This window comes from Anopheles stephensi, chromosome X (assembly GCF_013141755.1).
Source record: "Anopheles stephensi strain Indian chromosome X, UCI_ANSTEP_V1.0, whole genome shotgun sequence".
Lineage (NCBI taxonomy): Eukaryota > Metazoa > Arthropoda > Insecta > Diptera > Culicidae > Anopheles > Anopheles stephensi.
Window position 1 is genome coordinate 3,997,843 of NC_050201.1, and position 287,564 is coordinate 4,285,406.

The window sequence follows — 287,564 nt, forward strand, 5'->3', positions numbered from 1 at the left end:
TGCTCAAACACACGGGAGCGAAAGTGAACAGCAGAAGAGTTTTGTTGTTCCTCGGATATTCGGCAGCGGTGCCATAAACACTTCACGCTAACTTTGGCGAACCAGACAGCAAGTGGTCGAGAGTTCTGAAGTACGGCTCGGCAAACTTCCACGAAAAACACAAACCCCGAAAAGATGGTTTTGCTGTTTACGTGAAGTTTTTTGCATCCATCGAGAGGTTATCGTGCGGGTAAGCGTTTTGGGCTAAGTGAGACTTTCCAATAATCGGAACTCTCTCTCTCTATCTGCTGGGGGAGGGAATCGTCGCTAGTTTTGCAAATGATAATGATTAGCTATGTTTGGAAGTACCTCACAGAATACTGGGACTGCGAGCATCTATAGATCACTTCACGCCTAAGACTAGACCATCGGCAAGGCGCACCGCCAATATCCAAACTTTGTACCAACGAACTTCAACTCTTCATGACAAACAAAACCTCGGTACGTCCAAGGTTTTTCTACCTTCCCAAAGGGGTAGCAAATAATCCACTTTCGACGACATGCTTCACGATGTTTCCGGTGTGTTGCTCTACCGGTTTACACCAGATAAAAAAAAACCCTAAATCCATCTTCCAGATTCCGGATACCCCCCGTTGCTCCGGAGTTTGCTGCGGAGTCGGTGAACCGACGGTGTGCATCTATGCATTTTAAATTTATGCAATCTCCTACTCCTCCGAGGCATAAATCTTTACTCTCACCGTACCGCCCAGGGCGCCGCGTTAATTATTTCACTTGCCACGTACAATGTGCCCGGTACGGTTAAGGGCGATAAGTCACTGATTGGTTACCTGCAGCCTCGCTAGTCACTGTTTGGTGCGTCTGGTGGGCTCTGAACGCTGGACTGTATGGTGCACCATGTTTGTAGCATCTGCTTGCCATTTTGCTTCCGCATACATTGAAGTTTAAAGTTGTAGGTATAGAGGACATTGGGGTCTGGTGTGGTTTGAAGACTCCCTTCCTCCAAAAAAAAAAAAAAAGAGATACCGTACTACTATCTCGATTCAATTTTCTTTCTTTTCTTCAACACACACACACACACACATACACACCCGGGCCTTTAACAATCCTAACCCGTGCCCCATGTTCTCATTTCGTGTAGGGTGCGCTTTTCACTGACAGTTGGTCGGAGGCAAAAACCGCGTACAAACACCGATAATCTCATCATTTTCATGGTCAATAAATTCCCATATTGACGAGGGGTTGTACGGGATTTCTTTCTCTTCTTCTTCTCCTCCGCCTCCTCCTCCAATTATTAATACAATGCACCGACCGCGGATGAAATGTGTCCAAATTATCCGTGGCAAAGGGTCCACAACAAAGGGAGAGAGGGGGGGGGGACTCCTATTAAACTTCGCGCCCTCAAACTAGAAGGGCCTGGAGAAAATCGCGCCGACCGGTTCCGATTGATTGATTTATAAATTTTCTAAACCCACCCTCCTCGTTTATGAAAATGGAGCCCAAAACTAGACTTCCCAGTGAGGCATCGTCCGGATGCGACCACGTGTTGCAGCTTTTGGGCAGATGTAACCCACGGGTTTCGGCCACCGTACATTGTGAAAACGTGAAAACGATGTCGTTTTTTTTTTCCTATGCCTGTTTGGCCACTTTGACCAAGACAAACCGCAAACTGAACCTAGAGCCCAAGGGAGAGAGTGAGAGAGAGACAGCGAGGGAAATAAAACGGTAACCATACGTACAGACACCTTTAACAATTGCGACGGAATGTTATTATTTCGCTAATTGCGTGTGCCACCGTTGGCCTCGAAAGACGAACGCCTTCCCTGCCGTAGAACGCAACGAGAGATGAAAAACTGGTTGACGCTTTGGCGAACCAAGGGGGGGAGGGGAAGGAAAAATGGAAGGCCCCGCGCGGGGTTCGGACGTATAGTAGTCGCCAGCAATCCCGGGGCTATTCATCTTCGCTGGAGTAGCAGATGAGCAGATGAACATGATGATTATGGTTATCGTATGAGCTACCACACCACCGATGCTTGCGCCAGTCTTCTTTTCGGGGAAGCCATTCCCATTTAACCCCCTCACAGAAGCGGACGGCGAGAAGATACCGGGATGGAGGTTTCCCCCCCAATGAAGATCAACTCAGCCTTTGTTGTGCGCGGGAAAGTGAAACTTTGCTGCCTGGGTAAATCGCGAGCCCAGCAAAGTTGAAGTGAGGGTTTCACTGTTTTTAGCGAAAAAAAAAGCGATGAATTGAACACTCCTAACCGAGATCCGTAGATATAGCCCTGCGGAGATCCCTTCGTCGATAGAGGCATCAGGGCGATCCAAGGATTGGAGCATCACAAGAAAAAATGCTCCAAGGAGACTGGATTTCACATTTACTATAAGTGAGCTGAGGTGTGAGGAGTTGTGGATTGAAGGTCCTAGCAGGAGGAGATAACCTGTAAATCCTTGAACTTGAAGCAAACTCTGGAAAACTGATACCGGAGATGCGAAGAATACAACCATGAGGCATCATCCTCAAAATAGTCTTGTGTTAAGGGTCACCAAGTCTGATACTCATCAACTTACCACTCGGATATCTCGACGCAGGGCAGGACTGAGGTTCAACTCATCTGGGCCGTTCCCCTGTTGGGCCAAGAAGAGCGAAAGAGAGATATCTTGAACATGCGAAGATGTTCAGAACATGGTTCTAAGACCACGAGAAATCTTGGCCAAAAGACAGGCCTTCATGACTCTTGGTGTTGGAACTTGCTAGTTCTCTGCCTCAGGTAGCTTGTCTTCTTTGCACAGGGAGACGATCTGGACGAAAAATGGGCATCACCAAGAAATGTGTTCCAGAACCGCCAATCCTCCAATATCTCATAGTACCGAGTTCTCAAAAGTATAGATATTGCTCCCACTTCTTTAGAGCCCAACCCAAAGTTGCTCTAAACCAAACGTGGCTAGATACGGGAATCCGTATCGGTTATCTGAAGAAATAGCTAACGGATCGCGCTGTCAGATGACGTATCTTTCACTTAGTTCTTTGCAGGATAGATTCGTGAAACCTCATACACACTTTCACCCGTGTGTGTCGATGATGATGATGAAGATGATGTGTACGTGAATCAAGATGTACAATTCATCCTCAGGTTCGCCGGGACCGCACCGTCCTGGGGGATAATGAGGCAAACAATTCGGTTGTCCGAGCCTCCGGGCGGGAGGGCGGCAGTGGTGCTTTCGCGGTAACGGGTGGATAATTATCATTTTCCCAACTTGTTCAACCTAACCGTTGGACGTCCAGGTGTAACGCGCCGTGTGACCCGCTATCAGTTATTTGATTAGTCGCGGAGGTTAAGAGAGAAAGAGAGTGAGAGAGAGGGAAGGGGGGGGGGGGGTGGAAGAGGGGGAAAAGGAAACAAATTTCTCTTCATCCAGGACAATGGGGTTCGATGGGAGGATGCGCTAAAGTTGCGATCATTGTTGCTGACCGCGTCACACCTCCGAGGGCATCGGAGAGAAAGTGTGGTTATGTTCGGGGTAGATCAGTTTTTGGCAGAAGTTTGGGATGTAGCAAGAAAAGAAGAAAGAGAGAAAAAAACATCCACCCAAGATCGATCGATTGAAGCATTGGCCGGACGGTGTTTCGTGCAATTAGTCCAACTTTTTCCTAAACGTGTGGGCCGGAATAGGGGCGTACCTGGCGCTGAATGTGGAACGAACGCTAATGGAAGGGTTAGGTGTCGATGATGAGGATGAGGGATTCATCCTCAAGATCGATGCAGCATGATGGAAGCTGATTCACGCGAAATGTAGTTCACCGCGTGATGTGGTCTACCGTATCTAAAAAGTTGGTAGTAAACGTTCGCGATCGTGTACTGACGTACCGTTTTTGGGCGAAGTTTTGGGACATCCGTTAGCGTTGAGGGTTCTGTTATGTTTTGGATACATAGACATTGCGAACGATGTGTGATCTATGGAGATCTCTACTTCAAGAAAACTGACTAGTATTACCAGAGTGAAATTCTGACATCAGGCGATTGTAGAGGCCTAAAAGATCAGGATCGGAAGTTTGAAAATGACGCGCGCAAACAGGAACATTGCGCAACATGGATTTAATCTGCTCAACTAAATAGTGACAATAAAGCCTTACTCACCAAAAGAAATAAAATAAAAATCGCCAATAAGAAAGTTCCGGCTTCCAGACTAGCGAGCTATCTGTCAAATTCGCCAATCAACTTTATAAACCGTACTGACCGGTGAATTTGTTGAACTTAGAGAGAGAGAGAGGGGAAAAAACCCCCGCGTATAGCCTAAAAAGCGAAATAAATCTTCCACGCGTTCCAACGTTCGGCGTTCGGCCGGGTCCGATATCTGTCCCGGCGTGTAACGAGATTTACTGTCAGTCCGTGCAGCGGGCCGTCTGGCGTCGTTTCCTAGTTCCTGTTTTCGATTGCTACTTTCTGCGCTACTATTTCCTGCAAATAGGGTTTTGTCAAACAGGTTTTTTTTTTGCGCGCGTTCCGTTTCTACGTTAATAAGTTCGCGGTTCAGGTGGGCATGGGACCCCCGGACAGTTTGCGAATTAGGAGGAAGCAAAAACACTGAACCGGAGGGAGCAATAACTTGTTCAAGCACACTTCAATTGAGCTACCTTTAGGATTGTGGGGGTTTTTATGGTTGTTGACAACAAGAAAACGATGAGGAGAAGTTGATACAAGCGAAGCGATTGGAAATTGAGATTGGCAGCCGATGATGTAACACCGTTCTGTCACGCTGATGCGGAGTGCGTGTCGCGTGGTTAGAGGCCGCTAGACAAAAGGAAGCGCTGGTGCTGATCAAGGTTTGGCCTTATGTAATGTGAGCGTTCTTCTGTTCCGGTGTTTGAAATATTTTGCTGATATATCCTGGTAAAATCGCCCAAACGGTTCAAGGTTTGTACATCAGCAATCCCGGTCTTTTAACTGGATAATCCTTACTGAGTTTGAATGACTTGCAACCCTGGTGTGGAACTTTGCAACCATACAATGGAATCTGGCAAACAGTTTGGGGAGGATCGTAATGATTCTGTGGATTACAGAGGTAGTCATTAAAACATCAGCTCAGATTAATATTTTCTTCAAAACTCGTTCGAATTTGAATGATAGGTCGTGGATAGACGAACCTTGAAGACAGGGTTAGACCAATCACTCATTAGAACATTCAAAGCTCAATAGTTGCGTTGAAAAGCTCCTCAAATTGTATGCATGATTCCATTATATGATTGCAAAGATTCATTTGAAACAATCTCCTGAGGGGTTCAAAACATCTTTTATGTGGATGAAATCCCCGTGATTTATCCAGATCTTTGACTGCTCTTTCTAAGTTTCTTAAATGCTCTCGGCCAAGGACCCATATAAGGAGTCTTCAAAAATCGGAAAAGTCCAATTCAAAGTTCCAATATTGTATGCATAGTTTCGTTATATGATTGCAAAGTTCCACACAACATTCATTATGTCGATCAAACCCCGATTTATTCTCCGGAGTCCTGCTAGGTCCCATCCTTAATTGAGTCCTCAGAAATTGGACAAAAAATTCCTGCCGAGCTTTCAAGATATATAAATTCTACAAGTTTATCAATCATATCAGTGATTTGGATATTTACAAGACTCGCTCCCAGTGTTCCACTAGCAACAATTAAAGGTCTACATAGCGACAGAGGAAAGTCGTCAGCAGGCCCGATAAACCCCTTTCGCGTCGCTAGCTACGAACGAGGAAACGAACATTGATAGATTTGTCGCCACATTACTTACCTACTGACGTGCGTGTACGCACAATCTTCGCACCATCGTCGGGCCAAGGCTTTGGTCGCATTTCTCACCCGTACCCGCCGCCGGTGGACCCATTACATAGTGCACCAGTGTCGGTACAAAAACGTCCTACTGAACGGTTTTCCTTCCTGTTGTGCCAATTGCTGACTGCGTATTTTTTTTCCTGCGCTACCTACACGCACCCAAATCCCGGGTCCCGGGTCGGGGGAGAATCTGGCCAGCGGGGTGGGTATGTTTTGCAGTCATTGGCTTCGTTTTCGGCCAGCAAACGCAACTTCAGGTAGCACGCCATTCTCGTGGCACGTGGAAACGGGTTGACGGTGGCGAGGGCCGTTGGATTTTAAGAAGAGCAGGTTGTGGATACCTTTTTGATCCGAAAACCGGTAATGGTGGAAGCGTGCGCCGTAGCTATCTGGACACCGGAATCGCGACGCGTGGACCGTACGGTGAATCGTCGCTGGCGCGAGTGCCGCGCCATTCTGCGCGCGTGAAAGGAAATGGAAAGAGATGAACTGCCTGAGTAGGTTAGGGTGGCTTAGGGTGGTTGCTAAACGCTATGGATGGGGAGGGTGCGTGCGCGCGCGAGAGAGAGAGAGAGAGTGTGAGGCCGGTGTACGCAGAAAGGGGTTGGGGGAGAGATAGTAAAACAGATGAGTGAGGGGAAAGAAAAAGCAGACACACACACACACACCAAATAACGAGAGGAGGGCGATGAAAAGAAGTGTAAGATATGGGCAATGGCAATTGGAGCTTCAAAAGTTTAAAGTAGCCCCACAATCTTCAATCAACAGCCCAACGCTTGGGAACAGGGAGGAGGGGGGGGGGAGAAGGGGATGGCACGCGCAGCTGGGTCTGGCCGGGCCGGCATCAGCGTGTGTGGAAGCAGCGGGAAGAAATCGGGCAGTAATAGGGTAACCATGGTTTGCCATCGCAACCCGGCAATAGGAAATCGTTGGGCTGGCTGATTGGGTAAGCCGCCGCGGAGAAAGGCTATAAAACCGATCGGAAGTGCTGGAAATTGCTTAGTTTCGGCCAGATTACCATCCCATGCGGTACAGGGTCTCGGAGAGTGTGGATCGTCAGCGAGCTTACCAGCGGAAAATAAGCGACCCCCGGGAGCAGCAGGACCCCAGTTGTAGCCGTACCCGTGTGTTGAGAGTGTGAAGAACGGTAGCAGAGCCGCGGGCCAGAGCAATAAAGTGAGTGATCGTCAGGATCGTTAGACAACAGGGTCCTTGGTGACTTTGGTGCAACAAAAAAAAAAAAAGTAATCAGTGACAACTAGATCTTCCGTGGTTTGTGCGAGAGAGGACACGATTCGTGTGCTTAGTACGTGTGAGTGAGATAAACACTTTCGATAACACACATTCTAGCCCGTTCTGTCATATAGTTGCCAATCCTTCAATCAACCCTTCTAAGTGCAATTTGCGACAGACGGCAAATGGTAATGGGTAACACTGTGCTCGATGATATCATTCTAATGCTAGGTGCGCTATCATTATAAGGCTCGAAAGCCATCTCAAGTCTCGGTGCTCAAAATTAACCGGAGGACATTTTGGAATATCTCAGAACTCATATCTCCATCTTATAGCTCTCTCTGAGTAATGATAGTGCTGAAATAGTTCCAGTTCTATCTGTAGAACATTTTCCAGATTATCTTGAACATTATCGAGAAAGTGTGATAGAGTCCAGGTCTTCTACTCGGAAACTTTGTACTATCTCCAGGCCTCAGAAAGGGGATTTGGAGCATATCCAGCCAATCTAAGGAAGCTCTGGTAACTAACTAGCTCACTGTTTCTGAGACTGTTCCAAGGCATCAAGTATCGTTTATCGTCCAGATTCTCTAGGATCAATTCCTGCAACCAATATCACTTTTACTTACGCTTTCAATTATCGAAGTTGAGTCCACGATCGTCGTTGCACAATCAGTGGTGTTGAGTTACCTTTGAAAACTTTTAATTTCGACAACAATAAAATCTGGTCAATCATGTTGTCGAAGTAGCGGAGCAAATGGCCGCTGCGAGCCTAACTGCCGCAACCAAATTTTACGACACTGCCAGTAAACCACCGAACCTAACGAAGCGGTCCGTGGTTGTAAACGATTTTCTAGCCCATCGCGCTTACACCGCATTTCTGTCATAATATGCAGATGTGTATGAGGAGGATTGAGCATCTTTTATAGTTGTTGAGGGGCGCGTTGCCTGATATCGTTATGGTTGTCAGTCAGAGATCAGTAAATCTCAATATCTTGGCTGTTCCAAGACTTGTGTCGAATTGTGTGGCGTCAAGCAACGCGGTTGCATAAATTGCAAATCTACGAAAATAAGGTCTCACCAAGAAAGGTTTTGTTGTTGCTTGGTCTTTCCTGGGGAAAGCTTCCGATGTAGCATTTGTCTGTGGGCGAGGACCCAAATACGCTGTACCATTGGAAAACCTTTCCAAAACGATGTCGATTGAAACATCAAGACAAGCCCCCCTTGCAGACTCGAGAGGCGAGAGAGAGGGGGGGGAAAAAGCATAAGTAAGCAAACAAAATTTGAGGTAAATCGAACGCTGATGCTTATCACATGCATCACTGTGCGGGCCTTGATGCTTGATTGCTGGAAGAGACGATAAATTGCTAGAAATCGGAACCACGGATTCGGTACGGACAAAGAAGAAAGTGCCGAATGTGCGTCTCCTGCATCATCCCCGGTGGCATGTGGAGTTTTTCTTTTCCCCACCTCACCATCATCATCATCAACAACTCGCATCCCGCCTCCTCACCGGAGGTTCCCTAGTGTTGCCTTGCATGGGACGTCCAACCACAGTGGGGTTTTCTGGGTCGGTTAGGCTCCCCCAATCACTTTGGGGGCAGGGTTGCTTGCTGCCGACCGTGTGGAAAGCTGTTTACCCGTGCTCTAGGTCTCTTGTGTGGAAGGGGTGGAGGTGGAGGGGGAGGGAGGAGCGGAGGTGCGACAACTCCACGCTGGTGTAAAACTTTCCATTTCTACGTATTGGCCCTTCCGGTCGGCGCTTTGGCCTGCGGGGTTATCTGCAACAACTTTGCAGAAAGTGTTATTTTTAGCGCACTTGCGCGGTTTTATGGAAATATGCCCGGGCTATAAGCAGGTAAACAATTGCTCAGCCCCGAGTAGTGCCGTTCAAATTGGTTGGTCGAGTGTGTGTGTCTGTTTGTATCTGAAAGCGAGTAGCAGCGCCATTGTTTTTTTTTCACCATGTTTGTTGGATACTTACGGTTGTTGGATATTCATGTTATTGCTTTGCGTGCTTGATAAAACATTCTGAGATCATCATCTTCAGGAAGGGCGCAATCCAAAAACCTCAGACTGCTCGTACGGAAGAGTCTGGGGTTGTACGTTCCTAATCTCAAATTGAACTTCAATGTTCAGGAGAGCTATATCAGCTCCAATAATCTCTTCCTATTTTGTGCTGAGACCTTATCAGTAACAGTGCCCCCCATGACATGACATATGACACTACAACCGCTTGTGACATCAGTATGTGACTCAAAACACTTTTTTTTTAAACAATTTTGTATAACTACGAGCTTTATATTTAGATCTCAAGTATGCTGCTGCTTGACGAGGTAACTGATTACACTGTGTGGGGACAATTTCGTTTGCGATGTAGCTTACGCTCATACTAAATTATCCGAAGTCATCACCACGTGTGGGCAGCAGTCTGGGTAGGGTTTCGAGTAGTCCGTCTTGGTAATGATCATTCCCGGGCCAGCTCCAATAACTCCGCACCTGAACGATGAATGAGAATCATTGTTGTACTTCCCATGCATCTCTGAGACTGGAGTTATCGTTTCAAGTTACTCACCCTGCCACATGCAGCGAGTAGTCACTGCCACAGCTCATCGATTCACATTTCTCCGGACGCTGTCGAACTTCGTTCACGGGAACGGATATTTTTAGCGTTTCATCGTAGCAATGACCTTCTTGATCTGACAAGCAAAAAAAAAACGATCTTAGCAAAACGGTGGCGTTTAGTATGGCGAACCGGGCCATGTTACCTGGACTTTTGGCGTCGGGAATGATGTACACGTAGGCCTGGGCAATGGACGCCAGGCAGGCAAACAGCACCAATGCAACGAGCACCGTACGGTTGATAGCCGGTTTCATGGTGGTTGATTGTTGACTTTAGCGCTTCCTGCAAAACACGTGCAACGACTGTCTGTGCGTCTCGATCGGATCGTTCTACAGCCACCGAGCTCTCGATGAGATGTGATTGCACCGAAGGTATCGCCAGGAACAACTGGTTATAGACTGGTCAACAAGCAACTTCAAGTTCACGAGGGTATCGCTCGGTTTGAGCAAGATAGAGATAGACCGAGCGGAAGGAGAGAAAGAGAGAGAGAGGTACGTCTGAGTGTAGGAGAGAGAATTCTTTAGGAGGTACATTACAATCGAAAACGGGTCGGTTTGCAATGACGATTTTGGGCGATTCGGACAACTTGCTTTCTGTTTTTGTTATTTACCACATCATCGTGATCTAACACTGGAAGTAGGACAGCTGTGCGCAATATTACCGGGAATACCGGAATGGGAGGGTTACGTCCGGTTGTGTTGAGATTCTACATGTGGAGCATGTTTTGGTTTTCGAACTTCACTAGAACTCGTATCTGTCCGATAGGAACGTAATGGCAAGGTCAGTGTATCAACTATGTAAGATTAGTTCGAAGCTGCTGAGATGTATTGAAAATCGTTTGTACTTTGAGGACTTTGGCTAGAATGTATCTCTTCAATGTTTAGCTCGAACTAGTACTATGGAAGTTACAAGTCAGAATGTTTTATCCATTGATCTCCATTCAGATACCGTCCAGAACAATGAGGACCTTAGTGGTGATGATGGTGGTGTTGCTGGTAATGACATCAGCCGAGGGTATCGAACGGCGACGTCCACTGTATCGTCGAGGTTCCACGACAACCACAGTAAGCCCGCTGACAGATGACAGCGAAGGGTCGGAGAGCAAGTTCAAGCCGAACGGTAAAGATTTGTACACGGTAAGCGACTCGTACCCCGTGTCGGGCAGTATCGGTTCTGGCAGTGTACCCGGTAGCTTCAAATCGGATGGCGATAAACTTACGGTAAGTGTGTTGGGGAAGGCGTACGCCACTGCATGGGGTCTTGCTAATTGAGGACATCCATTTGTATCATTCCTCCGACCGACAGTCATTCTCCGAGTACACGTTCGGCAGCACCAAGCTTTCCGGCGGTGGGTCCGATGGTGGTGTACTGGACGGTTCGAGTTCGGACGAAGAGTCCAGCAGCTTCAGCAGCTTTAAAAATCACAAAAAAGCCTCCCTTCTGCCAACGACCAACGCCAACAACAAGGACCGAAAGCCAGCGAGCGGAGCGTTCGACTTTCTGAACGGTGACTACGCCAAACCGAAGCTGACGGCCGGTAGCAGTTCGCATCTGCTCGATTCGACCTCGATTGTCGGGCTCGGTGGCAAGACGAAAACATCGTCCGCTATTTCGAGCAAATTTTCCATCTCGCATCCGACACCGAGCAGTAGTAAGGCGGCCGGCAAACTGGCACATCTGGACGACTCGACCGAGTACGACGTGTATGCCAGTCTGGGACATAGCTCGGGCAAGACCAAGCTTGGTGCGGGTGGCAAACACCGTGGGTCCAGCGGCACGTTTCCTTCGGCCACCGGCAGCTCGTTCGGGTTCGAGGGCAAGGTGAAGAAGGTGCCGTTCAAGTACGAGGACGGTGGGATCGGTGCGCTCGCCGGCAAGACCAAGCAGAAACCGAAGCTGACCATCGACGAGGAATCGTTCGGCAGTGGGTCCCTAGCGTCGGCCAGCAATCACTTTACCGGGCTCGGAAGCTTTGACAGTGGTAGCTTCGGCAATCAAAAGCAGCCCGGTGGATCAGGCTCGTCCAAGAGCAAGTTTAACTTTGCCGAACCGCCACCGCTAGTGAAGTCGACGCTCAGCACGCTCAAGCACTTTGGCGAAGGACTCATAGGTAATGGCAATGGGGCTGGCCGAGCACCGTACGAGCTCGACAGCGAGGAGAACTACAAGTACGGCTCCTACTTCGGCAAGGGCCATTACGCTGCCGAGGAGAGCTACGAAAGTTCGGCCGAACCGGCTCCAAGCAAGGGCAAATACCCGAAACTTGGAGTCGGCGGGCCGTCCGTCGGCGCGAACCTGGGCAGCAAGTTCGCAACCGACTTTGACGTGAAGAACATTAAGCTAACCAGCGAGGGTGGCACGTTCGGCAACGCCGGACACAAGCTGCCCGGTACACTGACCAAGAACACATCACCACACCACAAACTGCCCCAGTCGGCACACCATCTGTCACATCACCTTCAACATCACCCACAACAGCAACAGCAGCAACCACAGCAGACGATACCGCACCCGGCCCAGTCACACGCACACCTACACGCGCACACGCTCGGCAATACCGGTAGCATTGTTAATCCTAACCCTCTCGACTTTCGGCCAAAATTTAAACTACAAGATGTCCCCAATTTGTATCCCGCCGACCATCTAGGTGCCGGTATAGCGGCCAAGGGCCAGATCGAGAGCTTCCTCAACTCGGAGCACGCGCTGAAGGACGAGTCGCTGGTGGCGCAGCTGCTCGGCGACGGTAGCCCGGCCGGCCGGCCCCACTACCACCAGTTCCTGAAGTCGCAGGAGGACGAGAAGCTGGAGAAGGAGGCACTCCGGCAGCAGATCGAGTACCTGAAGGCGCAGGCAGCGAAGCGTCCGCTCGACCTCGGCAACCCTAGCCGCCCACCGATCGTCTCGAACGCGCAGAAGTTCCGACCGGTGCGTCGCATCCCGTCCCACGTCCGGCTGGGCGTGAAGGCACCGTACCCGCTGCCCCGCATCCCCCACTACAACGATCGTCCGTACAGCATCAGCTTCAAGATTTAAACTAAGAGCTACCAAAAAGAACATGAAGACAAGTAAACCAAGTGCAATCGCTGGCCGAGACTAGCCTTCAGCACAGCTCTACAGCCTGCTCTAGTAGGATCCAAACTCCCCCCGCCACCTCCACCCCCCTCTTAGACTACGTCTGGACAATGTTCTGTGCTCCGTTCCTTCAACCCACGCCCCCCCGTTTCAGCCCACCTCCTACACCAGGCGAATAGTCACAGTTTTTGTTACCGCGTTTGTTACTATGATGCTCCCTATGATTCCTTCTTTTATAGTATGTATTGTTCAATTATTTATTTTTTCATTAGTTGTTAGACAAAACACACGACACACACGGCCTTGCCATACCCGACGCTGTAGGGTGTAGCATGGAGGAAATTTCTTTAAAAATGAAAAAAAAATACAAGAAAAATAAAGCAAATACATAATTTTTGGTTTCGTAGAACACTTTTTTAGTTCTTTTTGCTCTTTATGAAGTTCCCGTTCGGGGGTTTCCTATGACCGAAATTACAGATCTTTGAAGTCGTCCAAATCTTGGAACATGGGACGGTATAGAGCACTCACACAAGCCTCTAAGACACAGACTCTGACCAAAACTTCACTTCGGGTTCGGAAGGAGGATACGCAGAAGAATCGTTGGCCACGTATATGTTGGACATCTTTACAATGAGGAGCCCTACAATCTCTAATTCTATAGCGATCTCACCGTTATGTAGCTTATTATCGCCCGACGAAGTGTGGTCATGTAATGAGAATGATGCCGGACGACCAAGTCCTTGAAGTTTTTTGAGGTTCGTCGACATGAACTGAGATGGAGTAATGGGGCGTTGATGCGTCAGAGGAGCTAGAATCTGGGGCGGATCAAGTCCCTTAGAGGTCCTAAGCAGAATGATAGTTGGAGGCCCCTAACACCTCCTGTTGACTGAGCTGGAGTCACGAGGCTCCTCGTGGAGTTTGGGGATCTTCTGAATGATCGAGTCTCCGAAGACCTCACAACCAGCTCACATGAAGATACATTTTGGTGCATAATGAAAGTTCGGGGTCTTAAGCATTTGCTCAGTGTTTAGAGATGGGTAGTGAGCTCGAGAGCAGGAGGGCTCGCCTCAATAAAATGAGGGCTCCGAGTTCGCTCTTCCATTTCAAAAAGGTAGGTCCAGCCTCTTCGGCCTCTTCGCAATCTTCGACCTCATCGCGCTCTTCGACCTCATCACCCTCAGTGAGTATGGAGCTATCGGGACTGGATATCGAGTTCATTCGGCTTCTGATGATATTATGTTCGTCAATAACCGGTGGCTGACATGGCGCTCGATTTGGCAATATATTAAACACACAAATTGCACATTCCGGCCACGACCACACGACCAGCCAGAGCTTAATGGGAGCGAAGCGAAGCTTACACACAAAGCTCCAAAAAGCTTTTCTACGCCTGCGCTGTGCTTGTGCTTAGGCAAAAGTTCGCCCTTTGATAGCTAGATGGCGCTAGTAGTAGTCATTCCGCGTCATCGATGTAAACAACACACTTGATGTAAACTATTTAAAATATTTGTAAAGTGTTACAAAAAGCTTCTCAAACTGATTTGTAATAACATGGAAAGATTTAAATTTAATTATTAATGCATAATAAATAAAAAAGCTAAAAGACTAAGCGAAATGGAAGAAGAACAGCAGATAAAACCAGCCGATGAGTTGACGAAAAAAGCACCCTAGATAGATATATTTTTAACACAAGCACATAAGTCCGCAAAAAGTTAACCGATCTTTTGCACAAAGAGCTTAACGCAATAAGAAGACGACAAAGCAAGAGTTGAAGGTCGTTTTTCGCGATTACAGCTAAACGAGATCAAAGCGTTTTAGCAACACCAGTGCAAGATAAACTCGAACCTCGTTTGAAAGCGATGCAACACACATGGGCAACAGCTGCGCCCTGTCCTGCTGCTGTGGGCTTAAGTTGGATAGGATGGCTAATCGATTGAATCAGTTCAGTCATCGGAGGGGTGCATTTGATAGCGACCGCATCCGATATGGGCTCGGTGCTGTCGTCAGTCAATATCGCGCGATAGCGCAACCGAGTCACCAACCGGGTACGGTCCGCACACTTACACTGCCGGCAGCTGTTCAAGAGTGCGCACACGCTTCGGAAGATGACGAACCAGGAGAGCGAACGTATTGTAAGCGGTCCGCCGCACAAATCGGACATTACTGCTGGGTGTGGATCGTTGGGTAGCTTCGTGCGGAGCAAGCTGTTGCAGAACGGTTCCGATATAGCGTTGGTAGGTCTGGAAGTGGTCTATCTGAGGATGTGCACTAGCTGCGATATTCATTTCTTTACAGATCGATGGAGTTTACGGAACGGAAACTACGTACATGGAGTTGCTGGAGCAGGGCGCTCGAGTGGCCGAGTGTCTACGGCGGGATGTTGGCATACGGAGCGGTGACGTAATAGGGCTAGTCTCGGAGAATCGGCTCGAGTTTCCGACCATACTGGTTGGGTCCTTTCTGCTCGGTGCTACAGTCGCTCCCATCAACCTTACCTACAGCGAACGTACGTGGGCGTACTTCGTTAGAATCCTTCTTCTACAATCAATCTTAAGCTAACTTACATCCTTTTTTGTAGGGGAGTTCGTGCACGCGTTTAATTTGTCAAGACCCCGTATCGTCTTTCTGTCCGCATTTGCCGCTGATCGGGTAGTTGCAGCAGCTCACCAGTGCACTAGCTTCATCGAACGCTTGGTACTGTTTGGGGATGAAAATCTGTGTGAAGATGCGTCTGCCAGTGTGCCTTACACACTGATGGAACAGTTCGTTGCCCCGGTTTCGTTCGTTAATCCTCTGGCAATGGACATTGTACCTACGAACGTGCAGGAGCACGTCGCCTTGATCATGTGCTCGTCCGGTACGACCGGCCTGCCGAAGGGTGTTCAACTAACCCAGGCGAACGTAATGGCTAGTGTAGCCTTGACAGAGTACGTATTGCTGGGAAGAGATTCTAGCATCGATAACTTTCCTATCTCCACCACCTTTACAGAGAATCAAACTCACTGACGGAGACGGAGGATCCGATGGTGGTCCTGTGTGTATTGCCCTGGTTCCACGCGTTTGGTTGCCTTAGCCTCATCAACGTTCTCTGCATTAAGGAGCGTATGGTGGCGTTGCCCAAGTTTGAGGACTTTCTTTACCTCGGCTGTATCGAAACGTATCGCTGCAATACACTCCTGTCGGTGCCTCCTATTGTGCTGTTCCTGGCTAAGCATCCACTCGTCGATAGCTACGATCTTACCAGTGTGCGTACGATCATCTGTGGTGCTGCTCCACTGTCCCGTGAGACGGAGGAGCTAGTACTGCAGCGGCTACCGCACGTACAGCACATACGTCAAGGGTATGGTATGAGTGAGCTAACGCTGGCCACACTCATCCAGAGCGGGGAGGACCACAAACCGGGCAGTGTTGGACGCGTGCAGATAGGCACGCAGGTAAAGGTGGTTGATCCAACCACGGGCAAAAGTCTCGGGCCGAACGAGCGCGGCGAGCTTTGCTTCCGCGGTACCCAGGTCATGAAGGGATATATTGGTGATGAGCAGGCAACGCGCTACACGATCGATACCGAGGGTTGGCTGCATTCGGGTGACGTTGGGTACTACGATGAGGATGGCGAGTTTTTCGTCGTGGACCGGCTGAAGGAGCTGATCAAGTACAAAGGGTACCAAGTGCCACCGGCAGAGATTGAAGCTGTTCTGCTGACTCATCCCGCCGTGCTGGATGCGGCCGTTATCGGTGTTCCGGATGAGGCGGCGGGCGAGCTACCGTTGGCGTTCGTTGTACGGCAACCGAACGATGCCGGGGCTGCCGTTAGCGAGACGGAGATTGTGAAGTTCGTAGCGGACCGTGCGTCCGCGGCAAAGCGGCTGCACGGTGGAGTCCGGTTCATCGACGCCATTCCGAAGAACCTGAGCGGTAAGGTTCTGCGCCGCGAGTTACGCGAGCTGGTGAGTGGGGAGAACAGGCGGGCCAAGCTGTAAGGGCGCTCTTATCAACGGACTGTTTAATTCGATAACTCAATTGTTGGTGAGTTTTACGCAACAGCTTACTTAAAGAAACTGATAAGCGGGGTGTAATATCTTGAAGCTGGTTGGAGTGGTCTCCATAATCGGAGCGGGCAGGTCAACGGCACACAATTCATGTAGACATACTACAGGGTAAACAAACAATAAAAATCAATTATCATAATCAATAGCAACATTATCTTGAATATGTTTGTACATAAGGCCTCTTTAAGACTGATGTAGAACACGTCGTATGAATGTAGATTTACGACTGTCACACAGGTATTATAATAGTCTTGAGGGTCTCTAGATGAAGATGAGATGGCTTGCAGACTTATGCTCAATACGTTTAACGGATTAAGTTCCAGGCTCCTGGAGGACCTCCGAACCTTAAACCAAAACTTCACGTTTCAGATCTTCGATCGTCAGGGAAGAAGGTCTAGGACAATATCAGGTCCTTCAGAATCCTCACATAGAATCCTCAGGTTTGACTGATGATTTGAAGTGATCTGTACAACCATTGGAGACATCTTTTAATCCTTCTTTGACGATGTTTTGCTGGCAAAAAGCTCCAGAAAATGTGGGCAGGTATTCTGTGGATGATTCTCCAAATAGGTGTCATGATGCAAGTTGCATGTTCTTGCAAACCGCCATGGGATTTAGGCAATTTCACGGCAATTTAGGATATGAGGACAATTCCGCAGGTTTTTCCTGATCTGACCAGCTGTGGAGAAATATAATCCTACCTCTTTGGATGTGTCCTGGCATACCGTTATTCACGTGTAGAATGTCATCTAAAGTAGGTAGTTTTTAACTCAGGATGTCCCTATATTAAAGTGTGAAGATTTTCCTGGAGCACCCTGTAGGTGACTGCCTGTTAATATCAGCTCCAAAAATCCAAGTGTCTGGACCTCACACATTCCAAGTTCTCGCGAGGACCTAACGCCACCGAAGAAGTAGTGGAAGAATTGGCGCGATATAGACAACACATTTGTTATTTGCAATTCTCTTAAAAACTGTACTAATTTGTTTGACTTCCAGGTCTCCTGAACACTCCGAAAAAAATGAACGAACGAAGACGAAAGAAGTAACACCACAAATTGAAATGAAATCTAGTCGCTTTAAGAAAAACTCGCCTCCCGGACTTCCACCCCATCTTCCTTCCTGCCGACGTTCGATTGCGTTCCCTTTTACGGGCTGTTTGTTCTACCCGTCCAATCTATGACCTCTCGCACTAGCGTACCGGGGTTAGTGGCGAGCCGTACAAAAGCGAATTGGCGACCTGTGCGAGTATATGCTTGCGAAGATTTATGAAAGGCAATAAATTTAATTCATACTCGTTCATCTCGCTGAAGATTAATTACACTATCCCACCAAAACCGGGCAAGAAGCGTTAGTGTGTGCGTGTCTGCTGCTGGTGCTGCTGCTAGGTAACTGGTTGAGCGTTTTCTCTCTGCGAGGTTGTATGAGTGTGCACGGGATATAGCAGCAGCAGCAGCAGCAAAAAAAGACGCCTCATTTCACGCGGATGCTGTCGCCGCCAGCAAAAGAAGTACCCATCGCCGGATGGCGCTTCTTCCATGTGGGCTTTGCGTGCGGACGTACATACCGTCCGCTTTAGGTGCAAAAGGTATGATCGGGGTCTCGCCTCCGTGCCCGCCTGCCCGCGTTCAGGCTAGTGGGGCCGGTTGACCGTATTGTTAAGGTGCGAGGAGGAATACTTGAATACGAAATTCAGGTCCTTCAGACGGGCCCGTAACCTATTTTTGTTTTTGCCCACCGACGACTTGTGGGGATGATAGGGAGTCCTCCCATGTCCTCCAATGTTTGCTTGACTCGATTGTGCTTTTTTTCTTCTTCTTCTGTGCTCGCCTCTTCTTTCGCATCGGAAGCGAACGAAAAACCCCCGCGAGACCATTTGTTCTGGCCAACAAATTCTTTAATGTGACCAAAAGACGTACGGCGCAGTTTCAGGGATTCGGCCGGACGGGGGGAGGTTTTCGGTTGCTCCAAATATATTGGAAGCTGGCCGGTTTGGCTGTGGAAGAAGGAAGCAGAAGAGCAACATTATTCCGGGTGAAATACGGCGAACTCCGACTGCTGCTGTTCCTGCAGATCACCTTCAGAAGTCCGTCAGAGCTATTGCGTCAGACGTCTCTGACTCGGGTCTCCCAGCTTAGACATTTTCGTGCCATATATTTAAGGGTAAGTAAGTAAGTAATTATAAAAATAGCGCACAACAAACGCTAATGGCAAGAAATGCTGCTGCTTCCCTGGCAAAACGCATACCAATTTGATCGTCTACGATCGATACATCACTCAGAATCGAATTATCGAGCGTAAACGAATGGGGCAGAACAAACAGAACACAAACACACAAAGACACACAAAGCCACCTGCCAACCGGCAACTTGAATCTCGGCTTAGCGGTTGTAGCGTTTTATCTATTTGTTTTACCCGGCGTGCGCCACACATGTGCAACCCGGGGATGGCCACGCCAACCCCCAGCAAAGCCACCGTTTTTCTATCAATTCCTTCATTTCCGCTCCGCTGATGTGTTCCCGTACATCTTCCGTCATGCTTTTCCCGATACACCAGAAACCCCATTTATTTTGATCCCTTTCGCCTATTATCACCGCAAAAAAAGAAGGAAAATGGCAGCGAAGGACGACCACTGAGTGTTCGGCTTTCGCCCATCCGAATGTCGCTTGGTCGCCCTAACAATAACTATGGCTGAAATATCTCTTCCTCTCGGAACCGCGCGTGTGTGTGTGTCATTGAATGTTTCGCTAGATCGCGGTGTGTTTTTTTGTTGGTTATCTCTCTCTCTCTCTCACACACACACTCTTCTTGGCGTACAACTTTACTTGGCGTAGTTCTGGTCGGAATTAATCGAGTCACGTAAGTTCTCCGCTGCCCCGCACGCTTAAAGGGCGCCCATTTATTGCCCGGCCGATACTATTAATTGAATACGCAACGGTTATACTTGTGATTTATGCACGGTGATGTCCTTCATTCAAGGACTCTTCGCGAATGTTTCGCCACTGCTTTCGCGATTGAAAACTTCTCCTAACGGCTGGAATGTATGTGGAGGGGAAGTGCTGCTTGGTTTAGTAGAGAACCAAAAATTGTGCTCGGGAAAGAATTCTATATCTTCCCCAGTATAGGATTCCTTGAAGCAACTGTCGTTGCTCAAGAATCGTCTTCTGCGCTGCGAGAAAGAATGCGATTGTCAGATAGAAATTGTTGAAGCTCAACAACAACGAAAACCAAAAAACGCTTCCAATATGTGTCAGCGATCCAGGAATGGTCTTGCATCCTGCAGCGTCATCGCGAATCAGCACGAGGCCCCTTGTTTGAGGCCCGCATAATCGGTCCAGGAATACAGCACGCTTAGACGCAGCACAGACTGAGATGCATCAAGAATTTCCCAAAATTTCACCAATTTCTTGGTGCAATGATTTGGTGCCTTAAGGAGCGTTAGCTGAGCTGAGAGTTCCCTCAATCTATGGCATATTTGGCCTGCGTCCTTAAGTCCTTAAGACCACCAACATTAAACTGGTACATCCGTGAGTTCAAAAAATTAGAACTCCAAACGAAAATGCTGATGAGGACTTCACTAAAGCTACCGGTTCTCCACAACTGCTCAGCTTTAAATGGGGCAAGAATCTTCCCTTGACAATACGACAAGATGTGTGTGTGTGTGTGTGTGTTGGGACAGACAATGTCATGGCGGAAGTGGTGAACGGTGAAGCAGACGCAAGAGTCCTTTAAAAGATGTCAAGTTCTTGGCAACGACTTGGAACATTTTCTTGGATTGCAATCCATTTTTGTAGGGACACCGGTGGACGTAGGGTGCAGAGATCAGCAGAGCAGATTACGAGTCCGTTTCGCCCAAAAGGAAGAAAAAAAAACACAGCTACACTTGAGCAACACTTAACACGTGCATAACATTCATGTAGTTGTCATTGACAGACTTCCAATCTGAGCGGGCTGTGTAGTAGATAACAGTGACAAAAGGCCCGGTTCTAAAATCGGCATTAATCAGATATTCAAGCATCAGCTTTCCAAGGAAATTTTGGTTCACCGTTTGTTTTTTTTTTGTTTCGCTGGAAGGTCAATCCCATTGATTTCAGATCGATTACCCAACTTAAATGTGGGATGGGTTTTTTTCTTTTTGGTTACCACTATATTGATTAGATTTCGGAGAAGGTGCTGGAATAAATGAAGGCCCGAAGGTGTGCTGTATGGGAAAGAGCATTCAAAAATCAGCCGGAAGCCGCCGGAGTGTTCGGTGCGTCCGGAGAGCGTGTAGGATAAATTTAGAACTACCGGAGAACGTTCCATTAGCTGGAACCGTATCCGGATTTCGTCGTCGAGCGGCGAAAGTAATTCTGACAGTACAAATCTCACAAAACCCCGGGCACAAATGTCCACGCTCGCTGCAAACGCCAAGTTGATGACAGTTTGATTTCTGTTAATAGCAATATTCATCATCGCCGCTGCCCGTTTGACTTTTTTGTTTCTTCTCGGTTTACAAAAAGGCCATCAAACCCCCGTGTGACACGTGACGGTGAAATAATAATTTTTCCGTGGCAGCCGCCCCCTGTACTACCACAGTACCAGCCCACCGGAAGCTGGATGAGATTAATTTACCACCATAATTTTTCCACCTCGTGCACTAATTGAAATGATTGATCGGGAGCGTGCAGCAAAATGAAAATAAATAAAAAAGAGCTACCCCATAATATGTACTACGCCATATTCGATTCAATTATTGCTGCACCACAAATCCGGCGATCCCACCGTCAAACCCGTCCCCGCAAACTTGGGAGCTAGCCCGAGGTGGAGGGGGAGGGGGGTTATTTTTTTCGGGGGTAAAAATTACATGCTCTTCAGGGGCACGTAAAAGCCTTTTCCCTGTTTCCGTCAGTTCGATCAATAATTAACGGCAGTTTAAAAACAAGTCGACCGTTGGAGATTTTTGTTGGTTGGCTGTTTGGTTGTGCTTGGCGTGTGTATCGATATGTAGCCACCCTTTATTTGCGTGCATGACGGTGCATATTTGTGGTTGAGAAATTGACTCGTTATTTGCGGCAGGTCACGACTACATCCCCCCCCCCAATAAGCTCTCTTTGACCCAGTTCGGTTCGGTTGGTGTTGGAAGAAGCGTCCAACTCCCATCAATAACCATAAACAGCGCTCCGTACCAATTTCAACCATCTTTTAGACATCCTGTCCGACTTCCACACCGTCCATGTTGTTGTTGTCTGTTTGGCATGTTGCGTCGACCCCAAAATGGCACTGTCCTACGCTGTCACCGGGTTTTCATATTACACGCCGAATGACTGGAGAATCCCTTGCTTCAGCAAATGCCGTGGCATCATACGATTGTTATTTCTCCCGTTTCGTCCTGCATACGTTCATCAACCCGGCATCAGCGCTAGGCAACGACTGTCTTGTCTCAACCCCCCCCCTCCCCCCCCTCACCCACAAAAAAACCGGAACCGGAACAAATGAGCGCCAACTTTATTGCCACCTTGTATCGATTTTGCAATTTGAGGTGCTATCATTGTCGCGCTGGCTTGATTTTTATACGACGCCATCTTGGAACGGGAACAGTTTCCTTTCGCGTCCACGCTCGAGCACCCCGTAAGGACCCGAGCGAATCGCTGTTGCCCAGCACTGCTCAGCCAATGTGAGGAAGGACACTGGGAAAATGATCTATGGAATAAGAATGGGGACATAAAACCGATACGCTCCCGCCATCCGTACGGACGCGTGTGTGGCTTTAAAGGTGTTGTTTCTAAGCGGGGAGGGGGCGCGTTTTATTTTCTTCATTCTCCAACGTACACACAAAACCCTGCAAGCTCTGCACCATCTAGCTGATTATTTAGCGCTATCCTTCAAGACAGAATTTCACATTCCAGCAGGCACACACACACACAACACTTCGACTAATCGATGCTCAGAATACTCGGGCATAAGAATTCTTGATGGTGCTCGCACACACACACACACACACACTAGACACATCTCTCCGCCTGATGTATCTCCCGTCCTCGGATACCTCACGCCGACGGATGTTTAGGGATCGGTGCAAATAAATAGCACGTTCGCATACACGCAGCTTGTCACCGAAGGTGATTGATATGCTTTTGCCTTGGTACACACACACACACACACACACACATACATACAAACCAGAAGACGAGCGAAAGAATGTCAGGTTGTGCAAACACGCCTCGGGGCGATGAGGTAAGGATAACGTGATGATGGTCCCGAGCGATCCGACTAAAACTGGACCAGGTGCGGTCGGTTGGTCCGGTTTGGGGTGGGTGCGACGCGGTGCCTGGTTAAAAAGATAATCAAAGACTGTCGGGTTATGCAGACGACAGCCGATCAACGTCTTCGCCTTCAGGGATGGAAGGTCCTGGGATGGCGGGGTGTGTGATTCTTTCTTGCTGCTCTTCTTCACTGCCAGGCGCTTTGTTTCGGGATGCTCTGGATACATATAGCAACGCTTCATATCAGCTGGTGCTTGCAGATTGAAGCACCCGCCCACGTGACGGTTGACTGCGGAAGGTGTAACACGTCAACGCTTCTGTTTCAATCAACAGAAAAAAAAGAGATCAAGAAATAGCTTCACGCGTCACACGTATTTGTGTATTCATATTCTATGAAGAAGAGTTACATGAGAGAGAGAGATAGGGTAGTTAATAGTTAGACACTTTCTTGAAGTCTTCGTCCGGATAATGCTCACTGAGGTAATTTTGAAGAATGGGAAGATGCACAGGCAAGATTTTTGTTTCAGATGTGAGTTGGGGACAAGTTTTGAGATATCTGGAACTTTTTGACCTGTATACTAGATTTTTTGAACTTCAAAAACCAAGGACTCTAGATATTTTGGACGAGTTGCAACATCCTCTTCAATTTCACTCTTTGCCCAATTAATGGACAAAGCTCCAACAATGCTTCATCACAATGATAGGGAGGGTGGCACGATGATGGAGGGTCTCCAGGAGGTCTCTTAATCATGATGAAACTCCTGGTGAGCTTTAGAGGTTCTGTGGATGCAGTCTCTGATGATACTACTGAACCTTGATCATCTCTTCGATTTCTTCTTCCTCTTTGACACTACAACCGCGAGCAATTATTAGTTCCTACTAACGTTTTTCGAATTGGCTTTCAATATCTGGTTCTTCACAACTCATCACAAAGACAGCTCGGAGACATTCCCGGTGATGAATCCTAATTCTAATCCCCAACAGGGTACATCTCTTCCGATATCTGACAGATCATCAAGCCTCTCCCAGATGTCTGGAACTCGCTGGTTTATGCTCGTAAGCAAACCACCTTTTGCATTTGCTAACCTGTTTCTCCACTTCTCCACACTGTCGACCCTCGAAACAACGCAACACCTTCAACGTAAGCGGTTGTTTTGCAACACCGTTTGCGTCCAGGAGCTTTCCCGTTCCGTTTGCTTTAATGTGCCCTGCTACTTCACACAATGAGACCACTTTCACCGTTCCGCCCATCCTCATGGTGCATGGCTAACGCGCTAACAACAAAGCCAAACCCATCCTTTATCCACTCATTCAAGCTCGTCGCCACATTTCAAGTGTTCGTCCTTAGTGGGCCCTTTTTATTTCTTTTTCGAGCGAGCGCGGTCTCTCTCTCTCTCTACTCTGTACTTTCTCCAAAATATGTATGTATATTTAAAACGATTTTCACTTTCTGCTCATAATTTACCCTTTAATACTTTTCGTGCCTTTCGCGGCAGCATAAGCATTGCTCGGCGTGAAAGAACCCATGTCATTTTTCTGTTTTTTGTTTCAAGCATCTTCGAGTTCTTGTAGGTAGAAATATGTGGCGATAGGTTTGTTAGCGGTTCGAACCGGGTTCCCTTTCTTGCTTATTTGTTTACCTGATAGCTAACCGGTAAGACAAGTCAGCCGTGAAAGGTAAATAGAATATTGGACCTTCGTTTCTTTTACATTTGTCCCTCGACAGATGGTTATCGTCCGATTGCTGGAGGAGCAGGTCGAAAATGGCAAATAAAATTTATTTCCCAAATGTTTATAGAACGATATCGGATATCTAAAAGTGGACCACATTTTGACGTAAGAGTATGATGGCCTCCATTAGTAACTCATTAGCGGAATGTACAGAGCTCATAGGTAGAGGCTCTTTTTTGTTTCCAATTATCATCAAAAATCTGGGGCGGTCCGGTGGTCGAGGTGACAGCGGCATCGGTCTTCACACGACAGGACCGGGGTTCAAATCCCATCTAGACACTCCAAGTACGCAAGGCCGTTTAATTTGCTGCGGATAAAATCAAGTCACAGCAAGCCAATAAAAGGTAGGTCCGAGACCTTTAAATGTTGCCATTGGTGAAAGTCTCAATCATTAAGTCCTGAAATAGGACATCACAACCAGGTTTTGTCCTGTGACGCACCAAGAAACCGTCGAAGAACATTTCTCAAGATTCAAAAGCACCATCAGACTCAGCAATCGTAATTGGGGCGGCCTTATTCACACTATTTCAACTTAAAACTGAAATTACTAATAATTCTCCAATACTCTGTGAGCTAATACGCTAATAATAAATTCTACAAGCTGATACGCTTCTGGATTACTAGAAACCTTCCCTGAAAGATGGAAGGATGTACAATAACAAAAAGTTATAATGAAATTATGGTGATGATGATAATGATAATGAAATGCTAATGGTGATGGTGGTGGTGTTTGCAGACCGACCCGATTGCCCAGGCAGGATCAGGCGGAAACTGATTGGTGACGATGAGGAGGAGGGTGGTTTTTTTTTAAGAAAATTAATTTAAACCGCTGCAATGTCCAGTGTTTCCATAGCACCGTTTTATAGTGGTTTGTATGCAATGGGCGTTGAATAAAAAAAAAAACACAGCCCACAAGAAGCGCTTCCTGCAATAGCTAATAAGATAAGATGGGCCTTGAGATGGAATAGAAGCTGTCACAATAAATTTTTCCTCTCCCACGGGTCCGTGTAATATCGCCTTACAATTAATCCATGCGGGATGAAGAGGTTTTATAGCAAGCGTTTGTGGGAGGACATTATAGCATTGAGGATGAGCTTGAATGTGGAGGTTTGTTACCACTCCAGAGATGCAAGATAAATGTTTCTAGCACGTTTAATCTGCTGATGTTATAAGGTTTTTGAGGCGACCCGATGTGTACCTCAAGGTTTACTGATGAGACTTCAATCGAAGCATTTTGAACACCACTAACACATGTTTCACTAAGTAGAAGGGCGTAATTTGGATGTATTTGTGTCCGGTTTTCCTTATCCGGAAGATTAGCAAAGAATCCTCAATCGAGGAAACAAATTCTGAAGAGGACTTAAACAACCAACGTTGAGCCATTTTGTTGTCAATAGTTTTTTTGTAGGGCTATCAATAAATGCTATACTGATGTAAATACATTCGAACCACAACTCTCACATACAAGCGAAGCTAGTGATGCATCTTAGTCTGGGCGAGCAATTATGTAAGTGTCCGGAAAGGAACGAACCAGGATTTTCTGAATGTAAATCGATAGTTGCGAAACCGTTCCGTTGGCCGATGGGTCCAAAATTGAAATCTGGAAAGTTAGGTTTTTGACACTTTATGGCACTTTTCTCGGGAATTTCTCTAGCCCCTTGACAACGAGCTTTGGAGATCTAGCCTTTAGAGTTTCAATCTGCTGGTGTCAGGAACAACAGAAATCTTGGAATTGTAATATACGGACAACAAAACGGTGTGTGATGGTTTTGACAGCTTGACCAACCTGTTTTGGGGTGGGTTTCGTTTACAAAAGTCCTATTTATTGGAAAAAAAAGTATTGTTGACAAGTCCTACTACTTTTACTGCTGATCTCTCTTTAGTAGTGGTAGTGATATACTTCTTTTTTTTTCTTGGACAAAGTGTCAAAGCAAAAAAAGCCGCACATTAACCAACCGCAAATCCAGAGAACCGTGGAGTGGAGTTTATTTTGCCAAGTTCCATTTTTATCAAACCAGTCCACACCGTCTCACGATACGGGGTGTCCGTCTCTGGAGCAGATGTTTCGCTTGCGCTTTTTCTATGACGCGAACGCCAGGGATCTTGCTACCGTAGCTGCCTACCATGTAGGAAACTCGTTATGGAGGTAGGCGGGTTCAAATAATTACATCGATTTGCATATTGCCTGCCACCCGCCATCTTTCACCAACAAAAAACCCGGCCCGCGTTATCTTTCCGGTCCACCATACTACACCGTGTAGCTGGCGAGCGTGCGCCACAGCAAAAAAAGGAGGAGAAAGAAAACGAGTGTTTTGCAGATGAATATTTCCATCGTAACTAGATTGAGCTAAAGCCGCAGCCCCGAAAATCGCCTTCAAAAGCCCCGATCCCCCGTGCGAAGACCACAACGGTAAGGATGCATGTGCTGTGTGGTCGTCGCGCAACTTAAACTTGAGCTACCGACGACAACCACCGACGACGACGAGACACTGTGAAGCAACAACCGAGACGTTCGTTTCGATGATAATTAAAAATGCTAATTTTTGCTCCGTGCTGGTTCCGCTTTCTACTGGGAAGGGGGAGAACCTGAATCTGTAAGCGGCAGATTGAATGGGTGAACGACGCTGCGTAGGACTAGCGTTCACGCGGTAGTGATGGCCCGACTATTAAATTATGAAAAATTTATGTGATGCGGGATGTTTTTTTTTACTTTGAAGACTCACTACAACGGCTGCAAGATGGAGGCGAATGTTTTACACCATGGAAGCATTTTTATACCACCAGATAAATGGAGGTAGCAGCAAATTCTTCACACCTAGTGTAAGCTATTACTACCCTAGAACTAACCTGTACGCATACTATTCCGGAAGCTCATCCTTCGCTCCCTCCCAAACATCTTATCTCATTTAAACATCTCCTGGAAGAAAAAAATTGGGTCGACTCAGCCAAAACGCTGAAACCGCGCAACGATCATAGAATCGACGAGATAAGCTTTATAGCATCTCGTCTAAGCGAATATTATGCCAGCGAAAAAGGTGAAGATGTTATCTGACTATCGCGGAAGACTGGTTGCATTAGAAGACTCGTCAACGTTCGTTTGGGTGGGAGCGATTTCCAAAATAGCGGCTTAGACAGATTTAAACAAAACTATCATCAAGTTACCGTGAACTTTGCTATAATTTAGTTTTAGATGAAATTTGAACCGAAAGATGGAGAGTTCTTAAAGTGAGGATGTTATGGACTATAGCAGGAAGATTCGTTGCATTAGGAGTCTCCTAAGTCTTCTATGCAGGACTTAACCAAAACTGTCATCAAGATATCACGAACTTTGCTATAATTTATTCTTATATGTCATTTAACCGCTGAAAGCACCTTGGATTTCTTTTACAGACCACGTCAACGATGTTTGGATGAGATTTGGAAACTTTCTAGGTCTGATGAACTTTGCTATAATTTAGATTTGGATATAAATCGTTATCAGAGATGAGGAGTTCTGAAAGCAAACATGTAATTGACTATTGCAGAATATCCTTTGCATTAGAAGTCATCGTCAATGTTAGGATGCGAGCATTTTAGAAGTCTTCTATTGAGAAGGACTTAAACGTAACAATCCAGATATCATCAAGATTAGCTATAATTTAGGTATAGTAAAAACTGAAGAGTTCTTATAGTAAGAATTTAGAACGGAGTAAGAAGTCCGACAAAACAAACGATTTCTGATTGATTGTTTGCTATTTTAGAGCTCCTCAACATTAAGGACTTCATGACCCCATTTGTACGCAAGCAGGATCACTAAAGTGAAGTAAAAGACGTCCTAAAAAGCACCCAGAAAATCCTGCTTCTTTTTCATCTCGGCCGATTCCAGCGCGGACATGATTAAAATACCATCAGGCACACTCAATCAATTCTTCACCATTTCCGTACCTCCTCAAAGATCCTGGCTATGTTTGGGGGTGTGAGAGCAAAAACAAAAATCTACACTATTTGTTAACAGAGGCCTCAGAGACATCCCTAGAGCGGGAAGACAATGCGAAACACTTTTTCAATCAATCCGGACAATAAATGTTGTCATTATTTATGTCATTATTAGAGGCACACTTGGGCAAGTGAATATTGAAGTCCTCGTTTGCTTGTTGCGTTCCGCTACCGAGCATCCGGCATCCCGGAGCATCAGCACGTAAAACTTTAATCCTGTTTTAAATGCCGTTTTCCATGTTTACTGTTTGTGCAAACAAAATTATGTCACGTGAGCCACCTCTCAGCACCTCAGCGAAAAAAACGCTCACCGTTAAGGAAACTACCTTTACGCGAAAGCATTAAAAATCTATTAACCCTAACTAGTGCTCATCAAAAGTGGTGCCGCGAGAACAACATTTCCATTTCGCTCTGCGATACTAAGGATGGAAATGTGTGAAGCGCCAAGGCGAGAACTAGAAAAAAAAGAGGGAAAACTGGAAAAAACTGGAAACCCCAACTGGTATCCATTAGCTCTGTTCCGTCGGGTAGCACTTACAGCGAACTGTTTACATTACGCGCTCAAGCAGCGCGTTTTGAGAAGAAGAAGGAAAAAACCCTCCCCCGGTTCGTGTGGTGAACGAAGATCATAAGTGAAGTGTGTGTGTGTGTGTGTTGAGTGGGCACAAACATCATAAGCATCATATTTACTACATTCTAATGGATGTTCGCCATCTTGTCTTATTATTCGCCTCGGCTCGCTGTTTGTTGTCGACTCGAAATGGCTCCAAGAGCTCCAGTTTATAGTAAGTTTTGAATGTAAAACTTCTCCACAGCCAGTAATATGACTCGGCAACAAAAACACAGTTACCGGAAGTTGGGTGCAAGAACCACGGTGCAATAATTTCCTTGAAAATGAAAAATTCTTCCACCCGGTTCGGTTTACAGCAACTTCAAGGATTTTGGAATAGTTTCTTTAAAAAAAAAACATTGAAGCAACAACACTCCTTCATTAGTGGAAAATAGTTTCCCTTCCTTTACCACCCGCGTTTTCCACCTAAACTCACACCTAGAACCAATGTGTGTGTGTGTGTGTAAAAGTAGTAAAAAAAAGGAAGCCCGATGACCGACTGGGCGCCTCCATCGACTTGAGCATAACCTACCGCTGTGGCTGGTTATGCCATGGCTCGAGAGCCTTAATGTGCGGGTGAAGAATGAATGAGTGGATAAAAATCTAGCAGGACGAAAAACAGGGTCACCAATACAGGCTTAACAGCTGTTTCAGGTTCGGTTCGGTCGCACCGTTCGGGCTGGAAGGTCGATGATGCCGGATCTGCGTCGTGCAACAGGGTTGCGAGCAGAACCTTCCCAACAACGAGAAGGGATTGGGGAAGGGGGGGGGGGGGGAAACACTTCCAGTCACACTACCTACCTCAGTTGGGTGCTGGTTGTGCGCAAGCGCCCACACCCTACCCTATCGCGTCGCTGGCCCGGATGCGAAACCTACACCTGGCGCTCGACCCGACGACGTGTCGACGGTCTGTGTGAGTGACCGTTTCGGTCATACCTCCTACACTGTATTTGTTCAACTCGTCCTCCATTCCCTCTCCCCATTGCATTCCTCTCCTCAAAAGTCCTCGGTCTTCCAGCGTCCAACAGTTCAGGCCATTCTGCGTCCTTCGAAGGTTTCTTCTGCCGATCAACAGTTTGAGGAGCGCAACAGTACCGCTGAGCGGTGACTTCCTGTTTTATGACTCTCACCAATGGACGCTTCTATCTCGCTCTCTCGGATCGCATGCTCTCTCTCTCTCTTTCACCCATTCAGCCGTATGTGGTTCTTCCTGATGGTGTTGAAGAATATACCCCGAGACTCATAACAGGAAGTGAGATTGTTGGCCCAAAAAATACTTAAAAAATCCTCCATAAATGAATGAGTGACGGGCCGGGCAATAGAGCGAAAGAGAGAGAGAGAGATAGAGATCGAAAAAAAGCAAACAAACATCCGGGAATAGACGATCAACTAACGCAACTGCCCTGCGAAAAAAACCTCGTGCACCATGTGTGTGCACCAGGTTGAGTGAGAGCTGCCATGAACCGGGAGCGCGCGAGAGCGCACATTACTCAATGCGAAGCCCGACAAAACCCGGAAGCAGGAAGCTGATGAAAATGTGCTGTGGTGCGCCTGAAAATGAAAAACTTAAACAGTTAAACTGTCGTTTCCAGTGGCCGCAAACGGCAGTGGCTGGCGATTTAGTACGCCGTAGTCATCCGTGTGGAGGGACCGAGCGCATCGGTATTGGTGTGGGATGGATTTTTTTCCCTTTTTCCTCTGACGGTGACCAGCCACTGACATGCATGGCTCGCGGTAAGGAGCGAGCACTCACACGCACGCACGGTTCGGATGGCTGAACTGAAACCCACGCGGCGCAAAACCAGAAACTCCGTATATCACGCGGAGTCCCACCTCGGTGCAGGGTCGTTCATTCGTCGGCACGTCGTCTGGTCCTGACCTAACACTAAATGCCATTTGCCATGTTGTGCCACGCGAACTTGCAAAAGGCCATGCGGGGTTAGGGCCCAAACCGGGAGAGCGCGAGAGAGCGAGCGAGTCGAGCGCTAATGCCTCCGGCGTGTGCTAAAACAGGTTTTGTGTCCTTGAAGGAAAATCACCAAAAAGAAAACAATGTTAATAATTAAGGATGGAGCAATGGTACGGTGATGGAGATGGCTGGGCTGTAAGGGTGACCTGTGCTAAGCCAATCTTTATGATTGGTGGCGATCGGCAGCAAGCCAGTAACTAGCTCACTCACCCTCCAATATTTCGCTGTAAGCCACGCGCCGTGCACTGTGACGCGGCGAACTGAAGAGGCGCTGGGAGATTTAGCGTTTAGTTTAGATCAGCCATGCAGCAAGGATGCGCTGGACCGTTCGCCGGTGTCTTGGTCCTTGAATATCGGGAGCTCAGAAGCATTTGGTGACAAACATTTAGGGGGGGTCGTAATTATATTGTATTTTGAATGTCTGACTTAATTTTATTCCTTGGAAGATTAGATTTTGCGATGCAGATCGTTATAGTTTGGTTTTGAATATCTTGAGGCGGAAGAAAAAAAAACCTTGGTGAGTAATAAAAAGGACAAAAAGCCTCCAGATCGAGGAGGGGAAAAAAAAGGTCACCAGCTTTCAGCTAACAAGTCACAAAAAGGGTTAAGGATCATTTTTTCCCACCACCTACGACAATTTTGGTGAGGTAGGACGATGTAGGAAAGCAGTAGGCAACAGGAAAGATAAAAAAAATATTGGTCCTCAAACGTCACCTGGAAGAAGCCCAAGAAATTAAATCCCTTCCCTTATAAGGAAAGTTTTTTTTTCTGCACCCATATTTACCACACGATTATCCTTTTCTGTCACTCGAATCCCGTGGATGGAACGCGCTGGAGTACAAATCGCAAGCCTCGGAATCGAAAATCTGGACCCGCCGTCCGGTTCAGAGAAGCATCGCAAGTGTTTGAATTTTGAACTATCGCCACTTCCGGGTTGGGATGATCGTACGTTCAGTGAGGTGGAAGTTTTGGGAGGATTATTTTCCAAAGTTCGGCAAGATTCGTAACTTGGGGCATACTGGGTTAGGAGAAAGAAAAAAAAAAAGATCCGCTTAAAAGGTCTTAAAAGCATCAAAAGTCACAGATGGAGTAGAACGTATATTATACAGATAAAGTTAAGGTAAAATCCCGGAATGCCTAACTGCAACGGACGAACGGCGGGGATTCACGAGGCGAATGGAGCAGGGCAAATATCCCTTTTTTTTCGGGCCAGCATTAGTCCTAAACGGTAGGATTAAGAGATGGAAATCCATTTTGAATATATATATCCCTGCACCGCGCTCGTCTTTTTTTTTTCTCTCTCTCTCTCTCTTGGTGTTGTTTGAATTGCTTTTAGTCAAGCATAATCGAAAGCAGATTGTTGGGATCTGTTTGTTAAAAGAATAAAATCTCATTTTAGATCGTTTGCGCCTACAGGTAGGCAATCCGCTTCAATCTGGTAGAAATCAGATTAGATTGGGACCCGCAATAATGGGACATGGTCCAAGTGACACTTATTTCGAGCTACAACAAGAAAACTTTATATAAGGTTAATAATTATAGCATTTTTTAGGAACAAAGGTAGATCTCTGCAGGATTTAATTTTTAAAAAATACGTTAGCAATCCTCGGAATATTCATGATCGTGAAGACCTCAAATATTGACCTGGTCGAACCGAGACCAGTACTTTGTACCAAATATTCCGTCCGAGCTATCTGTCAAGCAACATGTAGCTATATCGCCCAGCAGAGGAGAAAAAAAGCATCCAATGCAACAGTTTCTGTCAGTATTTGCACAGCAACGGACGGGACAAAAAAAGGCGACACGATGAAACAGTTGTCGAACCTGAACCTGTTTGGTTCTGGCGAGTTCAGTGCCGAACGCGAAACACCGTTTCGTTCGTTTCATCTTACCAACAGGAGGGAAAGAGAAAGAGAGAGAGAGAGAGAACCACAATCGTGTGAGTGCCTGGAAGTGAGCGCCTGGAAAGGTGCTGCGAGTGGCATTTATTTTGATTTCGGTACGGTGTCGGCGTTGCCTGCCCACTTACGTGCGTAGAAGTTTTGTCGGCGGAAATTGGAAGAGAACTCATTTCCATGTAAGGTTTTGGCTGACGGTTGGCGGCCAGAAGTTCCCCGGAAGGGGGAGGGTTGTGTTGGGAAAATGGAGGTAACCACAGTGCCACCCCATCCGACCCGCCTGGCCGAATGCCGAGCTTTTGGGAAGGTTGGCTGCCGCCAACTCGCTAACCTACTGGCCGTGTCAGTAAGGACAGAGTTGTTCGATGGTGTAGATCGAGACGCCCGTATATCCGAGCGAGCACCCTGTCGCAGCAGCGGTCGAAGAAATCAGTAGTAGCCACCACAGCCACCACCATCACGAGCAGGCAGACGGGCAGGCAGGCTGCACCCGATCGAATCTGATCTAAGCGGTTTTCGTTTGCCTGGTCGACCCACCATCCCCTCCCCCTTCCGTACACCGCCACCATTCAGCAGCTCGTGCTCGCCTGGTTGGGGACAGGTCCCCACCCCATTCCAGCTAATCCCATCCCAGCAAACCCAGCACGCAGATCAACGGAGCAAATGTGAGTGGGCTGAATACGCGTGAAGAATTGGTTTGCCCTTTTCTTCGCTTCCTGTTGGCTCGGGGCAGATGTCCTGCGTGCCTACTGGGGGCCGCTTTTTTCGAAGCTCAGTGATAGTGTGATAGGATTTGTTAGTGTGCTCGTTTGGTGTGTGGGGAAAAACCCGTGATGTAGCAATGGACCCGACGCAAAGGTTCACAGATGCACACACAAATCGTCCATCAAACAGATTGTGATCTTGAGCCTGATGATCACCCGTGTTGATTGTGGCATCCTGTAAACTCCAATAAACTGCAACGCCGGGGATCTTTGGACGAGTGATCCTTCAAGCTGGATAGTTTCGATAGTGTTTGATACGTTTTGCGCAAAGTGTCAATCGGGATTGTGCATTAACGATTATGTCATTCATTAGACGAAAAAAAAATCGGTGTATTATGAAAGTTGCAGAGATTGTTGTAGGACTTTTTGGAGGGCATTCAGGTTAATGGGGCTCTTTATTCTAACAAGATCAAACACAAGAAGAGATATTGTGACATGGAGATAGACGAGATGTCCAATGTATATGAGTCTTTCCAAGAATTTCTAGCAGGGTCTCTAGAGTCTTCAAGTGATTAACTGAAGAAAAGAAACCCCCAACTTTGAACATGTTTTTCTCCAGTGCAACCGTACATGAATGCCGGAAGTTGCACGAGAGCTGTGCGAGTTTGAACCCTCAACTTGACCTTAACCAAGAAAATGGTTTCATAAGGGGGGAAAAAAAACACCCGAAGCGAAACTATAAATTACTTCTGCGTCTGCAAAACAACATACAAGCACGAATGTAAGTCAATAAGAGCCGACACGCTAATGTTGAAGTAAGTGGCAGCCCGGATAATGCGTTTCTCGCTGGAAGCTTAGAGGTTAGTGTGCTTGACTACAGGCCCGAACCCACCACCGGGGACCTTTAATTATTAGAAACGGTCCTAAAAAAGCACGACCTATCCATAACCATCGGTCACGTCACGTGCGAGTATGCGAGGAAGCGTACTCCGGCGGTGCGGTCTGGCAGGGGCCGTGCGAAACTACTGACGGAGCATCACGCTTAAAATGTAATTTTCGTCAGTGTAATGTGGTAATAGGTTGTCAGGGTTCCTTGAGGAGTTTTTTTTTCTTCTACTAGGAAAGTTAGTAATAATGACAGATAGCTGAGCGTCCTTGAAGTCCTAGATGACACTTAACAATTTGTGCTTCATAACGCACCTGCCCTCACTAAATGTACATCTACCCTTTCTTTCACCACAGTTTCATCAGTGGTTAACTCTCGTTTGTGATGTGAATAGCATCAAACTTCTTCACGTTCTTGAATATCTGATACTATTCTGGTGACAAATCAGGGTGTGATTTTAAACGGTTTAGTTTTAATTTACAGTGCAGTGTATGCTGTGAAGTGAGGTGTGGTGATTTTTACTTGCCGAGTGTTACCAAGGGGCTAGAGCTGAAATGTCCACGCTATCGCCCGTAAAGCTGCTGTGTGTCCTGGACAATTGAGACATCTTTTCGCCGCACATCTTCAACAAAGCTCTTCTATCAAACGTCCAGCTATCATTCGGATAATCGAGTGCGAGTGTACGTGAGCAAGTGAAGTTCCCGACAGTGGTCAGGCAACATCTAATCTAATTTTGTGCCCCAGGAAACCCCTAGTCTTGCTACCGGCGGCGGTCAATTAGCAGGGTTCAGGATTATGAATTCCGGATTAGCGTGATTAGTGCGTGCATCGAGTGCAAAGGTGGTGCGTATTGTGAGTGTGTGCGTGTGTGTTCGCGTCCGTGGAAAATTACCGTCGGCGTTTAAGCATACGTCGTGTTGTCGTCGTCGCTACGCTACGGTGAAGCTATCGGGGCTGGAAAAAAGAAACGGATAAATCCTGCAAACTAGTCGGCCCTAACCTATCCCTCCAGCAAATCTTCAGCTTCACACACTCCGTCACAGACACACACACACACACCAGAGATACCTTTTCCACACAGGTCGCAACAAACAATAATGGATAGAATTTGGATAACATTTTTGCTATTGATTATCGCCATCATTTACGGGCAAACGAGTAAGTACAGTAAACGGTTAAGGGATACGAAGCATCATAATAATCACACTTACACACAACACCCGGTTACGGTTTCTTCCCACTGTGCTTGTGCTGGTCCGTCTTGCACTATCCCATTTTTTTGTTGGGGAGAAGGATGAAAAAGGGAGGGGGGGGGGAAGAGTTGTGTGAAAAGTTTACCTAGTTCCCCTCGATACCCTCGAGGTTATTTCGATTCTGGGGTGAGCGGTCAGCATGCCAGTGTGAAGAGACTGACATCATACAGACACACACACACACACATACACCTTCACATGAGAAAGGCATCCTTGTATGTTATCTTTCCCTTACATACACACACACACAGCACCTGCCTACGTCCGTGTAGATTTTTCTTTTCTAGGTCTTCAAACCCTGGAACTCATAGAAGAAGAGTCCTCCTCTCGAGTGGGAGTCCTGGACGTGAACGTCTTATCGTTCCTTCGCCTCAAACCCCTCCTCCCCCCCCATCCACGCTTTCTGCACACCGTTAAGGATTCTATTTATTCCTTGGTCACCTCTTTTGGCACAGCTCACCCAACAAGGAGTCAACTTTCATTTTCTCCTCTTCCCTGTAAGAAAACGGCAACAGAAACCTCAAACCTTGACGGCGGCAAGCGAGCGAATGTGTGTGTGTTTTATTATTATTTCGTCCATGTGTTTTTTTGTTGTTGTTGTCGGCTCTTCTCTCTCTCTCTCTCTCTCTCTCTCTCTCTCTCTATCACCTTCCGCCTGTTGTCAACTTGAGCAACGAGTGATAAAAATGCCTTCAACCGATGATCGCTTTCAAAGCGTGCAACGGGGTAGCCACACAGTAGCCGCCAGGGTGAAGTGTGTGACGTGGCTGTTGTCTGACTGACGTTAGCGGTCCCCTCCCCCCGCCCGGTTCTTCGTTAGACAATCGATTGTAGTACGTTTCGTATAATATAATGGTGGTTAAGGCGTCGCGCTACAGTTCATGTCCTTATCATCGTCAGCGCCTCCCCGCCATTTTCTCGCTGGCTGCTTAATGCTCGCCAACATTCGGAAGGTGCGACGTCTATTCTTCCATTAGTTTATCTTGCGGTTCCCGGTGTGTTTCCCGTTTCGTAAAAGGTGTGCTGTGTGCGAATGCTGGTGCCGGTCGGTCGGCGAGGAAGGCGAGAGTTTCTGCACGGGGAAGGCCGGCCCCTGATCCTTGCTCGTTAGACGTGCCATTGTTACCGACACAAAAACCCCAGCGTTACAGCCAGGAATATTTTGTTGATCATCAGTTGTTCGTCCGTGCGCAGTTGTTTGCTGTTGTTGCCGTGAGAGCACGCCGTGGGTTTAGTTTGGTGGCCGTACCGGTGCATTCAACCGGAACGGCTCCTCACCGTAAGCAACCTGTCCTCTGGAAGAATGTCAATACTGTTAACATAATTTTTATGCCATTTTTTTTTAATGGTTGAGCCTGTGCTGGTGAAAAACGGGAAAGGAAAAGATATTCCTGGCAGGCAAGCTAGAGAAATTCGGAATTAAAATGTTTTTTTTTGTGGAATATAACTTGAAGCACTCAAATACTATATTTTAAATACAGGTTTCTACGGCAAAATCCAGATCAAGCAAGGCGAGGGATTTTTATTATTAAAGCAATAATTATTGCTGCGTAAGGAGCGATAAGGTTGGTTTTTATATCTGTTTTGCGTTCCGATCCGGGAGTGGTCTAGTGGCCGACACGGTTGCAGCGCGAAACCTCCCTACTTTCTTCAGGGCCTAGTTTCGAATCTCAACTGGACCTTTTCTTCGTAGCAGCTATACGTGGTATAGAAAAGTTTTGTAAAAGGCCATAACACTTGATCTCCTTTAACAGATCATTATGCCAAGAAGAAGCAGAAGGGGAAACTTCCTGTATTCTTGAGTGTGTATGTGTGTATGTGTGTGTGTAAAGAACAAAATTCATTGACTTGAATTTGTTGTTTGCGCCTACAGATAGGCAACGCGCTTTGCACCATGTCGAATGAGAGGAGATCATCTGGAAAAGGGATTCAATGAACCGTGTGGTCGTGTCCTGTCCTGTGAGATCGGATTGATCCTAAGAATTCTATGAATTGAATTATTTTCTCTTACATTACTATAATTCAACATCACTCCGGATATAATTCTCAATGTAATGCAAGTAAGAAATTTTTCCCTAAAAATTACTGCCACTTCGATTGGATGTAGAGTTGCTCGGTCCGGGGTGCTGGTGTTCTCTCTCTGGCCTTTACAAAAGAGCGTTACGGTGTCGCCCTCGTACGAATGCTTTAGAAGATTAAATCGCAAACCCGGAATCGAACCCGGAGGATGGATGGGGTTGGGGAGTTTTTGCCGGGGGGCTCTCTGGGCAAAACAAACTCTCGTCGTCACGGTTTTCTTCGCGCGCTGCTACGTATTTGCTTATTTTCGCGTCCTGTCGCCGGTGCTGGTGTTGATGCGCCCACCCTCAGGTCCTCCGGGGGATGATCGTTATCACCACCACCTCACCGCTCTTTGCTAACGATTGTCCCAGTCCACCCCATTCCGCCCCTCGCCAAAGCACTTCTTTGACAAGAATTGTCAAGCACCACATTGTTGTCACATTGATGGTTGCTGCAGGAGGTTTAGTTGAACCGAGGAAAAAGAAGAAAAAAAAAAACAACCTCAAAACAACCCTAACACGAAGATGAAGCGCTTAGTCGCTGGGGGGAGAAAAAAAGTACTAGACTAAGGTTGGGAAAACCCCGGAAACAAGGGGGAAAAACAGGGGGGCAAAAGAAAGTTTGCTTGTTAATCATACTCATTTTTCATCCAGTGCCTATCAATCAGTGGTGCTTGTCGCGCCAGACTGTTATGATTATCGCGATTTTAGTAATGAGGAACAAACAAATGGTGGCCGGATGGCGTGATCGGTGGGGGGGTTTTTAACGAAGCTATCACTGAGACGATGAGTGATAGCGGAAAGCAAAAAGAAAAGGGCGAGATCGAAGGAGTTGTTCAGAACGATCTCAAGGTCCCGAACCCCGGGTGTGCTGAAGGTAATGTACTGAATGGCACCAGCCAAACTGTGATTTTAACTTTTCCGATTTCCGATAAGAAACGTACCGATTTTTGTTTTTTCGTCCATTCTGTCCAGCTGCCGGTTTTCCAACGCACGACCGGTATCCGGTGCGGATGATGTCCTGGCGAGCAACAGTGGGTTCTGTTGGTGCTCGGTGTTCATCCCGTTGGGCAGCTTGGCATCCTCTGCGTGAAGCTCAGCGAAACGGAAAAGGGAATTGTTACGCGCACCGTACCCACACACACACACGCACGTGCGCACGCGCTCCGAATATGCTGTGCTGAGCAGAAGAAAAACGCGGAAACGGAAAGACCAACCAAGAAAGCAAAAAGAAAACAAAAATCCCCGGCTCCACATCACCCAGGGACGCCCAATTTCTCGCATATTGTTCTTCGCATGTACCAGAATCGGTTGGGCCCATGTGCCTCATGTAACCATTTCGCAGCGAGTCGGTGAGGGAAAAACAAAACTCTAATGGTGGCGATAATGGGAAAAAAGCAGGAACGCGGTGTTGGTCTGAGAGACGTCTTGGATCGCGTTCTACACGCATCCTTCCAAGCCAAGGGTGTTTGATCATTTTCTGCAGAGTTTGTTTTATTCCGTTCGGTTCTGTTTGCCCAGCAGCAAGAGTCTGTGTGTGTGTTTCTTTTCGGTACCACGTACTGTAGACTTTAAATTTTGTTCCCCATAATATGCTTCCAACACATGTCACCGTTACGCGTACCCTTTCACAGCATACGGTGGTGTGATTGGGAACATGTTCGCTATAAATTATAGATGCTAGCTCTTGGAATGATTACCGGCCTGCTAAATCCGGCGCTGATGACTCTTTCGTGTGGGATTTTTAGTGGCAAGCGATCATTACCGGTGAGGCTGCGTACTGAGAATATATTCACAAACCACTAAATTCATTCTAATTCATTACAATGCGTATGCGATGCGTATTGCCTACATTTTGGCGTGTACACTTGTACCGTTTGATGTAGTACATTTCATTTGTTGAATGGCGAATTTGAAAATGATGATTAATATACCTGATACAAACATAATCTCTTTACACGTGCTTTTACACGATATGAAATTACATCATTAAGCCTAAAGCGACAATTTTAATGATACACGTATAGCTTAATTCAATTCAACTGTTGTGAATGCTCCAATTCTGACAGGTAAGTAGTGACCTCCATACTCTCGTACTTATGTTAAATATTTTATGTGTGAAGTGTTTAAGGCAAATGCAATTAAGTGAAGTTTACCGCTTTAAGTGATCACCATCAATCAACTTCTTCTATCAAGAGATTTCTTAAAGTGAAGTTGAAAGAGCTACATGACAGTGCGTTATCTCTTCGTTTAGTGTCTTAAAAACGGTGCCCCAGTGTTATCGGAGTGTTTCATCTGAAATAGTGATCCAAGTGAGGTGCATTTATGGGTGTTTCTGAAAAAAAGTTTGCTTATATATGTGTGTGTGTGGGTTTTGTAGCTCTACACGAGAGTTTTTGCGTGCTTTAGCTGTGCGTTCGACTAAGAGTCTATCTTTACTTTAAAAGTAATCTTAAGTGTTTTTTCCCGTATCTACTAATACCAATCGGCTGCGAGTTATTTCATGTGTATTATACATAACAATTATTTGCATACCTTTAGGCGCGACGGCGTGTTACACGATGCGAAGAGTAAATTTGAAAAAAATCTTTCCAATTTAAGAGTTTTATTCCATATCTACTAATACTAGTCTTCATCGAATTCATTCTTCTTTTTATAAGCTGCTTGTAATACTAAACGACGATTTGCATACCTTTAGGCGCTAATAATATGTGTTACATGATACGCAGAACTAATTAGAGGAGTTTTCTGTACTGATACCAGTGTGCTGCTAGTTCATTCTTCCTTGTATAAGCTGCTTGTTGTGTTGTGCTAAACGATGATTTGCATACCTGTAGGCGCTAATAATGTGTGTTAAAGGATACGAAGAACAAATTAGAGAGATGTTATGTACTAATACTTGTCTGCTGCGAGTTCATTCTTCCTTTCATAAGCTGCGTGTTATACTAAATAGTTTACTGCATACCTTTAGGCGCTAACAGTGCATGTTACATGATACGAAGTACAAACAAGAGAGTTTATTCTAGTTTTACTTCCATCGTTACACAAGTACAGTAGCAAGTACTTGAATGCGGTAATGAATCCATTGGCTCACTTGAGTAGATGTGCTAAGCTACACACAAACACACAGGAAACCTTGTCAGGCAACGTGACAGCTATTCAGATTCATAAATTTGTCGTGAAATCACATCACAGCGAGAACAAAAAAACGACAAAAACCACCCCAGCACCTTAATAAGGCGAACGCTTCCAACCACTGTTGCGCTGCAGCGCAAATCGTGCATGCTGCGATGCTGCAAAACATTGGGTAATTGGCGAGTGAGATGAACAGCACAAGTGTACCTAACCTTTCCGGGCAGCAACAGGACTTTTTTTGTTTGCGCTAGCTCGTCTTTTTTCTGTTGTTGTGCGCTAGCGCTAGAGTATCGCGACGCAGACGGTGTTGTGCAGGGAAGCTACAGTTCAGGATGCTTTTGAAAAGTTGGACCACAGCCCAGCCGGTCGACGATTTGGAACCGACAGGCTAACCTGTTGCCCCTCCTGGGAGGGGGGGAGGCGCGTGAGGGAAGTACAGTGCCCGGGAAAACTCCTCGGTCCGTCCGGCTGCATCTCGAACAATTGCAAACTAGAGTGTCTTGTGTCCATTTCGCTGTGGGTGTGTGTGTCACCTCTCGCATAAAAAGTAGCAGCTGAGTTGAGTGAAACAAGGTGACGATTAAATTATCTATTGGACTTGATAAGCTCACTCACGCTCTCGAGTGAGGAAGAGAAAGAGAGAGGGAGCGAGAGCTCTCTAGCAGCAAATGCTATTTAGCGAGAGTAAAGTGGTCTAGCCTTGTTTGGTGACCTGTCAGCTGCAATGGTCTGGCTGGGTTGTTGATGTCACAGTGGTGAAAAAAACAAACGGTGATCTGGTATTCCAGGTCCAAACCCCCGGGAGGAGCTGGCTCAACTCTCGGCAGGGAATATGACAATGTTTTGCAACTTTCGCTAGCCTTTTGTGTGGCGCTGTGCCAAGGTCTAGTGCAAAGCTGAAGCGTTGTTAGGTAGATTTAATAGCCTTTGTCATTTATCGTTACAATGCAGTGCCCGGTGAGGGCAAAACAAAACGAAAGATAAACGTTGGTTCGGTTAGGGTGGCCTGATGGTAAGGTTGGTAGCGGCGTCAGTTGCTAACACGAAGGGATCGTGATCAAATCCCACATCCGGAGATATGGTGTCTTCCGAGAAAGCTTTTTCTGACGATTTAGCTAGAGGTAAATCAAGTCAAGGGTGGTTACAAGATTTCTTGGAGGTTATGAAGAGCTCTTAAAAGAAAAATAAGAGGAAGCAATCCTTCCAAAGAAAAATACCTTATTGACTGGTATGACCTGTGCTCTTCTCCTACTTCTCAGGAGAGTTTTATTTGTAATTGACTGATGTTCGCCCCAAGCTTTACGTGTGAAAATCTTGGAAAGCGCATTCCAGCAACGACGACGCAACTCCGCGGAAAAGTTGTTTGTGAGGAGAAGGAGCTATTTTTTCTGATCGCAAATCGAGCATATTGCACTTAGCTGTGTGTGTGGAGTTGAGCAAACAAAAAAAACCTCGTCCCCACTCCTACACCCAACTTCGGTAGGTGGTGGCGGAGACACGAACCCTTTTCTCCGTCAATCGCGGACTCGCCCAACCGATGACAAACGCCTTGGTGTTGGAGGCAAGCTAAAATTTTGAAAGTGTCAGAAATTTAATTAAAAGTCTTTTTCTTCCCCCGGCCCCCTCCTAATCACCGTCTTCTCTATCCCTCTCTCTCGACCGTACTTACTTGACACCGACCGTCCGACCCATATTAAGCCGTCGTTTCAATTGGGAGATGCGAGAGTCCTCCCCCCCCCCCCCCTCTTTTCTAGAATTGGATGTTCTAGAAAAGGAAACGATCCTAATCTTTAAATGCGCACCATCTTTAATAACAGCTTTTCACACAAGCCAAAACTGACAATACCATTCGCAGAACGTTTGTGAAATGCAAACTTTTGCGGGAGGGCGTTTTGGATAATAATTCATTATAGAACTGAGAAGTCGGCGAAGATCTGCTTCTGGGGAGGGTTTTTGTTTTGTTCTTCTGCTGCTGCTGCTGCTGCTGCTAGGAAAAGGCCGGCCACGGTCGGCTGATGGGCTGCGATGATGGGTTCATATAGCGCTCATAAATTCACTTGGAGATAGCACTTCAATCACAAATGCTCCTATCGGGAAATGAGCACGAAACGAGCACCATAAATCTTTCACACTCTTTCTGCTATTCATCCCGGTGGATGGATCCGGTTATGGGCTTGGGAGGTTTCAAGATATTCCTTAAATTGTATCATCAAATATATCTTTACCTAGCAAGTGATGGATGTATTCAGGAAATTGTGTTTGTTTTATTTATTTACTGATATCTCGACTAGTTTTTCTCTTTTTTATTTGTCTCGTACTGAGATGGTCAGCTTATCTAGGACCAACGCACGGCAACACAGCTTTCTGACAGCTTAATCCAACTTTTCAACTTTTTGCTTGACTTCGCCCATGAAGAAAAAAAGCAACGCGGCCAACAATCATCCCAAGTGCCAAACCACTAGACGTCACTTGAACCAGTAGATGCAGAATTGCTGGGTGGACGCTAGACTCCTTGATCCGTACATAGCATGGGAGGCGCACAGGAGCAACAAAAAAAGGGAACAGAATGGGCCAATAAAAATGAAGTAATTCTCGGAAGCGCTAGAACGACCTGCTCGGTACGGCGGATCCCAACAAGTATCGGGGCAGCGTATCGAGAGAACTTGCTTCACGCCAAAAATGGACGAGAGTTCATTTTTCCAAAGTTCCGGATATTCAAGCTACCTTAGCGTGTGTGTATGTGTGTTTGTTCCTCATTGGACACGTCCGGACGTACTCGGTGGTCAGTAATTAGAACAGCACGCGCTCCCGCTCGAGAAGCCGCACAAAACAACAACAACAAAAACCCGAGGCCTCACCATCAAGTGCGGATGTTTTCCACCCCATACACGTACCAGGGGGTAGAGAAACGAAAAAAAAATCCTTGAGATTGAAGAGGTTCCGAGGGTTGTTTCGAAACCATGGTTGGGCGGCCCGAACCGAACACCACCGTTGCTGGTTTTGGCCGGATTTTGGGTTAATCCATGGGATTCGGTCAGCCCTAAAAGTAAGTCCGCCAACGCGAATGCAATGCACGACAGCCTGAAGTTTGAAGGCCGGCCGGGCCTGCCGGAGCACGGCTGGTAGGGCAAACCGAAAACGCATCGCCTCACAAATCTCGCGCGCGCTAGGGAAAAAGCTAAATTACCCAACCTTGGCTAGCCGCCCGGCTACCAGTTCCAGGGCCAGGTAGGATTGGTGATCCGTCGGTAGATAATGTTGCTGGCGACCACTTCTACTGACCACGCCTCGGGTGACCTCGACGTGTTTGCCAATTTTTTGGTGGATACAAAAATGGTGAATGTGTGTTTTCGGTGAAGGAGAAATTGATTTTTGGGACACCAGCCCGTGCCGTTATCGTTTTGTTTGGCCGAGTGTAGGTGTAACAATTGGTGAACTACGGATGGAGAGCAAAAAACCTCAACGGAGCACCATTAGGATTTTAAATGTTCACAGTGGATGAGTCCTCCGAAGGGACGAATTTTTCCGCTTCCCGGTGAAGCTTCCGATCGTGGTTGTTTCAACTTCGCACTGTGCGGCACGAGCGTGATTTTGCGTTATCCATAAACACACACACACAAACAGAGTTAAAAGCGAGTAAGAATTGAAAATTTTTTGGACGAAGAAAAAAAAACCCTCGACGAAGAACGGCATCCAGCGCCCCCTTTATCGGTCACGTTCGGTTGAATTAGATTACGCATTTTGGAGGACGCTCCGGTTTGGTGGGATGCGCCTAGATCAACTGTTTGTTCTGCGGGGGTAAACTTGTACGCTGAAAAGCTCGACTTGGATCACCGCGTCGGTCGGAGTATGAAGGAGGAGTTCTCCAAAAAAAAAAAAAAAAAACGAAACGGAATGACTTAAGCCACCGACAGTCAAAAGAAGCAGAAATGGAAGAACATGTTGCAAGAAGTATTGAAAGCGAACCAAGAGGCAAGCAAATGTTATTCGGGTCACGAAACGGGCACGTTCCTGCGTGTCCTGGTGCGTGCCTGTCCCACGCTACCCTGCTCCATTTTGTTATTGCATTTTCCAAGATGGTGGCCACACTATTCCCTTTTATCTGTGCCTTTTTTTTGTTGTTTCGTTCCCACCGCACGTCTGCCAGAAGCTCTCGGTAGTTTAAATTTGTGTCAGATCTTCGTTTTTCAACATAATAAAAAAAAGGGAAAACAGATGTTAAACACCGTAGCAAGCAGACATTTGGTGTGCGACGTGGAATGTTTGTTGGACGGGCGAATAAATATATATTTTTCTCTTTACCGTCTGTCAAAAATGCACCATCATTTACATAGGCTGATTAAACGCAACCGGAAGAAAATATGGAAATCAATTTTGATATCTACCCACACAGACGTACACACACACACACACATACACGCATCCCAGTTTTTGTTGAAAATTAAACAGTTTATTGTAAGAAACCGATTCAAAATCAAATAAAATCCGTTACTAATGTTTGTACGTTACCTCATCTGCGCCTACGTGTATGCAATCCGCAGTACCGCGTGCAACAGCAAAGCGTTTAGAAGCGTTCTAAGCGTTAGTGGGAGATAGTAATGAATTTGTAGCTGTATAAAAATTCTAATTAGTCCTAACGTAATCCCCAACCAAAGAGACCAAATGAAGTGTACAAAAAATGATGCAACTTGAGCGAAAAAAAAAAACAAAACAAAACTCCCTACTCTGAATTTTGTTTCACTAAAATAAAAACAATACAACCGATGGCCATACGTGGATATCATCTCCCTTTACACCTAGATAATATCGCAATATACCGACCGTGTTGCTTTTTATCCAATAAAAGAGAGAGAGAAAGAGAGAGAGAGAGACACTCACACCAAAAAAAAGGGCAACGAATGAAAACAATTACAACTTTTACACTGATTGTTCATTTTTTCCCATCGCCCAACACATACATACACACACACGCATAGTGGTGTACGCATTTTGCTTACGTGTGAAAATAAAATGGCGATGTTTGCGTTTTGTTTTCCACTTTTTCTTTAAGTCACCCCCCCCCCCCCGTTACCGTGGGGAATTTACATGATTATACTGTCCGGGAAATTGTTTCCAATTTGGGTGCTTTTGTTTGGGTTGTTTCACTGTTTGTCCACTGTTTGGGGTGTTAATGGTTTGAGTTAATTTTAATTTTCTCGACACAGTTTTGTTGCAAATCGGGACGAATAAGTGTCTCCGCTTATCCCTCCTTATTTTTTTAAACATCTGGTTTTAGAATAGTTGGAAGAGAATGTTGAGACTTTGGAAGCAAGTTCACGAGCAAAGCTTGTGTAAAATCGGAATAGAAGGTAAGGTTTGGTACGGCCGCTAAACGAGGACTCTATCCGTACCGATATCGCATAACGTAACCTGAATCAATATCAATTCTAGACCTGTCACAAGCAACAAGTAACGATTTCTGGGCTGGGGCGAGTTGATGTTTTAATTTCGCCTCACCAAGAATAACTTCGAATCACATCGTCTATCCGGTAGACTTCGAGCACAGGTTCGGCAGGACTTTATGGATGGTTAGGGTTAGGGGTTACGATGCTTTTCTTCGCGTTCCGTGTTTGTGGATCATTTATTTCCGATTCCGAAGTGTACCGATGTGTTTGTTACCCGTCACTGTTGCCCGTATCGAAGGCCGTACATCTCGATGGTATGGGACGGACGTACAAACTTCCGGTTGATTAACGTGTGCCGTTGAATAAATAAAAAAACAATCAAAACTCGTGCAAGGGTTAATCGTGCAGCCACGATGTGGTTCAGGAGCATCCGGGAGCTTGTGAGAGATAAAGCGGGACTTTTGGTTCAGAATGTTTCGTAACGTGAAAGGAAGAAATTCACTGGCATTAGGAGTTCAATTGAAAGGAACAATAAAAGGGAGAACAAAAAAAAAAGACAAGCAAAAGGTATCACTTTTGGGGAGGATGGCCGAAAAACGCCTACGGTACCCCGTATGGACAAGCATTTTCCATGCCCCGTTTCATTTTATTCGCATCCGTTTTTTTCCATTTCGTTGTGTTTCTTTCTCTGTGTGTGTACTGATGTGCCCGTGAGAGTGAAACCAGATGAAATAATTCAAATATCACGTTGAGTATCGCAATTATGGAAAACTCGATTATCATAGCCTTCTTTTTTCGACGATGGGATTTGTTGGAGAACCGTTTTTGGGGCATTGTGCGAATGCCAAAAAAAAAAAATAGGTACATCGGATTCTAAGAAACTGGAGGCAATTTACAACATTTTGGATTGTTGCTGCATGTACGATGGAGGTCTTTGTTTATTTTTTTTCTTCTGCCCTCTGTTTTAAGGCGTGGTAAATCGCTTTGCATTTGGTAAGGATTGAGCCCGCAAAACGTAGGATTTGAGGTTCGAACAAGTACAAATCTGTACTAATCATTTGTATCTCGGTTTAGGATGAATTAGACGATAATAGTCGGAAGTAATTTACGCGGCGGGACTGTGGATTGATTATCCTGGTATAGGTAACATGTCAAGTCAAAGTAGTCAGAAATGGTAGGCTTCAAGATCTCTTGGAGGTTGTAGAGCTGAAGAAGAAGAAGAATAGCTTATCAAAATTGTCTCCCAAAGCATTCGACTCAATAGAATACCTCTATCGAACTAGAACCTAATGTCTTCATCCTCAGAAGATATCTTCTTCCGGGTCTATTAGGCTTAGTAGGTCCAGAATAAGTAGCTGTCAAAGGTAATGGTAACATGTCAAGTCAAAGTAGTCAGAAATGGTAGGCTTCAAGATCTCTTGGAGGTTGTAGAGCTGGATAAGAAGAATAAGAGCTAATCAAAATCGTCTCCCATAGCGTCCGGTTCACTAGAATGCCTCTATCAAGCTTGATCCTCATGGCTTCTTCCTTAGAAGATATCTTCTTCAAGGATTAGGAGCCCTAGTAGGTCTAGTATAAGTAGCTGTCAAATTACTAACTCTAATGATATATAGTCTAGGTCTCCTTCACGCAGTTTACTTCCAAATCACAGATTGAAGTTCATGCTATTCAGCTGTCTGAAGTTACGACTCTAGATGATGCTGGCACAGAAGGTTCCTAAACCCTACTAGCTCACCAAAGTGTTTAGACGAATAGTTGAGTGCCTTTATGAAAATTAATCCGGATGACTTCATGCTCAGAAGAAATCTTTTACTGGATCTAGTAGGCCTCAAATCATATTACCAATTCTTGAGGTATATAGTCTAGATATTCCAATACTTATCTCTTATTAAATGCACACCGTTTACGCAGTTAACTGCAAGACCTCAGTTTGAAGCTGATGCTATTCTGGTGACAAAGTTACTATTTGACGAATTTTTGAGGTCTTTGCTGATCTGTTGTGACCTCGTTATAGCTTCTTCTTCTGGTGACTTGATGGAAGTCACTGAAACCATGTTTAACTCCTCAATATTCTTTAACTTCAACTCCCCTTGAGATCTTTTCCTCAGACTGTGCTATAATTTAAGGTAGATTAGTTGTACTTGAGTTGGACTTTAACGAACCTTAATATTGAACCTGTTTTCTATCGCATCTCGGGAGCAATTTCTTTAGAGCTTGAGAGCATTTAAAATCGGAACAATCAAGCGTGCTCCTACAATGGCGCATCATTCGGAAAACAAACTCCCTCCCCCGGTACAGCGAGAGTGCTTGATACCCGAAAGGAGCATCCAGAAGACAACTGAACCCTTACACACACACACACACACACAGCACAGCATGCACAGTTGATGTATCTTGAAAAGGGCTCGAAATGACGGCAAACCAACAGGGACTGTGTCAGTGTGTTTCTGTCTTTCCGGTGTTGTTTGTACCGAAGACAAATAATTCCCTATTTGCATTGGGGCGCAAAATTTAATCGTCTTGCCGCGGTTGCGTTGCCTGAAAAAAAGAAGGAATTTTAAAGCAGAACGCATCGAGGAAAAAACGGGGTTAGGAAAACCCCCGGAAAACCTCCCCAACAAGCCGCAATTGATTAAGTTCCGCCGAGGACGAGTGTGGGTAAACATTATCCCCATCGTTTCCACTGGCACGATTTGAGAAGCACTTTTCGCCGTTTTTCCAGCACGAGTGCAAAGCGGCGGCTCTGTTGCTCTGCTTTCTGGCCCCTTGACACGGTTGAAAGCCACGCCGAAGGATGCTAGCGAATGGTGTTAGAGCAGCGGTTGGGAGTGTTGTTTTTACATCCTCATTTGCAAACCCCTTTACACCCACGAACCGGTGCACAGCATCAAAAAGTAAGTGCATTTCTGGCATCAAGAAGAGACCATTGCAGTCGCGCGGTGAAATGTCGGCGAAATCATAAAATTACGTATGCGTGTGTGTGTACAAATAACCAATTATTTTCACGAATAAAACATTATGCAGCGTCCAAGGGAGGGCTAAATAAAAAAGGCAACTGATTCCTCATTTATTGCACGTTGTGGGTGTTTTAATCAAATTGTTTATCTAGTCACACTTGCTGCCGCGCCGGTAACCGTTTATGTACGGCCCGAGAAACATTTGCCCACGCCCGCACGCCAACCAACGCTTTATGATTTCGTTCGTAGTCTGCGGTTTTATGGGCAATAATGGACGGGGGCCGAACCGCGCACGACTAGCAGCTTTCCCCTCTACTCAGTGGAAATGTGGTGCAGATAAAAATGTTCAAGCGAGAAATGTTGATACAATGTTCATATCGTCGTAAAACCGTCGAGCACGAAATGGTTGTGCTGCCGAAATGGTGAACGAAATCAAAGATATTAAATTTTTTACTGCGCTCCGTGTGCTACCGCTAAGCGTCGCAACAGATGCAATTTGAAAGGCATACAGTGTTTGGAGTGCTGCACAGCAACATAGTCAGAAAAAAAATTTGTATTTAAGGTTTCAATATTAGCACACATAAAGTGTGGGGGTAATTTTAAAATAAACAACAGCTTTCTAAATATGATAGGAGCACTTGCGGGCGCGTTTAAAGCACGGAAATAAACCTATTGACGTGAAGTGTTTTACGATTATCTTCTTTTTGTAGTGAACACTACCTGATCGTTCAAGGATCTTAGAGCCAGTAGATGTGTGTTGAATGGATCTTCTCGTCTAAGCAGCGTTTTATTTTCCATAAAGCTCCTGGTCCTCCAAGAGAGCTCGTATATCAGAGGGACCTCATCGTCCAAGAATCCTTGAGAGGCATCAATGATCATTGGGTAGCGTCTATCAAGAGACTTTGTTGTCTGATGGACTGTGACTACTGAGAAGTCTTCGTAGTCGAAAAGGTCTCATGTACCACGAGTCCTTGAGATTTTATAGCCAAAAGGACCTGACTCACCTATAGGCCTCGTAGTGGAAAAGACCTAGTCACCTAAACGAGCGTGATATAAAAGTCCTCATCGTTTCAGCTATCAGAAACTGGAAGCCATCAAAAGCTCTACCAAGAGATCATTAACCAAGGTCTTCACGATATATCTCCCATGTGATCTAACAGGCGGAGAGGTCTTGTCGTCCAATGAACTTGATATACTAAGAGATCTCTTCGTCTCAAGGGTTTTGTGGTCTCAAGGAGTCCCGTCTATCAAGAGACCTCATCGTTCGATGGAATGCTTGTTACTGTCCAAGGAACTTCTACCATGAATACTAGGTGTCCAGGGGACATCAATCGAGAGACTTCGTCGGCTGAAGGGTCGCGACTCCTCAGAATTCTTCATAGCCGAAGAGGAATCATGCACCAAGAGATACAATCCACAACAACAAATAACAGATCCAAGGCGTTCAAGGTTCCTGAATCGAAAGACACGTAGACAACGTGCTCTAATCGTCCAAGAAATGTTGTCTACCAAGAAGAGAAGTAACCATGTCATTAGAAGGGTCTCGTGGTCCAAGAGATCTTGTAAACGAAGAGACTATGATATCCAAGTTTCTTGGCAATCGATAGAGCTCCGTTGTTCCAGGAGACATCTTCTGATTTAAAAGCTCTTCCAAGAGATTATATTGTCTGAAGGACTTTGAAGTAGATGAAAAGGCGTCATTATATGCGTCAAATTTTTTTGGTTTAAAGATCTCGCAGTCCAGCCGCAGTCGGAAGGGCCTCGTCGTTCAAGAGCGCTCTTCTACCGAGAGATCTCGACGCCCTGAAGTGTTTGTGAGAGACCTCATTGATGAAGACTCCGCTTCTTCCTGAAGCCTCATCTACCTAGAGGCTTTGCTGTCGAAGGTGACCTCACCCTTTAAAGAATCCAAATCTTCATCCCCCCACTAGACCCCTCAACTCCTAATCCACCACTGTATTTAAAAGATGATTGCAAACTCCCAAAAAAGAATCCTTCAAGCACGTGTGATGCGGGCAACAAAAAATATTGCATTACCGAGCGTGTAAAGCTATTTACAAACAAGCCACCGTGCTTTGAAACAAACCCCGACACGGTTCGCATGACAACAGGTCATGCCGCTGCAGGCTTTTTTCCCCGAATGATGGGCTATTAGCGATACGTTATTAAAGCTGTTGCTTGCTAGCTATTGAGCAAATCGTTGGCAATGACGAAACAGCACAGTTTATTTGCAGCCCTATCGTTGATGCTTTAACCTAACAAAGGCAGTAGGAAGCAAGCATGGGGCATAGAGCAAATGATGCTTTGAAATTTCTGTGCTCTGTTGTTTAGGAGCAGCAGCGATGTATCTGCAGATTTTTAAATGTTAGTCTTATGAGCATGAGTAGGAGGTTTACCATTAGCGTCGAACCAATAACGGGAAGCTTGTATGTGTTGATGATGTTTTTTTGCGTTGCGTTTCTTCCAAAGTTACAAGACTGTAACGTGTCGGTGTTACTAGTAGCTCACACTGGGAGAAAAAAGCAGCTTTATTCGTTTCTGTTCTTGTTCCATGGATATTTTTTTTGCCTAGCTCTTCCCACACGGATCTTGATGTGAAGCGCTGGGTTTTTGCTTCAACAACAACACCTACCAAAGAAAAGAAAAAAGGCAGCCGCTTCATTACTGCGTGTTTGTTCGAGAATCAACAGCAACAATCCATCTTGCGTGATAGCGCCGTTGCAACTTCATTTATCCGCTATTCATTGACTCGCTAGACGCAGGCAAACTTGGCAGAATGTTTACTCACGAGCACTTCGCACCATTAGATTTTCATTTCAGTGTTCTTTTTTTTCCGTTCGGTGTTTTTTTTCTTCGTTTCTTTCCCCGCGATATTCGCCGTGCCGCGAACGTGTGCCCCCGGTTGTGACATGTGGCCGGGTCGTGCTGCCCGACTGCTCTTTAGTTCGGTGGAAAATTGAATCGGGCAGAAAATTATTTATAAAATCTCTTCCAAAAGGTAGGAATTTGCACCCTGACGGAACGGATATGGATCGCAGCATTTTCGGATGTGGGCGTCGTTGTGTATTTTTTTTCTCGTCTGTTGGGCCGAAAATTGGCTTTAGCGATGGCTCACTTTCGCGGAACGACATCGAGCGTGGATTGTTATATGAACAGCATGGGGGAGTGGGTTGTTTTTTTTTTGTTGTTGGTCGTTGCTTTGTTTGAACCATCCAATTTGATATTTGGTATCGGCTGTAACGAAAGATAAAAAGGCATCAAGTGAAAAAAACGCCCACGCACACACACACACATGCGTGTTGATGGAAATAAATATGAGCAATTTTCGAGCTCGGTATGTCGATGCGGGGAGTAAAAAAAATAAAGCCAATGGATAAATAACATTTCAATTATTGACAATTTATTATTATTCCTTTTTGTGTTTATTTGTTTTTGTGTTAAATTTGACTCGTGATTAAATTATAATGAAATAAAATAAAGCTAAAAATAGCACCATTTGTTTTTGTGCAAATATGTATACGCTGCTCGAACTTACTTTCGTTGAAATATTCACATTCTAACGTATTGCATTATATTTAGACATTGTGCAAACATTCATTTTAATCATGCTCAAAAAAGTTTGCCATCGTTTGCACCTGTTTTTCCTCACAGTTCGTAACGCATACACGCTAAGTGAACGCGTGCGACGAAACGGGGAACGTCTTTGGATAGCATACCTTTAGGCGCTTTCCGGTGCAAATTGTCATCTTTGCTGGCTTGGCTTTATTCATTCTTTCATTCCGAAAAAAAACAAACTCGAACCGTATTCAATCAGCAGCCAGCCTTTGACGAAGCAAATCTCTTGTCTAATTTAATTAAATTTTGGATACGAAATATGAAAGTGTTGGGTTAAAGAAAAGGGCTAGCAAAAAGGTGAAGATAAAATTTAGGCGTTACTTGGTTGAAATCTTTCATGGTTTTATATGAGAATTTCTTTTTCTTTTTGTGATTAATAATTTTGCTTACCTTAAATAGAAAATGCTTAAACCTTTAGCATCAAGTTATAAACATAATAATGGTGTAACGCATGTAACGCTTACCGAAACAGTTGGATCCATTACTCCAAAAAAACAGAAACTTTGATCAACAAATTAAAGCCACCCCATCTGCGGAAAAGTAGCTGCCTACGTAGATGATGCAACAAGTTTAAACTTTACAGTGCTGCCAACCGACCGTGCAGAAGTATACTTTGGTGCTTCGGGAAAGAATCACAGATCTATGGGTTCCCCGGGTCCGGTACCGGTGCACACTGCACACGATGCATCGAAAGGGCTTGCCGGGAGGTTTTTGGAGCATACGAGGCAATTAATAATTCTGCCGAGCCGAACACACACACCCGTACGGCCCCCGGGTTGGTGGCGTTCCTGCAGTTCGGTTTGCTCACGGTGTCTCACACTCGTAAGGCTTCACCGTATCCGATTTTGGCATTTCGTTACAACCGCAATCTCACAATCTCGACCACCCCATGAGCAAGGGGGGTTAGAGGGAGAGGGGGGAGGGGGACTAAGGGAAGGACGGAACCACCGAGTGAAGCAGAGAAAGTCCATTAGGCTCAAAATGAACGCTTCCTGCGCTTCCCGGTTTCACCGTGCCTTGCCCGTTTGCCCGATCCGGTGTGTTGGTTGCTTAATTTAGCTTACAAATGTGTCTACAAATGGCGCTTAATGCCTACCGAGTGTTTGGAATGTTTCCAGCCGAATGGCAACGAACGTAATGGGGGATGGGGGAATACAGGGAGACAAGAATTAGAAGGATAAATTTAAAGTTTTGCCTGCGCTCTTTGACCTTCTTGTTTTGGCTGTAGAGTTGGCTGTTCTGGAACCGGCCATAGAAGCCATACTACACAACTGAGCGTTAAACTGGTGGCTGGTAATATTCACTTCCCGTTTCTGGAGTGCAAGGATAAGGGAGGAGGGGAGAGGGGGAAGGCCCCCATCACCCACAAAAGCATACAACCGTAACACACGATCATCACGATCCATAAATTAAAGTCAGCAAGTGAAAACAGCTTTCTGGTCGTAATTCTTTATCAGCTCTTATCCAGAGTCCTTGTGACTAGTTTCGTCCGTACCGAACGCTCGAGATGACGCCCGATCCGGGGCAGTAAAAGCCGAGAGTTCAAGCAATCAAGATTGAGTTTCAGCCCAGAGAAAGTACCTAATATTCGCTACGGCGGGGTTTTTTTTATCGAGCTAGCATCGATGGGTTATTCTAGGCTGCTGTCTGATTGACGAATATATTGGTGGTTAAGGAAAGATGTAGAAAAATGGTTTTATTTACTTGAGGCTTGTAGTGTTTCGGAATATCGTTGCTTTTAATAGCTCTAATTATAATGATCAGCTTAAGAAAATAATGGAAATCATACAAATCGAATTAAAATTGTTCGACGCCTAACATTAGGCAACCCGCAGCACAGATGAATTTATTTGAGTACTAGACTAAATACAAAGTACCGCCCGGTGAAAATACTACTATCTAGCAAGCAGATCTGAGCCTTTCTGTGATTGATTCCCCCAACAATAGTACATTAGAGCGAATGAAATTTGAATCTCATTCAATTACCCAACCCGGCGCTTGGGGCGCACCGCATCCCCAAACCAAAAAAAAAGCTATTTACGAATTATTTGCTAGTAACAACTTCATCAAGCCGAACGGCAACGGAAAACGGAACGGAACCGCCGGCAGGAAATCTCAGTCCAGTCATCAACGTCAGAAAAGTCAGTTTATCTCGCACGCCGTATCTTTGACCATTCGAAGCTCACCATTTGCTAGATCCGAATCCGACCTCGGTCTAGCTGTCGGCGTGGATGAAAACCGCGGCCTTTACCCTTGATTAGGACGCACACAGGATGGGATGTGCAATTAGAGTTGGGCAGGCTTACGGCCAATTTTATCACCTCCAACCAGCGTCGGGCAGAATTAGTCGGAATGAATGAAGTTTTTACGACCGCACCCCCGAAACGTCCGATGGATCGTCGAGATTGCGTCGTAGCGAATGGCGCGCTTTGGGTCCGCTCCCGTCACAAAGAGACGGACCGAAGAGTTATTGAGCCTTGTGGTCGACAGAGAGCGAGAGAGAGAGCGAGAGAGAGAAGGCGAGCAAAAAAAAGCGAGTTGATATCACGCCCATTGATATGATTGAATGTCCTGCATACAAAAGGTGTGTATGAGTGTAAGGTTTCTGGCAGAAAAGAAATTGATCAATCTAGTCCGGTAGATTGAAACTCTCGTTGGTAATGGTTTTTGCTTTCATAGTACATCATGTTTACCGATTTTCCAAACAGCTTAAGATGAATGGCACAACACACGCACACAGTTGACCAGTTTGAATGGAGCGCGGTAAACCACAAAACCACCCTGACCCTGATGTGATCAGGGCTCCGGGTTCCGCTTGATGCTGACGGCCTCAATGAATCTCCTTTGCCCAGCATGATGCCTTCCGGTGTTAGCCGTAGATCCCATTAACAATGATCTCGTAATTGCTTTAAAAAGTAAGGCAAAGGAAGAAATAATTGTAGGAAATGTTGCGTGGAGTTGGGGGAGGAAAAAAAAAGGTTTAGCAGCAGGCGGGATGATTAGGATCTTCGTTTTTTCCTGGAGTTTTTTTGTTGTTGTTGTGTGGCTGCAGTCAGGAAGGACACGGTCGACAAATTGTGGACGTCAACCATTGTTACCTTAGTTGATTGTGTGGGTGTGTGAGTGAGCGTTTTTTTTTTCTTTTTCAATCTCTCGAAAGGACGATGACGAAGATATATTTTTCTGCAGGATATTCTTCAATATCTTGAGGACTTCCTATTGCTGGCTGGAGAAGATGACACCCTCATTTCCAAGCAGCTCAAAGTCTTTAGAGGCTTTAGAAGTTTACTGATATCTTGTACTTTGTAAACATATCCATGTTGAAACTAACTCACTTCTTCAACATCTCGAGGACTTGCTATAAATTACTCCAGATAAATATTACACCAGAAGAAACTTACTAAGTTCTTCAACATCTTGAGGACCTCCTATTTTTTCCTGAAGAAGGATGATGAAATTTGACTTGAGGAAGATTTCTACTGAGCCCTTCGATATCTCGAGGACCTCCTATTTTTTCTTGAAGAAGAGAATACTCTCATTTTCAGTTATCTTAGAGTCTTCGGAGCTTACTGAAGTTCGCTGATGTCCAATACTTTTGAAGCTTTATTATAAAAATACTGGCTTCTTCAATATTTCGAGGACCTCCTCTGTCTTCTCGAAGATAATAGAGTAAACTCTTTAGAGCTAATAGAAGTTCATTGATTTCTTGTACTTCATAAGCACCACGGTCAAACTTCTTCAATACCTCGAGGACCTCCTATTGCTCTCTTGAGAAGCTCATATTCTCATTTGGAGCTAGCTCGTGAGTCTTCAGAGCTCCCAAAAGCCTATCAATGTCTTGCGCCTTACATATTATCACCACAATAAAACGCACAAAAACTTTCAATCGTTACCGTTCATAAAGTAAAGATGCTATCAAAGTTATAACCTTCGAGCTGTTTATGCACTCCTTGACCCGCACAAAACCAGCCGGATGAAAATCGTTCGCCGCACTGTCGAGCCAAACTGTCAGCAGAAGGAAATTTCGCTGCAAACGTCAATAGGACGTCGTACTGGCTGCCTGACACAATGAACCCCGAACTGTCAAACATCAATCAAACCGGTCGGTGTCTTGCAAAACGGTGACATGCGAATGCCGGAAAATCAACGTCGCGCCCTGTTTCCCTTCCTCCGTAACGCCGTACCGTACCTCAATCAAAATGGATGAGGGATGGAATTTGTCGGTTGTGAAACGGTTTTTTGGGCACTGAAATATTAAACTAAGGCAATCATCGGTTGGAATCGAAACGGGAGGTGGAAATGGTCGTGGCGCCCTTCCACTCCCCCACCGAATGATAAGCAAATAAATTGAAGGCCATAAACTTCGACAAACATTTGCTTGTTGCGCATTGTTCTGACAGTACACGGTTGGCAATCTAACGCTCGCCAACTCTCAAGAGCCTTGTCGTGTCGTTTTGATGAAGGTGATCGAAGTGTTTACGGGATGTTTTGCTCGCGAGCGTTGACTAGCGATGGCGAAAAGGAAGAATAATACTATCTGAATCCGGACTCCTCGCAACGTTAACCCCAATACAGTTTTCTGATTCCAAGTCCAACAATTTTTTCTTTTCGAAATTCGATCCTAATAACGCAGATATTGGAGAGGAGTAAAAGTATTTAATTACATCAGAAAAAAAAGAGCACAAATCAAACAGGCAAATAAATCTGAGATGAAGCAGTCGCAATAGCAAACACATCCTTTTCGGCTTACCATTACACTGATTGGTTGATCAGCCACCGGCAGCCATTGCGATTGGGTCGGCCGTGAACTGACACTTCCATGAACACCAAGTAACGATTCGATGATTCACGGTGTTGGTGATATTTTTCGAGCACCCGTCCAGCGTTCGTGATGTTTTACTGTGGGATATAATAATCGAAAGGTGGTCTCAAACACTCTGAATGAAATTCATCATTCGCTTACGCTTCCGAAGTCGCACCTTTCACAAATCGGCACATCGATTCAAAAAAAAAAAAAAGAGAGGGGTTGATTTGAAATTGGCAAGCCAGAAAGAAAGGGTGGAATGGTAGGGCGAGACAACGAGCAAAAAACAAAAAGTTGGAAAAGCCGGATGAGCTGCCGAGGTATCGTAATTCTTCGGACGTTTAAAAAACATTTCTCACGTGAAGTCGGAGCCATTCCAGGGCGGAAAGGATAAAGACGACCACCGTGTAACGACCGAGTGCGACCGTTGAGGGGTCTGATTCGATTCGACCACAAATTTCCCATCTCCAAAGTGTTTTTTGTTTCCCTTCACCATTTAGCGTCTGTCCGAAAAGTCCGAAGCACCGGTGCGAAAGGAAGTCAATTTGCTCGAAAGAACCGAAAACTGACCTCTTGCCGTCTACCAACTTCTCTCATCTCGTCGTCGACTTCCACGGGAGGGGGTGAAAAAAAAGGGTCACCATTTTACTTTCACTGACCTGGATCCTGGTGTATGTGTGTGTGAGAGAATGAACCAGTTCGATTGGTTTATTTTACCTTGTTTTTTTTGCGTTGCTGTTGAAAGGAGGAAATCTAAATCCTGTCTCTGTCCATTTTATTTTTGAAAAGTGCACAACCATACGGGAAAGTCTGGTCTGGTTTGACGGTGACGGCTAATGCCAAAACGCTGTTCGGATAAAATCTTTGACGTTTTTTTTTTCTTCCACCGTTCGTTCGGCGGAGTTTTGGGCGGATTTTGTTTCTAGTTTTACCTGCTCAAACCGTCAAAAACCCATTTCCTTCTTTTTGAGCATTTATTTGCATTTTTTACTAGTTAGAAGGAAAATAGCTAGCAGTTCTCCATTTTGTTGGAGAGAGAGAGAGATAGAGTGATGGAATACATTTAAATCTAGCGGTAAGCACATGAGGCACCGGCCCCTGTCACGGGATGAACTCTGCAAGACTAAGTAATCCCGACAAAGATTTATTCTGTCTTAGTTTTGACAGCAATCGGGGATTATGGCTAAATAAAAAATGACCGGTAATAGAGCATGAAAAACTCTTCTCCAGTAGCAGAATGAACCACCCTGTCCACCTGGATTAAAAATGAACTCCTAGAATGAATTATTAATTTTGCAATATTGACAGAATAATGAACCGGCGCAAAACTGTCATCAGAAATGAATGCGTTCATTAACAAGTAACGCGTAGCTATTGCGTATTACAATTTACCGGAGCTTCTTCGATAAACAAACTCTTCAACTGCTTGCATTCAACAGTCAAGAGCGTTCGACCGTTAGAGAAAATCCTAAAATCAATACCACCTCCAACGAACCGATCGAATGCGCCTGTGTTCGTGTCCCGGTGTCGACTTTTCCCCTAATCTTGGTACTACAGAAAAATGCTTCTTCGCTTCCGAGCTGCAGGTAAAATGCAAAGGACATCGGGAGAGGACCTCTCCGACCCCCTCCCGCTGTGTCACAACCAATCTCGCTCCGAATTGTGTCATTGAATCATGATTGTCCTTTTTTGTTGTTGCTTTGCTCCCGGTCTCTCTCTCGCTCATCCAAGAATTAATGGATTAGGTGAACGGTATCGAAAGGAGAGTGAGAACGAGTGTGGATAAAGAGCGTGAAAAGAGATAGAATGAAATTTTCCGATTGGGTTGCCCGTCTCGGACTAACGCGGGGGGAAAAACCGGGGGCCTTAATTTTTTATCAACCATCCACTTACCATCACCACCATTACGGTTCTACCGGTGAGCTTCTTCGGAACCAGGCGACCAAAAAACCATTCCATTGGTTTTTCCTTTTTTTTGCCCATGAACCATTTTCTTCCCCCAATTCTTCACTTTCAACCACCTGTATCATGGTCAATTTGCTCCGCAACCCACAGAACCCTCCACCGCACTGCCAACGCACGCTCCGATCCTGCGTGTGAGCGGAGGTACACATACATGTGGCTCGGTAGTCTCCGTAGGTTGCGTCTTCGCAGGTCTCCACTATATGTAGCTTCCTTTGTACTACACCTACGGTCTTACCAGCGTGAAGAGTCCCGTCCTTTGTCCTCCCCGAATGTTGTTTCGACAACATTCTATTCAATCCATCCAGGGATCCAGGGTTTTTTTGGGGCTATCGGACCTTTCCCTAATTTCCAGCAACAGCATTCCTGGGGTTGGGGTTTCTGCAACCGGTTGGCTGGAAGATCGGAATCGAAGAATTTTTTCCCAATATTCCACCCTTACCTTCCAATAACCCAAACACACACACACACGCATGCATACAAATAAAAGAAGCATTTTGTCGGGGATGGGGCCCGGTGATGTCCGCTGTACGTCTCTCCGAACATCTTTCTAGTGTTCGGCACACATACCTTAAGCTAGCATGATTTGTTCGTTTTCTTCCGATGATTGTTTGCTTTACGCTTTACGTGTCTGTCTGTGGCAACCGGGGTGATTTGGTTTTGTGTTTTCATTTTACCGTTCGGATGGGCTTTGACGTAAAACTGGTCTGACGATGTGCGTGATTGCTGTAATAAATGACATCGGAATATTTAATCATCTATTAGAGTTTCCCGGATAAAGAGAGTCTAGATTTATGGTATCGTTTTTTTGGGATATTTTTCTTATTTTTTTACTAGTTATCTGAAGTGCTATAAAGATACATATGATGAGCTTAAGCACTATTAAATGGAACCAGGATATTTAATCATCTATTAGAATTTCTCGGATAAATAGAATCAAGGTTTTTGGTATTGTTAATTTTCTTACTTTTTAAGTTGTTTTCTAAAGTGCTATAAAAAGTCATGTGACGAGCTTAAAGAACTATTAAATGACATTGGAATTTTTAATCTTCTATCAGAATTTCCTGGATAAAGAGAGTCTAGGTTTTTGGTAAGGTTTTGTTGGTTGACTTTCTGAATTTTTTTCTAGTTATATGATGTGCTATAAAAACCCTTTGACGAGCTTAAAGAACTATTAAATGATATTGGAATATTTAATCTTCTCTTAGAATTTCCTAGATAAAGAGAGTCTAGGCTTTCGAAAACGTTTTTTGGGTTAATTTTCTTTTTTTTATGCTAGTTATCTAATGTGCTATAAAAGGTCTTGTTGTGAGCTTAGGGAACTAATAAGTTTTTTGATTAAAGAGAGTCTAGGTTATGTATAAGGAGAGCCTAGAATTTTTGTAACGTCCTTTTGCTAATTTTGATTTTGTTTAATAAAACTATTTTAATGTGCTATAAAAAGTCATGTGGTGAGCACGAAGATTTGATCCCTTTAATCAACTTGCTAAACGGTGTACACTCATATCAATGAATCAATATAATCCTTACCATAAAACTATTAAAGCCTTTTTCCCCTGTGGGACGAACATTCCTTTTATAGCCACAGTTTATAGTATAATTATAAATAACACACACACACGCGCTCGCGCGTACAAAATAAAAGTAAAACGATTCCCAAGGCACGCAGCCGATGACTAGCCAGTATCCGGAAGAAACGAAATAACGTAACGCGACTATTAGAAAAAAAAAACATTTTAATTAATGGAACTCAACAACCGAACGCGTGAGCACTAAAAGCCCTCCAGGGACCTATACAGTTCGATTTAATGTGGACGCTTCCCGTCATGGAAAGAGAGGGAGAGAGAGAAAGAAGCTTTTACCACGCGATATCTAGTAGTCGCCCGGCCAGGCGATACACGGTTTCTTGGTGGAGGTCTTCAGCTGTCAAGTTGCGCTGAAACTGAACGCGATTTTTACCAGCTTTTACGACTTGCTCACGTGATTGCCTGTGACGCTTCGTGTGGACCGTCTGCTGTTATTGTGTGCCCGGTTTGTTGTTATTTTCGCCGTTTTCCTCCCCTTGAGAGTGAAGCGTCTTTTTATATGGTTGATTCGTCCTTGCACACTGCTTTACACGCGCCAAACAATTTTAAGCTGCAAAACCAAAATTTTATTGCTGGCCGTAAAACCAGAGGACGCACAGTTTGTACTGTTGCTGCTATTAAGATTATGGAGTGTTTTTTTTTTCTTTTCGTTTGGGTTTGCTGTTGTTCAAATCTTGAATCTAGTGCGGGCACAATAGACTAACGCTCCGGAGCACTAAACATCTTAGCCGTGTTATGGTTTCGCTCATTCACCTCAAGAGGTTCCCAGACTCGTGCTAAACTCGTCCGTGGCTCTTCCAAGGCGGGCGGAAGCTTTCAAGTGGCTCAATAACCTCTCATCTAGACACTCGGCGACAGGGGCCGTGGGGCATCCATCATCGAGTGTGCTTCAACAGGTAGGAACGGTGAGCCGAATATTTCTTTTTGCTCCCTCACTCGATGCACCGTGGACCAGCTTCCATCGATCAATCAAGCCTGATTGCCTTGATGCGAGCTGGCTCCGCTCGATGGGGCGCCTCGAGCTGGTAAACGGTAGTGGCCCAGCCAGTGACTCTATCAATTAGTGTCAAATAACTGACCATTTAGTGCTGTTTAAGAAGGACGCCCCATCGAGGACACACACTCACGCAAGGGGGGAGAAACCTGACTCCCACCCATGCTGGTAACTGGGTGGGTTGGTAACGCATGAAACAAGAGCTTTTACTTTCTGTCATCATTTCGGTATTACTTTCGGAACCATCTCAACCATCAGTCTCATTCTCAACGCTTTTCGTTGCCAAATCTGTATTTCTGTGAGCAACTCTGTGAGTCGAGCGAGAAATAAAGACACCTCACAAAACCGTTCGCCAGTCCCTTATCTCGTACGTCACACGTCACGGCAAAGTATTTCGGACGCCACTTGTCAAGAGCCCGAAACGGTACGGCTCGTTCCGGGGGTCACGGGCCCCGCAGGATAAGACCGAATTGAATTGACCATTCCCATTAATGGTCCTGCTGCTGGCTGCCTTAATGAACACATCCGCAGGCCATTGCCAGCCACCGGACCCGGCTAGCCTGTCAACACATCAACGCCTGGATTTGTGCCGTACGTGACGTGAGCGAATGTTGCTTATCTTTTCGGTACGAATATCTGGCGGAAGATAGTTCACCAGAATCAGGGGATTTACCGGATCGATTAGTAGACGTGACATGGGCTGGCTCTATACTTTTTAAAGAAAGTAATACGTCAATTTCTCTACTTCAAACTCATTCTCCTCGGTGATGCAGTTCATCATTAGTGTCTAGAAGCATATTTACTTATAGCATGCTATGCGCATTGCATAACCGGTAGGCGCGATCGAATCGCTTTAGCCTGCCAGCATTCGGTGCGTTGTGAAGTGGAATCAGAAATTGGCGGAAAATTACAACGCATTCCAGGCAAGCTACCGGGGTTTGCGTGCCACAGCTCAGTACCTCTCAATATGTGAAGGTGGGTGATGATGCCTTACCGCACATCATCTTTATTAACATTCCGCAATTAGGCGAGTGAAGCGAAGATGGCCGACGGAGGTGTTGCTGCAGGGCAAGCAATAAGGAAGGCCAGCATAAAAGGATGGGCAATTACGACCCATCGGCTTACCGAGAGCTGCTGGCCTACACACACACACACACAGCCCGATTGATCCCAGGGGCAGTTAATTTAGCTAAATTTAAATTTATTTCTCAGCCCATTACGTGCCACGTTAACGGTTGCAAGGGCGAGGTGGAACGGTGTGAACTAGGAGCTGTACCACCGCCGAATGGTCATTCGAGTGGAGCAGAATGTGCTCGCACCTACGCAACACATGCGGACCGAAACCGACGCTGCAACTAACGGGCAAACCGTAAATAACTGCAATAAATAAACGGGGCTACATTCCGCTGGTGTTTCGGCTGGAATCTTCACTTTTCTGTGGTTAATTCCCTTTTTCCTAAACAACGAGCCGAGCGTTCCGCGGGCAGCCCCGGTATATTCCGGAAGTCAAAAACGGATGCATGCATAATCTGCCCCTCTTTCGGATGGCGAAACACCTTCCGTTTTCGTTGTTGTTGCATCAGCGTAAAAAGGCCCACGGATTGTATGTAAAACTGACCTTGGAGTGTGGAGGTCTCCAAGTGGAATGAAGTCCCGATGGGATGCACTCAAGCCGCACAAGAATGCACATCGTTTAAAATCGTGGCGATGCATTCCGTACGTGAATTAAATTTAATTTTGGAGTACCAGCAAAACCTCGAGGATGCGGACGAGCGATTCCGCGTGCTGTTCGTGAATTGTGAGGGAGAGTGCTCGCGAGAATTTATTTAAAATAACACGGTATCCAGCTATTCTGATGTAAGAGTTCTTGCAAGTTGTTGAATGTCTCGGGAGGTCTTCGCAAAGATAGCTCTCGAGAGGACCTCATCAGTGAGAGTCCAGATATCCAGAGGAGAGTTGATGGTACTAATTTGGTGGACTGTTTAGAATCAAAGGTCTTGGAAAAGATATCAGTTTTTCTCTCAATTTCACCAAATTCAAGAATCTAAGCAAATGATTCTGTAACTGTCGATGGGCAGATTGTTGAATATCTCGGGAGGTTCTCACCAAGATCCTTGGAGAAAACTTCACCACAGAGTCCAGATATCCAGAGGAGAGGTGATGATACTTTTTCGTTGGACTGTTTAGAATCAATGCTCTTGGAAAAGATATTAGTTGGTCCCTCAATTTAATACAGCAACGGCATCCAAGATATTCAAGAAAACGATTGTGTAGGTGTCGATCGGTAGATTGTTGAATATCTCGAGAGGTCCTCATCAAGATCTTTCGAGAGGACTTCAACAGAGAGAGTCCAGATATCAATCAAGCAAACGATTCTGATGCTGTCAATCGGCAATTTGTTGAATATCTTCAGAGGTCCTCGCAAAGATCTCTCCAGAGGACCTCTCGAGAAAGTGTCCGGATATCCAAAGCAGAGGTTTGGACTAATTTGGTGGACTGTTTAGAATCAAAGCTCTTGGAAATGATAACAGTTGTTCTTCAATTTATTACACCAACTTCATCCAAGACACTCAAGCAATACAATTCTGTTGCTGTCGATCGGCATTACAGCATATTAAACGCTTCTGGCGCCCGTGTGTTCATCTGGCCGGCGCGCTCGTGTTTTCTCGAAAATTGTCACAATAATTATGTCGTTGCCTGTACCTGGCCACCAGTCACTAGCTCGCGGCCTTCCGCACTGTCCACGCAGCATTCGTGGTTTGCTTTTCCCCGGGAGACCACTGTTAATTACCTCGAACAACCTCGACACCCACATCGACAGGCACGGACACATTTTCGGCCATGTACGTGGAAGGTTATTTATCGCAAGAGTGCTCCCTCCGCCCCCCCCCCCCCGGGCAGCAAAAGTCCCCGGAAAAGCTGGGACCCGCTGCCAACTCCCGGATTAGATAATTATTTTATTTGCCAACATTTTCGGGAAATTAACCTCCCACTCAAAAACCTCGGGACGGTTAGTGGGGTTCGTCTTACGAGATCGTGCCAGCGAGCAGGTGGTGGATTTTTTTTTCTTCTTTCGCTGGGGCTGGGAATAATGAAGAGAAGTTCGGGAGGTCCTGCATACACGCCGAAGGAAGTAGCAGTAGTATTTATGGTTTCTCGGTGGGTTTTGTTTTTCTCTCGCCAGCCTGCTTGCCTTCATCCCAGTAGCCAGGTCGGTAGATGAAATTGTTTCTTCGGCAGGCATTAGTGGCTGATCCGCAGGTATAGCAGAGGAAGCGGCGCAAAACATTAGCTTTTCGCAATTTCCAACTTTATAAATTACATTACGCGCTGCCGGTCGTGCATCATGGCAAGGAGCTTTCTTCCGATCGGACTCTGGTCGGCAACTTCCATTCAAAGTTTGTCTATTTTTACGCAACGGACGGGATGTTAAAGCCACTACATGTAACTCACTTTCTCATCAACTCTTGCGGTAACGGTCGCAGATGTGATGTCAAAACAATCTACTGATATGTCAAGCGCACCATTGTCCTGTGCGATGTTCGCTAGAAGAAAAAACGGCGTCCACCTATGCGTAGACGTTCCTCGGCCACGGTCTGTTAGACAGCTTTAGCCCAACCGCAATGGGTGTTTGCAATACAGCTACAAATTACTGCCAATGTAATTAGCGGTAAATTAACGAAGAAACGTGGTGCGAGACGCCGAGCGGTGAAAAGATAATTTCCTTCCCGCTAACGTTCCGAAGAACCAACGGGTGACAACGTGCTGCCCGAAAAACATCAAAGACGGATAGCTACGCTTAACAATTTTCCTCCGTACGGTTCCCATGATTCATGTGTGTTTGAGTGTGTGTGTGTGGGTGTGTTCGCCACCCTCGACATGCCGGTGCAGTACTCGGCCCGTCTTATTACCGACTCGACCCTGGCGAAACATTAATTTCATTCTTGCCGGGTATGATATTTTTCACCTCGCCAAACCTAGAGCCGACGCGTGAAAGACGACAAAGAAAGGACACACACATGCATGCAGGAATCTTTGAATTTTCTTTGGAGAGTACGCAGCGACTCGGCTTGTATGTCGACTGTGGCAATGCTAAACGAATTAGGCAAAAAAACCCGCTTCCTTCCGTGACTAGACGCCGAAATGGTCTAATGAATAAACCAATATGTCGTGGGAAACTTGTGAATGGGAACATGGGTTCCGTTTTGAAGAATCCACCCCCTCCTCCCCCCCCCCCCTCCAAACCGACAACAAATAATAAAAAAGCACACGTTCGACAAGTGAGGGATGAAACAAACAGAAGCAAACCAACGAAAGAAAAAAAATCACCACAACCCCGGCACAGTATTTAAGTGGGCACGTGCACATACTCGAACAGAGACGAAGTACACACTTCGGGCAAAGCGCGCACACAAAAGCACACTTGTTCATTATTGATGGCCGCGTGTGTATGTGTGTGAGATTTTTTTTTGTGTTGCTTTCAAATATTAGAATTAACGAAGCGTTTCCAGCCAGGTGAATGGTGAATTATTTTGGTTGATTAAATAGTCATAAAAGAATGTGTTGCCCTGAAGTGTGGTACCAGCGAAATGAGCGGTTTTTACTTTTTGTGGCAAACGACGGTATGAACTCGTTCGCCAGCGGCGCATTATGCAGATTCGCTGCCGTGAATGGAGGAGAGAAATAATATTACGCTCGCTGGGGTTTTTTTCCGGGGGAATTTTAAAAGTATAATAGAAGTAATTCTATCAACTAGCTTAATGCACTATAGATTATTTATTAAAATTTTTAGTATGACGGGTTGATCAGCTAAACTGGCTATAAATTATGGGAGCGAAATTTCGCCGTGAAATCTGGTTTCGCTTGATCCGTTCGTTATTCTGCTCCCGATTATCCGTGGCTGCTGTGTTCAATTTAGATAAGCTGATTGTCAAAGTGTTTATTTGTAAAGTGATGATTTATTAGTGAAAACTTCGCAAAAAATAGGTTTTCCTTCATTGTACGTGAGAGCTTTCAGAATAAATTTGAATTTGACTGCTTGTAAAAGAAATGAAGCAAAATCTTTGTTCAATGAACACATGATCGATTGAACTACTTACACTCACTAACCCAAGTAACATTTCATAAATATGTTTTTGGTGAAGCTGATTATTACGCCATCTATTCTACTTGAAATTCACCCTCAATCTGCTATGCCACATTAGTATAGCGATTTATAAAATCTTATGCTTCTTCTCGCACACGGTCATTCGTAGTAAATCTAAAACGCAGTAATCTCTGATGCAAGATTTTCAACGGCAAACGAGTCCCCAAGTCTCGAGAATCGTTATAGTTTTATAGGACAAAACCCTCACCGCTTGAAAACGAGCTCGTAGGGAATGATTTTTCTCCTCTCTCTCTCTCTTATCAAGCACCGCTCAGCATATTTCTGGCGCTGTGCAAAATTCTCGAGTCGCCCCTAGCCCGTGCTTTAATATTTCCCTTGCCAAACTTTCGGACCAACGACCAACGGAGTCAACCTCAGCCCTTTTTTTGGGGGGGAAGCGCAGTCTGCGTGGGTGGATTTAGGAACTGAGGATTGGCCGAAAGGATGGAGCCAGAACATGCGGTCGATCCTGAATCGTGGCATCCTCAGAATATATACTTGGGCTCACCCAGCGATCCCCTGTGGTGGGATGCGGTGATGGGGTGGGCGAGGGTGTGAAAAACGGCATAAGGAAGGCAAAATTAATTTTCATCAAAATGAAATCACATTACCGGACGCTGTTGAATCGTGGGCCTGACGGTGAGGGAACCCCGAACGTGTGCGTGTGCATGTATTGGAAAAAGCTACCCACCGAAAGAGCAGCAGTAGTGGCAGCAGCAGCTGCTGCTTGCAGTGTGCCCTGGGAAGGCGTTTCGAATGGTTTTGCCTTTTTGGTGGCGTGTTCGGGATAGCAGAAATATGGACCAAAATGCAAAGAAAAAACGCACACACACACACACTACCCAGCCCCAGAAACACGAACACACACACAGACACGGTGGTAACACGCGTGAGCAAGCATGAATGGGAAAATCATATCTAGTTCCTGCCGGGCCGGAGAGAACACTACATCCCGGTAAAACGGTGTGTACGAAAGCGAAAAACACGACCCACCCTCCAGTACTAAAACAACCGCGCTGCGGCCATGTATCACCTTCGGTTTGCGAAACGTTTCGTGATGGGTTTGTGTGCGTGTGTGTGTGTGTGGGTTTTTTGTGTTTGGTTTTCCTCCTTGAAGAATTCAGGATTGTTCAGGTTCCGAATCGGCAAATCGTAATCGAAAAATCGATGGCATGTGTTTGGAGCGGGGTTTTCCGTTGTTGTCTTGTTTTATTTTCGTTTGCTTCCCGGCTTCTGATGCGAGACGAAAAGAGTGAGAGTAATTTCGCAGCTCAAGCTGCGGCACTTGAACTGATTGAATTTCAATATTTATACCGTTCGAGGAATCGAAACTTCAGGATTGCTGTTCCGGTGAACAATATTGGTACCGGTGCGTCAAACGTGCTGGGTTCGCTGCATGTGGCGATTGATCGTCGATCCTCCGTTGCATAACGCGAAAACGCACCGCCGGTTTTCGGTTTCAGTGCATATTCGGCTCAAGCAAAACAATGGCTAGCTAAAATTGACTATTAATCGCTTTGTTAGCGTTTGATACAGTCGGGAGGAATAAAATCTTCCACCGAGAATTGATAGACGCTTCCAGATCAAACACAGAACTAGATGTAAATTTTTATTTTGTAGTTTAACTCTTACCTTTTTAGAACGAGAAAAAATGCAAATTAAATTATTGCTCGATTTTTGTGGCAAAATTGTTATTTGGGTCATTCCGTTTGGGTTACTAACAGCTTGGCACGGATAATCCGTATACACGTATCGAGCGAAATAGGCGAAGATCGTACAATATCAAAGGGGCGAAAAATCGCCATAAAATTTTAAAGCACCAATATAGCACAACAAAAGCGACTAGTTAAGTTGAGTTGTGCTGAGTAGCAGCACGGGTGCTGCTCAAAACCATTACCCAGTCGTTGCGCTTTGAAATGGCCCTATCCGATACACTGGTAACATCCTGGCAATCCATGTACCATGTAGCGTAATTGCTGCAAATAACACAATTAAAAGAACGGAAGGCAAAATAACACAGCCGTCCGTCAGCGGTCCGTGGACAGTTATCGATTACCGACGCCGATAACAAATGAAGCAATTCCCATTACCGTGGCGGCCCATTTAATCCGTGCAATTCTAATCGTGCATCAGTGCAGTTGTACCGTCCTGTTGCCTAGGTCTCAAGTGGGTCAATGATTCAGATTGTAGCAAAAAAAGCGCACCACAGAGAGCGGTACGCGATTTTTATTTTTATACGGCAAGCCCTACACAGTTTCTCCCAATCGATCATAAAAAATATGGTGACGTTTCGCCCGATTTTCGCTTCTTTTTGTTGTTGTTGCGAACCGGAACCACTGGAGGTTATAACAACTTTACCCTGACCTGGCGAAGGTACGGAACTGGACCTGGATCGTGGGTTCGGAAGTTGTCGATTCGATAAGTCGACCGGCTACGGGCCCTCCCCCAAAAAGCACAGATCCATTACGGAAATTATGGGTATGGCCATCATCGTTCGAGGCGCGTTTTTTTTATCTCGCTTTATAGCCGCTGGGGCAAATTGTTGATGCGTCCAACAAGTATATTGGAAACGACATCTTCATGCACGATTTAATGACTTGATGTATCGAACGATTTCGATGCATCTTCATCGGCTAGCGTTTATAGTTGCTTCGGTACGCCATTTATTTTGTAGCAGCTTCTCGCAAAATAAAGCTCAAATTTAAGCGCATCATCGAATAAAAACTCCCAATCAACGTGTCCGTCGACGATGCTTTAATAAGCACTTTAATCGACTCAAACGCAGCGAAAATAAGCACAGAGTAGCTATAACGACACACGTGCTGTGTCAATCACATACCTTCAGAGGCCAGATCGGGGCATCTCCCTTCAATCAGATAAACATGAAAGTGACCGCACCGAACGTAACGGCCCTTTTGGAATGTTTTTTTTTTTGCGAACTAACTCGAGAAAACTCACGCCCAGTCACCAAATGTGACGCTTCTAAACGACACTGCTAGACAGCTCCCGGGCTCAGGCAAAATAAAGGGGGAGAAAGACTCACTACTTACCTCTTCCTAGGGCCGTCATTCATCCTTCACGGTCGGGGGGTTTTTTTTTTCTCCCTCTTTCCACCCCTTCATAGCGTTCCAGGGGACCTATTTATTTCGCCATGTTTATGCTCAATCACCTCATTCATCATTTTTATGCGCTCGCTAGACACTAAAAGCACTTCTCTGCACGATGGTGCCCTCAACCTGGCCAAAGCTCGGAGTTTCACAGTGGCTAAAGGGTACCGGTGGTTTTGTTTTCTTCTTCGTCTCGGTGCCTGTCACGTTGGCCAGCAGTCGACTGACAAAAACACGTCGTACGGTGCTGGTGACCTCCATATATTATTTTGTTCGTGATGTTTCGTGATTTTTATGCATCCAATCGGGGGATCGGGATTTAATCATTTCCGTGTGATTCCATTATGCATACTGTTGATTTAGCGTTAGGCGCACGGAGAAGTAAACGCGCGATTATAAACGGTTCGAGTAGCGTAAAGTGGCTGTCACTAGGGGAAGGCTGTTTATAACCGGTTTGTTTATTTCTTTCGCCACTTACTGCAGCTCAATCCATCTTTTTATTGAATTGGAATAATAATTACGTCATTTTGAAACGCCACTTTGAGGGAGCGCTAGAAACATATCAGTTTTAGTCAGCTTGTGTCAAACATCCATAACAATTCATCCTGAAGTGTTTAACAGATTGGTTATCTGTTCTTTGATGCTAAAACCTTGGAAGATGTCAGCCAAGTCACGCAATAACACCAGCGTTTCCTATTCCATTATGCTGGTCTTTCTGGAGCAAACATCATCACAATCCCTATAGCTCTACTTGGGCCTACCTCTCCGACTCTATCCATGTGTTGTTCTCATGATACGACCAGTTCACCCGAGGAGCTTTGCAAGTCTTCTTCACTGTACAGTAGTGAGGACATTATCATTATAGCTCTCCAATTACGAGCCTGGCTGTGAGGAGATCATCAGTTTCGACCAAAGTCTATGTTTCAGAGGTGTATGTGAGTACCTGTGCTTCACTGTCTGTCAATTCGATATTCCGGCACTTTTGAAAGACGCATTAACAGGACATCACACCATCCCTATGTGGGCTTACCACAATTCGTTTTTGAACCATTCCGTCTTAGAAGCCTAGCGAGTCTTCTTGGATGCACAAAATTGAGGACATCACTCCTGTCTAAACAAGTATTAAATGGCAGGACCGCTTCTTCTGCTCCTTTATTGGTAATACTACCTCGAGAGGTCTCGGCCTGCCATTTCTGGCTTTCTGTGACTTGATTTTACACGTAGCAAAGTAGTCAGCCCTGCGTACGGGGAGGCGGTCTGGATGGGATTTGAAGCCCGGTCCTGCCGTGTGAAGACCGGCGCTGTTATCGCCGGGCAGGACCGCCAATAATTAGTTAATCTCCAACTCATGCCATCCTTTAGGTAAGCTTCTACTGCTTAGGGGAGGCTTTACCTGTGCCTTTTTTTATTTTTCGAGCAGCTGCTCGAATTTAATTTTTATGAAAGCTGCTCCAAATATACGTAAACCTGATGGGGAAGTCTAGCTATGCCTATCCGTTTGTTTGAGCAACTACCACTATTTCAGGCTCAAAAAGTCAAATCACATACAAAAACCACTTGCTTACATCATCATGGCCCTCACTATGTTTTATTTTGAAACGAGTGCGCCTACAGATATGCAATGCGAAGCTCAAAAGGCAGTAGTTTTCGGATGGGTTCAACCAAACATACATGTAAATCGTTTTCTTAGTACCTTGTATAAGCAAAATGCGCCATCTTTACCTGATGTTACCAATTTCAGGCTACTAAGAAGTCGCCTTCAGCTCAGCTTTCATTTTGCTAGACACTTAGCATTACATAGCAATAACGTATCTATACTCCTAGTATCCGCATCCACTCAGGCTCATCGTTGTTTACTACTTGACGTTCGGGAAATGGGCCGACCCCTCCCAGTACGTTTTGCGTCTTTGAGCATCCTTAGACCCCCGCAATAGTTCATCGTCATCGTCCGTTTTGCTGCTACCGACCGTTTTCCCCCAAAAACCGATTATGCTACTGAGGAATGCGCAAGCGAGTGAGACGGTCGAAAAGAAAATTGTCCGAAACGGGAAAACATTCCCCAGGTTTTCTTTGTGAAAACCGGGGAGCAAGCAGAAAAGAAAACAGGTGAAGAAAAGTTTTTCCACCGTTTTATGGGTGAAAACATTTTTCCAGGCGACGTTTAGAGGTTTAAGCGCTCGCTCTCTGTCTCTACACACACACACACACACACACAATCTCCTTGAAGTTTACCATCTTGCGTTATGCTATGGGAGGGGGGTGGTATCGGGGAGGGGTTTTTCCGGTGCGTTTGCGAAAAACCGTTGCGCCTTTACAAAAGGCGCCTTCCGGTCAAGCAAGGTTTAAATGGGTGGGCCCACAACACTACCCGTGTGCCACAATAAATTACCCTCTTGCCCTTGGATGTATCGTACACTCCCATGGTGTAGTGGTATTGGTGGTACAGAAGTGTGAGTGTGTATGTGGGACGATGCAACGCACGTTCGGTGCGTATGTGTGCGTCACGAATATTTGCCTTAACTTTCTGCCCGAAGTTGGGCGAGTAATTTTCCTCGACCAAAGTTTTCCTCCACCGTCGTTATAACGTTTTCTTTACATTTTCATTTGTGTACACCCTCGCAACGGCTCCCTCTCCCACCTCAGACGCCCACTCTACCAACACACATTAGCTTTACTATCATAGAAAGTGGTCGAATATTTGCTCAAGTGATCTTAACCCCTTTGCCTTTCACTTGGCAAATCCTGGCCCCTGCGTACAACCCTAACCCACCCATCACTTCGCTTTGCCAGGCTTTATTGCACCATTTTGCTCTACGGTGCTCTATGTTGCTTCGAGTTTCCTTTTGCGAGTTCACTTTTCACCCTCCCTCGTCGAGTTTTGCACCGCCCGAGCGAAGGAAAAATATTCTCAAACCCTAACTTTTATCACAAATATTCGCTGCTTGAGCTTGGAGATGTTCAGCGAGAAAAACACCCCACCCCGTTCCTCCATCTGCTCAGACCTTTCACAAGAGCTTTTCTTGCAGTTTTGTTGTTGTTGTTGTTCCTTCCCTTCTTGTGGTTGTTTTAACTTCCAAACAAGTACTTGCTTCCTTGAAGCGATTGCAACGGGGTTTGATGGGAGCACGGAGCGCTCGAAAGCAAGACCATTCGAGGGGGGGCGTCCATTTTGGAGGATTTTTATCCGCCTGATTCTTGGCCACCAATGGCCGGTGGATCGCACACTGGATCTTTTCTTGTGGATGTTTTCTCTCGCTAAACACAGCGGACACACAAGCGATTGTTACAGTCTGACCTTGCACGGGGAGCCTTTTCTTGTGAATCGGACACTAACGAGAGCAAAGGGTGGAAAATCTGTCCACCGGTTGGATCGAGAAGATGAGTCAGTCAAGGATGTATAAAAAGAGAGAGAGAGAGAGAGAGAGAGAGAGAGAGTTAAAAGTATTTTACATGCCACATGCCACAATCATTCACATTTCATCCCTCCCGCTTCTCGAATCCAGCTTTCAACTCACGAAGGAAGTCCTCTCGAGCAACAACACACACACACACACACAAAAAAACACCCCCCGAGAAGATAGTTTTGGTCGAAAAGTGATTTGCCGAAAATTTTCCCACCAACAAAAGGCTAGCCAAGCCAATATAATAACCTCCCCTCACCCCCTCCCCCTCTAAAACCCAGTCATTCCTCAACTCGCCGGGAGAAAAAACTTCCCTTCACCAGGTCTTGGTGAAGGGTGAAAGAACCATTTTGTGGCCAAAAATCTTTTTCCCCAAACCGAGTCAGCAACTTCAACTTTTCCTTTTTAGAATACGATATGGAGAAAAGGGGGTTGGAAGAGGGAATATGGAACGGGGGGTTGAGGTAAGGAAAACTATTCTTCGTCTCCAGTTTTGGCAAGTTTCTGCCACATCGAATGCAAAACTCTAACAAGATGGACAACGAGAGAAAATTTGGAGTTCCTTGCTGTCCTAAGTAGAAATTTCAAATTTGCTATAAAACTTCTCAGCTATATTGTTTTCCTACTTTAAAGTTGAGGATTTTTTGAGGACATTTGTAAGAGAAAATTGTTAATCAAAAAAGGAATAACATCCACACAGCGTTACTCAAACCGGATATCCACCGAAAGAATTCCGAGAGCTAACCTCTAAATCAGTAAATCTAATCTTTCGGTGGCTTTCACAAAACATTCAGGGCACCCATTGCCCGTGCATTACGTACTTTGATGTGGTTACTTCATCTGTTGTTGTTGTTTTTTTTTTTCTCAGTCGGTTGTTTTGCTTGTACTAAACCACACCCGAACTTGCCGAAGGTGACAATAATCAAACGCTTCTCGGTAATCCAGGCGATGGAGGCGCCTGGTGTTTGGTGTTTGGTGCCTCTTTATCTAGGCTTGCATAGCCGCAGGATTATGGTTTTTGCGGATTCCATGAAACCAGACGTCCGTGCACATCGCACACACGCTCCTCTTCCCCCTTTTTTTAATGCACACCGAGCCGTTCGCTTGTTGGCTGCCCGAAAGAGGTCGTCCGATCGATCGATGGAAATGGGCTCCGTTGAAGGTGTTTTCGAATGTGCTAATGTCTGTTGCGGAACCGGGTCTAGAAATAGATTTCTCACACTCCGCATCGCTGCCAGTGTGCCGCACAAATGCAACAGTTGAAAACCGATCCTTACTGTGGCCGTGTCTTTCTTTTTGTTTGCTGCTTCGCCTGACGACACCTTGCCCGGGCGTATGGTATACATTTCCACAAAAAGGGAGCGGCTAATTGTTTTGCTAGCACCTCACATTCGACGTTGGTGTGAGTTCTAGGTGAATGCGAAGCACCAGCACCGTATCACATTTCATGCTGATCGTGGCCGATGGGTACGAGTTGCCGTCACCACGCACGCACATTGCGAACTCGATCACCACTAGCGAAGTGTACGAAGTCACAGCATTTAATAACAACTACCACGCAACATAGCACGAGCAACAGGGTAAGAAAGCAACAAACAAAGATGGCGTATAATACAGAGCTTCTGACAGGTACAAAGGGTCACAAGACATTTTCGAACTTGAGCTAGCCGTTCACGTGCCAAACTAATTTGTCCCCTAGTACATGGGAGCATCGAATTAGCAGTTTCTAATTTCAACCAAACAATCCTACGCTCGTTTTGCAAATGATCCCTGTTACCTTCAACGTCACACCAAGCTTGGCGAGGGTTAAGGAATCAAAATGCCAAAACGGAAAACCCACCCACGTCACACGGCCGTGACGTTAGAGTCTCGCATTTTTTCTCACTCCACAAACGCCCTTTCTTTGGGCGTACAGGTATTGCTGCGCGGCAACAATAGCGTATTTCGAAATGTCGAAACATCATCCTCGGGTTGCCCTCGGTTTCCGTGCCTGCCAAACGGCCAAACCTTCCCGGCGCGCCCAGACATTCCAGACAGAGATCAATTTGACTTAATTACTGGTGGAAAGTTTTCGCTTCCCGCTGTTCCCTGTGAACTGGTGCCCGAAATCTTGCCCCCCCCCCCCTCATCTCCCCTTTTATACACACCGCTTAGTTTCGGTACAATCAGACCCTTTTGAAGGTACGGGATGGGGGATTTTTGTATTTACCTGTGTGTTTGTGTGTGACTTTTCATAGACTTGACTGGAGCTGAAAACTTCTGCACCTGGAAATAAGATTTAAGCTCTTTTATACGGTTTGAAAAACCTGTGATAGAGGTGGTAGTAATGGTGGTGGTGGTAAAATCAAATCAAAATTTCGAATTGTCATAAAGTTGTATTTTCCAGGGCCAAAGTAAAGCTGGTGGTCAAAATCGAAATAATGCTTTTGGTAAGCAACAGTGCACAACGGGTAAATTAAGTGGAATAAAATCTCCAAAAAACATTAAAAATATAAAAACTAGATTTTAAACGGAGATTATTAAATTAGAATAAAGTATATGGCAGTTTTTTTTTGTTTTCAAAAACATTTCAGAGCGGAAAAAATTGTTTTTAATTTAAATTTGATTTTGTTTTCCAACTTTAGATCTCTGTTAAAACTCAACCGATTTTGATGTAAAGGAAAAATTTGAAAATTAAATTCTATAAAATTTGAGAAAAAATTTAATGAAAACGGTAACTCACTCCAAATTTAATATCAAGCCATTTAATATCCTCAAGTTCTTCCAACCCAAAATTTTGTATCGTTTGTATATAAAAACATCGAAAAGTAATTCATGATTTTCGATAAAGCTCACTTTTTTTTATTCATTCATGGACGCTGTCATCGCTGTCATCAAACATTAATGAAAATTATTGTTAATTTTTTGTAAAGCATATTAAAAACCATTTCGTGATCTTACCACAAAAAAACTTGTTTTGGCCTAAATTTTGTTCGAAAATGTCCATTGTGCGATGGTACACTATATAGAAGCGAGCTATAAACGAGATTATTTGAAGTGCACTGTAGTGTGATGGACGTCAAGATTGTTTGATGGCTTTTTGGTCAGGGGTCAAATAAGTTTAAAAGGTAATGTTTTCCATCCATTTGAGAACCGGTTGCTTTTAGTTTTGCTTCCAGATTATTTATTTACTGGAACTTGTAATTACACTTCACACTATATTGTTGGCGATTTACGTAGAAACACTTCAAACCAAGCGAATCCTGAGAAAATTTGTATAATCCACAGGCTTAATAGTTTCGCTCCCAGCAAGTAATAGCTTAATGTGCTGCTAAATCACTTAACACTACACCTACATTGAAATTCATTTCGCGCTGCTATGCGTACTGCCTACATTTTGGCGCCACCACACTGCCACTTGGTTCGAATGAAAAACGTTATTCAACGCCCACTCACAACCAGCACACGAGACTGCACAAGCGCACAGTCAAGCGAGCGTGTAAATCTGGCCGAGGCTCATATCGTGTCGGGGTAACTTTTGCAAATCCTTCACCGCAAGTGAGAGCCAATTATAATTCCGCTTCCAGAACACTATCTCCAACGGGAATTTCATAGAAACACTGGCACACAGAGAAGGAGAGAGGATAGAGCTTCCGTCTCACGGAAATGACAACTCCAAAGCTGGCGAAGGGGAAAGGGATGGAGAAAAAGTGTTTTAAAGTGAAACAATAAAAGTGTTTAGCAGCGTAATGCACACAGTTAAGCAGCGAGAAACACCGTTGAAGGTTCGGGTCGATGGAGGCGCCTGGTGTTTGATGGGCTTTTTTTCTTCCTCACAGAATGGGAGGTTTTTTTGTCATCGTTTCAATGTGAGGAACCGTACCTACATTTTCACTGGAATGTATTAGACGTTGTGCTTTATTTTGTGGAATTTATAGGCTTTTTAGAGATAGAGAATTCAGGGTTTCGATCCACAAAATTGAGTGCTTTTGTATCAATCAGGGGAATTATTCGAATGGATAATGGAATAGTGCATATCAATTGTGAAAATTTGCAATCATTTAATGTATTCTTGCCTACAAAAAGAGGAAAAATACGATCAACTGAGTGTTTAGAATGAAGTAATAAGTTTATCAACACATTTGCACTAATCTTGCATACATTTAGGGGAGATTTGTAATGCGATTATGGTGCATTGCTGCTAGCTTTAGAAAGCAATAATTCAATCAATTTTTCCTGCTAATCATCGCATTGCCATGAATTGCATTTTTTGAATTCATGTAGGACGGCCGTATTGTTACAGAGAGGTTATATAAATAAATGTTTAATAAATTTCCCCTAACTGTATGCAATATTCCATTCTATGGCTTCATATTTCCACAACGAGCATGCCAATTTTCCACTACACATTTCAAATATTCCCCAAAGCAATTGAAAACATCAATTATATAGTTCTAAAGGTTGAAAATACTTCAGCTCTCCGTCAACGTCAAAGCACCGATAAAAGCTACTCGTTTTATCTTGTGAAAATACTAATTATCTTCCCTCGTTTTGCTGTTGCAATCCATCCCTTAATGCCGCACATTATCGATCATATCTGCCAACCGATGCGTTCGTCTCAATTTGTCGAACGGTAAAGCACGGTGTCTCCAGCAAGTCGAAAAGTGGGTTTTGCGGGCATTGAGCTTTTCCACTTTTTCTCCCGCCTCCATCAAAGATTGTGTCACCTTGTGTCTTGCTCGCTTTCTCTCTCTCTCACACACACACACTTTCTGTTGAAGTTTAGTTGGTCCCTGTCCCGCCTGGATCTTCCGACTATTTCGACACGTGTTTTATCTTCGAATGACAGCCTTCGATGCGCCGCACACTTGCTCTATGAATATAAATTGCTTCTCTTTTTTGTGCTGTTCTTGGTGTGTGTGTGTGCACCTATTGAAACCGACCATTGAGCCTGCTGTGTCTTCACTTCATCTTCATCCACTTGCTGCATAGCATTGGATTCGGCGACCGTGTGCCGAAGATCAATGGGGACGGGTGCCACGATATGGTGCCGAAAAAAAAACTACGCGCCCAGCTTGCGAACACCAGAATTATCTGTTTTCGTTTTCTGCGTGGGGAAGGAGAGAGATTTTCCCGCACGCTGCGTTCCGCACCGCATCGGGATCGGGAAAATTTATCTTCGTTAAACCTCTAAAAAGTCGCATTCAGGGTAGTCGTGCGTCTTCTGTTTCTTTTTGCATCGTGAGGAGGAGATTTATGATGTGGCTTTTATGAAGAGAAAAACCGGCATAAACTTAATGGAAAAAAAAATTAAGTTCATCCTTAAGATGTGCGAAGAGAGGAACGAAAATCAATATCGAATCTAGCAAGCAAAACGGAGCTTTTATCGAATGTTGATGCTTCGAAGGGGATAGTTTGACATTTTTAAAGCGAGCACTTAAAGGCGAAAAACAAACTCTTAACAAAAAAAAATCGGTAAAAGACTCGAGAAGGCCCCCCCCTGACAAAATTTGCTAGGCGCTGTAGGATTTACGCCTAAAGGTATGCAATCCGCAGTACACGTTGCGAGAGCTTCACAGTGAGCTTTCAGTGTGCTTTCAGTGTGGTCAAAATTGGTTGAAGAAAGTCGAATAAAATATTGTTATTATTTGATTAAAATCCCCTCTCCGCTAACCCTACCATTCATTTTGGATTACACAGGCCTCGTACTAATTTTCGGTCGCACTTGGGGTGAATAATCGGGCCTAAAACATGCACGGCGTTCTCGGACGGTAACGGAACTGTAATTCGATGAATACTTGTTACCTTGCATTGATATTCAGCAAAGGAGGAAGCATAAGAATATCATAATCTCAAACCACTTGTTACAATGTATTTTATCAAGTTCTACTCGCTGTCTATTAACAGTATTAAGGAACAATGCACAATGTTTACATCAAATGGGTTTTGACCATACAGAAATCCCACCGTACAACAAAAATGACAGGCCACAGTGCTGCACACAAAAGATTCTAGGGGGGGCCTTCTCGAGTCTTTTACCAAAAAATCGGTAAAAGGCTTGAGAAATTTGTTCATTACTATACGAAATACGCCTAACTGTATGCAAAGCGCCCTACTTGTTTCGAAAACTGTACTGTAAATGAGAGAAAATCGAAAAAAAGTAAGAGAGGAGTTAGAAATGACAGCGAATCGAGAGATAATTAGAGAGAATGAATGAGATAATCGCGAAATAAATCAAAAAGAAATGAGAATCAACAGCGAAAATGAGAATTGAGAGAGAAACGGGAAAGATATGAGAGAGAAACGAGAGAAAAATGACAGCGACACGAGAGAAAAACGATAGAGAGTCGAGAGAAAAACCAGAGAGAATCGAAAGAGGAGTGAGAGTAGATCGAGAGATAAATGAGAACGAAATGAGATAGAATCTCCCACATGTAGCTGTCGATTCTCTCAATTCTCCCTTTTTTATTTATCGTTTCTCTCTCTCAATACTCTCACAACTTTCGCTTAGTTTTCTCCTTATTTCTCACTCGATTTTTTTTACTTTCTTTCTAAATGCTCTCTCAATTTTCTGTCTCTCTCGATTCTCTCTTATTTCTCTCCAACTTCTCTATAAATTTCCTTATGATTTTTTATCATTTTTATCTGGATTCTCTCATTCTTCTTTCATTTCTCTCTTATTTTTCTGTTGATTTTCTCTCGATTCTCTTTCATTTCTCTCTCGATTCTTCCTGTTGCTCTCTCGATTTTCTCACGATTCCTTGTAATTTTTCTCTCAATTCTCTCCCATTCCTCTCTCATTTCTCGCTCAGCTCAATCTGATTTCTCTCTCAATTTTCTCTTACTTCTCTCCAACTTCTTCTATATTCAGGCGCTTTACGAAGACTGATTGGCTGTGTAGAACATTTTGTGACCATACAGAAAACATGCTGTGCTATAAAAATTACAGATCACAGTTTCCGATATGAATTTTAAATGCGACACCTCACCCGATGCTAATCACAAGTCATCGCTAGTTTAAATTTTCCAACAACAACAAAAAATCCCCACGAGAACCATTTTGTGTGCACGGATCGGTGTCGGACGCATAAATCATACTTAAGGTTACGAGTAAAACTTTATTAATAGCATTACAGCATCGAACTTAACTCTCTGCTGTATGAGTGTGGGTTTTTTCTTTCCTCAAACACGAGCATGTTCGCATACAAGATGACGAGTGAACGCCTCTCACGGCGTCGTCATGTGTTCACATCTTCTAGAGAGAGAGAGAGAGAGAGAGCCGAAAAAAAAGGCAACGAAACTGCCACAAACCCAGAAACAAAAAAACACCCGTACATAAATCACTAAACTATTAAGAGCCACCTGAAAACCTTTCGGAAGACTCACGGCCCCACGCGTAAAATGCGCGGTCAACGCAACAGCCAGTGTGCTGCAGTTTAGTTTCGGTGCTACGCGGTTTGCCTAACCTTTAGGGGCGCAAGCGTTACCGATATCGGTCTACCCGACCGTACTGCTGCTGCTGCTCCTATAAGCACGATGTAAATTTATGGCAGCTTTTTACGGCTTGACGTGTGTGTGTGTGTGTGCGGGCGTTGCGAAGCGTAAAAGGGCTTTGTTACTGCCCGCACCGAGTGGCTCACCCAAAATGGGCGTAGGCAATCGTTTTGTCGCGCTGGAAAGCGCGTTATGCATATTTACCTTTCCTTAGTGAACCGGACCGTTACCGGTCGTTGCGTTAAATAATTCTCGCCCACAACACGGCTGACCTTCTGTGCGCCTTCCTCCCCCCCCCCCCTCCCCCATCCCAGCCCACCCAAATACAGTGATTGTTTCCCAATAGTTCGTTTATGGAAATGAAAATTGGCGAGATTAATATGAAAACTCCGATGGTCATGTTCATCAAACGCTGTTACATGAGGGTTCTTGTTTTTTTCTTTCTGTACTTCATAATATTCCATTGAAATATACAAATGCTTGATACAACCTTCTCTACCTCTCGGTACAAAAACACAAGGGATATTATTTTTAGCACAGAAAACTCACAAAACGAGACCGTGTGTTGTACGGTTTCGAATAGGTGCGAGCGTTTCTGGTGGCTTCTCATTTGCGGATCAAATGTGCGAATGCAAATTGTATAGATTTCAGCTTCAGTAGGGTGAGTGTGAGGATTGTTTTTTGGAGGATTGGAGCGAAACATACATACATGCATGCACAAGGGAGGTACAAAAATAGAACGACGACCGAAGAGTAGGGATGAGCAGGTTGATGAGGCTGTAAGCTTAAAATTACTGCTATTGAGGTTTCCATTTTTCTCTCTCAACTCTTCGGTCCTATAATTTTGGTCCAATTTTCAATACGCTTCCAGAGTCTAGAAACAGGATCACTATTGTAGCAAGTGGGAAATGTCACTCGAAAAACCCGACTCCATTGTATGCGGTGTCAAGCGTACAGACAAATGCAGACTGACTGTGGCTATAGCCCGCCCCCAATAACCCTATATAGACATCCCGTCTCCGGATATTGATTGTGTGTGCGTGTGTGTTTTAAGGGGGCCATATTTACATTACTGTTAACACATGTTTGCATTCCTAGCCGTGCACTGGGAGAATGTGCCTAGCGCAGGAACTGCCTGTTGAGCTTGGCCGACGGTTGGTTGATCGCGCTACTTTTCGGGCGGAAACTGATACACCGGACGTATTAGGCACGCGAGGGCCGGACTGGAAGCGAATGACATAAACAGCCGAGAAAATCATTAGCCCGCGCCGAGGCTCTACTTACGCCTCACTTCACGCACCAAAAATTGCTAGCCACGCTTGATGATGACAGTCGGGTGTGTGTGTGTATATAATCGAACAGCGCACAAAACTATATCCAGAAGAACTAGAAGCGACCACCGACAATAGCTTGCCTGTCGATGTTGGACGAATCGTGGTCGCTTTTTAGAAACCGAGCGCCCCACACCACGTGTCCACCCGGTTACGTTCGTCCCGCTTCCCTTTCTCTGCCACCTCTTCGGACATCTAGAAAGCCCGATTGGCAGCCCGGGTGCACGAGTGACAGCGCTCACTGTTACGGATTGCTGCGTACGTGGGCCCCCGGCTTTAGTTTTTGGCCTTTTGCTGTCGGTGTCATTTGGAGCATATAATTTTCATTACATCATTCTCCGAATCCGGCCCGGCCCGGACAGATCCGATGGTTCGCTTCTCACGCATCAGAGCTGGGCGTGGGTAGCGTACAAAACGTATCGTCATCATCAGCATCAGCATCATCATCGACATCGTTATCATGTCTTACCGTTCGGCAAGGCTGTAACGGCTACTTGACGTAGCGATTGGGGGTGGTGAGCGCAACGGAACAGATAATCTTACTCTTGACCACCGTGTATTACTTTGCACAAGCTTGAACACAGCTTGATTTCTTAGCTGACCTTTTCGTGTGGTTGCGAAATGGAATGATGAATTCTTGTTTAGATTTTGTCTGACGGTTTGCTAGTGATGTGTCAATTCAGCAAGTCTTGGTATTGGTGGACTTAGAATTGTGTGTGGTTAGCGCTCTATACTGAGACTTCACTTCAGAAATTGAGAAAACTGAGCGAGCTCTTTTACTTCAACAAGATAGCTGTATACTCACCATGAAGCTCTTTCCTCAATATTTGTAGCTAGGTCCTCAATTAGTAGCTCTGTGTAATCTACATTTCGGCTTCAGTGAGCGTAGAGTTACCTGTGGGACTCACCTCAAGAAAGATTGCTCGATACTCATTACGAATGAGCGCAGCGCTTTCAGGAAGACTTGCCCCAAGGAATTGAGGACACTTACCGAATTCTTTAACTTCAACAAGATAGGTCTATATTCACTATGAAGCTCTTTTCTCGATATTAGTTGCCATGTCCTGACATAGCTCTGTGCCCTCTTAGAACTCTTGATTTTTAGTGAGAACAGAGCTTCCAGGAAGAATCTCCTTTAAGTTAAGAACTCTGGTAGAACTCTTATATTTCAAGCAAGCTATCTCTATACTCACTATGAATTAGCACAGAGGTCTACCTAGAGGTCTCTACCTCAATAAACTGATGTCGCTTAGCGAGTTCTTAAAGCTCTTTTCTCAATATGAGGAGCTCTTTCCTCACCAAGTACTCTTCCTGCTCATCATCTTGAGTTCCAAAGCTACTTACGAATGTTCCATACTTCGCCCTCAGCAAGCTCAGAGCTTTCGACGAACCGCTGCTCTTTCTCATCTTGTGAAAAGAACTGCTGGACCCTAAACACTTCTCATGACATAAACAAATCATCTAATGTCCAAGCAATAGAACTTCGGTCGTGAGCTGATGTTGGATTCATTCAAAATGCATCTTCCATTTCTTGAAATTAATTCTCCAATTATCCAATTTCTGTCTAGTGTGGAAATCCAGTCCAAAACATTTCGGAACGGTCTATTTTCCACCTAATATCCCAAGGACCTTTCCTAGATAGCGCAAAACTATACAAGATGACGTAGATCAAATTGTCCCACTCTCGCTAACCTTTGCGAGCTGTTCTAGCTAATCGTTTGCCATGGTTTTTGCCCTAAAGGGTTTCCACACAGTGGAAAACATTAGGGGACAGACCTCGTTGGATGTATGTTTTGGCGTTGGTGGCACTTCCACCGAAAGCCCTCCTCCCACCAGCCGACGGTCGCAAGGCGCAAAAACAGTGCCGCCAGACATTAACATTGATCCAAATCCGTAAAGCTCCCCGTGCCAAGCACTCCTGGCGGGATCATCAAATATTTACCCGGCCGTAAGTTCCTAATTTATTAATCAGAAAATTTGATACTAATAACAGCACTAATAATCCGATCGGTGTAGCAACAGGGAACGGTGCAACGTTCGCCGGCGCCTGGGAACGTTCGCCACGCACTGACAAAAAGGTTATCCTGTTCACGACCGAACAGCAACGGGTTCATGGGGTTCGCGCATTCATCAGCCATCATCAGTGGCTCCATTTGACTTTTTCCGAGGCTAAAGTGTCTCGCACGGTTGATCGAGGCAAGCTGCCCTGGGGCGGAAGTGCGCCGGGAGCAATTTTCAGCGGAAGTTTGCGTTATTCTATCTGCGTACCACGTGCCCGGCTGCAGTGTTCGCCATTACTTGCTGGTACCAACCAGCCATCACACTTATGACGCAAGACGCTCGTGGGTGAGTGTTTGTTTTTCTTCAAGTTCGCTCTGCGGTATGCCATTTCCTGCAGCGCTGGCAGCAGTGGTCACCGAGCGCAATTTACTAATGGAACCGGACACAGTAAACACACACACACACACACAGAGAGGACACCGTTGAGACAACATGTACTGGTCGGATAGTTGACTTTTGGTTCGAGTCGAGCTATATTTGCCCCAGAACTCGTCTCGTTCGGCTGTTTGGTGACACCCACAGCGTGTGTATTGTGTAGGATGATGTGCGCAAATGTTCTCCCTTAGAAGAGAGCAACAGAGCGAGAGCGAGAGAGAGAGAGAAGAAAAAAGGACAAACAACTTCGGATGTTATTGTGTTGCTGAAGGTGAATATAGTAAAGATAATTTATATCTGCGCTAAAGTACACTTCAGATGTTAATCGTGCTGTTCTTGTTAAAGGCGATTGATTGGATAATGCCGAGGAGAATGAACAGGTGAAATCAGTTCATTTGGATGAAACGTTAAGAGTTCATCCCAGATAATGTTTTAATTCTGATTTACTACAGTTCACTAGGTGCACTTGTTGCTGCAAATTGCCTATATCTAGGCGTAATTTTGTTTGATCTTCATTTATCTAAACATCATTTATATTAAAGCATTTTTTCAGTATAATACGCATGTCCCTAAAAATTGCCTACATCTAGGAGCATCTTACTTATCCTATAACAATAGTTCTTGTCCTCTAACATGAGTTGCTCAAATGTTTAAATTATGATGTTTTACAATAAAATGAATTTAAAAGAAGAATCAAGGAGTTCTGAAATGAAATTTAACGAAATAGTCCTAGTTCCAATAATCTGATAAACTATAATTCTCAATTGCAATTATCCCTACAGATTGCCTACATCTAGGCGTCCAACTGATTCCATAATTTCAATCACGGCCAATCAATCCGTTCCTGTATCGTTACCATTTTTTCAGTGAAACAAGAATGGAAGACAACGACTAAGGGGCCAAGTTTAATGCAAATAAAACGCGAGCTACATTGATGCATCCTAAAGATTTCATGCTAATTCTTCTATTAATTCATTGTTTTCTTTTTAATCTCCACATTCGATTGTCCTTACTAATTACCTCGACATAAGCGTCAGTCTAGATCTATCTTAAGTCCAACCGGTTGCCCCAGTTACTGTATCAAACATTTACAATAAATTATTTTTCAACACACGAAGTGTAGAACTCGACCATCTAAGAAGCTCTGGAACGAAAGCTTCACCCAAAAAAAAATCAAATGAGTTCATCCTGGTTCATTCACGAATTCATGATTTACTATAATTCCCCCAGTACATTTGCTCTCACTAATTGCCTATATCTAGGCGGCTACCGTTTAAATTTAAAAGCAGGTTGTCGCAGCTGCTGTATCATACATCCAAAAACATTTTTAACAGCACAACAAGCGACCCGTGCGACCAAGGAGTTGAGGGTCAAAAGTTTAGAGAAAGGAAAGAAAAACACATGAACCACATCCGCGAAACATGTTGCGCTTGTTTGTTGTTCCTAATAGCAAAAGTTGTCCCGTCATGGGCGGTTGCGTATGCAGAATTGTCCTATCATTATTCTACTGCCCTTTTTTTTGTTGAGGTCGCCCAAAACACACGTTCCACTTTCTTCATCGACATCATCGACATTCGGCTGCTTGTGCTTTGTGCGGGCGTGTGTGTTTTTCTTTTGCAACGCATCCGTCAAAGCATGGTTCAAAGTAAACCATGTTCGGGAAAAGGAAGGAAAATAAAATGCAAATAAAAGTTGCATTAAACACCAAAGCATTCAGGACAACATCATGCAGTATGGTTGGGCGTAGACAGAAAAAAAATACGCGGTAAGACACGCTACTTGTTGTATTTTTATTTTGTCAAAGTCACCAAAGCCCGGTACGCGTCGCGATCCTTTTGCCCGGCTAAACTCGGCGCCCTACACAACACGGTGCACAAAACACTGCTGGTGGCCAACCATTAATCAAAAAAGACCAACCGCAACCAAAAGCAGCAGCAGCAACGCGTCAAAGGCATCGCGCGTTGTCTTTCGGCCGGTTCACGCTCGACGGCGAAGCTAATTTCCCGCTTTCCAGCATCATGATGAGATTTGAGTTTATTCTTTAGCATTTTTGTTGCGTGTAACGTTTTATTTCTTCCTGTTCTTTTGCGTGTGCGAGCTACTTCCTGTACTACTTCAGGCTTCTGTAAGGTTTATTTTGTCCGCCAAACTTCCGAAACTCTCCCCGAGCCCGAGGAACGTGAGCAGTGGGCAAAATGAGGCCTGTCCGGCAGCCACAAACTGAGCCGCATACTGAGCAGCGCAACACACGCAACCACGCTAGCCGGAAATCAAACCGAACGAAAAATCACAAGGCCCCTCGTTGGCAAAGTTTGCGTGGGTGGGCAAAAAAAAAGTTTTGGCCTCCGGTCCCTTTCCCGGGCCACCCTCGGTTGCGGGTGCGGATCGCTACGCTGAATAGAATTATACAGCCACTCGGCTAAGCATCCTTGATGCCCGAATATCCGAGGACCCGGGCGGACGATGGCGCTTTACGATGACATTATCAAATACGGGCGGTGTGGCAGTAGAGAGTGTGCGTGTGTGTGTGTATGTGTGTAAAAGATGAATCCGGAATAAACTCCGACCAACTCTGCCCACCGAAGAGAGAGAGAGAGAGAGAGAGCGAGAGTGAAAAAAGAAAACGAGATGACGGAACGTACCGATTGAAGATATACGGGAAATAATGTGGAGTTGGGCTGAAACGATGGGTTACACACCGTAGAGCTTACCAGAAGATGGAGAGTTCTCCACGATGGTGTTGAGGATACCCATTTTGTGCCAGGAAGCAACAAACAAAACTGAAGCTGGCGGGTGAAAATCGTGATACTTCTGATGTCTTGGAAACACCGAGGAGCAACACACGGCGATAGGAGGGAGGTCACAGGAGGATAAAATCGATTTCCTTGGCGTCAACTTGTTTGACAGATAATATTAGCATTATTTATTACACATCTTGTTCCACGGTCGCAACTCCGGGAACTCTCCCTAGTGGGCATAAGGTCGGCTTTTTCACCCCACCAAGAATATCGCACACTCTCTCTCTCTCTCGCTCTCGCTCTCTTTCGCTTGATCTCTCCGACTCCTTTTACTTGGGTTGTGTGTGTATGTGTGTGACGTGGGAGACGCTATCGGATTACGAAGTGTATCAATCTAAGCCTAATGAAAAGGCAGCTAAATTACATCTCCCACGAGAATGTACACGCCACTCCCTGGTGTTTTTTTTTTTTTTGCTTTCCTTGCTGCTCTTGACTCTTTTCCAAGGTTTGCCGAACTAGTTACGTCCCAGCTAGTGCACTGCGGTCCTCATATTTCGCCTTCCCAACGCCAACCAGCGTTATACTTTTCTTGTGCATTAACATTTTGTAACAAAAAACCCCCGTCGTTATTGCGCTGCGGACAAAGTATGGTGGAGAGTGCTCTTGTTTCTTGAAGTCTTTAGAACCTTCAGGTACGTGGTACGAAGCTCAAATGTTTGTTCCCACTAACCAACTTAATGGATTTTCTTTTTCTTTTCTTCCGAACCGAACGCCAGACAGTGGCAGAGGTTACGATATTCGAATGAGATACAAATCAATAATCTGATGCTTGACTTAGCCGGTCGGGTAAACAGATGTTCCGAGGGGTCTTTAAGAGGATGAAAACTCAGAACAAGCACAAAAAAAAATGTGTCTCGCAAGCTGAAGACTCTCAATGTGGTTGAGCGATCAATCAGTTCAATTCAAACCGGGGGTGAGTTTCACGGCAAGTCCTTGACGTTCTGTTTGGGTGTTTGTGGAGGTAATCTCATTTTGTATTACCAGGATTTTGATATCTTCAAGGACACAATCGAATGACTTCAATATCCCGAAGCTCACAGCAATAGCAACTTCAGGTGAAAAATACAAGAGTCCTAGCTATTTCTGAGGTTGATTTCTTCTTTAACTCCACAAAGAAGTATCGCTCAGAGCAGAGTCTGATCCTCGGGCATGCAACATGTAGTCTCCAAACACACACACACAGAACGTCATCAAAGACGACAAGCCAAAGAATGCGTTCGTCCACACGGTGTGCTTTAAATCTAATTTTAATTCACCCCCGACCGACTTCTTATAGCTACCCCTGTCTAGGTGTACGTGTTTGCCCTATACTTCTTCCCAATCTTCAATGTCCTTCTTTGCACATTTGCCTCGAAGCATAAGACACACAAACACACAGACACACACACGAAATACCCATGTGTCGTGACAAATGTGCCTCGGGTTTTGCTGTTCGAGGTGTTCGAGGCTACGGCTCTTGCCCGGATCGGACTGAACCGGGTTTCAACAAGTGCAGGCTAACCAAACAGGCGTGCCCATCGGTGGCCTTAAGTTTCTACTAGCAAAAGATAAGAAATGGAATGAAGCAACAAAAAAAAAAAGAAATGGGCGGATATTTGTATTTGTACAGTAGACGCTGGTCGGTATTCCAGCTGACGGTGCTCCAGACCTGGCCTGGATATTGCTTGGTACAATCCACCAACCGGTGCTGCTTCGATCACGGCCAACCTAATGCAACAATGCTACGTTTGCGTGTATCTTGAGCGACATCTTGTTTTTTCTTTCTTGCAAATCTTATAATGTGTTTCTGTGAGTGTGTGTGGGGGGGGGGGTGATTTTTTTGCCTCCAATCGACACAGTTTTTTTTTTCCTGACGAAAACTCGCCCCACACACAGCTACTTGGAAGAATGTGCTTTAACGCTGCAACTTTTTTCTTTCCCTTATCTGCATTCAAATCTTGAAAACTTGTCCGTTATCGACAGACAGAAGACATAGTTCCTTATGCACATCACCTCACGGTTGTCACGGCGCTGGTCTTGCACAGAACAAATTTTATCTCCACCGCTCGCTCTCTCCCTCTCTACTCTATGTATCACTCACGCTCTGGTATCTTGAACAACTATTTGAAGACTCTTCAAATACTCTGGAGACAGTGTAGGGTTATAGTATAGGGCTACCGAATTGCGAAGTGCCTTGTGTTCTTTAACTAATATTAGTAAAATGGCCTAAACAGACTTTGATAACCACCCCACTTAAAGAGCCAGACGAGTCTTCTTCGCTGCGCAATATTGAAGACATAGTCATAGGAGCTCATCAAGAACTGAGTACAACGCCACTATGATGATTTCGATAGTCTGGAACAGTGTCTTTGTCCAGATACTTTAACTCTGTCTACAACCGCTTCAAGGTCATCTCGAGGGACCATCAGTTCATTCCTACTTGGGTCTCCCATGCCTCCTCTGACGTCATGTAGACGACTTTGATAACCAACCCACCGGGCCTCGGCGAAACTATTTCGCTGCGCAATGGTTAGGACATCATCATAAGACTATATAAGACATAAGAAGATTGTCACCAGATATTTCACCTTCGAGTCTCGAATCTCAGAGCATCATCATGAAGAGATAGCAGGCAAATCCTTCTCCTTAGGACAGGTCCTTGGTGATAGCAAACATATTATCTCGAACCGAATATGTGATGTTGTGCTGGTATTTTTATGTATCTCACTGTATAAACTGTATTAATGCATAGTTATATCAATCTAACTCTTTTTTACTTGAACTTCCACTAGCTAAACAGCCTCCTTGCAATACGCATTTAGTTTGCTATAAAATGCTTAGTTTTTGTATAAAGGTATTTATTTTCGTAGACTTATAGTAAAGACCACCACTGTATCTACTTTTCTTCTGCTCACCAACAACACCATTTTTTCCTAGATTTTCCTCCTCCTACCTCTCCCCTCCCCAAACACACACACACACACATACGGAGTTTTGCTCGGTCTCCGTACCCACATATGACATAGTCATTTGTTTGGTGCCATTTCTTTCTCCACGAAAGCGCTTGATCATCGAAGTGGATTAGCATAACCAAGCTAGAGGAAGCAAAAAAAACACACACCCTGCCAGGTGGCACGTTTCCAAAAACGCAACAGGCGAATGCACGTAGAGTAAATACGAAAGTAACAGCACACACAGCATAAAAAACCCCGTGCCACGAACCTAGCAGGTGCAGTGTCTTTGAAGCTCAGTTTAGAAAGTAATTCCGATGGTGAGTTGAGCTGTAATGCTTGCTATAGGATAAAAAGCGAATATTCCACCCAGAGATCATTTGTACATCTTTTACAGCTGTTCAGCGTACGGTTCGTAGTTCAATACACTCGAGTCGAAGAGCTCGTTGACGCGCGTTTCTAAGCTACATTCCACCAAACCGCTGCATGGTGTTGGCTTGTTTTTGTTGGCCGTACGGAAAGCCCGTTCCCCTAATCTAGGTTGTTTTCATTGCTGTCGGACAAACCTAATCCGGTTGGGATTAGGAAAACTTTACCGTTGTGTTGGCCCCGGTTTGGTAAAGTCCCGGACCGCACGCTCCCCTACGCGCTCCTGTGATGAGGCAGAAGTTTTGCGCAAAACAACCCTCTTCATGGCTCAAAAGTCGAAGAATCGAACGTTGCATCTGAATCGGAATCGGGCCGTATTTGGGAAGTAGTTTTGCAATTACTGTCGTCGAGTTGCACACTCACGCCTGGCATACTATGTAAAGCAGCTACCGAGTAGTGGTGATGTGTCTTTCCTACGTATCGTAGTAATCGACACGCTCATCATCTTCATGATGAACCTTTTTGCAAGCCGGTGTCGTCCCTTACACCGAACGCATGATTTATTATTCCGAAACGTACCGGCCAGCGTTTTCGGAAGGGTCGTTCGACGCTGGCAGCAATTTGAATCACGCACGCTTCAATATTTCGATCAAGCAAACCCCGTTTTGGGACATTGTGCCGGCGCTGGGTTTGACCAGAAACCCACGAGAGCACACGCACACACACACACGTCACAATCAAAGTAACGAGCAGCAGGACGGATGCAGGGCACTCAACAGGGTTTCCAAATCTAATTAGCGATCTGTTTTGGGATCGCATCGGTTACTTCAGCGCCGCATCTCGTCAAAGCGAACTCTCCGGTGAGTTCGCATCGGTGAACGGCCAGCAGTTTTGTAGCACCAATTTCGGAGCACGCACCGGTTTTTGCCCGGGCAAGCCTAACTCTTCACCGTCCCGTTGGGACATTTCGGGATGGCCAATATATCAGCGCAAAACCCCGTGCCGGCGGGGCGAACGAAGTGACACCCTAGTCAAAGTGAGTCCGTACGCATGGACCGCTGTCCCAATACTGTGACGATAATAAAGATTTACTTCACCAACCACAAAGTTAGCCAGCGGGAGCTATTTTACTTCCCTGTCTGGTTTTTTGTTTTTTGTTTTTGAGCAGGCCTTAAGCACAAAGGGTCCTCTTGGTTGACGATTTTTGGGATGGTGCATTGTGTATTAGTTTGGGTTTTGGGAGTTCTGATGAGTACAGCAACAGCGCCTCGAAAAATGGGGACTTTAAAATAATAAAGCTCTCGATAGTGGTAGCCAGGACTAGGGGGGGAGGGTGGCCTTCCTTTGGTGGACCTCTCAAAACACTCGAAATACCCAATCTGTTAATGAAAATATAAAAGATTCAAAGGACTCGAGCTAATTTTAATGTCCAGACATTAAACCGGTGGGATGTATCTCTTAAGGATAAAGGTAGGATAAAAGTAAGATAATGGGGAAGTTGAAGGACCTCCTATATAGGCCCTAGATGAGCTCAAATCCCTACAGGACGCAGACATCCTTGACACCCGAATGTTGATGTTGTTTTGTGAAATATCACAAAGCTTAGATAGTTCTGCATTTTTGAAGTTATTTTAGGACTTTATTTAAGATTTATTTCCCCTTTTGCATCGAATATCCAAGAGCACGGATATGTCTACTGTCATTAAGCACACTTAACTCACGTGACTTATCCGCAACTATTAAGCATTTGACAGCATACGGTGACCGGAAAATTGTAACCATATTCCAACGAACTCACCCTTCCGGTAGTCAAGCTGTGCGAAAGATTTTGACCTTCCCGCTTTGGGAGAAATCTGATACACGGTTGGAAAGTAATTACGCTCACCCGATACACTGTCTAGCACCGTAAGTGGCCGATCCTCCTTCGTCATTCGTCGGCTTACGAGCGTATGTCACGAGCGGCCGTGTACGGTCCAGCAGCAGTTCAAACCGGCCCAATCCACCTGGGTATCACCTCCACGAACGGTACTGCCCGACCCGATTTGGCTGCTCGATGTGAGCAATAATTGCTTAATTATAAGCCGTTTATTGAACGCTATTCTGCGCAAACAACCGATCCCCTGGTTCGCATCTTGCCCACGTTCCAGCCACCTCTCCATCAGACCGATTATCGAGAACCGAGAACGTCGTCATCAAATGCACCAGATTTCTAGCACCTTTTCGCCCATCCGGCCACATCCCCGGGGTGGCAGGAAGTGGTGCGTGAAAATCGCCAGCTGGAAAGTAATCAACAAGCACCTCGGTTGCAACAAGCCCAGGTGCTGTTGGGGGTTGGAAAATTCACTCCACCACGCTTAATGGAAAATCCATTAAGATTGTAAGGGAAGGGGGGGCGGTGAAACTATCAATTTTAAATTGCATCCCCAGTGGGTAGTGTAAATGATTTGAAATTTTTCTTCAGCAACATCAAGACAAGCAAGAGTTTTTTTTTTTTGGAGGCAAAACCAATTTTATTTTGCATTTTTCTACCGTTCAAGGGAAGTTCTTAAGAGCTTTTTTGGTAAGGCTTCGCTTGATAGGGTTTCAATCAATGCAATCACTTAGGGGAAATGCTTCTAGAAGGTACATGATATTTTTGCAATCATATAAGGGATTCGTGCATACAGTATAGAACTATAGACACCCTTATTAAAATCCTTATAAAAAAGTAAATTTAAGAAGCTGTTGTAAATCAAAATTGCAAACGGAAGTCCATTTGAAACATCCCACTGGGTAATTGAATAATGTAATTACTTGCACTCATTAATTGTTTAACTAGGTTTTGCTAGCAAAAAATGTCAACGAAAAAATAACCACTACAATTTGTCTCTCGAATTTAAAAGACGCTGAAGCATTATTTGATTAGATGATAAAAACAACGCAAAATTAGTTTAATATCTATGGAGGCGCCCAGTGCTTCACGAAAATAAAACAAATTGACATCTCCTGATATGAGGTAAATCAAAGCAACGGAATCAATGTATTAAACAATGCAATGAATTTTTTGCAGCAATTAATTCATATTCAAATGCTATAATCCACTATTTTATTTGCCTTAAATAACAAATAAAACCAGTAAGTACCGGGCGCCTCCATCGGTTTGCTCAGAATCCTTGCTTTTGATTTTTTTACTTTAAAAAAATCAATACTTCAACCATTTTTAGAAAAACAAAGCAAAGTAAGTCAATAATATATAAATTAATCATATGTAGATCAAAGCTTTTTTCCTCCCATTTGAGCTAAAATTTCCACCAGTTGGCTGGTTTCTACTTGATGTTTCACATTTTGGTTACCAAACGTATGTCCGTTCGTGTAAGTGCTTTCAAAGCACTCGGAAAACGACCTGGCGCGGGTTTATGCGTTATGTGTGTGTGTGTGCGCGAGTTTATGGAAGATTTTTGCCAATTTCAGATATTTCACGCCCATTCACGCCCAGTTCGCGAGTGCGCTAGAATGGCCTGTTGCGCCTGCCGTATGCAAAATAAACGTTATCAACACTCTCGCTACACCGAGATGGGAGCGCAAGGCACCCACAAAAAGCCCAACCCATTTTCACAATTCTCAGCAAGTCAGCGAAAAAAGCAGTAGGCTGCCAATTTCATTACGACATGATTTTTTTTGGTACGGTTGCCTTTCCATTTTTTTTCTGCTCCACCCAGCATCTCGGCAATTGGCGGATGTGTTTTATGTTTTATTGGCATCGACCATCGTTCTGTGTGTGTTTGTCGGAGTTTTCTCTGGCCCCGGACCCGTAGCAATGCTCGGAATAGCTTTGAAGGAAGGGGCTTTGGCCAGAAATTCTTCGTGCTGGGTGTGCTTATTGAATGTCAGAGGGTGCTGGTTGTTTTTTTTTTTTTTTGTTCGGAGTGAAAATTACATCGCTACCGACCGTCTAATGGGATTATAAAGTAAGAAAGCAACACGGCACCGTACCGATATGAGTTGGGTTCCCGTTCGGAAGCGGTTAAACTGGAATGACGCCTTTCGCGTGTGAATTTTTGCCACCCGCATAGCAAAAGTGTGCCCCTCCCCCATCCCTCCCCCCACCGGTAAGGGTTGACATTATAGTAAAGTTGAATGGGTGACATTACAGTCCGGGATTGTAATCTGCACTTTCGGTTCGCGATAGGATCGCAAATGATTGCCAGAAGAAGCAGAGGGAGAAAAAAACACCGAGCAAATATAATTGAACGTTTCATGGGCCGGAAAGTAGAAAGGGTTAACATTAATGGGGTTAGATTCGATTACGGGCAGCAAACTCGTGGGGTAAAACCGCAACAGATCTAATTTCACTTGCTTTTCGATAGGCGATCCTATCAATCGGCGCTAAAACGATTTGTGGTTGCTAGCTTTGATTATTTCGATCGAACTAGGTGAGTCTAGGAATTTGAAGCTTTAAAATGCTCAAGTACCAACAAAATACAATAACGTTTATTCCAATTAAAATTTTCAAAAACAATCGTTACAAAGTCAAAATACTCAAATACTTTTCAAACACAAAAAACAAACTTATCCTTGGCTGCTAAATGTGCATTGCGCTCTAGATGACAGGAAAGTGGTAAAAGATTGGCAAGGGCTCACACACACAAGCTCGTCATGCTCAGTATTTTTACATCATAGCCCCAAGTCTTCCAACTGACTCTCTCTACCACTAATCTTTCCCTCGATCTATCTTGCAATCTGGGTGCGCCTTGTTTTGTTTGTTACAGAGCCTTCTTCAACCCGATCCGAACCGCACAATGTCTAATGCTCGTGCTCGCTGGTACGAGGAAATACATTTTTAGTGTTTTTTCATTCCACCACGTGGACGCCACCATCGTGCCGTTGATCCTTTTTTTGGCAGCAACGACGAACGAATAAAAAAAAACCCCTACCAACCCACCCACCCACCCCAAAAAGCCATATAGCGCTCGGCACGATCTGCTAAAAACAAAAAAATACTCAATCCCGGTCCCGTCCCTTGTAAACTTCATCTTAACTTGATCTTCTTTGATGCTTGTGCATCCTTTATCATGGTGCGCCGTCGAACCTGAAGGTGCCAACAAAATCTCAAATAATAAAACTACAGCAATAACCGACAGCTGAGGCTTTTCACTCCGTCTGTCGAGGGCTTGCTTTCGGTTGTTGTGCCTGCGCCTGGCTTTTGCGTTATCTCCCTCATCCCCCCAGCCCCCAACTCCCACCCATCAACTCCCTCCCCCGTTTTCCCTCCTTCCTATTTGACATGTACAGTGGATACAAGAGACCTGGCAGCCAGAGATCATGTACCAGAGTCGTGGACCTCGGGCCTCGACTCGGTTAAAACGGATTTTCTTGAAACAAGGGCCCCGGAGATGCAAGCACACGACGACTTGCGTAAAAAGGAAAGTTTCATATTTTTCCTGAAAAAAAACCTCCAACACCGTCACCGCCAAAGGACAGGAGTTACGAAGCACACGAGTTACGAGCGATTGAGCAGCATCCTCCGCACAAACCAACAGCAGTAAAAAAAAACAACCACGCACACACACACACACATTTTGCTCCGGATGGGAAAAGTTCTCTCGAAAAGCCAAATGTCTTTTCCACACGTACACGAAATGGGGCCAAAATCCTTCCACACATTTCGGGTCGGTCACACACACACATACACACGGGCCAGTCGAAAGGGCCGCCCAACGTTATGCGAGACCCCTGTGCCCTGTTGTGAGCGAACACCGTGTGTTGGACCGTGGTTGGATGGTTGCACCGTGCACCGAGCAGAAGCTTTTCCGGTGAAGCTTCCGGATCAATATATATATTGCGAGGAAGGGCTTCGTGCGAGTGCATCAAAAAATCAATTTGAGTGAGCGTCAAGAGGAACGCAATTGCAGTGTAACTGTGTTTTTGATGCACCTTTTTTTGCTCCTTCCACTAGTGCCACTTGTTTCCGACCTTATTTTTCTCACACGCTGCGCGTCAACCTCCTGACGATGATCGTCAACACCGGATATTTGATCACGCAAATAATGCAATCAGATGCTGTGTCTGCAATTAAAGTCACGTTACGGGTGGTTAAGAGTAAAACACTTTCTGAGAGTAGAATCACCGATTATGGTATATTGCCAGATAATCACAGATATCCGGAAGTCCTCTCGTGGGGTTTTTAATGCTTCAAGAAGAGGAAAAAAATCTTATATCCTGATCAATTTAGCAACCTACAGTTGCCTTCCCGTACTCTACCAGTCTCGAATGTCTGCAAAGCAGTACTGCACTTAATATGCATTTAATAGTGTTCGAGCATCAGGACAGCAGGAATCTAGCATCAGGACACTTCCGTTCCGTTCCACACAGGCGTACGCTTCCAAGAAGTGCAAGCACACGAACTTGTTTCGGGTTCGATAATATCGTCCATTAGGGATTTGTACGTCGAACTTCTAGCTATTCCGTTACAGCTTCGAGAGTGCCCAGCTACACACACACACAGGTGCATACCAAAACGCTCAGGTGGTAATTTAAAATCGATCATTGATTTTTCCTACACGTACAGTTTTATCCTTGAACGGCTGCTGCGATACTTTTAAGGAAGGTTGCTCTAAAAGCTATCGTGATCAGAAGAAAAAGATACGTTAGTCCATTAAGGTACGCAAAGAAGGGTTAGGACGTACTACGGCGAACGGAAAAAGCATTTAAACGATGATTCACAGAAAGGTGAGCGAAGGTTTTAAAGTACATTTTGGATATCGATAAATATCATGAAGTTCTACAGAATTTATTTCAATGTTTTTTTTATGTAAAGTTGGGTAGAAATACTCGTGTACTGCACATACGCATAATATCCATCGAAGTTTGAGATTGTCCGGACGTACTCAAAATATCTATCACAAGTAGTTGAGACTTCACTGAACAATTTATAGTCTAAGTACTCACATGTGCTTCTGAGACTCATCGACTCTGTCCAAAGCTGATGAACTCCTCTTTGAAAGGTTCGAGAGGTATATCCTCAGCAGGATCTCTACATCCCGTATATGTGGTAGGATATTGGAGGACTCGCTACAGAGATGAGCTCTAAAAACTGGCTCAGACAACTCACTAGGCTCAGATGAGGTTGTCAAGTCATGAGAAAGCCTCAGGACAATTTCATCTACAAGACTTGCTAGATAGAGAAGGTGTGATAGGTTCAAGTTGAGATGATGACCCAGTGCTGGGTTTTGCTAGACAAGTCAAGAAATTGGATGACCATGACCGTGAGTGATGTTGAAGATTTTTATCTGGATCCAAAAGTCCTTTAGACTTGGTCCAAAACTTACGAAATTTCTAGGTGAGGATAATGAGCACAGGACTTCTTGGTGAACTCTAATGATAACTAGACTTAGGGGTTATCAAAGTCATTCACATGAAAGAGAAGGCGTGGGAGGTTCATTTTCTAGCCAAAAAAGCCTGGATTAGATGACGATGACGCTTAACCGTGAGTGTCTTGGAAAAGTTCTGCAACAAAACCTTGAAGCAGTTAAAGACAGCATCTGAGGCATAGACTCTGTTCTGAGCTGACGTATTCTTTCTAGCCACGTTTGGGAGGATGATGTGCAGAAAACTTCTTGATGGGCTCTAACGATAATTAGATTCTCCAAACTCCGGTGGGTTCGTTATCAAAGACATCCACATAGGTAGAGAAGACGTCAAAAGTCCATGTTGAGATGGATTGATGACCAACTGGCACATAAACGTGAGTGGCATTGAGAAGTTCTCTAGCAAGACCTTAAAGCGGTTGGAGACAGCGTCTGAGACTGGCTCTGTCCAAAACTAATAGATTTCTCCTAGTAGCGTTCGTGAGGATTATGTGCAGATATCTTCTTGGTGAACTCTAGAGGTAATAGGACTCCCCTGACTCCGGTGAGCTGATTATCAAAGTCACCCACAAAGACAGAAAAGCCGTGATATTGGATCTGATGACTCCAGAGCTAGACCGTGAGTGGCATCGAAGAGTGTTGCTGTAGACCAAAACCCTGAAGTGGTTGTAGACATAATCTGAGACATGGACTCTGTCCAAAACTGACGGATTCCTCCTAGTGAGGATAAGATGCAGAAGTCTTCTTGGTGGGCTCTTATGACACAGGCGGCGTGAAAGGTCCAAGTTGAGATGGACTTATGGTCCGTTGATGCATTGATCGAGAAATGCTAGAACCTAGACCGTGAGCTATATTGAGGACCAAAGCCGTGAAGCCAAGCCTACGTATGTTAAGATAGTCTTTTACAGAGATCCAAATTTCGGGTAACAGTTAAAAATGAACTCTAAAACCCTGTAATGTAGCCCGTAGCAGCTAAGCCCGTATCTCAAACTCTACCTATCAAAATAATTATAAAACTTCAATATCTACATGAGACAGATAAAGCCCGCATACAGTTGTATTGCCGTACATTTGCTACTATCGATTAACAACGATCGTTACAACTCCCATCGGCAATACCTGGCAATTGTTCGATAGAGTTCCCCATAGGAACACATTAAATTGCACAACTTAAGGAAAGTATAGCAAACAAAACACAACCTACATTCCGATTCCAGTTTTTGCAAAAACTACCCGTCAAACACATCAACATGTCCGTATAAACATTGCGGGCCATATTCGCCTTACACAATCAACGCATACGGTTTCGGGTTTTTATGTCTGCACATCCACCCCGGCACACCACTACTGATTTAATTTCTTTGTTTTGTGTCTCCCACCGCTCAGCACGATATGTACGGTGCAATGTAGCAGCAGTTGGCAGACAGCGCGCTTCCACAGTGTACCTACCTAGTAACATCCAATTCAATTCCACAACGATAAGCATTCACTGACAGCTGCATCTGGCCGGCGTAAACCAGGACACAGTCATCGACACACACACACACACACACTTTGTTGGCTTTAATGCATTCAACAAGCTTGTCAGATGTGGTTCTGAAACATGAAATGCATGTTCGAGATGCACATGATGTATGTTACGGTGCAAAAAGCAGCACAAAAAACATTCCTTTCGGACGAGAAATTCTTGAGCGCTGGAAGTTCGGTACGAAACGCTTCAGGGTAGAATGCAGAGGGTTTTTGGAGAAAAAATTTTTCTAAACGATTTCAACTCCTGTTTGTGTGTGTGTGTGCCGGTCGCTAGCGTAACATAATATTTAGTCAACTCCCCCCGGCAGCTCGGGAACGTTCACCCGACCCGGCGGTGTGAGATAAGGTTCCTGCTGTGTCCTTTACAATTTACTCCTCGTCCGATGTGTCGGATGGAAGATTTACGAACATGTAAACAATTACAAGAACCGGACTGGAGTCTGGAGAACGTCAACAACCGGTGCTGGTGCGAGGAAGTACGAGAAACACTTCTGGCCGGGACCGGTGGAAAAGGAAGGAGGGGATGAAAACCCGCCAGGCCGGGCACATCCATAAACCGTAAATGAATAATAGATAGATATGTAAATGATTGACGCTGGTTGTTGGAAGCCACGGGAACACACGGGCTGCCTCCATCCCGGTGAAGCCCAACCGTCAGCATGGAGCGATCCGTTCCATCCGTACCGACGTTACGATTCGGAATCGGTTAGCCCGAGCGTTATAGACACATACTCACACACACACACACACAGAGACAGGGATAAAGCAGCTCGTGTTATCCCCTTTTGGTCAAATCGATGACGACCGACCATGTGCATTTAGAGGGCTTTCTGTGTCTCGCTACTCACACACAAACCACCACGATCTTCCTCATTTCAACACAGGCACAGACCGGGCGTGACAAAAAGGGTACAAGTTGACAGGAAGATGCGGGAGGACACGTACGACACGCATACATCTCCGTCCAACCATCGACATCAGCTCCGGTTTCGGGATCGGGAAGAATTATGCCATTTGAATTGAATTTAATTCTCTGCCCTCGTTACGCCGTTGGTGGGTGGCGGTTAGCGCAACGCCACAGAAGGATACGGATGCCAGGGCAGTGCCTAGCGTGTCCTTACGTCGAAACACGCACTGACCCGAGGAAGGCGTACATATTTAGATTATGTAAAGCGGGCAGCTGTGCGTAAAGCCCTGTGTAGGCACAATTTTTGGTGCGTGGTGCGAGGAAACGCGCTGGAAACGCCTCGGAGCCATCTAAAATTCAAATTGGCCAACAGAACCTGTGTGTGTGTGTGTGTACTTAAGGGAGGTCCTTGCGTATTGTCTTATCGGTGAGAAGACGTGTAGACGGACGCTTTCTGGGCGCTCTGCTCGTCCCTGTTGTGGAATGTAACTTTTGCTGGACAAACAATCAAATGCTTCAGAAGAAATTAAATTAAATTCTCTATCAACTCACGCTACGACGAGTCATTAGAGAGCGGACATTCTGGAGAAGATCGGAAACAAATCGCACCCAGCATGGTGGTCACGGTAGTGATGGATTTGACGGGCAAAGCTCATTGAGCGTCAGTAATGGGTAAAATGCTTCCTTAATCGGAATCGGCTTGATAGAGCTCCGAGAACATTTAGAATCTATCACATCATCGATCGGTCCGGGATCTATCCCCTAACTGTCGCGGAATCAATCGGAAGAGCAGGTAATAGCTTTCAAGCTATGACGCAAACGAATATCCGGAAAATTTCCGAGTAGTTCGAACGAATGTCCAAGTCGTGTGGAGTCTAATTCTTGAGGAATCTAGCTATATACTCTGTCGGAAGAAGCAGTCCTCTGGTAGATTCCTGAGCTATCCTGATGTGTTTTGATGTAACCCGGAGGTATCTGGAGCATCAGTTAAGCTTCGGAATTTTTGCTAGAGCTCATATCGCAGGGCTTCATTGAGTGAGTTGACGTTCAGGAATTCTACGATGAATTAAATACATCAGCTCTCAATACTTGCTGAGACTAAGGGTATAGAGTCCTCACATTCTTCGTCTATTTCTAGATCAACTTGAAGTTCGCCAAGATGCATCTACTAATAAATTATTATCGCTTCTAGGATGTCAGTTCTCCGCTAACTTAACCTTCAAAATCAATATACTTTTCAACCCAGTCTTTATAACTGACGTTTTTACTTCTTCTTTCAAGAACCTCCCAGAAAATCTTTATCGGATGTCGCACCTGTCCATTTTCTCGAAAAATTCTTGAAGAAAAAACATCCAATCCACAGCGCAAGCGTTCCGTTCTGTCATGCTTTAGTTTTCTGACCATCCTTTTCATCCCTTCTTTCCACTGTAATACATCCACCAGTCGTCCGGAATTCTTCTTTCTAAAAGATGCACTACAATATTAAGCAGCAGCAACAGCAAATCATAGACACACCTATACAGTACACACCGCACCGACAGACACTCCTGTTGTTCTTGCTCCGTTGCCCACAGATCGCAAAGTATTTATATTGAAGTGTGTTTGCTCTCTTGTCTTTTCCTTTCCATTCGCAGAGGGACAATCAACAGTGAATGTACAGCTCGTGGTTAAAAAGTACGTTGAGCGTGGCAGTGCGGTGGCACTCTATTGCGAAAATGATGTTTTGCCAGACATCCTCTACAAGGTAAGGTTGTCAAGCTGATGGGATTTGGACTCGCGAGAGTGTTTGTTTCTCGCACCAGTTTCTGGAGCTGGTTCCAGAATTCCATTTGCAATTGATTCCGAGAGATAAATTGCTACTCTACACTGTCTTTTTTATGTCCTCACGATTCTAGGTGACCTTTCTCAAAGAAGACAGCAAAATTTTTGAGTATATTAAAGGACGAAGCCCACCGTACCGGAACTACAGTATACCTGGTGCCGAAATTGATGTAAGTCTTTAACCCCTTTGTACTGTAGATACTTTGAAGATATTTGACAGCTACTCCATAATGCGGATAATAGACGAGGACTCCGTCAGACGAGGCCTGTTAACGATGTACCTTCGATTAACTTCGATGTTCCTTTTCGCCTCTCGGCTACAAATCTTGTCCGGTGCTGAAATGAATCGACATGCCAGAAACACAAAATCTTCCTTAATGAGCCGGACCGGACTTTATGCACTTCCTTACGTCTCTTGGTCGCCATTTTACGCCGCGAAAAGCGAAATTTCAATAAACACCTATATTTAACGTCTACCTTTTTAAGACCTTTTAGCGCGGTTGCTTGCTCAAAGAACGGCCACCCATTGGCTGCCATGCCATTACCCGGGTGCCATTAAAAATCGCATTCTCGCCCCCAACGCACACCGGTCAGGTGAACCCTGCGTCACTGGGGCAATCTTGGTCGGGCTTGTTAAAGCAAAACAAACGACTTCAATACGTTATGCGGAGGGTACTTCTCGGTGCCCCGAAAGAAAAACCAGCCAGAAAATATATTTTATTACCACCGTCGATCTAGGTGTGGTATTCGGAATGTGTCTACATCTATCGACTATCCGTGTCCGACCGCCGGAAAACCATTAACTCCTTATATACCGCTTGGGGCGCGCGGGCATCATAAACCATTCGCCGCAAACCATAAAGCATCAGCATTAACTTCCTTTCCAAGGGGTGAAAAAAAAAGTCCAACCAGAAACCATTGCATTCTTGATGTTGATGTAGCTTGTAATTAAATGTGTTTCTCTCTCTCTTTCTCTCTCTCTCTTTCTCTCTCTCTGATTTGCTTGCCTTCCCATCACATGAACCTGACCAGTGGAAAAAGGTGACTCCGTCAACGCTTACTCTGAAGAATGTGGACTACGATGCATCCGGCTCGTACTACTGCGAAGTGTCGACCGATACGCCCATCTTCACCAAAGCATCAAACGATGAAATGCTGCACGTGATGCGTAAGTGCCGGGACTCGTCTTATGTAACTCTGTGAACGGTTACTGACGTTCGGTTTTTTTTTGTACGTTCGTGCTACAAATCTCTCCCATTAACAACAGTGCCACAGAAGGGACCACCGAACATTGAGTTTGCCAAGGAACAGCTGTACTACGGCGATATGCTCATCGCGAACTGTACCACATCGAGAGCCCGCCCATCACCGCACATTACGTGGTTGATTAATGGTAAACTGGTAAGAAGCAAATCCTTAAGCTCGGGTCCACTAATGCTCAAAGTTCTGTCGTCCGAACTCATACGCTCATAATAATTCGTTTGGTCTTTCGGTTAAAGTACTTCCATTCAATAAATATTACTTAATTCGTGTATGTCACGAGTAACGTGAACCGTTTTTAATCCCCGCACACACACACACACTCACAGGTGGATGATGCTCACGTACGGCAGCTACATCATAACTCAAAAAATAGCCATCGCTCGAAAGTACAGCCACCGCTCGGACAGCAAACGACAGTTTACCACGGGAAGGTCATCGGTTCCGGTAGCAGTTCTTCCAGCAGTGGTAGCTTAAAGGAACTAAAGCAACGGACGAAAGGTAAGGGATAGTGTCAGACATCCTGCGGTTGATTCTGACGAAATATCTTCAAGGACTTCTACTGAGCAAATTGTTTTAGTTTAGTTAGATTTAGCTTGAAATGCTTGTACGCGTAGCTCACCGAGCGCCAGCTCTATATAATTAGTGTCTAATGTATTTACTCGTCCTATACTCTTACCATCGCTTCCTGACATCTCCACGGACTACCGATAGCGGTGGAAAACGACTTCCAGGATAAATTGACCAAATCGACCAGCTCGATGGGATTGGGCGGCGGAGTTGGGGGCGGTAACGGTGGCTACTCGGGTAGCTTCGAGATTCAGCCCAACATCGGCTACAACAGCTTCGAGAGTGGCTACAACTACGGCATCAAGATGCATCACCCGGGCCGGGAGCGAAGCGGCGGCAGTACGATCGGCCTGCTGAACGGAGCATTCGGTGGTTCCGCGTACGGCAGCTTCGGCGGGATGGCCGGTCTGGGATCGCTCGGTACCGGGCCGGGGCTCGGTGCGCCCGACATCATTGTGGAGGAGAGTGATAAAAAGACTTGGCAGCGTAACGACTACAACTACAACTATAACCAGTACTACGACAATAAGCAGCTACAGCAACAACAGCAGCACTATGACAATGGCTACCGAAAGCATCGGTAAGTATCCTTTAATAGACTCGAGTACCCGTAGAACAGAGGGACAGGTGTCGCTCTACCAAGTGTCGGTTCTACCACCCGACCGGGGACCAACAACACGTTTAACTCAGCGCGAGTCATGTGTCCGAACTCGGCAGCTCCCCTAAGCAAGCTGATTATAGCCTCTCAATAGTAGCTAAACACGGAACAATAACTTTCACTCAACTCTTCCTCCCCCGTGGAAACCCACGTCACCTTCGATCTCGTCATCGGCTGGAGCAACCGTAGCCGAAAAACAATATTAATTAATTATCAGTCAAGGCTGTGCTGGCACGGTTGCGTGTCCGATGATGGTAAACGATTACATTCCTAACGAGAAACATCCCCGGGCACATTTTTCTTGATAGATGTCAGTGCGAAGCTACGAAGGGCATCAATATATTGAACCAATTAATATGTCCAGAAGGAGTTAGTTGGTGCCCCGAGCAAAAAAAAGAAAGACAAGGACAAAAAGTAGCATCTAACGCAAAACAATCTGCACCAGAAAGGTAAACTGATACCTTTCGTCGTGTTTCGTGCAATTACACCGTACGAAACTGGCAGCAAACTTGGGTACCTCACATTGACCGAGAAATCCTTGAAGCAAGTACTTTAACTACTCGTCCGCATGATTGAAGAGATGTTCTGCTAAAAGTCTCTCTGTGTCCGACATTCACTGATTCAACTTCAAGGATCCAAGAAACAGAGAAAAGCTCCAAGGAATTTATTCCTTCCACTACAAACCCGGCAATTAATAGGTTTGTACAAGGAGGGTTTCTATGAGGACCACCAATTGAGAAGGCCGTGAGAACTGAGCAGATGGCGCTCTCTCTCTCTCTTTTTGATTTAATGACCTACTAGGTTTTCGTGTAACTAAATCCTTGAATGTATTTTTATCGCACGGCCGAGCGTCATTGGTACGAGGACAGCTGTCCTGTGTCCCGAGACTTATGGACATTAACTTCAGATATCTTTATAAGGGAAGTCGCTTAGAGATGTGCCGTGCTACAGGGTTTCTGAGATGAACTGGTGATATCGTGGACAACGCTGGACTCTGATCAAGATTAAGTAGACAACTCGGAGATTGAATCTGAAGCTGTCACGAAACTTCTGGACTCTACCTTATATGTCTGAGATGATGTCTGAACACCTTTTGAAGCATTTCAACAATATCCAGGGCGGAACTTATTCTGCCAGCAAGTTGTCTACTTCAGATACGGCACCAAGATATTTCCTAGTGTACTTCAACACCTGTTTTTCTTTCCCTTTTTCTCCAATTTGTTGCAGTCCCTCGTTCGAGCACAAATATCGACGGCACGTCAACGAGGGTGAGCAGCGCAAGAGTCACCGGGTGTTTGCCTCCTACAGTCAGCTGTCGATCCGCATCACCGAAGCACTGACGGACAGCCTCGGCCGGATAGAGATCACCTGCCTAGCGACCATACCGGCGCACGTAGAGCCGGGCGAGCAGTACGCCGACTATAAGACTTCGCTGATCAAACGTAAGTCTCCGCTCCATAGCTTCAGCTCTCTTAAGTCTCAAAAGTCTTAGGACTTCAACTCAATCCCGATACGATCCAGCCATTTGTTGTACACGTGCTGTGCACCCACAGCTCCAGTAGCTGTTCAGCGAAACCGCAATTTCTCTTCGCTGGATGCTTATTAGATGAAATCCACTGTTGACAATTGGCTGCTGGTAGCGTCATCACAGCGCAAAACTGCTTGCCAAGGCAAATTTTTCTCCTGCACCTACTATTATTTTTATGATCCCTCGGTTTGCTCGTCTCGTTTCGCTTGTGTCCCACGCTTGCCACGGTTGAATCCGAGGATGATGGCTTGCCTCAACGAAAAACCCCCTCCTTAAGCCCGCTATTTCCAGCTCAATAAACACCTGAACAAAAGCAGAGCGCTCGCAGCACCAGTCGAGCCATGCTGACGATGGAGGTTAGCGTTGGAGTTGTGGAGATGGGAATAAACAAAAGATTGCTATCTTCTGCAAAGCAAAACCACAATCTTTACCAACGCATCGGACCGGCACTGGTTGGCTCGTGGAGGGCAACCAACGACTTTTGTTTGTCCTTTTTTTCCGTTATCTCTCTCTTTCTGTTTGACGCTCTTATTGCTCTTCTCATCCTCACGCGAGTAATTATTTGCTACTGAGTGGTAAATGCACGGATTGGAGTGTGGAATGCATACCTTTTGCTGGTTTCCGCCCGGTCGAGATTTCGGCGAAATTGTTTGCCATTCATGAACCTGCATTAATTTCAATTCCACCAACTCTTTTTCGGGCGAGCCTTTCTGTGAAGCGGGAACGCTCCAGCCACTGTAACATTTAATTAGTTTTCTACCCTTTTTTAAGCTTTAAGTTTGGATTTGGGGTTTTTCGTGATGCGGGGATAAATTGTTCACACGTTTAATTTTACTATTTTACATCTCATTACATTTGAAGTCGTAGTAGCTGGCCTGATGTCTATGGTACCTTTGATTTATATTTGCTAGCTCTGAAGATCCTGAAGTTATCGTATCCTCGGTATGATATAAAAAGTCGTCCATTGGTTGACCTTCAAAAAGATGTATCATTTAACATCCCCCCTCACACAAAGGCCATATAAAGAAGAGGTTTGTGTTGAATCGTAACGGCGAAGAAGCTGTGAACGTAGGAACGAATAACGAGCATCGTACGTCGCCTACCATCCTTCGGCAGCGCCCGGGAGCTTAAAGATTGTAATAAATTTTGTTTCATTCTGGTACTGTCAGCCGACCCGAACTTCTGGCAGCATCTGGAACCTGTTCAGCTGCTGTCCCTCCAGCTACGCTCCCCAAAGTCTTCAAGGACCTATCCACTATGGGACGAGCAGAATCCCAACTGGTGGTCTAAATATTATTTTATTAACTTGAGGTTGGAATAACATTACTGGACAGGGTGTCTGTGTGTGTCTTGAATATCTAGAGGATTACAGAGTAAAAGTATATTCTTCTTCCTCTTTTTCATGAGGTTACTCCACTAGTATGAGTACGAGCTGCTCAATTACCTCTAACTTGCTTTAGGACTCGGCAACTAGTGGCCATATATCCCAGTTCCCAGTTTTGACCACACCTTGAGCTCATTTTGCGTAGCTATACACTCCAGCTATAAAACCAAAACCCTGTGCGTCTGAGTCGGACAGGCTCGGTTATCAACGCCATCAGCCTGCAGGGTGACATAATTCTCAGATTTTATCTAAACGGCGCCGTACAACATCGGGACCTAACTTTTCACCGGCACAAACTCTCTTAAATAGTTTCTTAATTCTCGCACAACAAATCTGTCAACCGGTAATAAAATGAGGTTAGCACGGATGCTCGCGGATGCACTCCAGAGTGACCAGCAGCGACCGCAAAAAGCCGTTTCCACAAAACCACTCCACCAGTTACGGGGTTTTTTGAGGGGCCGGAAAAATAAAACCACTGCACCGGTTTGTGCGAGACCTCACTTTCTCTCGGCGGCGTTAATTTCTCGACAAAGGCTTGGAAATTTCTGACAAAACAAACTTTTAAACAAAAAAAAACTCAATTTTACCACAAGCAGGCCAACGAGTGAACCTCCCAACAGATTCAGATTTTATCATGAAACCAACAAAATCGCTGCTGCACCGAAAAACCGGCTGCGAATTAGCGAACTGCAGGGAAAGCAACCTAGAGGTGCGAATGTCTCCAGTAAAACAGATTTTAAATAATGATTCCTGCTTATTGTGTCTTAAACTATTTAACTATATAGCTAGCAATATAAAGCAAGATAAATCTATTACCATACAATAATGACAGAATCCTGCTCATCGAGACGACCGGTTAGTCTTGCATTTCTTCTCTCCCTTTTAGGTAGCCATTGATCCCGGTAGTAGGGTACATACCATGATACCGCGATGTTGCTGGCTAGCCCTCGTACTAGTGACTCGCCTTTTTCCCCAGCTGTCGTTAAAATTCCCCGTGGGAAAACGAGAAGCAAAACGAACCACCCGGCGAAACGAAAAGTTGATGTCATAAGAAAACAAAACAGTTCTTATCCCAAAGTAAGCACTTCCTCCTGTATTCTTCTTCGACATCCTACTGTTTTTTTTTGCGTTCAGCATACACACATACAAAATGCGAGAGAACAAAAGCAACATCATTAACAAGCAAAAAGGGTTTCGCGGCACTAAAAAAAAAAACACAACGAAGGAAAAGTACAAATGCCGACAGTGGCGGGATGGGTTGGGGCGGGTAAGGTGAGGAGCAAAATGGCACGAGAAACACAAAAAGAAATGAAGTATCCTCTTTTGTAGTTGACAACGAAGGCATTCATCATTGTTTATTTATCTTTACCTCCTCGCCTTTTGCGTCGGTGCATGGTCTTCGGTTTGCTGCTGCTGCTGATGATGTTGCTTTTGCATCGTTTATTTTATCCTCGCGAACTCTCTCCGCCTTCAGGACCCTTTCCGTCACCTGTTTCGTCGTTTCGGCGCGAAAGCTAGCTAGCTAGAGCCCACAAGCTGTTACGGTGAGAAATGCTGAGAGTTAGGGAAGGAAGCCGGCTACTTGCTGCTTGTGTTTTTTTTTTTGTGCTGTAATGGACAGCTCCGTTTGTTGGTTTAGAAGCGCAACAGGATTTCCCTTCCAGCAGGCAGAACGAGTTTCGGTCATTGCCACAGACCGGGCACACGGCAGGGTACGGATACGCCGCTTCTCCGTTGCAATTATTGTAATATGGTTTGAGTGGATATTTATGTTGCTTCTGTTGTTTTTTTTTATGTGTACCTCTACAAAATCTATTCATCAAACATTTGTAAGGTAAATGAATTGGGATGGAAAAGTCGTATTCTGTCCGAAGCATAGCGTTGTGGCTTATGAAGACCATTTGTCGTTCATCTACTGAGGTAAGCATGATGGTATAGTTGATAGCGGCGCTAGCTATCGATACGAAGGGATTGGTTTCGAATCTCGGACCCGAGAGTCCTCAGATATCTTCACCAAAATATTTTTCCAGCTTCCTACGAGTGATTAAAGTCATAAAGCTTGCAAAAAGTCCCAAGAAGAATACTAAAGAGGAGAACTCACACACTCTCTTACTCTCTTGCTCTTGGGATATTTTAAAATACCCCGATACAACTATTTTTCTTCTCATCAACAAACAGAGCGCAATTTTATTAATTTCCACTCCATTGCAGTGTGGCCTAATCGTTCCCTGCACTAAATGGAGCATCTGTAACATGATTTGTTTTGTTTGAAATTTAAACCGCCTAATGAGTGCCATCTATAAACAGCTTCGTTACGTGTTTTTGACCAACGGAGGAAAAGGACAAGTTTCTATTTCTTTCCCCAACACCGACAACACACCGGGCGAGGACGGAACGAGAGAGAAAAGAAAAATGCCGGAAAAAAACACATTTTCTTCGCCCCGCTTTCCCCTTCCACCCATATTTATCGCGTTTCCGGGTGAAGCCGTGAAGCAAATAATCAACCCCTAATAGCTTCCATTTGTCAAAGCTCTTTTACTTCCTACGTAATTTACCTCTACCCATTTTCTATCACACTCGCCGCGTGCTGGCAGCAAACCGTTTTGCTTCGGGGTGGAAAATGTTACTACCAACCGCTCACCCTTCCACCACCCCCTGCTAAAACCCTGTGCCTTATCCCTAATGGTTCGATGGTCATTTTGAAAAGTAGCTCATTTCGACCAACAACAGGGGTACAACAACAACAAAAAAAGCCAGCACCCGTCTGGGAAAATTCAATTAGAAAACATTGGGTACAACAATATTGTACGCGTTCGTAAAACGTGCGCGCGCGCGCGTGAAAAGCGTGTGGGAAAGATTGTGAAGCTAACCGAGAGAAGAAGAAAAAATACACCCCTCTATGTTATCTACTTTATCATCTTTATGTTTTCCTTGTATTTTTCTTCTTTTTTTTGCTGGTTTCCTTTAGCTTGCTTTTATGCTTTTCGCACTCCCGCATACGCAAACCCATTATAGTAAAGTATATTTTTTTATTTAGTTAAAGCATCTTATCGCGCATCGGAGGAACAGCGACATAAAGTTGCAACAAAACAAGTGAATTTATGACCACCGCCGCGTATCTATTCGCATCTTCGTAAAAGTGGTTGAATCCTCTACCTTCCCGAGGGACACAAGGCTAGAGTCCTGCAATCCGAATCGCCATTTTGTAGTGTATCGGACGCTGAATTCAATGTGCGGCACAAAAATGCACAGCTTTTGAATTTAAATCCATCGAAGCGCCTAACATTAGGCAATACGCAGCGCAGATGAATTACACAATCCAGGTGAAGCCGAGAGTGCTGAGGCACCGCAACTGCCGGTGAACAATAGCCTGGTCAAGTGAATGAATTCCCTACGCTCAAAATCATTAAAACTATTTCGGCGTACCTCGAACTCTTGCCCAACTTTTCTTTCACACTAACACTTAACTTTAAAACATTATTTAACTTCCCGGGGTTTTTTTTTTTTTTTTTGTTCGGGCTGAATTCTGCCCGACCTAGTTCGATGCACAGTGTCGAACCGACCAGCAGTGTGCAGTAATTACCGTTCGCATCAAAGTTCTCGATGCACTAGCCTAACTACTTCGAAGCGAACGTGGCTCAAGGCTGGCTGGTTACCCTTGCCGTATCAGCATCGATTACTTCCGGCCTCATTACCCAGCGCTCAGAAGTACCTCCGAAGTGTAGCGTACAGAACAGAACGACAACAGGAAAAAAATCGCTTTTTGTAAGCGATAAAATTACTTCACAAACTCTCGATCCCGAGGCCACACTGCAGGATTTGTCTGGAGTGCAAAAAGCTGTTTTATTGCTAGCGCTAGTTAGCAGTTGTCCTGGGCGGTACCTTGGCCGTGAAGTAAGGTACCGATGATTATACCGACCGTGCCGGAGCATGGTGGTGAGAAGTGTATTGTTCCTTATTTGTGGTTTTAAATAGTTCGATGATAGAGCTTAGGGATAATTGACGTCTATTCGCAAGACTTTTCTTTCAGATAATTGGAGCTAGTTTTTTTTTTGCTGGGTTTAGAGTTTCTCGGATATGTTATCGGATGTACGGATACGACAATTATCAGCTGATACTTACTTCAAGACTTGGGCTAGAGATATCCGGATATGTTGGCTACGTTACTGATGACGTTCAGGTTTGAGTTAGAAAACCTACCAACTTCACGACTTGGTTTAGAGTTTCCTGGATGTGCTATTTACGTTACTGATGACGTCTTAGTTAACGTGGGACGACTATTATTCTCTCAAACTAACTTTAAGACTCTAAGAGATTCCTGGACATGTTGTCGACGTTACTGATCATGTCTAATTTTAACCGTGGCTGCTATTACCAACTCCGATTAACTTCACGACTTGGTTTTGAGATATCTGGACATATTGTCTACGTTACTGATGACGTCCAAGTTATCATTAAACGACTATTATCGACTCAAACTAACTTCAAGACTTCAACAGAGATTTCTGGACATGTTGTCTACGTCACTGTTGACGTCCATGCATAAGATAGAAGTTCAACTTCACGACTTTGTTTAGAATTTTTCATTTTGCGTTTTTGACCTTTAAGTTGAGGTTGGACGACTATTACCATCGCATTCTTACTTCAAAACTTGGTTTACAGATTTCGGGACATGTTGTTTACGTTAATGATCATGTGTAATTTAAAGTGTTGCTACTATTACCATCTCTTACTTACTTCAAAACTCCATTTAGAGATATCTGGACATGTTTTCTAGGTCACCGATCACGCCTAAGTTGAAGTTACCTTCTCCTACTAAACTTCCTGTTTTCTTTTTCAACCTATCTCTACTTACAGTCGACATTGAGCGGAACGATCAAACATCACCCCAACCGTCGATGAGCGGTATGGCCGCATTCGGCAACTCGGGCGCCGCACAAAACAGCTTCCATTCGGTGCCGGTCCGCAGCCGTTCCGCCGTAGCGCTGACCGGTGCTTTATTGGCGCTGAGCGTCGCTTACCGTCGCTTCCGACCACGCCTGCTAGTGTAAATGGTGCATCCTTTCTACAAACCTTTCCCGATAGCCCGGCCGCCTGATCAGTGGAGCCTAATGTCACGGAGTTCTCCAAGCCCTGTCCCCCACCACAAAGGATGAAGATATGTCGCTATTTAGCTCCAGCTCTTTTTTCCTACAATGCCCCAAATTGTGTCCGTTTGTGTTTTTTTTTGCGCGTGTGTTTTTGTGTGGGAATCACCCTAGAGGGGTGTGTGTGTCCGCGCATCTGTGTATATGTATGCTGTAATAAGCCAGTGTGTATGTAAAGTGTTGTTTCGTGCAATGCGTCAGAACGAACTCTGTGGTTATGGGACGAACATCGAACATCGAGTGATAGTGAAGGTGTATCAAAATTGGTGCAGTTTGTGTTCCGGTTAGCTTTCATTCGCCCAGGGAATGGTACCCTAATCGAATGTGGGGTCCAGAAAGTAGGAAGACATATTGCATTGGTAATGCGATACGCACAAAGGAATACGTTGTGGCTGTGAAAAGCTCTCCCGAAAGCACGAAGAAAAATGGCTTATCCGCGTGCGTGCGTGGAATGCGTGAGGGAGTCGTTTAATGCATACGAAAGAAATATGTGTCACACTACCAACCAACCAACCAACCAACAAATCACCATTCCCAGAAGAAAATCCACCACCACCAATCAAAGTCCTCTTGCCCGGTCCAGAGACATCAGGGCCGCGCCGAATAAACAAGCGTGGAAGAAAGGTAAGTGAAGCACATTGACAGCTATATCGGCGAAAACCGGTCGACTCCAGCAAGTCTAGAAACGTATGGAAGCGTTTTAAGATTTCTTGAAGCGCTATTTTTCGCTCAAGTTAAACATCAAACACCAACCTGAGCTGATTACTCTTCTTGGTACCGTTTGACTGATGTCGCATGTCACCCATCCCTGGAACAGTCCCGTCATCGATTACAAACTATTGCTCAAGTATGTAAATCTATCAACAATAAGGTTAAATGATTAATGACGCTTACCGGTGACGAATGACGAGCAAAGAATCGAGGAATCAACTATGCACAAACGAACTGTAACGACTGCTAGCGAGCTATTGCTGACATCGTTGAGACGAGTTTGCATTTTCTGCAAATGGCGGACACAATGGACGAGAGGGCAGAGGCCTCTGCTCCACGGAAACACGGAATCAGTTCGAAACAAGGCACGACGACGAGCAAACAATGCCGATCCGGTGTCAACACAAAACCTGGAGCAGTTAGTGAAACCGGATAGTCACAAACCAGGCTTACGGCGCAAACGTGCCGTGCAAAATTTCCGATGCGGCGTGTTTGCGGCGTCGGTGTTCAATTTTATTGCTCTTGATTGCAACTAATGATGGGATCGATCACGGCTGACGGTAAGCTGGCACTCCATCTCCCCCCCCCCCCTCCAATTAGCTTCATCACACGCCAGAACACTGGAACGAAATGTAAATAGTTGCCTGAGCTCTCTGAGTGGCGCATTCTTCAAACAGTCAGCCAACTCATGAGCTGGCAGGCGATGGTGAGGAAAATTAATCAACATGCTGTTCGATTGAGTTTCTATTGTCGGTTTCGCTTGTGTTGAGTTCAGTTGAGGGTGAAGACATAAAAAGGTAACTGCAATGAATAGTTGGAAATAATTGTTAAGTTAATTAGAACTACGAGCCTTCTGAAGGTATAATTGTTGATGATTGTTGAGTCCTTGGGGACCTTTGATGACTTCTTTCAAGGATTTTGAAGTTGAAGTTAAAGTCAGAAGAATTTATTCTTGAGAATACGACATAAATCCCCCAAACGACATTTACACTATTCACTCGCTTAAGATCATTCAAGTTGAAGAAGGTTCATCCAGCGAAGATCTACTCGCAGGGCTACTGTCAAACATTTTTTTTTTTTTTTTTTTTTTTTATTCATAAAGAACGGCCTGGCCGTCAAACATTTGAACTTTAAAGAATTATTTCAAGGATTTCTCAAGTTAAAGTTGAGGACCCAAAAATTCTTCTTTTGGTAATGCAAACCTTGAAAGGTCGCGGCTTGCCAAATTCTGGTTTTTCTATGATTTGATTTTACCAGAAGCTGGATAGTCAGTTCTGCGTACGGGAGTGGGCGGTCCGGATGGGATTCAAACCCCGGTCCTGCCATGTGAAGACCGGCGCCGCAATCACCTCTCCTTGAAGTTAAAATTGAGGTCCCAAGAATTTATTCTTGATCTGTTCCTGCTGAGAATACGACATAAATCCCCCAAGTAACATTAACACCATTCACTCGCTTAAGTTCATCCAAGGGTCAAAAAGTTCATCCAGCGTAGCTCTGCTCGCAGTGGTTGCAAAACAACCAACCAACAGATAAAACCAAACCATTTCATTCCATCAGCATTATCATCATGGTCAGTCATGGTTATCATGATGTCTATAGCACGCTCGACAACTTCCACCTGCTCTGCCTATTCCCAGAGCTGTTGCCCAAAAAAAACCAACACCGTTAGAGAAAGTTCATTATCGGTGAGCGGTTGTTGTTGCGCTGTTTTCTGTGTCCTTCGCTATGCAAATGAATAAATGGAGGCCCCAAAACATTAAGAAATCAACACGGAAATCCCCGCGTGAGGAATTCAATTTATTTATTCAGAGCTTGCGATGTTCTTCCCATTCTTACTGACTTTCGTTTTTTTTTTCCCACGACAGCACACCCAACAATTCTCAACAGGATAGCATGAAGGCGTTTTATCTAGCTTTTTGTTTCTTCTTTATGTTGGAGTTTTTTTATGGCTTCAAGCGGGGGGAAAGTATCGAGTTTGGATTGATTTCTTTTTTTTTTTTTTTGTTGGGCTGAATATTAAACAGCTAACCCTGACAAGCCGTCAATAATACCTACATTTTCTCTTTCCGTACTTTGTTTGCTCGATTATCTGTTACTTAGTGCATAGTCTACAGAGATTAAAAATATTTCTTAACATTTATCCTACAGATTTATAACGCGAACTCTATTTTCCTTAGAATCCTTGAGATTAGTAACTATAGAAAAGAATTAAAGCAAGTAGCCATAAAACCCAACTACCAATTAGTCATACAAGTTCACTTGAACTATTAAAGGCCTGCTAGGGAAACAAAACTATCTCGCGACACAATTACTAAGTCTAAACCGCTGCTCTTTTCCCCCAAAAAAACCCCAACTAACCCACTAACTTCCTAATGCTTTAACTCTGCCAGGCCCTTAAATCATCGCCGAGACTCCGGGAGCTTTCAAATGGTTTAAAACTGCCGACCTACATAACGTTCAGCAGCGCCTGATAGCGCTTGTTTGGCTACAACTATTTGAAACAATCTGTTGCGCACGGTTGCGGGAAACTTCGCCTCAGGGGCGTCTCCCTCCCTCTCCCCCTGACTTTCCCTGTTCCACCCATTCACCACTCTGTTGTTGAGTAAACCCGCAAAAAGGAGGCCTCCGAAATTGGGCTTTTAGATTCAGAAAATTAATTTTCTACAGCTCAAACACGAGCTGGGGGAGCCATCCTTTTTAGATCCAACCCGAAACGGCCGGCAGGCCACTCGAACGGTCTAATGTGGTTGGCTTGAGTGTAAAGACCTACCAGGCAAAATCTGCAAGCAATCAATAGAAGCCAAAGAGGAAAAGAAAAGGAACAGGAAACATACACACACACATACACGGTATCCCATTTAGATGAAAACAACCGGAAACCCAGATGTTTTTGGAAGGGGGTGTGGGAGGGGGGCGTCCGGGGAGAAAAAAAGGTTTTGATATCCCTTCGCCGAGTCATTCGTAGCTCTCCAACATTCCTTAGGTTCTGCAGTTCTTTTCAAAATCCCCAGCGCCATCACAGACAGCGTCCTGCATATAGGATCTCTCTCTCTCTCTCCCGCCGGATATTTGCACATTACACGTGGAATGTTGTTCGACATTCGCGACTCATTACATACGGCACCCCATTTCCCAATTTTCCATGTCATCTCCGTTCGGTGGCGGTGAAAGTTGGAGCGCGGTCGTTCGCTTAAGCTCCTACTTATTTGTCGCACCCTTGGGAAACGGAAATGGATAAAACCTCACAATCATTCCGGATGCCAAGCAAGAGCGAGAGAGAGAGAGAGAGAGAGCCCCGAGCTTCCCAGTGGCTTACATCAACTAAACCCCTGTTCAAAACTATCAAGCTCGGGGTGTTTGGTCGAAAACCCTTTTTCCAAAATCCTCCATGAGCTCAAGAAATTGGAGCAAAATAGTGTTGACAGTGTTTTTCGAAATTGTTTGGGAAAGAAAGAATTCGCCATCTCCAATTCCACCGTCCTGAGCTCATATCAGATTTCCCGGGCGCCATTTTCCAAGCGTTACTAACAGTATAAAAAATGGTGGCTGTAATCAAATGATAATGTACCTACCTACCCCTTGGTTAAAGCTTCACCCCAAAGCACTTCACTACTTCTGCTGTCGGAGAGTCTTAGGCGACATTAAGGGGTACGGTAACCCTTTTTCCTGGGAAGTTAGTGCTGGTGAGTGTTAAAAAGTGAATGTTTGTAATGAATCGTACCCGAGCAAAAAAAAAACAACAAAAAAGGCACATTGGCCAAATGAATACCCCAAAAACCTTGGGACTGTTTACATTGAAATGCTTTCTCTGCCACTGATTAGATGAAGATGAAGGTAATGCGGTGGCCGTTCACGGAGCATGGGTGTTTGGCAGTTTTTCTTGGAGGAGCAGAGTTTTGTGTTATCAGATGAAGAATTACGCAAGCTTCTTGCTGCTACAAAGAACTCCACCTCAAAGACAAAAAATCCTTCATAACTCTTCCTCCCTATATGGGTATTGTTGCTTGATTGTCACCATTTTGTAGGACAACAGATAGACATGATAGCAGAGAACAAGCATCAGCAACTGAACACCTAAAAAACCAACCAGACCAACGCCAATGTCTGCCTATTCGTGCAAATATGTGCTCAGTGTATTTTAACAGCAAACGGATGATAATGTTTACCTTTCGGTTGAGTAGCTCTCGGCGGCAAGAGAGAGGGAGAGCCACGATAATGTTTTGCACGGTTCCGTTTAAAAATGGTAACCAGTGACAAGCTACCTACACATAATGGCGGCCCCACGAGGACAATTGCTCTCGTTAGGGAGATGGTGGCATGCAACGTGACGAACCATAAGCTGCTATTTAACTAAGAAGAAGAAGCGAAAAAAAGAAGCAGGGGAGAGATATTGTATAACACAAAGCTCGTGTCAAGCAGCTTTGCGAGCGTTTTTGACGTATTATGTAGCGCGCTTGGAGAGGAATTCCTTCAAGTTGCGTGCTATCACTGGCATAGCCTGATAAGCCCTTTCGGTATGTTGTTGATAGTGGATGTTAACATTGTTAACGTCGGAAGCGTTGAGCCAGGCTCAAGAAGCTTTAATGTTAGAGGTTCCGGGAGAGTTGAGAATTTCTGAGGACCTTTTTTTTTGTTGATGGATTGAGAATGGCTGAGGACCTTCTGGTTGAAGAGAATGTCTGAGGACTCTACGGAAACAACGCCGAGCATATATCAATTGATACCTGTTTCTAATGTCCGTATCGCATCAGCACGCTCAGCCACAACCACCAGCAAACTACCTCCACGACCGCGTGTTTGGAGTAGGGATAATTCGAAATTTTCGCTGCAAGCAATCGATGGAGCCGATACGGGGGGCGGTTGAATAAATTTCCATCCACTAAAGCGGAATCGAAAACCGCGGCGAATACTGGGTGTAATTAAATTGATTACGGGTGCTTGGAACAGCTATCACGCCGTCACGCCGTCCTTTCGTACTTCCGCACTCGACGGGCGCACGCGTTCGCACCTGAGGGATCTGGTCGAATCGCAACACGTGTCCTTAGGCATGCGATGAGTCTCTCTGCCTCTCTCTCTCTCTCTCTCTCGCTAGCTCTCTCCAATAAATTTTCTTCCTCAAAGTCTACCAATAATGGTGGGAACGCACAGCATTGATAGCTATACCACCTCCATCCATACGCCGACTATCCAGTCGATTTAATTCTAATTTCGTGAAAATGAGTTTTCCTTCCATTTTCCGGTTTTCCTTCCCGGCCGTGCTAGGGCCGACCAATCCATCGCGTGTCGTTGATTATCCGCTAGACCGTCCGGCCACCGTCGAAAGGCAATGTGTGGGCAGCAGTGGAAGAAGAACCAAAAAACGCCTTGTCAAAGAAGTATGGCGGCCAAAAATAATGACCGCATCGAATGCTGGTTTTCCGGCACACACACACACAAGTTTCGGAAGTCAAACGAGCGAACCAGAATTCCGGAACACTGGAACGTTCCGTTCCGGATAGTTAATTGAAACGGATGTGAAAAATCTCATACTCACACGGTTGTGTGTGCTATAACAGTTGCTATAATAACTATCATTTACACTCACGAACGGGTCATCGAGGTGCTCATGGACCACTAGTTCAACAAGCCGGTACAATGCGCGTTGCCTAACGAAAGGCGCTACTATAAAGATATAAGTGACACCTCGATGTAACACACTGCAGACCGAGATGACATTTAGAGTAAGAAGAGATTTTTTTATCCCCCGGTTCATGATTTAATAAAACAGTTAATTGAAGTGCATGAGTCACTCGGCGCTACTATCAAAACAGCAATCAAGATACTAAAATCAAATTACTTGGCTGAGGAAGCTGCGAATCGAAATCCCATCATCAGTGCCGCCATCTGACTAACCGTGTGAGTGTGAGTTTGAGTTCAGCCAGACGCTGCCAGTTGCTAAATATTGCTGTCGGACGACAGGCAGCGAGTAGCTTGCAAACGACAGGACAATATTTATTTTCTGTGATTTTTACACCCGTTGCATCAAGTTGATTAGTTCTATCGATTCGGTGCTGACGATGTTTGCAACGTTGATGAGTATTTCGTTACTGTAGCTGTATCGCTTCTGACTGGTAAGCGATTTGAAGTTAAAAAAATGCAACCGGAATAAAACTAATTTCAAAGGCGTCTAAAAGTATGCAAAAGAGTAGATAAGAGTAGCATGCCTCTTTTTATAGCAAATTATTCCTTAGTACAATAGTATTCTTTAGAACGAAAATCAGTGTTATAAAAAATATTTATAGCCAGGGTATATGTAAAACATCTGCAGACCCTTTTAGAGCTACGCTTCAAATCACTGTAGCTCATAATTTGTGTGCTATAAAACCATTACTTTACGTTTTTTTATAGCAGACAAATCACTTAGGCCTTTACAGCACTTATCATCGCGCTTAATTAATAGTTCTTGCACGCAAATCAGTGTGCGTGAAAACAAAAACACGTGGAACCACATAAAATAATCCTAACCATAACCTCACTAACTGTCGTAAAACTGTAACGACAATAATGAAGTACTCGATGTCCGCCCTTGGAAACAGCCGGGTACATATCCGTACCCATTATCACCCACGTCCTCCGGTGAGTACTAGCTATGAGAAACGGACGCTAGACGTGGACCACCATTGGGGTTTTGTTTTATTTTTTCCAATATCCCATACTCGCTGCCTAGAGGTCGTCGAGCGAATGCGCTAGTAGTACGCACATTTGGTCGACCGTGTACTACAGCACACACACACACACATAAGAATCCCCTAATTGGGATTCGTGCGCTTATTTATTTGTACACAGTCGCCGAACCTCACTAGAATGACTAAATTTATGATGCTGCTGCTGTATTAGCGTCGCACCTCGGGAACGCAAAATCACGACCGAGACCTGCTCTACCGAGATGTACCCAATATTGGTCGGCTGCCCATGCTTGTCTAACGCTTTGCCCTCCACAGGCCAAAAAAAACCCTCCTCCGATGCCATTTTTCTCGTTCGATTAGTTTTACCGGGGTACGTTGCCCCGTTGATCCTCCAATATCCTAGCCCTCCTAGTCGGATGACTGCAAGCGTAAGCTCCCTCCGCTTAGCTTACGGCTGTGATAAAGCCTGGTAAGAAAACAAGCAAGCACAAAGCACGTCGGAATCGACGTTCCAGCATTAAAGTCCTCCTGCCCAAAAATGTTGTGTCGTTCGACGCAAAGCTCATTTTCGAGCACTCGTCGGGAAGCTTCGGCGTAGGATTCCGACAGCTACCGTCGACCGAGCTTATCTTATTTCTCTCGAGAGCAAAACCTCATTTACACTGTGTAATGGATTCCATTGCCGAAACCTACCCCGGGCAACGTTCACCCCGAAAGCATTCCGAATAGGGCCCTGCCAGCGAACGTTAACGAAACTGATGGGCTTGGAAGGTTCTTTTGGGCTTTCGCAATTAGGGGCATATCCGGCCATACCCACTCGATTATCCTTCTTTTAGAGCATTGACATACCTTCTTTTTTTTGGGGGCGATACCTGTACAACACCGGTCGTGATTGTATTATTAGCTTTGAAATATGTTTTTCCTTGCTGACAACATTTCATCTTATACTATGATTGTTATAGTTAACCCATTAGCCTTCAATAAAACTTGCTGGTCTTCAGATATTTGAGGATCTGATTTTTTTTTTGGGGTTTTTTTGGTAGTTCTGAATCGGCACGCTTCAAATGTCCTCTTGAGTCGTTGTCACTTTTGTCAATATCTATCACGACTATCTCATCCATCTGATGGGTGAAATGGTTGAAGGCGTGTGTAAGGTTCGGTCCTGCTGGAGGACGCCATTCCAAACAAACCGGTCAAGCCTATTTACTCAATCTGTGCACACTGTGTCAGAAAACCTGTTGAATCCAGCTACGGAGAGTGGCCCCAACTTCATATCGGCAAGAAAGAATCGAAGCACATATCGAGTTCAGCAAACATTGAAGCACATCCAGTTCTTGGAGTGTGTGTGTGTCGCCACTTTTTTCCCCGGACCGGACGATTCGTCCCTGCCAACACACGTCGTCACGTTTTTTGGTGACCTAGTGGACTAGAGCGCGTACTGAGTGACACGATACAATGATTGTCTAAATCAGAACCTTGTACAAATATTTACCAGCATTCGGATACCTCAAAGTCTATGGGCTTAGGAATTCGTTGACAACTTAGGCTCTAGATAATAATGGACAACTTTTGACTACAGTTAAGATAAAGATTGAAGTTGAAATCTAGTGCTCAGTAAAGTCTCTTGTCATTTCCGAAAAGAAGATCGTCATTAGGAGCATAAAGACTTTTAAATAGCAACATGAGGCATAGACTCATAGAGGCGTCACTCGATGATAACTTGGTGAGGAATGTCGGACATCTCTGCTTCACGATCGCCGTTGGTCACCGAAGAGCTAATGAGTAAGCTTCCATCTACTGGTGACTGGTGATGATCTACTACCTTCTGCACTGGTTTCGACTGGAACCTCTGTTAATGGCATAGGACGCCGCAGGTACCTCTTCTTCGACCTGAATATTCATTTATAATCTCTGACAACGATGAAGCGAGGTTGCTCAAACATGGCGTGCTCCGATGTCTCTCTGAATTTCGGACACTCGAGAAATAATGCCTCCTGAGTAAGCTTCTTCCGCTCCAGATGACATTGAAGGAATTCGTGACCTGCCATCAGCGGCATCTTCTCCAAAACAACAGGACGCCTCTTCTGGGATAAACCTGGGACGTCCGCGAGCCATGAGCTGACACTTGCCACTCAGGTGCTCTCTACGATTGATTATTACCCATTTGCGCCTGAATGTATGCAATCGCTAAAGCATGTTTCAATTGAAAAGCTCTTCTAATTATTTAATGACTATTGCACTACATCATTTCAGATAAACTGTTTTCTAAATAAAAATCCAGTTAATCAATGACTGATGCTTTACTTTACCTTCAATTACCGCTACCGTCAGGGAATTAATTAAATTTTGATTTGCTACCTGCGAGCGTTGGCGAGCCACTCGGTGATCGCCATTTTTTTTTTTGGTTCAAAATTCACTCCCACAACGTGCCAGCTGCAGCACGCTGCAGCTCGCGTTTGTTTAAGCGCTTTGCAAAAGGTAACCACATCAATCATTGTTAGTAAATACAGCAAAACCGTATCGATCTCACATCACACAAGCACTGTTTTCCGCACCTGTTTTGCGCTTAAATGCGATGAAACGAGCGATAAAATGCTCACCGGAAACAGCCAGGAAACACCATGGTGGTTGTGGGGACGGGGGGGGGGGAGAGGAGTGGGCAAAAATTACAAACACCCCCCCCCACCTACCCACTTTTGCACCTCCCAAAACAGCCCCCAAAAAGTTCCCACTAGTTCGGTTGGGTGGTGAAACATAAAATGACATAAAATAAAATAAACACAATCAGCCATAACTGACCGCAACAGTTGTTCTGCTGAATGACATTTCGACAAATAGTAAGCTGTTCCGCAGCGCAAAGAAGCATGCACACGAACTACGAGCAGGCAGCAAAAAAAAACTCCCCTGGCCCGGGCAAAGTGATGGCCACACGAGTAAAAGGAGTTGACCCCCTGTGGAGGGAAAAAGGCACAAAGTGAAATACTTATCGCACTCATAAATCCTGTCCAAACCCCTCGGGGATTGGGACGAGCAATGAGGGCGTGCGAGAGAGCGGCGAGGGCGATGATGGAAAATGAATGGTAGTACGGGCTAAGTGAACTTTTTGATCCAGCTTGAAAGTTCGGTCAGCGCGGCACTGCCCCAGGGTCTGTCACAATATTAATTACCTGTGTTTGAAACTTTGCTACATGTGGTTTTGGTTCGCGCCGGGCCAAAAGGGCGTAACGGAATTAATTTTCACCCAAAACAGAAACGAGAAGAAAAAAAACAGAGCGCAAGCCGCCATGCTTCTCGGAACGTTCTTCAGATGTGACGTTTGACGTCAGGGGGAGGAGGGGGGGGGGGGGAGGTTTTTTTGTTTTTCCTCACTAAAATTAGATGTGTTAGTAGGAAAAATGAAGTTCATATTAGTGAATTTGCATTCTAAAATATGGAAATAACCCTCAGCAGGTCCAGCTTCAAATCCCATCCCGACTCTGACCCTTTAAGCCTAAAACGCCCTTTTCTTCCAGCTCAATTACAGCCGAAGTCACCAATGTCACCCCAAAAAAACCCCGAAAAGTATCGAAATCGTTGACAGGGTTTGACATTTATTTTCGGACTCCAAATAAATGGCACAACTCAAACACACTTCGAAGCCGGTTGTGCGAGGAAAACATAAAGATTAAATGCGCCCCCACGAAGGTTCGCCAGCAAATTGTGTTTCGGCAAAGTTTCTTGGCACCTACATGTATAGAGAGTATAGAGAGCCAAACCAACGTCCACCTACATTCATCCATGGTCCGAGAAGAAATGCAAAAGTTCACCTCCTTGAGTGTATGTGTATACCCGGGCCATTTTGTTTGTACCCAGATTCGGCAAAGGTGGCAGCATTGAGAAAGGGGTTTTATTATGCAGTGAATCGATATGATTTGATTTGATTTAAAAGTTCAAATCATCACCAGAGAAATGTTTTTTTTATGGTAAGTGCAAACATCATTTTTTATTATTTATTTATGAGTTTCATTTTAAGGACATTTTTACCATTTTTTATAGCAAAGGACATTTAAAAATACATTTTTACTTACTCATGGATAAATTAGTTGAAGTCGAAAACCTTTTCTATGAGATTGAGTACAAGATGCCTGGATGGGATTCGATAACAAGTACGGCCGCATCAAAGACCGACGTCGCTACCACAAGCCTACCGAACAGCTCCGATGATTAGCGGTAAAAGCGACAACTTATAGCTCTACGTACAAGCTATCGAAGCTTATAGATAGCTACTAATTAAAGCATCCGGGGTTTTCGAGCTTTCTTCACGTTACCAATATCAAAATAATTGTTTTTTCCATCTAATAATTTTTTTACTAATTTCTCCCAACTGTATCTATTTCTACTTTACGCCTCTATCGTCACAGATTGGCGTAAATTTAATGGGTTTATTTTTTCTGCTGTTTCGAGTTGCATGACACAGTTATCTCACGAGCAGAACCATCCCCGTCCCGAAGATAATGCATGCACTGTTGTTTTATTAAATTAATTAAATTCTCATCCTCATCCTTTTGCTCAAACACAAGCACGACTGCCGACGCACATTTTGGGCCCTGCCCTCCGGTTTCGCACGTTTTTCCTTTTTTTTTTTTTGGCGGAAAAATTCGAATCTATTTCCGGAACGGAAGGAGGGGAAACGGGATGCCGGCGACGGGCCGTATTTTTGCCACGGTTCTGTGTGACGTTCCGTATGTGTTTCGCTTGTCGCTATGTTTGCTAACAACATACTACCGAACATGCAGCCCGCCGCACGTCTCCCGTCCCGCCCCACTGCTGTCTTGTTGGCCTGCCCACAAATAGCTTCCACGCGGAGGTCACGTCTGGTGTGTGCTCGCTCGCAGCGTTCGGCTTCATCCACCGTTCGCAAACGCATCTGCGCTGCATTCGCCAAAGGTTCGCCCGTACCCTACTTTACATACAACCTCGCTGCTTCGTGCTTTTCTTGCTCCCCCTTTGCTCGCTCCTGTCTGGCCGCCCTATCATCCGTTGCTTCCGACTGTCTCCAAGCAGTTGCAGGAAAATTATCTCGCAAGCACACAACAAGAATAAAAATGATACTTGAAGAGTTCATTCGAGTCGAGATGTTAGAGCATACCGTAATAGACACTACAAATTCGTTATGCCATTTTCTCAAATGCAATTTCAATTTAAAGTTTGTTTTACTTTCGACGGGAGACTTTTCTTTCTGCTTCCTGCCGCTGGGCACCGTGCGCTAGCACTGGAGTTTGTGGTCTGCTAACATTATAGCCATTTGGCTTACCCTGACTTTATTAAACGATACCTGATTCTGAGAAATGATTCTAAGAGTACAACGAAATGAACTTGTCTTGTTATTAGTAGAAGTATGTTTGACTACAAAGTTTGAACTCTGGTCCTAAGATATTGATTATGTAACATTAGCCCAATAAGGACTATAAAGCTGCGAAGCTGTTCTCAAGTCGAGAAGGACCTAACGTGTTGGGAAGTTCTTCCAGAGGCCTCAAGTTGGTCTAGCTATCCGTGTCAAAAATTGCAACATTGTGAAAGAATTTTTTTAATCCACATTTCTTCACGTTGGCTTCAACATAACGTAGAACTGAAATATTTAAAACCACAAGCACACACACGCAGCGTGTCTGCAGCCTGTTGCAACGCCGTTATCATTTCATTTTACTCCGGACAATTATCTCTCATGCATGTGAAAATTTTCATCCAGCTCCCTGTCATAACAAACTCATGGGAAGCCACCGGCAGGCAGGCAGCCAGGCAGGCAGGTTTCCCCCTTCAATCCCGGGCACCCATCAATGCCCGGTATTGCCTGATGGCCTTTCGATGAACGACCGAGTGCGATGTTGTCGAAATATGCGCGTGCAAACGCTTCATTTAAATGCAAACTAGCTCGACTCTCAACTGCCTGCTAGGTGGTGTACCACCACCGGTTATTAATATAAATAAGTCTCATGAATAAATGTTATTAACTGCGCTTTTAGTCGCCCGGATGCAAAACCAGAGTGGGGGAGCAGAATTTTGCAGTGCTGCCCGGGACACTACCGACGATAACGATGTAATCCTGGGCGCAACAACAACCATTTGGTGCACGGGAATCTTCCAGAGCCTTGGACCACCGCAAGAAACCACGATGTGATTTGAAGCTCTGATAGTAAACCGTTTTTGAAGATAGCCAGGTTCGTGCCGGTGCGGAATTACCGTGCATCGGTTACGAACCTCCAATTCTGGGCCACCAGTTTACCGGGTGTTGCAGGAATGCTACCAGGACCGAACCCTACATTAGCTATTTCCTTTATGATTTATCGTAACACAACTTCAAGTGAAGCTTCAAAGAAAAATAGTTCACGAAACTGAAGGAAAAATTTTTAGTTGATGAATTGCTGGCCAAAAGCGCAACAGGGCCAGCGTTAGCACTACGACCTCCACAGTGCTATCACCGATCTTGTAGAATTATAGCGTGCATGAACTTTTTCTTGTAAGCTGCGCATTACCTACGGTGGTAATTTTCTAACCATTTACTATCGCTCGTCAGCTACAGACATTATTTATGGCTGTGATGATTCGCGTCCAATTTTGCCTAAGAACTTTGTGAGTGCATTGCATCCAGGTAGTCTAATCAAGATCAAAAGGGGGGTTCAAAAAGGATATATTATTATGGGAAGTTTTGTGAATATGTTGATGCTTATGCTATTAGTCTAGCTCAAACGCCTTAAAGCGTTAACCACTAAAAACCGATCAAAAAGCTATACAATCCTCAACTCCGGCTCGCCAATGCCAGCCAATTATCAGCAATGGAGCGAATTGGTCAAGATCGACTAAATCAATCGCCCAAACCGAAAAAAAACCCTTTCCCACTTCAGTTGAATGGATAAAATCAAAAACCCGTTTTAAGGAAACACCACCAAGCTTGTCCGATTCCGATAATCAAACGGCGATGATACCAGGCGCCCGAAGCCTAGATACTGTAAACAGACAACAAAAAAGAGCTGCTTTCACTTCTTCCATCTTTCTTTCCGTTGGCTTTACATTGGATACGAACGATTCCAAACATCCATATCTGGTCGGGGATCTACTTTAGCCCCGGATTGCCTTCTGCGATATCCGTTTTAAGCAGCAATCAATTTGATCTGCCCGTTTACCACGCCAGCCCATCCGTGCAGGTGATGCAGGAAACTCGTCCAGTGTTGGTCCCATGCTTTTTTGTTCTTTGAACGAAAGCTTGAGCAATGAGGCAGATAATTTGGGGGTTTCTGAGCTCCAACGTTTTTCCTTTTTGCTACCTCTTCATGCCTTTCCCTATTTGCTACGGGTAGGCTCACCCCGTGCATCACCTGTTGAAGCGATTGTGTTGGCCAACGACGGGGTTGCATACTTTCGGGGGCGCCTGTGTCTGTGAGTGATAAAGTGTGGGAAGAAAGAATTGGACCCAGGGTTAAAAACGCTCGTGTTGGCTTTTTTTTTGTTGTTGCTGCTGCTGCTTCAGTATTCTATCATAGCCAGGTCTTCAATTTTTATATGCTACCACTCGCATCATTACGGTATCTATGGGTGGAAAATTGGAGGATTGATGATGGAGTAAAATAAAGTACCTTTAATAGTAAAAGAGATAGACGATAATGATTGAGGCCTGCTTTAGTGAAGGATCACGAGAGTGAAAAGGAAAACCCGTCGGTTGGTTCCGGCAATCATCGGCAGGCCTTACAAGGATGATAAATGGTATACGCTCCACAGTCGGTGAACGCTAAAAGCATTAAATCGGAGTATTTTCAACGGGTGACTCACATGTTGATTATGGCTAGGAGCACGCACCATTCTCGTTGCACGTTCACCGGGCGTGGACGTGAACAGGACCGTTCCGAGCGAACACTCACCGACGACTTGGAGCAAGATTATCGATTTTAAATCGACTTTCTTATGGTGGCTACTGAAATTCAAGACGCAAAAGCTTGAGGGGTTGATGCAAAATGCCAACTGGTAACAGCAATCATTTTGCTGTAAAAAAAAACCATAAATGGTGGGAGAGTTGCTAGGTAGGGAAAATCCGAATTTTTATTAAAGAAAAATGGCACCACAGCTGCTATAGAACATTCTCAAGAACATCTCTCCATACGAAAACGATTGTTGAAGCGTATGTAAAATGAATCAAATGAACACACCTGACAACTGATATAAAAAAAAAAATACTATAAAAACTATATACTATATATACTATAAACTACTATATAGTATACTATATACTATACTATATTTATATATATATACTATAAAAAAAATACTCAATACTGTATTTCCATTAAAAAGGATCGATTTTTATGGGGTATAACAGTTTCCATACCCAAGAAACATTTTGGACGTCTTTAAGTGTCAAATTTATTTTGTTAATTTTTTAACACGGATGTAGAAATTGAATAAGAGGATTGCGTAGATTTTTTTCTTATAGCCTTAAGGCTTAATAAACTAACAATAACAGCGCTGTAAGAACAACGATACAACTAAAAATGTTGCTTGGGTACTGAAAAGGTCGCTGGTACTACTTAGTTACAGATATTTTGTCATAATTATAGCTCGGATATTTTTTGATTTCGTAATTAATTATAGCTAAAATATGTACTAAGTTTACAGAATTTTCTCTTTTTTACTTCTTTCTTTTCACAGATACTCTTCCAATGGTCCCATCATGTGCTCCACGATTCCACCAATGGTTTCGCTTTCAACTTCAAGAAAAGTATTGAAATGTGTTCCTTGCATATAAGAACCAAACGATGTCTCCGGTAGCACAAAAAGACCCTTGACGTCGCGAGGCTACCACACCGTCAGTCCAACATTTTTGTATACACCCACGACATAAAATTCGATCCAGCCCGTTAAATCAGAGGTAAATGTATTCTATATAACACAGGCTAACCAAAAGCTACATCCACTGGAATGGCTTAAAGCGACTAGAAGCTAAACCACAACGGCACACCCCACACATTAACACATTCTTTGCAAACAACAACAACAAAAACATCCAGCGCGACAGGACAGGAGTTAAGTTAATAATGTTAAGAGATAGTAAATATATTTATTCTATAATAGAAACGTGGGAAGGGGAGGGAACGCGTGGGGAAGCGGATAGCCCTATTTGGGGATCGGATGGATCGAAAGTGTAAAGTTTAGTATGCATATTTGAAAAATCCTGCTTGTGAGATAAAAAATACTGCTGCTGCAAAAGCAAAAAAAAAGACAAACCAACGCGCGCCCATGTGGAAGGGTGGAATTTTTGCCGGCACGCAAAAGCGAAGCAAAAAATTAAGCAACCCCAGTATATATACAGATATACAATACAATATTATACTTATTATACATTGCAAGCAGCAACAAAAAAAGAACAAGACAAAACAACATAAGACTTTCACTCGAATTTTACATCGATCAGTTGCATTTAAAAACACGAAAATTAAATGGGTGCGCGTAGAAAAAAAAAACAAGCTGCCACCTTAAAAATCGAGATGGAAAAGTCGAGCGTCACGATGGCAGCCGAGTGAATGTGTAATTGATGACAATTCATTTTATAATATTATATGAAAGATATACTTTTGCGGATAAAATCAAATTGCGCGCATTGCAGTGAGAGTGGGCAAAACAAAACGAAAGGACACGAGAAAACGATTAAAACCCCAGATACCTAGCGGTAAGTGACGGATAGCTAAAAACAAGTGGATAGAATCGGTAGAGAGAGTAAACAAAAAAAAAAGCTAAAGAAATGTCGCTTGGTGTTTTTGGAATAGTTTGGAAATAGTACGGTTAAGTAAAAACAACGGCAAAGCGTTAAAGGAATGCATTAAAGCGAACGAAAAGATCAACATCAACAGCCTGGTATTAAATACATCACTCAAATTCTTACGATAGAGAGCAGCTGTAATAGCTTGAGTCAAAAGTACTACTACTATTATTATTACTGTTTTATTATGAATTAAGCCAAATTATGGAAATTGTGGTACAGAAAAGTCCCACTTATCCAACGCACACACACACGGAAAACCTCGTGCCGAATTATGTACCGAATTGTCACTGTATGTGTCTGTATGTATGTATGCCGCTTGTCACCTGTCATGCAAAGCGATGTGTAAGTGTGCCGAACCATTGCAGCATCTCCGTTACCGAGTTACTAGTTTCATTACAGCCTCCGGTTACAGTATTATAGAAATCTCATGTATTTTCAATCAGTACGCGCAGGTGTTGTCACACCACATCAATCGTAAGCTTGCAGTCCGCATATTCGAACAGAACGATTTTGTTACTTGGGTCTGTTGACTGAGTGCCATAATCGGATAGCCACGGATAATCCGACTGCACCGATACTATTCAAAACTGGTATACAGTAGTAGCGTTGTGTGGTGATGAGTAAAGGCAATGGCGGATAGGAATCAATGTATAGATGTGTACTGCTGTGTGTATGAGACGAAAAAAAAACAATTACGCTAAGTGTTTCGTTGTGTGTTTTCTATTTCTAACTTTTGTGTTACACAGAAGAGTCATACATATATATAATTAAAGTTGCACAAAATTGTTGCGTTAAGTTAAAGATAAAAACAAACCCAAACAAAAAAGGACAGACTTTAGAACATTTATTATTCGCTAGCTAGTGTGAATGTGAACCCAATTATTAGGAGATGAAAGGAAACGGACACTAAAATGGATGCTTCGAGAGCTAGAAACAAAAAAAGCGATGGCTACCAGCTCACGGTAATGCAATGACACGATGGAACGGCATGTAACCAAAAGCCTTTTGCCTGATCAAATTCGGTTCGAATAGGTTGTACATCCATAGGATGAAGTTGGGGTTAGTTGCTACCGTTTGATTAGTGGTGGGCAACAACCAAAAAGAGCCCGCTCGCCGAAACAAAACGCAAATGAAAAAGTTCTTCGTCACACGCTACACATGTCAAAACTTCAATCGTTATCGTGCGTATGTGTGTGTAAACAAGCCAGAACCCTTCAGCGATGCTATTGAATATAAGAGAATTACAACAAGAGCAGCAGCAGCTACAACAAAAAAAGAAACAACGGTAACTTTATCAAAAAAAAACAGCGCATAAACACTACAACAACAACAACAAAGTCGAGCGATCTTGCTATCTTTCCTACATGTAACTATCGTAACTGTGTATGTGTGTGTGTTTGTATCTCTAGTGTAAACCGCAAAAGTTGTTTCGGTCTCGCACCGTTCATCGTCTTTTTATCATCATAACCCCTGGTGGGGGCGAAGTCCTTGCTACTGAAGATGTATTTTTGGATTAATTGTAAAACTATAAAACCGTAAGAAGGGCAAAAAAACACAAAAAAGGCACACATCACACACAAACACACACACTGCTCACACTATTCGGTACAGTGTACTCCAACGGCAGGGTGATACTAAATGTGCAACAAAAACAACTACAAAACGGATAGATTGTTTGTGCCTCTGCCATCTTTGTTTAGAGCAAAAGTTTGAGAGGAATAGCAGATATCCTTATAAATTGTATAACTTGATTGCTTATCAACCCATACAACACGCGTAAAAATTTGCTATAAAATTGAAGAATTCTAAGTTACACTCAGTACACATATTTAAAATGAATTGCTACAACTAAAAATTATGTTATAGCACCGATCAAATTCAGCCATTTTGCTTTACCTTTATCATGCTTATGTTTATGACACAAAAGTGAGTTCTTAAATTGGACTTTTTATGGTGAACAAATGGTGGAACAAATGGAACAAAATGGTGAACAGAACATCAATTTCTTGACGGAATTCCATTTTTTTTACTATAGTTATGATATCAACGTGATTGGAGCGATATCTGCAGTGGTGTGCGCCTCCACTGCTATTACACGTTACTCCTATAATCTAGAAGGATCCAGCAACACACAACACGCACACTGACGCGTCCTGCAGTTCTCTCGAATCAATTTCTGGGTGTTCGCAATTTTATAGCAACTTCTAATGGGCTCATAATGGGGACTGCGGTGCTTAAACTGAACTAAACACGTACAGCACATGGTTATTTAGTTTTACTTATTTCGTTTTCGATTCGTTAAGCATGTTTAAGTTACGAAAAGTATCTTGGCTCCAATTACATTTCCCCTTTCAAATTTCAGTTCAAGGATTCTGTTATACGGGTGATTTAAAAGTGCTTTAAAATTTCATTCAAAACAAAAATCAAACCCAATACTGAAGTATCAACAGAAAATTTAAACAACCTGTCGATGTAAGGAAAAAAACACACAACACAAGTTACAATACAACCCCACTGTCAGACACTCTCATGTTGAACTATGCTTAGCACACTATGCAACGAACCGATACACCGCAAAAACCCTAACGACTAATGAAACCCCCACTTTTTCAAATGGTCAATTAAGTGTGAACCTATAGACCGATAGACGGACAAAATTTTTTGCAAAAAAAAAACACTTTTACGGAATAAAATCTACACTCAATTACACACACACACACAAAATTGGACAGGAGCTAGGGATAAAAAGCTGAGAACGGAACAAATTTGCGCTAGTGCTATGAATAAATATTCCTACCTTCTATTACTACTGCTGCTGAAAAAAAAAAAGACAAACCCTAAAACATTACCCCATTGCATACTACTAATACTACTAGTATTACTCACTGTGAGCATAAACAATCGACCGTAAGCGAATTTCTGTCAATTTCTACTCTAAACAAACAACAAACGGATAAATGGATTGATGCCGAATCGCATGCTTTCGATATGATGGTGTATATGACTGAGCTGATGCAGCCAACTTTTGAACGAAGTTCCAGGCGAAAACTAAATCACACAACACACGGATGGCAAACTATTCGCGAGAAGCCAAAATAGTTAAAAGAAAATAAACATCGAGATCCAAATGAGAAGCTGTTCTCGGTAAAGCTGGGGAAGAAAAGCAAAAAAAAGTCCCCGAAAACAGATAAATCTTAGGTACAAAAAATTAACTACTACGAGAAGATCCAAGAACGAAACTCTCTTAAGCATCGCGATGGCTAGGTCGCAAGAAAGAAAAGGAAATGACCTGGGAAATGGAAAAAAGAGGACACCGCTATTAATTCCAACTGGTCTGATCTTGACGCTTGGTTTTGACCATAATTCCATAGTTTATAGCGAATGTGTACGCATTTTGACGCCATTGAATACTATTTTTCTTAGCATTTTTCTAGACAAAGAATTATAAAGAAGAAAAAACAAAGCTCTATATATATATTATACGAGATCAAGATACCAATGGATGTGGCTCATACTGGGTGTCACAATCATACACAGCATGTTACTGCATGCAAACGCATCTAACCCCCCACTGTAGCCGTAACGAGTCAAACGCAGCGCAATTACCTATATACATATATCTACATATATACAAAACCCAACAGCCGAAACATGCCGAACTGATGACCCGGAAATAAACCCGGGGCGAAAAGAAAAACTACAATATAACACCCAACAAATCTCGTTTTCCATAGGTTGAGAGACACTGACGCCGCGAGCGCAGTGTCTCAATGTCACACAGACGAGCAGGAAAGAAACAAAGTAGAATGGGACGTGTAGGTAGTGCAATAAATTCGGTTTTAGAAACACACACACGCAGGTTACAATCAAGTTTTCTTATAGATTGACCTCATTTACACAAACTTAAACAGAAAGGTTTTTTTTATCCACCGAGAAAATTTTACAGGGTTTCTCGGATCTTCGGACAAATGTCTCCATGGTTAAGGCAATGTGTGTGTTTTTTTATCAAAATCGCTTATTGTTTTTAAACATATGGACGTTTGTTTTAAAGACTGAAAAACGCTGGAGATTGATAGTCAGGAACAAAATTGTACATAGACTTTTCTCGCATTTGGATTTTCTCCTTCCCGTGGATTCGGTTAACATTTTTTGACCTTTTTATTTTATATAAAAGATTTTGTTGCAATCCCAGCTTAAGTGTGCTATAAAAAACATGGTACCATAACTGCTATAAAAAAGTGCACGAGTATTAGGTAGGAATCATTTACTCTCTGTGTTACCTGTTCCCACATCCCCCATTCAAAACACTAATCTAGTACGATGCTCGGCACTAGAGATTCGTACCATCGAACCCCGTGCTGGTATGCTATCTCTAATCACCCCCCCGACCCCCCCATTCTCTCTCTCTCAACAAATGACAGATAACCGATCGGGAGTGATCTGATAAGAAACATAAACAATGACTTAAACCAAATATGTCAACCCGAGCGGACACTAACACTCGTATTGATAAACGAAACCGAACAAACCGAAAACAAATATGATGTAAACTACAAGAAACACACAACTAAAAGCTTTAAATGTTGTTCGAACGTAAAATAATTTAACTAAATAACAATGGCGGCGCATGGTGGAGCGATGCGGTAGCGGTTAAGCAAAGAAATCTCGCAAACAACACACACACAAAGCACAGCACCGAATGATGAGCCAAATCATCCATAACCGAACCAACCGAATGTTTGCACAGCTGAATGTTGAAGGGTGTAAGGCTTGGTGGATTTATTAATGATTTTTCAATGAAGAAAACAAAGTTCAAAATGTAATAGAAAAAAATCATGAATAAAACAAAAACACAATGCAAGAAAGCAAAAACTCTGTGAGGAACGCTTCTCTTGTTACCTGGTTATGTTGGAATGTCTCAACACTTCGATCTTCAACATTTGGTGGTAAACACTAACAGCGCACAAAACCGTCTGCTATGGGAGATTGGTATAATGACTGGAAGGCCTCTAAACGAGCTGTTCAAATCCGTGTTAAGGTACTGGAAACTGTTTCTAATTCTAGACCTTAAAACGCGAAAACTGTCAATGGTCCTTACAGGGGTTTTCAGTTCATAAAGTAAGTGTCTATATGTTGATCACACTGAAATTTAGAATTATACTTTTTTATAATTTTAACATTATTTTTTCATCATTCATCATTAACATTTATATTTCAATCATATTTAAATAAAATCCATATTTTTTAAATTTAGTTATTTTACTAAAATCATCAAAACAAAAAATGTATTATTTACTTTATTTCCTTTGGGTATAATAGGTTTTCATAGTAATTCTTTCACCATTTCAAGGACCGAAGCAGTCAAAAGACAGTTACCAAAAAAAAACAACCGTGCAGAAGAAAAAAACATAAAATCGATAATTCAACATACAAAACCAATAAAAAGGGCGAGTTTTAAATCGATACAAAAAAAAACAATAATCGTAACACGGAGTCGTAAAACAAACAACAGCTGCAACCTAACATAACACAACAATGCAACAATAGATATTCATACGCATAGAAAACCAACCAATATGCATAATGACTAAATGGCGCTAAAACAAATAATAACTGTGGCAAGTGCTTAGGATAGAATACAAATGCAAAAAAAAACAAAACAAGCTAAAAAACGAAACACTATAACAAACAACAACTGATAGGAAACAAGAGAGGAAAGGGAAATAACAAACAAACAAAAAACCAACCGCAAACCAAATAAAGCTAAACGTGCGAGTCAAACAAACCACACAAACAAAACAAAACAAAAAAAGTCTTTTTCAATGTTTCATATCTATAGGTGGAAGAATTCATATATACATATATACATATATTTAACTAAAGAAGCAACAACAATAAAAAATGAAGCAGAACAAAATAAACATAGCAAAACAAACAACAACTGAAACATACAACATGAGCATTAATGCAGCTAAACGCAAAAGGATCGAGGTGAGAGACCAATTTGAGTGTGACTGCGTCATCTAGATCTCAATGGCGAAGGTGTCCAAACTATTCGAACTGTTATACTGAAACACACACACACACGTACACGCACACATAAAACCACTCATTCATTTATTAACACACACACAGATAGACCAAAAAACGCTTGGTAGTGGTAGAAGCCCCTGCCCTACTCAGTAAAGCCTCCAACCCAATGAACGAATTCAAACTGAAAGACAACGCATAAAACCACAAATAAGCAAAAAAGGAACAACCAACGGTGACACAACGATATAGAGAGTAGCGTGTACTTGACCGGAACGAACACACTCACTAAAAAAAACCCTTGTAAAGCACACACTCACACATGCAAAGAAAAATCAACGAAACTAAGAAAATCGAGTTTTTACAACAACAGAAAAAAAGATCGTTGAAACAGATCATTAAATAACGAAACTTTGAAGAACACACACAAACACTGACGAATACTTAACGAAAATCACCAAAAAGAAATAACACTAACGAAAAAGCTACCAAACCACCGCTGATATTTTGGAAAAAAAACGCGAATAGGAGTGATAGGAAAATGAAGGAAAAGTCAAAACAAACGAAGAAATCCTAGAATTTTTGAGCGGAAAATGAATGAATTCTAGGAAATAAAAGAGAGCAACAGAGCAACAGAGAGAGAGAGAGAGAGAGAGAGAAAGAGAGAGAGAGAAAACGGAAGAGTGAATGATTAGCTGGGTACACACGGATGGAACCGAGCACTACATTTCGACATATCACTTCAGAAGCAATATTCTGTCACCAAGTGCTTACCTTGAGCCGTTACGTTTAAAGCAGTCGGTGCTCTAGGAGGATTGACACCCGGACGGCCTCAGTGTATTGGAAGGACACGCGCACGCGTGTCCGAAACATGTGAACGCACCATATCAAGCAAAAAGAGGGTTACATCGAAAACCACAACTAGGAGGAACACTAGTTTTGTTCGGTTCTACTACCGGTTCTTTTTTTGTTGTTGTCGAACGCTCGAACGCTTCTAACGTTTGGTTTGAGCACGTTGGACCAATAGATTCGCGGCAGTACGCTGAACCTGCTTGACTTGGAACAAGGGAACGATCAATTAACTAACTTCATGCATTATGAAACTGTTTTTGCCATTTCGCGAACAATCTGATCTCAAATTCAGGAGATTTAAAACATCCTTTTATAGAAATACATGGCCCATGCGGAACTGGTTCCTAACCCGCGTACTCGGCCAATAGAAACACAATGGAGGCTTTCGGTATTAGTTGGAATAAATTAAATGCAACGCATTTAGTATCGGTACTGCAGCACCCTGCTCGGGCACACTTTACAAGTATCCGATCATCAATTATGAAAAACAATCGCACACGTTACCGTGTACAATATCTCGGCTCGGTTTGGTTCTGTTACGTGTAAGCAGCTTACCGAACTGTCAAACGAACGCAATTCTAGCCTGTCTAGCCGCCATATGTTGTGTCTTTCTCATCAACTATTCCCGAGGTTTTTAGTGAGGTGCCGAGAGCAGTGCCGTGTATTGATTGTTCTAAATCGAGGACATCCGAGAGTGTGAACAAAACATTCGTATAAAGAATTTCAGTTTGTTAAGTTTGCTCAACTTCGCTTTTTTGCTTTTAAATAAGAAATATCCTTGAAACACCGAGAGGAATTCCTGGAAGAGAGTTTATGCATCGTGCACTACACGTATCTTCTTCAGGCAATTATTCTATACGGACAAGAAAATGTGCTATAAATATGTCAATGGGGGTCAAAAACCCCCTGTTAATAGGACCCCACCAACGGAACTAACGCATTTTAAATTCATAATGGATTGTGAGACCGGTTCGCAATGCTCCTTTTGATGGTGGTGCCGTGCAATTTGCTGCCGAGTTTGAAGTCTTGGTGAGAGCTTTGAACACAAGGAACTAGCTAGCTCACCTGAAACGCTGGTCGAAAGAAAAGCGGTTCTAGCATGTCTAATTAATAAATCAAACTATTTGTGAGTTGAAGAACCTCTGGTCTTACGTTACCACCCGTTTTGGGCTATCCGGCAATCCAGAGCTAAATCGGTAGTAGCCACTCGTGCGCTCTTCTTCAAAATCCACCCCACCAGTTGAAGTTGGAAACAAGCAACAGTTACTAACAATAGTGGTGCTATTGATAGCCGGTGGAATTATTGTTTTACGCACGCTATCACTTATCGGCCGGACCCCAATTGGATCTTTGATAAGCTGAGCTGCACGTTTTATTTTTACCTTCTCGATATAGGTAAATGAACATTATTCACGCTCTCTGCGTTGTGTCCTTGCACCTTGAGCGTTTCTATTCTTGCTATAATTTTGTCATACATTTATGGCTTCCCCTCAATATAAAAAAACCCTTTCATCCGACTCACTAACTAACTCCGTTAGCTCACTAATCGGAATTTTAAGACTCAGCAGTTGGTGTACCATCCGAGAACGAGAGCAGCAAGCAGTATTTGGCAATGCAAGTGTTATATACAATGTTTGACATCGACACACGCACACACACATACACAGAGAAAAGAAATTAACTGACGGCGAAACAACCTTTAAACTAAAAGACTAAAGACTAGATGTAGAAGCTGTTGGAGCGGAATGTGGCACGAAGGACACAGCAACTCCCAACACGCGGGAGTTGATCATCATGAACATTTGAAGAAAAAAAAACATATATATATATATACAACAACATTCACAACAACTAAATGAAAATGACATGAATATAAATTTATATTTTTCTACAAAGCATTTTCCCCCTCCCTCACACGGGCGGGAGGAAAATGATAATCCGGCGCATTTGCATTGTAAAACAACAGTAAACGATAAAACATCTCGGCCAGAAGAAGAAAAAAACAACGGAAACCCCGTTCCCAAATACATCACCATACTTACGCTACACTCGTACTCCAACTCCAGACTCTGGACCATGGCACACACAAAAAAAAACAACATGGCGGAGCACTGACACACTGACTGATTCGGCGGACAGCATCGTGATTGTGGAAAAAGGCGCATAATGCGTGCGTGTGTGTGTGTGTGGGTGTGATCCTAACCCTTGTCACACTAATTAACAATTAGTGTTAGTCCTTATCAGAACCGGAAATTCTACATGTAGTGTAACCTTCGAGAATGACACCTGCACATACAGTTCCGATACTTCAAGGAATTGGCTGGCTGAACTTCAACTTTGGCAACCATTTTTTATTTTATTTTGAGGATTCGTGATGAAAAGCTACTTTCTCTCCACAAAATTCCTCCAACTGCTTCCTGCAGAAAAATTGGGCATTATAGCACCTTTTATAGCAAACTAGGATACGATAGTTTCCTAGCCAGGAGAGAAAAAAAGGTCCCCAGATGTGCAACCGCCGTTCCGAATTTTAAAGCTGTCACCCCAAAAAGCCGGGCCGACGATTATCGTGCCACGTGCTACATCACCATTAGTGAGTGCGAGAGAGGCATCGCTACCAGCCTGCAACGGTTGACTACCCTTATTGCACGGGCTAATGAGTATCGAGCCACCACGCTGCCACGAGCTATACACCGATCGAGGCAGATGCACGAAACGGTCGACGAAGTAAAGGTCGATAATTTCCACGAATGTTCGCACGATAAGACGAACAGCGGCCGGCATCAGCGCCAGGTGTCAGCGTGCTCTCGGATCATCCGTTAGTAGGAGCTGTGCGCTAAATAAAATAATATTTGCTCTACTACGAGTAATCCGCTTTTGATAATAGGGGGTAATGTTCTGCTTCAACAAACTTTGCATGCATGCTTGCGGAGGCCCAATATTCGTATCACACCTCAATCTATATTTCAGATTTTTCCTTTTGCGACCTCTCGCTCTCTCTCTCTCTATTTGAACACATTAGTACTTAACACATCCGCCATTACAGCACATGGCGACGATATCCAATCTTCGGTTTTGCGTTATTACATGGCTGAGATGAGGCATTAGCAGAATTTTGAGTCATGTGTATGGCTTATCGCGTGCAGCGCATGTCCCCACCAAAACACTGCCGAAGCAGGACAATCTCTGATAAGGACTCAAACACACACACACACACACCAACGTTGGAAAACGACCACCAACACCATGCATCGCACCAAGAAAAAAAAATCCCCCCGGGAGACCTTGTACCTTATCGTGGCAACACTGGTGGCAAACGAAGGACATGCCGAAAGCAGGTGTCTCTTCCTTGCCGACGCCTGCGAGCTCCCTTTGCATTTTGCCCCATGCAAAATGGCGGATAGCGTCTGCTAGGCAACGTGCCAACGCGACGGCCATGATTTAAAGGTTATTTTATATAACGGTGGCTTCCGTTACTCCTCACATGCTCTCGACGAGAAGTGGGAGGGAAAAAAATGACGAAGAAGAAGACGATGGCAAAACGCCGTGGAACATACCATTGGACGCGCCAGCAGCAGCTGTAGCAACAGCATTAGGTGCCGAGTAACATGGGCTCATTATTATTCCATTCGGGAATATGCAATCTGATGTACTGAATTTTATAATGGACTTTAAAATTACAATCACATCCATATCAAATGCACGACCGTTTGCAAAACGAGCATCCTGGTTACTGCTTCCATACCATGCTGGGCGGCCCTTGATGGCAGTGCAGCAGCAGCCACGATTTATTGGTGGGATCACTTCACCGTGCTGAAGCACCGCCAACGATAAGGATGTTAGAATATTCCTAATCCACTTCTCGATGGGTTGGAGGACTGCTCGAGAAGCGTCACTTCGTGGGCCTTTTTTTTTGCTTCCTGACGCAGAGTGCAAACATTCCTTCCGGGGAATGACATCACCATAATATCTTCAAATCCGTATTTGCTCTCCTGTTTTTTTCATCGGGGAGACATCGGGATATGCTACTTGAATGTCAATATGTCATCAAGAAAATATTGACGCTGGTTATCCAATAACTCGGAAAGGAGAGATACACAAAATATTGCCATACAAGTTAATGTCTCTTTATAACATCAAGGAGCAAACGAGAAGAGAACCCAAGAAAAGGTATAGAAAAGAAAATAAAAGAAGAAAATAATCACGCTGAATGCTGAACGAAAAGAAAACCAAAAGACAAAAAACAAGAAAAACGAAAACAGGACAAATGAAAACACGATTAAAAAATCACAAAAACACACACACACACCATCGTACATCACAACAAAACACGATAAAAAAACAACCAAAACCAAACCAAGAACAAGCGAGGAATCCTAAGGCGAAAGCGAGAGAGAGAGAGATCGTGAGCGAGAACGAGAGGGAGAGCGATACAACAAAAAAGCGAGAAGTAAAAGAAACACACTTTGCAGAAAACAATCGGAATCTCTTGTGAGAAAATATAATTTTGTACATCATGTCTAATGCAGGTATTAACGTCTTCCTATGCTATGCTGTCTATTATTACGATAAAAAAAATACATAAAAAGAAAATGAAAGATAGTAAAAACAAACCAAAAAAAAAAAACAAACAAACAAAACAAAACCATAAACTGTGGGATAAAAGCTAAGCGAAACAAATGAAAGAAATGAAACCAGAAACATGAGATATTAAAATTAATGAAATTATTACTAATGATAAACGAGAAACCAAAAGGCGAAACACACACACACAGAAAATGGGAGAAAGATGGTGGGATGGCAATGATGGCGATATTGATGGTAGGGCCACCCACCATAAACAAAAATAGGTAATGTAGTGGAAGAAGGTGAGCGAGAAAGAGAATGTTAGTAAGAAGAAAAAAAATGGCGTCATTCGAAGCAAACAAATATGATGGAAGGAAACTATTATATAAAAATATACATTAAAAAAAAACAAAACCCAACTGTCAAGCGATGTGAAAGTAAAGGTTGCACCATTTAGAGGATGCTTCTAGGGCAGGAATGTTACATGGTAAAGTAGTGTAAAAAAACAAAACAATGAACAAACCAAAAACATGATACAACAGAAGAAAGAAAACCTACGCTACAAGCGACAACACACACACACACACACATATACACGTACACACACAGAGCCGATCATCTTTCGGCACGGCAGATAATGGGGCGCCATTGTAACGGTACGTTTGAAATGTGACGTTTGGTTCAGATGACAGCTCTGTAAACCTTCTGGGGGTTTGTCAGTGTTTTTCCAATGTTTCGCGAGGTCCCAGACGCGTCCACTGTGGTTCACTACCAACATACTAGCAACAACAACAAAAATCCTGCTAGATGTAAAACACAAAACTGGCATGCACAAACCAAACCAACAAACCATACGTAAACACACGTACGTACTGGCGTATTAGCACGGCATCTGTTGCGCCGTACTTCCTGAACGCATGAGAAAAAAATGGCGACCCAGTCCGGTCACCTTCTGGACACAACACGAACGGGTGACAAACCAAGCCGAAGCTGACGTACGGGGAATGGAAACATATTTATAGAAAAGGTATATATTTATGGTAGATGGATGATAGAAGACAAAATGGCGGCGGCGTGTGTATGTGCGTGGTTGCACCGAGGGAAGAGAAAAGAAAAATACAGCCATCCAATCAAACCCGGCGCAAACTTTACGGTACACGATGACAGGACGCGAAAAAAAAGCTAAATTATGCGGTACAGTGCGGCCACGCGCATTGCACCCGTGAAGGGCCTAAGATGGAAGAAACTGTTGTTTTGGTGTCGTCATGAACTGTCATCTTGGTTTCCCTCCCCCACTGGTCCCTACATCACTAGCAACAACAAGATCGTCAAAGTTAGAAACCCAAAGCAAAAAAAACAAAATGGCGCTAAGAAAAAACGCAAGTTACGTAAGGAAAGAGGGGGAGAGAGAGAGAAGAGTTGCGCGTCGTAAACTTGTGGCAAAAAGGCACCTACAGACTATATATTGGGCGATAAGACTAGGAAGGGAGAAGCGATCAAGCAAAGTTCTTATCAAAGCTTGGACGAGTAATGAGGATAAAAAACATACACACCCAAACACACAAACCCACACACCGAAACACACACACACACACACACACACTCAACCAAACCTATTCGAGTGGTGAGAAACTATTGTTGTAACTGTAAAGATGTCAGAATAAAAACAAAACAAGAACAAACATCTGGATTACGGCATGTAATTAATATAGCTGAAAGAACTTAAGAATTTCAAGGATTTAACAGGTAAGTTTTTTCAAAAGGAAGAAAGCTGTTAAAATGTAAGTATTTGTGGACCTAATGGAGAGTCCTAAGAGTCTTTAAGACGCCTAGAAGACTTCGGATTCTATTCTTGATGACCGGTCAGCGCGAGTGACCTTAGTGGATCATCCAGAAAATTACTCATCAAACACTAAAGGCTCTCATTTCTCTCTCATTTCTCTCTCAATTATCTCTCGAAACTCTCTCATTTTTCTATCAATTATCTCTCAATTCTTTCTAATTTCTCTCAATTCGCTTAGGAGTTTCTCTCGATTCTCTCTCATTCCTCTCTCAATTCTCTCTCGATTTTCGCTGTATTCTCTCTCATTTCTCAGACGATTTTCACTTGATTCTCTGTAATTTATCTCTCTTTTTTCGCTTGATTATTCGTTGACCTGAACGCCCTCTGGTGTGGAGCCGCGCAAGCGTCCATAGACTAAGATGTAACATCTTTGGTCGAACAGTGACGATCGTTCCAACCTTTATTACCATATAGGGTGCCAAAAACCCACTCGAGTTAAGTCAAAACGGTTTCGCCACAACTCTGTCTGTCACAAAGTGAGTTTTGAGAGACCGCAATAGGGAAAACTCTCTGCAAATGTCCCACACTTAACATAGATAGGGATCCTACCAAAACGAAGCCAGAAACCCACCTATGTAATGATAGTACAAATTTAGAATTCAACAGAAAAGGGATATGCAATAATTGCACAATTCATCCCTTGAAGAGCTTCCGTCAGCCTTTCATTTCACGGTATGTTAGAACGGACTACTACATCAAGATAGAAACATTTAACCGGAACGGATCACCAGGTATTAGTGCGACCATCAACCGTGTGGCGAATTTAATTCCCTTGCACTACAATGACAGCCAAACGAACATGTCATTCCAGTGGCTTCTGCATTCTCCTTTCGCGATATTCCGAGGGCACACAGAGCACTGAAACTACCCAGGTAACGCTTGTGATGTGCCCTTTCGGAGTAATTCACTGTACGAGTGAGAAGCGACAAAAAAATCATCCCACGTAATATATTCGAGGGTCTGGACAGTTTTTTTCTGTTCGACGGCCACACAATGTCATGCTTAGTGAGGTAAGCAGATTTAACTGTGCAGTACAATTTGCCCTAGCAAAGGAAAACGCCACGGAAAACCAACATGGAGGTAGATAAATTAGCTGGAAACGTGGATGCTAGTGCCACAATTATTACAGGCTTAGCATTATTAAGCAGCAGTTCAAAGTTTTCTACCATCGTGCTAATTATTTAGTGAGCTTGAGAGCTCATCAAATGTAGGATGACGCTATGACTATGGTGCTTTGGAAATATCAGTGACAGTTACCAGTCCCCAGGTCAAATCCGGCTAGCTGAAGTTATCTCCGCAGCAAGAAAATATTGGTAGGATCCACAATGAACACAAGATATAGTTCCTAATATATCAGAGATTCTTTTTCCTCATAGATCTCTGAGCCTATACTTTACGCGTAGAACTTCACAATTGTAGAGCTAATCTTATACTCGCTAGGACCTGAAAGTGGGTTGAACATGTCAGAAAACTGGCCCCAGACGACTGGGCTCACTAAAGCTTTTTCCTGAAGACCACAATATTCAGGACTCTGCCAGTAAGACCTGGATATTGGATTGGTCCTGGATATTGGAGGTCTGAAGACCACGAAGGCGAAGGTGGCGTGAGGAGGAACTCCGCCAGTAAGTCCTGTATATTGGAGAGCTGAAGACCACAAAGACGAAGATGGCGTGAGGAGGATCTCCGCCAGTAAGTAGGATTGGTGGACGATATTGAGGACTTCACCAATAAACCAAGTCCACCAAGGCCCCCCAATCTAATGTTCCAGCAACACGTACTCGATCACGGTACACGTCAATCAGCAATTTGTTCAATAATAGTACGTCACCTTAGAAACCCGCAGACAATCGAGTGGTCTAACAGATTCTCCACAGCTCCAAAAACACCAACGTTATCAATGTTTCGTCTGTGTTAAGCCACCATCAACCGATGCCTTTATCTCACCAGTACGCAAGGGAAACGGGGTTAGACAATCAATCTTATTCTTCTAGCTGTTGGTCCACTGTTACCTGTGCTCAGTAAAGCTAGGGTACCGGATCTTCTGTCGACACCAATGACCTCAAGCGACACAAGGTCTTAGGGAACATCCCAAATGAAAAAAAAAAACACGCTCTACTTTCGTATTTCGATGCGTACAATTGCATCTATGGTTTTATTATTGCAATTTTATCTTCAACCCCTTCTCGTATTATCGCACGGGAGGGGTGTCATCCTTTGATCATCTACTGCTAAGCGGCCCGCCACTGATAATGATTGGTCGCTAATGTCGCGCTACAGATTCAAAACCACGAAAACTGTCCAAATGGAGCACTAATTGGATGGGGAAGGCAGAAAGGGCAACACCAAAAAAAAAACTTAACGTATCTTTATGGCTACGATTATATAGAGGTTCAGCGCGTACGTCGTTGTTGGAATGTGGCAGTTGGTTGCTTTTGCAGTCACACGTGCATTTGAGGGTGTCCGGCTTTTCCTGAACATCGTTATGGACTTATAAAGACCCAAAACAAAAAATGAACAATAAAAAATTATTGAAATTAAGTCACTCCATGTTATTCAGTTCCCAATTGTTTTGTTACTTCCCACCCGTCATATCACACTTCTACTAATTACAGCGCGTTGTATACACTCTTTTTTTTTACATTGTCCACCGAGCGCGCCACGCCTGATTTTGATTTGTTTCTGGCTCTTCCACCCCCGCCCTCTCCGCAAGGGTGGGTATACGAGATCGCTTCCGCTTGCCTAGTTTAGTGTTTTAGAATACTTTTTTTTCTGTTTGTTGCTTTTCTTGATAGATTTAGAATGGAATTCTGGTTCTTTATAGTTTATTTAAACGCTTGTCGGGGTACTGCTGCTGTACTGCGCCTCTCACAACACCGCTCGAAGGTGTTCAAGTATCACTAATTGTTCAATAAATTCTCACTACTGTTTCTCCGCTCGCTCGCTAAGTTTTCGCCCATGATTTTCCCCCCCCAACAACAGAACAGCAAAGTAAGGGTTACATTCAAAACTGCCAACAGAAAGTGTGAGCGAGTCCTGTAACGCATCTGTCGAGCCTGCTTAATCCGTTTTACCTGCCTACCTACCACATCATATCCTACTAGTCGACATCACCTTATTTCCCCTAAGACCCAAAACAAAAAAAAACAGACTTTCTTGAAGCGTGAGACTTCGTCAAATTCGCCGTGATTTGCCCCCTTTTGTTTTCTCCGTATACTCCCGATGACACCACGTTCAGAACGGCTTCAACACCAGTCATCAGGTCGCGGTGGGTATACTAGAGACTTGATGATTCTCAGCGGTTTACCAGTGCGGTTGAATTTCCTGGAACTTCCACGACTGGTACGCATTGTTCATGTCGCAGGGCATTAGCGCTAGGGCACGGTTTTGCGGCTGGTAACCCATACACTTCTTGTGCGTCCGGTGGAGCAGCGTGCCGGAATGTTCATCGTACTGCCACGGTCCGTCGACCGTGCCGAGCCGGCAGAACGCCAGCTTAATCTCCGAGTTGTACGCTTCGATGCACCGTTCGCCGACTCCCAGCTGGCCGGCCCCATTCAACCGGATCAGCTGATTGTGACCCTGGCCGTGGCACGGTTGCAGCCCGATCACGGCCGGCGGTTGCCGCCCGAGCGCATCCACACACATATCCTTGCCGACGTTGTGCAGCTCGCCCCACTTCACGTTCGCCGGCAGCATCGGGTACTTGTCCAGCACATCGTACGCCACGTTGTCCATGTACCACTGGAAGCTTTTGCACTGCAACCGTTCCTTCAGCGCTAGCTGCTCGCTAATGTCGCCCATATCGAGAAACCGGGCCAACGGTTCGCGCGTGTAGAAGTACTCCTTGTACGGTCCGTCGAACCACGTCTCTATTACCCGCTTGTAGTTGATCGTAATCAGTGGGCCCTTCTTTTTGCTCGCCAGCTTCCCGAAGTTGTACGGCATAAAGCCACGGTAGACGTGGCCAACGCGGGAGCACGGTACCCACTCGATGCTACCGCCACACTGCCAAATTTTGAAGCTGAGCTCGAAATTCTCACCACCCCACACGAGCAGCCCGGAGTCGTACGCACCGAGCTCGAGGAAAAACCGGCGATTGATCGCAAACAGTCCACCGGCGTGCGTTGGACTGCGGTACGGTTCGCTGTCGTGCTTGCGGCGCTTCTGCTCCCTGCGCGGCACTTCGTTCTCCTTGTACAGCATGCCCCACTCGAAGATCCCCCGGTAGTGGTGCCCGTCCGCATACACCGGCCGATACTCGAACGTCTTGTGATCGATCCCGTCGATGATTGGGACCGTCATCACCGTCCGGTCCCGATGGATCGGTGCCAGCAACGGTGGTAGCCAATTTTTGTTCACCTCACAGTGAGCGTCTAGATAGACGATCACCTCGCCGGTCGCTTCCTTTGCACCGCGCGACCTCGTCCGTATCAAACCTTCCCGCTCGCTGTTCCGGATCAACCGCACCATCCCATCGAACCGTTCAATGTACCGTTCCAGCTTGCCCTTCAAATCCTCCTTGTCGGAGTAATCGTCCACCAGGATGATCTCATGCAGCAGATGCTTCGGCGACCGGTTCAGCACCGAATGGACCGTGCGCATCAGCACACTGAAACCCTCGTTGTGGAACACGATAATAACGCTCGTGCGGGGCAGATTGTACGGGTAGTCCCAGTGCTTGCACTCCTCCAGCCGTGTGTCCTTGATTGTCCGGTCGAGCGAAATCGCATCCGACACCACTATATTCATCCCGTACTCCATCTCCGCATCGGTCGCCCGGTTCTGTTGGTCCTCCGGCAGCACGTACGCCTTGCCACCTTCACCCGGCCCGTCCGGCAGTGGTTTATCGGCCGGTTCGAAGTTGCCCATACCTTCCACCAGCTGCGGTACCTCCTTCGGATGGCTCCGATCCTCGGTACCGCCCGCCTCGCCACCCTTCCCTTCGCCGCGCATTGCCGCGAACCGGGCATTGTACACGTCCTTTACCGTGCGCTGATCGACACCGGACCAGGTCGCGATCATGTACAGTATCATGATCACGATCGCCAGGCTAACCGCCATCCGGAAGATCCGGCCACCCCGTATATTCGTCACACGCATCCTACCCTTCTACTAGTTTGCTACGTGTCCGTCTCGGCGTCTGGGTTCGCATGCACACCGGGCACCGCCACGATTCGGGCTCACCGGACCACCGACCGGACCTACCCTAGATTCTGCAGCTCCACGCAAGCAAAGCAAAAACCCGCTTCGCCCGCACACACACACGCACGTACGTGGGAATTAATTACGACCCGTCGTCGTCTTCGTCGTCGCCGCTTTCTCCGTCGTCGTCGTCACCGCCGCTACCACCACCGTTCCACCAACCTTTTCATGTGCTGCCGACTACTGCTGGGCACATGCATACGTACACGTACACTCTTCCGAATACGGGGTGTTGTTATCGGGTGCCAAACAAACGGTTCCGCCGGTCTGATCGATGGGTGAAGGTTTCCCTTTTTTGTTGATATGTTGAGGGCTCGCGTTCAGCACAGATTACGCTAGGGGGTTTGCACTACTTTCTAACAGATCGTTTGGGCACGGTTTGTGCACGGGGCGGTTTTTCTTTCTTTTCTTTTGCTTGCTCGAACGCCGAGCACTGTGTACGGCTGCAGGTAAAGTTGTGTGTGCGAGCGTGTGCGATTTCGTTCATACGTAAACAAATGTCAAACGTCACCAAGTGTGGAACGAAACGTCAGCAAATGGACCCAGACAACAGTTTCAAATTATTAGCAGCCAAAAATGTACCGTGGCAAGGCCTTTTTAAATTTGCTTTGAAATAAAATAGGGGAAGAAAATGCTGAGAACGACTCTTTTGGCGGTTTCAGGTTCAAAAATGTTTCGGAAAATATTTTTAATGCGAGCATAAACAAACCAGATTGAATCAACTAGATTCGTTGAGGTTAAGGGCGCACGAAACGCCTACTTGTATTACTTGAAGACTCCAACACCGATTTTAAGCGATCTTGAACAGTTTATTTACACATATATTTTTATAAAGAACATAAAACCCATTCCGAAGCTACTCAGAGTTAAATTTCATTGGTAAAAATAAAAAACAACGATGATAGCCCTTTCAATACTCCTTTCTTCAGTGTCATCAACTGTGAGCGTGCTCCGCCTAAGGAAAAGGTGTTTTCCTCACAAAAGGAACGCTGAGCGTACTGTCATCGTAATTTCCGACTTTAGTCTGACAACCTCCATGCCTCTTTCTTTTCGAGTTAGCACTTCGCTCAGGGTACGTGTCTCGCAAATGCGTTGTTGAATTTCTACCAAGTTACAGTTGTTGTTTTACCCAATAATCAGCAAATATGGCATCCATTAGAGCGTGGGGTTAAGGTTAAATCGTTGTTCCGTTATTTGCTTCACTGCGAAACGCAATGTTTCGCTTAAAAGAGCCGCCCGGCACTGCGGAACAACAGGCACGCGCTTGTCTGTGCTGCCAGCTGAAGTAAATTTGCTGATGATTCGGTAAAATAACCACACAATATACACCGCACGTCTCATGGCGAGCGGGGCGTGCGCGCACGCCACGCTGTTTCGTTTCCACATTGGAAGGAAAGAGTTTGTGAAAACTGATTGTGTTGTGCTATCGTTCTTTTCTCTTGCAGCGAGTTTGATTTACTTTAAGCCGCTCTAAACAGCCAAGATGCAGCTGCACGTACGCGGATTGAACACGCACGTCCTGGACGTTCAGCCGGGAGACAGCATTGCCCATGTGAAGGTAAGCAACTCCGAATTCGTTACCCTTGTTTTTTTTTGGCAATTTGTTTAGCGTTGGATGAGTGTTTCGAAAAGCTAAAGCAACCGCTACGGACGTATGCAAAGGCCAGCTGAGTTTGCCGTACCCATTATCGGCATAGCTCTCTAGAACCTCTGCTAGAGAAAATTCTGGTCGTTTGAACTGCGCTTCACACCCAATCACTGGCATTGATTCTGCAGTATAGGTATTACAGTACAGCTTGCCAACCGGAAAGTAAAAAAGTGTCTGTCCGCAAACTTTACCAAGCCGTCTCGCGTGTCTATACTGCTGAGCGTAGCGGTTTAAGACAGTTTGCTAGAGAAAATGAATCATAATCTAACCCCCCGGACCGTGCGAACAGTAGTGAACGTGCGCGGGGCCGGCTACAAATTGATGCAACAATTCTACCCTACTCAGTGGTTATCAACAGTAGTACGCACATTACTTTGGCCAGATTGGCACGTGTCTGATCGTGTTTTATCTCTAGATTTTGTGCAAGAGTAGCGCGTTAAATCTGTTCAATCTTAACGTCTTTCTGTGTTATAATTGAATTTTATGCCATTACCGCAACATATCTTCCAATCATTGGAAAATGATGTACAGGTTGGAATGTTTTTGGGGTTATCCCGTAGACGATTTAACAGATTACAAGTACTATCAACTTGCTCTTATGAATTTCCATAAGCACAATACTTTGGCCAGATTGGCACGTGTCTGATCGTGTTTTATCTCTAGATTTTGTGCAAGAGTAGCGCGTTAAATCTGTTCAATCTTAACGTCTTTTTGTGTTATAATTGAATTTAATGCCATTACCGCTACAAACCCTCGAATCCCTGGAAAAGAATCTACCTAATGGAAATATTCAACTTGCTAGTAAGAATATCCTTAAGCACAATACTTTGGCCAGATTGGCACGTGTCCGATCGTGTTTTATCTCTAGATGTTGTGCAAGAGTAGCGCGTTAAATCTGTTCAATATTAACCTCTCTCTTCGTTATAATTGAATTTAATGCCATTACCGCTACAAACTCTCGTCGATTCCTTGACAAAGAAAATACGGGGCCAGGCCGTTCCCAACGAAAAAAGGACGCACCTAATACAACAATTACACCTCTTGATCAACTCTTCTGATTAGCAAACGTTTAGCAACGGTTATGAACTCTAGAGGTATGTGCAAGAGTAAAGGTGTGGCATTGTCCTCTCGATTCTTCCCTTTTCGTGTGATAATCGAGAAGGTCCAATGCCGCCACAGAACGCACTTTTATTAAACCATACAGCAAGCACCTTAAAAATCAACAGTTTTGTTTCCGCCAACTACCATCGGTCACAGACGTAAGCGTGCTATTGCTAGAATAAATGCTTGAATTTGAGACCTTTACAGTTTCCGATCACTGAAACGTAAAGGGAGCTAAAAATACAAGACAGAACAATTATGAATGAAAGTCAATCTGTGTGCGTAAAAAATCGATGAAGGGAACGTTGCTTCCCGACACTCTAGTCTAGCTCTAGTTGGTTTTATATTTTTTGTTGTCGGCAGACTCCAGCGGATCTTTGCAGATTTATATTATCAACTGACTGATCCTCCAAATACTTAACTCTGCCCATAGCAAACAGGAACAATGAGACACGTTCGTATCACACTATTCTATTGAAACGAGCGTGATATTTAATTTTTCCTACACCTCATCAAATCAAGCGATCCTTCGATTCGACTTGTGCGGGGCCCGGTGGTAGAGGCGATCTTCACCGGGGTTCAAATCCCATCCGGACCGCTTCCCCGTAATGAAGACTGACTATCCAACTGATTCACACCGCTAGTAATTGAGGGAAAATCTATTTTTACCGGCAGTCTCCAGCGGATCCTTGCAGATATCTATCACCTGACTGATCCTCCAGCAATTAAACCCTGCCCATAGCAAGCTGAGAACATTGAGAAGCGGACCGCCGTATTACTCTTAGGAATGTACGGTCCGTGGTTTTTAAATGTTCTTACAGTACAGAAAAACTCCCGTGAAGCGAGATTTGCTACTGCTTTTAGAAACGATACTCACATTTACAGCGCTTCCTTAATATTAAAATGTAAAAAAATTATTTATATTCACTTTTTCCTCTCTCTCTCTCTTGACGTGATTCCCCCCTCCCCGACGAACAGTCTATGCTGGCCGGACTGGAGTCCGTCGACGCACAGGAACTTAATCTGTACTGCGAAGGCACACCGCTCGCCGAGGACGCGACCGTATCCCAGCTGACCTCGGTTGAGCTCGATCTGACCGTAAGTCTGCTCGGTGGTAAGGTGCACGGTTCGCTCGCCCGTGCCGGTAAGGTGAAGGGACAAACGCCCAAGGTCGAGAAGAAGGAAAAGAAGAAGAAGAAGACCGGCCGTGCCAAGCGACGCATCCAGTACAACAGACGCTTCTCGAGCGTGGTCCAGACGTACGGACGTCGCCGCGGTCCGAACGCTAACTCGGCCTAAGAGGTGTAGTAACAAGTGTTGCGGAAGACCGTTGAAGCAAGAGGAGAAGGTTGGGCGGGTGATTGAAAAATGGAGGGACAACAACACAGCAATCACTGTTTCTTGATTGTTTGGCTTTTATTAAAAGCCTGAGACAATTTTGAGCAAGGATTGATGAAAGGTCAATAAAAAAAAGCATTAAAACGCGAAAACACACCTGCGAATTGAATACACGCGTTCTCTGTATATCGGCGGGCGCCATTTTCTGTATTTTGAAGTACTTCTTTTAAGTGTGCGTGTGTGTGTGAAGGCAACTATTTAGCTCTGGTCAGGGGTATTTTAAAAATCCGTATCGTTGGAATTTAAAACATTTCACTATTCTTATCCCATTGCAGACGCAACGACGCGTGAGAAAATCACCCAATGTCTAGTAACCACTTCGATCAAATGTATTTCGTAGCTTTCACGTACACAGGGTATCACATATCGCTTTACCCCCTGAAGAACCCACACTCTGACTCAGCGTCCAGTAGTTGTATTTGTCTTTTGGGCGCGCGCGTGTCTTGTCAACTTCTCAACTTCAGCAATCAATCGCCACGCAATCATACAAAGGACACTGCAATCAATCAATGTTCTGCCTTACTACACGCCAACAGACATCCGAAAATAGTCCTGCGTGGCCTACCCACAGGGTCCTCAGGAGATTCAGGACTTCAGCGTTATGGTGGTGATACCTAGACCTTCCCAGGATTCCTAAACTGAGGTCCCTTTTTAAGGCTTAACTTGAGGTTATGTTCTCTTCTTTATTGGCCTAACACGACCTCTTCGGTCATGCCTGCCATATCTGGCTTATTAAACTTACTGATACTGGATAGTTGGATAGTTAGCCCTCACTCCATGGGGGAACGGTCCAGATGGGGTTTGAAGACTGGCGCCGCTGTCGCATCTTCCACTGATCATTTTGGCGGACTTATTAACGCCACCTACAGGGGTCATCTTAGTTTGGACGTACGAGTTGGGTCGTTCGGTGCCTTCTTTTAATGCTATGGCCAACCTACCCTTAGAGCCTGACGTGTCTAATACTATACGATGCTCAGGGCTCGAAAATCCTGTGCTAGCTAAGAGGACTAAGAGATCTATCAACTTTGGATTGAGCCCCACGTGTCAGCGACACCCATACGCCTGGGATATCCTGGAAGATTTGGTCTGGATCCACAAATGTCCTATACCGGCTGGTAGGAGGTATCATGCCATCTATACTGCAGTTGGTGCTGAGTATTGGTGTTTCCTAGACGATTTTCAAGGGTAAATCAAGATCTACGATTGGAGCTACTTGCTAGATATCTTGGTAACAGTAGCGGATCCATCTCCTAGGAGGCTCGAAGCGGAATTAAAGTTGGGGAGTTCATCCCACGTAAAATCTGCTGATTGGATGCGGAGTTCTTGATGAATTTAGATGGCTTGAGAACTCGGGGCCTTCGCTTAGTTGATGTCTACGGCCATCAAAGTATACCAAGGCTCTCTGGATTGGCGTCTGGCCCACGATAAGTTTCCCATTCTGATTCTCGACAATGACCCTCTTTAGCGTTTGAAGAGAAACTATGTGAGCCCATCTTCCTGGCAGGCCTTGGTAGAAGCAAAATCCTCTGAGAAACTGCTACAGATCTTCATCTGACACTTGAGATGTTGGCCACTGGCATCTCAACAGGACTGGTAAGCTTGGCCAGAATAAAAAGAAAGAAAATCCTTTCAGGTCGTGCACATGAGCGCAGAGAAGGTTAGGTAGCTCCGTGACATGGTGTTGATGAGTCTGCCCTAATTCAAGTTCCTGACTGATTGATTGCTTAGCTCCCTGCTCCGCTGCATCGTTTCGATTTCGGATGTCGTCTTTTGTATCTACCATATCACACACACAATGATGACAGCGCTTGGCGGTTTCCGGTAGATTGTTGTAGTGGCTTGCAATTTATTGGTAGTCCTGGTACACCACAGCACGAGCCGTTCACAGTGCTATCATTCGCGACGACGGGCATCAAAACACTAACTTTAGCACTTTTCCAAACTCACGCTCCCTCGGGTGCACGGGAGGATTAGCAAAGTGCATACAAAAAAACCAATACCCCGAAACCGGAAAACCGAACGTGCGCACATTTGGGTTGAGGGAAAGGAAACAACAGGCGGGTACCGGCTCATAGACGACGACCGCGACGACCACCCTTCCTGCGCGTAGAATCGGACGGAATCGGCGTCACGTCCTCGATGCGGCCAATCTTCATCGACGAACGGGCCAACGCACGGAGCGCCGACTGCGCACCGGGTCCGGGTGTTTTGGTGCGATTTCCACCGGTAGCACGCAGCTTAATGTGTAGCGCGGTGATGCCGAGCGATTTGCACTTTTCCGCTACATCCTACACACCGTTGAAAATAAAAAGGAAAATGATGTTAGGCATTAGTCTGGGTTTGGACGTAAACAACACACGACAATCCTTACCTGAGCGGCCAACATAGCGGCGTATGGTGAGGCTTCATCACGATCGGCCTTCACCTTCATGCCACCGGTCACACGGGAGATGGTTTCCTTGCCCGAGATATCCGTGACGTGTACGAAGGTATCGTTGAAGCTGGCGTAGATGTGGGCCACACCGAACACGACCTCACCATCGCGCACCTGCGGTCCGAGCGATACCTGCACCTCTTCCTTCACGACTTTGTTTTTCCGTGATGGAGCCATGGTTGGACTATGTCACTGTGAAATGAAAATGGTAACAAGAAAACCGGGCTTCAGTATCGGGTCATATAAACATGCGGGTTGCGGGTTCGGCAGATGCGAGCCAGGCGAATTTAATGTAACCAACACACAGTCCAAACTTGCACCTGAGGTGAAGCAGAAAGCCAGAAACTGTGGCAAGCTATTAAAATTGTTTCCTATACCTTTTGCACCTCGGTAAAGTAAATTTATTCAAATAAATTCTTACCCTGCGCAAGCAATTCGTGCTTCCTAGCCGAAACGGAAGTTCAAAAGAGGCTTTCTAAGGTTTGACATTCCCCCAACAAGAAAGGCACCGTTTGACAGCACACTGAAAAGGCTTTATTGTTGAATGTTCAAAAGGAGGTAGAGCACGTCCGCTGGGTATAAAATTTGTTTTTTTTAATTATCAGCTGTTCCAGCAGCTTTTCTCGCGTTGTGGGGAGAGTTTATTTAGGAAATTTTATTTGAAACTAAATAAAATAGTTTGTGATCATTTTAAAAGTGTCTCCAACGAGAGATAGTGCCTAGAATCTTTTTCCACACTCAATGCTATATAAGCTGTTTAGAGGCCTTTTAGTCACCGAGATCACAATCACATCCCGGATGACAGAAAAAAAAACTTTTGGCAGAAAATAAACGAATTTTATCGTTTGTTGTCTTTAATTTTCTTTCTCTATTCAAAACGCTAAATGCGTTTTTACAAAACCTAACGGAAAAGCAACACCAATGGGTCTTTTCAACTGGACCAAACAACGGAAATCGCAACTGTCAGCCTAGTTTGAAGCGCGTCGTCATGTGATTGCCGTCATATTATTTGTTATTTTCTCTCCCCACTCCCCACACACACACGCATGCACGCACACAAACCCACAGGACACCAGTCCATAATTTGACAGTCGCACACCCTGTCGCACAGTGCACTGCTTGTCTGGCTGGCGCTGCTGACGACCGATCGTCCTTGTCCCGCTGTTCCGTTTCGGGGGTTGTGTTTTGTTTCCCTTTGTTTTTCGTTCCGTTCTGTTTCTGTTACGTTCTGTTCGAGGTTTCGGCTATTCCGTGTATCGCCCCACCACCGGCCAGCTGGTTTTCTGTCAGCTGGTTCGCAAACAGAAGCAGACTGCTGCCAGTGTTTGTTATGCGACTGCCAAAAACCCACCAAACACACAATCAACACACAGCAGTCGCGTAAGCTCGTGACCACAACGAACCCCAGTGGCAGTGTCACCGAAAATTGTCCGTGTCCGTGTGATTAGCGATCGAGTGTTTTGTAGTCCGGCTCGTGGCCACTGTTGTGTTGTTGTTGTTTTTTTTTTTACTTCGTTTGCCTGAAAGCTGGAAGTTTTGTAAATAATTCACTTAATTGAAACGGTTGCACACATGTTCGCGAGCGTTTGATCGGTGTGAGCTGCTCACTTCTACACAGCGGAACTTTGTTTATTGTTTTCGAAAGAATCGTCCGATCACGAACCGGGGCTACGGGCTTACGTAGAAGTATAGGGGCACAAAAAAAAAACGCGCGTAATCCCTTTTGAGTGTAACGCGATGACAAATTGGTCAGGCTAAAGTTCTACCGGTGGTCGCATGTCAATCAGCCGTAGCCAGAAGCTGTATCAGCACCAGTTTCGGATGAGCTCAAGATGAGCGCACACTGGCCACGTTAAGCCCAATGTGCTGGAACATCCTCAAAGGTAAGTTCTTCTCTATTGTACTCATCAGGTTAAACTGCGGTATGCCACTATCAACAGTCTGTCGCAAGTGGTCCGGTGACCGAGATGCTAGTAGTGCCGGTAGTTCACACTGCAAGACCAAGCTTCGCATCCCATTCAGGCACACCCACACACCAAACTGACTATTTAACTGCGGAAAATATCAAGTCAAAGGGGAAAAATCACGATCGGGAATCGAATCCCTTTCGGATCGCCTTAACAGGACTCACCATCGAGCTACGGGTAAAACTAAGTCAAGGAAGCCAGTAATGGCAGACCCAGAGCTCTTGCAGTTGTAGAACCTAAGCAGAAGAAGCCAAAAATCGAAGACCACTCACGAATTTTTAAAGCCTCCAAGGAGGAAGAGTTGGTCATGAGTATTCCAAGTAAAAAAAAAGGAATCTCTTGAAGTTTTTTAGCCAACGAAGAATCCTAAAATCGCCGAGCAAGAGCTCTCCCAACAAGAACAAGAATCTTGATCTTGATCGTGTACACCACACATTCAATTGGAACACATCGGCATTAAAATTAGACTTACAACCACGTTCCTAGCAAACACGGAAAGGGTGGTAATGATTTTACCCAATAAAGATAGGCGAAGTAAATAGGATGGGATGATTAGATTTGAACACCCGTCGGCCCACCAGCTCCAGACGTGATGTTGGAGATTGAAGAATCCATCCAAGCTGCACTGGCAGACGGTTCTTATCATTATCTCAAAAAAGGTGGCGTATACCGGGTAATGGGATCGCCTACAATGAGCATCGAATTCGCATACGAGCTGCCTGCTCGCCACTCGCTGGGAAGCATATTTCGTATTTTAATGTACGCCAGCTGTAGCTTGAATAAACACGGGCCACCTGTGAGTCACATCAAGGGTATCGAATCAAGGGGTTAGCAACAAGAACGCAACCGCTACCAAGAAGTCTGGTATGCTGACGGCTTTGTAACAGCACGAGCTAGTACCCTTTTTGTTGCGTCGCCGACCGACCACACCGCCGCACCACCGGAAACCTGTTGTGTCCCCCGGTGCGCTGCTAGTGGGAGGAACCGCCATCCCAACGGCACAGTGCCCTGTTGGGCCCTACCGATTAATGTCTGCACTTTTGTGCTGCTAGGCCCCGTTGATCTGAATCTGAGCTGAGTAGCTGGGGGGGGCGGGGAGTGGGAGCTGGCACGAGACGTGCCGGATTCCGGACCTGTTTTATTTTTTATCTGCTTACTGGCTCCTTCTTAGCAACGAGCAAACAGTCGAGCCAACGAAAGAAAACAAGCGGATGCAACCGTTGCGATGCATATGATGGCGTGTGCAATTCGTTTGCGAACGCATCGATACAACTGCACAGTGGAATTCCGAAGCTTGCTTGCTGCTAAGGATAACGGTAGAGCCTCGATATCGCATTCCAACGTCGCCGCACACACAAGGGAAGACGAAGCTAGCATATATGATGGGACCTTATCTTCTCGCTAGAATTTGAAGGACGTCTAACCGGATCTGATTTGACCCGGACGTCTCAACTACTTCGCATGCAGCAGGATCCAGACATCGAATCCGGCTCGTCCAAAGCCATGACATTGGAAGGTCTGAGCCCTCCGGAAGAAACCCTGAACCTCGCAAAGATGAAGAAGACAGAAGCCGAGTCACATATTTACGGCCCAAAATTTGCTGTATCAAGCACACTTTGTTGCAACAGTCCCGGAGCTGGTGTCTGCTGGAAGTTGAAATCAAAAAGCAAATCCCGAAACGATAAATTCGTGGTACACGCCTGGCATAACTCTGGCTCCCGCTGTTTCGACCGACACCCGTACACCCAGCATTGGCAACGAAGTGAAGGCAACGATACGCGATAAGCTCGTTTGCTGAACAAATCATGCCCTGCAGTCTCTTGCAGTTTCTCCATGCTGACATTCCATGCTTTGTCATTTTTGTGCCAAATGCCACTAAAACTGCACAGCGAATCTGGGCGGTATAAGTCTTATCTTCCTTTGCAACAAGCCTGCCGACGAATGTATCGTACTGAAGTGTATGCAAACCGTTTCGTGATAAATCGCAGGTCGTTGCTTTTAGCCTGCAAATCGGAAGCCATGTTTGAACGCCACGCCGGGTGGTGGGGGTTACCGATATTCGGTGCGGTCAAATCGTTTTCGGCACGACACGTGCTAGGTTTGGGTTGTCAGACTTTTATCGGTCGCTTTTGATCTTCTAGCCCACGTCTCCGTCTGTTGTTGCTCTATGCACCGAATAGCGTGAAGCATGATCGCCCAAAGACTTTGAGCTCGAGTTGGTAGTGTGGGCTGGCAAAACACCGAGTATGGGGTGAGAACATTTCTCTTGGATCTGGTACAAGAAAATAACATCTGGAATGGAAATTTACTACGGTCGTTCCTTTGAGGTAAAATTAGACCAATGTTATTATTGGCTACACCTCCAATGTTCGGCTTGTACGCAAAGAGGCCTCTTTGTTACGTTGTTGGTAAGAGGTTGGTTGGTCTCCTTGTATTGTAAGGGAAATTTGTAACATGTGGACAAACATTTTGTTATATCCAGACGCTTGGTGAACCTGTTAGCCGAGCGTGATTGGAGTTGTTGGTCCCTTGAAGTTAGCTACTCGAGTCTCTAATACTTCTGACTATACTACTGGATTGACACAGACCCTAGCTAATCATAAATTCTGATAGTACCATTTAGAGAATCTTGTTGGCGGAAGTTTGGCGGGACTTTCCAATTCTCTGATGTCCCCAATTTTGTTTGTCCCGTTATCGAGTTGATAGCCACACCGGTCTTCGCACAGCAGGTAACATTAAGCCTCAGGAAGGCAGAAATGGCAGGTCGAGACCTCTTGAAGACCTCAGTCATACCTTGTCTTGAATCTAAATGTCTAGTTGTGTAGCTTGAATTACCTTCAACCAAAAAGTCAGATCTCCGTAGAGAGGATTCAGTCGGCCGGCATGTTAATGCGATGATTGAAAGCTCAGAAGACGCCGTTCCTTCAGCAAACGAAGTTCAAACCGGTACCTTGAGCAAAGAAGAAACATGGTCCGAGAGACTCGCACTCAAAACAAGTGAGATAGAGGTTGGTGGGTCATGAACGTGCACAATACTTTTAATGGTCCCGCTTATGATATTTGTACCCCATTCCTCCATATTATATTTTCTTCCCGTTCCTGCCAATTGATGATGGTTTTGTGAATGCTGATTAGCAGGGCATGATTTTACTATCAAGCATCCTAGCAGCTAGCAGTCTATTAATTGCGCGCCACACGCCACTAAGCCGTCCAGCGTGCGGTTGTTTTGCTCTCTTCCAGTCGCGCTATAAATAACTGATTGCCCCCAAAAACAAAAATCCACCATATACTTCCAATTAATTTACCAATTGGGGGTTTTGTATACAAATAATAAGTAGATTAAATAGAGGAGGTTGCGCGGATGCTTTAACCTTTGCAAACATGGATCAATCGATGGAAGTCCAATTCTTGGAACCTATCAGGAGATAATAAGAGACTAACGCCAAGGATCCAAAGTCATGGCCTAATCATTGGAAGCGACATGCGACATCCAGTCGAGCATTTATCTGGATATTTGAGAATTGCTGAACTCTTGAAGACTTGAAGTCTGCTTTCAGTCTTTCCTCCGAAGTCTAGCTCTATACTGATCTGTAATGCCTCTCATCTGGTGCTGAAATGGGGACAGGTATGAAACTTAACATCCAACAAGAACCAAGATTTGGCTTAAATGGTTTCAAAAAAAGCTCCAATACGACACCAGTATACTTCAGAGATTTCTGAAATCTGATCTATAAATACACTCCCACCCGTATGACAACCCTGGACCTCAAACGAGGCCAGATAGGCGGTGTGGTACCTCGTAATACACACTCCATACATTCAGCGGTTATTTGAATTGTTCAAAAGCCCGTATCCCCGTAAGTATCGCCGACGTCGTCCTCCCTCTTAACGGCCCCGTGCAAGGAGATAAGATGGTCACGGCTGCAGCTGCTGCTGCTGCTGCTGCTGATGCCCGGTACCATCACGTGAAGAACGCCCACATTCGGGGGCTTAGAGAAAGCTTGTGACGAGAATGGTGTGTGTGTGTGTGTCGGTCGGTTATGGAAGTTATAAAGATGTCATCATAACCCACGAGTAAACAACCGATAGCGTGACTATACTCGGTCAGGGAATTGTTGTTGTCTTCGTCGTTAGGGACAGGCGTCGTATTGAAGGTCTGCGAGGAAAGCGGATGCTCTTCACGGGGCTATGTTGCGTGTGGCGTACCGACTTACTAAGTATCGACAGATCAATCAAGCTGCTCTCCGCGTGGCCATCGCTGCTCACTAATTCCCAAGCGGCTAAATCGGCGGCCATTAGTAGTAAGATTTTATTCGTTTTGCGCCTTTCAGACATCGCTTGCATATCGGATGCTTGATGCAGGGAACATACAAATTGCTTCAAACAACGCGTGACGAGAGTCAGATTGTCTACTGCCGGAATATTGAAGTGATGGTGCGGCTGATGTGTGGTGTACCGCAAATTAACACCGCCATACTCTTTTCATATGCCTGACCAACGAATGAAGAAGCAGCCAGCAAGTGCAAGAAGCATTGAATAGCAATTTGGATTATTTGACTGTGAAGTTGCGCCGAGTTCGAAGCGTGCCTCGGAGGTCCTGGTATAGGAGGTCAGGATGAAGTTTGCTGAACACCTGTCCGCGCACATCACTCCAGAATGGCGCAAGCAGTATATCAACTACGAGGTACGTTAGAAATGTTGCCTGAGAGAGAGAGAAAGATCTATCAATAATACCAATAATTCGTGGTATACATTTTAGGAGATGAAGGCGATGCTATACACCGCCAACGAAGAAGCGCCGGCCCTCGACAGCGTGGAGGAAGACGTACGGAAGCGTCATTTTGCAAACTTTGACGAAAATTTTTACCACTACTGTGACCAGGAGCTGAAAAAGATTAACACGTTCTACTCGGAAAAGTTGGCGGAGGCGACGCGTAAGTATGCCGCGCTCATCACCCAGCTCCGTACCACGCTGGAGAGCCAGCAGAAGAGCAAGAGCAAGGGGCACAGCCATAAGCCGATCAACTTGCCGTACCGGAAGGCGCAGGAGTTGAAGCTGGCGTTTAGCGAATTCTATCTCAGCCTGATCCTGCTCCAGAACTACCAGAACCTGAACCATACCGGGTTCCGGAAGATACTGAAGAAGCATGACAAGATTCTGGCCTCGGATAATGGCGCCCGGTACCAGAAGGAGCACGTCGAGATGAGCCACTTCTTCATCAACAAAGACATCGACAAGCTGATCAACGATACGGAGACGACCGTTACGACGCAGCTGGAGGGTGGGGACCGGCAGCGGGCGATGAAGCGGTTGCGCGTGCCACCGCTGGGTGAGCAGCAAAGTCCGTGGACCACGTTCAAGGTGGGCCTGTTTAGTGGGAGCTTTGTCGTGCTGTTCGTTGCCGTAATCCTGTCGGCCGTCTTCCATGACAGTGCAACGGGCGAGAATCTCAAGATCGCGTTCCGGCTGTACCGTGGTCCGTTGCTGCTGATTGAGTTCATCTTTCTGATCGGCGTGAACATTTACGGGTGGCGTTCGTCCGGTGTGAACCATGTGCTGATCTTCGAGCTTGACCCGCGCAACCATCTGTCCGAGCAGCATCTGATGGAGATGGCGGCCATCTTCGGGGTCGTGTGGACGCTCAGCCTGCTAAGCTTCCTGTACAGTGCGAGCCTGAGCATACCGCCGTACATTAATCCGCTGCTGATGACCGTGATAATGATTGCATTTCTGATCAACCCGCTGCGGGTGTTCCGGTACGAGGCACGGTTTTGGCTGCTGAAAACGATCGGCCGCATGGTGGCGGCACCGTTCTTTCACGTCGGCTTTGCCGATTTCTGGCTGGCGGATCAGCTGAACAGTCTCGTGACCGCGCTGCTAGACTTTCAATTCCTAACCTGCTTTTACGCCACCAACGGAAATTGGTTGGAAGCGGGCAGTAAGTATTGCGAGCGAGGTTTATCAGCGCACGCCACCAGACCGGGAGCCTATCAAATCAATTGAAGGCCTTTATTGGTGTGCGGCTCTATAATTATCTCTGCTTTTGTCGACAGATACGCGTCAATGTATGGAGGAAAGCTACATCATTCGTCCGCTGGTGAATTGTTTGCCCGCATGGTTTCGGTTCGCCCAGTGTTTGCGCCGTTACCGGGACTCTCGGGAGGCTTTCCCGCATCTGGTAAACGCCGGAAAGTATGCAACAACCTTCTGCGTCGTTATCTTTGCAACGTTACGGTCCGCGTATGCCTGTAAGTGTGCGTTACCGGTGGTTACACGTGCAGGATGTTTTCGATAGAAGCAAACTATATGTGTGTTTTTGATTTTGCAGACAAATATGAAGACTCGTCGGATAACGTTTTCCTTTGGCTGTGGTTGTTTAGCTCCGTTGTATCGTCCTGCTACGCATACACCTGGGACATCAAGATGGATTGGGGATTGTTCGACAAAAATGCGGGTGAAAACACTTTCCTGCGGGAGGAAATTGTTTATTCTATGCCAGTAGGTGTTTGGCTTTCTTCCCTAGAGCATAATCATGTTGTAATATTTGTTTTATGAAATTCTCTTCCAGTTTTTCTATTACTTTGCAATTATCGAAGATTTGGTGCTGCGATTCGTTTGGATCCTATCGTACGCGCTGACCGAGAACAAGTTCATCAGTGGCGATCTAATGACGTCGATCGTCGCACCGCTGGAAGTGTTTCGGCGCTTTGTGTGGAACTTTTTCCGGCTGGAAAACGAACACCTCAACAACTGTGGTAAGTTCCGTGCCGTGCGGGACATTTCCATCGCACCGATCGATTCGAACGATCAGGTGATCATACTGAAGATGATGGATGAGGAGGATGGTGTTATTAATCGGTGAGTATTCACCTTTTTGCCCATATTTCCTTTCACGGTTTAATGTCTATTTTTCCCCCCTTAAAAAACCCACAGCTACACCAAGCACAATCGACCAAAGCCAAAAAAGACGAAAGATGATCGTAGACCCTTGTTACCAGCATTTAAGGGTACGCACGAAGCGACACCGCCCGATGCGACGAGCACCAAACACGTCTGAGTGCTGCAACTCGCTCGTACAAAGGCTCCGCTCCTTGCAGGCAGAAATAGTTTCAATCAGCAGAAAAAAAGAACGGCGGCCCACTCTGTTAATTTCGTTACTTATTACCATTCTTCTTCAGTCCGTTATAATTTGCCTAGGTTGTACTTAGAATGTACTTACGCTGTTTACGTTTTCCACTGTTAGTTTGCTTCATAGTTTTGTTTTTTTTTATTAAAAAACCTCGAGGTTAAGCGACGATCGAATGTGTGTCAGCTGGTTTTTAAAATCTGGTTGCAAATTTTGAAAAAAAAATGCTTTTATTGTAGCTGCGAATGGATTGTTTAACGTTTTGTCTATTGCTTTTTTTTAATAAGTGACTTGCGTTTGACCCCGGCATATCGGTATCAGCAGAATAGTCGCTTGTCGCCAACCAGCTTGCCATCCATCCCCCAAACGCCTGAGGACTGACTGATTCAGCTATGGGTAACGCACTTAAGCTACAGATTTCCAGATAGCAGATTAGGGCCTAATGCAGGGCTAGGGTCCAATGCGAACGAAATTTTTAATCGATGCGTGATCAACCGGATACGGCCCAAAATTTACCGATATTAGTTTCCGGCTCGAGGTTCGGGCCGAAGGAATCAATTGGGCGCACAATTTTCTAAATTATTAAAAAAACAACATACACCAAAATAGTTAAATTTAACATTATTTACTCACCATAGCAGAAGGAGAAGAAGTGTACTTACAAAACCACCGTAATATAAGCAACATTCCGTTCTGCACGGTGCACCAAAAGAAAAGAAGAGAAAAATACGAAAATGTGCGATATATCAGATTTGGGGCGGAGGTGAACAAAATATGAAAAATGCCATACAACCACTAAAAAGGGGAAGGTTTTTTGTTTGTTTGTTAAAAACCAGTGTCGCGTGTGGATTCAGTTGGGTCGCAATATGAGCGCTAGGAGGTGTAGGAAAATGGCACCGATGTACTACAAAGCAAACATTTGAATTAGGCGCTGAGTTTACGTCGCTAGACGCGCCATTCAAGCCAATATGCCTTATAAACAAGACTAAACAAAAAATCGCATTAAGCATCTTCTTCACAATGTTTCAAGCAGCGTTGCCTTAAAATTAGATCGGGTATACATAGTAGAGCGCAGGGTATACATAGAAGGGTTGGGAGCAGCGGGCTGTTAGGCCTGCCTGAGATGGGTTGCTGAGTGCAGCAAAGTTGATGATTATTATTACATAAATGCAGGGACGTATCATCTTCCAAACAATGGCCATAATTAGTAGAATAGATGTTACAATCTCTTAAAATGATTACACTAGTTTTTCCTCATCGCAGTATTACTTAAGTTTATATCTGCTATTGCTACAGTTTTTATTTTATTTTCCATGCTACATTCGGTTTTCATTAGCTTTTGATGTTTCCTTCCCCGTTTTTTTTTTTTATCTAGCTGTTGTTCCGTTCGGCTCAGATGATTGTTTATCAATAGTTTTCCCACATAGATATGCCATTTATTCACTTATCATGAACTATGTATATACACAAACTCTCACACAATGTAAATGCCTTAACAAAAAAAAATACTACCTTCCACTATTCTATAAAGAAAACATAAGCCGCGGTCAATATGAATATGTTACCATGGCACCTAAGTGCAAACTGAGCGTGAAGCGAAGAAATTCGTAAAATTTATTTTTGTGATCATTGGGATGTGATTATTGTACAAACACTGCAATTCTTCTAATTCTTTGTTTTTACGTATTGATTCCATAATAGAAGTTGTGTTAATTTTTTTCTCCTTCAAACCGAACCATGTGCGTTTCCGAAAGCTGTAATTATGATCCCCCACCATCACGGGAATAAAGAGACCTTTTTCAATTCGGATCAATTATTGGGGATGCAATGTCTAGCCTATTTATTCTTCTTCTGAAATAAAGAAAAAACGGGAAAAAAATATTACAACTCTCTTTTTGCAATTATTAGCTTTAATTTTTTACATCTTTATACCTTAATAATATTTTATCTGAATTATTCTTATGTTGTAATTCCTGTAACGCGTTACAATAGAGTTAAAAAGCCCCGAAATGCTCTCTAAACGGTATGGTTGTTTGCGATTCTACCGTTGAAAAAGCTTTCAATTTATGCTTTATTATGCTCTATGCACACATACAGCATGTGCAACTGGCGCATAAAAGGGGACGGCACAGCATCGGTTTCAATAATTTCAACGCAACCTCACATAGAAACAAACATAAACAAACAGCACATGCGAACCGCGGTGCGCTCTTCAAATGTCAAACCAAGCTGCCAATCGTAAAATCAAGATTGTTAGAGCAAAGAACCGTTTTCAAGATCGTTATATCAGGTTAAAGACTAATTACTTTAAAATATTGGCTCAACGATCGATATAAAGCGAATTATTTGGATTTTAAAAGACGGATTAATAATTTAAACAATAAATAGACCTATTTTGTATATACAAGACAATGAAAACTGGATACAAATACGAAAATTCCCTCTTGAAAAACCGCCTCGCTAGAATCGTTAGGTCGCGCCGTGTAAACGCAGCTCCATTCACCGGTGTAGTAATGTCAAAAGCTTGAGCCAAGCATCGGGGGCAACAAAACCATCCGCCGCACCAAAACATGGCCAATTTAATACAGCGAACATGTGAATATTTACTCCTAAAACCGCACGTACTGCAACGATTCGATGTTCGGCAGGGTCACAGACTTCGCGGTAAAGCACCCGGCGTGGCTAAAACACTAGCCGAACGGTTACAAGGTAATTCAAGCTGCAGTGTTTATCCTGTTCCCGTGCACTTGCTAACCTTGTTTCGTAACTCCCCGATATTGCAGCGGAAAAACTCCAGGATCCAGACATTACCCGTCCGGTAAACATTGGCTTTCCGTACGTTAAACCGTCCCGATCGTCACAGTTAACGGAGCGGTTGGCGCACCTTAAATCGCAAAGAAACAATGCGACGCTGGAGCGACTGTCGCGGGAGCGAAAATGTAAGCAATTTATTGGTTCTATACCACCTCCGTTTTCCTTCTTTACTAATCAAATCGCGTTTGTTCTTTCTTACACAGTGGAAGTTGATCTTGACCAGGTGCGAGGCGATTGGTTAAAAACCAGTGGCCCATTCCACGTGAAACGCATTGCGGAGCATTACGGTGTGTTCGAGCATCTGTTCGGCGGGTCAGCGTATTTTGTGCCCCGCGTTGAACTCAGCATACAGTACCAGGTGGGCGATTTGTTACATCCCGTGCGGTATGGAAACATTCTAAAGCCAAGCGATACGCAAACGGCTCCGAGTGTACGGTTTGATGCAAATTTTTCGTTTGCCGGCGAGAAAGCTGATGAACAGCAGAAGGACAGTTGGTGGTGTCTGCTGATGACCAATCCCGATGGACATTTTGAGGACAGTGAGAAAGAATACTGTCACTGGTTTGTGTAAGTATTGGCATTAAGTTTTTACTATAAATGTCATCCTGAACACAATTTAATTAAATGTTCCTTGTCACCCCCACAGAGGCAACATCCCTAATGGGGACATCTCGAAGGGTGAGGAGTTGATATCGTACCTCCAACCGTTCCCACCGAAAGGTACCGGCTATCATCGGCACATTTTCGTGCTATACAAACAGAATGCACGCATCGATTTCTCGCAGTACCGCCGGACGGAGGAAGCGTACGATCTGCCCGGCCGCACGTTCCGTACGGTCGATTTCTACCGTCAGCATCAGGAAACCATCACGCCGGCCGGGTTAGCATTCTTTCAATCGGACTGGGACACCAGCCTGCTCGCGTTCTATCACGAAAAGCTTCAGCTGCAGCATCCCGTGTTTGAGTACGATTTTCCTGCCCCGTACATTAGGGACCAGGAATGGTTCCCGCTGCGCAAACCGTTCAACCTGTACATGGACAAGTATCGCGATCCGGCCCAGATCCGGAAAGAGTATCTGGAACGGAAGCTGGCCAAAACGCATCCGTTCGATGGGCCGGAAAAACCACTTCGGTTCCCCAATGCGCACCCCGTGAAGGATGTGCCGTCGTGGTTACGGACGGAAATTAAAAAGGATCGACTTGGGTGGGGCAGGATAAACGATATCTAAACACTAGTGGACGGGTCTTAAATTTGAACCCGAGTTCAAATAAACTGTTTTGCGTTAGAGTACATTTAAAACATAATCATTTTTTAACTCAAATTTGATTTCTGATATTCGTTATGTGTAAAATGTAGGATCATTCTAGACGAAAAGTCATCAGCTTGCAAGTAATGAAGCGAAGCGAATCATACTAACAATTACTTTTGCAATGCTTTATATTTTTCCCCCAAAAATGTCCAAACTGTTGTTAAAAGATGCACTTACCGTTCAAGATAATAGCGACGCTTGATGCACGACGATCCTGTGCAGCTAACTGTTTGAATAGTTTCACACGTACGACTGGATGATATTTAGAGGAATGCAGCTGCATCGTGCCAGCCATTTGTTTGGCTCCGGCTCACGTTTTAAGGTTGTGACCGGTGTTGCAGCACGTGAAATGAATTGCTTGTCCCAATTTTCGCAACACCGTTATAGTCAACAGATTGCTTAAAATGTTTGCATCCGGTTGCTTTTGCTTTTCCCAACAGTTAGTTTACGCCTTTTCATCAGGATCGTTTAAGATAAGACTGGTCGTCGCTTGTTGTAAACCAACGCGAATCTAAAGTAATGTAGCAAGCGACAAATCTTATCTTACTTTGATTAATAGATCTGCATACAAAACGGAACACAACATTCAAGGTTATAATCTACGGAAATGAACCTGATTGCAGTACTGTGAAATTTAAAACAACTAAATCTAGGTTTCAACCGGCTTCAGTAAAAGGTGGAGTCGACTTCGGAGCTAGTTCTGCTCCAACGGCTCCAGAGCTGGCACCACCCCGACGACTCCGGGGCCGACTCCGGAATGAAGTCAGACCCAGCTCCGGAGTGCCCATCACTAACACCGACCCTCACAAGGTCACCGCCACAGCCAAACCCCGGATACGAGAAGAATAGATACGAAATTAGTCCCGAACGGCGAAAAATCGGTGGCATTTCAAACTGTGCAAACACTGGCACACGTATTCTCGACCCCTTTTGAAAGCACCAGCACCCATTCGCCCATTTGGGGTGAGATTTTTTTTTTTTTTTGGAAAGTTGTCGCAAATTTAATGATCTTCCTTCGCCCATATTCGGAAGCCGTCATGATCGCATTGAACGCTTGGCAAGGCCCAAGGCCTACCAGAGAAGCTAGATGCGTGGAGCTGCTGCGTATGGTTTGGTTGCTTTTGGACGGCTGTACACACATGGTTGGGAGCGTAACAGGCGCGACATAAAAGGGCATAAACATGCCTTCTGCTTGGTGGAAGGCAGCATGGTTGCTACAGGGTCATCGGTACCGGAGACAGCGAACCAGCAGTACTACCGGAGGCTTTCCATATGTTGTTCCTGGAAAGATGGGTTAACATCCTGCTAATTTAAATCAACAGTTGAGTATGATGGTCTGTCGACTAATAGAAAAGAAACACCCGGTAGAATTTCATCTAGCAACTCGCACGTTACGTGTAACATATAAATGTAAACCTTATCGGGGTATTCTTATCGAATGGCGCGACACTACCTTGACTACACACATGGCTAATCTTCCCATCGCTAAGTTCTGAGGTATGTAGCGTTACCGGTAATGGATTTAAATTGCGTTGCACGATGTTAGTACTATCTTTCAGGTAGAGTCTTTCCCACACCGGGATGTGTCCTGGCGAATTTGGTGGCATTGCTTGACGAAATGATCGTGACTCATGGACCGAAGTTGTCTAGAATAAGCCGGCGTCTATAAAATAGCCAACGAGGTCTGGATGTTGGTGAGCCGTTCGGCATCATCAATGTCATGTGAATGTTCAAGACCTTTCAAGGTTGAGCAAAATGAAACAAAAAAAAAAGACAAACATCTATTGGCACGTGCCAGAACACGATCAATATGACTGTGCCGTGCTGAGATGATGTGCTGAGCACCGATGCGTTTGCTTACCTGGAAATGATTCACCTTTGATTGCGTCATATGTTTATCAGTAAATTGGTTGACCACAGCAAACATAAATAGAATATTACGCATGCCATCAACAATAACATCAATAACTTCTCGGTCATGGCCAAGTCTTCATATCTTATCCAGGGATGCATTCGATCTCCGAATGGTTCGAGTCCGCTACGATCTTCAGTCAACCAGCTAGTTAGGACCTGTGACCACCGTGCGGATATCTGCAGCAAGTGGCGGATCAAACAGTGGTCGTAGTAGGCAGCAACCTAGGGACTCCTCGCCTGCCTCATGGTAGAGGCCTCGAGATAAGGACCTAGTATAAGTGGCCACATATGTAAGGGGTCCCGTATGAAGGGCCTTTCACCGAAGGTTGCCGTTGGGACTTAAACGCTCGCTGGTCCTCGAAAACGACCTCTTAAGGGCATGCCTGCCATTTCTGGCTTGCTAGACTTATTGATACCACGTAGTTGGATAGTCAAGCCCTCACTACGGGGGAACGGTCGGGATGGGATTCAAAACTGCCTGCCATATGCAGACCGCCCCCTCCCACACCTAATTTCGACTAAGCAGCCTAATTTCGACCTAAGGTCTCCAAATTCCAAGATCCGCCACTGCTCATCCATCGGACTCGCTGCTCCAACATGGCGAGTATACAGGCGTCCTCCACATAGGATTGTTATGTGTTGTTGGAGTCTGCTAGGTTCCTATGAGTTGATAGGCTCTTGCAGCAGCCATTATTTTCCTGGACAATCACCAAACGCTCCAAAATACTTTCTAGAACAGATAGTTGTAGATATCACCAACAAGTGATCTACTTAATGGGAGAAGTAATAATTTTTGGTTGGTTCTTGTTTCGGGTCCACTTCACACGGGTTATTAGCGTGCACTGCTGTTATCTTTTATCTCTACCATCTGGTTCACATCGCTTACTGCTAACTTGATTACGATCGCATCTACCAGCTCTCGTTCTCGCTACGTCGGCAGAAAACGATTACTAATGCGAATGCGTTAGGCCTGTATGCGTGTAAAGCAAATAAAGCAGATCAACCTAATAATCGGTACGGTTGTGTGCGCATGCCGAGTAACCGAGTGCGTTTCTGCGTGTACCTGTGGTAATAGACCCTCTGCACCAAAGAAGAAGAAAAAAAAACGTTGAAAAGTGCAATAATTAACAATGTGTTGAGGAGAAAATTACCACAACCAATACCACCACCGTCAGGTTGCACCTGTAAAAGTATACGAAAATAGAGAGATTTCCGTCTGAAAGCACCTAGTTATCGGCCCAATAAAACATTCAGCCCCCCCGAATTTAGGCCAGAGACCCTTTTCCCCGCCGAAGCACGGGGTAAAAGCAGTAAGTTGCGATGTGCTGGTGCAGGTGAGTTAATTTCTTCAAAATAAATATTAATTTATTTACCCTACCATTCAATCCTTATGGTAGGGCGAACGCTCTAATTAGGTTGTGGCTGAGGAGCCACGGTTGAATTGCTATCGAGAGTCGTCCGGCCCCCGGTTGGCGTGCGAGCGTTTAAACCGGCAATATATTTATATAGATATATAGGTGAGCTGATGATGGTGGTGCGATGTACCAGCTACGGGATGAGTGATGCAGTGATGCTTTCACTGCACACACCTCAACGCCACAGCTAACCTGAACGCTTTTCGGAGATTTTCTTCCTCTCTCTCTCTCAGTCTTTGGCGGCTATTTTTCCCTGTTAGTGGTATGCTCCACTAATTAGGAGACCCACAGCAAGATGGTCTTTCGACCATGTTGGGGCTTTGTCTGTTCCCTCGGTACGACTGTTAATTTACTTGCTCTTCTTGCTTGCCTACTTTTTACACGTCTGCGGCGCACGTCACCGCACAGCCTTCGAAGAGATCCCTCCAGACTCGGCCGGTCTCCGAGGGGCAAATGGCACCAGTTTTCGCGGCTGAAGATAAGAGTTATATTACTGCAGATATGCGCCTAGAGCTATCTTCCGGCTAATAGCTGATCAAATCGTGAAGGGTAACAAAAAACCCTAGGTACACCGGAGCCTCGACAAAAGGGTAACGCGTGTGATGGTCTAATCAGATTGATTGGAGTGCTAAATCTCAAAACTCAGATTTCGGGTACAGCCCCGCCGCCGTATCTGAGAGCCTTCAATAATTTAATCACTCATCCAGCGGACCAGATACGTATCTGCTACCGCTACCAAAACAGTACATGCAACGGAGAAAACATGATAATAATAAATCCAGCGTTCAATGCCATTGACCTGCACACCACCTCTGGTGTAACACACCTTCCATGCCCCAACACGACGATTCCCGCTTCTACAGATTAGCTCGTTTCGTAGCTTCCTCGGCGAGAGAACAAAAAAAGCGAAGAAGAAGCGTCAGCTAGAGAGCTATAGCGCAACCACCAGAGCTTTTATGCACCCAAACTTAATGTGAAGTCTTCAACTTCAAGGTACTGCTGCTGCTGCTGCTGCTACCAAAGTTCGGTTTTAGAGCAGCAGCAACGATCTCGTGTTGACGGCGTACGTGGTCCACATTCCTCACTGCCGTTCGACTGGGCCAGATCTCCCGTTAGAACCTGGACGTCGATCGAGGCTCGCCCGGAGGGGATTTTCTCCGTGAAAGTACACGGGCTTTTGGAGTATTGGAAAGTATTGAGCGGCAGAAGCAAGCAGCTCTATGGAAATATCTCTAAATGAAAATGAGAACATCGATCGGTATTTTTGCAGTTATACCCCGCCACATCACCTGCTGCTGCCGGCACTCCAACACTCCTCGGTTCGACGCTGATGTTGTTTTTAACCCATCAGTTGCAGCTGTCGGCAAATTTGGATAAACGGAAAATCGATTGCTAGATAACGAGAGTACCTCAGATTGACCAATTTGGTTCCAGATTTCCGGCCCAGCCGGTTTTGCCTCCAAACACCTCTGAATGACGTCACCACCACGCTGGGCAGTGCTTGGCGAACGTGAATTCCTGCCTGAGTGGTGGCATCATGGACGCACTTCAACTGCAATAAAAAAAGAGAAAAACACACAACTTAACATTCCACAACACACGCTGTACGGGGTGCGCCCCAGTGATAGTAACTTCTGCCCGTCATTAGATTTCAGCGTCACCGTAATTGCGCAAAATTCCTTCAGCTTCGTTACTGTCAACCTGTAGATACGCAATCGACTCACGCTCGCCGATGCCCCATTTATCAGTGGACCTTCCCCTATCAGAGGTCGGGAGGGTTTTATCAATCGAGTTGCTGTACACTTGGCCGACCGGACAAAGACTCACGTTTATAGATTTGAGCGATCAAGCGATTTTGGGACATCATGCGTTCCTCAAAGAAATGTTTAATTAAAGCCCCCCCCCCTAAACTTACCACACGTTCCGGAGCAGCTCCGGAGCAGTTGACATTGAAAGCACGAACCGATATGACGAGCGGGGTAATTTGATACCTCCGTGACTTTTTTAATTTCCCACGCGATAACTGTATATAGCTGAAATACCAAACCCAGCAAGACGGTCAGCCGACAGGCCGCTACGAAGTAAAGGTGCGCGAACGTTGCGAACCTGGAGAAGGAAAAAAAAATTCCAAGTTCGCGCAATTTTTGGTGGCTTGGATATTGATGTTCTTCTTGGTGGTAGAAGTATCCTAGAATCAGAAATTCACCAAGGTCCTATCGTATGCTACTCTGGACCAATCCGCGTCCAGATACTAACGGATAATACTCGGTACGATTGAACTGCGCTAACTTTACCGTCCAAGATCGCCTCTCTTTCTCTTTTAACGGTATGCCCCTTTCAAAAATCGAGGAAAAACCGTTCCGTTCCCGTTAGCTTGTTAGCTTTTCTTGAGGGTAGTGCAGAAAAATGGGCATCACCGCTAGAGTCTGCATTTGTCCGTGTCCGCGCTCTTTGCGGTGGAAAATCTGCCCAATACGCCATCACAGCTAACCGTAACAACCCTCAAAACGTCCCACCTGAGCTATCGAGCGATGGTAGACCGTCACCCAAGGGCCAACACACTACCAGCCGATACCTCGCCACCGGATATATCCGCACCCACGCATCAACGCGTGTCGATCATTTGGACAACGTCTTGCGACGACCGTGCGTTACGTGCGTTACGTGCGAAGAGGTGTGCGCACACTTATGACCGTATTCGGCGGACTTTACGGCACAAGCGCAGCCGGGTCTGTGAACGTAGTCTGCCTCTAAGCTTCTCTTCCCTGATGGTGTCCCTGGTGAACGACTAAAGGTTCAGGTCTTCGTGTCTTTAAAGCAACAGTTGCTGGACTCTATTTGCTAGACTTACTAGACATCAATCTGGAGCGTCCAGACATTACGCTGTCTGGGTACGGAACATTTACCAACGTAAGCTTTCTGTTTTACGTGCGTTGGGCGCTCTCTCTCTCTCTCTCTCCCTCTGTTTTGTTTTGGTTTGGTTCCCATAACCGTCGAAATACCCATTTGAAATGCGTTGGGTTTTATGTATCTTCTACGAGAGTGGATCAAGGGTGGTCGGATTTGGTTTTTGCTTGCTTGCTTGCTTGTTTTTCCACTTGCAAATACGTGCCTTCGGTTGGGCGCCGTGTGCGAGCGACTTCGCGCCTACGCCGCGTGTGCGCCATCTGTATCGGTGTAACGCCCGCTCGTGGATGGATCCGGCATGCAACCTTCCGTGCATGGCCACCTTCGCATCGGCCTTCTCGGGAACATCTACACGGCGCGAGCCGTCGAGGCGTAGAGAGCATCAAGAACGATCAATGGAAGTAGCGCGAGTCCTAAACGTCCCACGTACGATGGCAAAGTTGACTACCTCACACCAATCAGCCTCAGCTATTGAAGAGAGAGAAAGAGAGAGACTAGACGACTGCTGGCTCGGCAATGCTAAGCGGACTCAGCAGCAGCAAGCGCCATGAAGTAGGTGAAATGCAGTACTGAGGACTGAAGACTCAAAAACAAGATAAACTGTTCAAGATTTTGGGGGTTTGTTGGTGCGCAAAACTACTTGACATCATCATATGGCTTCACCCGTGTCATTGAGCTTATTTTTCTTGATGTATGTTTTTGAAGTTCCAGTAACTACACATGTCACACCATTTCTCCTCAAAAATAAATGTAGTTGCGTGGACGCAACATCAGATAAGTCTAAGATACCCCTCATGAGTATGCTGGCCTTTCGCAGGTCCACACGTACTACGATTTTCCTTCACTCAAACCCTTTTCACACGCACTCTCACCACAGCTTTTCCACCATTTTGCCCCCACCAGAGCTTACGCTTAGCGTAACGGAAAGAGCGTGAAGATATCAGCCTTTTTTTTTGTATTGCCATTGCCAATGCACTGCAACCCTGCCCCGGCGTCGAGAAGTCCCGTGTCTGGTGTGAAGTGTTGCGTGGCAGGTTTTGCGTGCCCGTCAATGTCAAGTGTACACCACCCCAAACACAAGGCTAGAGCGCTATCTTCGCGCGCTACGGTACGTTTCTTTTTTTTTTCGGTGGCGCCTTGTGGAAGGCATAGGTCAGCCCTTTTTACCCCCGAAAGAACGACCCAAAACATTGTGTGTACAGCCTTGTCAGATATTAACATGCAGGGAAGGTTGTCGAGACAAACGACAGATGTTACATATATTGACCATGTGTGATTGGGTTGTAATCGTGGGCTATCGATGAAGTTGTGAAGAAATTATCGTAATTCGTAACTGTGTGCATTAACTCGCTCTCCCTTATCTTATCGACCAGGATTGCTCTTTTGCAACTTCCAGCGTAGCACGTTGCTAGATATTTATATAAGTGACTCAGTGTAGTGCCTCCTCAACACCCTAGTAGCGCACACATCAATGAACAGCTCAGCACATCAGAATGGGTCAGGGAAGAAGATTGGCCGACCATCGCTTTATCGCCATCCATGGTCACATGGCTATGTGCATACACATTAAACACACACACACGCACAGACGCGGATCACCTCCCCGGGTGATCTTGACCTGTTTAACATATTGCGAACCGGGCAGCGGTAGTACCGCAGGCGAACACAAAAAAAAGGAAACAGCAAACCCCCCTCGACAAACTCTGATCGCGGTTGCTGCCTTGCATCATGTGCACACCAACACCGCGCATTACGACCCTGGATGCATTCGTTAGCCACAGGCAACCGAGACGATGGGTCGAAGTGGAGACGGGAGAGAGGGGAGGGACTGGGAGTCCCAAGGTTAACATCGAGAGGGATACACACTTATTGTGACTGTCGCCTGTCTGTCTGTCTATCCGGCCGACCGCTTCTAGACTCGACCAAGCGGATGAACGAGAGTGCGCGCGCGCGCGATGATAACCTTATTAAGCCCCGTTCCTTTTATGCCTGAACTGTACCCAGATTCTAGATCCTCGTTCGATTCGAATTCGCCCAAGTGAGTCAGGTTCATTCAGTGGTCCTGATATCGGTCAGCTAGTTTTTTGAGAGATGTGAGAGACATCATCGCTGTCATGCTGTAGATAACCGCGTCTGTCATAATAGCTAGACAAGGGTTTACGATAAGATCTAGGCTTTTTCATGGGTGTCAGATTCCCAAAATTCCTTCCAATGTGTCCTCCAATGCTCCAAAGTTCATCAAGCGCCATCCCACCCATTGATTTGGAGTCTTGTCCAATAGCCTATCAAACAAACAATCGCCCATGATTGGAATCATTTACACTTTTGCCCAAGGACACCGCGCGGTAGTCCATCGACAACATTGTAAGATTGATAGCTGGCCTAGATTTCTCGCACACATCTCAGCGAGTCAGAGTACTTCCGTATTTCTGCTTCCCCTTAAACTCCGCTCGACCCCGAATCGATCTGACTCGCCAGACATGGTGTTGATACATTTGTTGGCACAGAGCTCCCTCCAATTATTCTCTCGCGTCAATGGATCGGTGACGACGACTATGCTGCTACAAGGGACCGGCCCGGCGCGGCAGGATGATCCCGCTCGCTCACCGTCCGGGTGATCGCCTCGGTCGCCGACATCGAACAGCGCGATGACTAAATATGGTACAGCAGTAGCAGCGACAACTTGTTACGCGATCCATACTTATCCACACTGCACACCTAGGCAAACGAATTTATTTCGCCTTATATGATCACACTTACACCCTTGCAGCTTCCAAGAGGTTGGGCCCGGGTCGGCGGAGGGGGGTGGTTGTTTTATGCCCGCTCAACAAAACCCATCTTATGATCCTCTCGCCCAACGAGAGCAACGCCGTTTTCGGTCAACGCAATGACGAAGGTTAACCACCTCCGGCGAGTGTTTCGGGCACTAGGCCACGCGGCTTCTAGCGCGAGCGCGCCTACGAAACCGAAGCTTTCCCTCTTGTTTCAACCCGGCTTGTCAAGCAAGTATTCCCAAAAAGTCTGGCGCACGGATCACGCAATTCCTGAGGATGATCGAAGCGAAACACCATTTGCGGACCGTGCGCCCAGCAACCTTCGGCACTCGCCAACCAAGAATGGATTGCGAAAATTAGCTCCATAGTTGACCTTCCTTATCGGACCGTGTTGGTCGGTGTGGCGGTGATGGCGTTTTTTTTTTGTGTGTGTAGTCGTCTCTTACTTATCATGTGCGGTCCACATGAAACCGAAATAGCAAACGTAGCAGCCATTTAAGGAATTGACGTACAGCTTCTTCTTCTTCGTTTTTTCAAAGTTGACTCCACAACTAGTCCGTCAGCCTACTGCTTTCTGTTGACTAATTTGGTGTCCAGAGCCGGATAATCAATGCTATTTACGGGGGCAGGGTTCGCTCAGACTGCGATTTGAACCCAGGATGGGCTTGTTGATGTATCGAGAGATGCTTTTTTGTAAAGCTGATTGCCCTATACGTAAAATAAGACATATCAATATCATTTTTTATCCTACCAATTCATCATTTATGTTCGATCGTTGCTTAATAACTTCGTTTGGTACGTTAGGGATATCATCCCATATTGCTGGAAACAGTTTTGTGGAAGGTCTGAGGTTTCCCACAAGTCGTTGTTCACATAGGTGTACCTCAAGCAAGTCGTATTACTAATGCACACAACAACACAAACAATCGTACAGGCAGCTATGGTAACTATGAGTCATACAAAATCTTGGAAACCGTCAAGCGATATTCATAGTATCACTGGAGCACCGTTGGTCGTTCAAAGTGGTTCCACATGACTCATCACACGAACTCATATTTGTGAAGCAAATATTAAAAACCTATACACTACCCATCTACGGATGGGTCAAAGGAGCCAGTAATGGCCGGCCAAGACCTCCCGAGCCAAAGTAGAAACTATATTGCATTTTTCCTTATTGCCGATAGTTTTCTACTAGAGAAGAAGCAAAAAACAAAATCGCGAGAGGCAGGTTACGTTTATGAGTACAATTAAAAAATCCACCAACTCTACAACACACATCCAATGCACATCGAGGGTACTAGCGTCATAAACAACGAAATGCTGAATTATTATAAACCATAAATTTCCGACGCATCTTCCAGCGCATCGCTCTCAACTCAGTAAAACAGTTTACGACGACCGAGCTGAAGCTGAAGCCTCCAACGGAAAAGGAGCAGGTGTTATCAATGTTGAGGATGGTGCTGTTGTTTTAAAAAGTGCGGACTCTCACTCTTTTATCGAAAGTCTGTGCATCAGTTTTTTTTGCTTTTGCCTCTCTCTTAATGGTCCCCACACGCCACTAGCATGCAGACTGCACTTGAGCAAAAATACGAACGAAATCACGTACCATTGGCGGGCGGGTGGCTCATTACAATGGAATGGAGCCTATTAAATCTCGCGCTAGAGACTTGAGCTAAGGGCACGCGTCGATACCATCGTAGCGTGTGAAGCATCACGCTATGTGTGGAGATGCATGCTTTATTTCAATCGCCAGCAGTAATCGAGCGTCCAAGCTCAGGTCGTTTATCTAATTGGAAACCTTTTGAGGGAAGGGTGATAATTTTACGACCTATTGGACCTTGCTAATATCTGTTTTTCTTTGCTGGACATGGACATTATGAATTTGTCATCAATTTCAATGAGACCGTAACTATTCATCTGACTATTTGACTGAAACCCACAAAAGCTAACAGTCAGTCAGGTTAAATTGAATTGCGAATATCTGTGGCGTTTCAGACAAGAAGCCACGGAATTGCACCCCGTCTGCAATTGAAATTCTATAGCGAAAAATAGCACGTTCCACAAAGTTCCAGACCCATCACCAGGACAATTACAGCGAGGGTATCGTAATGAGGTTAGTTAGTTGCTTAGCGCGTCTGTGCTGATGCTGGAGCGAAAATGGCGGCGGTAGTGAGGTAGTTTACCGTCTGTCTGGAACTCTGGAGCGTGGTCGTCTTCTAGGTCTGGACGCTCTTCTCTCGTTCGCTCCCGCTACAGCATCAATGCTTTTTGTTCATTTCAACCCAACTATTTCGCAGGAAAGCCATTGATAGCATTTTTTTTTCTTATCTAAAGCGAACGATAGCTTACAGCATCGAGCAAAAGCACGAGAGAAATGGAGGTCGGAGGACGACGCACGATAGCAACCACCAGATTGCCAACCCATGTTTTCCTCCCTCGGACGAGCACAATTGTCGTAGGTCAATGAATCCGACCAGCAGCACACCCTTGATGCACACGCGGTTTGCCTGCAGGGGTCGGAGTTTGCAGCGCGGCTGACTGTTGTTGTGTCCCACTTGTGGGGTGTGGCTATTTGCGCAGATATCTTGCGTACAGTGATGCTGCTGAATACCCGCTGCCCGTCACAGAACTGTGTGTTGTGCAGTTGGGCAAATAGTTAAAATGTCTGATAATTCCCCACTGGGTCGTATCGGGGTTATACATCCGTTGTGCGACAACTGGATGACTCGTCTACGTCCAGCTGCAGTTTGCTGCAAGATATTATCAACTTCTTAATAATACTGCTCGCTGCCTCATCTGGCACGCTTTTCAATTCATCAATTCATAAAAATACACTGGAACAAGTGAAACGCACCCTCCTTTTTGGCCGTGTGGTCGTGCAGCCGCAATGCCGACCATGCGTAAGGGGTCAATATTAATAATTAAGCCAAAAGCAGCGATCGTTTGAAGGCGATTGCATTTCAAAGCCGGTTGCCCGAAGCTCGCAGCGTATGGCAATGTTTCCATATTTGGTTATTGATTGTGAGTGCGTCTGAGTGATATAAAAAAGGGCTTAAACGAGAGCTCGGGGAGCTGGGCTCGGCTTGCCATGATGGCGACGACCACTTCCAACCATGGTACAGTTTCACCCGGGGACGGGATGCCCGATTTTGACAAGACATCAATGGACGCCTACGACGCGTGACGATTTCGCTACGCAAGTCTGGAATATCTGAAGTTGTCTGAACATCGCTTCTTCGATTTGATGTATTATAAATCTATCTTTATGGTGGCATCAGTTGCGGATATAGGACCTTCTTCCTGCGCCGATGTTCTTGTGCAAGTGTGAATGAACTTCAATCCATTTGAACGGAAAGCAAGCTAAGAAAGAAGCAAGCCTTAAAGATATCGGCAGCAATAACCAACAACAACAGCAGAAAAACGGCTGAAGAAGTACAAAACCGTGCAGGCAGACCAAAAACAAAATTGCCACAATAGTTCGTCCGAACGCGAAGCAGCAGTAATAAAACCAAAATCATTTCCATATATGGCAAAGAACGCGCGTGCTCTGCACTCGCACACCATAGCAGCCTGAAGCCGGCAAGCCGTACATCGCAAGACGACCAAGCATAAGTCGTATACACACATACACGTTCACACAGACGCCCCCATACACACACACACACACTTTCTCTCTCTTTTCCAGTACTTTTCATGACTCGTCCAAACGAGCCCAGTTTTGCGAGGCCCTGTCTGTCCCGGTTCGTTGGCTTTGGTTGGCCCCGCTTACTTTTCAACCAGCCACAACAGCTTTACCTCCCATCCATCACCCGGAGCAACTTGATTGTTGGGCAAACTGTGTACGGTTTCATGGGTGTATGGAGCGAATTCGAAGGGTCAGGAAGAACCGACCCATCCCCGGGATGGCACAAATCGGTGAAGAATGGTATGGTCAAAACACAGACAATCCCTGCCGGCATTGGGATCGATGTATTGGTGTTGGAATGGAACCAGCAAGCCGAAGCGCTATGATGGGCCCATCCGGTTGTTGATACACATTGCCTACACCTCTGGGGGTGGGGGTGGTATGAACGCCACGAGCGTTCGCAGCCAAGGGCGCATGTGCATTATTCATCGGTATCTGTCGCATAGGCACTCCTATGGTGTGTTACCCATACTCATGCAAAAAAACAGCACAAAACCCTTTTCACGAGAGAAGAAAACCAAACCATCGTGGTGGGAAATCGCTACGAGCAAGCCACAACTTGCCAATCTTCTTGCGAATAGTAACTGACAGTTTTCTTTCGCCGGCCTGTTCCACCCAAGGGTGCACGAGCGGCAGGTGGGAAGTAGGGTCGTTAACCCCTTTTTCATGGATCATCGCAAAAATGGATTCAAAACCTTGGAATGGTTTAATTGAGGGTAGATAAATGAATTTCTGTGCGAAACATTGAGCATCTGCTGGCATATTCTCAGCAGTAAGTTGAGGAAGCCAAACTTCTGTATCTTCAATATCCTCAATATCCAAGCATTAATTCTACACACACACACACCTTGAGGTTGCACCTTACCGGGACTACCGGCTTTCTCAAAACGTGACCTTCACGTGCTGTATTCGCTCAGCACACCGTGTACTCTTGGCGACTTGCGCGCTTCAAGAGTCCGAGAGCCTGGCCAGAACTATCGAACATGTGAGAGCCTTCCATCCTTCGGAAGCCATATGTCAAAGGTGGTTTCACTCTCCGTTGCTCTGTCTGGGGCGCATTCTCTGTTGGCTCTCACGGCAACCAGCGCCGGTACCAGCGGAGCTGGGTACCGAGTGAATGGTGGTGTGGCAAAGCCAGCCAGCCGTTTTGGAATCATCCGGCGATGCCCATATATGGTGAAGGTCTTCACCGCTTCGGTCGTGGTGGACTGCACAACTGCTGCCTGCGCTCGCCCATATACACCAACCACACTATCAAAACCATCAAAACACGAGAGTGGCACGCATCTGACCCGCTTCCCACATAGGCCGCCACCACCGCCGCACCCTAATGATGCCGGTGTTTCGGTATATCTATTGTTGCGTTTTTTTTTTTGCGGACAATCTCCGCACCCAGCGCTACGGAACCGAGGCTGCAACGTATTGTGATGGCTCTAATCAAGCAGGACAGCATTACTACCGTTCCGGGTGGTACGACCGAATGAGTTCTGCCCGAAACTTCCGGAGTTTTCCCCCTTTCCGAAACGTGTGCCCGCGAACCGTAGGGCGAATTTGGATTCAATATCTGCACCCAGATTCCGGTGACTCTGCGCGCTCTGATTCCGGCTGGATATGTGTGTCGCGCATGAAGCACCATGTTGTCGATTTTTTGTTGTTCAATATCCGATAAAGCGACACAACAAGCATGCGGATCTTAACGCTGGGCGAGTTGGTTGTAACTGGAGGTCAAATTCGACAGTACTAATCGATTGGCAGCTCGTTTGAAATCGAGGTAGAATGAGCGATAGCTGTAGCACCGGAACAACAGCACAGTACAAACATGTAGGAATTGATGCTCTGCGAGGCCCTACCCTGCATAAGGGTGCAAAAATAAAATCACCGGAAAGGTGATCGCCTGGGAGCTCCTCTGCCCAAGTACACCTAGTTAACATTGTACCTAGGCCAATATGACCATTCGGAGTTTTTCCTATTTTCTGTGAGTTGATACCTTACTGAGATAACTAACCACGATTCTAACGAACGTAGCGGGCTCTTCACCAAGAATTTCTTGACGAGCAAACCAAAATTTGCAATGGCGGCAAAAATAAAGTGTCCGTTTCTCTTCGGGATAGTTCCACGTCTTGCTTGACGAACTCCACGACTTGTTCGCCGTTGCCGGTGTGCTTTGCCACAGCTCACCAATTTTATCCAACGCATGCAATAAACGCTGAACCCTCACGGATTTTCTTCATTGCCCATCGCCCCCTCGCCGCACCGTTGTTGGGAATCACACCGGCCCCCAAAATCGAAACAGCAAAATGCTGCGAAGAAAAAAGGAAAAACAAGTTCATTCGCCTAAAAATGTAATCTCTGAACGCGATGCGGAAAAAAAGGTGCTTGAACTATCTAGGTTAGAGAGGAAGAGCGATTGAAGCTTATAAATATCTTGCCGTGGCCAACCAACCAAGCAAAAGCCTGCACTGCATTCGTGGATGATTTTTGTGCGAATGTTGGACCGTTCGGCCGGCCGTTCCGTCCATTTTCCACGTTGCGGGAATCCGTTGCATTTTATGGGTGGAAGTTCTCTTCTTTTTGTTGCTCGCCTTGCTCTTTCGCCGATGCTCGTGATGTTTTTGCACAACAGGCATAGGTGATCTCCACGCGATGCTTGGATCGTGAGGTACCTCAAGAAGTTGTTCCGTGGCTGCCGTACGGTGGACCTAACATTGGGCAACACACAGGTGCACTTTTCAGTAATAATGATAATTTATCATTTCGATCCCCTAATGTTATATTTATAGGCGTAGGATGAGCGCAATCCGTGTTGTACTGCCGAAGAGCGAGAAACCAGTTTTCGGTTAAAAAAAAACATCCCCCCAAACAGTGGTAGATTATCAATTAAGGGTAGAGAGAGAAACCTTCGCGTTGGAGGTATGGCAGTGGAAGGAATAATAACAATTAAAGCACTTCACCAGCTACACAGGCGATCGGTAAGGTTTGCCGAGGCTTCGTGCAGTGTGCCGTCCAGCACTGTACCATCTTCACCAGCCGAGTCCACACGGGACCCGGTGGATGGCGATCAAGCGCGAGACTTCGTTCTCATTGCGAACGAAGCGCAAGATGGAAGGCGCGCTAGGGTACCGGAAAGGGTGGAATAAGAAGAAAAAAAAAGTCGAGAAAAACCTTCGCCGAGATGGGAAGAACTTTTTGATTACTTTGTAGTTTAGACGAGGCACCTTTTGGGTCAATGCGCTCCGGTACGGGTGGCGGTACGCGAAGAAAATAGCAAGAACCTAGCTAGAAACAATAATTCACTGCGCTTCCATCGATGCACGTTACAGCATGGACCGGTTAAGGAAGAGTACCAACACCACCACCACCAACGATCGAGTGCGTGAAGTGTATGGCAAGTCCAAATCTTGGACTACTGTGCCTCAAACGTGGTCCATCACTTTTCGATGCGCCAGACCTGGCCTGGAGCTCACCAATGCTCGCAATGCTTGGCAGAAATCCTTCCCAAAAGACGAGCGAGAGTGAAAGAGTGAGAGGCCGTGTGACATCGCTTCCGGTTGCTGGGATGGTAATGGTAGCCGATGGTAGTTATACACCATTCGGATCATGCTTTTCACATCTTACCCGTTTTTTTTTTTCTTACTGCCGAGTGATTTAATGCCGGGTCTTACCTTGTGTTTCCGATTATGAATTCTTCTTCTGGCGCGGCGTATAAGCTGCACCGATCGGAAGCACTATAGGCAAGCATCATCATCACGTACACCGGAAGCCGGTAACAGCGAATCCCGATGAGGTACGGGGGGGGGGGGGGGGGGGGTGGCGTTATATGCTAAAGCAGAAATGAAGAAACGCACCTTTAATGGCTACATTCCTATTCTCAGCGTACCGCGCACGTTTGTCTATATCGGGAGGAAGCTTCTACGCTTCCTTCTGTCCTTAACTTCCTTCGCAATTCCTTTTTCCTCACCACTGGTGCTGCATGTCTTCCAAATCTCTAGAATGCTTCTCGCTTTAATAGAGCAAAAACTAATGATTGCAAATTATACAAAACTTCCCAATTCTACCATACCGGCGTGTTAGAGTGTATATCACCTTTTTTTTGTTTTAAATGAAGATGTTGATGCATTCCAGTCCATTTCAAAAATATTTGTTTTTTAACAACGAGGGCCCATGATTCACACACTCCACGAGATATCGGGCGTGAATCAGTGAAGCAAACTCGCAATCTATAGCTCTTTGTTTTGCACCAAACCCTTTTTTTTTTGCAGCCAGCGTAGATTTGTCGATGTCGATGAGAAGGGTCCCCCCGTATCTCAAGCTGCATTCGCCATGATGTCATCAAGGCAGAATGAAGGTTTTCATTCATGCAAAGCGCATGACGTCGCCCATTAGCAAGTCACAATCCCAATTGATTGGAAGATTTGGTGGGATTTTCTGTCACTTGCTGGGCTCTCTCCACTCCACTCTACATTAATTTAAGTAATAGGCTAGGCTGTCCCGTATCTGTAGACTAGTTATTTCGTCTTTCTGATCGGTCTCCTAGTTCAAGTTTAAGGCTTTGAGTGCTATTGATAACAGCTCTACTTCGAAATGTACCTAGAGTACGTCATGCCTAGGTATGTCTAGTTAGTACTTCACTTTACATACTTATACTCCATGTCATGACTTCATTTCCTTAAAATAGATGTGTGAAGAGTGTATCCCTTATCGCTGACATTGCATTTTCCATCCTGTCCAGTCTTCACAACGATAGCTTTTGATTTTTCTTGAACGTGCTTATCGGATGTCAGATTATCCATCACGGTGTTCCCGGGCATCAAACTTCACCCAACTTTACCAAGCCCGTGCTAAAAGTGCATGGCACGCACTGATTCATTACTGCATCATGATGCGTGTGACTCGGTTGTCTCTCAAGGTTTAATTGCTTTTTTTCCTGGAAAAAGGTGGTTCTCGACTGCACAGGCACGTGAACGCATCGTCCGATGCGACAAAGCAGTATGAATCAAACATCTCCGCGCTATACTAATACACCTGCCATGCAAAGCAGTGTGATCAACTTCCGTGGATGCTACTCGAAGCTAGCGATCGTTTTAAATTCGCTTGCTGGTGTTAGTGTAGCAGCAGCAGTATCCAACATGTAGCTTACTGTTGTTCAGGCATGAAAACGTTATGATTGTTTTGATTTGTTCTACTGTGATCAATGCCCGAGCGTCCAGTGATGCATCTACGCGTTTATTGCGCGTGATGCAGGAGAGGTTAAAGAAGACATAGTTTAGCTGCCGAAGCAACTGATTCATAGATGGACGTCGTGCTAGAACACATCCGTACTAGTGGTGACAAACATATTTTGAACGGACGAATCAGGTGATTGAAGGGCAATACATTTTTTATAGGCAAATGCTAGCCACAGTCACCTTGAATTGCGCCTCAAGCTAAATACGCCGCTACATCTCTACTAGAGATTTCTGCAGCAAAGGTGAGATTAATTGTGCCTTGATGACGGTGACTAAAGAGCATCTTTCCTGACACCTAGTACCGATGGCTTCGCATCACGCTAGTATGAATAGTCATCGTAATATTTTGCTTTATACGATCAGTATTATTGGATCTATCTTTTTTGGGCTATACCTCATGGTATGTATGATCACACGATCTTTCAGCGTTCTAACATATCCAAGACTCTCACAAGACAAGCGTTCAACGAAGGTATCGACCAGACATAGGCAATTCGGTTAACTTCCTAACCATACCCGCCCCTATTTTTCGGCTATTGCATCCTTCACATTGTCTACATCAAAATCAAACTATGTTAAAGTTAGAATATTCAGTACTAGGGCAGGACACACAGTGGGCATCTTTGTGCATTGTGTGCACTGTGGACCAATCTTCCTTTTCTCTTCTCAATTTCGATTGTTCGTCAGTACCTGCGTGTGCCTAAACAGCAACCCCTAGAGAGAGAGCAAGAGTGAGAGCGGATGCGCATTGAAGCTTCGGCGAAACGACGCACTGATTCACAAGCACTCCGATGGAAAAGCGAAAATTTTACTCACCGCCGACCGTCTAAGGAAAGCACTCGGTCAAGCTTTCCTCGGTTTCGATTTGGTCCTTCGCCGTGCCGGCCCATCACGATCGCTGCCCCAGCATCATCCCCATAAACGTCCGGGGCGCGACCAGCCGAGCGGTGAGTCAACATTCCGCGCCTACAGCCGCACGGCAGCATACACCTCTCCTCACCCCTCACAAAACCGTTGTATTGCCCCACGCACAGCATATGTATGCGCTCTCGCCATATTCTCCGCTCATTCTCGGGTCTCGCTCTAGCGCTCGCCATCGTAGCCCGCTTGGCTTGGCGGAAGGACAAGCAAGATGCATGTCGCACCCGGCACCCTCCCCCCCCCCCCCCATCACGCATGCTGCGCTCGCTCACCCATACTGGGGGAGGAACCGAACGCTAACGCTGCTGTTGCTGCTGCTGTGTATCCGCTCTTCCGTACTTCCGATTTCGATTCAAACAAACCGGGGTTTATAGCATCGCTGTGTGAGTGCGCGCTAGCCTCCCGTACTGCCATCGGAATACCATATATGGTCAAAAACGCGACGCTCGCCATGCTCTCGATCGGTCGATCCAGGTGCCGAGGGGGTCCGGGGATTGGGATGGTGCTACTATTTAAAATCAGCCGGCTGTTCAATAATCGTACCATTTCAGTTTGTGTAGCCAGTCAGTCAAGACGTGTCCAGTTACTAGAAGAGCAAACAAAACCGTAGCGTAAACAAATCAGGCTCAATATCCTGCTGCAGTACGCCACGTCACGTCATCAACGCACAACGCACCAGGAACGACACACAAACGACAGCTGCACCAGCAACCGTGCTTTTAGTGAAGTGTAGTGACCGAGACCCGATTTTTGTCCGCGTCTTGTGAGTGTGAACATCAGGCAGTGCATAAAAGCCCCCGGTGCCCACTGGCAGAAAGTGTACGAGTATCTATTTATTTATTAATTTTTTCGTGTTAACAAAACCAAATGTAAGTAATCGGCAGCAAACTGCCAAACTTATAGTCTTAGTTATGTTTTTGAGGGGGGGCGGCCAAGTTTGATGAACATTGCAGTGTGGGGACGATTTGGACGATTCATTTGATGAAAGTGATACACCTGCTCCTCGTGTCTTGGAACAGTTGGTTTGTGCTCTTTGCAAAAAAAACAAAAAGAAACAGAGGAAAATGAACGCTACAGGACGATTGTACAAGTGTATTCTGTGTAGTACAACAGCATCGCGTCATAATCATCAGCTACAGCCATCTTCACACCCAATCAAACAAACTGCCGAGAGAACGATCCTTCCCCCTGGGGGCGCCATCTTGCAGGCAAATAGCGTGCACTTAAGGACTAATGTGTATATAACTGTGTTCTGCACCCACTGGGGAAGTGTACCTAACGATGTTCCTACGATACTCTTGTGCCATTTGTCCAATTGCTTGCCTTGGTTTGCAAAATTGGCAAATGCTTGTGGTGAGCAGTCAGTGATCACACGGCACCCCTATCTCGCAAGGAAGGAATCATACACGGTGCACCATTAGCAAGCAGCAAACATATCTCACACCATCAATCAAAACCCAATGTTTGGGCAGCAAAGGTCTGCCAAACAAGAAAAGCTTTTTCCACGATTCATTGAAACAGGCATGAATGAAGATTCTGCTTGAATGAAGGATCTATCCGTGTGCTTGTTGGTGAAACTGCTGGCAAACGTAGTCAGAACTCCCATCGAGAAGAATGAAGTCTGATGACTCAAAGTGTCTCTATACACTAACCAACCAAACAAACAAATTCTACAACCCCCTCCCGCCCACATCAACATCATACCTGATTACTTGAGGCCTCCTCTGGTGATGTACGGCGTGCGTTTACTATCTTCGCCTTGACCGTAGATCTACAATCTATGCACCTCATTGATTGTGTAGATGGGTCAATGCTGTTACGGGGGTCATCACTTAACTCACAGATCAATTGTGCCCAGTCGAAGACTGGCAAGGTGAGCAATAGCTGAATATGGAAAAGAGCACCTTGTAATTTAAACAGAACACACAGTTTGGACTATCGCAAACAGCAGGCCCATTAAGGGATGATCAAGACATCGAAAAAATGGGGAACATAGCTTTACCGCGTGTTTTCTCTCGGGCGTTGAAATTTCTCCCGCAGCATGTGCTTTCCTACTACTGGCACTACTGGGTCAGCCACTAGCAATTGTAGTCGAAACCCCATGTACCTGGGGAGCCTTTCCGGTTGAATTATTTATCAGGGTAAAAAAGAAAACTTACCGGCTCGTATCGGAAGAGATATCTCTTCCCAGCCTCTGCCAGGGTTGATTTTCCTCGTACGCATTTCTCCTCCTGTTCCTCCTCCGGGCCATAATCCGCACCCGTGCGTGAAGGAAAGCTACAAGCGCAGAAGAAAATTAAAATCAATTGGAGGCAACTACAAAACACGGAATTGTTTTCTCCGATATCTTTCCTCCTAGACCTCTGCTTCCCAAACCTAGCGAGTCTTTCGTAGACTTGAATGCCGTGGAAATTTTTAAAGTCGCCACAATTTTAAAAATGAAACGTCAAACGAATCATGAAGGGTGCGCCCTTGCGCCCACAAAAAAGGGTGCACAGGTGACAGATTATTCGATCATAGGAGGCTGGGAAAAAGGCTTCATGATGAGCAGCAGCGCTACCGTGGCAGTGTTTCCGGTAGTGCAAATTGAATAGCGTTCCCTTCAATACCTGCGACATTTTCCCTTTTAAATTCCGCAATGGTGTCCAAGGGAAAAATTACAAAAACCACACTAGAGGTTCAAAACTTCCCTGACCATACCGAACTAGTTGTAACGACTGTGATAACTATTCCCAACGAAGGTTAGTATGGATCAGGATTGTATCCCGAAAAAAAACGACGCACCGAAGGATTGTTGCTTGCCCTGTGTCCCTTGTCCCCGTGGATCGCTGGCCGGAACATGTTATCTCTTCCCTTAACTATCCTTTTCATACCGCAAGGTGGCACCTACATCGGAATCGGAATTTGCGGGAGCGCTAGCGCTACCATGCCTTAGCGGTGACGTCATCGCTACCCGGGATTTTGCCGGTACCGTTTTGAGGTTATGTTCAACCTTTTTATGCTGCACCTGATAAACCGTTCTTCTTGCTCCGTTTTCTCATTGGAGTAGCTTCATGCTCCACAAGTGGCAGTGGTCGACGGGTGTTTTGCTTGAATGGCGTGACGTCATCGTATCGGGTGGTACCGATACCGCTTTGAGATTGTTATGTTACAATTTTACAACGGAACATTTTCCCTGCACCTGATACACTTGTGTACACTGGGGTGCCTATTTCCAGTGCAATTCCTCTTCCTACCTTACCTCTTGGCGAAAAATGTCTCTCCTCAACCCCGAAATCCAGCTTCCGGGTCCTTCTTCGTGGCGGTGCTTAATCGATACCGACAACTGCTTTTTCCTTTGTGGCCTGCCATTTGTGGCTTCCTGATACTTGATTTTTCCTCTGAACCGGCAACTGTGGGACAGGGCTCGGCGCTACCGGCTGGCTTACGTCACCGATGGTACCGCTTGACACGTCATCGTTTTGCTACGTCATTATGCTTCATCCTGCAAGAGCAGAGCAGTGAAAGAGAGAGAGAGAAAGAGCATACTGTAGCCGGAAGAATTATCATCTTGCTACGACCGGATGTGTTTTCTCCGATACACCTTGCGACGTCATGATTTCACCCGGTGTGCCAGCCAGCTTCCCGGAAAGTGCCAAAGGAAAGCCATTCATTGTCCGGTATCTCTCACTCTCTCTCTCTCTTTCGCTTGCTCCTTCTTTGGAGGTTATGTTGCACGGTGCAGTGCGGTGCGGTGACAGGCGTGACGCGGGTGACAACAATCTTTCCCTAACCTCAAAAACCGGTTTCACGCGTATCTTTACCACGATTGCTTCTTTCCCACAAATCCCCATTTCTCCTCAAAGCTTCAGGGAACGTGTCGTTCGCCCCGAACGAGCTGCTATGCTCTACCGCTGTATACACCAGCTTGAACAACATCGAAACTGCCGTCATCGTTCCTACCGCTGCCAATGCTGAACCGACAATACCAGAAGCCACCGATCCGGGTCACATCCGTAATTCGTTCGAACGATCGATCTACCAACGCTACATACAAATTTGCGACAACCGTTCGAAGAAGTGTTGTCCGCAAGGCGAGTTTTTATTTTATTTTGTTTTAGCACCGGAGGACCTACCCACGGTGGATATCAAAACCGTGTGTAATCTTTTTAGCGCAAATAAGTCTTCTGCACTCGAAAAAACAAAATTGGACCCATGCGATACGGGAATAGACGGGGCACTTGTAAAACCCCGTGAAGCCCGAGACTTCGCTGGAAATTTTCAAGTTCACAAAAGCGGATTTGTTGAAGCGCTGATAGTGCCGCGGTGGAAGAAGGTGCAGAAGCGAAACATTCCCAGTCGCCTTTGCAAGCGGCGATAAAGCGGTGTGTGAATTCTGTCTGTGGCCTTCCACGGGATGGGCGGATGAGGTCGGTAATGGTAGAAGGGTGGATGTAGAGGAAAGAGAGAGGGGGGAAAGGGGTTAGCCGAATGCCGGCTTCTGAAGCCGCTTCGAAATTGTTAGCAACAAACACACACTGCAGGAAAAGAGCTTTAGTACGTGTAAACGTACGGTGCCTCAATGTGTGTGTTGTGTGGAAGTTACATAGCGCGAGCGAGATGGCTGCGGTAGATGGAAGCAGCAAGCCGGACGCGAAAGGGAGAGAGGCACACAGGCCGGTCTCGTCGTTCAACGGTTTTGGCTCGGTGGCTGGAACGCAACGCATTTTTCAAACATTGCCATATATGGTCATACTGGTCATGTTAACGCCATTGGTCGATTGGCTTCGAGAGCGAAGTGGCATCGCGAGAGCGAATTTTCGTTTTCGTGGAAGCCCCTAAAGCTCTCACGCTCTCTCTCTCACACGCTCGTACTTAGCGTTCAAATTTTAACCGACGGCCGGTTTTTTTTCTTGTTGAAACAAAAACGCCTTTATGCAAGTAACAATGCTTTGGAGGTTAGTTTTGGCTTTTTTGCGTTGCCTCTATTTGAACTATAAAGCTCTGCAAATATTTGTAGAGGAAGAAAAATGGCAATTTTAGTTGATGATTCGACGGCTGCGTTCCGAGAATATTAGTAATGCAACGCACACAGCGCACCAAGCAAGTACACGGGACTGGTGGGATGAGCGAGAAAGGAATTCGCAATCCAGAGAGAGCGCAGTGCTGTCCGGTACGGAGCGAAAGCTGATACGCAGCCGGCCCCTTTCCCGCTCGGACGGCTGCTCGCTCGCGCTCTCTCTCGCTCTGATGCCGCATCGGCCGCGTAAAGGCAATGCGTCACACGAGCCAAAAACGAAAGCTCCTCCGTGCGGTCGAACATTCTGTGCCTAGACGTCAACCAGTACGGTAACCAGTTCGCTGAAAGTGTTCTTGTGTGCTCTCAGTGCTCTTTCTACCTTGGAGAAGAAGTGAAGATTTTGGTGTTTTTTTTTTGAAAACCAGTCAAAGAAAACCACAAAAGGTAGAGATTTTAGTTACCAACATCTTAAGATACAAAAACTCTTTTTAAATTTAGATTGGTTGTAATAGAGTTTATGCGCTTCCAGGAAGTTAGAATGTTTGAAGAGCGGCTTTTTGGGTGCAATTTCGCAGTAGTGTGTGTTAGTCACAGGGTTTAGAAAATGAGGAATTTCGCGATGGCGTTTTTCGTGTTCCGGCAGCCATTTGCTGCCAGATATTGTAGTGCAAAATTTCGAATATCCTAAAGATCATCCACCCCGGTGATGATGATGGTGTGTGTGTGTGCTCCGGCTATCGAGAAACTTCCACCGCGCCCAATAAAATGGGGGAAATTCAATCAGAATTAACGTTCTACCCGAGAGAACGGCCGCCGACACACGGACATATTTCATCCATCAATCAAACGCCTCAATTGCTCGGATTCTCTTTCTCGGGAGGAGCACATATTTAGTAGTAACGGGGATTTTTCGCTGCCTTTTTGCTGACGCGGTGCACCCACTAGAAGATACGGTTCTTCGGGAAACGGCTTTTCTTTTTAATGGCTGTGTGTGTGTGTGCATAGTGTGCCGCGTCCATGAGAGCCTGTGTGTGTGGGTTCTCGGTGTGCGCGCACCTACATAAGCCTCCAAAAGAAAGAGGCGAAGGATGATGATGATGGCTTCGGTCTTCTAACCCTACTTTTCCACCCAGCGTACGTGTGTGTGTGCGCACAAGGGTTTTATATCCGGCCAGACGGCACTTCTCGCATTTTCACCGGGTAAAACCGATGATGCCATTTGTGCGAGTGCGTGTGCGCGTTGTCCTTTCCCGGCTTTTTACGGAAAAGATGCTTGATAGTGAGGTTATGGGTTGGGGGCTGACAAAAATCGTATTTGCCTACTTCCCTTGGGAGGTTAATTCGCGGGATATCTAATGGACAGAATTCCATTTTCCAGCACTTGAAACATCAGTTTTAAGCTACCCGGTACTTGTCCGTTTTTTCTTGTTCACCCGAAAGAGGTGTGTGTGTGTGTGTGATACATCCCAGGGCGTTGCCCATTCGACTGAAGGCGGCTGCAGGCAAAAGGAGTGTGAGGGCATGACTAATGCGAAGAAGGGAATGCAGAATTATTCTGTACAGCGCTATCTCTAGTCTGGGAAACACATTCGGAAGAATATTTGTTTAATATTTTTGTGCCTTCTTTTGGTGGCGAAAGGAGTTCGTTTTCTGTTGTAATATCAAAAGATTTCAACGCGAGAGCTGTCTTCGTATTGGGCGATAGATTTCAAGCGCGCATGCACTTGAGCGGCTTTCTTTTGGTTTAAATTTTTTTTTGTAACGGTCATTAATGTCATCTCGTCTACGTTAGGATTTTAAATTTAATTTGAATATTTTAAGCAAAAATCGTATTTTCAGCCTTTTCGTAAAGGAGAATTATTGTATTTTAAACTAATTATGTGTAGGTTTTTAGTTACAAAAAAATATTTTGTTTAGATAAATGATTTTTTTTATTGTGTCGTTTAATGGCACGACATAGACACGGGTCGGGTATCGCGTAGAACAGCCCACGTAGCAGCTCGCTAAGTCGAATAGAAAGGGACTCCAAATTATCGGTTGTATAAGAAGCATTACTCAAATTGTGCATTTAAAGCGGAATTATATTTTATTGAGATGTGTCTTGCATCAGTAACTGGTCTTCTACCTGTTGTCTGTCCATGACTAATAGCTAGCAATTAGTGATTGTAAAATTTAGCCTATTGATCCCTGTAAAATGTAATGACTAAATTAAGTACGGCTCATCTCTGATATGCCCTCCCGATGTGCACACACTCATGGCCTCTCCTCTACAAAGCAAGTTCCGTACAAGTGACACATCAGTTTTATGATACTTAATGCCGTTATTATATACCGTATACACCATAAAAAGAGTACGTGTGAGCATTGTATATTAAATTTGTTTTCTCTCCCCCCTGTTCGTTCCTTTCCTTTCTACAGCCAAGATGTGCGACGAAGAGGTTGCTGCGCTGGTTGTCGACAACGGATCCGGTATGTGCAAGGCCGGTTTCGCCGGGGATGACGCACCACGTGCCGTCTTCCCATCGATCGTGGGACGCCCCCGTCATCAGGGCGTGATGGTTGGCATGGGCCAGAAAGATTCGTACGTCGGTGACGAGGCCCAGAGCAAGCGTGGTATCCTGACGCTGAAATACCCGATCGAGCACGGTATCGTCACCAACTGGGACGATATGGAGAAGATCTGGCACCACACGTTCTACAACGAGCTGCGTGTTGCGCCGGAGGAGCACCCGGTGCTGCTGACGGAGGCACCGCTCAACCCAAAGGCTAACCGCGAGAAGATGACCCAGATCATGTTCGAAACCTTCAACACACCCGCAATGTACGTTGCGATCCAGGCCGTCCTGTCGCTGTACGCGTCCGGTCGTACCACCGGTATTGTGCTGGATTCGGGTGACGGTGTCTCACATACCGTGCCGATCTACGAAGGTTACGCACTGCCCCACGCAATCCTGCGTCTCGATCTGGCCGGTCGCGATCTCACCGACTATCTGATGAAGATCCTGACCGAGCGCGGCTACTCGTTCACCACCACCGCTGAGCGTGAAATTGTCCGCGACATCAAGGAGAAGCTGTGCTACGTCGCGCTCGACTTCGAGCAGGAGATGGCCACCGCTGCCTCGTCCAGCTCGCTGGAGAAGAGCTACGAGCTGCCCGACGGGCAGGTCATCACCATCGGCAACGAGCGTTTCCGTTGCCCGGAGGCACTGTTCCAGCCGTCGTTCCTGGGTATGGAAGCGTGCGGCATCCACGAGACGACGTACAACTCGATCATGAAGTGCGACGTCGATATCCGAAAGGATCTGTACGCCAACACGGTGCTGTCCGGCGGTACCACCATGTACCCGGGTATTGCTGACCGCATGCAGAAGGAGATCACCGCCCTCGCACCATCCACGATGAAGATCAAGATCATTGCACCGCCGGAGCGCAAATACTCCGTCTGGATCGGCGGTTCCATCCTGGCCTCGCTTTCCACCTTCCAGCAGATGTGGATCTCCAAGCAGGAGTACGACGAGTCCGGCCCATCCATTGTTCACCGAAAGTGCTTCTAAGCAGCAGCACACCACCACATACACACACAAACACACACACACATGCAGACACACTCACACAAACACATTTACTAAACACTTTCTAAGCACTTTCAAGCACACACGCGCCGGCATCGTTATCGCTGAATTTACGTGTGTTTACGAATTCGTCGATCAAGAATACACCTACCTATTATGAAGAAAAAAAAAGAAAACGAATTCGCAATCGGGTTATTTATTTGTCCCCCTCTTCGCTACTCCTCCTCTCGCCCCCTAGTGGTTGCATTCCTTTCTTTTTGGTGGCGGTTCATATAATTAGTAGGCGCGGTATTATAGTTTTGTCCATGTGGAAAACGATGGGAAGGGAGAAGATATTAAACTGTAAGAGAGGAGAAAAGACGTGTTGACGTGTGACGCGCAGCACAGAGTATTGATATCAAGTTACTATTCCCAAGGATAATGCTGCAAGAAGAAGGGGAAGGATCTAACGAAAGGAATGCGCGCGCGCGCCTGTTAAGCAGAATCACATCACATCTCTTTACGTAAAAGCGCGAATCGAACACACATACGGGACGTAACACCACACCCCCGTACACACACACAAACACATCTCTCTTTTGCCCAACCAACTCTTCCTATTTATCATTCGCTTTCTTCGCTTTTCTGATCATCTTACAACAATTTAATTTCTTCTTCGGGAGCCTGCTGTTGGAGCAAAATTCACGAAACAAGAAGTAGATGAGTTGAGACCATCCGTTGTTCACATATACAACACGGTGTGTGTGTGTGTGTGTGTGTAGCGTATAAGAACTGTGCGAGATCTATACATTCCTTCTTTAGCCTAGATTCTGACGATTCTGCACAAAAAATATAGATATGCTCTGTATTGATTATCCGGGAAAGCGCTGGCGGCGACTGTTTTTTTTGCATCTATGGTGTTTTTTCGGTGATTGTCCGCGTTGTGAACGTCCTCGGGGGGTATGTACGCGATTCTCCTGTGCTCCGGAGAAAACTAATGAAAGAAACCTTAGGCGAAAGAAATTTCCTGTTGAACGCCTTTGAGGCATGTTAGTCCTCGGTGTGGTAACTACACTGGCTGGAAGCTGCATATGCAGTACTGTAGGCTGAATGACTCCGATACGATACGGTCCTGTCGTGCGAAAGACTGTCCAACATCCTATCTTGGTACGGTGTATCTATCAGGAAACCAGTAGAAATGGTGCGACTGATGGCAGAGTCGCCGGAGGACTTGGTATTGACTTCCGGATCGTCGCTGCCTTACCATATGTAGGACTGAATATCTAGCTCGAGTAAACTTAGTCAAGGAAGTCTATTGTAGACCCATATCACTTGAGGTTTAGAGCCTAAGCAGACCATGAATTTCTGTAAAGCGTTGAGACCCAGTCTAAGATCACATCCGGCCACATAATGTACATAATTTTGTATAGCGTTCTTGGGGGTGGTCCAGATAATCTCCCCGCTTACTTGAAATTTTGACCTTTTGCCTGTGATATGCATGCAGTTCTAGGGAGATTGAGGAAACCGTGGTGTTTGGGTAACAAGTTCTTGCGTTGTATATCGCTCCACCACGGGCTGGGTGCCTACCAGTTGGCTGGAGGCTATGCTATAACCTGCGTTCGGGCATTAATTGTTCGGATGAGATTTGACCTGGTTTACTGGTTCTGATGTGTAAAGACCAGAGCCGCTACTACCTCTTAAATGATTTATTTAGACAAAAGTTTTAATTCTAGCGTTAGGGTTGAAGAGGTAGCAGCGCCGGTTTTCACACGACAGGACCTGTAAATTATCTACTAAAGGAAGGAAGTAGGAAGGCGAGGTATCTATCTACATGAGATGGACGCTCCGGAGCCGGCTACTAAAACCAACTACCGGCGAACCAAAGGCTTCCAAAGGAGCCAAAGGAGTTGACTCCGAATAAGATTTGTTTCGCCGTCTGCTTCAAATTGTTTAGGAGCCAGTTGGAGCGAGTCTCTCGGCTCCGGAGTCGATATTCCCATCACTGTTACCTACTCATTGAAGGTTGGAAAAAAATTAAAAAAAACTTTTTATTATCATGTTGCCTTACCACTGTGATCGTAAAGCTATAAACGGTTTTATAGCTTATTTGCACACAAGCTTGTATGCGTCCCATACAAGTTGTCAAGTAAAGAACTAGATACCATAAACGAGCTGTCAATTCATCCGATTTTGTTTGATAAATTTGTAACGACAATCCACACAACCTAGGAGTAACGATATTTTTTAAACTATAATTTTTGTACAATAAACAGCAAAATTTCCATTGTTTACGGTTGTGAAGGATTGAAAGTTGCAGCTGGAAGTGAGAAGTGTACTATCGAGCGCTGCTGTATTCATTAAGAACCTTCAGGTGCCTGGAGCAGAGAAACGACAGCTGAATTGAAATGCTAAACTAGAAAAGAATATTGTAACATCATTCCTTGCCACACACAGAGCGTGCAACCATCAGCGTACTACTGCACAAATAATGGGCATCACATCACACCTCTCGACAGTATCAGCATCCTTCCGGATGAGTCCGTTCGCTTCCGGGAATGGTTACGGAAACGACCAACCGAGAAGCGTGCCGGGATCTGAGCGAAAGTACGGCTGAAATCGTACCTGGAGAAGCATCACATATCGAAGCTACTGCCCAAGCCGAAGCATGAGTTTGCGGACAGCGAATATGAGCACGCGGCCGATCAAGCGGTGCTGGAGAGAATAAACAAAGCGATCGCGCTCGAGATGGGACCCGGATCGGAACAGTATTGACGACGATGCCGATTGCGATTCTATAGCCCACGGTTACCCAAATGGAGAAGAATGCATCTAGTCTGTGGCTGTGACCGCAGTGGTGGATCAAGGTTCCGAGCGGAATGGCAGTTGATGCCCCTTTAATTGAGACTCGTTTGTGAGTGAGACCAACAGGATTTCCCTCCCCGACGAGGCCCCGAGCGGTCGCTCGTTCCACTCCTAACTTGATCCACCTCTGTGTTTCCGGATGTTTTAAGCTCCTCGACGATAGAGACGATAGGGACGAAGATCGTATCGTAATGGGTGTGTTACCACGATTCCGGTTGAGTAGCAGACGCAGTGAAGTGTAGTTTTAGTTTATATTTTCCACAGTATTATATTTTCCACTGAAGGAAGAAAACTTTAAAACGGTGTCACTTCCTTGTCCTTTCCCAGGCTACTGGTTGACGCACCCCTTCTTCTTCCTTTTTTTTCCTGACCGTTACAGCTGACATTTCGGTCATCCGGTATCCTACTGTCATCCGTTATCCTACTGTCATCCGTCACTCTACTGTCATCCTATCTTTCCTAACATTCCCCCCGCCCGTGACCAACTACGTATGGTCACCTTGAGTCTTCAGGTCAAGTAAGGCTAGCTTCGCCACTGGTCTTCTTAGTGTCCCTGTAGCTGTCCGAACCCATGCTTGCCGCACATGGCCATCGAATCCTCTTATAACGTCTTCAACAATTCCTCTATTCCAATTGTTCCTAATTGTACCTTCTAACACCAGTACCAAATCTCCTGACCTAATCTCACGGACATTTTCAAACCATTTACACTGTCGCGTGATAACCGGCAGGTACTCCTTAATCCACCTTTTCCACACACCGTCCAGGATATGCTGTGCTAGTTTCCAATTTCCTCTTAAACTGTCCCTATAGTTCGTCGGTAACGCTGGTTGTTGTTTGATCCCCGAAGAACTCCCTAACAGGAAGTGGTTTGGTGTGATCGCCTCCTGGTTCTCCGGATCTAACGGAACGTAGGTCAACGGTCTGGAATTGATCATAGCCTCAGCATCGTAGAGAACTGTTGCGAACGTCTCATCATCAGGAGTGTTCTTCACCTCCATCACTGTGCTAATCGCTGCCTTCACTGAGCGTACCATACGTTCCCATACTCCACCCATATGTGGAGCACCAGGCGGGTTAAAGGTCCAACGGGTGTGCTCGTTGGTGAAAGTTGCCGCTAGGATGTCATTGCGCTGCTGGATCTCCCTCTGCAGTTGTCTGCTAGCACCCACGAAGTTGGTCCCGTTGTCGCTAAAGATTTCCACAGGAGCACCACGCCGCGCCACGAATCGCCTGACCGCCATTACACACGATTCCGTTGACAGACTGTGCACCACCTCCAGATGCACGGCTCGTATGGTCAAACACGTGAATAGTGCTACCCACCGTTTTTCGTTTGACCTTCCTCTCTTTACCAACACCGGTTCAAAGTAATCCAGTCCAACGAAGGTAAATGCCCTGACGAAAGCTGCCAACCTCTCCTTAGGTAAAGGTGCCATTGGTGGAATTTGTGGTAGCGACCGCCGTATTGTGCAAAATGCACAACTCTTCGCTACCTTCATCACCAATACTCGCAACTTAGGAATCTGGAATTGTTGACGCAACTCGTTCACCACCGTTTCGTTGTTAGCATGACGATAGACTCGATGGTACCGATCCACTATCAGCTCCGCCAGTTTACAGTTGTTTGGAAGAATCACAGGATACCTTGCGCAGTACGGAACTTCCGCCGCCGCCCCTATTCTCCCACGCATGCGTAACACGTTTTCTTCATCCAAAAATGGTAGCAGTTGGTAAATACGACTTCGCTTAGATACCGTTTTTCCTTTAGATCCATCGCCGCCATTCTCGCTGTTCAGGATAAGAATTTCTTCCGGAAAGAACTCACGCTGTGTCTGCTTCCACAAAACAACGTTTGCCTTGCAGAGTTCTTCGTGCCTGAGGTTCCCTCCTAGCGCTGGTTCATCTTTCACCTTCCTGCCTAGATTGCCCACATATCTTACGATCCACCCAATCGTCCTCTGCAGCCTCTCTAGTTTACTAAACCTCTCGTAAGGAATTGGTAACAATCCTGTGTCGGTGGCTTCGACATGCAAATTTACTCGTCGTTCCTCGTCCGCTGTGCCGGTATCAACCGACCTCTGTTTCGGCCAGCTGTCTTCCTTTTCCTGCAAGAACCATGGTCCTTGAAACCACGTGCTGTCGTAACTGAAGTTCGATCTTCCTTTCCACTTCGTCGCTTCATCCGCCGGATTGTGGTCAGTCGGCACCCATCGCCATTCATTCGCCGAGGTGCTCTCCAAAAGCTCGACCACTCTATGGGCCACGAAAGGTTTGTAGTTTCGGGGATCTGCTCTTATCCATGACAAGGCGACGGTACTGTCCGACCAAAGCACTCGTCGTTTAGCCTTGATTGGATGATGTTCCTGCGTGTATAACAGAAATCGCGCACCCAAAACGCACGCCTGAAGCTCTAGCTTCGGTATGGTGAGTGGCTTCAATGGCGCAACCTTAGCCTTTCCTCCCACAAGAGTACATTGCGCCTCACCCGTGTCGTCGACAATGCGGAGGTACAATACGCATGCGTATGCGTGTTGACTGGCGTCGACGAACAAATGCCATTCGCTGTTCTCGTACGTCTTCATACAGGCTTCCGTGAAGTAACATCGAGGTATGCGTATGTCGGCAATCGTTTGGAAAAGATCCACCCATCTGCGCCAGTCTCTGTATTGGTTGCTACTAATCTCCTCATCCCACTGCGTGCCGGTTCGCCATAGATCTTGTATTAAAATCTTCCCGTGTATTACGAACATCGCCAGCAGTCCAAGGGGATCGTACAACGACATAACGCACCGTAATACCTCTCTCTTCGTGGGAATCCGCTCTGCAGTTAGAACGCCTGATACCGCCGTGCACGCCCGAGTGCAGAATCCTAATTCATCGGATGCAGGATTCCAACGCATCCCCAACACGCGTTCCGTATCATCTCCCGTAGATGATAAGCATTTGATGGTACCGCCATCTGACTCGCCGAGAGATTTTGTAACCATCAAATCATTTGAGCTCCAGTTCCTGAGTTCAAACCCACCGTTGCGGAATATCTCCCTTACCTCCTTGGCTACCTGACACGCCTCTTCTACCGTCCCGAAACTGTCCAAGAAATCGTCCACGTAGGTACTCTCAAGGATGCCCTCTACCGCTCGTGGAAATTGTTCGATGTGCTCCTTTGCGTTTCGATTTTTGACGTACTGTGCTGTAGCCGGTGAACACGTAGACCCAAACGTCACGACGTCCACGATGTAGGTTTCCAACTCGTGTGCAGGATCATCCCGCCATAAGAAGCGTTGTGCATGCTTGTCTGCTTTTCGCATCCTAATTTGCAAAAACATTTCCTTCACGTCTGCACACGTCGCCACTGCATACAGACGAAAGCGGAAAAGTACGCCAGGTAGAGACATAACCTCATCCGGTCCCTTGAGCAGCACGTCGTTCAGCGAAATACCCTGTGCCTTAGCCGCCGCATCCCAAATCAAACGAACCTTTCCCGGTTTGTTTGGGTTCGTCACCAATCCTATTGGCAAGTACCAAATACGTTTCGGGTCAGCCTCCGCCAGTTCTTGCGCCGTAGCCTTGTGTATGTATTGCTTTTCCAAAAGATCGTGAATCTGGCGGCGTACTTGCAGCTTGAGCTGCCCATCTCGTTCCATCCTTTTCTCCAGGCAATCAAACCTGCGACTTGCCATACCGATACTAGAAGGAAGCTGTATATCGTCCGCCTTCCACAAGAGACCCGATTCAAAACGCTTGCCGATACGAACGGTAGTTGTTTCCAAAAGGTGTTGCGCACGTCGTACATCCGGATCTAATTCGACAACGCGAACAACTCCCACCTGTTCTAAGTCATAGAACTTGCGCATCGTTTCGAGAATCTCTGCCTGGTTGTTGCATTCGCAAATGTGCAACAACCGTTCACATTCCACCTTCATCGGCTTCCCATAAATGCACCAACCTAAGCGCGTCTTTACCGCGATGGGGTCACCAGCCGCTCCTTCTATTGTCCGGAGAGGGACCATCAATCGCAGGTTGTCCAACCCGATTAGCACCTTGGGTTCCGCATCATGATATTCCCTTACCGGTAGGCGTTTTAGATGTTTCCACCTTCCTTCGTCCGGTACGAAGGATTGACGAGGTAGATTCAGCTTAGGAACCGTCCGTACCGAGTTGATCGCGAAACTCTTTCCGGAACCGACGGGTCCCACCTTGAAATTTACGCGCCTGGAACCAGCCTCAACCCTGGTAGTGTCTCCGGTCCAACGGATGCAGAGAGGTTCCACCTCCCCTTCGACACCCAATTCTTCCGCTAAATCCTCGTCCACTAACGTCATGGACGAACCTTCATCTAAAAAGGCGAACGTTGTCACCGTGGTCGTCGGGCCATACACAGTGATGGGTACAATGCGAAAGAGCGTATTCGAAGAAGATAACGCGTGCTGGTGGTGATTACTTTCCGCTACAGCACCTCCGTTGTTTCCGCCATCTCGAACCGATACCGAAGCACTGGTCCCGTTACTGACCCCACGCTCCTCATCTGCGCCGTGCAACAACGCATGATGCCGGTACGTACACCCCTCCCTGCCGCATACTGGTCTGTTGTGGCACGTCCGCCAATTGTGCTTCCCCAGACAGCCGAAGCATAAGGAAAGTGCACGCGCCTTCATCCAGCGCTCCTTCACCGCCATCGCACCAAACACGAAACACTTATCCACCTCGTGTCCTCTGTTGTTGCAAATTAGACAAGATTTTCCTACCTTAAAGTGATTCGTTCCGGATGGCGTCGCTCCCTGCGTCTCCACGTGCGTGTGCACGTAGCCTCTCGTGCTGGGTTTCTTGCGCTCCGCTTGTTTCAACGATGGTGACTCTCGGCTGCTTAACACTTCCGCGGTGCTCTGCAACTCGGCCATATACTCCCGGAACATCAGAAGATCCGGCTCCTCGATGTGGCTTACAAACCGCGTCCAATTGTACTGCTCACTTATCGGCAGCTTCTCCACGATCTCCTTCAGTAGCAGGGGGTTGGTCAGATGCGCCTGTCGTCCAGCAGCCTTCATGTGGTCCACCATGCTTTGCACTGCCTCGCCGAAAGCAACCACAGTTTCCGGCTTCTCCAAACACGGTGCAGGGGTTCTATGCACCTTATCGATCAACGCCGAGATGAGATGTGTTGATCGCCCATACCGTGATCGTAGCGTCGCTATCACTTGCGGCACCACCTCCGGCAACAGCAACCTGCTTCGCACTGCTTCTAGCGCGGGACCCTTCAGCGCCTTCTGCAGTCGTAGCATGTTTTCCCAATTGGAAAGACCGCACTTTTCCGTGGTGTGTTCGTAAAACGTTATGAATAGCGGCCAGTCCGCCGGGTCACCGGCAAACACGGGCAATTCGGTAGGTGTACCACGATGCGCGCATTCACGCTGGATTTGTTCACGCTCCTTCCGCTGTGAGTGCTGCACCATATTATCCGCCGCATGGGAGGGTAACAAAGTTGATGTTTCCGGATTGTCTTTTATCCCCAACTCCTCGGCTAGCAAGTCCTCTTCCTCCTTCACGAATTTCAGCTGTAGTTCTAGCTCCACCCGTTTCCTCTCCGCCTCTTGCCGGCGTTTCATTATGGCAAGCCGGTTAGCCAAACTATCCCTATCGTCAGCAAGAGTGAGGTTATGTGTTGCCGCCACGCTGTCGCTCGTGTGCCGTGGACGAGGGCCTTCCGTGAGTTGCTTCCTAACCTCAACCGTTTTGAGGTTACGGTTTTCGGCGTCCTTTTGTGGCTCCATGTGCCTGGTCGGCGTCCGCTTTACCGCTCCAGTGCCACCCGTACAAGCGACGCAAAACCACTTCCTATTATTCATCGTCTCCTGTGATTCTGTTATCCCGACACACGAGAAGTGCCACCATGTGTTGCAAGCGTCACAGGCCACATACAATTTGTCCGCCACGGAATCGCTGCATGCCTGGCAGCAATCCTTTCCATCCATTTCCATCTTTGAACCGTTTTAAAGGCTTTTAGTGTTACCACGATTCCGGTTGAGTAGCAGACGCAGTGAAGTGTAGTTTTAGTTTATATTTTCCACAGTATTATATTTTCCACTGAAGGAAGAAAACTTTAAAACGGTGTCACTTCCTTGTCCTTTCCCAGGCTACTGGTTGACGCACCCCTTCTTCTTCCTTTTTTTTCCTGACCGTTACAGCTGACATTTCGGTCATCCGGTATCCTACTGTCATCCGTTATCCTACTGTCATCCGTCACTCTACTGTCATCCTATCTTTCCTAACAGGGTGGATTTTTCGGGTACATCGGGTGCCCACGTACCGGCTATCGGTTAACTCAAAGTGTAAACATAATGGCTTTAAAAATTAATAGTAAAAATAGAGTAATCTGACCAGAAGACAGGATATACATATAAAAAAAAATTGCAATATTATACGTACTCTATAAGGTCGTAATTATGATGCTTTTTCATCGCTTTATCGAATTTCCGCAAGGAAAACTATCTGCTAAGAAAGTATTTAAAATAACACCCTGAATGTATGCAATCCTTAACATCGTTCCTGAGCGGTATGCAATGCGCTTGCTATTCTCACTGCCCAGCTGACAACTTCAAGCTGACTAAGTCCTTCTTTTAGCTTAGGCAGCCAGTAATTTAGCTTTATTAGCTTTTAAGCTAAATTAGACGATATTATCATAATTTTGAAGCGTTATTGTTTTTTTTCCCTTCTACACATTGAATTTCATTTAAATATTCCCTTCAAGGTAGAAGAGTTGTTCTCACTGCACCTCAGCTACGCAAAGCGCAAGTCATCCCAAAAATAGCAATCCGGATTCCACTTCAACACGGGTTTAGCCCAAAACAGGCACCGGTTGACCGTTGGCAACAACCCGTTTGCTCCAATTATCGACGCTTAACTATGATAGATGCTGAGATGTGGGAAGGCTTGCCGTGGTTTTGCACACGGCACCAACATGTTCGTCGCTCGGGTTCCGTACGGTTCGGGTTTTGCACACGGCTCTAAGCTGCTTGAAAGCTGTGTCCAACACCGTAGGCAGTAGTGCAGAGAAGCAAGCTGTTATCGATGTACCACCCTCGGTCTTACCGGTGTGTCGTAGGCACGGGTCCGATTGTCTTGCGATGAACTCCGTACAGTTTGGACCTAGGCGTCAGCGAGGTGATCACTGCCAACAATACCTACAATACAATTGCTCCCCCACACACACATACACACCGGAACATGTAACGTTCCAATTTTCTCACCCTAATGCGGGTCAGACATCGGAGAGAAAGAAGCCCCCATACCGGCACCTGATAACACCAGCACACCTTAGTAGCATCCCGTTATCAGCACTCCACGTCTCAGGTGCGTTTATCGACCGTCCGCACCACGAAAGACGGCGGTAATCAGCGAGAGCCTAATCGATTGCATCCGACCGCTTTACCGCTTATTTGCACTTGTGTGAGGCTTTAAAAGACATTCGGACATTACGGAACGGCACGCAGTCCAGTCGCCGCTTTCGCCTGTAACGGGTAACGCCTTCAAGTCCTTGAAGTTGTTTGTGCTAAGTGTGAGTGCGTGTGTTTCGAAGTTGCAACCTATCAACTCCAACGATCAACAATGGATCACAATCATGGCGGACCGGATGATATGGAGATGGCCTGCCCTATGCAGATGTCGGTAGGTAGTGGCTGTTGCCGAAACGCGGCCGAACCTCTGCTCAACCCTTTTCCCCATCTTCCCAGTTCCATGCAGGAAGTTGCGAGGTAATCCTGTTCCCGAGCTGGGCAACCACCGAGGCCGGTGCGTTTGTTGGAGCCACCATCGGGTTCTTTCTGCTAGCGTTCGCCTACGAAGGGCTCAAGTATGGTCGGGAGCTGTTGCACTTTTCCGATGCAGCGAAACGAGGCGCCCAGACCAACGATAAGCGGACGCTCAGGTAAGTGCCGGCCGTCCTCGGGCCAACAACTGATAAGTTGGGCGCGCGCTGTCTCGCGCTCTGTACACAGTATCCAGCCCTTATCCAAAGTCGTACCGACTCTGGCACTGTGTTTGACAGTTCCGAAGGTACTTTCCGGTCCGATTGATCCATAGCAGCGAGGGTGCTAACCCATTCCGGACTGGTAGCAAATTAATGCAAACCTTCGCCGTATGTACCGTGGAATTTGGACGAGTCCAGACGATGGACGTGCCACGTGTCAAGTAAAATTAAAAAAAAAACCCCGAGCAACCCGGAAGTGAGAGCGTGTGTGTGAAAGCGAAGGGCAGATTTTTATGGAAATCCTTTCCTTCCTTTTTGAGCACCTTTTTTTTGGCTTGCTTTCATCTCGCTTTCTTTTGTGGTGCCCTACTTGAGGGTGTATGACCGAGAGAAAGATCGAGAAAGAGCGAGAGAGGGAGAGAGAGCACTCATGCACACGTTGTTGTCAATGGATCAAATAAAACGATTTATTAATTTGGAATGCTCCTCATTTTGCGCACTGCAACTTGACACACGTTTTCTGAGCGGTTCCACACTCGCTCGGGCCATTGTAGCCTGGAACGTGCGCACGAGGATAGAATTTATGAAACAAGGACCACCTGTACATACTGTGCTGGTGCACACAGCTCTACTTAATGAGGTGTTTGTGGTGATCGGTTTTCACCTTAACCTTACACTGCAAGTGGAGTCTTCAAAAAGCTGCTGCAAAATCAAACGAATGCTCAAAGATGGCGAACCGATTGATGTACACCACCCTCTTTTTGACGGGCGTTTTTTTTTTCTGGACCGAAAGGGGTCGTAAACAAAAGGTGATTCTTCAAATGATCCAAACGGGTCGTGCGTCACAACTTAAAGGAACCGTGGAGAATCGGTCGGTCCGTTTTTCTTTTGAACCTTGGTGGCTCTTGCGAAGCACACGCCCGGTTTCGAGTGTGGAGCAGTTGAAAATGTTTCATCATTTCTTTTGATCCTTCCGTAACGGTGATAGAGGGGGAAACAACAGGGAATAACGAGACCTCTTTCTCTGTGGAAAAGCCACCCATTGACGTTACGCTTCGATGAATGAAATTCGTAAAGAAAAAAAAAACAAAACTCCTATACTTAATCGCTGACAGCTCCTTTGACAGTCCGATTTGCGTACTAACATTGCTGCCTGGGTTGTTTTTTTTGTTCGTTCGTTCAACACAGACAAGCACTGCTCTGCCGTGTGCATCTTATACAGACGCTGCTACATCTGGTGCAGGTGAGCGTCTCCTACATCCTGATGCTGATCGTGATGACGTACAACTGTTGGCTCTGTCTGGCGGTGGTGCTGGGCGCGATGTGCGGCTACTACGTGTTTGGCTGGGTCCGGAACAGCTCCGTCGATCCGACCGAGCACTGTAACTGAGTGAACCCAAACCCCTCTAACACTATCCTGATGAGACCTCCCACTTATAACTTTCGGTTTAACAATAAATCTTAAGCGCGAGCAATGTATTTTGGTCTATGCTTTATTGTGTATTTAGAAAAAAATGGATTTTGTACAACTGCGTTGCAGAAATTTAGGCACATTACATTACAGGATTTGCACGACCAATCAGTCATCGTAAAGCGCCTGAATGTTTTCACCATATTTGGATTCACCAAACAAAGTAAGTTATTTTGCCGGTTATTTTGTTTAAATAGAGATAAACAAGGATAAATAAGGGATAATCGTGTGCGAATTGGGAGAAAAATGAGAAATAATCGTAAAAGAGTTGAGAGAATAATGTGAGAGAAATAAAAGAAAGAATCAAGAGAGAATTTAGAGAGAAATGAGATCTCTCGATTCGCAATCGATTTTCTCTCGATTCGCTCTCAATTCCCTCTGATTTTTTTCTCGATTCTCTCTCATTTCTACTCCATTTTTCTCTGGATTTTCTCTCAATTTGTAATTATTTCTATTTCTCTCGATTTTCTCTCAACTTTCTCGCGATTCTCTCTCATTTGTTCTCATATCTCTCTGATGAGCCAAAATAATCCACCAAACAACATATTTTGTTTGACCGATTTAATGTTCGTTATGCCATTTTTATATTTATGATGCCAAATAACAGGTATACGAGGGCAATTTAAAATTTGGTGAAAACAATCAGGCGCTTAACGAAGACGATTGGCTGTGTAAAACCTGGAATGCAAAATCTTAAGCCGAAAAGACTCTGTTCTCTCATCGCTCCGCTTTCTGCGTTAAAATGCCCCTAAATGCAGGCAATCCGTGAAGCGAGGAGCACGGATGCAGCCAGATGTACGCAGCCTTGTTTAAATGGGTTAGGAGTTTGATATGATCATGCTGGTAAAGAATTATGTTTGATAGTGTCATGAGATAATAGAATAAGTTCGATGAGCATAAGCTTGAAGAAGAAAACAATAAAGAGAGCTTTTTTTTTTGCAATTATTAACTCGTCAACGTTTCCACGTCGAATCCACTCTCGGAACCTAGCTTCACTATGAGCAGCAGTATGTCGGCCTTTTTCTTTAACCAAAATTAAATCTACCATATCACATACACTCCAAAAAAGGGACATCCTGATCCCCGCTCGTCACTTGCACTTCGAACCCGTCGGCCCTCACAGCCCCGTCGGCCGGTACGCTCATCGGGGCGTATCTTGTTAATTGCAATGCAATGGTTACGGCCAAATGCCGCACCTAGCACCCCGACCAGCTCATTATTCTTACACCGCTTATGGTGCCCATTTGCCCGCCCTGGCTGCTCGGATGATCGCAATTCGATTGCATCGCACAGATATTGCGTCCTGGCAACGCCCTACCGTTACCGACGTGTTCTACGCCACAGTCACAGCAGGCAGTTTTCCGGCCAGACAAGTGGCCACCCTTCCTGTCCCGGGTGGTGGGAAAACACCTCGCGTTGCAGTACCGTGTGGCGTGTGGTAATCATCTTACCTGCAACACCAGCAACTTAGATATCGTAAGGTGGTAAGGTGGGAAATAAATGACGGGAGGGAATCTATCGCTTCGGTTGCTAGGGGATTCGGGAGATGGTGTGGGAGATGTCAAGCGTACGTTGGCCCTTTGGTTGGGCGGGAAGGGATGCGGCTCATCGACCGCTCACCATGGTGCCAAAACAGCAGGACATCTCGTTTACTGGCCCGTTTCTCGGCTGCAAGTACCGGCTAAGGAGCGGTTAAAGTGTACGCAAAGTGCCGTTCGTTAATTACGCACTTCGGTACATACGAATCGGCCTTTTTTACTTTATAAATGATATGACTAATAATGGGGTCTATGATCATTTAAATAAGAAAATCGGATCATTATTGGTCAGTTTTTTGTCACTACCAAATATGGATTTTTAACAATACGGCCAGGCCGTTCTTTATGAATAAAAAAAAAATATATGGATTTTTGCTCAATCGTTTTTTTTTACATGGCTAATCTTTCAATTAAAGTAAAATTCAAATAAAATTAAAATTTTAAATTAAATCGTAAATAAAAACGCTCACCTTTTACTCACACACCCAACACGATGCTCAATCAGCACTTCGAAGCGCTAATGCTATACGATTGCCTACCCACTAGGCGTAACGCCGTACGAGGGCAAGGAAAAGAAGATTCAAATCTAAAACAGCTCCCAGATGACATTAACGGTAACAATTCTTTTTTGAAATAATTTCTATCAGCGGGTACGGTAAATTATTCATACCAAACAAATTTTCACATTCTAATCTACCTAATTCGAAACGTTTTACTGTAAGTATTTCTCTATGTTTATCCTTCTCTCGCTTTCACACACGCGTTTCACCCCGAAAAGGTGTGATGTAATGCGTTGTTTATTTCTATTTCGCAGACACAACCAAATTGCAGGGGGTTTTGCAATTTTCCATATTCCGGTACGGGTCATCGGTTCTCTGTCCTCTGCTTTCCGTTGCCAGCTTCTCACCATCCATCCGGTAAGCGGATTAAGCACCGTACCGCGCACATTGAAGTTCCGCTACATATCATTCGATCGTATCGATAAAAACATCGGATCGCAAAATCTCGTATCCCAGCACACCCAAAAACCAGCCAACCCTTATTAGAGAAAGAAACGAGAAAGGGACAGAGAGCGACAAAACAGGAGAAAAAAGGCGAAGGAAAAAGGTCACTTCCGCTGAAATGACCCACTAAAGTTAGGGGAAACAGACATTTTCACCTCCCGATCACGCAAGGGATCGTTTCCGCAACCGCAAATCGTTCTTTCTTGCAGTTTTATTTTGCTTTTGCTCTGTAACAAAAGCTAACAACACTGGTACTCAAGAGCTAAACACAGCAAATTTTACCATCAGTAAGTAGTGTTTTGGGCGCACCGAAACTTACCCGTAAATATTTCTTTCAGCACCCAAGCGATCAAACGCCATGCGACGATCAAATAAGAACGGCTAACAGACGCGACACATGGTCTGGTTTTTGAATTTTTCACATTTTTCGCACCACTTTTTATTATTTCATTATCATTACTTTTTAGGGTTTTTGTTTTGCTTAATTTAACCCTCCTCGTTTCCCCCGCTTCCTACCTTCCCCGTAGCCCCCCGCATCTCCACGCTCCGTGTGCTGTTTTTTTTCTTCTGCGTACTCGGACTCGTGGATGTAAAATATAGATTTATACTGTATGCTTGTGTGTGTGTGTGTGTTTGTGTGTGTGTAAGTGTTTTTGTACATCCACGCTGCTGCTTATTAATGTACTTCAAACTTCCAACGGTGAGTGGATGTGTGTGTTTGTGTTGTTTGCATTTGCATTTATGTATGCGCTATATGTTGTTTTTCCACATTAAACTAAATTAAATATAAATTACATTGTATCAAAAAACCATGCAAAACCAGTTTGTGTTTTACGATTTGCATTTTTTTTGGATGTGTTGTTCTTCGCTCTCTCTCTCTCTCTCTCTCTCTCTCTCTGTCTCTTTCATACACCTCTTTTTCTCGTTTTTGCCCTTTCACTCTTGGCTCGTTCGGTTGCGCTGTTCACATTCAAATGCACAATTTGTTTGCTTCATGCTACACTTTCATACGTCCTTAACATAGTTGCTCTTCCTACCAGGTTCAGGTGTTGCTTTTTCTTTTTGCTGTTGCTCGGTTTTCTCTTTCCTTCTCAATCGTACTATTACTACTTGCTTTTAGTTTGTATTGCAATCATTTAACGATTTTTCCCGATGTGCGAGTGCATTAGATTAGTATCTGTGTGTTACCGCGTTTTTTTTTTCGTCCATCGCGACACAAAATCGATTGTAAAATTTGAGGTAAAAAGTTTTCCTGTCATTCCTGCCATGAGGTTCTATTGTACGGTGTTTGTTGTTCGTGTTGATTTCACTGTTTCGTACTCGAAAAAGGTATTTTTTGTTCTTTTGTGTTTGCTAAAAAATATAAATATCTATATATGTATATCTATTGCTGTCCTTGGTTTATCTATTTTTTGTTACATTTTTTTTTCGCCATTTTTTTTTGTTTGGTTACTTTTTCCTACAAGTTGACTGTTTTTGTATGTTATTTACGCTTTATTTTCTGTTTCTATGTCTCTCTCTCGCTTGGTTGTTTTTTTTTTTTTAATTTCCACACAATGATATTCGCTCTGGTCTTACCTACGCTGCTAGTAATAAAATTGTTTTTAGATACACAATTCACTATTTTCATCTCTTGTTTTTTTTCTTCACATTCTTAAATCTTCTTTTTCATTTCTTTTTACATACAGGTTTATTCCCTTTTCTGATATTGATTCCCCCCCCCCCCCTCCCCTGGTTGCAAATTTTTGTGCAAAATGGGAGCGCACAAGTGGGTAGGAAAAACCGAAGTTGAGAAATCCGATCATCATCACCATGACCCGCTAGGAGATTGCTTTCAATTTGAGGTTAAGGTTCCCCATGTAATTTACGCCTTTCTTTTTTAACTATCCAAAAACAAACAAAAAAACACAAACCCTATTACAGCTACGATCTTGTCCCTCTACTGTCTCACTCACTCGCGAAAAATACACGCAATCACTCATTCACTCGCACTCTCGCTGCTTGCAATCGCTCTATCTCTCTCTCTCTCTCTCTCTCTCTCTCTCTCTCTCTCTGTTGACATTCACCGTCAACGTCAAGCTCGTGTGTTTCGTGTGGTTTATGGATTTGGATTTGGATTTGCATCAGTTTGATTGCTTGAATCGTGCCTCAGGAGACCGAAAGGATGATTAGTAACGCGTAGGCTGAGTGGTGAAAGTAATGGACTCATGAAGTGATCAATTAAACGTCATTTAACTATTGCTTGTCAAGTGACGATCGAGCGAGTATGTGCCAGATGGGTGTCAATCCCATCGCCAACTCACTGGAAGCATTGGAGCCTGTCCTAGACGATGAAGGGAACCACTAGTCACCGAACGGACCCATAGTGCCGGTGAAAAGAGCACGTACCTAACCTTACTCATTTTCCATGTAAAAAAAAAAGCCGGGTGTGAGGAATACCGCAACGTTTGTAACAAATCTTTGACGCTCGACGCCCAAGCGTCCAGCCCTGATCAGCAACGAAACGTGTTTGATGATCGTATGTTTTTCTGCGGTTTTCTGCTTGTTGCTGCCACATCACCCGCCTTTCCACTCGGTCTAAATACAGTCTAAACAGACGCCAAAAAGGGGCATAGGGGCGAAGTGGGTCATATTGCGCTATTATTGCCATTGCCACTAGTCACCCACTCTCGCTGGTCTATTCTCGGCAAAACCGTACTTATATCAAACATCCAGCTCCAGATGGTGTTTTGCAGCAGGTGCTGCTGTGGCTATAGGTTCACTCGAACCCTGTTTAATGGTTCTGCCCATTTGCGAGCAGACTAGCAATGAGAGTGAGATTAAGGCCCGTTCAAGCTACCCCGCACGGCCAACCATCCTTCGTGCTCCTAATTTACTGTATCTTGCCGTTGTTTTGGAGAGCTTTCTCGTTGAACTACTGCGAATCGTACCACGGTGTTCTCTCCACTATTGTTTACATGTTACAGTACGCCATGTTTGTTTGTTAGTGTTTTCTGCGGTGTTGTGTTGTTGGTTTCGATCAGTTTTGTTTAGTATTCGCGCTTACGCAAAGCACAGTTTGCATTTCATTTCGGTAGAAAAAGGCACACATCTGTTTTTTTTGTTGTTTGTTTTGTTTTGAGATACATCATTAGTTCTATAATATACATATACTTTAGTGTTAATATTTATCTATAGTTTAAATACTACCTCGCAAGCGCCTTTACTCTCTTACTCGCGTTTACTTGAATTGTTTTATTACTGTTGCTGTTTTGCCTTTCTACTGCTAGTGCTCCATTTTTCTTTTACACACATCACGCACAATTTTTCTGTTGTGAGTTCGATAATTGATCAAAAACATATCAAAACCTCCGTTTTTGTATTCTTCCATTGCCCATACACCCATTCACACATCCGTTCATCACACATCAAAATAGTCGGCAGAGTGAGATAGACGGCAAAGCGATCCTCTACCAAGGTTCCTCTTAACGTCCAAAGGGTCCTAAGACTTCATTCCCGAAGGATCTTGTCGCTCATAAAGACTTCGTCTATCTGAAGAGAGATTGAAATTGAAGGACTCAATATCCAAGGAGGACCTACTTTACCAAGAGATATCGTCAGAGACGACTTGCATTCCAAGGGATATAGTCATTCAAGAGACTTTGTCCTTCAAGAGCCCTTATAATGGACGAGGCCTCAATATTCAAGGTCGACTAAGACTACCAAGAGATTTCGTCGGAGTCGACCTGCGTTCCTTGGTTGATTTTAGTTGCACAAGCGACCTTCGTTATGCAGAGGCCTCAGTATCTAAGTGACCTAATCACGAAGAGATATCGTCAGAGGTGACTTGCGTTGCGAGAGGTTTTAGAGACTCTTTCGATCAAGATCGGCGAAGACTCGATATTCAAAGGTATGCTAGTCTACCAAGAGACCTCATCCTTTGAGAGGTCTGATCTACCATTCTCCATATCTCGCAGTTGGAGAACTTATTTTGTTAGACACCTTATCGACAAGGAGTCTTGTTTACATGGGGAACCCCAAAAAGTTCCAAGAGTCAAAGCTTTCTCAATTCTGGCTCCGCCACTCATACTCTCGCACCCACTATTTGAGACATTTGTGAATGCCAAACACACACACATTCATACTAACGTACCTACTCTATCGTGTACTATCGTTCCTCAAACGATCGTAAACTGTCAGTTTCACTTGCTTCTCGCGCTTGCCCCACCACTATCAATATGTGTTTGAATATATATATGTAATGTATATATATAAATATAAATCTATTCATATATATCTATGTATATATATTTCTATACGTATGCATTTATATAAATCCTTGTACCTCCTCGCTACTCTCTCCATTCTTTTTTTTTTTTGCTGTCACCTCAACCATATAACACCTGCTCCTTTCTAGCCTATCCTGCGTCCTTTCACCATTCCCGTGCAACCATCAGCGAGCTGTCAAACTCCTGTACAACTGGAGATGAGAGAGAAGACCAAAAAACAAAAACCGCCACCAGCCTCCCCAGGCATAACACAGGCTGCTGATATAAGGTAGTAGAGTTGTTATTGCTTCACATTTTCGTCCACCATCAACGCCAGACATCAGTGGATATAGCTGGCTTGCTGTCCCTGTTTGCTCTCTACCTCCTTTTCGCTCTCTCTCTCTCTCTCTCTCTCTCATCCCTCATTCCTCCCCGTTTCTGCAATTTGTCTACTAGCAGTGACAGTAGCTATGATGACACTTGTATGTTTAAAAAAATGGTAGTAGTAGTAGTCACAGTTTACTTGTTGACTGTTGTTGGTGCGAGTTGTTGCTTGTTTCTTCTGTAGTGGTAGTAGTCGTGTTAGTGGTGTGGTTAGTACTCGTAATACTAAAATCTATTGTTTACTTCCGTTCCTTTCTTCTCTCACCCTTACATCCTTCGGGTACTACTACTAAGTACGCTAGTGCAATTGCGCCATTGCTAACTCTTTATCCTCCATTTTGTTTTTTCGCTCTTCTAAATGTTCTTCAGGTTGTATGTTACGCAAAATACGCGGCTAAAACGTTTTTTTTTCTTCTTTGCTAAATGATATTCTGTGGTTTTGTTGTACTTTAGTAATTTCTCCCAGAAGCTCCCGGCCCAACAAACATCCGCCTCCATGCTGAGAAACTGTTTCTGTGGTTTCCTCAACTCTGACCCGGTATTGCTCGTTGGCGGATGTTTGCCGGGTGGAAGTTTCAGGTTTAAAGTTTTATATGTTTTTGCACTGTAGTTGCGTTTCGCTTCATAAGGTTTACCGGTTACATATTTTGAGGTCACGGTTTGGTTGCTGTTTACACTGTTGGCTGGACTGCCGGACTGCCTTTGCAATGCTACTGGTGTGTGTTGTTAGTAAATATTGTTTCGTGTTCGCCAGCATCGTAGCGCGCATCATCTGGCGGGAAATCTTAAACCCTACTCAACGAACGCACGGAAGGTATCGGCTCCAGCTACCGCTACAAGGGGAAAAGCAACCAAAAAAAAGGGAATAAAAAAAAATGGATGGAAACTGGGTTACAAACGGCGGCCAATGTTAGCGTACAACCAAGAAACGAAACATTGCAAACAACCATTTGAGTTACAGAGCATGTCTCGCACACCGGGAGGACACGAGTTGGACCACTGGTGAGTCTAAAAATGTTTCTTCCCGTGGCCTTAGTGCACCACGTGCTCAGGGCAGAAGGATAGAATTAAAAAAAAGCTCACCTATATACAAGAACTTTTGTTTCGCGAAATTCATAAGATTGCTCTCTGATTGAATGTTTGATAACTGATTGATTTTTCTCCTAATACACGAACCTCCTCTTAAATATCCTTGCTATGTATGCTCATGCCTTTTATATCTCTGCTACTCTCATTCTCCCCCCAACACACACACACAGAAGCTCGCTCTCCCTGTCGAGTGAATTGTTCCACATTGCGTTTTGTACTTTAGTTTTCCATTGTTTTGTTAGTTTAATGTTCACCGGTCTAGTTTTGCACCCCGTCGGGAGTTTCGATCCGCGTGTTCGTGGGCCACCGATTTACGGAGGCCATTCCTGTCGGCCAAGGTGTATTGGCAATATTGCGAAAGCTGGGGTGTTTTAAAACAAAACCAAGTGCGCGCCGAAATATAGCGTTCCAAAAACTGGAGAGTCTGTGCCTCACAAAACCTGCTGTGGTGTAGGCGTTGTGTATGGGGATTCACAGCTTACAAGAACGTAGTTCTAGTCTTGCCGTGTAGCGGATTATTGAATAGTTGCTTCGAACGTGTTAACGAAAATACAAAAAAAAAGAAGAAAAACCTTACGAGTAAGTTAGCGCGTGTTAAATTAAGCGGTTCTGGTATCTCTAATCGATAAACTTAGCAAACTAGTGTTAGCGCATTAGCACAGTGTTTGACCACACACATGTGTCACGGGATATGGAGTGTCGCTGCTAGGACATGTGCCGAGGTTGGTATTTCTGCCGGGTGCCGGTGGTTGGACTGCCGCAGATACCTGCGCCCTCACCTATCGCTCGTCGGACGCGCGGGTCAAGAAAGGAACCTATAAGCCGGATGCACTGGCCAACCCACCGTGATGCATGCCGCCACTCTGCAGGTACATGTAGTAGTTGTACGAGTTGGGTGACTGCGGCGACACGGACTCCTGCATCTGATGGTGGTGATGGTGATGGTGGTGCTGGTGCATCGCCACCGCCGCATTACCGGCGGCAGCGGCAGCAGCTGCTGCGGCCGCCGCTGCAGCAGCCGCCGCCGAAGCGGACGCCGGCGAGGACGTGGTGGTACCGTTCATCGATCCGCCGCCGCCCCCCATCAGCTGTCCACCGACGGACGTTGGTGGTGGGGTCGTGTGACACTGGGAGGTCGGTGTGCCACCGTTGCGCAGGGCCGCGACCGTCGCCTGATGGTGCACGTTCGCCAGTATATCGGTGACGGAGTGGGACGAGGGCCAGGGACAGTGGGCGTGCGGGCTACGGATAGGCGTCGCACCGGTCGGTGGTGATGGGCTGCCCCCGCACGACATTTCCGACTTGAGCGAACCGGCCGTGTACGGGTAGGAGGGATAGATCGAATTGTACAGGTGGGCGGGTGCGTGAGGCGTATGGGCACCGCCCCCACCCGAACCTGCGTGCGGATGGTGCGGGTGATGGTGATGGTGGTGGGCCAGATTGCCCAGCTTGTTGCGCAGGATACGCGAGATGGAGCTAACGCTCGGTACGTTGTTCTTATCGCACACCCCATCCGACAGCAGACGGTCCCGTATCTCCCAAGCGAATATGCCCGGATCCTTCTGCTTCAGCTCCCGGATGTACGTGACGACCTTCGGTGTGGTGACGCGCGGTTTCGAGCCCCCGATCGCGCCCGGCAGTATCGAGCCGGTTTCGTGGTAGCGTGCTAGTATCTTCGACACGCAACCATGGCTGACCCGCAGCTGGCGGGAGATGTCACACGGTCGGATACCGAGCCGGGCCAGTTCCACGATTCGCATCCGCGTACTGTTCGGTAGTGGCCGGCCGTTCACAAACACACCGCCGAGCTGGTTCACCTCGCCGTACTGCTGTGCCTGGTTCTCTGTGCGGGGAAGACAAGAAAAACAATGATCAGTTGCGGCGTTGAAATAGGATGCCCGGTTCGTGCCCGGAAGTGTACGCGTACGCGGCCGCTGCCTGAATCGGGGTCAGTTGCGCAGAAAAAAAGGGGGTCACCCGTTTTCCCAAGCAGAATTTATTCTGCTACTGCCAGAGCTCCACCGAAGCCTGCACAGAACACGGAGCTATCCCCGGAAGCCGGTGGTAGCCTACGCCAGGCGCAGTAACTGGACACCGGCAACCGGGTGCGTCAGCCCGTCACGGAGAAACCGGGCGATGAACCGTACGGCCATAAATCAATTTCCCTAATGAACGTACGTCGGCGGAAAACTGTAAATGCGCGTTGCGGCCGCTTAGCAATCGCCGACGGTGTCGGTGTTCGTGCGTACGGAGATCAAAGCCAAGGGATGGAGTGTCGGCGTGTCGGGTGACACCAGGGTTTTACTGTGCACTTGTGCAAGATGTGCTATACGCGCCCAGCGGGAAACGGGACCGCACGAGCTGGTGAAAATGTCTTGCAAGATGAGCTGCGCCAAATGCGCACCCTAACCTTGAATGACGATCGGAGAGAGAGCAAGAGACCCCAGATATAGAAGCAGATTTGTGGACCAGAGTTGTAAGTGAATGCATTGGAATACTTTACACAATAAATTCACGGTGAAAATTGATCAGAAAACGGAATTAAATAAGGAGAATTTTATTAACCGCTCCGCTGTGCCTTTGTTTACATTGTCACTTGGTAAACAAACATATCAAATCACGGCACAAAACAACAAAATACCCTTAAATGTTGAATTTAACTTTTATTTCTGCCATAATATCAATGAAAATAATTTTAAAATTCACACAAATTGCTTACGCAGTTTTTTAACACCAAAAAATACCTTTTTTGGAATTTTTTTTTAAAGGTCAACTGATATCGATCAAATATTTGAATCGGAGCGGAACGGATTAGTGAAACGTCATTAGCAACATCGCTACCTGTCACATACAGTGGCGTCCTTTTGGCTCCATTTGGCCACGGCTAATCATCATTGCTTCAGTGAATCCCTTCGGTTGCAGCACGCTCTTCCTGCACGGTTTGGGCGAGTTGCTTAACTTAGCCGAGTTCATAAATGTAATTCGTTTCAGTTTAGTGAAAAAGTTCTGTTTTCTGTGTGGTTTTTCTTAATGTGAGTAAGTGTTTCCAATGCAGTGTTTTAATACGATGGAGCGTCCGTGTTCTGCGGGTGCGAACAAAGGTAAGTGCGATACGAAATTTTCTTCGCGCTTAGTAAAAAAGGGCGTCAAAACGGGGGTTCGTTTTTCTCTCGCGCTCTGTCTCCACAGTACTGTGTGGCCCTTTTGTAATACGGATCTATTTTTTCCCCCCCGTGGAGTCGATCACACCCGGTAGCAATTTGATTGAGCGTGTAAGTAGTAATAGAATGATTAAGGTTATGTGGCGCAAGAATCAAAGCAGGCAGGGTGCGAATAATTGATGCCTCCATTAAAGAACAGATCACCGGATCCGGATGTTGCAAAGTAGCACCCCACCCCCGATATTCGCTTTGGCGCTATCTAAGATAATTGTTATTTTGTTACATATTTGCTTCATATTTCTATCGTACAATACGGGAAATGCGTGCTTCAAATCATATTGCGCCCGATTGTAAGCATTCCGCGGATGTTAGAGGGTTAGGTTTGTGCGGGAAGCGTGGCGGTTTTTTCCCGAGAAATGCGTTCGAGGTGTGCGAACGAATGTGTGGCGCGTTTTTTTTCGATCGTGTGCGTCTCTTCACACGCACCAGCGTGCCATCGCGCGTTGATTCATTTTGAGCATCGTTCGGTCCCGCTCACTCACATGCAATACCCCAAACCGGGCCTGTTTTTTCGGTGGTGTTTTCTCGCTCACTGTTCGTGTTCAGCCCTTCAGCGGAAATATTGTGCGTAGTGTGTGACAGAGAAGCAACGATTTGCGTGTACGGTTTCACTCGGATGAAATTCACTCGGCAGCGGAGGGTGAATGTGTGTTGGAAATTACAACGAATTTTGGCTGCTACGATCGCGCGGGTAAGCATGCAATTCTGTGGAAGGTTTTGTGCTCGACGCGGGTTTAATTATTTTATTTCCATTTTAGGAACATCACCGTTTGCGTTTCTGCACACGGAAAGAACAACGACTCTTTAACCGAAACCAAGAATATTCAGGAAAATGAATGTATCTCTGGTAACAGTAATATTTGGTGAATCTTCAAAATGGCGCCTGCTGCTGGAGGCTAAAACCGCAAACCGCCGTCCTAAAACCACACACGCACGCACATTTTTGGATAAACATTCGGAGAGGTGAAGCATAACCGAAAGTGAAAAGAAAAAAGCGGAGAAAAACATTCCAAACAATGTGGCGGCAAACATTATCTCGTGAACTTGGTATTTTTGCTACCATCTTCCTTCTCTCTGTTTCTGATGCGTACGGTGTATAGGGATATCGCCACAGACGAGATACGGGAAGGGATGAGCAATATCTATCGAAGGGCGCTTTACCAGAGACAGAGAGACCACACGAGAGCCGCGGTGAGCGAGATGGATAGTGTTTCACGGTTGAACGGAGCGCATCAAATCCGCAACGCCGCGCGCGCGATGAGATATACCATTTTACCATTTTCACCGTTTCAACTGAACCTTTGGGAGGGAAAAACCACGATTGAAAGTCAGCGCAATCCTAGATTTTTGTTTTTTTTTTTCGTGCAAGGTAGAAAGAGAGAGAGATGTAGAATCTACACGAAGGATATTCTACGCTGTGCTGCATCCTGCGACTGACAGACGAAGATCCTCTTCATCTGACATCTGGCATCGCGTAACTTCGGTGCGGAAATGAGTACAAAAAAAAAGGGAAGGAAAACCTTCCAGCTCCTCTCCCCCTTCCCTTCTCGATCGTTCCTCCGTGTTTCAATGGTGCATGGAGGCAAGAGCGCATATTCGGCATGCGGTTTTTATCCATCAATGCGTGTGTACATTGCCACTACTATCCGCTGCGTTCCGTAGGGTTCCGTCCCGGTGGAAGAAGGCATTGCGGATGCGCTTGAAAGATTTTTGCGCCGCTTTGGTTGAGTTCGCGTGTGTGACCTTCTGCGTGTTCACCTTCACCGGCGAGGAAATGGTGCCGAAGTCCCGTGGAAGAGCCTTCCCAAGAAGAAAAAATCGAACGAAATTTCAAGCGAGGAAGCGGATGCGTCGATAGAACAGTTTGTAGCGAAGGGAGAACAACATGTTTAAAATGTATAAATCGATCTATCTTTCTATTTTGGTTTGATTCTTCATATAGGGAGGTACAAGAACTACATCTAGATGCACCTGTCTCCCTCTTTTGGATGGTTTTGTGGAGATAGATTTTCCAAGTCTAGAATCTAATTAAAAAATGCGTATTCCACATTCCACTACTAGTAATGAATCTTCCGGAAGGAGCTGGGAAGATCGATGAGAGGACATCAACCCTCAATCTGTCACTGATCGTAGTGAGTTTTTACAAATCAGTGTCATCGCCCTCTGGTTGTGTTTCTTGACGGGGGTCCCAAGGAAAGAATTTATTACCCTGTTACGGGTCACCGATAACCAGCTGTTGGGGTAGCATTGATTCTTGGAAACAGTAGATAAGATACATTGAAGTCAATCAAAATGCCTCCATCAATGTAGTTATGTCAGTCGTCGATGAAGCGAATTCTATTTCAAGCAATTTCTTCAATATCCATAAATTTCTTCACGGTTAAAATCTAGCTAAAGCGATAAGCGAACAAATCATCCAAATTCTCTAACCTCATCAATCTCACCCTGCTTTGCGGTTGCGTAGAGGGTGCTCTGGGATACTAAATGTCAACCGCCAGAAACCCAGATTTGTACCATATTGTCGTTTGACCGGGACCGCGTATCCATCACCATCTGTATCTCATTTCCAACACGAACTTGAACTTTTCGTGCTAAATATTCAAACGATGCCGACCTTGCCTTGAAACTATGGAGCAGAAGAAAAAACAAATCATCTGCCAACAACGTGTGTGCCCTGGGACTCTTCAGAGATTTCTTAGACACCCAAATTGCTGCAAAAATGTAGCCAAAATATCTGTCGCCTAACCCAAGCATCCATGTGGCGGCTCCCCCAACAAACCACCAGAAATGTCTCTCGCTTTCTTGGAAGTGTGATATCTTCTCCACTCTCTCTCTCTCTAGCAGTTCTTCGTAATTCTAGTCCTCTGGAAGGAAGGAATCGGGCGGGCGATAAAAAAAAATGTCATCGAACAGGTCGCGGTACTATTTGAAGTTTTGGACCGCTTTGGAAGGAAACGGAAGCAAATAATAACAACGAGAAAAAAAACAGTCTCATATAGAACAACATGATCGTAACTCAAGTTTAACAGTGCGCATCGACGAATCGACATTAAAACAGAAGACACATTTGAGATGAACATATACGGATGGGATGACAGAGCGCCGGGACTATCCGTTGTGGAGATGCTCGATTCAGGAAAAACACAACTCCTCTCAACTCTCCCCAAGCCAATAGTCTGTGAAGGTTTTTTTTTTGCTTGGTAAAATCTTGTCCCCTGTACCTAACCTAATTTTTCGTCTGTTCGAAATCCCTGGTAAAAACAGTGCCGTGTGCGTGTGTTTGGCAAAGGCATCTGGCAGCGCTAATTTGCCGACAGTGAAAGGATCGCTCACACAGAGGGACTCCTCGGGTCGTGTCGCGTCTTTGCAAATCAATGGGACGGCGGTCCCGGGGTGTTTTCCGTGTTTCACTTATTTTTCCCTCCGTGATTGCTTCGTCCCGAAACACGCACACACACACACACGCTTGTTGTTGTCGCAAGGTATTACGCGAGCTGTAACAACAATTTGCTACTTAATTAGTTTTCCGTCTTTCTTTCTTCATTTTGTTTCTATCAAAATAGAGGACAAAAAGTTAGAAAAAAAGGAAAAGAAAATAAGATCGTCCCCGTCGATTTACAACCGGGTCTAGCAAGAGAGCAGCAGCAGCAGCGATGATGCTGTTTATTTAGCCCTACTTTCGGCCTGCGCTCTGTGTCAGTGCCGTCCCATTTCTTTAGTGTTGTAGTTTTTTGATAGTGTGTAATCTCCCCTGGGCCGTTCGCAATGTCGCCCGGTTGACAATATGATTGACATGCGGATTTGGATTATCGACGATGGATTACGGCGATAAAACTAGTGTTGTGGTGGGACATAGCAGAGATTAAGGCGTATTGTTTTAAGGCGATTTTTTGTACTGTGGGTCAGTTATATAAAATAATTAAATAAATAGTTTTTTTTAATAAAATAAATGAATGTATTTTATTTGTGGACATGTTTTTTCTGCTTGAATTGTTTGTGAAAAATAAAAATTGCCCTTTTTTTACTTATTTTCTTGCATTTTTTTCTATTTGTGTTTATCTTTATCAGTCAATCAATTCAAGACCTGTCATTACCAAACGATACATTAGACAGTAAGTTGGGTTTTCTAAGCAAAAAGCATAACAACACCAATTATAAAAATAAATCAATACGAATAATTTATCTTTTTTTTTTTTAATATTTTAAGTATTATTAAAAATATTTAAATTTTATTTATATATTTATATTATGTATTTCTATTCATATATTTTGAATACAATTTTCGCACTTATCTCTCGTTTAAGTATATTTTCGCTTTATAACATTTTTTAGCTTCATCGTTCGTATTAGTGTTGGAAATATTCATTTATTTTCGGAACGAAACGGAACTAGGTTCTTTACAGAAAGGAACAGAATGAACCTATTAGGTTCTTTGAACCTACTTAAACGAAAACTTAAAATTGTGTGCATGAAAACATTTACCGTAGGAGTAGTTGTCAAGGGTACTGTTTTTTTCTTCAAAACAATCTTGTGTAACAGGGACAGCCATTTCCCTAGAGACGGGAAGATTCTGGTACTGCAAGTTCTTTTAAAAAAGTACTCGTTCTGTTTTTTTTTAACACTGAATGTGCATGTTTTAGCTTGATGAGGCAACACGAAGAAGGTTCCAAGAAAACCTACTCAGTGATTTTATTTGAGCCCCTAGGTACGAGCTGGTTCATACGAAGGAAAGGAACGAACCCAGTAGGTTCGGAACGAAATTCAATAGTGTGTTTTGATGGGAGCTTCTTTCTTTGTCGTAGAAAATTGAACCTTTCGGTATAAAGATCGACCCTACAGGGATGGTTACTGATGTAAGAAATCTATTTACAATGCGCCAGACATTTCTATCCACACGACGGCGTCACACACCTGAAACACAACTCCTCCATAAAAGCGTAGCAAAGCCGACACCCGAAGATAAAGGTGTCGTCGGCCACCCGAAACGATTGGGCAAACCTTTTTGCTTCAATTACAAAAACACACACGTGGGCGCGCGTACTCTTCCAAAGAACCTAACCCGGAAACCAACGATTGTGTGTGTGTGAGTGCTGTGGCCGCCAGGGATCATCACAGCGGCGGCGGCGAGATTTTGGCGCACGCGTCTTTTATTGAATAATTTGCGGTTGACTTCGGAGAGCTGCCCGGGGTGTGTGTGTGTGTGTGAGTGTACCAAACCCCGGCAAGTACCCCCCAAAAAAAAAACGGAAAACCACAAAACCATTTCATCGCCTCCGGGTATCCACCAAACCGGAGGCAGAGCGCCGTTTTGCGCAACGCCCGGGGAGTTGTAAATGGATTTGTGAATCCTTTGTACACTCTACCCTCCGGGATTCTTCCTGGTGGTGTGGTTGATGGTGGTTGTAGCCTTCGGGGCCGGGCTTTTTTTTCTTCTTCTTCTTCCTTCTGAAACTACAGTTTTCCTTCCCTGTGTGTTCCAGAGACAGTTTGTGAAGTTTTTGTTAGGCCCTCGGATATTGGACGGTTAGCGCATTGTGTGTGGGCTCTCACTTTGAACGGATTTGGTGGCGTATGGGTGGGCACAATCACGTAGGGTGGAAATTGAAGGTTTTGATTTAAAAAAAAAGCGTGCCCGATGTTGAAAATCTGGAGACAATCATCAAATGATGGTGTGGTGCACAATGGCAGGGAAATATTCTTAATTTTCCTTCGGGCCTCGGCCGTTTGATCGCCTAATTGGCTTACCTCTCGTCCCGTTGTTGGCGGGCGTTGCAGCTCTTTTATGTTTCACGTGGAGACCGAGAGCACCCTTAATTGCGTTTTTGAACCCCGGTGGTGAGCCACGCCCCCCCAACCCACGAAAAAGAGGCAAAAAATTGGCGTTACGTTCGCTGATATGATTGCGCTTTTCTTACAAAATAAAATTCCATTGTGCCGGTACCTCCCTGGTGCGCCCCGGTCGGTGTGGAAATCGGACCGGACTTGGGAAAATTGCACCACCCGAGAAAGGAAGGGGCGCAAGGTGGTGGCGAGCGCTCAATCTTCGCCCACCGCCCGCCAAATGAACAATGCACATGGTCTTAAACCGAGTCACCGTAGCGGGAGGAGATTTCCACGGGAAGGTTTTTCGTCTGATGTCAGGTGTGCCCGTTATGGTCGGAAGGGCGAAACAAAACAGCGAGCCCAGTGCTGCACCCCCGGAAAACGCCTGCTTTATAATTTAACCATTTAATTGCATTCGAATCCTGATCCTGATTATCGCATGAATGCGATCTCGAAAACGTCCTTGGGGGTGGGGGTGGGTGGCGTTGTGTGGTTGAAAAAATTCATCCAAATTAAGCTGAATGGGAAAATTAAAGCGCAAAAAGGGAAGGGTGAGAGACCCAACGAACTGAGCCGAGCCGATGTGATTTCGCCCACAGACAACAGCACTGGGGAAGGATTTTTCCTTTAGCGGGCGTAGTTTTTTTTGTTCTATTGAACGAGAGGCCTCTTTTTGTTTAACCGCTGATTGAGCTACATTCAGTGCAGTTCAACCGGAGCGCGTGAGGTGATTTTCTAGCGCTCTAGCCAGCCTGTTGGAGTGGTTGAGCAGCAATATCCTCCTAGGGAAGCGTTTAATTCTTTTCAGCGGGTTTTTTGTTGTTGCGGTCGGACATTTTCACGACACCTTGTGTGAGATGCCGGGAATGGAAAATGGGTGTATTGAGGGGGGTTGCTGTGAAAAATGAATTCCAAGTCAATATCCGAGAGATCTCTTCAGGACCGTCTAATCGGTCGCGCGATAAATCGAAGTCGAGTAGCCCAGAATAGCACGGGAACCAATATCTGTTGCCACAACTGTCAAACAGTACAGAAGAGATATCGTATCGTTCTTTGCGTCTAGATCGCTCGAAGGTGCATGTGCGTCGTCTATACCGAGAGTCGTGGATGCTAAATCTTCTGGTAGCACTTCGTTGACGTTGACGTGCGCCAAATCTTTCCCTAGAGAGGGGGGGGGGGGGGGGGGAGCTCTGTAGAGAGACACCCCCCCGATAAAGTTGGGTTGGTAAGAGCACAGTGGCGTCGATTGTTAACCCCGGTACGTTCGTGTTTTTTTTTCTTCTTGTTTCTGTGTGCCAGTGTCTGGCTGTTTTCGCGGCTCGCTGCACTTGCGCTCGGCGAGAAGAGCATCAGAGCTATTTAATCTATATATCCCCGGCCGCTGTTCTTCAAACCCCGGCTACTGTGACCGGGGTGGTGGCCCGTACACGGTCCGTTGTACTGCTCTGCATGCGGCGCCAGTGCTCGCTGTCCGAGACGCGAAGCATATAGTGTGCGCGTGTACGCATATGTGCGCTGTTCTTCCTGGAATTGTGGAAGACTCTGTGCTACACAGCTGTCTGCTTGTTTTTTTTTTGGGGAGTTAGCATTTAGATTACACGGGCACGGTTTCTCGATAGGACGTGAGGAACCAACTCTCAAAAGGCTGCGAGATGAAGATTTCTATTTCGAATGTCACGTTGCTTGCATATATTATGCACAGAGGAATAATTATCTCTTTTGTGGGAAATAATTTTGTTGAGTAATTCAGGTGTGGAGTTGTTGTAACCTATCTTGTTATCTTCGTGATAGCTATTAGAGACCTCTCCAAGGTTATCAAGAATATATGTGAGTGATGCGAAACACTTTGCTTGAAAGTTGGAACTCAAGACGAAACCCAATAAGGACCTTACGGTGTTGTGTAGTCAATATCTTCAAAGTCATCTTGTTCGCATCATGATAGCTATTAGAAACCTCCAATTTATTGTACAAGACTATCAAAATTAAGTATGAGTAGCATCAAGTTCGTTTAAAGCTACTGTACTATAAAGTTCACATTAAAGCGCCTTCAAAGTCATCTGGGTATCATCGTGATAACTAATATAGAGCTCAAATTCTTTGTCCGAGGCTATCACGAACTCTTCGGTTTGGGTGTTACAAAGCGTCAACTTCGCTTCAATTTGGAGCTCATAAGCGACGCAGGTTCTCAAAGTTATCTGGTCTTCCTCGAGATATCTAATATAGACCTCAAATTTATTTTGATCCTTTAAGGTCCGCGGGATATTCTAAGTTTGTCTAAGTCTCCTGATTCCCGAATAACATTTGTTTTTAAGATTTAGCTACAAGCCATTAAAATGCTTGCTCTATTGATCCTAGAAGCAATAGAGGGACCCATTCACATCAAAAGCCACCGGGATCGATAGGGGTGGTCCCGTCCAGTGATGATTGTAATGAGCCCAAGATGTGTTAACCCTAACAACAGACCGCACAGATCCTGAGCACTCGTTGCTGGAAAACACGTTAACGAGACGTCAGTGTACCTCTCTTCCCGCAGCACTGGAACTCATTAACCTACAGTATTTATCGGTTTTCTAGTATGCAGCGTTCGGGAAATTGATGGGGAGAAAAACTTTGGAAAACATTGTTTCGCTCCACACCGTTAAGCGATTTACCATTCCACGGTGGAATGTTGGCCTCGACGTACGTTCGTTCGTCTCTCCGACCGGTGTTAAAGGTGATTTGTGATGATCGGTGCATAAATACAGGCGCATTAGGTGTTGCTCGGGTTAAGTAGCGCGACCTCGCGCTGATGGCAAAAGCGTGCCACGGTATAATTAATGGCTCATCAATGGTTGTCACGGGGTTTCCGGTGTGTGGGAGGCACCGGGTCACCGGGATTGTTCGGTTTTCTCTTTTGAATCGTTGCGTACTTGCGTGGTTGGCATCGCTCTGCCCGGGTGTAGGAGAGATATTCAAAGGTCGCGGTGTTCGATCATTCCTGTCGGAGAGGTGACGGTTTCCCTTGTTGTTCGGTGACAGCTCCACGGTAAAGTAATTATCTTCGACTTTGGGAAAGTCGGAGGAAAGTCAATTTTCCCGCTTTACCTTTCATGTGCGAGATTGGAGGTGTTCGTTAGGGAATAGTTGAAATATTTCCTTGTAACCTCTCTTAACCGGTTACCTAAGGAAATGAGGAGGGATAGAATCTTTGCTTTGTGTGAGGGGACTGTGCGTGTGTAGGAGATTTTCCTTCGTGGAAAATGTAATTTTCACCAACAGAAAGGAGTACGGATATATGAAAAGCAGAAGGATATAGTTAGAATCGCTACAGGAAGATGAATGATAGCGTCATTAAGAAGGCGCGTGGCTCTTTTTTTTCTCTCGCTCTCTCTCTCTCTCTCTCTCTCTCTCTATCTCTTGATGAAAAACAAACCCCGCTTTTGCTTGAAACTGACTCATTTTTCTTCCTAGTTTCTCGAACTCATGCGATATAAACTTCGACTTGCTTTCTTCTCCGTCCGGTCACGGTTTCCCGGGAAAGGTGAAAACATAATGAAAATCCCACCAAACCACCCTTCAGCCCTGTCAAAAAAAAAAACCCCGAAATCGGGGAGAAAATGTGCGCGCTGGCATGCGCACACACACCCACCCGCCGGAGTCGAAAAACCCCAACCCCTCCAGCGGGGTGTCCTGCTGCTTTTGATGGTGGGCCGCCATTTTCTTTTTATCGATCTTCTTCCTGTTTCGCGCGGATTGTGTGTCGCCTTTTTTATGCTTTTGCTGATATTGTTGATGGTAGCGGGAAAAGTCCTTTTCCCTGCTTTCCGATGATTCCCCACCAGAAGAAAACCCCATTTTCTTTTCCATCGATATACACCCAAACACAGAGGAGAGAGCGAGCGAGAGCGATACAGCTAGAAGGGGAGTTTGTTTTGGTGTATGTGTGTGTGTGTGCGTTAGGTCGCCTCCCCAACACAACAAATCATCCAATCCTTGCTCGTCCAACCGTGGCATATTCCCTTTTCCCGTTGCTGCTTCTCCCGTCCCGCCGTCGCCTTCACCCAAACTTTGTTAGAGTTCCTACCAAAATATTCAACTTGAAGGCCTGAGAGTGAGCCCAGTTACAGTTACGGATTCTCGGATGTTTGAGAACTCCAGAGTTTGTTCGCCTATGCTTCCGTGCTCTTTTCTGTTCGTGGACTTCGGAAAGAGTCGTCCAGCTGCAAACCTTCAGACACACAGCGCTCATCATCGCCCATAAAACTAAAACATATAGAAGAGGGACAGCGAAAAAGAGAGAGAGAGACAGAGAGATAGATCCTTGAAGGGGCATTTAGAATTTTCCCGCTTTTTCCCCCAGTTAAGCGCCTGTGTGTCTGCGTGTGTGTGTGTGTGCTGGGTTGAGAGTAGAGCGAGTTTCGTCCGAAAACCCAGAATCCCAGTTTATTTTAATCCTTGTTTTGTTTCAGGACGCCCTACCGCAACTTTTTGCGCCCCAGGTTCCTCGTCAACATTTTCCTCTCCTCTCCCTACTACCTCTTTCTCCTTGGAGTTCTCACCCGAAGGATCCGATTTGTGTGTCGTGTAACAGTTTTCGGTCGACCCTCGAATCCTGATCATGGTTTTTTTTTGTTGTTGGGAGGAAGAACGCTGAGAAACAACGACTCTCGGCTGTTGTTAATCGAATGCTCAGGTTCCGGAGTCTCGCGAGGTATTACGCGGTGTGAATATAATCAAATCGAAATAAAGGTGCGTGTGTGTGTGCGCGCGCGCCCTCTTTTTTATAGGACAGGAGTTCTAGGTGGGCTAAAGGACCTAGAGGACTTAGTGAACCTAGAGGACCTAGGAGACTTTCCTCCAGGCTTTATTCAAGAGAGAGAGAGAATGAGAGAGGAGACCGAGAGATAAAAAGGTGAATCGTCCCTGGTAATAAGGGAGATGAAATCATGATGGAATTACACATCGTATCAAAATAAAGTAAAACAGCGGGGCATAACAGACACAAATCCCACCCCAAAAGCGAAGGCCGCAAAAACAGGGTGCACCCTTTCTCTTCTTCCCTTATGCTTTGTAGGAGAGCGAGTGAGATATCCTGCACGGGACTCCCAGCATCAGAATTATCATCAAAAACACCCAGGGAAGGTGAGATGAAGTGAAGCGCAACTACAAAACAGGAAGCAACCGGGCCGGTAATAATAAGAAAAAAAGGATAAATAACGCAACAAAACGTACGAAGCAGGGTGGGCATTGGTGGAAAACTCATTCCTAGGCACACACGCGCACACAAGGGTAGAGATATAATTCCTTCGGTTTTTTGAAACAAGCTTATTACCATGTTTTTGCCCGCGCCTCTCTATTGTACATTTTGCTCCAGAGCGAAAAGAAGAAGCGCATGGTTGCAATAGCTAAATAGACCGTCCTCGTCGGTGACCGGCGAGACAGGGAGGAGCCGTCAAATGCAGCACACGGTTTGGGGTTAAATTTCACTCACGCCGTGTACGACCACGGTTCGGGTATTTTTTGTTGGAAAATCCCTTAAGCGATCGCATTTTAATTTCTTGTCGGGGGCGCGCACATCTGCTGCGAGCGTTTGTGTCGATTTGGTGCAGGGAAAAGCCTTTGCGCTTTTGTTTACAAATTACAAACCACAGGTGAGGAGAGGGGTGGGTCAGAAGGGGGTTGAGAAGGTGAAAGAGTTGGCAAAATCACAAATGGTGGACATCATCCAGCTTATGTGGTCGTGGAAGTAGGAAAAAACAAGCATTTTATGAGGCTCAATTTTCAAATTTTTGGGATATCATTTTCTTGGTGTTTGTCGCTTGCTAGAGGTAAGAAAATGGTGTCAAAATTGAGGATTCCGGCGGTTAAAGAAGATACTTAATTTTCAGAGTCTTGCGATCGACGTGTGTGTGTGTGTGTACTACACGGGACACGAGGGAGAGAGCGACTACGGCGATAATTAAATTTCTTGGTTCTCCTTGAACAAACCGCACCATCAACCGAATGCACTTTTCCATATCCTCTTACACCCTCCCCACCCCCTCCTCTCCTTCCCAATTTCTCAAAGAGATGGAGAAGAGAAATGCACGTAAAAAGTCGGTGGAGAGATGCACACGCAAAAGAAGGAAGGGCCCTTAGAGACAGATTAAATCGTTCGAATCGGAAAAAGCAAGCAGCGTGCGTGCTACAAACCCTCCCCTTCAAACCAGAGTGAAAAATGATGGGCCTACGAATACGCGCCTCCCGGAAATTCGCGGAAATCCCCAAATTCTGTGGTGTGTTGCCTTTTGCAGAGGTGAAGAAGGTTGGGGGGCAACAAACGCTGTTTTTACAGTTGCCCAGAGCTTCTCTTCAGGCTTCATCAGAGGTAAAGTGCAACCGCCACTGCAAATTTCGTGTGTGCAAACGCACAGGATCAAGAAGAAGACGGCGTGGACCTTCTCCCCAAGAGAAAATGGCGCGTTGTAGTAAGAAGAAGTCCTGTGCGTTAAACGTTCCGCCGCCTGTCATCTCGTTTTGCGGGGCACATACACGCACGTCCCTACCTATCTACTGGGCTTGCGGTGGTATGCTGCTGTGCTTTAATTAATTCAATTTGTAAATCACATTTTACAAATTAGAAGTCTACTACGGAGCAGAGGACGCAGCAAGCACGACGCTCGGTATGTGTGAGCGAAGAGTTGTCTCGCGTTTTTGTTTTATCCTCTAGCCGCCATTTGTTTTTCCTTCACATTTATTTTCACATGTTTTAGTTTCTGTTTTGTGCTTCTTCCTCTGCAGCATTGGAGATGCAGTTTTATATTTCTTTTCCTATTCCTCTCTTCTTTTTAATATGTTTCTTTGATATTTTTATTCCTTTTGGAAGTCGATTTGTACGTTTTTTTTAATTCTTTTCTACTCTTTTTTACTTGTTTCTTGTGTTTGGATATTTCTATATATTCTTTAAGGAATTTTTGTTCTCTTTATGTGGGCGCCATGATTATGATGCTTCCATAGTTAAGCGCGAAACACACACAAGTAAAAAAAATCAGGAGCAACCTGCCAAAAACCCAAAACCGTGTGGCGAGGCGTGCAGAGTTGACGATTATCCGCTGCAGAAGAATACATCATTTCATGCTCCTAGTGTGTGTGTGTGTGCATGATGTGGTGATCGCGGTGACGGATTTAAATTTATGGTGCCACCGTCACCCTATCCCTCCACCCGACCCATTATTATACCCACCATAAAACCCCTGGTTCGCTGGGTCGCCATCTTCCCCTTCGTGGACCCAAGGGGTTAAGTCTAGAGGGGGTGGAGAGAGGGAAGAGAGAGAGAGAGAGATGGGTTTTTAAGGCCGTGTCGCGCAAATGCAGCTTTTCATCGCGTATTCGAATCATTTTCACCGTAATTTGTGCGTTCAACGCACAACCGCACCTAACAAGAAAACTCCCCGATGTGTGTTAAGAAGTGTGGAAGAAACGGGCGGAGGTGCGCCAACGGGAGGAAGGAAAACACAGAGGAGCAGATGAGGAAGACGAAGAAGAAAAAGATCGATACCGTTCGTCGCGAGTAAACGTCTAATTGCTCGCGGCAGCACCCATATCCGCCATATAGAACGTTCGGTTGGGGGGAAATAAAAACGAAAACCACAACAAAACGCATCCTAAATAACACAAAACTGCAACCCCAAAACGGGGCCTAAAAAACGAAGAAATAAAGGTGAAAGAGGAGGGGGGGGGGATGGCGGTGGAAAACGATTTGCTTTACACATGTTTTACATGACAGGTCGCGCAATGAGCCGGCATCCCGCTATCTCTCTCTCTCTCTCTCTATCACTCGCGCCACTTTCAACCCCGGCCAGCCATGAAGGAGACGGCCATTTTTCGCTCCGTCGACGGATAAGGCCGGAGGATCTAAGGACAGTTTGCTGGTAAATTTATAGGATGAAATGAATAAATCACTGTCATTAGAGGGTCGCCGTAGCTGCTGCTGCTGTCGGCGTTTCTTGCTTTTTCTTATTAACTTGGTGCATACGGTGCGCCGAATATTGGGGAAGAATTTCGACGCGAATTTACCACACCAAACACTATGCTCAGAAGGAAGGGGAGTGTGCTGGGTTTTGCCCAGTTTTCCTGAAGACGGTGGCGGATACTCTTCAGACGATCCTCCGAACAAGTGTGTCGTGCGAGAGGTACGAAGATGCGGTACCAAGAATGCCGACGGGGATTTGTTAAGTGTCGCGGGTGCTGACTTGAAATTAATTTACGTTATTCGCCCCGTGCGTGTATGAATATCCTGTAGACAAAGTTGCAGTTTTGTTCGTCCTGGGTGTGTGTGATCGTGTGTGACACAAACCATGGTCTGTGTTTTCCATGGCTGTTTTCTGGCAGATAATAGTTGTACAACAGGTGAAAATTGACGTCAAGCGGTTGTGTGGACTCTTGAGGCAAGGTATCTTAGAGGACTATCTCAGATATTGACTGCTTTGCTGCTAGACAACGGGTTGGGGACAAGAATTTTGATCCAGATCCTAATGTCCTAGGTCGTTGGAAGTTTATGACTTGATTAACTTGACTCTTGGAAGCGATCTCAAGGAATCCTAGTCATCCTAATTTATGAGGACAGATATGGTTCTTCTGTTTTATCCAGGCTATGTACATACTCCCCTAAACATATCTCCCAACTCTGCTCTTCAGACATCACAGTTAAATCAAAAGAAGGGATCGGAGGGAAGAATTTTGTTCCGGACTCCAATGTTGCAGATTTTTAAAAGATGATTAATATCTCTGAGATTTCAACCCCGTCTAATGGAAGAGATCCCAGAGAATTCTAATCATCCTGATATATAAGAATAGATATTCTGTTGTATCCAGCAGACCTATCCGCTAGTACATCCCGTTTCTCTCTAAATATAACTTCAAACTCTGCTTATAGGATTGCCATTCAGTACCTGCTTTGACCCAGACCACAAGTGCAACGCGCACACTGCAGTTATGACGAGTAGGCGATAACCAAGACCCACCCGACAGAAGAGAGAGGAACCGTAGGGACGCACATTGATAATCGTTTCACGGTGCGGGGTCAAGGAGGTTTCTTGCTTTCGTTCCCGCCAATGACCGCGACACGACCGCGATTCCGAGCGCAATCGATTTCGGTGCACACACTTGCGCATCTTGCCCCTCCCCCCTTCGTGCCATCCCATCTTTTGACATTGATGAGCTGTCAAATGAGACTGTAGGCGCGAAACGCTAGCAAAAAAAAAAGAAAGAAAAGAAAACAAAGAACGCGAGACACCCTTAACGCAACCGTCCGGCGGGAACTTGACATAGCGGGAGAGAGCGTTCGCTTCATTTGCTGGTAGTGAAGCTTATCGTCCTCTAACCTTTTTCTTCTTTTTTTACAATAATTTCCGACCGCTATTATGATTGTAGGTCTAACAGGATCGTACTGGTGCCGGTTGTTTGGATGCCTTGTTGCAGATGAATCTGCCAGACGAGATGGGAAGAGGAGAGAGCTTTGCAGGCACACATTGAAGGGGGAGGGGGGTGTAGATAGATGCCAATAAGCCGCATCACTGATCGAGCATTTCCTGACCGGGGTCAGGTCGAAAATTAAACCACTGGTGATGATGAAGCCGTGCGGGATTGCAAAAGGTATTAAGAGAGGCTGGTGAGATAAGGTGCGCCTTCCTTCGCTTATCCGACTGACTGAGCGCCACAAACCTGACAGACTCTCGGGTCTAGACAGGATCAACCGTACACTACACCCGCGCACACTGGCGAACGCTTCTTGCGTACGAAGTCAGATTTAGATCCTACAGACATTGACATACTAAGTCCTCCATCCGTATCAACACTTTGGGACGGGAGAGCTGCAGAGCTCTCCGGATCCAACGTTCTCCAGTATGTCTAAAGGTCCGAGACACTAGCATCTTTTATAGCAGACAGTGGAGTCGGTCAGAGTCTGGGCGAAAAAAAAAAAGAAACCAGTGCACACTAACCACAGAGGCACACCACACATCCAGTAGACGACGATGAGCCTCAACGATTATCATCATGGCATATAATTATTTGTTTTCACATTGCAACCTCTCTGGACTCCCCGCACTCTCACTCCACTGGACGCGTTACCCCAACCCGCATCAGATCTCGCCAAGAGCACAATCTCACTGCTTCTGTCAAACTTCGTCCAACCTCGTCCAAAGGCAGGGCACACACACACTCCGCCGGCTGGCTGCTGTCCCGGTTTCCAGCTCGTCGTGCGCCCATATGTTGTTGTGGTTGTAAGCTTCGTGAACCGTTCAATTTATATTGCCTTAATGTGCGATCTCGGCAAATCGGTCGGTCGCTGAGGGTCATCACACAGAGGGGGGAAGAGAGTGACAAAAGGTGTGTTGAAGTATGGTGGCAATATGAAAAGAAGAGATCCACATGTCGCGCTTTGATTCTCGCTAGTGGTCGATACTACTAAAATGTACAGTGTGCTACAAACTATTACTAAAGACTCGTTGACAAGTCACACGCTGAACTTATCTCAGGATAATGATTTTTAAGGTATTCAAATTATTTTTTTTGCCGTAGATAGGATTTATGCAATCCTCCTGTATAATACTGCAAAAGTCCCCCCAATATCTGCATGCCTTGTTCCTGCTTGTAAACACATATCAGCGGGTAGAGGCAGCCAAGTGCTCCATTTTTGCTGCAGCTCAGCTGAATGCACTTCATTCAGTGCAAACAACAAACAGTGGTAATACCAATATGCCCTGTGTTGGCTCGTGGGTTTCACAATCACACACACACACACCGAGAGGCCAGAGCGAATATATGTGGTACACACAATTCGCATCGCAGAGCAATCGCATCGCCGAAAACAAATCCCGGAAAGTGCATCGACAAACATATACCACTCCCTCATCACTGTCGTTCTCCGTTCCCGGATATTCTGACGTCCCCCAGAAACAGAAAAGTGGGAATAATGGCTCCGCCAGTGGTTAATGTATGCCACCGGGACAGTGCTCTTTCACCCATTTGGTGGCTGTCCGTGTGACCATTATTTGCAATGTTTTATGGCCACCGCGCGACCGCGTGCGGCGTCGTCGAATGCTTTTTAATAAATTCGCTTTCGTACGTGGATCTTATAGCTGGTTCCTCCTTTGTCTTAATGATCACGCTTTGGGCTCCCACTTTTTATCCCTCTTCTGTCTTTTGTTTCTCAACCTTGTATTTCGCTTGAAGCCCCAGACCACAGAGGCTTCTAAGTTTTGTAAGCTGCTCTGTTCCCGACGCAATGCGTTTCGCCCGGGATGGTGAGGTTGTTTGTGCCCCATGGTTATATTTCTTGCACAATGGCAAGAACTGTTTCTCGTGCATAGACAGTCCGTTGTTGGTCCTGTCTGATGATGGGTAAATGCGCTTCTGTCGTGTGTTGCTACTGCTGCCGTAACCGTTTGCCGATGGTGACATTGTCACTGCTGGATAAATGACCGGATACAGTATTTGAACGAACTTGCTACAGAAGAGCTTGATTTGTGTGAATCCTTGACCAATGTGGCCTAAAGAGACTTGCTTTTGGTTCTACAGCGCCGCTGAGGCCCACTGATTTGGCAAGAGAAATTTTCGGCTGCGTTTTAACCGTCTGCGGAAAAATCAAGCGAATAATCGATTCAAATTCGCCCCACACACGGGGACGCGGACAAGTGAAAGCATTCATTCATTCGCGGATGGGCGCAACGAAACAGCGCACGCGTCCCGGATCCACTGTCCCTAAATAAATCCCGAACACAAGTTGCCCCGAAAACGCAGGAAGCAGTGACTGACGGGAGCCCAACGGAGAAATTGCGTACGTGAGTGGAATTCGCCTTCCGGGCGTTCACATTCGTTACGCAAATCAGGCCCTGATCCAAAACAGAGCCTGGGCAAAGAGCCACGACACGAGCGTTCCCGGGGAGTGTGCCAGAGCCAGGGGCATAACAAATTTGTGCAGTGCGAGGTGCTGATGGTGTAGGATTTTCCCCCGAAATTACCTACGATTCGGTGCGGTTCTCAACGACGACGGCCGCCCACCAAAAACCCCTTGGAAAAATGATGCTGTTTTGGCTTTGGGTTGGGCTCTGGAATATCTTTCCCCAGCCCAACGATGGTGACGGATGATGAAGCATTATCGATCACTTTGCACCGCGCCAGCCAGGAAGAGGCTACTGCTGGCGTACATCGTTTGCAAATGCTCCTCTTGCAGCAGTCTGGCATACTGTGCGCGTGTGACGTCAGACGGCGCGGCGTTCACGCGTCAACTAATCCACGGCAGACGTGACGGGGTTTTTCTTCGACACACCGTACCCAAAACCTCCGAACCCTTGAACCGCTCGGAAGCGATTCGATTTGGTACGTTTTTGCTGTGTGCTGTGTGCGGATTTCCTTTGTTTTTTTTTCTTTAAAGGCATTTTCATGCAGGCTTTAGAGGGACGTGGTTTCGGTAGAGTGGAGAAGTGTTGGACGAATGATGTGAAATTCCCTGCAAGCCCAGCAGCCTTGAAAGTGTTGAGTCATGAAGTCTTTACATCGTAATAAGACGAGACGGCTAGCCTAATTGTAGCAGTACATGATGCATAAAGATGTTAATATATTGTACAGAGATGATGGCTAGAACTAATATCAGATAACAATCCAATGATAGTTTCCAATGATAGAAGAGAAGCTTTTTTATTGAGATGTGTGCCTGAGTGTAATGAAAAGAGACACTTGCCACTCAATGTTCCCAGTCCACTTCTTGTTTGGCATTACAACCTCCTTGAATAACTTTATATGTAGCTCATAGTCAGTTGGTAGTGATGCGTACGGGGGGAGACTATTAGGATGGGATTCGATCTCTAGTCCTGACTTCTGAAGACCGGCTATCTATTCTACCTTCGAGTCACACCTGCCATTGGTTTGATAAGCCCTGTATTTGATCTAGATTTATTCATCTCTTTCTTCAGTTCATTTTCTGCCTCTCACACTCTCACGCATCGATAGCTATCACTTTAGATTGCTCTACTGTTCTTCCTGTTAGGTGATAATAAGCACCAGGGTGCTTGTCCTCTGTAACTCCTTTCGTTTGATATCAGTTGCCTGATAACGCACGCAATGAATGTGAACACACACCCAGACACACCACTGCGAAAAAACCGGTTCACACTAGGGTTAGACAGTCTCGTCGTCGATCATATCCTGTCAACGAGTCGAGGCTCTTTGCCAACAAAACTATGTCATGCGATGACGTTTTTGCGACAATCGGGTGCTATAAAATTAAATTGAATGCTAATCTGCCATGAAATAAGGTTTTAGAAGAAGTCCCACTGCTGAATGCTCTACTGTTGTTGCTGATTGCACCTGATACACTCTCCCCTGTACCTGTAATTAACGTTTAATTAGACTTTCGACTGCACTCAGGGTTAGTCCTCCACCATCAGCTTGTGAGACACACTGATGATGATGGTGGACCTCTTGTCATGGTCGTGTACCACCCCTCCATGTTGTGTGTGTTTTAATTTTTCGAAGTGCATATTAGAAAAAAAACACTCTTCTTCTCTGGTTGAGTGTTTTTGTTTCTCATTTAGATTACCTCGTTCGCTCCTCCTGTAATACTACTCGCTGGTCTCTGGCGACTCCTCTGCTACTGTTTCTGGCTCTTGTCAAGTGGACGTACCTCTCTAAACGTCAACAGGTTTCCGTTCGAGTTTCAGGAGGGGCGTTTTCCTCTGAGAGAGGTCCCATCGTCGTCGGTGTCCTGCAACACCAGAACACTTGCAACTCTGACAAGCAGAGCGTGGTGTGTTGCCTGTTCTGTGGCAGGGGTTTCCAACCGCGGCCGACCACCATCACCACCATTCACTATATCAACCGTGGCAAATTGTGCACCGAGCGACGTCCCGAATCCGATTCGTTTCGGTGCGATTTTGCACCGCTCCCTCGCAACATCTTCGCTTTTGTTGTATCCTTTCACAAACCGAGCGCCGCAAGGTGCTGTTGGCAGCGCTACAGCGGAGGAAACCTTTAAAAATCCTTAGAGGGTAAATTTTGACTAAATAACAATGATCGATTTTCCTCGCGGGCTTCCACTTGTTTTTGGGCGTCACTAATCGAAAAGAGATTGTCGGGCCGATCGATACACACACAAATCGGCAGAGGCATACTCCAAGCACCCAAGTTAACTCCAACACCTTGTCGAGTGGGACTTCAAGGACCTCAGTGTGCTTTTGAGAGGCGACTGCAGTAGTAGGAGAGGAAGATTATCTGTGCTCGAGTAATCATAATTTTATCATAATGCATTTGTGCGCTACTCTTGGCTGTCCCGCCGAGTGCGCCAAGTGGAGTTCTTGAGAAAAAACGCAAGGATAACAACAAGCCCACACAACGGCAAGGAAGGGTTCCGCACAATATTTGTATGGAAACAAGTTTACACGGAAGCGTAACCCCGAATAGGAAGAGTGCAGCTTCGAGTGGGTTCGCATGAACCTCTGGAAAAAGGGGCAGAAGAATAAAGCGTTCCAAAAAAAAAGAAGAAGAAATTAACGTGAAGAACACTCGGCAAAAACTGCGGAAAATTGTATCCCTTCTGTGTGACTGTGCTGCTACTGTTGCCGACTCTGTTCGCCCGGACATTATTACCTTACCCGGAGCGTTTGGTTGCTTAATGGGATTTTTTTGCCCTCTCCCTCTGTTAGCAATGTTTCCACGGGAGGTGATCCCTTCGGGGCCACCTTGTTGACTTGAAATTGTCGAAACTTGAGCATAATTGAAAACGATTGAGCAAAATTACACGCCGCACTCCCACAGTTTCCAGCGATGTACAGCCGTACGGCACTTTACCAACGGTTCCAGCTGGTTTTGGGAGTACACACGGGTGTGGTGTGATGGGTTCGGTGGGGGGACCTTCTCGGCAGCAGCACCAGTCTAGCACACGCTGGTCGCTGGGCCTGTTCGCATTACGGCTAAGAAGACGTCGGGGGATGTGTGCTTGCAAAACTCCGTACCAGATGTACAGGAAAATGGCTAAGGGCCCCCTACATCATCTGGTGCCGCTGCTTCCGAATTGGGAAAAAAGTAATAATCGACTTATAACGGCCAACATAGCGCAGATCAGATTTGCGCTACAGATTGCGAGAGGTTTCCGGATTTGGTTGAAAAGTGCGTGTGTGTGTGTCAAGGTTTTTTTTTTTCGGTTGGAATTCTGGTACAATGCGGAACGGAAAACAGATACCTTCGGAGCAGCAGTCTTCTAATTCTCTGAGGGATAACTGGCCAGACCTCAGTGACCAGATGGTCTGGACTAGGCATTGTCCAGATATAAGGATTGTAAAACCTCGGGTATCAGGTAACGAAACGCTGACGATGGGAATCAAAAGCTGAATCGGAACTTTACAAGGTTCCGTCGTTATTAAGAAGGTAATCTAGAGGGCGAGGGCACCTAATGATATTGATTAGCTTGGAATATATACAGAGGAGCATTCCTTTGAACATTCACATTTGTTTAGGATCTACCAATAATAATCAGGGTGATGTGATCCTAGATATATCGTGTGTTGAGACATTGAAGAAGATTTCTATTAGATATCGCACTTGAATCTTCAATGAAGCTTTGCACATCGTGTTCACAAGAGTTCTGTCAGGTGTTCTTCCTATCAAGAAGATCCATTATGATCTCTTCTCCTATATCTTGGACTACAATGGGTCAAGGTGATATCACTTGATATCTTGCGATGTCTTCTGTTAGAATTGACTCCTTCAATTCCGGCAGCTTTAACAAAACCTCGTTCAAACCAAAGCGCCATTAAAACACCCAAATTACTAACCAACACATTACTTTCTCTCTCGCTCTAACGTTCGCTCTTGACCGTCACCCTTGCAGTTCTACTGCGTCTACCAGAATTTGATGAGTTAATAAGCGATCGTAATAATAATCTGTCGTCTACCAAACGCGACTCCTAATCATGTGCCCCCGCATATGCTGCTGCTTAAGTTGTTCGTTCCGGACACAGACACACAGTCACACGAAACCTTTCCCGTCCCGGCCTTTCAACCTTTCGCTCGAAGTCGTTCGATTTCGATGGAGCGTTTAATTAGCTTGTGCGATTCAATCCAAAACTTTGAGTCCTCGCGTTCAATCACCTCTCGGTTAGAAGAGGAGATGAGAACGAGAGAAGGAGAATAGAGGAGACGGCTACTTGGAGCAGTGATTAAGATGAGGAATATTGAAGTAGCAGCTAGAAAAAAAAATGAGTGGCGTAATTTTTAATATAGTTATAACAACAAAATTGGGATTTTTGGTCTGATTTTTTTTTAAGAATTACAAACATTGCAGGCAAGAAATTCGACCACTTTGCTTGATGATAAGAACTGGCTTGGTACGCACACACAAAGAGTGTGACTGAGAATCCCGAACAAACCTTCAAGAAGAAGCAAAATGGAGCACATCTACTCCGGCGTCTTTTTTTTTCCTTCGTTTGCTTTAAATGTTTGCTTTCGTGTGATAATGCCGCATACTGGATTGGAAATACTACAGACTGTACCCAGACTGCAACATCACATCACGGCGAAACTTATCAAAAATCCGAGAAAACGTCCGAGGCTTACGAGGCTCTCCGGCGAATTCGGTGATGAAATATGGCGGCGGCGAGTAATTGCGCCACCGTTCGGCTGATATGGCGGCGGCGTCGTGTGGACCGGTGTTTTTCGGTGCTGTTTGTGTGCTTCACGATCGATATTTAGGCTGTTTGGTTCATCGTGTGTGCTAGTTTCGGGAAGAAGTGGCGTTGAGCCTTGAGAAGTCCCGGGAAGTCCTTGGAAGTACTGATGATCTCCTTCCAATATTTTCTTTACCTTCGTTGAGACACATATGAAGAAGTTACTATAACTGAATTTTAATTATAAAACTTCTTGAAGATTCCAAAAAATATGGACGAACTCGAAGTCACCGTATATCCTTGATAAAACCTTGAAGTAATCAGGATAAAATGTCCGCTTTCGGAAGGCAGTTTTTCATTTCAAAAATCAAATTAGGAACGCTTTTTTTGAGAAAACGCAGTCCACACCATTCATCCAGACACATTTGATGCGTGTTTGTGTGTGTCCCCACCTTCCAACATCCCAAAGAAACGAGGAAACCTTCCATTTTGGGTGCTTCAAACTCCGTCATCCCTCCCCATGTTCTTTTGCCACCTCATCACACTTGCGCAAGAAAAATTGCCTCCAGCGCGAGGAAAATGGCCGGCACCTATACAACCACCATGTCTCCAACCCAACCCGGTACATAAAATCATCACTCCCCCCTCTACGCACCCACACACACACACACACGAAGCTGGGTTGGTTGTATCCTTGGGTTCGTCCCTTTTTGACAGGTTTGCGATTTGCTGCCTTCGAGCGGAACGAAATATGAAAATTGTGTTGTAATTCCATTTTGCCTTTACTCCCACCACGGGAGAGCAGTGTGGGTGGGTTGGGTAGGCTGTGCTGTGGGTTGTTTTTTTTTATTGTTGCTTTCTTCCATTCTCCCCCTTTTTGGAACCGTCAGGAGGGTAACAATCCTGCAAAGTGATGATCCTGCGCATTGCGAAACACACAGTGCTCTTTGGCTCGATGTTGAAAGGGAATGTGCGCTGTTACAAGTGGGAAGCTTTTCCCATTATCCACCCCCTCAAGAAAAACCGCTCCAGGTCTTTGTGTGTGTGTGTGCTTGGCGGTGGAAAAGGAAATACAATTTGGGCATTTGTAGCATCTGGTTTCGGTGCTAAATCGTCCCTGGGCCTCAGGTGTGCACTCGAACTCTCTGATTCTCTAACGCCATTTCTCTGGATTTCTCTGGCAAGTCTCAAGGCGCGGCGGGAGACGTTCCATGATGTTAATGTAATTTTGCAAATCACATCTTGCGAAGTCAAATTTGTGTCACACAACACCGTCATAGCGAAAGCAAAGCAATAACGTCGTGAAATCTCCCGATCGGCCTATCGTTATCCGATCCTGGTCACGGCACCAGCCGGAGCAGCCTTAATCCATTCGGCGGGGTGTGTTGTTGTTTTCTTGGAGTTCCTCGGATTTCCTCGGCTCATTCCCGGAACAAAGTGTACCGCCAGTGCAAAGGTTAGAGCAGCTCGCGGGCGCTAAACCCCAACACCACACCACTTTTTTTTTTGCGCCGCCCGGAAGTGTGTGAGTGGACCCGGAACGGGACGTATTCGGAACGCCGATGGCCGGAAGTCGGAACTAGCCGTGTCAAGAATTCCCAAGAATTTACACCGTTCCGCCTGGTGGGAAAGGTGCATGTCCTCCCGAGCGTGCGCGCGCGCGCACTCTGTCTCGCTCGTTCCCGGGAAATAGGGAAAAGCAGATCCCGCTGAACCGTACCAGACACAGTGACGACGGACGGCTTCATGCCGGCCGGTACCTCTGTTGGATCACCTTACCGCCGACATCCTTCCGCGATTACAAAAGCGCCCCCCCCTTGCAGCAATTGATCGTTAATCCCGCGTTATTATCCTGCCAGTATGTGTGTGGCCTTTCGACCTGAGCAATCCGACGTGAGGCAGAGGACGCAAGGGGGCACTCAGGGCGCGAGACCTGCACCGGAGTTCTGAGAATAATTGTGAGTCGCTTAAACACCGGTATTAGCTTTCATTTACGTGTGTTAATTACTGACCGCTCGGTCGTTGGTGTGGGTTTTGTTTCGTATTGGACGTGGGCTAATTTTCCTTTCCTGGAATGTGGTTTACCTTCTTACCCTGTGGTGAAGGTGTTTTAGAGGTGTGGGAGATCATCCCCCATTCATGCACAGGCACTCTCAGATCCCTAAGTACGCTTGGGAGTGCTGGATTTAGATTTGGGTAATTCAAGTAGCAGACGGTACTTCCGGGGTGAAAATTCTAACAGAGTTTAATAGTGAGAATACTTGATGATGTGTGCCTCATTCAATATATGTGCTCTAGTAAAGACATCCAACTCCAACTCATTTTGAATTGATGGTATAGGCTTCATGACTGATTTGGTACTAACGAATACCTTAGAGTGCGAAATTGAAGTAGAAGAGCCATTAAAACCCTCGATTTTTCGATCTTCCCTCGATCTTCTCCTGATATCTTGATGTTCAGATGTCTTAAGGGGGAGCTCAGCATGCCAAAAAAAAAAAAAATAAATGTGACATTCGTCTAGACAAAGACATATCCCAAATCTGTGAATGCCTCATGAAGGTAGAGTAAAATGATGATTGTCTTTAGATTGTTGTCTTTTTTGTTTGTTCACGCGACATATGACACATGCGGCTATTTCAGCTTCCAGTTGGACAGCTGCCGCACCATTCTCAGACCAGACTTGCCCATTTGGGCTCTTCTTCTTCGTATCCCGGGTCACGCCAAGCGTTTTGACGCCAGTAGCCAATCGTTACGGTGGCATGCAAATACTGGAAGAAATGGTTTATTGGATAAATGTTTATCTCAAGGGTGGTTGGTGTAGTGAAGAGAGGAGAGGGGGTGGTGGATCGGAAGAAGCCGACGACGCCGCCAACATCACTACGCTTCTAACTGCTGGCTGTGTTGTGGTGTTGTGGACCTTTTCGCTCGATACAACACCGGTCCAAAACCTCATCCAGCAGCATTCGTCCCGTTTCCTGTATCGCCAGCGTCGTCGGTTTCCGGCTGGCTGCCATTACGGTAGCAACCGCGCGCTCTGGACCCCATTCAAGTGTTTGCTTAGCGAGGGTTTAATTAAACTAAACATTTGACAACTCTCCAGTGTTTTGTGTCGTGTATCCCCGGTAGCAGCGAGCTATTTATTGCCCCCCCTCGGTAGACGACAACCGTTTGGGGATGTTGGGAAGAAAGGGTGTTGTCACCGGAGATGCTACCTCTCGTTGGGGACACAAGCACGCACAGCGGATCTTTACTCCATCCGCAGATACAAGCCACTGTCCGGCACTTGAGGATTTCCTTGCACACACAAAGAATCTGGTTGAAGACAAAAAAAAAAACGAAATGCCGCCAACATTTACCACCTCTTGCTGGCGCCATAAAGTGGGAAAGAAGACCGCGGTGGGATATCATATGAGAAGTCCCCACGATGTGGTTTGTTTGTTGGCGTACTGTTCGGTGTCCCCCAAAAGAACATACACACACACTGCGTGGCAAAAGGGGAAGTTTTGTAAGAAGAGAGAACCGTTTCGGAAGTTCGATGTCGGACAGTCGCAGCAGACCATCACGTCGATCACGCACCGGACCGGACTTTTGATAGCGACCCATACCCAAGTAATGAGACAGGGCGAAGAAAATAGCGTTGCTATCAAAACCTCAATGTCGGACATTGGTGGAGAATATGCCGGAAGTGAGGGGTGTCCGGCATTCTAGAACGAATGACCATTCTCCGGTGCATCAACTGTGGGCAGCTATCAAAATGTGGGCAAATTTTACGAACTTTTGATGTTGGTGCTCGGGGATTGCTGGATTACACCGGCGATTCTAGCGGTTTAAGACCAATCATACTGAGCTGAGGAGATTGAAGGACACGGAGAAGTCCATGTGGCTACACAGAAAGCATGATAATGGGATCTCTGCTTGTCTGTCCCGAGCGTCGTTGTGGCATGCACCCTGTTGCCGTGTGAGTTCTGCGGATGGAAGTAAGCTGTCAAAGGTCGTGCTGACAGTTCGCCGGTTGTTTGTGATGTCCTTTTGTGATTTGGTGGACATCGAAACGAACTGTCGTGTCACGACCTTTACTCTCTTCCGGGGGTTTCGGGTCCCCTTCGCTCGTCTACCGTCATCACATCTTCTTCACTGAAGTAGACGCGACCCTTCAATTGCAGTCTCTCTCGCTCTGGATTCAAAAACAGATCAGTCCCCGAACGATGATATCTCGCCAACCGATGACGACATTTGTCAGTTCAGTGCGAAATGATGTCAGATCTTGTGTCCGCTTCGAGGGTTGAGCGGAAGGGAGGTGGGTAGAGATTTCCTGGGTGAGTGGCAGAGGGGGGGGGGGGGACCCATTCCGGAAGGAGTCCGTTTCCTGCAACACGCTCCCGGAACTCGTACGGCACGCGCACCGGTCCGTGATTCTGATGGTTTAATAACTGAAAACAGACAGTCGCGATAGTGATCTTAAACTCTCCTCTTCACAGCGATGTCCTGTGTCCGTCCGATTTTGGCGAGGGAGGGAGCGTTCGGGAGGATATCGGGACCATCGCGTTGAAGTGGCGTCGCAAGGCGCAATAATCGCGTCCTTATTCGCAGTTCCTTTGCCAAGCAGGGCGCTGGGTGATATAATCCAGACGGCGGGCAATTTCGGTCGACTTTTCGGGATGAAACAGACGACACGTGACCAGTGCCACTACCAACCAACGTCCTATCCGCAACTACCTCAGCAAAGCAAAACCAGATGCGTGTGTGTGTGTGTGCGTGTATCAGGGTGAAGGGTATCGGTTAAGTATCATAAAATTGTCACATGCCAAATTACGTTTAAATAGCGTAAGCGATGCTTTTATTGAATTTCTCAACCCGAACAGTGGCACACGCGTTATGATCCTCGTCACATGGCCACGGCCCCCTACGTACATGCTCTCCTTTACACCCTTCTGGCGCTCTGCTCGCTTTGCCGTTATGGCAAGTAGGAAATAGTAGGGCAGAAAAACATAATAATTATTGGCACAGTGTTCTCACAAGCGCAAGAGAGAGAGAGAGAGAGAGAGAGAGAGAGAGAGAGAGAGAGAGAGAGTCGCATCTACTGCGCCGTGTACTGTCTTTGGACGCTGGAAACTCTGGCAACAGCAAAGGGTGTGTAGTAGATGTACCGAAGGATCGAGTGCAAATTCATCTCGCTTTGAACTGCAGCGTTGCTTGAAGCGGAAAGAAGCAGAGGGGGGAGGCATCTGGGTGAGGTGGAAAAAACATGGAAAAGCATTGTGTCGCGCGACCGCTGAAACGTGTGCCGGCGATATTTTTATTAGTGCCACTCGAGTACAGGAGCGAACCTCACCCCGGGGATGGCGGGCCGACGGGTGAGAGTTGTAAAAATGGGAAAGTGAGACGCGAAAAAGGGGGAAGTTGTGAAGGAAGGGGTAGTGAGATACGCTGCACAGAACCCTCACACACAGACACACACCGCACAGTCGATGACTTTTCCAAGCATTTCGGTTTAATTTTTTCTTGGCCCCTCTCCTGATGCCCTCTGTGTGGCCAGTCGCACGCGGCCCTGCATTGCTTGAGCGTGATAAGCTTTTATTCATTATTAATGGTTCCATTTAGCGATGATAATGGATTTGTGCTGCTTCGCCCGCCTGTGTGCCTGGGTAATGTCTTCATCCAGACCGAGCCACGCGGCACCGAGTGTCTTAGGCGCACGGCAAAGTGTGCCCCCCCCACCGGGTGAGCGAAGTGGATTATACCCGGCCATTATTTCTCACACAACGGCAGTGATAGAGCGTGGCCGGGCAACGGTGTGCGTGCAGGTGCGAATTGGATGTGTAAGCGATACTCCTGGTCACGGCACCGCAGAACGCGCGCGCACGCTGCGAATTTAACTCACGGGTGCGGAACTCTGGAGGAGAAAGACGAAGGTGTATATCTCGCAGGAATTGGGATATCAATCACTTCACATCACATTGGTGCCTGCGGATATAGCTAGCCGCCCATCCAGTGATGTAGAAGTCAAATAGCTTCAAGGTGTATAATTACCTAGAGCTTCCAGCGTTACGGAATATCCTACGGGCATGGCCTCACTTTAAAAGACTTGCCGAGCAAACGACCCCCACTAGATCCTCACCACAAACATCTCACACACGCATACCTACACACGAGCAGCGATCGAGCGAAAAGTTCCTCGGATTAAGAGTGTGTGCCCTTGACGCTGGGGGCTAAATATCTTCGGGTATTTACCCTACGGAGGGTAACCCGATCAGGACGGTCATAACAGGAGAAAGGTACACACATCGCTTCACCATCACACTGTATCCGCCCGGCCCCTCGCCGGGTTTGGTGGCTTAATTTATTTGATCACCGCAACTCCAAAGTGTTTGCGTTGTGTTCGCCTTGCGCGTTGTTATGCTATAAACCTTGTGCGTCTCCGGAACCTTGATCATCTCTCTCTCGCTCGCTCGCTCTGATCTGCAAGGATATATAGGCTTCGGGTCGCTCCTGTTTGATGTTGTCCGGCAGCCTAAACAACACCCCAACGGACGTTTCTTTAAAGGAGAGCCGGTGGCTTTTTGTTTGTTTTCGGCTGTGTTTGCCCTTCGTTTATCCACCGATTTACGCCATCGCGAGTAATGTGGTCCTCCTTCTGTGCGCCACACACCTTACCCCTAAAAACCTCATCTTCATTGATTCCCCCGAGAATGGTGGTCGGCTAAAGGTTGAATTGTTTCTTTCAATTTCCACCTTCCGTCTTTTAGTCGCATCTTTTTGTGTTGTTGTGTGTCCAACATTCTCCGACTCTCACTCCAAAACTTCGCCTCACGTTCCAACCTTCCAGCGATATGTGCGAGCTCGCCTACCACGTACGCTTCGCTGCCTGTTTTAGTGGGTGGTTTTTAGCTCGTTTGTTCGTTTTTTTTGCTTCTTCAGGTCGGGTGTTGGATATATACTCCCTGCTCTTGCGTTGCTGGAAGGTGTCACTTGCGTATCCTCGTCCACCTTTCAACACGCGCCGTATGCGGTTCATTATTCGATAATTAGCACGTTAAAATCCTCACCGCGTGTGGAAGAGTGGCCCGCGATGGCCCACCAGCGAGCGTTGAGATATCTATCGCGCGACTCCACCAACAACTCGAGCCCACACTGAGTGAGGGCGCGTGCTCTGTTGTGACCCTGTATTGCGTGTGGCATCCAAATATATGATATACGTCCGGTACGAATTGGACGGTTTATGACAATGTAGCGGTAGTTTTGTGTATTTGTTTACGAGACTCGGAAGCTGGAAGCTCTGTGGAACACTTGGTGAGGGGGAGAAGCCAGCACTCATCCTCAGAGAGTTGGGTCTGGGTAAACTTCAGGTCTTGGAACATGTTTTATATGCAATATCTGCAAGGTATTTCCTGTTTGGAGACATTGACCGGATCATCCATTAGCACCGTTTTATGTCCGTTTGATCTGATCTGATCGAATGACAGCGCACTTTCATAGGGATACCCCTTCCGATGTAAGGGGATCACCGCAACTGAATCTTCTGCTGGTTCCTTCTCCTGCCCAGGGCCGGTGGGATATGCGTGTGTTTGCCGACTAATAACACTTGAGGTCGCGTCGCGGCTATCCAGTGGAGTTCTGTTTGTCTCTTGATTCCTTTCAATTTGTGCGTCCTCCTCAGATCTGTCTGCTGTGCGTGTGTCCGGAGCCCCCATAGTTCCGGGATATTCTCGGGCGTACAAGAGAGAGAGAGAGATGCACCTTACCGTCTAAATGTTTGACTCGGTTGGTATCTATGACATCAAAGGCATCACCAAACCGACTACCGAATCGCCCAGTTCTAGCCTATTGACAGCCGAAACCGGTTCGGGGCTTTACACTCGCGTTGGAGCTTCAGGGAGGAGGTCAACACACACACACACACACACGGGCACAAATGTATTCAGCCCGAAAAAAAATGGAAGCATCAAAAGCAGTCACCAGCAGAGCCCTCTCCTATACAAGAGATTCGAAGGTAAACACCATCAAGCGCACAAGAGCTTGATCCGTCATCTTCACCTTATACCTCTCCGGTTCGGTTGGCCTCCTGTCCGCACAGCCACCGAAAGCAGCTGCCTTCCGCCGGGTGGAAGGGGGAGGCGGTACGAGTGAGAGTCCCCGCGTGTCCGCTAGTCCCGGTAGCCGTGTTTGTCAAGTCACTTACGCTGTTTTAGTGCGAACACAAACAAAAGCCAAGTAAACGAAGAGCGCGTTGTTGGTGCACTGTGCACGCACAGGAGTAAACACACACACACAACACACGGGAAAAAAGAAGTAAGCCGACCTCTCTCCAGGGTCCAGAAATGGACAGGCACACAGAAACGGAGCGGTGTATGAACACCGACCGGGCGCATTCGGAGTCCTTCGGATCCTCTCTTCTTCAGCGTTCGGCATCCGTTTTCTTTTACCGGTTGTTTCCTTTCCGGTTTTCCGGCCGGGGTTTTTTTTTTCTTGTTACCGATCAGGAACGCCAAGATCGAAAACGTGGTGGAAAATCAACATAGGGCGAAAAAAAAACACGAGAATAAAAGGGAACTCGATTACCCCCGACCATCGGGGCTAATAATCCCTCAGCTAATCCGCTCCTCCACAGCGGTTCGATCTTGCCGAGGTTGCGCCGGGAGGACAAATTTGTCCCAGCCTGCCTTTGGCACGGAGAGGCGCGCGGCTAGACGAGATAGAGATCCCGAGAACTCTTCACAAGCAACGACCCATACGTCGTCGTCGACATCTTCTTTGGAAGTTATTTGCACACGGCAAATTGCCCCGACTGTCGAGTCTCGGATTGTTGTAGATTAGAAGATTGGTTGTTTCAGTGCCCCGGACAGAACCGGAAGCAACTACGGAAGCGAGCTGGATGAGACAAAAAAAAAAAAAACCGTCGACTCGAACACTCAAAACTCTGTGGCTTCCGTTTTTTGGGAGGTTTTTTTGATAACGTTTGACATTTGCCAAAAATGAGTGCGCGACACTCTCTATCTCCTTTGGCTTGAAGTTTTTATTCTTGAAACGCTCTCTCTCTCTCTGATGTTGTCGCTTACCATTTGCAAAACTAATGGGGAATCGCTGTCAAGTGTTCCAGGACACAAGTTGTGTGGTCTCCAGGAAAACAACAAGCAGGAAGAACAACTATGGACGTAGGACGGGAGATATCATGAAGTAGCAAGAATGAAACCCAAAAAAAAACGGGTAAAAGTATTCGATTCTGTACGGTTGAAGGTTAAAACACACCGGAACGAATGCATGCTTTCGAGTGTGAAGAGAGGGCGACGAATTTATTGAGTTTATAATGACACCAAGCAAATCGCTGGGATATGATACAGTCTGTGCCATATACAGAAGGCTCTGCTCGCTAGGTCCCAGAGATCTTTAATAACGCTGCAACTTGCACAACCCTCTCCTGCTCATCACCCCTAAATGTCAGATATTAGGGACTTGTGTAGATATTACGTTTTTTTTATTCCCAAAAAGGTTACTTGCGAGGTGAACGCCAGCGATACACTATCCTTACTCGGGGAACCTCTCAGCAACATCATATTCGCGAAGGCTTCAAGTGCTCAGTAAATAAATCTTTTTATCATCTACACTTCCTTTGCACAGTTGGGAAAATTGTCCACCCCGCGATTCGCTTTGGTAACGCCCGGCCCGCCGCCACACACACAGCTTCCACCAATTCGTGACGCTGTACCGTCGTTTTTGAACGCTTCCTTTTTGTCGGGTTATATCCCGCACAGAAAAAAAAGGGTGACGTTTGCTACTTCCACGCAATGCGTGTGTCACCCTGAGTTTTCGTTCCCTTCTGACAGTGTGTGTGTGTTTTTTTTTTCTTTAAATGTTACACTACCGCGATTTATTGCCTCGCTGAAGTAATTAAATAAACGTATGATTGAGTCGTGAAATCGAGCGGCATTGTCTCCACTGGGAGGAACAAACGGGGTGCGTCGCGCGCTCTCGTCGCTGATGCGTTCCACACCCTCACCGGACGAAATGTCATCCGACGGGGAAGAGGAAGTCCTTTTGGACGACGGGCTTGACTTCATTGTTGAATTAGTATTGGATAAATTACATCGCTTCTCGGCAGCGCTCTTTCCAACGCTTCCTATCCTTCTGCTCCGTACGGAGAGAGGGAGTTCGGGAAGAACTATCGACGACCCTCCTCTCTCGATACACTCTTTCGCTCGACCCTTTTACAACATCATCATCATCATGATTTTTGGCATTTATAGTATCCTGCATCCGTAATCATCCTCTGTGCTTTGTACCCTGTGTGGCATGAGGATATGTTTTGTGTTTTTGTTTCTCTCTTCCCCCACGAACTGTGCAAACCCCTGTTTTCTGTCCCTGGTTCTCTAGCTGTCTTCGCCGGAAGGCATTTCTTTGCGAGTGTTTTTAACTGTTTGACGTTTATCACGACACAGTGTGGTCCACCAGACACACACATATTCCGGGGTGAACCGCCGGATACCTTGCATACCTCCGGGGTGTAGTGTTTGAAGAATCCTACACCGAATTCTTGGTTCTCTCGGTACGTTTGATCGTTGTCGTATGCGTGTTGTTAGTGTTTAGACTAGCGCGCGCAGCACTAATATTGCCAATGCAAACACCTGCATCTGATGCTAGAGGTCGTCGGCTTGATAGACGTGTCTCTACATCTGTGACGTTAGGTTTTGCATACGACCTACGGATAGTGAATCTGGGTGGGGGCTTTTTTTTCGGAGCGTCGGAGATCGAATTCAACATTACTCCAGCTAAGATAAATCGATGGAAGAATTGTAGCGTGGAAAATATCTCCGCTCTCTTCCTTTACGATCGTGTCTGACGGCACGCGCGATCTCAGGAAGAAGGCTAGACTTTATTTTCCTACCGTTGTTTTGACAGCCGCGTGCATCGAGATCGAGTGTTCGTCGTGCACAGTTCGTCGTTGTGCTGGTGTGCCAATGCATTGGAAGAGTTAGACGCACGTAGTGTACATCTGCAGCAGATGTTGGGGAGGGCGATTCGGTACCGTCTCGAGATTTATTAAGTCACGAGACATGCATGGATATCATACACAAAAAAGAGTTTTGTGAAATATTAATGACACCCTTGGAGATATACAATGGGGAATCATTTGTATGACCTGTCTATCTCGTATATGTTTCAATGTCGCGGTTTGGCACATAACTAGAGCTTGGATATTGAATGTATTATGAAGAGACCTTGATTCATCAAGAATCAACCTGCAACTGCCATCGTCGGTTAGGTGTTAACATAATGATCTGAATTGTAACTCTAAGCTCCAGGTACAACAGCATCTTCTTCAATATTTTAAGGTATCTTAGGACCTTGAAGATATTCAAATTCTGATCAGGATCTAGTCAGTCAGTTCGCCATTTTAAAATTGGAACTAGAATCTAGGCCTCACCTCAAACGCCAGCGTGGTGATGTGACAAGATGTAATCAAGGTTTAGTTTCCCATGATTGCTCTACACTTCCCTGCACAGCAAGCGCGGCTACAAAGTCGTTCCTAATTAGTGCGCGATGACGTACGCGTAGCATTTTAGCATATCGTTTCGCTTTAATGCCATTTTGCTTCAGTGCCTCGGAAATGGCGCCGTGGATGTGCTAACCGCGAACCGCGAAGCCACACATTTGGGCATCTCGTTTCGCCGTATTGTTGCCAAAAATTCCAAAAAAGGAGTTCAAATCACCACCCCCTTGGCCCCCGCCCCATCGCTGCTTTCCAATTGGCGCCGGGATACTAATTTCTTTGCGCGGTTGGTCGAAAATTCGGAACTATTCCCAATCTCGCGGGGTGGTGGTGTGGTTGATGGAGAAAACGATGTTTCGCGCCCCGGTACGAATTGGGCGTCAATTAGAGTCCAGGGCCATCAGAGTCCTCCATCGCGGGGGGGGACTCTGGTTGGTGTGTATGTACACCATGCCATCATACATCGTTTTGTTCGTCCCTGCACTCAAGGACTTACGCACTCAGAGATACATGGGGTTTATAGTATCTACCACCCGCCGACCGTTTGTAGCCAAAGCGGTTGCGCTGATTGTATTCAATTATGGACATTTGCTCAAATGCCAACAAATAACCTTTAAAAAAGGGTCGTCGTCCCGTACTACACCATTCGACAAAGTCCCCGGGATATTGTTGGTGGGGGGAGTATGTTATGCCGGGTGGTTAGCATGAATGTCCTACAAACACTGGACCGTTTTCGTCTCCTCTAGGAACCGTATCCTTATCGGTCCCGAGGGAGATACGTAAGCGAGAGAGCGTGCGCGCGCGCGCCACTGACGTTAAGGAGCATACAAGGACCTCGAAGAACTTCGAGCAGGAACACAGCTACGGCAGCGTGTGTGTGTGTGTTGTGTCCCCCTGGTCCCATTGTGCCGATTGTGCGCTACTGACTGGATAACAAATTGCAGGCATTACCCTTTCACTGCTGTATAGTCGTGTTTTTCCGGTACCGGGAACATGCCAAAAAAAAGGGTCGTCGCACTGGCATCGGTGTTGAACTTATATATGACGCCGATTTCGGGAGAGAGAGCGAGCGAGCGAGGGGGAGTGGAAGAAAGGAAAACAATCAAAAGGCAAACCCCGCTCGAAGTCCCTCGAAGTGCTCGAAGAAGAGCGAACCCCGGGGAGGGGTTGCATGGAGTCAGTTTTAAAAGGACTATAAAACTGACATAAAACTAATGTTATCGCAACCCCTAAATCCCGATGTGGAAATATGGGTGTCCTTGCGTCCATGTTCCGTATCTTCTCGCACCCTGATGATGATGCCTGCTGCTACTGTACGAACGACACCAATAATTCATCTCCCGTACTTGTCGGTGTCGGTGTACCTCCTTCGCCGCCTTGACTTTTCTGTCTGTCCTCCGCCCACCCGTGCGAAAATTCCCCGCGAACCAGAGAGACCCCTGACAAAGTCAGAAATGCATTCGGGGAAATTGAATGGACGAAAGAGAGGCGCCGGTTTCCTTGGTCCGTTTTGATAATGATGCACGGCGCGAAACTTGTGACTGCCAGTTTTGCGTGGAAAAGTAGGAAAAACGCAGCAGCTCTTAAATACCATAAATCGTTCGATTTTATGTTCTTTTGCTGACTGCCATTCCGCACCGAACTCTGCTGCTTCTCCACACTTGTTGGACTCGTTCCGGACAGGGAGATTCCGTGCGCTACACAATAAGCCCGGCCTAAAGTACAGTCAATAAAAATTTACGACTCCACAGAAATCATTGGTGCGAGAGAGGGAGAGCGAGATTCGGCAGGTCCCCTTCGGTAGTTGGTGTAGGTGGTGGTTGTGGACCTGGGCTGGGCGAACATGCCAGAACGACAAATGATTTTAATCGTGTCACATCCAGAGCATTTGTGAAACGACTTTTACCACCAAACTCCCACCCCCTGTCATGAACCTTTCGGCCTAGTTCTTCTAAATAGGACTAGGTCTCGGTGGCCGGAAGAGAGGGTGGCGAGCGCTGAGCGCGCTCTGTACCAGCTACTGAGCTACTCCTGCCGGTGGCAGGCTAATTGAATCATGCATCTCGGCAGTTTTTCGCCGTTCGGCAATCAAAAACTTCCAACCGCTTCTCCTCCTGTCGGGTATATGTGCACAGGCTTTGTCGGTTCAATCGGGCGTAAAATTTGCTACGCAATCTCGGCAACTGCGTGCGTCTCTGGACCCCGATCGATTGACCTTTTTTCCTTTTTTTTTCCCTTGCGCCTTGGGAGACGATTGTGTGTGGTTGAGTGGCGCTTTATACGCTGGACGCGTCGTGGACGTCGTCCGCTACATGTGCGTGTTTTTGCGGAGACCTTGGTTGTTGTGTGTAACCCTGCCAAGATTCCCTATATGCGTACATCAGGCGCATGGTCCGAAATAATGAGACTAATTAAGGGTATGCGAGCATTTTACGAGCAATTGTAAGAGAATTCCAATTGGTGGGAGTTGCCTGGTTCGGAAGTCATCCAGAAATGTTATACTGAGAAGGCGAAGGTAATAAGGGGTAATGCTGCGTCGCAGAGGTTTTTCGGTCAGTCTCAGATGACTTTCGACCAAAAATTGAGGTGTGAAACTGGACACCTTACCTGCTTTCTCGTATGCTTCTCTTAGTAGCGATCAAGCAATGGTCCAGAATCACTTTCACTTATCAAGAGTTCTACTTTTTTTCCAATGAGTCCAAGATCTCCTTCAGAGTACACCCCCCGGAGTATACCTCCAGAATGTCCAGAGTGGCATTAAAACATCTCATTCGCGTCAAGTAATTTCCTCAGCTCTCTGAACCTGAATGACAAATCGAAATAATAAATGTGAGTTATGCTACGCACTGTCTCAACAATGTCGTGTCGTCTTCCGTTCATCGTAAAGCGCTCCCATGTAAAAACACATTCCGCACGCGCGCTTGCAGACAACAAAACCTCTCCGGCGCACGAATTTATGTCACCGGGTGCGTCTCTGGTCGCTCCCTCTGGTGTGTGTGTGTCCCGACCAACATTTCTCTAAGGGTGAGTCTAGTCGCACAGAATAACGGACTGGGGGAAAATCAATAACACCGGGGCAACAATATTTAGCTACAAGTTAATTAAGAAGATGAAAACAAACATGCCGCGCTCGCGTACGGTTCGAAGAAAATCCAGCATCCCGGGGTGTACGATGGCGCGCGCACACGGAGGACAAATTCTCCTGGACAAACAGCGGGGACCAGAACTAGGGGGGGAAACAATCGGATTCGGATCAATTTCTCGAGAGCCTCTACTGTATAGAGTCCTCGTTGTCGTTGACGTCGGCTGCCACTACCTTTGACATATCTGTGGACGTATCTGAGTGAGCCGGGATTTTGCTGTGTGTGTGTGTTTTTTTGTCTTTCTCACACACAGTTAAGGAGAGTTACCTTGATTATTCGAAAAGTTTACGGAAAGAAGGAACGGCCACGAAAAAAAAAGCGGGAAGGACGATTTTGTGTCAATATTTGTCGACTGTTAGCGGATTTTTGGTCCAATATTGGCCTATCGGTATCGATGGGCACCCGAAGGGTGCGCGCGGCAGCAAAGGTAAATCTTGTTTCGCCTTTCCCCCGGCCCTTTTCCGAACGAACGTCCCCTGTTCGAAAGAAGGTTCATTACTACCACCGGCCGGGGGTTGCTGTAACGATTAAAGGCAATTTGGCGCGCTCGCTAATCAATGTCCTTATTGGAAGAAAAATCGGTTTTTTGGATTTTTCGACGACGCTACCTGCCCAGTAGTATGTATGGGTCTGGGTTTGTGTGCAATGTTTGCGTATGTGTGTCTACAACAACCTAATACTCACATTCTCTCCCCCCCTTCCCCTGTGTCGTTTTGTTGCTTGTTGATTCTTTTGCTTCGAACGCTTTATTTGTACAAGCGCTGCAGAGAAGAGCGCTTATGAAATGTAAATACGATATAATTAACGTGATGTAATACGGCAGCGGCCGGCTTTAGCCCTTAACCTACCGCCGTTTCCTTACCCACACACACACACACACACACACACACAGTTTTTCGTTTTTATATTTTCCATCCTTTTCCCGCTCAAAAAAAAAACGGCCGCGCGTTGACTGACGACGGGTGGTGTATTTGGGAATGGTTTGGTTGACCGGTTCGGATGTCCAAATTATCCTAAGCACGCTAATTGAATCAAGAGGCCGCGCGCTTACCACCCTCCCCCCCCCCACCTTTTTAACCTCTCCCGACCCTCCTTTTACCCCCTTAAGATTGCCTAAGGAAAATGGCTGCCTTGGTGCGCGCTCCCCAATCCAGACAGCGCCCCCATATATGCAACTTCATCCGCCGTTGTGTGCAGTTTGTGTTCTTTTTTCTGACGGACGGAAGTGGAAACTTGGAGTCAGATTTTGCTGGAATGGAAATGGAAACATAACTTCCCCCGCCTCCCCACACACACGCACACACACGCACGAGGGGTGAAGCTCATGGTGAAGCGTCTTAACCGGTAATGTGACCCATTACGTTTATACTCTACGAGGATTTCTACGAAAAGCAGTTCATTAGAGGGTCGGCGGCTCACACCGGCGTTCTTTATCGCTCACGCTAAGAAGCTTCTAATCCGGCCTCGGCGTTTTTTTTTTTGGCTCGGGGGGCTAATCGGGACAAAATCGCGTCACAAAAGCTCCAAGCTGGCGGTAAGGTATGTGAGGGAGGGATGATGACGCGGTGGGGGGGGGGGGGTTGTGTTATTTAACGCATTACTCCAGGCCGTGCTCCGAACCTACCAATACGTACAGTTCGTGTGTGGAGTCCCTACCGGAGCGGATTTCGGTGAGGACTCGTGGGGGCCAAGTCATCTGAAGCATAACCCACCGAGAGACCATCGACCTTCCCTTTTTTTTTTTCGGTGGTTCCGTCTTTTGAGGATTTGAGCGCAAAAACAAAACAGACTAGCGCACCGCTCTCTTCCCTACACACGAGTCTACCACCACCAAATCATTGTACATTGTTGTACGATAATCAAATTATTTTAATGTGATTTATCGGCTAATCGCATAATCTCTATCACGGAGCCCCGGGTGAGACGACTTTCTTCGGTGTAACCACACCAGCCGGAACCGCCGGATCGGATCGGTTATCTACATACGGCAAATCGAAATGCGATTGTGTGACGGCGCATTATCGTCGGCCGGATATTATTAACCGCAAGACGCGCCGCGACCGGTCACAATTCGCAACAAACATTTACCGGCGGGCTCCGAAACAAGTCCATCTGTTACGATTCTTCGCAGAGTGAGTATAAAGTGCGCAGATGATCACAAAGGCACGGGACCGGGACCCGGTGTAGGTACCTGTGGCGCGAGAGAGAGAGCGCGTGATGGGAAAAAGGCATGCTGTGATGAAATCATCCCCGCCGCCAGCATCAGCAATGCATTGCGCCCAGAACCGTGTGCTGTTCACGGCTTCCGGCGCTTTTGTGACCAATAAACACACAATGACACAGTTATATGAATTGTGCTGTCGGCATGACGGTGGGCAGGAGGTAAGATATCGCGCCATCGACCACACCATGTGCTGCTGCCGGGCACGGTAATGCAATAAAACAATCAAAACTGGTAACCGGTGACGAAGGCCCCCGGAAAAAAGGGCCGCTCCCTTTTGAAGACGTGAGGCTGGCTGTCACTAATTGAAAGAGAATCCTGGACGGATTCTGGGGAGGATTGTTTCAAATTCAATTTTTGTTGCGGTTGGGAGTCTAACCTCTCCCCCCCTTCTCCCCCGATACGAGTGAAATCAATTTATTGGTTGCTACAATTAAATCCCCTGATGAGCAGAGGGATGTAGCAACGATTGCCTTCGTTATCTTTCACATGGAACTGAAGAAGGGATTTTAGATGGAGTCGGAAGTATTGTTTTTTTATGTCTGTATTGTAGGGACTTCGAGGAGAATTTTTTGACTATCTGAAGTTTAAAATCTTAAACAAAAACTCTTTTTAACAGCTCCGTAACCAACCTCAAGTTCTTTGACAGCTCATTATAGTAATCTTTAAGGGAATTATAGCAGGCCATATTTGGAGCGCCAAAAATCATTTTGAGTTTATTTTCAATGTCAGATTATATGAATTTTGCAGTCCCTTTCTGTATAGTCAAAACAGATGAATCATCAATCGACCAAATACGTGACAAAAAGACTTTGCTATAATATTTGCTATAAAAGGTCTACTGTATATCAAATAGGCTAACGATCGATTGGCTATTATGAGGATCATTGCTATATCTATACTGTTGGTGGCTCAGGCATAACAGAGAGAGTAGTATGTCTCTCTCTCTCTTCTTGGCCTAACGACCTCTTACGATCATGCCTGCCATATCTGACTGTCTTGACTTAATATGATACCTCGCAGTTGGATAGTGACTCCTCTCTAAGGGGGAAACGGTCCGGATGGGATTCTAACCCCAGTCCTACCTTATGTCCCGCTGGCACCTCTACCACTAGACCGCACTAAATAAAGTAACATAAAACAGTCATTGCCATAAATGAAGAATTCCACAAAGATTCTTCGAGCACAAAACAAAGCTTTTACAAAGCGGTTCCCCTTTCTGTGGAGGGCTGACTGATAAACCAAACCAAACCGGAAGTACATCCAACACGTGAGATGCATGCACCTTTCTCCTTCTCTTCTAATCGACTCCCCCTTCTCCATTCCTATCATTCTTCCAGCCCAAAAAAGGGGGGCGCCAACGAGGAGAAGAAGCCGAGTGTCCGCGAGTGTGACGAAGTCAAACCGAAAAGCAAATTAGACCTTTCGGGTGAAATATTTTCACGGTGCCCTCCCGGCCCCGGAGAATGCGCGCTTCGGAACCGTTTTTAATTAGCACTCCCCCATTCCCTTTCCCTCCTTCCTTCTCGTCTTACGATGCCTTTTCCTAGCACATTGATCGAGCGATCGAAGCGGAGAGAATAGAAAACGCGATACGTATCTTGGTCGCGTGTACCTTAATTTATGCTTAAGCTTTTGCTATGCGCTACGTGCCGTCTCGCAAGGCCTCCCTTTGTGCCAGGTGACAAAAGGTTGACTTGTGCACCCCCTACCCCCTTACCACGATATTAGCTCTCGTTGTTAGAGAAAAAAAAGCCTGGTGGTGATGGCCTGTATGTGTGTGGCCCGGGAAAATAATTCCCTAGAAGTGGCTGCCACTCCACTAATCAATCATTTTCACTCAATGAAATCCTCCATTTGTCCACGTGTTTTTGTTGGCGTGTGTGTGTGTGTGTGTGTGTACTTCTGACCTGAAGGTGGGAAGGGTGAGTCGTTGGGAAGAGCGGTAACCATCTCCTCTGCAGATGCAGATCGGGCCACCTTATTGCCCTCCAGCTGGCAAGAGATGGAAACGATTTTAGTATGTTAATTTCAATTAGTACCTTCACTTCCGGTGCATAACTCACACCTGGAGCACCGTAGTAACCCATTTTTATGCGCAGCTCGCTTCGTTCCGTCAGTGATGCTGTCGAGACTTGTCGAGAAGAGAATTGAGCTGTAGAAGTGGGGGAGGAAGAGGTCACACACACGCACACTAAGCGGAAGCACACACATTTGCATTCATTAATCAATCCGTCAGTTTCATCCAATATTCGGCAGGGTTTTTTTGTTGATGTGCTTGAGAATCGATCATCGCTTCTTCGCTTTTCAAGTGCATCCGGCGAGTTGGTGCATGTGCAATTCGTTCCCGTGGCACGGTTGGTTACACGTGCTCTCTCTCTCTCTCTCATTCACTACTCTCGGTATTGGATTGTTTTCTTTTTTTTGCCGGGTATTGTGTAAAGTCCCGGAACTGCTCGTCCCTTCAGCAGAAACAAAAAATCCGAGTCCACTTGACGTGTTTGTCACAGCGGACCCTAGGGACAATAGGTCCTAGGGAGTAGCGCCTAACCGTGGTTGACTCGAGCAATATTCATCCTGGGGAAAATTACATCCCGAGAAATCGCTGTTAACATATGTTTCCCACTGGGACATCATCATCATTGGCTGCATCATCATGCCTGCCTGGTGGATGTACCGACTTGGCCGGCCTCTTCACACCACACCATACACGCCGTGATCTATTTTGTCTGCCAAGTTTTTCCGCCTTTGTTTTCCGGGGGGAAGGAGGTTTCTGTGTTATTCTTTGCCCGCTTTACAATTTCACCCAACGATCCGCGGAAATAAAAGGGAGTGAGCGCAACTCTTGCTTGGGAAGCGGGAGGACACGAAAACTATATGGCAGTGTTGCGGCTCACTTGTGGAAGTGGATAATAAATTACGCTCGAAAGCACTGTCACTCGGCCGGGCACCACCACCACCACCGTTTGTCGCTCTTTCCTTCAAGGGTGCGCGAGCCAGGACCACCAAAAACCCAACCCTCGGAGGATATCAGCCCGAGGGTTGCGGAGTGGAAGCAGTCGGACAAACGATGATGATGACGAGCATGATGAAGTTACAACTTGTTAACCTCCTTCTGCCACTGCCCTCCCTGCTTTGGAGGAGGAAGATCCACACACACACACACACACACACACACACACAAACAAAAAAGAATAAACCGAAAACAACTTGAACACCATTATTCATCTTCGTCAGCTCTCTCGGCTGTCGTCGAATACTGGCTGGCTGGCAGGCTCGCAGGTTTCCGCTTCCTCTGTCCCAGCGAGCACTATGGACCGAGTAGAGAGGGAGGTGAGAAGAGGCGAAATCATCACCCCAAAAAAGCCGGAGGGGGAAACGAAAAAGGGGCCCGACCGGGGTTTTCTGTTATTATGTTTTCGGCACAATTCATTACCTAAATGTCATCCAAATATAAATAATCGCATATCATTTCCCTTCCACGCGTGCACCACTCAGCGGGAAGGGGGAGAGGGGGACGGTTTGAGGGGTGAGGTTGTGGGGCGAGGAAGTTTGTCCTCGCTTGTGACGTAACACGTATCCTGTGCTGTGCCTGTTTTGGACCACTGTGCACAGCAAGGACATTTTTTGGCTCCTGCCCTCTGCTGTAGCTGGACTACATTTTGTGGTGTTTCAAGTCACAATTATGGTTGATAAGTCCTGTTTGACCCAAACATCCAGACATTGAACTTTAAAAACTTCAACTCACCTTTAAATACCCGATTCAGAATGTAACAGTTGATGCATGTGCAATTATACCGATGCCCATTACGCTTCTTTTTGATCGAGAGATCCAGTGGAAGTTCCATTTGATTTTTCTTCGAGGGATCCATTGGACGGGTCTAATGATTATAACCTGTCACACTGAGCAAATCGCGCGAGGTACTATAGACGGAAGGGTTCAGTAGATAAGCCAACCAATAATTCTGTGATCACTTAATATTCTGAACATCTCTTACAATATCTGTAAGATGTCCACAGACCACACCACGAAAACTGCTATTGCAACAATAAACACCAGAAGTCTTTAATCTGTATCTGTAAGATGTCCACAGACCACACCACGAAAACTGCTGCTGCAACAATAAACACCAGAAGCCTTTAATCTATATCTGTAAGATGTCCACAGACCACACCACGAAAACTGCTATTGCAACAATAAACACCAGAAGTCTTTTATCTACAATATCAACTTGCACTTTAGACGGAGACCTCACTTGGACTTGCAATAACATTAATCCAGGAACATGCACAGAACGATTCCAAACTTCAAAGGCTTCAAAGACTACCGAACTACAAATGGCGAACGCACAAATGAAGACGAAAGAACTATTTTTATGCCCAAGTGAAGAACTTCCCACCTTGGAGCAACACGCCTCTACTCTGGAGCAGATGTGCGAATACTATGATCGCGGTTGGATGTGTCCCTCCCATACGGGCTTGTTGCTGCAGGTTAAAAATGATCCACGGAAGGCGGGATCACTTATCTAAAAAATGTGTTCAGTCATCGGTTTCCGGGGAAAGCGCTAGAAAAGATAGACCGAGTGTGAAAAGGGTGTGAAGAAGCTTCCTTTGCTATCGTTGTTTGCTGTAACTCATTTGCCGAGATGCACAATTCTATCTTCATCGTGATTTTTGTTATCTAGCGTGGAATGCGGAATAAGAGCTGCAAGGTTTCTCCACTGCTCAGAAATTCCTGCCAGATGTATACGATTGATACAGTGCACACGAGCCTGTGTACCGATGAGTTTAAAGAGCAATTCTTGGTTGTACCACCACGTGTTTCGTGAGATGTAGTCTAGCTGTTTTGAACTTGATATCAATTTGATGCCTGTGTCCCGTGCTCTCGCAACTCCCTTATATAGAAATGATTCCGGTGAGATATACACTACCGGGCAAAAGTGGAAGTCAGCTTGACAAAACCCCACTCTCTTCCCCCGACATCAGTAGCAGCGTGTAAGAAGATGGATTCTTACCATCGCTTGCCCAGTTCGGTAAGCGGAGTTCCGTCTCTTCACCCTTCCGCCCTGCTCTGTGATGCTGCTGCGTCTCGAATAACCAACGGCACGCCAACACCGGTAGCACCGAAAGTTGAAAAACGAACCACCCCGAGGATCAGATTTGGGTTTTTATTTAGCTACTGTGTTCGTTGCCTGCCACGTACTCCGCGCGCGTGTACGCCACCGTCAGCACGAGTTAAGGTCCAAGTCGGTTTTGGGGAGTTTTTTTTGTTGTTTTGTCCGAGGGTCCAGATGATGAGGTCTGACGGGTTGATCGACTGACTTCAAGCCGACGCACAGGGGTTTGATCCACCGGGTTTTTTCGGGCAGGACTGATTGATCGGAATATTAAATGACAAACAAATGGCCACGGATTCCGGGATATGTGAACACATACACACACACACACACACCAACTTGCCTCTCTACCCCAGTAATTCCTGGGATCTTTCCATCGGACGAGGAGCAAGCAAACTGGGGTTGAGCTCTCGCCGATTTGTGACATCCGATACTGGCTAGTCAGTCAGCGCTCTGGTGCTCGCTCCGGATGCTGCTGATGACGCTAGTACGACGACAAACGACTCTTCTTCCCCATTCGGGTTTCCCATGTCCTCCACCATATGCTGCCCACCCCCCCCCCCCCCCCCCCCCCTAAAGAACAGACCACCATTGCAAGCCAAATAAGGTGAAGTTAAAGCGAAGTGGTTCTAGCAGAAAGAGTTACCAAGCTCTCTCGACCAACAATCGTGGTAGACATAACCGCACTTTTTAACACTGCACACACACACACACCCCGGTACAGTGTCATCCTTTCTCTGGTGAGGTGAAAGAGGTTGATCCTCGAATGTGACCTCATTTTAACGAGGAGGTTTTTTGTTATATTTGGAAGACTTACGCATTGCGTGTGTGCATCAGTTTTTCTTTCTTTCGGGGTCTTCTTTTGCAATGTGCGTTGTTGTGTTATGCGTGCAAAAAAGCCTTGCCCAAACCCTTGCTCTTGAGGAATTCTTGAGGATGGGAGGCTCAGTGCTCTCAGGTAGCTAGTTGGTGGTGGCTGGTTTTGGGAGATCGAAGTTGTGTGAGATCAAATTTCAACCGATATCTCTAGCGCGCACCGCTCAGCACAAGTCACTGCTGTTGGGACACGGTGAAAGGGAGACGGCAGATCACTAGCATCACCGCACTCACTCACATACACCGAAAAAAAACCAAATGCAATTCTATATATACGAGAGCAGATTCTTCCAAATGCAGTTTTTTTTTTCTCTTGAGGACTCAATACTTAACAGCACACACACACACCCAGAAAAAAGGAGCGAACCTTAAAAACTAAAGAAAGATATTATTCCTCCCCGGGGGGGGGGGAGGTTGGTGTGAGAGCAGCAGCGTACGAGGATTGTTTCACGGCAAATCCGCAACCGTTTTTCGGTGTTCCGTCAGAAGAAGAAGGTTCTTACACAATTTTTACACAGCGGCGCGTTAATCCGGCTTCCAAAGAAAACCCAAGCGAGCGCACCGCAGCCACGGTTGAGCGTTCCGGCGGCGATGGTGCGGGGCATACTCTTCTACATCCAGGCGAAAGAGGACGCTAAATCCGGCGTTCCGGTTCGAAGGACCACCGAAAGCCGGGTCCAGGCAAAGCAGTGTTTAGGACCGTCGCGCCCCGAAGGAAAATTGCGTTTTGCGGCTGTGAGGAGTTGCTCACAAAGCTTTCGGGCCCGCCAGACAGACGGGTGGCAATGACAATGAAGTAATACACCACCACAATACCAGCGCGTCGAAGGAATGTAATGCGGGCTCAGCCAAACACACCGCCATCAGGTGAGCATGAGATAAGAGAGTTTTTTTTGTTGTTGTTGTAAAATAACTCTTTTTTCTCCTGCTTCAAGGTGATGTCCTGACGAGATGGAAGTTAAACCCTCCGGCGATAGAGAGTCACCGACACCCGATCTATATATATGTGCAGTGTAGGTAGAGAGGTGTAATGTGTGCATCAATCAAATCCTCAGTTCGGCGCATTGTATTTGCGCATCTCTGAAAAGGGAAATGGCGATTGGGCGAAATTTCATCACTCGATAGAAGACTGCTTGAAGGACTTACAACAGCTGAAAGAACGAGGAGGGACAAGACAGTAAACCCTTTTGTCACGTGGTTTGCCTTGAATGGAGCTGAATGCAAGCAAGAAGAGGTATTCAAGAACCCCCAAGAACCTTGCAATTTTTTGAGGTTGAATCCGAGAGGTGAAGAAATTTCTCCAGGCTTTTTGCCGACAGAGGCAGGAAATTTGATTTCATAAAAAAATTCACATACCTTTTTTCGAGGCGGATTAATGTAAGGAGGAGAGTGTAGAGTAATGAAGGACAGAGAAGAGCTTTAGAGGAACGTAGATGAACATACTTTGGGCAAGTACAAGGAATTCGCGTGATTTGGACGAGGTGTCCTTAATATTTTATGGAGTGTTCTAGCCGTTCAAAGTAGCTCAAAGTTCAAGATTTCTTCATGTATTGAAGTCGTGAGGTTACAGGACTCGTACTGAAGATCTTTCAAGAATTGGTCCTCGCACACGTTTGCTTTCCTCATATACTTTTGACGGTTAGCGATTGCAAGATTTTTAGAATTAGTGTCTTGATGTTAATTCTACGATGAGGTATTCCCACGGCAGGACCAGATATTGAATCCCTGGCAGTTCTCACCGTCCGCAGGACCGACTGTCCTGATATGATCTAGTCAGAATTAGTCTGACAGGGAAAAGTCATCCCTGAAGCTAGGGAAGTCAGTGATGAGAGCTCAAGACCTCTTGATGTTGTGTCTCCACAGAAGAAGGAGTAATCTACAATTTTAAGAATATTTTGAACTTGTTATAGATCAGGATAAACAGTACAAGGTAGCAAGTTGGGACACTAGCTTTCGCTGCAGCATTCGCTTAATATTTCTCTATGCGATATTAAGCAACAGTTAATCTTGGGCATTGTCTTCCCTCAAAAAAAAAGTAGAACCACTCTAGGCTTATCGCAGATCAATCTGTAAGAAGACGTTAAACACTTAGCAGGGAACATGATACGCTTAATAATGTGCCTTTTAAAACACGCACTAAAGCACAAATGGCCCTCCAATAATGGTGCCTTCTGCGCGGCACGGCCAAATTGTAGGAGATGTGTTTTTCCCAAAAGTAACAAACAACTCCCCCTTACTGTCAGCACAGCTTCACCAGGACCAACACCAAAAACTGTTTGTGCCACAATTTGATTACACTCAAGGCCTTCTGTTTATACTTTCCGTCCCAATCACTCCTGCGCCTGGGCGGACCTGGGCATCTACCCATCACACCCCTTTTGTTCCTATTGCATTAGTTAAAAAGGACCTTTTACAGGGAAGAGAAAAAAAAAACTAATCGCATTTGTTGAGCTCCCTGTATTCCATTGCCATTTTTGTTGCTGATCACCAGCACTGCTGCTACTTCAGATCGCGATTGTGCGAACTGCCGGAGCGAGATTAAACTGTTTGATAGTCAGCGACATCGAAAGGAGACGCACAACAATCAAGCAGATGTGTGATGCAGAAGGGATTAGCAAAATTGTGTAACTCTCTCGGTCGGTGAGGTTTTTCTGGGCCCTCGCAATCTCCCGTGCTTTCCGCGAGGAGACCGCGAAACAAAAGCCGAAAAACGTCAAAACATGTCTCGCGTGCGCTTCCCAGTCCTCTCCGAGCTCAGTTTATCGCGGCCGGCCGATCGACCGTTTGCCGACGCGTTCCTTTGCAAGTGGCACCCCAAAAAGCCCAACCGCCCCCTGGTCACCATCGCGTGTTATCCTCCTTCTGACGGTGACATTAAAGTAATTATTTCTATTTGTCTCTCGACGATAATGCGTTTTTATTGCGAGCCGGCACTTGTGCGCCCGGCTCTTGTTGCGCGTACCGTTTTCCGCTTTCCGGTTTCCGGATTGTTATCAGCTGCTAGCGATCGATTATTGTGTGTACCCCTCGTTGTTTTGTTGGTCGAAGTTGCTGATCTCCTCGGATATCGCTCCGGTGCGTGATAAACAAGGGGGAACGAATTTTCCACCCAACCCCCTAGTTGAGGAGGAGGTGGGGGGGGGGGGAAGAAGGGGGAGAGAGATGGGAGAGTGAGTTTGAAGGGCTTTTAATTTTTTCTCTCTCTCGTTGATACCCTTTTTCAAGTTCGAAAGATTTTCGCCGATCGCCGCCGATGTTAACGTGCCGCGACGCCACGTACCCCTTAGGATTAACAGTGTGCGATAAGCGATAGATGTGTGTGTGTGTGTGTGTGCGTGGTTGTAAGAGGGATGGATACGCGAAACGAAACGAGTCCCCGATAAGGATCTTCCACAAGCAAACGTGAAAAGCTGGCAAACCTCCGGGAAATGGATATCGATTTGTTTTTCCTTTGATGGCAATCGAAATGAATCTCCTCCACGCTCTAAGGGGAGAGGTTTGGCAAAGAGCGGAGCGGGTGGGAGGAGATGGAAGAAGATTTTCCCCTGGATCCCTGGCCTCACAGTTGGCGGGGGATTGAGCGCGTCGGGAACGGGAAAAGAAAACGCGGGCAGAAAAGACGAAATTTGTGGAATTGGATTGCGGTGAACCGAAACCGAAAATTGCTGGAGCAGAAGGTGAGAGAACGATGGGGGAGGGGGTGGGCGTGGGTGTTGGGGTAGAGGAAAAGTGACGCGCGAACCATGATTGGTCGGTCGGTTGTTGTCGGTTAAGTGCTTACAGTTGAAGGGGAAGAATTCGTTTTATCATCCCACTTGCTCTTCCTGTTATTCCTCGTTTTCTCGAAGGAAAATTGATGGAATTTCCTCGTCAGGAGATTTTGCATCTTTTAATCGTACTCTCTTTTTGCTAAAGCAAAGCATCGTTTTAAAGTACAAGACTTTGTGAGCTTTTGGCTAAATAGGTAGAGCTCACGGGAAAGAGTCAGCTCTCTGCTTGCTATATCCTTGGACCTTAAGTAATTGTGTGGGACAATCTAATGTCGCATAGACATCTCTAATATGAAGACATAAAGACTTTTCTTGAAGATCTAACCCAACGACCTATGTTCGGAAGTTTCCTGGTAAAGGATTGGCGATCTGGCCTTGACTGAGTCAAGAAGAAAAAATATTCGGGAGGACCCTCCCAGGGTAGAGTTCTTGGTCCAATTCTTGACATCACGTGAATTAAAGGCCTTAGATAGGCCTTCAACAGCTATGATATCAAACTTTGTTTTGCTCCTGTGAGCTTCAATAGGGTCAAAACTTTTCTTGGAGCACGAGTCGAACGATACGATGCTTGGTAGGTCCCTCCCAGGGTAGAGTCTTCAGTGACAACCAGAGACTCTCAAGTCCTGGCAGATATTCCTTCAACGATGAATCTCACTCCGATACCTTGAATAACTTCCATATCACATAACACACACAAAAAAAAGCGGATCCTATCGCCCCCGAGAGCGAAAGGATGCGTTTTACGTCAACCGCCGAAGTCATCACCTTACTGTTGGCGTTGAATATCTAACCACCACTTCAATCTCCCAGCAGCATCTCGTTCCCACCGGGCATGATTAATCTCAACGCCCTTTAATATTTCGAAATCGAAAACTGCCGCAGCTTGCAGTTTGTGCCAAGGTAGGCTTCCAGTGTTAGCATAGAGGGGTAAAGAAGGTAAAGGGATGGTACTGCGGTTACCTTTCTCTGGTGATGATGTCATTTGTCAGAAGGTGAAAGCAGAATTAAAAACGAATATCTGCCAAAAGAAAACAAAAACGCGTTACAGCCTGTGGTAATACTTTTTTCGTTGCCAAAATGGCCGATTCGTCCTGGACAATAATGTCCCGCCTGGTCCTTGAAGAGTGAGCCTCAATCTAAGGAATGCCCAAATCCCGCCACAGTATTCAAGTGGAATTCGTGCAACAATGATGAGATGATGAGGAGAAGAAGGAAGGAGGCGAGATCCTTACGGCGTGATCCGCTTTTTTTTTATGTTCTCGGTTGCAAATAATCAGAAACCGGGACAAAAGTCTGGGGTACCAATAATATAGCAACAAAGGAGAAGGAGTGAGTGTGAGCCGCACCGCTGCCGGGTCGGGCCGAGCGATACACAGATACACCACTGGAACATTAATAAATCCCCCCGGTTCCCTGGCCCCGAACGAATGGAAGGTGAAAGGGCAAAACTTTAAAGCCACAAGGATATCTGTTCCACAAGCCACAAAAGCAACACAACAAAATGAAGCACCCAAAGAGAAAAAAAAAGGTTGCTTCTCTCGGACCAATCCTTTGCCTTGCCACTGGTGATCCCTTGCCAGGAGACCCGAGCCAGAGTGAGAGAGAGACACAGTGCGTGCGAGGATCGCGCAAAGGATCGTCCACCATTGAAAAGCGCTCAAGAGGATGATGATTATGATGGTTTGTGTTGTTTGATTATGATGTGCGGATCATTGGGCTTGAAAATTGTTCCATTCTCCGCACACGTTGTTGGGCTAATATCCTTTTTTGTTCGGGTGTGTGTGTGTGTGTGTGTTTTCCATTTCCCACAGCCGCCGCGGTGGTATGTCCTGGCCCCTGTGTGTGTGTGTGTGTTAGGGCCTTCGGGGACTTATATCTTCGGGAGGCTTTACTCATTTACTTTCGAGTGCCGCCGCACCAGATCAATTTCTAATCCGCAGCGAAGAACACGAGCGCTGAAAGGTTTTGGGCATTTGCGGAAAAGAATGGATCAATGGAGAGGTCCTTAAGCGAGAAGGTCCCCGGGAAAATGGCTACAGAGATAGCGGCTCACACTGGCAGGCACGAGGATGGGATGGCGTGTGAAGGATTCGTCCGGTAACCGCTTTACCACGCAAAAATATTAAAAATAAACGATCCGCCCGGAGGAGAACCGGCGGCGAAGGTGCAGAAGGACCCTACAATGCGGAACAGTGGAAAATAGATTAGAATCCTGCTAGCCCTCTCTTTCCCGTTGTGGACACAATAGGGTTTCACAAACAAAACCGGATAACATTTAGACGAAACAGAGCCGGATTTGTTAAGGGATCACGCGGGCCACACTTAAAGCTATTACCACTATTTGGCCACTCGAAAGTAGCCGGAGGCCTTGGGGTGTGTGTCTGTTATCTGGATCTCTCTCTCTCTCTCTCTGTCTCTCGCTGTGGCTTTATGGAAAATGAAAATTTGCTTATCCAATCGTGTGTATGGAGGAGGAGGACACACCGTACTCTCTTTGCGGTGCTGGGGGCAGGTACTTGACCGCCGGAGAGACACGGCCGATGTGTAAACCCCGGGTCCCCAGTAAACCTCGGGGCTCTCGCACGAAATTCATCCAAAATCTGCAACCCTCTTACCGATGAATGGCTTAATTGTCGATAATCGATAATAGCTTTAAAGAGAGAAGGTACAGTACCGCCGGGACTGGGTGGTGCGCCTGACCCGAACCTTTCACGCTTTACAGGTGCGCACGCTGCGCTACTTCGGTCGAGAGGCACACTGCGAGAGTCCGTCCGGTTCAAGTGGCGCGGCCACAAACCAGGCCACGGGCGGCTCATAAGCCGGCTTGCTTTAAATTTCTCCTTACAGGATTGTGTACACCCTGAAAAAGCCCCGCTTAATTTGGTTGGTCACACTTGCTGTCCTCGCAGCATATCCCTTGGTGAAATGCCGGAGCTAGCACGTGGACGACGCGGGTTTGCCAACCGCAAGGTGTTAAGATGTATGCACACCGCCATATGCGTCTTGATGATGGTGTTGGAGTTGGTCGAAGCATTTAAGCCCGGTAGGAGCTGCAGCCGCCTAACGCTCAGCTTCGTCGTCTAGACATCGGCCGATCCCGGGTCGAATGGCCGAGAGTCCGGATGCAACTTCCAAAAACAGCAAAACCGGTAGCCACACACTAATCGGAACCTTGCCGAATCAACATCAATCTACATCATCACCCCCCGCGGGCCGCTCTTGTGTGGTTCAACCGCTCGAAGACCTAAACAGTCGACCGAAGGACTGAAGGCAATCTCTGAGCCACAACCACATACCAAGAAAAAAAAAGGAGAAGTCGTCAGAAGCGGCGGCAGCCCAATGAACCCAAATCGCTTCTGACAGGCGACAAAGGTTAGTAGCGTTGTAGCCCGGAGAGGATGCTGCGGCACACAGCAAGGCAGCAGTGAGTGTTGTGCCGCTTGAGCGAGTGAGGGGGTGGATCCCGCTACCGAACAAGGACGGCAAATATAATCAAAACAAATGTAATTCTATCTATCCATCGACCCATCGGTTTCATCCACTTCATTTAGCTCTCTCTCTCTCTCTCTCGCTCTGCCTTTCGCTTCAAATTTTCTGTCAAGCAGCTGACAGGTAATGGAGCGATAGTAAGGGGGCAACACAGGTTCCGCTGAGAGGCGAGACACGATGCCACTGTGCGCCGACTATGGGTCACAATTTCGAAGATATGGGATATGTTTCTGGAGATTGAAATTCTCCTCTAAAAACAAGGTAATTTATAAAGCAAAACAAACTTCCTTAAAAAAAAATCTTCCTACTCGACTTCTCCACGTGGGTTTAGCTTATTTAGTTCTCGTAACGAGAGAGCAACACGTCCGATGATAGGGAGACGAACTTTAGAATGAAAACAATTACATCATGTCGCGTTACAACACTCTGGTTCAAAGGCACCTACTGCGCTTTACCATCGTTTGATAAGGCATCCCGCAACAATACCTACACACCATATTATCATCCGCCATTTTTTTTTTGTAATATTATTCACGCGACACCCAACAAAACATCACGTTGGATTATTAATCGATATGAGTCTCGGAACGCCGAGTTGGTGCTTATTAGAACGCGCTGTAAGCTATATTAACACGCTGCAATTGTTGGACGGAAAGTAATAAGTAAGAAGAAGATTCGACTCGGGTGGAGTGTTATTGTTCACAACAACCGTGCTGTGGCACCGTTGTTTATGATACAATTTCACGTCGGAATGTATAATCAACAGTGCCGACAGTGAGCCCGGGGGTATCAGTGTGTCCTACTATCAGTAGAACGAAGCGGTGGTCGGTGATTGGGAAACGGTGTTTATACCTTTTGATTTAAACATGCAGAAACACACATTCCTCACTAATTGAAAGCGTTTGCAGTCATCGAAGTGAGATTTTTGTTTTTGTTCGAGCAGTTTAAAAATTGACACACACAGCCCATAGTGCGCCGGTAGTGGTCCCAAGTCCCTGTTTAGAACGCTGCTCCATCTCAGGTGAAGAGTTCTGTAACCCGGTTTTATTTGCATTCCCTCACTATCCTACTGCCTCTCTCCCTCTCTCTCCCACACTGTCGTTCTTCAATATCGGCGTTAGGTTACAGCTTTCGGCTTTTAGACTCCCGAGTTTGGTGTGGGACACGTTCGGAACTCGGAAGCGATTAACGTGCGCTAATTCGTGCGGCGGCAGTCTGTAGCACCCTGAAGAATACCCGGGGACCACTCTCGAAGTCACGCACTCGACGAAAAAGAGGCCCACCAGCGCATATCCTTCTGGTCGGTCGGCGCACAAAGTCCGCCGGCGGTGTTCGCAAGCCGTAGCACGGGATAAGCAAACAGAGCACCAAGCACCGAGGAAGAAGAGTCGCCTCAAGGACCTCCTAGGCTCTTTTTTTGTTGTTGTTCGGTTCACTCTACCCTTTCCCTACGCCAAAGCTTCAGGTTTCTACCCGCGTCGGGTCCTCAGGAATCAACAACTCCACCAACGCGCGGGGTTCGTCTTTTGTTCCTTCCTCTTTTTTTTTTTTTTTTTTTGGACGGGACTCCTCTCTTGTGTTGTATTGTTGATCTCCGGTAGCGGCCACCGGGAGTTAACAAATTAACAAATTTTGTTCCTACCCCGCACCGTCAGCCGCACCCTCTACGTGCGTGCGTCGTGCGCGCGCTACTGTTTGGTGCAGGTGTGTGGGAATACCCAGACGGACAGTGAAGCGAGCGGACCCAGTCTCAAGACTAAGGGCTCCCGGTGTTTGATTTTTTTCCGCGGTTCTCTTCTGTCTGATGGCCTAAAGACCCTAAACATACATACCCAACCGGGCGGGCATAGCAAGACCTCAGCGATCTGGTTGTTGTTTTGGGTAAGTTTGTATGTCCAGCTTAAGTCAAAATCAAACGCTTCCGAAAGCCTCCGGGTTTTTTTTTTAACCCCGTCTTGACTCAAATATTCGCTGTGACCCTGTTTAAGATTCTTTTTAACCACACCAGACATCCTGAGTTTCATCCTACATATTATTGAGGACGAACTGTAGGTTTTTGGGTCGCGAAATCTGACTTGTCCTCCTTGTCTCTCGCCTCGGACGGACAAACATCCGTCCCAAGGACCAAAGGCTCGCAGAAACGTGTCCTGCTTTTGCAAACGACCTTACCTCTTGGGGAGCGTTCAGCCATCCATCATAACAACTTTCCCTTTCTTCAACCTTCCAGGGATGGGTCGCTCCCCAAAGCAAACCCATCGCCTGATTGCGCAGAATCCAACTGTGAAGCATCCTCGCCCCCAATTGCCCTACGCGCGTCCTCCAGCAAGAAACGGAGGAGGACTACACTTCCGGCTTTCCATCCCCCCCCCCCGGTCCCTCTGGGTAGTTTGGCGCAAAAATAGGACGATCTGCTCGTCGCCGTGGATGGTGGTGTGTGGCATGCGCGCGTATAATGATTTTCCTTCGAATTTCAAATCTGTTTCACTTTCACTTTTTTTTCACTCGCTGTTGCTTTCCCCTGCCAAGAGTTTTTGTCGAGTTTTGCTTTTCCTGGTGGGGGTGAAACAGTGTGGTGGGGTGGAAGGAAGGAGTACGGTTCCCGGATAAATGGTCCGTTGGAAATGGGTTTTATCGATTTTCTTAAAAATCGTTGGGTTTTACAAGTCGTTGCGGAACTCCAACGGAAGCGGATTTTTCTTCGTGCTCTTCACGATGGACATAGAGAAAGCGAAATAAAAAACAGGAGGGGGCGAGGACATCCTCCTGGAGAGAGTCTTCAGGTCCAGCTGTCAATACGAATAGTTGAGGCAGTAGTTGAAGAGGTGATTCGGTGTAGTGGAACGTAACATGACGTGTCTTGCCCGATTAGAGAGTAGTAGCTTTAAGAGAGGAGGACTCATCGTCCCGACGGTATATCCCTTTTTTCAATTCGAATTAAGATGTAACACTCGACTACTGTCCCAGCGAGTAGTTCGACTCCGACTTGCAAACATCGCAGTAATATAATAGCCTTCCATCCTTACCTGGTTCCATCTTAGCGCGGCGGTTCTATAGATGCAGGTTCTCCTTTGCTCTTTTGATAGCAGAGTCAAGCGTTGATAGTTGATGGTTGCTTATTGCGGTACACTAAACACTCCAACCGGACACAGTCCCGAGATGCTGACAAGAGGAAGGCGTTACGCTCTCCTCCGTCCGTGGTGCGGTCGTCGGTAAAACGCTGATGACACGGGTTCGCTTGTGAACACACCTTGATTGAAGAGGTGTTGCCTTTCGGAGGCACCCACCGAGGACACTCGCGACGACGACGCTCTCCCCGAGGATCTCTATCCGACCACACATACAACACTGCACAACCAAGGAGGCTCACGTATGGAGGGGGGGGGGGTCAAAACTTTCACAAACCGCACACAAGAACTACACCGAATCCTACTGCGTCTATAGCACTGGGCCGCTTTTCTCGTGTGACAGCGAATCGTTTCTGGATATCTCGTCACCGGAACGGAGCACTTCACGATACTCGAAAATTATAAACACCTTTCAAAAAAATGGAACCCGACTCACAAAACCCGACACACCATTGCTGACGATCGTATGCGTCCGCTGTGGATGTGATATAAACACCAACGACTCTCCTTCAGAAATGCCTCCAGATCGTTGATGAAAAGTCTGATTGATTGCAAATTGTTGAGCGCATAAAACAGCGGAGGTACTGGATGGTCGGGATTGCTATCCCGGAGGTTTGCTTGGCTTCCGTTGCATTAGTTCTCGTGGGGAGGGGAACGTTTCCTGTATTCTGGCAATTCTAGATTTTTGTACTCTTGCTATCAGGTGTTTTGCGTTTTGAAGGCGTTTACGGATAGAGGTGATAAGACGCGTGTGAGTGTCTACCTTCGCATGTACCACCCGGCGGTCGGTTGAGGATGACTTTGGGGCACTCCGCTCGTTCAATTTTGTAGCTGTATTCCCTGAGTTGTGTACCACGGTTAAGGCACGGTTTTCGACAGCCCGATGTCGTTCAAAGATGGTCCTTTTTCGGTTCGCCCGACTCACTGACTACAGCCAAGCTTCCGACACATGATCGAATTAGGCGTTTGCCTCAACTACCTGAAGTTTAGTAGCACTGTTTAAGGTGTTCTTTTCCTGTGGATTATTTTCTTCGTTTAAACTACAGCTCCACCAACTACAGAACACCTCTTTGTACAGGGAAAAGTGACAGGTCCCTCAGTAACCCTTTACCACAACTTCTGATCACTTCTAGTTAGACTAAAATGGAGTCACTATGCCAACCATGTTTACACGGTACATGAACTCTACCGTGGGGGGCGAGATATTCGTAGAGGTCCCCGCACAGAACTGAAGTGGATGATGGTTGATGATCAGCCAAATAGAGTTGTTGAGTGATGATTGATCTCCACACACCCACTCCCACTAGGAAGCAGTTGATAACATCATGGAGACACGTTTGGTGGATGATCCTTCCTGTCTCAGGGGCAGTCTTCCTCACGCACTCACATAGAGGAGTCGCCTCCTATCACTACACACCACCTTCACCAACGATACAGCAAAATCTTCAATAAACTGAAGCAACTTAAACAAAACCCCGGCCAACTTGCGAGCCTGCCACTACTACTCTGTATAGCTGTGTACGCTTTTTCGCGCGGTTTTGCTGTTTTTAGTTCCGGTTGTGGTGCCTCACACAACTTTCGATGCACTGGCGTACGGGTGTGTGTGTGTTTTTTTTATTGTTGTTCCCCGGGGGCCGATACATACGACCGACGACGACGACCACGACGACGCTCTTTTGCACACACTCACTCCTGTACACAACAAAACCGTGTACTCACTAGCCAGCGGTAGAACGAGAACTGTGTGTGCCGCACCGAACCGAACCCCGGTTCCTGTGCGGTGACGCAGATTCATCCCGGGCTGTGTCTAGAGCGCAATCTGGCCGGGGTTCATTCCGAATGAACCGCAATCGCGCACAGTTCATCCGATGGGGTTGCTGGTGAGCATTATTGCGCCGGCATTTACCCAGCAGTCTTCTGGGGGGTTTCTAACTACCCTCGTTGTATGTGCACGGGGTGGGAACATAAAGAGGGCGTGTTTATGGTGTGAACGTATGATGAACCTCTTGCCCGTTCATGCTGTGGGTTCACGAGGATCGGCTGAGAGTTACAGCTTGCTGATGAACGCCTCACGTAGTCATCGCACAATGAATGTTGGGGGTTGTTGGGTGTAAAAAAGGGCGGAGCTTTACATTGCACCCTGATGTTGTTTGCCGAAGAAGAGAGACAGAGAGAGAGAGAGAGATCGAGAGACATAAGCACCCCTAAAACGAGCCTGCCAACACCAATGTCCGCTTCTTCGCCTGGTACATACATCTTCCCTTTTCGAACCCATTGGAAATGCATCTTTCCTCTAGCACTCTCCCTTACTCTCTCCTTCCTGGGGAAAACCGGCTCTCCCCTCGGTGGGGTGGTTTTTCCTGCCCCCGTGTTTCGGAGTTTAACCATTAAACCTTCCGCTTTTCACGGTGCGGTCTGGGCCGCGTTTTTCACACACAATTTCCGAATCCTGAAATCCATTTTATTGACAACACGTCTCTTGTTGCTGTTTTTTGTTGTTGTTGCTGTTGTTCCCTTCCAGTTCCGGTTCTATTTTCCTGTTTTCATCTCTTCTTTTTTGCGTACAATTTTAGTTAAGCTCTTGTGTGCCTTGTTCTTCTTTACTTCATTTGACACGTTTTAAATGAGTTTTTTTTTGTCTGTGTGCGTTGAGGATGGCCTCCTTTCAACGGTCCCTTTTGAATGTTTTGGCTGGAGAACCTAGGACATTTTCCTAGGATAATTGGACCAAAAAGGAGGGAAAGGAAGTAGAACACGGTAACGGAGGACACACATCGATGCACAAAACCGCATCAGAAATTCCCCACCCTTGTTTAGCTACACCTCTGTTAACCGGGGCTTAATAATGGCGGTCAACGTTCGCGCGGTTCAAGAAGAGATATTCTTGATAGTCTGCCCGGCCAGGATATTCTGATATAACGTGGACACATCCAATGCCATCCAGACAACCATCACCCATCAGTGTGGTGTGTGTGTGCCGTTGACAGGGAGTCTCGATGGCGGTCAATTGCGAGAGACACTAATTCACGGATTTTCCGCAATACCGAGCACACGCACACACAAAGGACGGAGGGACGGGCATCACCTCATCTGTTCCGATCATATGACGTGTCAGGATACGAATGAACACAGTGTGTTTTGTTGACGCGCGACGATCACCAAACCGTACAGTCAATAGCGCTTCCAGAGGATGGAGAAACAGGAGGACCAACCGTGTGCGCCTCTTCCCTGCGGTTGTCATCAACCGTTTCGGCTCGTTTAGCCATTGTGTTTGGGGATTTTTTTTCTTCTTTGGTTTGCTGGTTTGGTTCGGTACGCGCGAGCGTTCCTAGTTACCCCGTAGGTCCCTTTTTCTCGGTCAGCCGTGGCCGTCCCCGTCGGTCCGTCCCGTGTCCGGGGCTTTTCTCCTGGTGACGAGACACGAATTACACACTCAATTTTCCAATCGTTGAGCGGCACGAGCGGAACGGACTCCGGATCTCCTCCGGTTTTTTGGTGAAGGATAGTGCGAGCGGAGAACCTGAAGGAGAGTGGTAGGAAGGGTATTTGGGTACGGGCAGGCAGAGGCGGAACGATTGTTGCGAATGTTCTTGCCGGTTTGTGTCCGGTTAAGGTTAAGAACTCTCTCGCTCTCTGGTGTTGATGGTCATCGTTTGTTGATGACTGTAGTTGCCGGGAGTCGGAGTCGCCTTTTTAATAGCTCTTAACCATCAATTATCTCTTAATCATAGCTTATCAATTATTGAAACAGCTCCTCAATTTTTAGGTGTGTCCTCCTGCGTCCTATTTTGATTTCTTGACATATTCCGAGGTATCAGCAGGACTTGAATGTGGAGGATTCCCATGACATTTGTAGCATAGTACATTGCTTGAAGTTTTTACCAAGAAGTACATCCTCTTTTTGATTCTTGGTGATGCAAAATAATATTCAAATGTTTCCAATTCTCAAACACTCTGAAGGATTGAAATGGATAAGTTAAAAGGGCGTCGTTTCCTTAGCTTCGATATCTCGATTGCATCCGCATGAACCCTAAGGATGACTTCAGCCAGGACTCCGTATGACATTACGTCCTCCTTTTTTTAAGATTCTTGATACTACCAACTCTAAAAGACTTTTCGAAAGATATTAAAATAACAAACCATATCCATATCACAACCCTAAATTTCGACGGTTTCGTGACGGAAAGTTCACTGGCAAAAGCAAACAGAAAATTCACCGCGCGACCGAATGGTGGCAAACATTTCCGACCACCTATGAACCGCCGCATGCCACGGTCGGCAAGTTTTCACGCCATAGCAAAAGTAAAACATCTCCCACTCGTGACTTCCCGCGGCACGGAGCGGATTAGGGGCAAGTTTCTGAACAATTCGGTCATCCATCCATTTTTTTTTTCTTCTTCGTTTCTTCGCTAATCAAACCATTTTGGTTTGACCGTGGATGGTTCATCCGCCCCGCTGGGAAGTAATGTCTGGGAAGAAGAAATAACACAAGGAGATCTTTATGAACTTTGGTTTTTCCTGATGAACCCTTTTTCGAAAGTGACATATTTGGGACGACTACTGGCTGGCTTGGTTTACGCCATGCTAACCATTTTCGGTTTTGTGATATGTGTTGGACACAGATATTCAGATATGATTAAGTCATTAACTCTATGATACGGATATTCAGCTAAAACAGAGGTATCTCTTGAACTTCAGAAGTTCACCAGTGTACTTCAAATTAGTCGACGAAGCTATTGCACAAGTCCTTGCATTTACTTCCATTTTTCTCCTGATATCCGAAGGAACCACCGGGTGTTGATGGAAGGCCTTCTCTTACCTTCAAATGGCGCCATCCGGTGGTGCCACGGTTCCTTTCAGAAACCGTTCGCCACATCACGGTGACTTTTGTTTGATCATAAAGCCCATCCAAGTCGAACTCGCACAAGGAAAAGGGCCAATGGTGTGGTGTCAAGTGTTTTCGTTGCGCCGTTTTTTAATCGGGGTCCGTCTCTTCCTCACCATTAAGATGCATCTTGTGTCAACAGTTTCAACTCCTTCAACCCCTTGATTCCCCCTTTGGTGGGTGAGTCCCTCCGCCAAAGGGTGTGGTGCCGAACTGGACTACTGTCCACCTCGCGGGGACATCCGAAGCGGCGAGAGTGACCAGTAGTTCCGGACGTTTCCCCCCATTCTCTCCTATCATTTTTCTTTTACTCTGTCCTCTATTGTATCCTCCACTCCCGTTCCTCCTCACCCCAAAAGGAGGTGTTGAAGTGGTCCAACCCCCGGGCCTAAGTGGCTGCTCGCGCACGCTGAGCTAATAGGCGTTTGAGCCCGTTCTGCTTCGAACAAGGCAGCAACGCGGCTCAATGCGGTTGAGGTTGCGCTCTGTTGTCTTGGTTTCCTTTTTCTTTCACATGAAACCTCCTGGAATGGGGTGGCTTTCATCAATGGCTTGGCAAATATGTGCGCTGCTCCCCGGGGGCCGGATGTAAGAGCTGTGGAGCGAGAGAGGTTAGGGGGTGGAAGACGAAGGGGGAAAGAGGACGCGCGTTTTGATGTGGCCTTTACCGATGGCCGCTCTTGAGCAACATGCGCGCGGCCATCAATCAGTTTTGCGGTAGGACGATGATAGTTGGCCAACCTTCTTGGCAGTCCCTCATACGTTTTAATGGTTAATTTAAAAAAAAACAATTAAAATAGTTATTTCCATGTGAAGTTTTGAAAAGTTCGCATTACTTATCTCATTGTATATTTTTCATTTATTTGTTGGTTTAAAAATTCGCCATTGTGTAATGACGCTTCTATAGACTGATATATCGTTGTATCACACAGTGACGGACACAACAAAAAGTCTATTCTAATTTCTGATTTTAAAACTGCTGCTCTCGATACTTCTAATTGGTATAATCACTTCAAACTATGGAAATTAAGACAAAATTTATGATTTATAATTTATAACATAATTTTTAGTTCGTTCAAAAATGGTTGAAACATTGCGAAACAAACAAATATTTCAAAGAAAATTAATAAGTAAAAAATACCTTTTATAATAATTCGGGTCTATGTTTAAAGTTAAAAAGATTTAAGCAAGCAAAACCTAAAACACTTTAAAAAAACACACTTAGGTTCACACTTTAAACTTTGGTTTCGTTTTCATTGAAATACCAAAACAAAAAACTAATTAAAACCTTTCTTACGAGTCAACCAATAAATATCGTTTCTCGGTTTCTGAGGATCTTCGCAAAAACGCATAAAAGGAGGGCAAGAAAAAGCTTAAATTAAGTTTATGTATGTTAATTATCTACAGATCGGTCCCTTAATCTCACTTGATTACGGTGTTACTTGCTTAGGTTGGCTTATTGTTATTTCCATCACTGTTCTAACTGCGTGATAATCAATCAATTTTTTATTTATTTTATTTTTATTTACTTTTTATTTGATTTTGTATTATTTTTCATAGTTATTCTGTTCTGTTCTCAAGTTTCAATTTATTCAATCCAAGAAGCCTTAAATCTTGAATCATAAGAAATGTTTTCCACTATTATTCGATCAGTCGATTAATGACTGTTAATTAGCTCTCCTTATGACCGTATTATCTCCTTTCTATCGTGCTATCGAATTCTTTAGCTATTCTTCTACTTTAATATTTTTCTTAGACTAAAGCACAATCAACCTATTATTCTTGAGCAACTGTTACAAGAGTGCCGCCAGTAAGAAACATTACAATTCCCACCTTACCGAATAAATAAATAATCCGGGATTTACCGATCGATCGATCGGCAACCTCGACCAAAAACACAACAACTCAACATCAGCCAACCGTCCCAAAAATTGCTCGGATCACACGGCAAACAACAAAGGCAATTTACAGCACACACACACACATACACCACAACAATTGCGTGTGCAAAAATCGCGCGATGATCGCGATTGCATCCCGCCGGGCCGGGCCAGTGTGTTTGTCGGGTGTGTTTCATGTGTTTTTTTGATGTTACGTTTTTTCTTGCACACACATTTTGGAAAGGGACTATTTAAAACTTCGACTCTGTGGATTTAGCGCACTGTGTGATGTGTGGTGTGTGTGTGTGCTGAAAGGAAGAAAAAAGGGACCCGGCCGATCCGACCGCTTTCCCCGGTGTTACTGATGCGCACGCGGGTTCTCTTTCGTTTTACCAGAGCTCGTGTAAAAGGCTTTCGGCAACACGGCTTAGCCGAAAATGTACTTAAATTCGTACCGTGTTGCGCTCTCTCTCTCTCTCTTTATGGGCTTTTGTAGCATTGGGCAACGCCGCCAGTTTGGCTGTGCGCGCCATCTACGGTCGGCCAGAGGCAAAGCGAGTAACTTTGTTGGAAGACATAAGGCTGCCCTCCGGATCATTGGACGGTGTGGACTCGGTGGATATGGGCTCGGTACGAGATTTGGTGAGGTTTTGGGCCATAAGTCCGCTTTGAGCACACACGAGCTCCTCTCGCCGACCTCACACGTACAACGAGCCCTTAAACTGCAACATTCTAATAGGACCGACAGCATCAAGAGACCTGCTCGAGGGAGATGTGTAACCGACAGGGAAGGAAATATCGGAAGATCAAGAAACAACACCAAGAAAAACGTTCCGCCTAAAACCGTCACATATGGTTGCGGTGCGACTCCTATATGTGCGTGATGCGGCGGCAGTTCACAGTCACAAAAATTAAGACACAAAACAGCGGCGAGACCTCGCGAAGGACACACCGAGCATTTGGGACACTATCGCGCGCCGAGGACATGTGTGTTGGACACAGGACATCCCTCGAAAACCTCGTACAATCCATCATCGCCCGGTTTTGACACATCTTAAGGTAGGGCAGTGTGAGGAGGACACCCGAGCACGTACGGGGTTTGTGTGTTGTTGCGCCTCGGGGTCCTAACCGTTTGTTTCGAACCCGCGCAACTTCAACGAAGCTCATTTGTTTTTCATTATGCGCGCCACGATGCGCTTGCGGCAGGGGTGTTTCGCTCCTTCTCCGGGCCGCTAGTGCAAGTGGTTGAGCTCCTTGGCCGGAATAGGAAGAAATAGGAACTTGTCCCGAAATTGACACCCGTACGCGAGGGCGCGCGCCCGGCAACCCTCGCAATGATGTGACAAACCGTGAAGGGAAGTCATCTCGTTTGGTTTGCCTGTCATCGGTCAAGCTTGCCTCGTTAGGACGCATAGTAAGGGGAAAGGAAAGAACCCCAGGACGGTGAAGTCAAGGGATAGAACCTCCGGGAGATACGAAGCGGCGGAAGAAGGCAAGGTTTCGGTTACAAAGTTCCGATGCACGGTACTTCTACCGCCGCCAACATCCTCGTGCGCGCAATCGTAATCGACGCCGATCATATCCTCGCTCGTCGTTGTCCCGTTTGCCGCTGTCAGCCCAACAAAAAGAAGACGTTCCGTGTCATATGTCAAACGAGTGTGTTCCGTTTTCCCGGACGGCCCTAGCCTCCCGGACCCGATGAGCCTATCTTAAACGAGACGCAACTAATAGCCAATCGCTCCTCGGAAGAAATGGAAGGATAATCTCTGATCTAGCGATACTCCAACTTGTGTTGACCTCCAATTTTTGTTAACGTTTTGTCATTGAGATGATCAATTAGAATTGCTGGTCGAGCATTTGATCTTGTTAAGGGGGCCGATGTAATTCTAGACGCAACTCTACGATACTTATGGCTCATTCGGGCTTGATAGTCCCTAGGACCAGGTGTAATGGATTGGAGCGATCGGGACTCTCAGACATGCGTACGGACGAATAAGACTCTCCTGTGAATCTTAACGTTAGATTTTAATTTAAAACTTCCCACCGTACCAGTAATTATTTAGATGATCGATTGAAAGTATTTTGAATCAAGCACTCAAGCGAACTCTCTACTAAAAGACTTCAACATTCACCCAATAAGGTCAGCTGCAAAGAGTAAGCTTCTAACCAGTATCACAAACTAATTAGTTGCCGAGAATGTCTCCTCAATGTGAATCATTGTACTATCATTGCGAGATACTCTGGGTGATTATTTGTTTTGGTATAAGTCATCAAGACAATCCGGAAGCAGAATTATAAGAATTGTTTAAAAACATCAATCCAGCTTCTGCGGTGGGTACAGTAGTGGAAATAATTATGTGCATGACAGGTGAAACTATTCGGTTAGAAAAATCCAAGCGTGGTGACGAGATGGTCGTGCTTAATTTATTGCTTGAGAAACACTTTTTTGTCCGGTGCGCATATTGAACGTTATTTTATTTTTTCTGTCGTTCTGTATGCCCACGGTACAAATAATTGTTTTCTTCATTCAACTAAAAATATCCGTGAATGCTGAACTGAATATTAACGTGAATGTGACAGCTCGTCCAGTCGTACGGGTGTGGAAATAGTTATGAGTGAGGGATTTTAAAAAAATATTCTCTCCATCGAAAAGATCGATCTCCATCGAAAGTACTAGTGAACGGATGTTTTATTAATTACAAAACGACCGACAACACTTTATTCGGCTCGCTCGGTGTATTTTGTAACCGACCAGTACGACTAAAGTGTTATCGGTTGCTTTGGTCCACAACAATCACGAATATGGAACGAGAATAGGTCCAAATATTCAACGGTCACGTTATTGCTGACAAACTAATTAATCTCACTCTCATTATCTGTAACATGTTTCATTCTTGAATGTTGGAGATCATGAGAGTGAAACTAATTATTTTACAAAATCATCTTCAAATAGTGCCAAATGAGGGAATACCAGAAATTTAAGATGAAGTGTAAAATTCGTTCAGAAAAACAAATCTCCTTAAGATACAGTTGTGGAAATAATTATGTGCGTACCTGGTTAAATTAATCGGCTGACGAAATTCAAACGCAAGGTGGATTGTGAATAATAGTATGATCGTTGTGTGCGTCTTGCGTTCGTGTTTAAAATTATTTTAGCCACTATGAAGTAATGCTTTATATTTTGCGTAATTAAATCCTTACGTTATTAAATTTTCTTGTCTTTCTGGGTCGTTCTGAAAGTCCAGCAAATCAGTGTAATAGTGGTGAAAACATCAGAAACAAAGTGAAAAAATGGAGGTTAATTTCTTACAAAATAATTGATCGTTGACCGAGTTCACCCGGGATAAGGTGCATCATAATTGGTGGGAGAAGGAAATGTCTCCGCACCACCCAGCAATAAGGTTAGTAGCAATGCACGTTAATTATTACTTCAAAAAAAGATTTGTGTAGTGAAAAAACTCAGCTTAAAATAGTTCTAAATATTAAAGGATCAGTTATCAGAAGGGCCTGTTCAGTGAGTGAAGCCAGTGTACAGTAGTGGAAATAAGTATATGAGTTTCGGTGTGAAAATATTCTCTTCTGGCAGTTGAGCGCACAGAATCTTATGGTTTTGCCAGTAGCGCACGAACGATTGACAGTATGCAAAGTAGCTAATAACCGTTCACCCGACTTGCACGATATTATTTTATTCTCGTTAAAGGAGGGTGATCAGTTGCTAACTGTTTTGTCCAAACATCAAAACTGTGGCGTAAGTTCAGATCGGACATAGGGGAAGCTAGTTGTCGGACATTTTATCGCTTGCAAAATCATAATTCGTATTTTAAACATCAATGACGTAATTGTTTCCCAATCGTGGCTGATGTTTATAGTGTAAGTAATTGTTTTGGTTAACTCATCTGAAGAATATTGTCAGGAGTTCAGGAGGTCCTATACATCGTGCTTAAAGAACTAATAGAGTACATACCTGAGCGCAGCAAAAATGGTTGGAATTGTGGTGGACTAGCAGGACTATTAACTCAGTCAGTACAAGATGTCTACGCCTACTGTGATTATGAGTATGAGTTCCAGACATCAAGTACTCGTCGCCAAGTTTGTGTGTGTGGAGAACGAAAACGACGTGTAGTGTAGTGCAGTGTATGAGATATCTGTGTATGTGGTAGGTATTGCGATAAGCAAGATGCCTCGATGTGTGTTGATAATAATCGTTGCATCCTGCTTCTCGTCAATAACTGCCACCATGATCTACACAAATGACAGATGGAGGATCAAGATATTGAAGAGGTGTGTGAGGACCAACCGTTGCAGACATAAGTTCTAGATACGTTTGAACTATTGAAAGTAGTGTGATATCATCAATTGTCCATCAAGAGAGTTGTGTTATGTGAAGTAGCGAATTTGAAATTACAGATTGTGTCCCTAGGACCAGGTGTAATGGATTGGATCAAATCGAATCTGAACGTTAGATTTTAATTTAAAACTTCCCACCGTACCAGTAATTGTTTAGATGATCGATTGAAAGTAATTTGAATCAAGCACTCAAGCGAACTCTTTACTAAAAGACTTCAACATTCACCCAATAAGGTCAGCTGCAAAGAGTAAGCTTCTAACCAGTATCACAAACTAATTAGTCGCCGAGAATGTCTCCTCAATGTGAATCATTGTACTACCATTGCGAGATACTCTGGGTGATTATTTGTTTTGGTATAAGTCATCAAGACAATCCGGAAGCAGAATTATAAGAATTGTTTCTAAACATCAATCCAGCTTCTGCGGTGGGTACAGTAGTGGAAATAATTATGTGCATGACAGGTGA

The 287,564-nt window shown here is 45.7% G+C and overlaps 13 protein-coding genes and 1 long non-coding RNA gene across 27 annotated transcripts; 8 read left to right on the top strand and 6 right to left on the bottom strand.

The window, feature by feature from the left end:
* Positions 1-6,696: 6,696 nt before the first annotated feature.
* LOC118505110 lies at positions 6,697-13,148 on the top strand. 9 transcript variants are annotated; one of them, XM_036040451.1, is made up of 3 exons: positions 6,697-6,988; positions 10,610-10,885; positions 10,971-13,148. In XM_036040451.1, exons 2-3 carry the CDS (start codon positions 10,625-10,627, stop codon positions 12,696-12,698), a joined length of 1,989 nt encoding a protein of 662 aa, XP_035896344.1. In that variant the 5' UTR covers positions 6,697-6,988; positions 10,610-10,624; the 3' UTR covers positions 12,699-13,148. The 9 variants fall into 9 exon arrangements, with proteins under 9 accessions (XP_035896344.1, XP_035896327.1, XP_035896335.1 ...); XM_036040434.1 differs by lacking the exon at positions 6,697-6,988 and adding an exon at positions 6,996-7,233; XM_036040442.1 differs by lacking the exon at positions 6,697-6,988 and adding an exon at positions 10,199-10,445.
* LOC118505143 lies at positions 9,308-10,153 on the bottom strand. The gene is made up of 3 exons (XM_036040504.1): positions 9,811-10,153; positions 9,618-9,741; positions 9,308-9,541 (listed from the first exon to the last, which is right to left on the bottom strand). Exons 1-3 carry the CDS (start codon positions 9,917-9,919, stop codon positions 9,430-9,432), a joined length of 345 nt encoding a protein of 114 aa, XP_035896397.1. The 5' UTR covers positions 9,920-10,153; the 3' UTR covers positions 9,308-9,429.
* A 1,529-nt stretch (positions 13,149-14,677) lies between the features above and the next one.
* Positions 14,678-16,935, top strand: LOC118505145 (4-coumarate--CoA ligase 1-like). The gene is made up of 4 exons (XM_036040519.1): positions 14,678-14,971; positions 15,033-15,243; positions 15,316-15,664; positions 15,727-16,935. The coding sequence occupies exons 1-4, from the start codon at positions 14,843-14,845 to the stop codon at positions 16,715-16,717; spliced, it is 1,680 nt and encodes a 559-aa protein (XP_035896412.1). The 5' UTR covers positions 14,678-14,842; the 3' UTR covers positions 16,718-16,935.
* A 16,621-nt stretch (positions 16,936-33,556) lies between these two features.
* LOC118505151 lies at positions 33,557-143,547 on the top strand. 2 transcript variants are annotated; one of them, XM_036040533.1, is made up of 11 exons: positions 33,557-33,876; positions 35,158-35,959; positions 102,960-103,069; positions 103,221-103,316; positions 104,179-104,314; positions 104,414-104,547; positions 104,736-104,907; positions 105,121-105,556; positions 106,862-107,076; positions 113,404-114,317; positions 129,746-143,547. In XM_036040533.1, the coding sequence occupies exons 2-10, from the start codon at positions 35,899-35,901 to the stop codon at positions 113,595-113,597; spliced, it is 1,554 nt and encodes a 517-aa protein (XP_035896426.1). In that variant the 5' UTR covers positions 33,557-33,876; positions 35,158-35,898; the 3' UTR covers positions 113,598-114,317; positions 129,746-143,547. The 2 variants fall into 2 exon arrangements, with proteins under 2 accessions (XP_035896426.1, XP_035896436.1); XM_036040543.1 differs by having other exon boundaries at positions 33,578-33,876; positions 35,285-35,959.
* A 2,713-nt stretch (positions 143,548-146,260) lies between these two features.
* LOC118505158 (N-acetylgalactosaminyltransferase 7) lies at positions 146,261-149,839 on the bottom strand. The gene has a single exon (XM_036040556.1). It carries the CDS (start codon positions 149,242-149,244, stop codon positions 147,445-147,447), a length of 1,800 nt encoding a protein of 599 aa, XP_035896449.1. The 5' UTR covers positions 149,245-149,839; the 3' UTR covers positions 146,261-147,444.
* Positions 149,840-150,268: 429 nt separating this feature from the next.
* LOC118505187 lies at positions 150,269-153,619 on the top strand. 2 transcript variants are annotated; one of them, XM_036040646.1, is made up of 3 exons: positions 150,269-150,418; positions 150,792-150,904; positions 153,074-153,619. In XM_036040646.1, exons 2-3 carry the CDS (start codon positions 150,830-150,832, stop codon positions 153,392-153,394), a joined length of 396 nt encoding a protein of 131 aa, XP_035896539.1. In that variant the 5' UTR covers positions 150,269-150,418; positions 150,792-150,829; the 3' UTR covers positions 153,395-153,619. The 2 variants fall into 2 exon arrangements, with proteins under 2 accessions (XP_035896539.1, XP_035896549.1); XM_036040656.1 differs by having other exon boundaries at positions 150,395-150,651; positions 153,074-153,594.
* A 1,689-nt stretch (positions 153,620-155,308) lies between these two features.
* On the bottom strand, positions 155,309-156,502 carry LOC118505175 (40S ribosomal protein S14a). Of its 2 annotated transcripts, none has more exons than XM_036040626.1 (3): positions 156,349-156,502; positions 155,865-156,119; positions 155,309-155,781 (listed from the first exon to the last, which is right to left on the bottom strand). In XM_036040626.1, exons 2-3 carry the CDS (start codon positions 156,102-156,104, stop codon positions 155,563-155,565), a joined length of 459 nt encoding a protein of 152 aa, XP_035896519.1. In that variant the 5' UTR covers positions 156,105-156,119; positions 156,349-156,502; the 3' UTR covers positions 155,309-155,562. The 2 variants fall into 2 exon arrangements, with proteins under 2 accessions (XP_035896519.1, XP_035896527.1); XM_036040634.1 differs by having other exon boundaries at positions 156,305-156,436.
* Positions 156,503-156,940: 438 nt separating this feature from the next.
* Positions 156,941-166,256, top strand: LOC118505165 (xenotropic and polytropic retrovirus receptor 1). The gene is made up of 7 exons (XM_036040570.1): positions 156,941-157,810; positions 162,226-162,578; positions 162,654-163,833; positions 163,949-164,143; positions 164,224-164,393; positions 164,464-164,753; positions 164,829-166,256. The coding sequence occupies exons 2-7, from the start codon at positions 162,510-162,512 to the stop codon at positions 164,950-164,952; spliced, it is 2,028 nt and encodes a 675-aa protein (XP_035896463.1). The 5' UTR covers positions 156,941-157,810; positions 162,226-162,509; the 3' UTR covers positions 164,953-166,256.
* A 12-nt stretch (positions 166,257-166,268) lies between these two features.
* Positions 166,269-167,297, bottom strand: LOC118505194. The gene is made up of 2 exons (XR_004905390.1): positions 166,954-167,297; positions 166,269-166,872 (listed from the first exon to the last, which is right to left on the bottom strand). It is a non-coding gene; the product is annotated as an uncharacterized LOC118505194 (long non-coding RNA).
* Positions 167,298-167,526: 229 nt separating this feature from the next.
* LOC118505169 (39S ribosomal protein L38, mitochondrial) lies at positions 167,527-169,140 on the top strand. The gene is made up of 4 exons (XM_036040585.1): positions 167,527-167,730; positions 167,805-167,960; positions 168,039-168,402; positions 168,482-169,140. The coding sequence occupies exons 1-4, from the start codon at positions 167,592-167,594 to the stop codon at positions 169,062-169,064; spliced, it is 1,242 nt and encodes a 413-aa protein (XP_035896478.1). The 5' UTR covers positions 167,527-167,591; the 3' UTR covers positions 169,065-169,140.
* A 3,258-nt stretch (positions 169,141-172,398) lies between these two features.
* LOC118508902 lies at positions 172,399-191,443 on the bottom strand. The gene is made up of 4 exons (XM_036049209.1): positions 191,415-191,443; positions 191,228-191,366; positions 190,146-190,263; positions 172,399-174,026 (listed from the first exon to the last, which is right to left on the bottom strand). The coding sequence occupies exons 1-4, from the start codon at positions 191,441-191,443 to the stop codon at positions 174,010-174,012; spliced, it is 303 nt and encodes a 100-aa protein (XP_035905102.1). The 3' UTR covers positions 172,399-174,009.
* Positions 188,529-197,409, top strand: LOC118505170 (actin-5C). Of its 2 annotated transcripts, none has more exons than XM_036040611.1 (2): positions 188,529-188,855; positions 195,404-197,409. In XM_036040611.1, exon 2 carries the CDS (start codon positions 195,409-195,411, stop codon positions 196,537-196,539), a length of 1,131 nt encoding a protein of 376 aa, XP_035896504.1. In that variant the 5' UTR covers positions 188,529-188,855; positions 195,404-195,408; the 3' UTR covers positions 196,540-197,409. The 2 variants fall into 2 exon arrangements, with proteins under 2 accessions (XP_035896504.1, XP_035896494.1); XM_036040601.1 differs by lacking the exon at positions 188,529-188,855 and adding an exon at positions 193,154-193,429.
* A 9,037-nt stretch (positions 197,410-206,446) lies between these two features.
* On the top strand, positions 206,447-208,843 carry LOC118505200 (high affinity copper uptake protein 1). The gene is made up of 3 exons (XM_036040680.1): positions 206,447-207,063; positions 207,129-207,322; positions 208,553-208,843. The coding sequence occupies exons 1-3, from the start codon at positions 207,004-207,006 to the stop codon at positions 208,752-208,754; spliced, it is 456 nt and encodes a 151-aa protein (XP_035896573.1). The 5' UTR covers positions 206,447-207,003; the 3' UTR covers positions 208,755-208,843.
* Positions 208,844-212,891: 4,048 nt separating this feature from the next.
* LOC118505205 (paired box protein Pax-1-like) lies at positions 212,892-277,709 on the bottom strand. Of its 2 annotated transcripts, none has more exons than XM_036040693.1 (2): positions 275,885-277,709; positions 212,892-218,940 (listed from the first exon to the last, which is right to left on the bottom strand). In XM_036040693.1, the coding sequence occupies exons 1-2, from the start codon at positions 275,892-275,894 to the stop codon at positions 217,913-217,915; spliced, it is 1,038 nt and encodes a 345-aa protein (XP_035896586.1). In that variant the 5' UTR covers positions 275,895-277,709; the 3' UTR covers positions 212,892-217,912. The 2 variants fall into 2 exon arrangements, with proteins under 2 accessions (XP_035896586.1, XP_035896597.1); XM_036040704.1 differs by lacking the exon at positions 275,885-277,709 and adding an exon at positions 219,601-219,710.
* Between the last annotated feature and the right edge of the window lie 9,855 nt (positions 277,710-287,564).

What these genes read in the sequence shown, in the direction of transcription:
- LOC118505143 (XM_036040504.1), bottom strand. Translation starts at nt 9,919, where the DNA reads ATGAAACCGGCTATCAACCGTACGGTGCTCGTTGCATTGGTGCTGTTT. An exon ending in TCCCGACGCCAAAAGTCCAG is followed by an intron (nt 9,742 to 9,810) that starts GTAACATGGCCC and finishes TTTGCTTGTCAG; the next exon opens with ATCAAGAAGGTCATTGCTAC. An exon ending in TACTCGCTGCATGTGGCAGG is followed by an intron (nt 9,542 to 9,617) that starts GTGAGTAACTTG and finishes TTCATCGTTCAG; the next exon opens with GTGCGGAGTTATTGGAGCTG.
- LOC118505110 (XM_036040416.1), top strand. Translation starts at nt 10,583, where the DNA reads ATGTTTTATCCATTGATCTCCATTCAGATACCGTCCAGAACAATGAGG. An exon ending in CGGATGGCGATAAACTTACG is followed by an intron (nt 10,886 to 10,970) that starts GTAAGTGTGTTG and finishes TCCGACCGACAG; the next exon opens with TCATTCTCCGAGTACACGTT.
- LOC118505145 (XM_036040519.1), top strand. Translation starts at nt 14,843, where the DNA reads ATGACGAACCAGGAGAGCGAACGTATTGTAAGCGGTCCGCCGCACAAA. An exon ending in ACGGTTCCGATATAGCGTTG is followed by an intron (nt 14,972 to 15,032) that starts GTAGGTCTGGAA and finishes ATTTCTTTACAG; the next exon opens with ATCGATGGAGTTTACGGAAC. An exon ending in GCTAGTGTAGCCTTGACAGA is followed by an intron (nt 15,665 to 15,726) that starts GTACGTATTGCT and finishes CCACCTTTACAG; the next exon opens with AGAATCAAACTCACTGACGG.
- LOC118505151 (XM_036040533.1), top strand. Translation starts at nt 35,899, where the DNA reads ATGGATAGAATTTGGATAACATTTTTGCTATTGATTATCGCCATCATT. An exon ending in ACTAAAGCAACGGACGAAAG is followed by an intron (nt 104,908 to 105,120) that starts GTAAGGGATAGT and finishes GACTACCGATAG; the next exon opens with CGGTGGAAAACGACTTCCAG. An exon ending in TAAGACTTCGCTGATCAAAC is followed by an intron (nt 107,077 to 113,403) that starts GTAAGTCTCCGC and finishes CTCTACTTACAG; the next exon opens with TCGACATTGAGCGGAACGAT.
- LOC118505158 (XM_036040556.1), bottom strand. Translation starts at nt 149,244, where the DNA reads ATGCGTGTGACGAATATACGGGGTGGCCGGATCTTCCGGATGGCGGTT.
- LOC118505187 (XM_036040646.1), top strand. Translation starts at nt 150,830, where the DNA reads ATGCAGCTGCACGTACGCGGATTGAACACGCACGTCCTGGACGTTCAG. An exon ending in ACAGCATTGCCCATGTGAAG is followed by an intron (nt 150,905 to 153,073) that starts GTAAGCAACTCC and finishes CCCGACGAACAG; the next exon opens with TCTATGCTGGCCGGACTGGA.
- LOC118505175 (XM_036040626.1), bottom strand. Translation starts at nt 156,104, where the DNA reads ATGGCTCCATCACGGAAAAACAAAGTCGTGAAGGAAGAGGTGCAGGTA. An exon ending in CCGCTATGTTGGCCGCTCAG is followed by an intron (nt 155,782 to 155,864) that starts GTAAGGATTGTC and finishes AACGGTGTGTAG; the next exon opens with GATGTAGCGGAAAAGTGCAA.
- LOC118505165 (XM_036040570.1), top strand. Translation starts at nt 162,510, where the DNA reads ATGAAGTTTGCTGAACACCTGTCCGCGCACATCACTCCAGAATGGCGC. An exon ending in AGCAGTATATCAACTACGAG is followed by an intron (nt 162,579 to 162,653) that starts GTACGTTAGAAA and finishes TATACATTTTAG; the next exon opens with GAGATGAAGGCGATGCTATA. An exon ending in GAGGATGGTGTTATTAATCG is followed by an intron (nt 164,754 to 164,828) that starts GTGAGTATTCAC and finishes AAAAACCCACAG; the next exon opens with CTACACCAAGCACAATCGAC.
- LOC118505169 (XM_036040585.1), top strand. Translation starts at nt 167,592, where the DNA reads ATGGCCAATTTAATACAGCGAACATGTGAATATTTACTCCTAAAACCG. An exon ending in ACTAGCCGAACGGTTACAAG is followed by an intron (nt 167,731 to 167,804) that starts GTAATTCAAGCT and finishes CCGATATTGCAG; the next exon opens with CGGAAAAACTCCAGGATCCA. An exon ending in ACTGTCGCGGGAGCGAAAAT is followed by an intron (nt 167,961 to 168,038) that starts GTAAGCAATTTA and finishes TTTCTTACACAG; the next exon opens with TGGAAGTTGATCTTGACCAG.
- LOC118508902 (XM_036049209.1), bottom strand. Translation starts at nt 191,443, where the DNA reads ATGACGTGTCAAGCGGTACCATCGGTGAC. An exon ending in CAAGCGGTACCATCGGTGAC is followed by an intron (nt 191,367 to 191,414) that starts GTAAGCCAGCCG and finishes TTGCCGGTTCAG; the next exon opens with AGGAAAAATCAAGTATCAGG. An exon ending in GAGACATTTTTCGCCAAGAG is followed by an intron (nt 190,264 to 191,227) that starts GTAAGGTAGGAA and finishes CTGCGCTTGTAG; the next exon opens with CTTTCCTTCACGCACGGGTG.
- LOC118505170 (XM_036040611.1), top strand. Translation starts at nt 195,409, where the DNA reads ATGTGCGACGAAGAGGTTGCTGCGCTGGTTGTCGACAACGGATCCGGT.
- LOC118505200 (XM_036040680.1), top strand. Translation starts at nt 207,004, where the DNA reads ATGGATCACAATCATGGCGGACCGGATGATATGGAGATGGCCTGCCCT. An exon ending in CCTGCCCTATGCAGATGTCG is followed by an intron (nt 207,064 to 207,128) that starts GTAGGTAGTGGC and finishes CCATCTTCCCAG; the next exon opens with TTCCATGCAGGAAGTTGCGA. An exon ending in AACGATAAGCGGACGCTCAG is followed by an intron (nt 207,323 to 208,552) that starts GTAAGTGCCGGC and finishes CGTTCAACACAG; the next exon opens with ACAAGCACTGCTCTGCCGTG.